Source organism: Erpetoichthys calabaricus, chromosome 2 (assembly GCF_900747795.2).
Source record: "Erpetoichthys calabaricus chromosome 2, fErpCal1.3, whole genome shotgun sequence".
In the NCBI taxonomy this organism is placed as follows: domain Eukaryota; kingdom Metazoa; phylum Chordata; class Cladistia; order Polypteriformes; family Polypteridae; genus Erpetoichthys; species Erpetoichthys calabaricus.
This window is the reverse complement of record NC_041395.2, coordinates 207605000-207871143: the sequence shown is the minus strand read 5'-3', so window position 1 is coordinate 207871143 and position 266144 is coordinate 207605000. Positions and strand designations below refer to the sequence as shown.

At 37.9% G+C, this 266144-nt stretch overlaps 6 protein-coding genes across 10 annotated transcripts; 4 read left to right on the top strand and 2 right to left on the bottom strand.

Moving 5' to 3' along the window:
- The first annotated feature begins 26014 nt into the window (after positions 1-26014).
- On the top strand, positions 26015-76750 carry si:ch73-109i22.2 (uncharacterized). Of its 3 annotated transcripts, none has more exons than XM_028795067.2 (9): positions 26015-26201; positions 47805-47992; positions 55552-55721; positions 63690-63779; positions 63926-64091; positions 69964-70257; positions 72433-72775; positions 73631-73848; positions 76400-76750. In XM_028795067.2, the coding sequence occupies exons 1-9, from the start codon at positions 26174-26176 to the stop codon at positions 76565-76567; spliced, it is 1665 nt and encodes a 554-aa protein (XP_028650900.1). In that variant the 5' UTR covers positions 26015-26173; the 3' UTR covers positions 76568-76750. The 3 variants fall into 3 exon arrangements, with proteins under 3 accessions (XP_028650900.1, XP_028650899.1, XP_028650901.1); XM_028795066.2 differs by having other exon boundaries at positions 69919-70257; XM_028795068.2 differs by lacking the exon at positions 47805-47992 and having other exon boundaries at positions 69919-70257.
- A 2755-nt stretch (positions 76751-79505) lies between these two features.
- ssr2 (signal sequence receptor, beta) lies at positions 79506-94163 on the bottom strand. The gene is made up of 6 exons (XM_028795065.2): positions 94095-94163; positions 93222-93379; positions 92856-92954; positions 89547-89655; positions 84249-84326; positions 79506-80353 (listed from the first exon to the last, which is right to left on the bottom strand). Exons 2-6 carry the CDS (start codon positions 93377-93379, stop codon positions 80243-80245), a joined length of 555 nt encoding a protein of 184 aa, XP_028650898.1. The 5' UTR covers positions 94095-94163; the 3' UTR covers positions 79506-80242.
- A 19723-nt stretch (positions 94164-113886) lies between these two features.
- On the top strand, positions 113887-180579 carry pdia7 (protein disulfide isomerase family A, member 7). Its single transcript, XM_028795064.2, has 13 exons — positions 113887-114187; positions 136567-136645; positions 139932-140049; positions 140255-140362; positions 144153-144282; positions 144789-144902; positions 147954-148079; positions 149452-149634; positions 164435-164543; positions 172895-173023; positions 174475-174554; positions 179717-179774; positions 180010-180579. Exons 1-13 carry the CDS (start codon positions 114045-114047, stop codon positions 180097-180099), a joined length of 1467 nt encoding a protein of 488 aa, XP_028650897.1. The 5' UTR covers positions 113887-114044; the 3' UTR covers positions 180100-180579.
- Positions 180580-188222: 7643 nt separating this feature from the next.
- Positions 188223-208751, top strand: cct3 (chaperonin containing TCP1, subunit 3 (gamma)). The gene is made up of 14 exons (XM_028795063.2): positions 188223-188326; positions 188795-188856; positions 188941-188991; positions 190767-190829; positions 191097-191193; positions 196405-196522; positions 196874-197060; positions 197251-197400; positions 198519-198651; positions 198756-198837; positions 199917-200097; positions 201479-201724; positions 205198-205329; positions 208458-208751. Exons 1-14 carry the CDS (start codon positions 188299-188301, stop codon positions 208548-208550), a joined length of 1623 nt encoding a protein of 540 aa, XP_028650896.1. The 5' UTR covers positions 188223-188298; the 3' UTR covers positions 208551-208751.
- An 828-nt stretch (positions 208752-209579) lies between these two features.
- On the top strand, positions 209580-233115 carry glmp (glycosylated lysosomal membrane protein). Of its 2 annotated transcripts, none has more exons than XM_028795062.2 (6): positions 209580-209762; positions 212748-213020; positions 215181-215378; positions 222484-222702; positions 226869-227146; positions 231833-233115. In XM_028795062.2, the coding sequence occupies exons 1-6, from the start codon at positions 209640-209642 to the stop codon at positions 232005-232007; spliced, it is 1266 nt and encodes a 421-aa protein (XP_028650895.2). In that variant the 5' UTR covers positions 209580-209639; the 3' UTR covers positions 232008-233115. The 2 variants fall into 2 exon arrangements, with proteins under 2 accessions (XP_028650895.2, XP_051778212.1); XM_051922252.1 differs by lacking the exon at positions 209580-209762 and adding an exon at positions 209912-210080.
- Positions 233116-233589: 474 nt separating this feature from the next.
- LOC114646739 (transmembrane protein 79-like) lies at positions 233590-258611 on the bottom strand. 2 transcript variants are annotated; one of them, XM_028795060.2, is made up of 5 exons: positions 258445-258611; positions 256949-257743; positions 256565-256778; positions 254131-256385; positions 239596-239697 (listed from the first exon to the last, which is right to left on the bottom strand). In XM_028795060.2, the coding sequence occupies exons 2-4, from the start codon at positions 257691-257693 to the stop codon at positions 256187-256189; spliced, it is 1158 nt and encodes a 385-aa protein (XP_028650893.1). In that variant the 5' UTR covers positions 257694-257743; positions 258445-258611; the 3' UTR covers positions 239596-239697; positions 254131-256186. The 2 variants fall into 2 exon arrangements, with proteins under 2 accessions (XP_051778214.1, XP_028650893.1); XM_051922254.1 differs by lacking the exons at positions 256565-256778; positions 256949-257743; positions 258445-258611 and adding exons at positions 233590-237387; positions 238710-238937 and having other exon boundaries at positions 239533-239697; positions 254131-254544.
- Between the last annotated feature and the right edge of the window lie 7533 nt (positions 258612-266144).

Genomic DNA, 266144 nt, shown 5'->3' with positions numbered 1-266144 from the left:
CAAAAATAATTTTCAGACTGACCTTCTGTGACGACATCAGACACAGCAGTTGAAATTTATGAGGCAATAACAAAAATAAACATTACACCGATAATAATTTCTAGGAAGATAAACAACTAATTTACAATTTTATAATTTCGTTTCATTATCAATCCGAATGCGTTCTTGCTCTGTGCAGAAAGCATCCCCACCTATCACTTGTACAGAACACTGGTTCTGGTTTTCGCAGCGTAATTATATTAAACTTATAATTAGAATACGGCTTTTCAGTGCGTCTATACTATATTCTTGTCTATCTGATGCTTATAAATAATTATATGTAAAAAATATTGCTGTCTGTCTATATATGAATAAATCTATGCAAAATGTATCTTAATTTTTTTCTATACGTCATTTTAATTTTCTATTTAAATAGGTTAACATATTCAGATATGTTGGATGGTGGCAAATTGAAGCACCTGAACGAGACGAACTCTATACGCCACTGCAAGGGGACGAGGTAAATGGGAGAGTGTAGCCCTGCAGAAGACCTAGACAGCGTGGTGGAGGCATCACTGAAGAAGTCAGTGGTCTGGCGTAAGGTGGCTGAATCCATTCCTCAGTCTCTCGGACTCCGTGCATATTATGTTCAAATTTGGAATAACTGCAGCCAGTCAAATTGCACACATTAAATCATGTTTAGTGGTTTTTGCATTACATGCCAGTCATGTTACGTGACACACCTTTGTGACACATCTTTTGTACCTTTCTTGACGCACCTATTTCAAAGTGTACTTTGAACTTTGTTTTCATAAAACATCCTTACACTGTGATTAAGATTAGGGTTGTGCTTGTGATTATCTTACTCAGGCATAATGATGACAATTGAGTAGGCATGTCTTGTACATAAGAACATTAGAAATTTTACAAACGAGAGGAGACCATTCAGTCCTTTGGGCTCATTTGTAATAAAGAAATTGGACTGATGAATTTTTTAAACTTCTACTGAATGTGAATGTTTGGAGCTGAGGAGATGAGTAGCATCTTTCTTTGAAGACAAAAACAAAGGAGTAGTCACGCACAAAGACAGGATCTGTTACAAATGTTTCTTCTGAGACCATGAGCAAATCAAAAAAAACGGCAATTGAATATTAAGTCAAAAACAAACAAGTTCTAGATCAATTTTTTTTGTATACAGTTCTTTATTATTTGCTCAAGTATTAGTCTTAGACAATGCCATGATTTTCAGTTTTGGCATCTTTTGGTTCAATTTGGAACATGTTTTTCCCTTTTAAATAATGAAATATGTCTTATGAGAAGTGAAGCAAAATGACACCTTTCATTGGCTAACTGAACAGGTTACAATATGAAAGCTTTCAAGGCAGCCTAGGCCTCTTCTTCGGGCAAGATGTAGTACAGAAACTGGAGTTCCCTATGTTTATATATACAACAAAAATGAAACAGCATTTGAAAACTTTTAAGTTGGTCTTCAGTGTCAAAAATTAACAGACCTCTCTAGTCTAAGATTTACTTAGCAGGAGAGGAGAACAATGTATAGTTAAGATCTTTTGATAAGAGAAACTGTCCAACAAAGTCTTTTGAAGTTTTTGATGAGTTTTCTTTACAATGTGGATTTGTAATCAAATTGTTTGGGTCAGTCAGAGAGATATAAACGGCCCTCATATCTGGTCATATACTATGGTCTCTATTTAAACCATGTTGTAATGTGTTAAATTTTAGCATCAGTTTAACTTCCCATTCCTTTCTCTCGTGCTACATTTATTACAAATTTGAGAATTAATTTATACCTGCTGTATGTGATTTAAACTTTGTTTTATTATTATAAAATTTATTTATTTATTTTCATTTTGTTTAGTATGTTTTGTGCCTCGATTTTGTGCTTTGTTTTGTGTGGGGTTATCACCATTTTGTGTTATTTTCTAGCAGTTGTGGCTGTTTCTTTTTGTGGCAACAATGCAGCATTGCCATCAAGATTTTACCTTACACAATGGCATGTGACATTATCTGCCAGCAGCTATTTTAGAGCGGTGCCAGACATTATTCTATGTCCAAGTTTCTGGATTTAACAACCAAAATATTCTGATGAGATAAGGAATAGGATTCTTAGGTAGTCTTGTTAAATGTTTTCTCTGTTTTTGTTTTGTGGCTGGATTTTGATGTGGTTCCAATTAGTCCTTCCTCTTCTGATCACTGTCTGTTTTTTGACAGCTCTTTAATGCCTCATTCTTGGGGTGCTTTCCTTTCCCAGTCCATGTGCTATTAATGTTCAGACGAGTCAACTCAAACTCCTAACAATAGCATATAAGTGATGTCACTCCGTCACATTTTTGTTGTTGAGTTTTAGCAACCAGTCATACAAAATAGCAGCATCCATAAAAACAAAATTGACACAATGGTGACCTTAAGAGATCATTGCAATAACAATAAACATATTAAAACAGATGGAGAATTTAGTAAAATTTAAATAATTAAGTAAAAGGAAACAAAAATAGTTGTAATGAATTCTTAAGAGAAGGCACACAATTTTATATCCATTAATAACAGTCCGAAAAAGTATACTGTAGAAATTTAAATGGTGACTTTTTTTTCCTCAATGCTTAGATTATTTTCAAGTATTTTGATGAACGATGAAGGAAGGGTCTTTTTTCTTTGAACAGGGAGTTTTGCCAGTAAGAGGCTGACTTGAAATCTGAAAGCACCATTTGACATAATGGGTTTATGATGTTGCATCAACTTCAACCGATCATCTTTATACGCAGCTTCTGAAATCATAAACTAGGATATGCATGAAAACGCATGTGAAATTCCAAATAAAGAAACCCTTAACTTCTCATTATCAAATTGCTAGCAAATTCTTGAAATTCTGTGAAAAACGTAAGTTTAAAGCTAATGGGTTGAAGCTGAATTAGTAACATCAAATGTCAAATTTTTTCAAAAAACTACAGAAACCTGATGATATCATATCTTCCAAATTTGATTGGTTAAAGGTAAAAAGCTGTGCTAGAATGATGACTTTGATGTCGTTCCAGGACCAGCAAAAACCAGACAATATTAGATCTGTCCAAATGACCACATGTGATCACACTGCATTTTTGGTCCAGTACATATCTGACTCTATACTGCATAAAACGGAACCAAGCTAAACATCTCAAACAACACATAGCTGCCATGACTACATGTGAAAAGCTCACACTTTTCTTTGAGAGCCTCTTGAACCCGCTACCATCAATAACATTGCTGAGATGAGCCAGGCAAATGAGGACACGCATAGCAAGAGTAGGTGTAAAATTGATACAGTGCTTTTATTAAAAACAAAAACAGTGTCCAAAAGCTCAGTGTTCAAAAAGTTCATAATAAATAAATAACACTAAAAAACAGTGATGATCTATCAGATAAAATCCAGAATTTAAAATGAGAATAAAACCAACACGGTCATTGAGTCAATGTTCAGTCTGACAAGCCCAGCACAACTTCGTCTCCCCTGCTCACCCATTACTCGCTCAGCTGGCAGAGTCCTCACCAACCGATCCCTGTCTTAGCTGCCTCGAGTGGCACCAGCCAGATCTCTCAGGGTCGGTTGTCCTCCTGTCATCCTTCTCACTCCCCTGGCATGCCTTGGATCCCTGGAGAGGACTCTGCATCAACAGATATTCGGTAGGGATGATCTGACCCTAGAGCGCCGTTCCTTTGCGGGGCCAATGACCATGCTGCCTCTTCTACACTGGCTGGCTGGCTGGCTGGCTCTTTCTGTTCTTTCTTCCGTGAGAACCCTAACTACAAAAAGGACTATTTCATTTATGTTAGGTAGAATGCCCAAAGGGGACTGGGTGGTCTCGTGGCCTGGAACCCCTACAGATTTTATTTTTTTCTCCAGCCTTCTGGAGTTTTTTTTTGTTTTTTCTGTCCACCCTGGCCATCGGACCTTACTCCTTTCTATGTTAACTAATGTTGTCTTATTTTAATTTCTTATTTGTCTTTTATTCTTCTTTTCTTCGTTATGTAAAGCACTTTGAGCTACTTTTTGTATGAAAATGTGCTATATAAATAAATGTTGTTGTTGTTGTTGTTTTCTTTTTCTGGTTCGCCTCCTCTCTGCCATGTGGGTTCGCTTCCCGGTTCCTCCCTGTGTCGTTAGCACTTTGAGTACTGAGAAAAGCACTATATAAATGTAATGAATTATTATTATTTATTATTATTCAGACTTCTCTTATACTGCCTCTCTAATTGAGCACAGGCGTGATGAGCTGCTTCATCCACGGCCTCATTGAAACACCTGACTGATCTGCCCACATCTGCACATGTATGCAGTGCAGTGAGTCAGCACTTCAATTAACCGCAGTGCGAAATGCACTCGCTTACACCTGCCCCCAATTGGAGCCTACACTTTTTGGGACGCAATTATTTATTTAAAATTCACACAGTACCACGGACCACTTATTACACTACATGGTTGGGGTACATAAAACATTTTTTACAGTTGTAATAATTGTTTTCTAAATTTCACAATCAATTTTCTGTAGGTTTGAACTTCAGATAACCAAATCTTATTATTTTCATTTAAATTACCTTTTAGTATTATTTTTTTGTAATTCCCAAATCACCATTTTGTTTTTCTTGGGCGCCACCACTTTGTGATTGTGTTGCCAATACGTGATGCTTGGTTTCTGGGGGCATGATTATTAGACGTCTGGCTTGGTGATGTCACAAATATGTTAGTTGGCGTCCAAGGTTGTGAATAATTTCTGTAATACTCTATGTGTTTATTAGTTAAGTAATCTCAGGTTATTGACTTTTGGTTACATTTTTCAACTCTGATTTTTTGAGTGGTATTGGTGAAGGTTTGATTGTCCTTCTGGATTTGACATTTGCTTGTTATTCTGCACAATATTATTCTCCTTGTAAGCTTAACTGCTCTAATGGTCTGCCATTCAACATCTTTTGCCAGAACAGACAGAATCCAGTTAATTACTGTAATATTACCATGGTAAACATATTGCTCCTCAAAAGTGATAATTATGATGTACAGTCTGTATTTTAGAAGGCCTGTTTTTTTAGTGTGCCAATGCTGCCAATTTGCTCTGAAAAATGTCTCTGGGTTTTTCGTTAGTTTATATTGGCTACCTTTTGTCACTTCTCTGGGAAATGCCCAATAGGTCAGTGTGCTAGAAGCTATTAACTGACTGAAGAGGTGCTACATTTAGTTTTCGTATGATGTGGGTGTACATACTGTATATAAAATATAACATGTTTTTGCCAACATAAAAAGGCAATTTGTAGCAGTGTCTGATTCTCCTAACACAGCTGGAGCAATTTATACTGCACTCATATTGCAATAAGGGTATCTAGTGAGAATGATACTGTTTTTGTAAACCATAAGCAGTGACATTCCATTAATGCTCAAGTCGTCTGTGATGCCAGGTTGAGACGCATCATGGTTCAGTTGTCTGGGTCAACCCATGATTCATTCATTTCAAGGCAAAGTAGCGCTGGAAGAATAATTGCTCATAATGCTGCTTTATGTATAGGCTGGCTTGTTGGTAGGGTAACTGGCTAAACTCGCAATTTATCATATACAAGGGGGCTCCGCCCACTGCTCGCTTCGCTCGCCTACCCCCGGCGTTGGGTATCCTGAAATACATTAGTCGAGCTCGTTCGTTTTGGAGCCATGCCCGCTTTGCCCGCGGCATTTCAGACGCACATTGTAGGCACCTGCGTTCATTGATCTTATCCAGGTGGGCTTGTGTTTGTATCGTTGAGCTGTATTGTGTTTGAATTTGGTGTAAAGCGTTCAGCGGTTTGTACAATCCCAAGCAGCACATTATTCCTAACTTCACTCCGCAGTAGTGCCACTCACAATATGGTGGTGACGCCTGCTCCTTCACTCCGCAGTAGTGCCACACACAATATGGCGGTGACGTCTGCGGCTTCCATACTATCTTTGTGGACCTGTGGGGCCTCCGTAGCCTCTTACGTGTGACTCATGCAGCGCAGAATCCTCTTTTTTGTGTGGTTGTGTCGTTAGTGGTAGCTATGGGCGCATTGTTGCTTCATTCGTTCTTTCGTTCTTGGTCCATGACTCCTTCGTTCGCGGTGGATACGACTTCGCTTGCGGGTCTATGAGACGCGCGCCTGCGCAGTACGTCTCATGGTCCCATCGCCGTGTCCCTGCGTCCATATCCGGTTTATTCTTGGTTAGTAATATGGATGGTCTATACAGTTTATTGTAACGGCAATCATGTCATTACATATGCCAGGTGATAGTGGCTACCTGCTCAGATGCTGGCGCCTTATGCTATTCCCCAACCACACGCTTCAGTGCTGTGCAGAGTGCACCATAGCACACCTCACACACAGGCAAGAATCAGGTGGTGGGGTCTCAATGCATCAGGCAGGAGGCTGTAATACCAGCCAATAAAGTTCTACAGCATCATGAATGCATAATAATGAGATTGATTAGCATAATCAGTATATGCCAGTTTCAGGCTGGCAAGGCTGGAGATGGGCTCATGTAAGCACATTTACAAGATGATTGTGATCTATGAAAGTAAATTGTTTAGAAATCAGGTTTTACAAATCTTTATTTCTTTTTGTGTACACATTTTTATATTTTTTGGTTCTTATTTAAGTGGTGATTATTTGGCCCCACATAGGCATGTGCAAGACTGGATCCTACTATGGAGTTGTGCAACATCTAGGGTTGATTCTTGCTTTCCACCTTATGTTGCAGTGGTGGGCTACTACCACCACTGAACCTAAGTAGTGTTAAACAGGTTTAAGAATGTAATGTACTGTATTTGTAATTGTTGATAGAATATTGGTCTTATAAGTAGAAGTGTACTGTACAAGAATAAACTGAATAATATGACACCGAGTGGCATAGTGTCCCTGCTGGCTCACAGCTCAAGGCCCCTAGTTTCTGTGTGAGGTGTCTGCTTGAATTTTATTTAGGTAACTGGTTTCCTTACAGATTATAAAGATATTTTTGTACGTTTGGTTGGTAATTTTAAATAAATCTAATATGAGGGAGTTGGTGCGCTGAGATCAACTGGCATCCTATCCAGGACTGGTACATGCTTTCATGATAGCGACAAGCTTCCCACAAGCCTGTAGTGAAGCAAGCATGGTTCACAAAATGAACAGAAGGATTATGTCATACAAAGAAATGTTCCAAGCCTAAAAAACATTTCAGCAGTTGAGTCAGTTTTATCTCTCTCTGTTCGTGCATTCTCTCATCTAACTTTGACTGTTAATGTACTATAAGACTCAAAATAGAACACATACACATTTTTCTGTTTTATACAGATGGAATGAGAACCATTTGGCCTCATTTATATTATAAATCAGGAGTGACAGCTCTTGGAGGGCCCATATGGATCTGAAGTTTTTCTCTATAGACAATCTCAGTCAAAGGTTGGCTCTTGTCTTTTATTAAATTCCTTGTTTTAGTAGATTCCAGAAGTGTAGACCATGCTTAGTGTCATGTTAAAAATGAATTTTGAGTTTCAGGGCTTTGAGATAAAAAAATCCCAGATATCATATAGTCAGGGCCTAATGTTTTTCTTTGCATTAAATGTATTACCTTCTGTGCATTCTTTTATAAATTATGTTTCTAAAAATGTTTTTGTCCTGTCTCTTTTTGTATTTTATTATTTGTTAATTAGTGTTTTGCAGTTTATTTTTATGTATTGATTATATATTTCAATGTATTGTGTTAATTATTGTACTTGTGATTGTCAATGTCCTTTGTGTGTTGAACCCAATGGTTTTGTGATTCCAAAATACCAAAATAGCTAAAAAAAGTGAGCAGACCTCAAAATAAACAAAAGCCAGATAACACCTCCACTAGGACTGGGCCTAAGGAGCAGACCTTACCTAAGGCAGCCTAGACCCAAAAATGGGGCTAAGGCTTTTAATGTTCAAAATATTCAAAATATTCTCCTTCTGGGAGAGAGAGAGTATATGTCATGTTGCAGCCAGGGTTATTTCCTTGGCTTCTGTATTTTCATTTGTATGGTGGTTTTTGATATTTTTTTAATTATTCTGTTGTGATTTGTAGCTCTAAACTGGCAAAAAAAGGTTAAGATCTTCAAAGCAGCCACAAAACAGAAGAGGTTCGCTTGAAGGCTTCAAGTCCCCAAACTGCTACCTGACAGTTTTGGTCTACAGCAGGTATGTAAATGGGGAGTTTGCTTCTAAAATTGAAATTTAAAAATTTAAAAATATCAAGAAAAGTTTCAAACATTTAAATGTCTCACAACTGCAAGGTCCAACAGACTCTGGCTTGTAGAGACCAGTCCCACAAAGAATCTTTAAAAATTGAAGATTTATTTAACTCAAATAGAAAAATACAGTGGTGTGAAAAACTATTTGCCCCCTTCCTGATTTCTTATTCTTTTGCATGTTTGTCACACAAAATGTTTCTGATCATCAAACACATTTAGCCATTAGTCAAATATAACACAAGTAAACACAAAATGCAGTTTGTAAATGATGGTGTTTATTATTTAGGGAGAAAAAAAATCCAAACCTACATGGCCCTGTGTGAAAAAGTAATTGCCCCCTTGTTAAAAAATAACCTAACTGTGGTGTATCACACCTGAGTTCAATTTCCGTAGCCACCCCCAGGCCTGATTACTGCCACACCTGTTTCAATCAAGAAATCACTTAAATAGGAGCTGCCTGACACAGAGAAGTAGACCAAAAGCACCTCAAAAGCTAGACATCATGCCAAGATCCAAAGAAATTCAGGAACAAATGAGAACAGAAGTAATTGAGATCTATCAGTCTGGTAAAGGTTATTAAGCCATTTCTAAAGCTTTGGGACTCCAGCGAACCACAGTGAGAGCCATTATCCACAAATGGCAAAAACATGGAACAGTGGTGAACCTTCCCAGGAGTGGTCGGCCGACCAAAATTACCCCAAGAGCGCAGAGACGACTCATCTGAGAGGTCACAAAAGACCCCAGGACAACGTCCAAAGAACTGCAGGCCTCACTTGCCTCAATTAAGGTCAGTGTTCACGACTCCACCATAAGAAACAGACTGGGCAAAAACGGCCTGCATGGCAGATTTTCAAGACGCAAACCACTGTTAAGCAAAAAGAACATTAGGGCTCGTCTCAATTTTGCTAAGAAACATCTCAATGATTGCCAAGACTTTTGGGAAAATACCTTGTAGACTGATGAGTCAAAAGTTGAACTTTTTGGAAGGCAAATGTCCCGTTACATCTGGCGTAAAAGGAACACAGCATTTCAGAAAAAGAACATCATACCAACAGTAAAATATGGTAGTGGTAGTGTGATGGTCTGGGGTTGTTTTGCTGCTTCAGGACCTGGAAGGCTTGCTGTGATAGATGGAACCATGAATTCTACTGTCTACCAAAAAATCCTGAAGGAGAATGTCCGGCCATCTGTTCGTCAACTCAAGCTGAAGCGATCTTGGGTGCTGCAACAGGACAATGACCCAAAACACACCAGCAAATCCACCTCTGAATGGCTGAAGAAAAACAAAATGAAGACTTTGGAGTGGCCTAGTCAAAGTCCTGACCTGAATCCAATTGAGATGCTATGGCATGACCTTAAAAAGGCGGTTCATGCTAGAAAACCCTCAAATAAAGCTGAATTACAACAATTTTGCAAAGATGAGTGGGCCAAAATTCCTCCAGAGCGCTGTAAAAGACTCATTGCAAGTTATTGCAAACGCTTGATTGCAGTTATTGCTGCTAAGGGTGGCCCAACCAGTTATTAGGTTCAGGGGGCAATTACTTTTTCACACAGGGCCATGTAGGTTTGGATTTTTTTTTCTCCCTAAATAATAAAAACCACCATTTACAAACTGCATTTTGTGTTTACTTGTGTTATATTTGACTAATGGTTAAATGTGTTTGATGATCAGAAACATTTTGTGTGACAAACATGCAAAAGAATAAGAAATCAGGAAGGGGGCAAATAGTTTTTCACACCACTGTATATGTAATAAAATATTCAAAAGAGCAACAAATGTTATGCCAAAAAAGGCAGTGCACCACAAACTAGTCATAATGCACAATTTGTTAGCAAAGAGGGAGTAAAAATGATCAGTAAACCAGTACAGTAATCCCTCGCTATATCGCGCTTCGACTTTCGCGGCTTCATTCTATCGCGGATTTTATATGTAAGCATATTTAAATATATATCGCGGATTTTTTGCTGGTTCACGGATTTCTGCGGACAATGGCTCTTTTAATTTCTGGTACATACTTCCTCAGTTGGTTTGCCCAGTTGATTTCATACAAGGGACGCTATTGGCAGATGGCTGAGAAGCTACCCAACCAAAGCGCATATTACGTATTAAATAAAACTCCTCAAATATATTGTGAGCACGGGGGCTGTTTGCACCCCTTGAGGGTACGGCCGCTCCTCAAAAAACACTGAAAGATTACCTTCACATTGCTGCCATCCTTGCTGGGCTTACATGTGGCTGCTTTGTCAAGCGATATGCTTCCCGCACGGTGCTTTGTATACTTGAAAGATCAAACAGCACGTATTGATTTTTGATTGTTTGCTTTTCTCTCTCTCTCTCTCTTGCTCTGACATTCTCTGCTCCTGACGGAGGGGGTGTGAGCAGGGGGGCTGTTCACACCCCTAGACGATATGGATGGTCGTCTAAAAATGCTGAAAGATTATTTTCACATTGCTCCCTTCTGTGTAGCTGCTTTGTCAGGCGACATGCTTCCCGCACGGTGCTTCGCATACTTAAAAGCTTGAACGGCACGTATTGATTTTTGATTATTTGTTTTTCTCTGTCTCTCTCACTCTCTCTGACATTCTCTGCTCCTGATGGAGGGGGTGTGAGCAGAGGGGCTGTTCGCATTATGGCCTAGAGGATACGGACGCTCCTCTAAAAAATGCTGAAAGACTACCTTCACATTGCTCCCTTCCTTGCAGCTGCTTTGTCCGGTGGTGCTTCACATACTTAAAAGCCAAACAGCCCTATTGATTTTTGATTGTTTGCTTTTTTCTCTCTCTCGCTCTCTGACATTCTCTGCTCCTGACACGCACTCCTTTGAAGAGGAAGATATGTTTGTATTCTTTTAATTGTGAGATGAAACTGTGATCTCTGTCTTGTCATGGAGCACAGTTTAAACTTTTGAAAAAGAGACAAATGTTTGTTTGCAGTGTTTGAATAAAGTTCCTGTCTCTCTACAACCTCCTGTGTTTCTGTGCAAATCTGTGACCCAAGCATGACAATATAAAAATAACCATATAAACATATGGTTTCTACTTTGCGGATTTTCACCTTTCACGGGGGTTTCAGAACGCAACCCCCGCGATCGAGGAAGGATTACTGTAAATCTGCACATAAAGCATACACTTACTATAAATTTCTTTTTATTTCAATAACTCGCTGCTGAGGTTCTTTCACTGGCTCGATGAATACCCAGAGGGAGATCCCAGCAGCAGTGACGTCAGGGTGGCCACAGCTCCTGGAGCACCACCTTCAAAATACATGGAATGGAGGCACATTTAAAGTTACAGTACACAAATACTAAATCATAGACAAGCATAACAGACATTACATGAAAAATAATAATTCAAAAATAACATAAAAACTGAACATAAATACATGCCAGGGAAAAAACTCTGGCTGTAACACAGTACATTATTTTTCATATTTTTATGTTCTTTCTATTAAATTTGCCTATTATTTCTTATTTGTGTTCTATGACTTTAAATATGCTGCCATTTTCTGTACTTTCTGTGTAAGTGGAGCCCAGGAGGGTGGGCCACTGTGACATCATAGTTGTTGAGACCTCTTTTTGCTTTATAGTCCTAGTCAGAAGTGAGGCTTATTATTTGAGCATTGCGTTGTATCAGAGTTTAAAGCAAGTATTGTTATTTCTTGTTTTGCTTGTTTCTGGATTTTCTCACTTGTTTATTTGATTTCAGTTTTGGACAGTGGTTTGATAGTTGCTCATCAGATTGCCTTTGAGGCAAATCTTTTTTTCTTTCTCTCTTTTGAGCATTTCTTACTTGTTTTTTCTCTTTTCTTAAATAATTTCTTCATTTATAAAGATACTTTGCTTGACTTGGCTCTATAAGCCAAAGTTTGATGGTGCTCTCTCTTGTAAGGCAATTTTGGGACTTTTTTTGTATTTTGAATGTTTAAAGTAAGCTCCCCAATGTTAAGCCTCTATATGCTGCAATCTGCATGTAGCAGGTTGGCGACTTGTAGCCTTGAGGTTAGCCTGTTTGGGACAGGTCAGTGAAGTTCCTGGTGTACTTCTGGACCTGTTGAGGATGACTCACACCATTTCTCCATGTTTTTGTCTCTGCATTGCAACACCATAAACCACTGATGTAGATGGCAAAAGTAAGCAAAGATCCTTTATAAATAAAGAATTCATTGAAATAATCTAAACAAAAATGTCAAGGCAAGGAAAAAAGAGCCAGAAAAGACAAAAAGGGTTTACCTAAAATTGTTTTTTTTTATTTGGGACCAGGGATTTTACATACTGTAGTTCCTCTCTCTCTTTTGAATTTGTACCCTTGGTTCATTATGGCATGTGCAGGCATTGATGAAGTTTGGAGTCAGGCTTATTTTGTTTCTAGGCCTCATTAAAGTCTTGGGGCAAAGGTTTTTGAGTTGAAGCTTTTTTGAGTTTTGAAAGTTGTGCAAGGAATAATAACACAAAAAGTGGCAGTTTTGGATTTTTTATTCAGTAGAATTAAAGAATTGGGCAAGTTTGTGAATGCTTTTGCAAGGCCATATTCAGGATATCCCAGTTTCTCAAATTTGAACTGTGATTATTTTAATCTGTAATTTAACCAAAATTGTAATGTATTCTAATATTAAACCTATATTCTTTAAACTGCTTTATTATATTGATGTTTTGTTAATGTTTTAGTAGTTTTGTTCTGCTCTGTTATTGATTAGCACTTGTGGAATAATTTGGACACAGAGCTTAAGATCAAGTGTTTCTGTCTGGTAGCAGTCTGCCAAACATCTTTTGATAATTTGGGGGTTCCATTAGTACTCTTTTCTTGGCTGAACACTGAAATCTTACTCTTGTACTATGGAATATGCAATAAATTACCTATGTGAAATGCTGTCAGCTGGGACATGCATACCTTAAGCGAGAAATTGCTTCATACACAGATACAAAACCTGCAAACCATAGCTCCTTGATCTTCTGAACTCCATCATGTTGGACAGCCGCATTGCATGAGACCTACACACCCAAAACATTATGAACTATACACAGCACTGAAATTGCTATTTTGTATTGAGGGATTTAGGCAGTTGCATGCCATGAACCAACTCACTTCCCTGCAACAAATCAGCACTGCAATTCTAGTTAGCTAAAAGACAGAAGGATGTCAATTCAGTAGTAGTGTAGTGATCTCCTGCAAAGTGAACACTGTCAATATCAGCAATTTTCTTTGTTTCTGCTATTCAGCATCACACTCTTCAGAATCATTGAGACTAAGCAAGCACAAGTCGCTCTTATAAATAATGTTTCCGTAATGGCATTTTACTGGGAAGTGTGGTTCTTTGTAGACCTATTGCTTCAGAAAGAATCATTTTAATCTGGGAAGAGTTCTTTGCATGTGAACTTCATTCTTTGTGCTTTAAAAAGGTTTCTAATATTTGGATAAAACAGAAATCTTTAATGTATAGCAAGCTACCTAGCAGGATATGATCAAAGAAAACCCGAACTTAGCTTGTATGATTACATGCAGTGAGAGTCCTTTTAAAATCATAAGCCCATTGGTATTTCCCAAATCTGTTATCATGTACTAATTATTTTACCTGTTATGCACCCAAATAAATAAAGCTTCTTTTTTAAACCTTCTAGTCGATTGTTCTTTTGGGAATTACAGATGGTTGTCCTATACAGTGTTGTACTGGTAAAGCTCATTCTTTGCCATTTGGCACCTGCTCATTTTAAATGTCTTGTTTTTTAAGAAAAAAATTTTTACTTAAAATAATCAAAATATTATAACATACATATTAGTGAAAAGCAATTCAGATGGCCATAATAAAACAAAACAAGAATTAATTTCCATGCAATGCATGGTGTACAATAGGTATAAAGCTAGAAATATTATCATACTAGACCTGTGTCTAATTCTCAGTAAGAAGTTAGTGCAGTGGATCCCAGCCTAAGCCCTTCAGCTTATGGTTATGTTTCCCTTTATTAGAAAACTTTACAACTGATCTCACCAACAAATATAACGCATCTACCAAATAAATAAATTTTTGGTAAATAATATGCAGTAGGCTCATTATTTTTAGGCAGGTATTTAGTCCCAATTATCATAGTTCCTGTGTGACACTTACATGTTTTTAAAATCAAAAACAAAATCTCATGAAGCATATCAATTTACATGCCAGTGCCCAAATGTTACCATTAGAATGACATTTTCAATTTGCAAAGAACTTTTTATGTTACAATGTAAAGTATACGTACATTGTAAAAATAAAATAAATTGTATTTTTAATTTTGAAGAAATTTTACATTTTATATATATATATATATATATATATATATATATATATATATATATATATATATATATATATATATATATATATATATATATATATATATATATATATAGGCGGCACGGTGGCGCAGTGGGTAGCGCTGCTGCCTCGCAGTTGGGAGATCTGGGGACCTGGGTTCACTTCCCGGGTCCTCCCTGCGTGGAGTTTGCATGTTCTCCCCGTGTCTGCGTGGGTTTCCTCCGGGCGCTCCGGTTTCCTCCCACAGTCCAAAGACATGCAGGTTAGGTGGATTGGCAATTCTAAATTGGCCCTAGTGTGTGCTTGGTGTGTGGGTGTGTTTGTGTGTGTCCTGCGGTGGGTTGGCACCCTGCCCGGGATTGGTTCCTGCCTTGTGCCCTGTGTTGGCTGGGATTGGCTCCAGCAGACCCCCGTGACCCTGTAGTTAGGAATATAGCAGGTTGGAAAATGGATGGCTGGATGGATATATATATATATATATATATATATATATATATATATATATATATATATATATATATATATATACATACAGTGCATCCGGAAAGTATTCACAGCGCATCATTTTTTCCACATTTTATGTTACAGCCTTATTCCAAAATGGATTAAATTCATTTTTTTCCTCAGAATTCTACACACAACACCCCATAATGACAACGTGAAAAAAGTTTACTTGAGATTTTTGCAAATTTATTAAAAATAAAAAAATTGAGAAAGCACATGTACATAAGTATTTACAGCCTTTTCCATGAAGCTCAAAATTGAGCTCAGGTGCATCCTGTTTCCCCTGATCATCCTTGAGATGTTTCTGCAGCTTAATTGGAGTCCACCTGTGGTAAATTCAGCTGATTGGACATGATTTGGAAAGGCACACACCTGTCTATATAAGGTCCCACAGTTGACAGTTCATGTCGGAGCACAAACCAAGCATGAAGTCAAAGGAATTGTCTGTAGACCTCCAAGACAGGATTGTCTCGAGGCACAAATCTGGGGAGGGTTACAGAAAAATTTCTGCTGCTCTGAAGGTCCCCATGAGCACAGTGGCCTCCATCATCCGTAAGTGGAAGAAGTTCAAAACCACTAGGACTCTTCCTAGAGCTGGCCGGCCATCTAAACTGAGCGATCGGGGGAGAAGGGCCTTAGTCAGGGAGGTGACCAAGAACCTGATGGTCACTCTTTCAGTGCTCCAGAGGTCCTCTGTGGAGAGAGGAGAACCTTCCAGAAGGACAACCATCTCTACAGCAATCCACCAATCAGGCCTGTATGGTAGAGTGGCCAGACGGAAGCCACTCCTTAGTAAAAGGCACATGGCAGCCTGCCTGGAGTTTGCCAAAAGGCACCTGAAGGACTCTCAGACCATGAGAAAGAAAATTCTCTGGTCTGATGAGACAAAGATTGAACTCTTTGGTGTGAATGCCAGGCATCACGTTTGGAGGAAACCAAGCACCGCTCATCACCAGGCCAATACCATCCCTACAGTGAAGCATGGTGGTGGCAGCATCATGCTGTGGGGATGTTTTTCAGCGGCAGGGACTGGGAGACTAGTCAGGATAAAGGGAAAGATGACTGCAGCAATGTACAGAGACATCTTGGATGAAAACCTGCTCCAGAGCGCTCTTGACCTCAGACTGGGGCGACGGTTCATCTTTCAGCAGGACAACGACCCTAAGCACACAGCCAAGATATCAAAGGAGTGGCTTCAGGACAACTCTGTGAATGTCCTTGAGTGGCCCAGCCAGAGCCCAGACTTGAATCCAATTTAACATCTCTGGAGAGATCTTAAAATGGCTGTGCACCGACACATCCCATCCAACCTGATGGAGCTTGAGAGGTGCTGCAAAGGGGAATGGGTGAAACTGGCCAAGGATAGGTGTGCCAAGCTTGTGGCATCATATTCAAAAAGACTTGAGGCTGTAATTGCTGCCAAAGGTGCATCACCAAAGTATTGAGCAAAGGCTGTGAATACTTATGTACATGTGATTTCTCAGTTTTTTTATTTTTAATAAATTTGCAAAAACCTCAAACTTTTTCCACGTTGTCATTATGGGGTGTTGTGTGTAGAATTCTGAGGAAAAAAATTAATTAAATCCATTTTGGAATAAGGCTGTAACATAACACAATGTGGAAAAAGTGATGCACTGTGAATACTTTCTGGATGCACTGTGTGTAATATATAAAATGTAAAATATTGCATTTCTTCAAAATTAAAACTACAATTTTTATATATACAGTATATATATATATAATAATCTTTATTCAATCAAGAAACATTGTAGCAACATCTTTTCTAGGTTCCCACAATTGAGCAGCTACTGAGATGGCACAGTAGGATCCAGCATGAGTCAAACATGTAACAAAATTAATTTCTCAGTTCAATAAAGTATGTTTTAAATAGGTTTAGTGGAAATTTAAAGAAAAATTTAAAAATCACAAAAATTCTGGAAAAATTTTTTATACACACAGAATAAATGCAAAAAGGGAAAAAAAGGTTTCTTCTGTTTCATTATAATCTTAGCTTTCTCCTGTTAAATTTCAGTTACTTTCTATACTTTAAAATTGTTACTTTTCTATGGCAAACTTACGTTGACTTCCCTTTAGTACATCAGTATGTTCAGTACGGTTTGAAACTGATTTCCCTCCATGCTTTACCAAGTGCAAGTCATAAACTGAACTAGTCTGTAATTCTGTTATGTTTCATACCCAAATAAAGGTTTCATTGAAAAGAGTAACACTCTCATTTTTTTCATAATTTATTAAGATAAAGAAACAAACTTTGCAATCTTGCACAAAAAACAAATACAGTAAATGAAATACAGTCTGTTTTTGCCCACAGAGAACACACGTATCACGAATATCACTCTGGACTTTATTTAAAAAGGAGTTTGTTGCTATGACCCCATGTTGGACGCTCCACTGTAGGTCACCGAATCTTTTGTTATTTTGGGGATTTGTAAAATTCCCTTCATGGTGGCTTAACCTCCCCTTCTTCCTGCAGTTTTCCCCCTCCAGGGCATTTCTAAAATGTTTTTTAGATTTGAACAATGAAGAACCTTGAAACAATACTTGTATAAATCTTTCTTTGATAATAAAACCAAAAGCTACACTTTCCTTTTTATCAAAATTGTATATGGAATTTTTTTCTATGCAATCACTATTAACATTTGGTTCCACTTCCATATCAGAAAAAAAATCATTATTTTTGTTTTATTTTTCAAGAGAGGTTATTGAATTCAGACTGGTCCCCGTTAATCTGATAAAAATTTTAGTCATGAAAGATAGAAAACAGTTTACACTTCTCAGTGGCCTTATTCCTAACACTGAGGCTAAAGCAGAAACGTCTTTAAATACCAGTTTTTTTTTCTTTCTAATAGCTGAGAAAACATTGAAATGCTATGTTTCGTTAAGAGTGTTACAAAACTAGTTTTACAAAGCAAAAGACATGTAAAAATTGAGATATAAATTATTGTCTCATTTATCAGCTATAAAGATTTGGACAGAACCCTTCAAAAAATAGAAACTCAGGTCAGTAAAAGTCCTTTATAAAATTTTGTAAGGGAGAAAGGTGTAATATTCTCACATTCGTAACTAATAATCTCATATTAAATGCAAAATTTCCAATCTGATGGAAAAACGAGCAAGTTATATTTTTCCAAATTAAAGGTGCTGTAAAGCGTGTAGTCTAAAACTGGTAGTCTTGCAGCAAACAGGAATAAGTCCCTGTCCTGCTTCTTCCACAAGCAAGTGGACAGCCCCTTCTTGAGCCAGCACAGGCCATCTCAGAAGGAACCAACTAGCACCTTATGTATCACATTTAGTAACCAAGGTCTGTGCGTGTTAACTTGTGCCACAACATGGAGCCGACAAAGTTATTAATACTAGAACCCTGCCCCTGAAAGAAAGCTTAGGTTTGATCCATTGCCATTTGCTAAGCCTTAACTTAATTTGACTTACCATGCCCTCTAAGTTGCCTTTCCTCAAGTTAACACCCCCCCAGAAACACTCTCAGGTAACAAAACACTTTCTATTTCCAAAACCAATTTAGGTGGTAAATTGGGTGGTGAACTATGTGTCCAATCTGCTAATTTCCCAGTTACTTTTAGCACAAGAGAATTTCTCAAATAATGCTAAACAGTCAGTCAGTCAGTCATTGTCCAACCCGCTATATCCTAACACAGGGTCACAGGGGTATGTAGAGCCAATCCCAGCCAGCACAGGACGCAAGGCAGGAACAAACCCCCGGGCAGGGCACCAGCCCACCACAGTAATGCTAAACATCTACACAAAATTGCAACATCTTCTGTGGATTTAACAAAAAAAAAATCACATTATCTTTATATGCCAAAAACCTAAAACTCTGACCTTCACATGAAGGAATCTCTAGTCCTAAATGTTTCCCAAGTTGTCGAAAAAAGGCTCAGTAGATATAGCAGATATCATTCCAGATAGAGGACATTCCTGTCTAATTCCCCTCTTAACAGCAAATGGTCTACTTAAAATACCATTGATTTTCAACACCCCAAAAACAGTAACCCCAAAAACCCCAAACAAAGTATCGCATTTTAAGGAATTTTATAAATGCAGAACCAAAGCCAAAATTTTATTTCATGATGGCTAAGAAATATTTTGTGGTCCACCCGATCAAATGCCTTCTCTTGGTCCAAGGACTGGTGACTTGCAGGTTTGAGGTTAGCCTGTTCTGGGCAGGTCCTGGTGTACTTTTTGGGCCTGCTTTGGAGGACTCACAGCACTTCTCCATGTTCATGTCGCTGTAATGCAATACCGTAAACCTGTGACTTAAACGGTAAAAGCAAACAAAGATCTTTATAAATAAATACTTTATTGAAATAATCCAAACAAAAAGTCAAGGCAAGGAAAGAGTGCAAAAAAAGACAAAAGGGTTTACCTAGCAACCAAAAGCAGACACAGTCAGTCCTCTATCCAAATACAAAATCCAGAAAACAGAAGCAAAATTAAATAGTACCTGCAATAACACTCTGTAGCACCCTACAATACTCAATGCCTTTCTGTCAGACCCGAACCCTCAGCCAGAATAAACAGGCTGAGATGTAGTCCTATAGTGATGGTGTCATGCTGGACCTGTTTTTGGAATTCTACTCACAAAACTAAAGGGACAACCATATAATAGTGTTTCATGAATCTCTGTGATCTCCTCCTCAAGTCTAATCACTTCATAAATACAGACCTTGGTGACATGTAGTGTGTATTGTTGGTAAAACTGTTGGATTTGAACTTTGGATACATGCCACTAACTGTCTCAGGGTCTCAAAAGTCATTTTGGTTATGATCTTTTGCTTCCAGAAAAATTGAAACACTTCTGTGAAGTGATTACCTAGAAGTAGAGACATATTAAAAAATTTACCAATAGATAGGTAGATATTTTAAATGTAAACAAAGGCAATACATTAATGTATACATACATAAATAAAATAGGAGCAACAAAGCCATGCAGTAGTGAATGCTTCAGATTCATGGATACTACGTCCACTGTCTGTATCTCTCACCCACTTGTTGTTTGTGCTAAGTTACAAACTTCTCCATGTCTCTGCATGGACACTCTGTGTTTCCCCCTACATCTCAGAATACTTTTTGTGGTTTCTTAAAAATAAACAAGTGGTAAGAAGTAAAAGAAAAAGCTATTAAAAAGTACATTTTGTGTTTTTTTTCCTTGTCGCCAATATTTCATTTACTTAAATAGGCAGATAATAAAAAATAGACATTTATGATGATTTCAAGCCCGGAAAGTTTGCCTTTGTCAGGTTCGTCATTTGTTGGCTGTAAAGTTGCAGATTAGACTGAAAATCAAGTTGTGCCCATATAAATTATTTGATAAAATATTCATAATCCTGTATCAATACATTTAATCTTTTATATTCACTACTAATTTAAGAGCAGCATATATTATCTCTGACATTATAATCTACACTCAATCTAGTGTAGTTTCCATTTTCAATGTATCTTTCAGATGAAGCACATTTTTAAAATCCTGTTTTCTTTAATCTTTTAAACAAAATACTCTTATCAATGTGATAAATTGCATGCAAGAAAATGTGTTCAGTGTTTTAAAAGTAATTACATTATGAAATGTACTGATGTAATTATATCTTTCTTTGACTGAAAAATGTGTTTCCATGGTTCTTTATTCTTGATGACAGGCCTTTTCCATCCTGCTTGTATCTGTTAATGATATGTTATTGTTTTTACATTATAGTAAAGATTTAATTAGTGTTGAATTATTAGACTATCATGTTCACTTGTCATAAGAAGGTTATGCCACCTAGCAGCTTTCTTTCACTGATCTTTTTATAACATGTTTCAGGCATCATTAAAGCTGTTTTGTGAAGCCTCTTAATATCTTACAGTCTCTTGGGCAATTTGTCCTTAGCAGAATTAAGCATTAGGTGATGAGTGGATGGGTTGACAGTTCATCACAGGGTACGCTCACACATACACCCACACTCTCTTGTATTGGACCAATTAAGAGTCATCATTTAGCCAGACATGCATGTCTTTGCACATAAACTACAGTACTCAGAGAAGAGAAAAAAAAAACAGAAGACTTCCCAGCAAATATACTGACTTTGGAGCAGTGTAGGTCCATTGTGGGTTAACAAATTGGCCCAATGTAGATAGATAGATAGATACTTTATTAATCCCAAGGGGAAATTTACAAAATGTAGGCAGCCAACAGTGGCCCTTTTGGGATTTGCAGAACGGGGCAACACTGGTTCAGTGTGTGCTAACAGACAGAGAGCCCAAATGTGGAATTAAAACTGAAAATAACTCCATATCTTACTGGGTTATCCATTCACTTTATATACCCACCTATCCAGGGTCTGGTTGCAGGGCAACTGGAGCCTATCCCAGTGAGCAACAGGCACAAGCAGGAACAACCACTAGACAGGGTTCCAGCCCATTATGGGGTCAACAAACTCACACTCCAGGGCAAATCAAACATCACCAGTCCACCTAACCTGCACGTCACTGGACTGTGAGAGAAAAATTATGTGGACCCGGAAAGGACATACAAGCTCTCTGCAGGGAGGACCCAGGATGTGAACTCCAGTCTCCTTGTTGCGATGTAGCAGTGCTACCACTGCACCACTGTGCCACCCCCTTACTGATTCTTCCATTGAAACTTTTTTAATGTTTAATTTTTTTATTAATTTAAATTACATGTAATTATAATGATTAACAAATTTATAATGTAATAAGAAAAGTAAATTAAAAAATCATATTGCCACTTTAAACTATTTATTCTTATAAAACACAAAATGTCTTTACATGTATTAGTACTCTGCGGTGGGTTGGCACCCTGCCCGGGATTGGTTCCTGCCTTGTGCCCTGTGTTGGCTGGGATTGGCTCCAGCAGACCCCCGTGACCCTGTGTTTGGATTCAGCGGGTTGGATAATGGATGGATGGATGGATGTATTAGTACTAGTCTGGCTTTTTTTCTGCAGTGTTACAGCCATAAACACAAAAACATTACCAATAATATGTAAAAAAATATGCAATTTTAGCCCCCAAAAAACTAAACTTTTTGAAGTCATTGAAATATTATTTACACTTCGACAATCAAAATCTAAAACCCTCCAATTTGCAACAACATTAAAAAGCAGAAAACTGTAGGGGTAGTCATTACATTGGTCCAGCATTACCAAACCACCACTGGACTAACGAGGAATTTACAGAAGTTGTACTTCCCAGAGGAGCCTTGTTAAGGTGTCCTTTGTAGCAGCCCCCCAACAATGGGCCACTGCAGAATTTTACTGGGTTTTTACAAACCCACACTGCCCATTGTCTGCCCACATGGGGCCACTGTATGCATGTTTGCTGAGATGCAAACTCCAAAAAGTCAGTAACTGGTGATGAGAATGTGCTTTTAAGAAACAAGCTAAGTTAGGTTCGGGGGGTGTATGAGGTGTATCAAAAGTAAACTGTCTATTCCCTCTTTATATAGAATAGAATAGAGCAGAATGACAGTGAACCAACTTGCCTATGCCCGCTAGCTCACTTACCTACATAAAGGACCTCAACAGCATCAGAGGGGCCATCACAAGATTAAGATGGCAACATCTGCCATTTACTAGAAGACCCCCACCTTAGATCCAGATATTCCTTACTTTTCTCATGTGATTTTTTTCACAGCAGTTAAACAATGGACCCTAGACCCCTGGAAATAAGAGGCAGCAGCTTGTGCGCCTTCCATTTTCTCACTTGAGATTACATGAGAAGGAAAGCAAGAATCATTCTGTGTATAAGTTTGTGTGCCATTTTATTGTAATTTTGTTTGATCTCTGTAGTGTATCAAGATGATGAAGTTGATTAATGGTATAAAAAGAGGTAAAGACTTATTGTAAATATCTTAGATGATTAGTATAGTATTTTAAGTTGTTTAAACATTTATTTAGGTCCTTTGTAATTATTCATTTTGGTGTTTCTCATAATTTTTTTACGAGAAATAACCATAACAGAACCATTTCAACCAATTCAGGATCACAGGGACATCAGGTGGAAGGCAAGAACTGACCTTGGACAGGGTGCCAGTTCATTGCAGGGCCCGTGCATGCATGCATTCTCACTGGACTAATTTTTAATTTCCAACCAGCATAACACACACACACACACATAGTTTTGGCACATGGGAGAAAAACCAGAGATCAAAGAGAATAAGCAAAGGTTTTGTGTTAGGAAAGACATATGGCAGTAAAAATTACACAAAAATCTATAAAACATCTGGAGTGCCCTGTGAGGGAGGAAAACACGTCATAGAATGTTTTCTTGATGCAGGCAAAAACTACTGAACTTTATTATTGAACATGCTTAACCTATATAAGGTAACTGTTGTCTCTCCACTCATCAACCCACCTCCTCCCACTCTGCAGTGCGTGTGAATTGTGTCTTTACAGTGGTGCAGCACCTCCAGCCGCTACACATCAACCCAACATACAAGTAGGAAAAGATGAAGAGAAAGAAGAAGACTAGTGGAGGACATTCATAGTACACTTCTAGATACCAGCACAAATCCTTATCTTCAGAGGTATATATATGTATAAAACTGGTTTTATATATATGGTATAAATAAAAATATATAGAAAGAATAAATAAAAATAAATAATTTCTTTCACACAGTCCAGGAGAACGTTTGCGAAACTGTCTCTACTGTACTGATTAATTGGTCAGTCTCATGACCACCTAACTACCAGGTGTTGAATGTGAATGCAGAGTGCTGGCTTGATAAGGCAGCAGTGATACCCATTATGCCACAAGACTCCCTGTAATGACAAAGGAAATACTTGGTGCAGTGTTTTCATATGAATCACTCCACAATAAAAATTGCCATATAAATAATAATGAAATAAATGAGCCCTGGTTTTGGATTTTGAAATTCTGAATTCTTCAACACACTCGCCACCAAAGCATTTCAGCATCACAATATCAAAAACATTTCTGAAGAAAACACAGCCAACAAATTCTGATTCTCATGTTAAGTGCCCATAATTACCTTTCTTACTCATACATTTTAACATCTTGCCATCTAAATCACACTTTACAAATTGTCAAAAGTTGCCCCCTTGTGGCAATGAAGCAGCACAATAATTCAGAGCCATTTTTCTTTTTTTGCTGTTTAAAGTTTGTAAATCCAACAAAGTCATAGAAGAAAACAAACACAGAACAAAATGTACAGTTGCTTGGTGACCGCTGCTAAAATGACAAAATATTCCTCTTTCTGTCATATATAATGATTTACTGCTTGTTCCATACTTATACCTCCAAAACACTCTGCTGTCTCTCTCTCTCTGTGTTTGTAGCCCACCTTCTGTTTATCTCTATATTTTTGATGTAACTGAGACTTTACTCCAATGTACCACTCATCTGCAGATTCAATCAGATACCATCAACCAAATAGTATGAATAGCCTTTCAAGTGAAAGGAGTCCCCTATTAGACCTCCAAACAGACTACAGTAGCACCTTACAAACACATTGACATAGATAGATTGATTGATAGATTGACAGGTAGACAGATTCCAGCTGGAAAATAAAACATAAACAATATAAAAACACAAATTTTTTAAGACCGTAAAAACAAAGTGCAAACAAATATACCCATTCAAGACCTAGAACTGTATCCACAATATACAGAGTGCACCCAGATTTACTAAAGAAATATTGTCCCCATGCCAGTTTGTCTATAATTAGTAGCTATGGTGAAGACAGGCACAATGGGAGGAAGCATTACACAGTCTAATCCAAGTAGTTCCTCTTTCCTCATTGTAACAAGTGACTAAAGGTTCTCCAGAGCAGTTCCCCAGATGAGCAAAGCACAGAACAGTTGATTAATAAGTATCCTCTGGAAGTGCATTCCACACATTAAAAGACCTGACCCTTTTTGGTCTGTATTGTCCACCCAATCCAGTCTAATGTTTAGATGGTCCCCCAGTTTAAGTCTGCACCACCCCATCTCCTTGAGTCAGGAGTTCTCTGGAATGCTGGAGGTTCATGATCATCTTGCTTGTATTTTTAATGATTGGCTGCAGTTGTTTGTTTATGTGAAGTAGTTATCACAAAGTGTCCTTTCCTTACACAAGAGTTCTCACTCCACTCCTGTTTTCACAGGTTTACATAATTTAGTGTCTACCATTGCTAACAGCTCTCTGCACCACAAGTTAGTCCTGAGGTGGGTTCTCCAATTTCTAGTGCACCTTTCCATTCACAAAACCAGTTCAGGTTTGTTGATCATTTGCAAAGGAGGAACTAGTCTTGGATGGGGCACCAATCCTTTGAATTATACATTGGTGGTCCACTGTCACACTGGGCCAATGAAAACTTTCCAATACACCTAAGACATGTCTCCTTTTTTTCTCAATTGCACTGTTTAGCTCTCCCCTCTGTGTTTTAAGATTATTCCTTTGCCCCTTTCAGAATAAATGCATTGTATTAATATTACTGCTCACTCAGCTTGTTAAGGTCATAAATAAGGTTGGAGGTAAAAGCAAAGATTTAATTAAGCAGGCTGTTTTGGTCCTCGGCATACTGTATATCATGTCTGAGGTAGAATCAGTCTACTAGTCAGTAGAAGTAGTAAACAAGTTTGTGGTAAACTTTGTTTAAAACGTTATTATTAAATCATCTAATGAAGAATGAATGCATTGAGTATTTGTTTAGTTAATCAGGTGAGTGATTAGTGAGGTAAATTGATTAATTGGTGATTTAGTTTATATGCAAATGATAAGCATTATCACTCCTGTGACTCTTCAGAGCATGTGACATAGGTCAGCTCCCCAAACCATTCCTGTCCCTTTAAGGGCTATCTAACACTAAGATTTGTGGTTGTTGTTCATATGATACTTCCTGTACACCTGTTACCATAATTTTATATGTGCTTGATTATCTGAACTTTCTCTGTGCAGTATTCTATCCACTTTTATTGCCTGGCTTCCGGTTTGTGCTCTTTCTGCACTTTCATTTTGTGCCTTCCCTTATCTACTTATCTATGCTTCCTGTGCATGGTGAAGGCACTAGAGCTGGTATGAGAGCGTCAGTACAGACGGTAACAGACTTGAACTACCTAACATTCACTTCTTGTGATATCGGACAATTAAATGCAGGTTTTATGAGTGCTGTGCCCATGTCTTCGTGCTGTAATGGATTTTGACTATGAAAAGATTAAAGGTAAGGTAAATTCATTTTTACTTCTTGGTGGAGGCACTGAAGATTTTATTAAGATATTGCAGTTAACCACAGAGTGCTATTTCATCACATTGGTGTACACAGATTTACGAAGCTGTAGCACTCTCTGCAGTCTCATTCTTCAACCATAGCACAACTAATTTCTGGTACTGAGTCTACATTTGTCAAAGTGCTGTATTTTCTCCTAAAAGTGAACTCAGTTTTGGTCAGCTCTCGATATCTAAGAGAAGTGCATTTTTTTGGCATTGTGGGCAATATTTAGTGTGTTTGCACAAACGTAGCTCTTTCTCATTTAAAAGGGATATTTTAGGGGTAAAAACTATTGAGTATTTCAGTTGATATGACTAGACTTTATCCCAAATGCCTGCTGATAAGCCAAAGAACACAACTTGGGTTCTCACTCAACACAAGCTCTTGTTTATCCTCATGTTCAAAGATTTTTGATATTGCCTTTGAGTTTTCCCTTAAATGTCCTCTATTTTTTCTTCCATTTGCTGTATAATAAAGTTTGCACCATATGTGTTTCAGTCTATTGTTGAGAGTGAAATTTAGAGGTCTCAAAAACAAAAGAGCAAGAACAATGAAGAATGAGATAAGTACAATATTATAGAAGAAACCACATCAATATGACCATAAAACTCTTACTAAAGACAGAATGGGTCAAACATGTGGACAGTAAATGCAGGAAGGTTCTTTCTGTGGAGCTTTGACTGGACAAACAGAAATATCATAGAAAACCATGATATTGGGTCGTATCTTATTCACGTTCAGAAACAACATTTACACCCAGCTGAATAGGCACCATGCTTCTGTTATAGTTTCCAAGCTCTTTAAATCTGGGTCAAGGATTAAGAATATAATATATCTGGGCTGTCGAAAGGCAATGTGTGATGGCCACAGGTCCTTTCGGGGTTTTTCAGCCTAGTGATGGACATGTCTAGTAATGGCCACCATGGTCAGATAAACAGTGAATTCAGAGACTAAGACAATGCATGAAGTACTCAAATGTGGCACTTGGTGCCACGGCCAACCTGCCAAGTTGTTTTGTCTGCCTAAGGTAAAGTCATCCCTGATGGAGGATCGCAGGAATCATGAGAAAGAGGGGTCCTTTCATCGGATTGGCTGGCCCAACACTGTTTCAGCCATGGAATGGCCAAATGGGGGAGGCAGCTTGATGGATGAGGTCTCCAGGAGTCTAAAATGATCTAAATCTTATTATGTGATATCATCTACTGTTAAATTCTGCTCTGTACTTCTAAAGATTTTGTAATTTTTTTATTGAGGATTTGTTCTGTTCTGTGTATTGTATTGTATTGACCCCCTTCTTTTGACACCCACTGCATGCCCAACCTACCTGGAAAGGGGTCTCTCTCTGAACTGCCTTTCCCAAGGTTTCTTCCATTTTTTCCCTACTAGGTTTTTTTTGGGAGTTTTTCCTTGTCTTCTTAGAGAGTCAATGCTGGGGGGTTGTCAAGAGGCAGGGCCTGTTAAAGCCCATTGCGGCACTTCCTGTGTGATTTTGGGCTATACAAAAATAAACTGTATTGTATTGTATTGTATGAAGTAAGGCAGACAGTTTTGACTGGATGGGAAGTTTAAATGCAGCACCTTTATGTGGAGATCTGAAAAGCTGCCCGCAAAGTCAGGTAAGTATAGGCCTATGGTTGTCAGTGGTTTATTGTACTTATACAGACAGCTGATAAGTTGTAAATCATCCTTTGGACTGTGGAACGTTACTAGGGAAGTTAGAAATGTAAAATAAACAACTTATAATAAACCCCAAATCTATGCCATCTTTTAGGTGAAGCTGAAAGAAATCCTGTGTTCTATAATATATATAAAATATATATAGTGAAGCCCGGGGCACATACAGCCGCCCCAGCCCGGCACAGACCGGCAGGACACAGGTTCACGTACAACACAGTCATTTATTCTTCCTTTCCAATTCATAGTCAAGTCATGCTTGCACAGTCCTTCTGCCTCCAGTCCTCCACATAGGCTTTGTCCTTCTTCCTCCCGACTCTGGCCTTTGAACACTGGCAGCTGATCCCCTTCTATAGGACTCCCAGCAGGACGCCAGGTGTCCAATGACCTTCTTCTGGCAGCATTTCATGGTGTGGTGGAAATGCTGCCAAACCGGGCCCAGCAAACATCTACGTGCCCCCTGGTGGTGGCCCCAAGCCCCAGCAGGGTTGAGCTGCCATTCTCCAAGCCTGTAGCCTGCTGTAAGCCAAGGGGGCTGCCTTCTATTGGTCCAGGAAAGAGAGTGTCCTAGAAAACCCCTCTCCTTCGGTCATTCCATTGTCAGGGTGTACTGGCTGGGAAGGACCCTATATATATAAAATCCTAAGCCTAAAATTGCAACGATTTTATGTCACTTTTTTGTCACGCTTTAAATTGGGCTTATTTTAAAACCTACCTGTTTGGTATCATTCTTTTCAGGATTTATCAAACTTTAATGTGATGTTGTTAGATATTCAGATTCTTATTCAGTTTTTAAATTAAAAAGTAAAAAAGTTCAAGAACTCACGTTCTGCGAGACGAGACTTTGTGCCAAGAGATTTAACTATGCCCAGGGCCAGAAATAAAAGATAAAGAGTAGGACAGCTGCTGAACAGGCTTTTAAATGTTCGAAACGCCATGAGAGATGCAGATCACATGGCACGGCATCAGCAGCAGCAGCAGCAAGCCAGCAGCTGATCGAGCAAAGAGGAGGTAAAAAAAACTGCATCTCCTTGGGGTGCGTTCAGCCCCACTCTTCACAAGAGATGCAAAGTGGTTGGCGCATAGTGCTGGTCGGGTGGTTGGCAAGTGAAGCGAGCAGGTGGCAAAACCTCTAGTGTATATGTACTGATTAATTGGTCACTTCCACTTGGGCTTGCTGCTTTGCTCATACCTGCAGAGAAGAAGACACTGCATTTTCTATAATAATAATGAACAGGACAAGAGATTAATCACATTCTAAACTTTCCTAGGGAGTTAGAAGAGTGTAATGAAATTTTCAAGAACTGAAACACATTTTCTTGTTCTCACCCACCGAGTCTGTCAGCCTAAGGCATTGTTCCTTGTCTCTGGACTTTCAGAAGAGTCAAATTAGGGAAGACATCCCAGTAATATCCAGTGTTTTCAGCATTTGTGGTCTGGACTTACCCAAACCTTCAGCCTTTATACTGCAACACAGAAACAATAATGGACCCAAAATCACCTAATGCTTCTAGTACTGCCTCCTCTGAGAAGATTGCATAAGCTTGGCTTCTGCAAAATGATTTCTCAAAATGATGCTAACACCTGTAAACAATATCCCAAGTTGAAGTCAACTTTTTTTCCACACTTGCTGAGAACAATCTGGGCAATATCCCAGCTCCCTTTTCTGTGTTGTACAATGGTTTCCAGAGCCTCTTTGAGGCTGTCTGAAATATATTCTCCATGACCTCTCACTGCTTCACCGGTTGCACTTTTCACCTGCTAGTACATCATTCTCCAATCTGGAGACCCTCCTGGTAACATTAACATTGATGGTCTCTTTTTCTTCTTGACAGTTTACCTTACCACTTGTGTCTACTATCAGGTAATGACAGACATTAGCTACTTGGACTACAGCTCCTGCAACTATCTCTAGTAGTGAGATCTTTAACACAGTACATTTAGGCCCCATATCCATGAGCGCCCCTGAGATTAGTAGAAGCTCTTTGAAAGATGAGATTCCAGCAGTCACCCCCAGCATACCCACATGAATTACATAAAATAGTTTTAAGATATATAATCCCCCCTTCCCCTTGATGCTTCTGTTTAATTTAGTAAGATAGTAATTTTAGATGCTTAATTTTATTTAATTTTCTCAGTTAATGCATTGATTGATTGTCCGTGATTGTATATCATGTATCATTTTCATTAGATGCTGGCTCAAAGAAAGAAATGAGATTATTGCAAGATTTGGAGGAAAGTTTTTGATTTAAATCTTTTTGGAAACATTCAGTGCTGCTGGTTAACATCCAGATAATTTATATTCTTTGGCATACAGAATCTTAGTGACCAGACATTTTGTCTTAACAATGTGCATATATCTGGAATGGACTGGAGCCATGTTCAGGGTGGGTTATTGCCTTGCACCCAGAGCTTCTTGGATAGTGTTAGGGTTAGATAGGCAGTGGCCCCCTGTGATCTGTACTAAGCATATTCAAAACAATAAATGAATGTGTGCCTGTTGATAAGCTGCTTGTGCACATGCTTTACAATTAGCATAACGCAACACCCTTAAATGTCATACTGTATAAAAGTGCATATTTGCACGCCTCCACTGCAGGAATGCTAATGTTATATTGGCAGATGTTGGCGAGCAAAGCTGAAGGAACTGATGCTTAAAAAATGCACAGGAAAAAATGAAAGGTCAGAATTGAAGCACTTGACTCCACTGTAGGACATGAAAGTTTAGATATATCTGTATTTTGGACCCACACACATTTGAAATGTTATTCAATTAAAACTATTGAGGTTATTTTTTATTATGTTGACTTTTAACATGTTTAACATACCCATTTCCAGTACATTGTTCAGTACATTGAAACAGCCATAATTGAAGCATCAGTCCACCACACATAACAAATGTCTTTAGGATTTGGAAATAAAATCACAGCACCCACAGAAAAAACCTGCAGACATGGGAAGAAAATGATAATCATTTACAGTAGACATAAACCAAGAGCAGGATATGAGTGAAGGAGTTATAAGTCAACAGTAATTGCTACACCACTGTCTGTCCCTAATTTAATTATTAGGCATAAATTATGACATTTAAATGTGTACTAAACAAGGTGCACATTAAAGTGTCATTTAGAGACAATGGTTAACCTAGCTGCGGTGGGCTGACGCCCTGCCCGGGGTTTGTTTCCTGCCTTGCGCCCTGTGTTGGCTGGGATTGGCTCCAGCAGACCCCCATGACCCTGTACTTAGGATATAGCAGGTTGGATAATGGATGGATGAATGGTTAACCTAGCAACATGTCTCTGGACTTTAAACCCAGGATGAACCCTCTTGGACAACAGATACAGACAGAGGTTCAGCTAGTAAAGCTATAGAATGTGACCTTGAGCCATTCTGAAAAAGGCTTTGTTTAAAACTGGATATGAAACAGATTTATGATATATTATTGTGGAATACCACACCCTTGATTCACTTTTACATTAAATTAGAGTGGTTTTCACTTCTCTAAACTGTTTTTTCATACCATTTTAGTTCAGTGACAGAGGTTTACTTCAATTACTTTCGGAGAGGAGGTTACTTTTACCTTCTCCTTGTGTTTTTTCTTTAATGTATCTGTTTATTGAAGCAACCTAAACAGGCTTCAAGGTTGTAGGGAGCTGAATTCTATCCTGGTTGCATTGTTCATTTGGTAGTCTCCTTTACATCTGCCAACCCAGCAAGAATAGGGTGCAAAGATGGAAAAACCCCAGGGCAACAAACCAGCCCATCGCAGTGTTTATGAAACGTCTTACCAAAAGACTCTGTCTCAAGAAGTGTAGAGAACTTAACCTCTTACTGATGTTTTGTGCTGTGCTTCTAAAAGTTTATTCAACAAAGGACAAACCTAAATTTCATTGGTAACGCTTTAGTTTAAGTACTGCAAATATACATTTATTGCTCATTTACTATTATGTAACAAGACCTGAACAAAGGCTACTTTGGTGTTAATGACAATTACAAAACATCATTAGAGTGGCTTTTCATCTGTACATTGTGGCATTTGATATGCTAGTAAAATGATATATAGGAATATGAAGGATTCACAGGTCTTATAATGAAGTATACAATATCAAGATAAGAGTATTAAGACACTTCAGACCATTGCAAAGTGAAGTTATTTTAGTAGGCCACATTGCGCATATGAATAACCATTTTACTGATGCTTTGAAGTGTCATTTAGACCAGAAGAAGCCTTTAAGGTCTTTTTACATAAAAGTGAGTAATAGATGCATTTTTGCAGTACCTAAACTAAAGTGTTACCATTTAATAAAATATTGTTTATTTTTTCACCATCTTTCCAATCGCCTTAGACATCATTCATTCATCTACTCCCTTTATGCTAAATATAATAATGCTAAGAAGCCATCTTATTCCTCTTCTTTCTCATCATCTTTTCCCAGTTCTGTGTGGGATCAATTTAAATTTTATCACTATTTACAAGTTCTCATGGTTCCTGTTTTCATCCACCCTATACTGAATTCCTTGGGTATACTATTTTTTTGTAAAATTTAAAAAAAAATTGTGGACTTTTGTTCTGAAGGTTTTAATCATGGAGATTCTACTTTCACTTTATTCTACTTTCATTTTATTTTAACATTTGTTAGTTTTATTTATTGCTTGCTTTGAATTTTTTGACAGCATCTTGATTTTAGTAGTTGCTGTCATTCTGTGGTGCCATTGCTATGACAGGATGGCCTGTTGTTAGAGGGTGTGGCCATATTTCACACTGGTTGCTTGCTGTTTAAATTTGTGGATACTCTCATGACAGTCTTTGTAAGTGCTACTGTTTACATTATTTTTGGCTTAAGACTTTCGACATTCAGTTTTGTCTCTCAAATTGGCTTCATCACAAGATAATAAGCCCTTTTGGTTATGAAGTCTTCCTAAGTGTTTTGGTTTCCGATTCGAAATTGAGTGCCATTATGAACAAAGCTGCACATCATCCCTCTGACACACTAACACTTGAGACTTACAGCCAACGAATTATTCAGCAGAAGTGTGTCAAGAAACTCTACTGGAACTCCTTTATACCAACAACTATGAGTCTGCATAATGCCTCACTGTGACCGTGACATTTCTTTCTCTTTCTGTTTAATTTTCTTGCTTTTTAGTCATTGCGGTGTGTGTTGAGACCAAAGTGTGCGTGTGTGTGTGTGTGTGTGTGTATATATAATATATATATATACTAGACAAAGAGCCCGTTTCGACAACGTAAGATGAAACGGGCATGAGTTTATGTCAGCAGTGTATGAAGAACAAATGATAAATAATGAAAAAGTTGTTTTGTAATGATTTTAGTCTGCTTTACTCATTACTGTACAGGCGTGTACTGTTAGTTGATGAATTTTCCAGGCCTATAGTATAATATTGAATGATGAATGTTCCAGTACAATATGGAACAGTAATAAGTATAAGCACCACAAACCTGATATAGGTGTATTGAATGAATGCGTAATTGAATCAGAATGCGTAATTAGGCCTCGAGCTGTAGTCGAAATCGCTTTTTAGGCCTCTAGAGCTTTAATCGAAGTCGCCTTTCTCTTTGAATTTTTGCAGCCGTAAATCCGCCGCTTGCTGCAATGTTGGGGTTGGATGTCGGTCTCGTAAGGTTTTTCAGGCAGCTGCGCAGAAGGCGACTGTGCATTCGGCTTTGGATGGACATGAGTGAGTGAGTGAGTGAGTGAGTGAGTGAGTGAGTGAGTGAGTGAGTGAGTGAGTGAGTGAGTGAGTGAGTGAGTGAGTGAGTGAGTGAGTGAGTGAGTGAGTGAGTGAGTGAGGAGGCAGGCGAATTATGTATTAAGATATGTATGTATATATAAATGTGTATATATATATATTATATATATATATATATATATATATATATATATATATATATATATATATATATATATATATTAAATAGCTTCTGTAAAAAGCCAAATTTATTTTCCTATCTCTTGGTCCGCCTAGCTCTGCTTCAGTCTGCCAATTTTCCATATTGTGACAGAATACATTCATAAAGTGTGTGTAGAAAATGAAATTCGATTACTACAAAGGCTCAGATTCTGTCCCAAATTCTTTTGGTGCATGGGGAGAATCTGAAGTTTCAGACAGAAAAGTCCATTGGAACTGTGGGACAGCAGTATTAACCATTTCACAAGCCTGTGCTGAATGAATCTAAATAGAATATGAACTGATACCTTTTTTTTTCTTCTGAATTGGAAAGACATCTATCCATGTGGCAATTCTAAATTGACCAGAGTGTAAATGAGTGTGGATGAATCCTACAATGGACTGGCACCCCACCTAGGGTTGTTTCCTAACTTGCACACGTTACTGCCAGAAAGTGCACTGACCTCAGTAACCCTAAACTGGATTCAGTGTTCTCATTAATTAATAAACTGAGAATTGTGTCCTAAAAAATATATATTTCATATAGGTGATAATTAATTTTTTATTTGTACTTGAATTGGTGCAGTTAACTCCCACCTAAAAATTATAAATTCAAATCTCAGATTAGTCTCTGTCTGTGTGTTCACCCTGCATTCTTGTAGATTTTTTTAAGATATTTGTGTATTTTTTCCCAATTCCAAACAATGTGTTTTAGGTTAAATGGTTTTAAATTTGGCAATACAAATATGTGCTTTCTTTGTGGCATCCAGTCGAGGATTAGTTCCTGCCTGGCACACCCAGTGCTGCACAAATATACTTCAGCTCTCATCTACTGTATGTTAGAATATGTAGGTGGTAAAAAAATAGACGGATGGATATGTTTAACAAAGTCTTAAATGATTTTGTAACAATACAGTTTAGCAGAGTAAGTGTACCCCCACCTACTGCATATACTTTTTCTTAAATATAGGATACACGTGATCTGGAACAATTTTAATATCTTGTGTAGTTCACAAGAAATTCTTATAATAAGGTGAATCGTGTTGTTATTAGTCATAGTTTACACCTAAATGCTAAATGATAAATTTGGTGTAAAAACTGAACTATAATGCTTTATGATTGTACAGTCATTAGATATGCCACTTCACATCCCTATTGTTCTGGATTCAGTTTCTAGCCCAGACATTCCCCACATGAAATGTGCAGGTTTTCCTCACGTTCATAAAAAATGTGCATGCTGGATTAATTAGTGACATTAAATTGTTTGAGTCTGTCCTGCTGTTGCTGTGAACATGGAATCCTGTAATAGAGAAAAGAGGAAGAATATTAAGGTAATAAATGAATAGATGGGTGTGGGCTATAGGCAACATTTTGGTCTACACATACTTCAGTGTTTTTCTCATGTTATGCTAGTATCAGCACAAAATCTGAACCGTGACACCTGTAAACTGTGATTTTTATATTTTTGTGTTTTCAGTTGTATTTAGACTTGTTGGCCTGTGTTGGCTGGTTGAGTTAGGATATTAAACAAAGACAATGTAGATGAATACATGCATAATTTTCAATCAGTCAGTCAGGTACCCTCATTGATGTCTGTAGCGCTGTCTGTGAGCATTGGCAGTTGAATATGGAGAGTAAAGTCTGGGTTAGGAAGACAGCCAAACGATGATCACATTATTTGTATTGTTGAGGAGTGTTTTTCAAGGGGTTTTACTGTATTTTGTTATGGAATGCAAAGTGTGTATAACTTGTTGTGTGTTCCTCAGCTCTTTATGTGAAGCACACTAATCGCAATGCAAAAGTTTGTGTATATTTTGTAATGTCAAGTGTTCTAAAGGAAGAAACATTAACACCAAAAAGGGTTGGGGTTCCAGATGGAGCACCCCATTTAATGCTTTCAAAAAGGGTTAAAAAAATAGGACATGAAGGCGCAAAACAAATTAAAGTGGCCCTCAGGTTGCCAAGAACCTTCAAGGCTGGCCATGCTGAGTGCTGAATTCCGGCTGATATGGAGCTGGCCTGGAAGAAGTGGAGTTACTAGATCACTGGTTTGCTCGGGAATGAGCCTTCAAACTGTGGGTAAGGAGGAACAGATAGTAAGCAACAGCGCTGACTCTCCGTTTGGGTGGTAATCTCAGAACTTGAGGGTTCCTGAAGATGGCCCCTATAAACACATGTGTGACAGTAGTGTAGTGTAGTGTACACATTAGTGTAATGAAGTTATTAGATTATGTCTATATTTATCTATACTCTGTAATATTTAAATTTTTTATGTTATTACTTATGGTTTGCATTTTGTTTTGTTTATTCTTTGTAATTGTTCTTTTTTGTAACTACTTGTAAAACGCTTTGAGCTATATATCTTATATGAAAACGTGCTATAGAAATAAATGTTATGATTTTTATTGTATTTTAAATACAAATAAATATCTGTGCTAGGCTGCACAACATACTTGTATTCAAGGTCTCTGTTGGTTGGTTTTGACTGACAGCAGGGGTCGGAGGCTGGTGTCTTATCAGACCCAGAGGCTGATGGATTTGGAATCCATCCTTGCTAATAGCTGAGAAATTAGGACATCCCACAATAACATTACATTTGGTTAGTTAGATCAACATAGTCCTTCAAGTGCATAAGTGGGATTATGTGGTTTCAAATGTCAAAATCAGCAATGCAATGGAAGAAAGACAGTAGTCCACTGAGCAAGAACCCTGTTAGTGTAGTAATGAGATAATGAAGAGCAGTTATCAAGCCCTGCTGCCAAATTGTAATTTGGGGTGTGAGAGTGAGTTTTAGGTCTTCCATCCCACTGATCTGTATAGTATAGTTTACATTGATAGAAGGTAATTTAAAAATGGTGGCAGTTTTGTGTTGCAATTATGATGATTTATGTCAAAATATTTTTGTTCCACTTGTTTCAAAATGGTGCAATCAAGGAAAGAATACAATCAAGAAAAAAACTGCAGGGAGGTGAAAGGTCAACCTTTTTAGTAGCCTGACGGGTGGGGCTGTTCAATTGACTAGGACATGAAATCCTTCAGTAAAGTAGACGTCACATTATAAGACTTTGAGTTGTATGTTATGTCTGGTTTGCTGACTGTTGTCACTGATCTCGTCACCAGACCTTGTCAGTTTACACATTTGAAAATCACTGCCCATTTAGCAACTGAGTGTCACCCATCCGGCACTGTCAACCCTTTTTGTGACTGCTAATAGTTTACTGACTGACCAATCTGACACTGTATGCATTATTAATAAGTATGGAGATTTCAGCCACAATCTCCACAAAATCAGACCTATTTGATTTTATGAAAGTGAGTCACAAACTACTTGGAGTGAGTTGCTGGGTATGTTACATTACGCTTCATGGAAGTCCACTGCCGACTGCTTCCAACTCACTAAGATTGTGTAAATGAAGGGTATAACTGAAAATTACTGGAGAAGTTGTGTAATATGACATGAGCTTAAGGTTTCATTTAGGCAAGTAAAATCTACAACAAAAATTAAACAAAGTTAACAGAATTGCCTTCTTTTTTATCAAAAGTTCTAATTACTGTCCTGTTTAATAAGAGCTGGGATCCCACCTGTCTTTTAAATAAATAATGTAACAGCTTTACTCCTAGATTCTAAGGTAGAACTCTTTAGAGGTGTAATGCCATTTTGTAGGTGAATGGAAGTGAACAGACCTTCTCAGGTTTCACCCCTCTTTTATAATATACTGTAGACATGAGTCCAGAAGTGCTGTCACTCCAGTCTTGGAACTTCAGGGGTGTGTCAGACCCTCTTGTACATCCAGTGACCTTCTCTATCAAACCCTTCTTTTGAGACCTCCAGTCATCTGCTGCATAAAGAACAAAACATGTTTTGACACATCTGCAATTTGTTGTTCTTCCCCTCATGGGTTTTCCCTGTGGTCCTGACTCCAAATGGAAAACTGGACCAAAACTATGTAAAGAACATTCTTGAAAGCTTACAGTGTTCAGCTAAAGATACTGGAAAGACTGTGTGTAGTAAAGTCCATTCAGAGAATATTAACTTTAGGTTTTTCAGTCCTGCCAAAACTCTACTGCCCCCAATTGCCATGGACAGCACATGTGGGCTGGCATCCCTGCCATGATGGGTCCAAGTTTATTACCTGGCTGGAAAGCCAGGCGAAAAGAATGGCAGGACACTTCCTGTGTTTGCTATGAGTCTGGAATGAAAAGCCAACAATTTGAGGAGTGTGTCAGCATCCCAGCAGGGGTGGCTAGGTGGCAGCATCCCTGTGCCTTGGTACCCAAATGGACCACAACAGGGCATGCCAGGAACTGTAGTGCCATGGAGCAACCCTGTTGGGTTCCACGGGTGCTGCAGGAATTTATGATCACTGCTTTCAGGGAGTTCTTTTTGACCTGGAAGTGCATCCAGTAGTATATATCCTAGCATCGGAAGTACACCTTTCTTCTTCTTCATCTTCTTCTTCTTTCAGCTGCTCCCGTTAGGTGTTGCCACAGCGGATTATCTTCTTCCATATCTTTCTGTCCTCTGTCTACATCTTGTTCTGCTACACCCATCACCTGTATGTCCTCTCTCACCACATCCATAAACCTCCTCTTAGGCCTTCCTCTGTTTCTCTTCCCTGGCAGCTCTATCCTTAGCATCCTTCTCCCAATTTACTTAGCATCTCTCCTCTGCACATGACCAAACCAATCATAAGTACACCCTGATCTTGGATAAAAGGAGTCAGGTAGAAGAAAAACAAAGCTCGCCTGCAAGAAGTGGAGGAGGAAGGAAGAAGAGAAAGAGAAAAACAATAGTGGTTTTGTTTGTTTTGGGATAGTACGTCAAAAAAAGCCTTTTAATTATAATAAACCTTGAACTTGAACCGAGGACTTCTGTTTATGCTGTTGCGTCTGGGTTTGGGGTGCTGCAGCGCTCCCCTAGTGGTCACAACTGTAAAGCTGACCTTTGTGTACCATATGTCTGATTACTTTATTTTCTTCCTTTGTTTCATCCTTCTGTAACATTCAATGCATTATTCATTTTTTCTGTTATTAGTTCCCTGTAAAGCCCTATGTGATATTGTGTTACAAACAGTATTAACTAAAACAGGCATTGACTGATTTTGCAGGGTAAATGGGGAAAGATCTTTCAGTTAATGGTGTATTCACATGCAGGAAATATGACTTCCTAGTTGGTCATTTCACATGAACACCCTTCAATGTGAAGAATGCGTTGCTACAAGAATTCTGCAAGTTGCGACATAATAAAGTCAGTTGGACTGGAAGTCACTATGCTTCTAAGATTTATGTCAGTCACTGGCTTATGAGGTAGCGTTGAATGTTAGTTATTCAGGTGGAACAATGCAAATTATTGCAAAACAGATTTGCCACAGTCAATAATGCAAAATAAAAAATAACAACATCAACTAGAAAAGATATTTTTGTGGTCAAACCACATTTAGGGTGACACAGTACACAGTTAATGTGTTTAGTTTGCTCTTCATTTTCATGAAAAAATTACAATTTATCATTAAATGCCTTTTGCATAGACCTAGTACTAAATCAACAGTGACCTCTCCAAAACAAAGCCAAACAGAAATTTGCGTTAAAGCAAGGAAATGGAAAGGCAAAATGTCATAAGTGGGATGTCCAAAAACTCCAATACAATATGATAGTCTGACTGAAATACATTGAAAGTTAGCTTTGTTCATTTGCTTGCTATAATAGATGCTATATTGAATCTCCCTGCTGGTTTAATGGCCATTTTCTGGGTTCAGCCAGGTTTCCCATTTTCCCCGCAAGGTTAGGGGATATTGGCGCAAATGGTTGGACACCAGCCTCCATTTGTCACCTTTTAAAATACACAAGAGGGACGGTGTCCTTATTCTAACCCCAGGACACAGAGGTAGATGCAATATTTAATATACATTCTTTAATGTTTGCAGTATAAAATCGAGCCGGCTCTTTTCAAATAAGCCAAGGAAAAATGGACTGGTTAATCAGACTGTATACCAGAAGATATTCTATCTCTTTTGGACAACAAAGTTGTGGTTTAATGCAGTGAATAGCAACAGTTTATTCTTAGCTTATTGGTACCATTTCCGTGTATATATGGTTTCCTGTATAAACAGATACTTGCAGATACATGAAAAGAAAAAAGTAAGAAACCCCCTATTCACTGAATTAACAGCTAAAATGCATTTTGATTAAAGTGAACTGTATTAGTAACTTCTGTTTGTATCAGGACTATGAAATTTATCTGTTTATGGCTGAAACTCACTCACCCATACTTTAAGCTATTACCCTTTTTCTTTATTGGATATCCAGGTACATTTTTCAAGTACTTGAAATATGCAACATACTATCTGTTCTTGTGCAATAAATTGTCTGCTCTTCACATGAGAATAACCTTATTTGTTCTCAAAATGTGCAATATTAACTTAAGGTGCAACACTCTGCACTCTAGTTTGATACTTACATTTATTATACTCTATTTATATTTACATGATTACTTTATACTTGGTCTTAGTGTAACATGTCCCTTGTCTGTTGTTAAGCTGTAACATAAGTAATTTCCTTCGGGATTAATAAAGTTTTCTGATTCTGATTCTGAGAATACCTAAAACTCCACTATCATTGAATAAAAGAAATGCAGCAATGCAATCTGACAGCTTGTTCTGCTCAGTTTGTGTTGCTCTTGTAAAACCTTTTGTTAGGATAAGTGGGCACAGTAGTTAATATTGGGGCCATCCAGGAGCAATACCCAGAGAGCGTATTAAATGATATTTCTATTTATTATGCATTCGTTTTCTAGCTGACATTTTGCTCCAAAACATTTTACATGTCAAAAATGTAAGTTTCCCAACTGAATAACTAACATTCAAGAATGCACCATAAGTGGGTGGCTGACATAAAACCAGAAGCACGGTGATATAGTCCAATAGACTACCGTCAAAGAGGGCCAATGAGCAAATGGAATCTAACCAAATTGCACACCTTTGTGAGTTAAGCCGAAGTTGTGCATAATGAAACGGAAGGCATTTTTTCTTCCATTTTAGTCAATTCCCCTTTGGCAGCCATGACAACTCAAACATCAAATACCAAAGGATTTATTTTTAGCTTGACGGTTGATGTACGCACATGTGTACACATGCAAGCTAAACAATCATCCTAACTACCTGCTGACGTACAGAGCATGTGCTGCATGCTGAGAAAAACAAAGTGTATATGCCTGCTTGATTTCATCCATGTGCAAGATTCAATTTGTTTGCAGCATTCGTTCCTAAAACTTACTTTTTGTTTACGCTAAGTGGCTGTGCAGTACTTTTAACAGCTTTTTCTTCCCCAATAGAAGATTTTTTTTCTGTGCTGCTTCTTCTTCTGTACATGAGTAGCATTCAGAGTCTGGAGGGGAGGGATGCAGCTGAAGGGGCTTAATGTTAAGTTTAAAGAGTGTGCAGGAGGCAACAGGGCTGGCAATGACAGAGGCACCTGGCAGAACAAAACGTTAAGCATTTATGGACACCCTTACCATGTAGAATAAAAAAATACAAAGAATAAAAAAAAATAGTAATAGAAGGATCAGTTGCATCATGCTAAAGCCAGCGAACAAAGGCAGTAAAGACATTTAATCAAGTACTGTGTAGCTGGTGGTGTTTGTGAAAGAATGTAAAGAAAGAGAACAAAGTTTTATTAGGTTTCAGATTGTCGGCTCGGTGTTAAAAAATGTTATCAAAGCAGCTGAGAGCCCAGAAGCATCTGAAAATGATTGCACGGTAGTAAAAGTCACACAGCAAACCGTAAAAATACATAAGAATCACTGCGGTAAAGGCCAAAGTAGGTGATAGCATTATTAACAGTTAATACAGGTGCTTAGAAGAGGTCAGCTGGGGTAATTCTTTAAATGTATGTGGGATTCTTCATTTTAAAAGGGTTAAACAGTTTCACCTAAAAAATGTCATAATAAGTTCAATACAATGCTAGCGCTTCAAGTACAGGGTTAATGAATTTGGTAATAAGTCCTGATAAAATCTCTCATAGGGCCGCACAGTGGCACAGTAATAGCGCTGCTGTTTCACAGTATGGAGTCCAGGGTTCATGTCCCATGCCCTCCCTGAGTGGAGTTTGCATGTTCTCCCCATGTCTGCATGAGTTTTTTTTCTGGATGCTCTAGTTTCCTCCCACAGTCCAAAGACATGCAGGTTAGGTGGACTGGCGATACTGAATCGGCCATAGTGTGTGTGTGTGTGTGTGTGTGTGTGTGTGTGTGTGCATTCACCCTGTCCAGGGCTTGTTCCTGCTTTGTGCCCTGTGTTGGCTGAGATAGGCCCCAGCACCCCTCACGACCTTGTTCAGGACTAAGTAGGTTAGAAAATGACATGACATGACAAAATCTCTAATGTGTTAAAACTGCTTGCCTTAATGCTACAAGTGTTAAAAATAAAACAAATGTATTGGTAGGCAACATGGTGGCACAGTGGTAGTGCTGCTGCCTCACAGTAAGGAGATCAGGGTTCACAATTTATGTCCTCTGTGCGTGGAGTTTGCATGTTCTCTCCGTATCTGTGTGAGTTTCCTCTGGGTGCCCCGGTTTCCTCCCACCATCCAAAGATATGCAGAAATTGACCACATAGTGTGTGTTTGCCCAACGATGGACTGGCGCCCTGTCCAGGGTTTGCTCCTGCCTTGCACCCTATGCTAGCTCCAGCACCTCCCATGACCCTGGTCTGGATTAAGTGGGTTAGACAATGACATGACATGACAAATGCACTGGAGATACATAACGCTGCACATAAATATAATCACTATGAGTTAGTGATCAAAAGAAAAGAAGTTGCAGTTCAAGGCACAGGCTCAAATATGGAAAGCAACAGCTTATGGTGAGAGAAATTTTAGGTGATGATAAAAGTAGGGTCCCTCAGGGATAAACGCTGTGGCCACTGCTCTTTCTTAACGTAGGTGCCAAGATGCATGGACAGGCATACCAGTCAGGTTGATTGATGGTGCCTTTATTGGCAGGGAGGCCATAGTGGATGGAAAGGGGGAAATTGTCTGTCCAGAACAATTCCTCCAACAGTACAATTGATGGCAGTCCTACTCTGGCATAGATTCAGTATGGACACCTGTAGGGATCCATGGAGTTTGTAGTTCTGGGGGACAACCCTGTTGGGGTCCTTGGGTGCCACCAGGGGGCGCTATAGGGAGGAGAACTCTGCATAAACCAGAATTGCTTCTGTCATTCAGTGTTATGGTGCTGGAAGTACTCCCGGGTCCAACTTAAAAGAACCTGCTTGACTTCATTCAGTTAAGTCACAGTCGGTGAGCAGAAGGCTATACTGTACTCATCTGGAGGAATGGAGGGGGGATAAGACCAGTAGATTATCTGTAGTTGTAAAAGGTGGATTTTGTCCATATGTCAAGATACTGTACTTAATAAACAAAAACCTTTATTTGAGCCAGGGACTGTGTTGAGTGTGTTGGTATCTGAAGTTTGGGGCTGAGTGGCGCCCCCTACTGGTTACACTAGTATATTGTTTTAAATGATCTAAAAAAGAATATAAATAGCATGCAGTTTAATTAGATAGATATACCAAACTAGATGGATTGCCAAATAATCTAGAATCAGTCAGATTATTATGACAGGGTGGAACAGAATTCTTGAGCAGATTTTTGGCAGAAATATAATGTAAGTAAATGAGAAGTATTACACATAAGAAGTAGGAATGTTAGAATCCAATATACAATTCAAGGTTTGAAATTTGAAAATATCCCTGATGAGAGAGAGTTGGGAGTCTTAGTTGACTCGTGATCATTAATGTCGAGTGAGGAACAACAAGTCCAAGCAGTATATTTTGGGGTTCCAACCCGATTGTCCCTGTTTAATCAAAAACAAACTGAATGAAAAAAAGGTGCTGTGTGATGCAAAATATAAATCAAAAGAATCAGAAATAGAGAGCTGTTTAGGGCTTGGTGAAGTGTTCCTTAAGAAAGTCATAAACCAGGAGCTCTATCCTATGGTGTGCTCTGCTCACAGAGTGACTCCTCCTTCCATCAATCCCATGATTTATAGATGGGAGATGGGAAGGGGAAAAGTCATTTGCCCTCACTGGGCATCTTATTGGCACCCAGGATGGAAAGGAAGAGGACTTGATTAGTACCAGTGCCCCCTCACCTCCTGGAGTGGAATTATGTACCCAGATGAGCCCAGATGGTGATCAACTGACACCCATGCGTGACACCATCTACATCCAAACAATTAAGCCTGAATAACTTAGTTCAGGGACACAGAAAATATTGATCACTTGATAATTATTTCTGTATTCTGTGGTTGATTGTCCATGGGTGTTCTTAGTTGGTGGAGCAATTCTGATAACACAGAAGACTTTGGCCTGATAACTAGCAGTGGGCATTCAGCTTTTTAGAATAAGTAGCCATGTGAGATTGAAGAGTAACAGATCTGTGATGGGTTTAGATGTCCACTGTTCTGAAGTGAGTAATGCGTGTCTACTACATTACTACTACAATTGGCAAATTGAGTAAGGTCCTCAGATTGCCCCTGCTGCAGTATTTCATGGTCTCCGACTGATTGCCAAAAAGATAAGCTCTAGGTATCTGTAGTGAGAGCTGGTTTCTCTCCTATCTCTCTGATTCCTGAGTCCTGAGTCACCTCCCAATATAAGATGTATGGTGAACTTTTAATGCAGCCCCACTCCTGAAGGGGTGATGTTTGATCAAGCTACGATTAGACTTTTTCTTTGTTAGGCCAGAATTGCTCACTTTCCCAGTTAGTAGTCCTGAATAACACAAAATTATCATTTTGATAAAGATTAAAACACTCAGATAAGGTTAAATTTCAGTGTGGTAAGTGGATTGGAATTTCCTTTGTAAGATGGGTTTGTCATTAAAATCTTGTTTTTGAAATAACAGCATGATAACAACCAAGTGTTCCATCTTTTATGCATACGTAACATGTTCCATGTTTCAGATAAACTCAAAGGGTGGCTTTACCGACATAATCAAAGCAATGATCAAAAATTGGAGAAGTTCAAATTTTCCATTTTTTGTATCCTGTGTCATGTGACATCTACTTAATACATAGCATCTTGAAAATTTGTAAGAAAATGTATGAATATTCTGCTCCACAATTGAATACACTGCTCCAGCGGTGGCATAAGTAAAAGCCTGCAGTGACAAATGGATGTAGGAAATATGCACACAGTGATAAATACGCACAGCTCTTGAGTTTTTCTTTGCTTCTTACATGGTCACTGTGTACAAAATTGAAAAATGTAATTTTTTCTGCATATTAAAAGTTATTAGCTTTATGTTTTGTGCCCTGTGATGGCATGGGCCCTGCTTTTGAAGACCGTGATCACTACCCACATCAGATAATACTGACATGCAGATGAGTGTTGCATTTGGTTTTTTGCAAGGTGTTATACATAATGTGGTTCTATAAAACTGCCCAGTAGGGTAACTCTTTAATTTACATGGTTATATGTTTTGTCTCCATTTGTGTATAGTGATTCTCCTCACATTATATGTTTTGTTTTGTAAGTTTTTTTAATGGCACTATAAATTGTACCGTAAGGTAATCCTTTTTTTTACATGTTTTTTCTCCTCTTTATGTGTTGTGTTTTTCACATTTTCTTTATTTTGTTTCAATTTTCTTTCCAGTAACTCTTTTAGTGGTAAAATCACAATTTAGTAGACACTTTCATATCATAATTAAAACTATATTTAAATGTGTACTGCATATGTAATTAAAAAATTATTACCATGCGGACTTCACTAGCTACATGCATTTGTCGCTGCCTGCATTTATCCTCCACTCATTTATTTATCACCAGTCACTTCTGTTGACACTCTTTTAACCTGGGAACTTTCATCTGTGTGCCATTCCAATGAATACATTGTGTCTTCTCTCCACCACACACACACAGATAAGATAACTAACAAAATGATATAAAATGTGGAACAGGAACGTCCCACTAGCTTTACCTGATTATGTTTGCGTCTGCTAAAACCAGGATGGTTCTCCTCACTATGTGCTGGGTTTTCTAGAACTGGTAGGCGTTAGTGTTAACTACTATAAGTCCAAGAAAGCTATGATGAACATCTGGTGAACTTAAAAATACTCTTTTGTTTGTTATGAAGTCATTATCTATGAAATTCACAAAATGGAAGGCCCTGGTAAAGTTATCATGGGAAGACTCTCAAACTTTTATTAGCTTCCACTCACTTGTACAGTGCTGTACTACTTTGATGTTATAAATTAAATCTGTTATTTTTCATATCTGACCTAATCCAATGTCATATTTATAGAGTGACAAATGGTTCCCATTCTATCATATGGTTATATGACAATGCTGTATTGATTTGTTAAAAATTAACAGAAACAATCTGAATTCATTGATAATAACAGCTAAAAACATTCAGATACCACGAAACAGGCTCAATTTTAGACCTAAAACAGTGTGGTGCAATCCAGGATTATGTTTATTTATTTACGGATGGGCAATTCCCTTCCATATTTGTTTGAATTTCTTGTAACCCTTGCTCCTGCCCTTTGACCCTCTGCCTTTAAGCAGATGGTTTATTCACAGCCAGTAATAACGGGAAGCACACCACTTATCTTCAAAAAATACTGCACCCATCATTCACAGGCCCCCATGATTTCAGTGTCTAACCCAGAAATGGCCTGACATTCCAGAGCTTAGCAGTTGGCTTCACGATGGCCTTACTGTATTTAGCTCAGGCTCCCCAAGACCACATTATACTTCACACAAAATATATAAAGAGATAGCAAAGAATTGGATTATCAGTTCTGTAGTGCAATTTGAGTGTGCAGTCTTGCAAGAAAACCCCTGGCAAATTCAGGGCCGGATTAAGAGCTTTGGGGGCCCGTAGCACATTTCAAATTTGGGGGCCCTTTTGGTCTGCATCATCTGAAGTTTAGATTCTGAACAGTTCAAACCGGACTAAATAATAATTTTACTCTCGATTATAATAAGAATCTTATAATATTTATGTGAATTTTATGTGTTGGGCCCCTAAAGTTTTGTTGTGTAAGAAATTTACAGTTTAAAAACGTAAAGATAATATTTTTAAAGACCAGTTTTTCAATGCTACACTTTTTCATTAAATATTGGGTCCACCATTTGGGGGCCCCCGAAATTGTGGGGCCCGTAGCATATGCTACATGTGCCTATTGGTTAATCCGGCACTGGGCAAATTCTAATATTTATAAAATGGTATTATGAAGTTGTCTATTTCCTGAATTAGTGTCATTTATGATGAACATTGTTCCAAGCTTTTAATATTGCCAAACAAATCCCAGTTTCATTATAATATATAAGTAAAGGAGAGTTAAGTGGGGGTGGCACGGTGGCGCAGTTGGTAGCGCTGCTGCCTCGCAGTTGGGAGACCTGAGGACCTGGGTTCGCTTCCTGGGTCCTCCCTGCGTGGAGTTTGCATGTTCTCCCCGTGTCTGCGTGGGTTTCCTACGGGTGCTCCGGTTTCCTCCCACAGTCCAAAGACATGCAGGTTAGGTGGATTGGCGATTCTAAATTGGCCCTAGTGTGTGGGTGTGTTTGTGTGTGTCCTGCGGTGGGTTGGCACCCTGCCCGGAATTGGTTCCTGCCTTGTGCCCTGTGTTGGCTGGGATTGGCTCCAGCAGACCCCCGTGACCCTGTGTTTGGATTCAGCGGGTTGGAAAATGGATGGATGGAGTTAAGTGGTTTGTGAGGTAAAAGGAGAAACATTTGAGTCTACAGCCTTGCAAGTCTTTTCCTGCACTTCCCATCAAAACAAATTTGAAATATTCATATTTACCCTGACTTCCAAAATATTTATATACATAATTCTATCTTAAATGCAATAATCTGCTTAACAGAATGAACAATTTTATAATTGCTTTAGACAGATTTTATCCCAATTCTACATTGCATTTTCTTATTTTTGTATAATTATTTTTATTTTCCATCTTTCCAGATAATGAAGGCAAGAAGTACAATATGCAATTCCTTCCAGTACCCAGGGAAAGACGGAATCCAAACTTACTATGCACGTCATCTCCGCCTCCTATAAGGGCTCCACCTGTAAGGCCCAGGACCGAACTTTCCCAGCACCAGTTGCCAGGCTCAGGCCTTGAGCTGCAGTCTTCCAACAGGAAGGATGTGGTGAGAGAGACAGTTTTTTTTACTTTTGTCTTGAATTATTGCTATTGTGTGCTAACACGACAGTATCATCGCCTCTTCCAAACTGTTACAATGAACAAATCCAATGAGCAGTGCTTATGCATGGGTTTGTTGAACACATTGTATGTAGTGGGAGCTACATACCTAAAGCCATTTTTTTGAAACTGTGTACAAGAAACTTTGTTTTAAACTTATATTGTATAGGATTGTGCATTTTAAATTCTTAAGGGGTGTATTTACTGTGCTTTGCATCAGGCTAGAACTGCCCCAATGATAGAAAAATCAGGTTAATAAAATGGAGGGATGTAATTCAGAATAGTGCTGCTGTACTGAGTTACTATCCAGTAATATTCATGACTGTTTAAGAGACCACTCACTAAATACAGAACTATCACATATAAGGATACAGATTTGTTCAAAAACAAAGTAGAAACTAGTTAACAAAACTAATAAACAACAGTATTTGTCCATCAGCTAATTGCAGAAACAGATTGTTGAAAAGAGTCAGACAAGCCAGACATAGTCAGAGTCTTGGTGACCTCGTCCAACAAGCCGTCTTCTCTCTATTGGCCATTCTACAGCTAAATCAGTGCTGGGCCAAACAATCTGATGAAAGGACCCTTCTACCCAATTATTCCAGTGCTCTTTTATCAGAGATGTCATTTTAGAGATTTTAGAGTTGGCTTTTAAGATAACCAGATTATACAAACCTGGAGAACCCAGAGAAAATCCCAAACAGCAACGAGGAGAACACAGGTACACTAGGGTGGTCCACAGACCAAAGCAAAGAGTTGATGCTTGTAGAATCTTTTCTCCACAAGGGTTATTTTTATTCATTAGGTATAGTTTGCTTACCTGTGAAAGTTCGGCTTGATTGTGAAGCCTTCAGAGGCCACTCCATTCCTTGTTTTTTGTATTATTATGACATACATACTCTTGCATGAGGTTCTTAAGTGGCTAAGTGATTAATAAGTAATAAAAAAATTAAATAGAGAATATCTGGTACTAAGGTGGAATTTCTGGAACATTCTAGTAGTTAGCTAAAGTTTCCAGAGCATTACAGTGCCAACTAGGAGTTTCAAGTACAGTCTAGTGGTAAGTAACCCTTTGTGATGATAGAGCCTCGGCAGAAACAAAGTCAGCAGTGGCCACTGTTACTAGATATTTGTGGACATCTTAAGCTGACAAATGATGTTCTGAACAGCTGAAGTTGGAGGATCTAGTAACAGAAAGAATGACATCCTTCTTAGATGTCCTTATTGAAAAAGGCAAAAAAAATCTCAGTCATTTCCCAAGAAACCACCAGAACAGTGGACAGATGATTCAATCTTCAATGAATTCTGTGAAATGTTGTAACACATGATGGTATTGAGTAATGCAGCTGAAAGAGGAATAAGTCCCATAGGACAGTACAATGACATGCTGACAAAGGATGAGGAACAGAAACAGCTTATTCTTTGCCCAGTTGCAAACCATTGCAAGAATTTTCCAGCTTTATCAAAGACAGTGATAATTAATATTGTAGTTTTACAATTGTAGAACTGTTATCTGCTATTCAGCTCAGGTGACACAAACACTCGGAAAAGGATGGGCCTCTAAATGTTGTTTATTTTCCTTAAAATTGTGTGTATTAGTTATAAAGAATAAAGCTAGCCTTGTGGAGAACTGGAATCTGCTAGTTTTTGTTTTTGGACCACTCTAATCTACACATTCTGTTTATGTATCTGTGATGCACAGTGTATTTATCTGATTAATCATTTATGTGTATGTTTGTTACTTTGCATGATTTCTTATTTGTTTCCTTCATTCATTACATGTATGATAAAGCTACATTTCTGGAGCTGCACATTCTTACAATGAGAGTATAGAGAGGTTGAGAGACTTGAACAGTATCACAAAGTGAGCTAAAATCAAATAGATGAAGAGGCTCCCTTACAGTAAGACGACTGATTAGTCACACACTATGCCAACAGCCTTCCGCTTTCTAAACAGGGTGCAGATTCGATTTTATGTCCCAATAGCTCAGTGGGGGGTAACCTGTGTGGGAAGTACTGTCTGACCAACCGCAGCCTGGTTACACTACTTCCCAAATATTTATGCCTCAAATCAGCATCAGCACCCGAGGTCAGTCCAATCTGGAGAGCTATGTGACATCCCTGTAGAGAAAACAGTTGGTTATAGCTCCTGTCAGCTTCAGAGAATCCGCTGGAGCTCATGTATTTGAGTTATCCAGAACTGCAAACTGATAGCCGCAGCTGTGTGAATTCAGCAGGGCTTTGAGTTCTGTCACCGGGCAAAATGCCACAAAGCTAAAAGAGCATACAAAATTAATGGGTTTTTTTTCAAAATTTGTAAGTCTGGCTGCACTGTGTGCTCAGTCTTCTCACGTCCACTGTTAAAGACTAATCACAACCAGTAGAACCTTACAGAACCTGGAAAAGGGTGGGCAAGCAATAATTGACTGAATGGACTTCTCTGACTTTTCACATTTCTACAATATGTTCTGTTTTCACCAAATAACTTTACAAAAGGACATCATTATTGTTGTATATTTGGCTAATGCTTACAAGGTTGTGATGTATTGCAGCTTCTTACTGAAGGAGCCAGGCTGGTTAGATGAAATGCTCAGGATCCTTCACTGAGGTATTTGGGGGACACTAAACTAGCAGCCATAGAGTTTACAGTCTCCGGCCTTAGCCTTGGATGTTTTTCATTTATCAACCTTTGAGTTATACACTCTTCACTTTGCAGGTCTGATCAACCCCATACATGGAGGGAAACATTTGCATGGCTTCGGTCTTTCAGTCAAACTTTATGCTTTGTAACATAAGCAATGAAAGATCCCTTTACTAAGATTATACTGTTGCACAGCTCCAAATTTATCATACCACTATGCCAGATGATTTATAATATTCATGACTAATTAGTTAAATACTTCATCCATTCATTTTCCAAGACCATTTAGTCCAGTGCATAGTCACAAGGTGCCAGGCTCAATCATAAGGCAGTAACCAGCCCCTTATAGGAAACTAGTCCATTACAGGACATAGTCACAGATACATCAAACTCCATCACACATGACAGTGTAGAGTTAGTAACATTTATGGGCGATAACATTTCTACAATGGCAAAGCTGTAAAAATGTAACATATGTATTCCCTAAAATAAATAGAGTGAAATCACATTCTGTACTACCCATGCCAGATGACTGTGCACCTAATGTATGTCACCCTTTACTTGTAATACCACTTTCTGAAGGATGCTGACTTTGTTGTGTGAAGTCTATGCACAATTGAACCCAAGTACACATTAGGAGGCATGTCTGAAAGGCTTAGCGACCATAAAGTGGTTTATATATGACGGAACATTGTTTAGTCCAATTAGCTTGTTTGGATTGTCTCAAATGAACTGCATCTACCGTAGGTATATATAACACAACTGAACAATATGCTCTATTTTTCATTCTTTTTTGTGTAGAGAACTGCATCCTGTGCTTCTTAGTAGGCTGCACTTGTGTCTTCCAGGGTAAGACTGAATGAGACATATTCTTTTTACATTTACAAGCATGTCCATACAGGGGAGTGAATCTAGTAAATGAATGTTAATAATGTGGAAATTCATGTCAAGACAGTTCATACACAAGGAGAATTTCACTGGACTTTTCAAGGAGAGCATAAATAATAAAAAAAAAAGTCAAATCATGATGGTTCATGACACACAAAGAATACCTGTGACTACCATAAGAAAATCAAAACACATTAAATAGTATTGTAGTGCTGTGTTCTCCGTGCTGACCCAATGGACTTTCACATTTTAGGTAGAAGGAACGCTTGCTTTAGCCACATTAGAATGGCAATTGTGTAACAGTGGCCAGTTTGCTTTTTTAATACAGTGAATTCGAAAAGTATTCAGACCCCTTCACTTCCTGCACACTTTATTGTTGTTGTAGATTTAATTTTAAATGGATAAATGTGTCATTTTTGTCTTTCAGTCTACTCTCAATAACCCTTAATGACAAAGTGAAAAAAACGTTTTCAGAAAGGTTTGAGAATTTATTAAAAATCAAATGTCTCTTTTCTATAAGTATTCAGACCCTTTGCTGTGGCACTCCAAATTGTGGTCCGGTGCATTCCGTCTGCTTTAATTACCCTTAAGATGTGTCTAGAACTTTTATTGAGTCCACGGTTGGCTAATTGAATTGATTGGACATCGTTTAGAAAGACACACACCTGTGTATATAAGGTGCCACAATTCACACTGCATGTCAGTGCCAAAAACAAGCCATGAAGTTCAAGGAACTCTCTGTAGACCTCTGTGGTTCAAATTGATGGTGAGGCATAGATCAGAGCAAAGTTATAAAACCATTTCTAAAGCTTTCAGTTTTTTCAAGAGCACAATGGCTTCAGTAATTGTGAAATGGAAGACATTTGGAGTCACCAGGACTTCTCCTAGAGTTGGCCATCTGGCCAAACTGAGTAACTGAGTAAAAAGGGCCTTTGGTCAGGCAGGTGACCAAGAAGCCAGTGGTTGTTGTAAACGAGCTTCAGAAGTCCTCTGCTGAAGTGAGAGAACCTATTGGAACCTATTGGAAAAACAATTTCAGCAGCATTCCATCAATCAGACATTTATGGTAGAGCGACTAGTTGGAAGCCACTCTTAAGCAAAAGGCATATGCCAAATTAAAGGTATCAGGGAGAATGAAGAAAAAGATTCTCTGATCTTATGAAGCAAAAACCAAACTGAGAAGACTTCCAAGCACTATGTCTAGCGAGGACCAGGCACTGCTCAACACCTGCCTGATAACATCCCTATTGTGAAGTACTGTATGTTGGGGACAGCACTATATTGTGGAGGAGCTTCTCAGCAATAGGACATGGAGACTGGTCAGAATTGAGGGAAGGGTGAATGCAGCAATACAAAGAGGTCCTTGCAGAAAACCTGCTCCAGAGAGAATGTGTACTGGGCAAGACTGAGGGCAATGGTTTGCCTTTTAGCATGACAATGACCCAAAACGCATAGAAAAGGCAATGTCAGAATGGCTTTGGGACACGTCTCTGACTGTCCTTGAGTAGCCCAGCCAAAGGCTATAAAACATCTTAGAGAGACTTGAAGATGGTAGTTTACAGATGCTTCCCATTCAATATACCAGAGCCTGAGAGGATCTGCTAAGAAGAATAGGATAAATTGCCCAAATACAGATGTGCAAAATTTGTAGAAACGTACCCAAGAAGACTTAAAGCTGTAATTACTGAGACTTCTACAAAATACTGCATTAAGGATCTGAATAGTTTACAAGAATGAAAATTTGCAAACCTTTCTGAAAACATGTTTTCATTTTGTCATTAGGGAACATTGAGGGTGGTGAATGCTTTTGGAATCCAAGGCTAATAGGATCATAAAAGCAGGAGGATCTACCCAAACTAGTCAGCCTCAGAATTGCTAACTGCATATAGATAGATAGTAAGACACAAATGGAAAACAGCACATAAAATTACTTTGTCAAATTTGAAACGTAAAATATAGACTAACTTAAAATAACTTACAGAAATAAAAAGTAGTATATAAAGTACCTTATGTAGATAGAAATGAAAAGCACAATAAAAATATCTATCTATCTATCTATCTATCTATCTATCTATCTATCTATCTATCTATCTATCTATCTATCTATCTATCTATCTATCTATCTATCTATCTATACTAGCCATTCCCTGCAGCTCCGCCCATGTAATATTGAAACAGAGAGAGGTTAGGAGCACACACTGATACAGTGCATTGCCGCACCACCACATGACAGACCAACTCGGGATCCCAGATTAGGACCCGAGTGCAGCCATGCAATGGGTGACACCACAGCACCACCCTAGTTCAGAAGGAGTGGATCAGGGTGAGGTTTTTTATGGTGGCTGGAGTGCCAATTCTGCCACCAATAGTAAAACAGGATAAACTTTAAAAATCAATAAACAAAAAGGTATCACTAGCTTGTGGTATGGTATGATATTTTAACACATATAATAAAGAGGAGAGATACAGAATAACTTTTTTTTAACTCAGAATTTTTGTGCCCTAAATTAAATACCCAAACATAAACTTTTATTATTTTGTCTAATGTAATAAAGGAACTTCAAATGACTGAAGAGTAATGAGCATAACACTTCAAATTTTTAAAAGCAAGTCTTTATTTAAATAAACACCTTTGTTTCACACCAGTATAAACTAAATCAGACACAAAAAAATAGTAATTGTAAGCATTTTTTCTCCAAAAAATGGAATTTTCAGTACATAACTAAGATATTTTGCTTGTGTATCCACTCCCCAGTGGAATTGTAAGTTCAAGGGCCCCCCAGATGAATGGGGATGAACACTAAAGAAAAGACCCTCACATGCTGCTTGTTTTATTTGTTTGTTTTTCTCCAGTAGGAAATACACTCAGATTTCATATGAATCGTCTTAGCGTTGACTCAGATAGTAGTAGACACGCCACCCCATTTCCCCCCACCAACACCCCACCCCCTGCCAAAGACCTGGTCACACTAAAGACTAGGCACTTAAGTTCTTTTAAGGAAAACAATGGCTTTGTGAGTTTTTACTTCCTCTGCATTTTCATAGGTCAAGCCATGACTGTCAAAGTGGCCGAGGCCGTCTAGACATTTTGGATGTGATAAGACAACCAATTCTTCCTGTTTGCTTTTGGCTGCTGTAAAACACACACTGTTCAATGGTTTATTTGATTTATTTAATTGTGCAGTGGCAGGTTCAATAAAAGTTTACTTTCCTGTTGTTTGCCTGGCTGAAGTATGAATTATTTCTCAGTACCACAGAGCTCCCATTTTGCTATTTCTTTATATTAATTACATTGAACCAGGATAAAACTCCGGCCCAGATATGAACAGATATAAAATATACAATTTAATGTGTAAATGTATTGTTTTCTGTTTCTCCTGGTACGTTTTCCGTATCCAGACACCTGCAGAACTGGCAGCATCTGTCTAACCCAAAGCCTCGCTAAAAACCCACATGAAGACAACTGACGATTTCTGCACTTTTGCCTTGCACTGTTTTATAAACTAATGTTTGTAAGGTTAGCTGAGCAGCAACAGGAAGTTGTAGAACGTGAACTAACCGATATTACTGTCAAATCAGTAGCAGAGCACATTTCTATTAATTTCAACACACGTCTGGCTTTTGTGATGGCAGCTTCACAGTATCCGTTCTTAGGCCGTACCTAAGGCGTCAGAAATGTGAGAAACTGCCATAACACAATAGACCTTAACCAGAGATCAGATCAACTCTAATTGGATGAAGTGTGGGTAAGTTATCATGTGAGAAGCTGGTTCATTGCTTATTTATTTAAAATTAAAATAAAACTCTTTAGTGCGCTGAAAAATTCCAAAACAATTTGTAAATTAGAGTTTGGATTCTTTTGGGGGGTCCAGCTCATTGCTTCTGCACAAGCTGACGTATGGGAAAGGCTAAATTGATTGTCTAATAACAAAAGGAGTGCAACACTTTCCTCCAAGCAGTTTTTCTTGTTATTTCAGGACAAGCAGACTTCAACGTCTGTACCCCCGAACTGTTTTCGGAACCTGAAGCCCCAACCTCCTTCAATGCATCACCTCACTCTTCAGTGGTTTCAGTTGACTCAAGCTCCGCTGATCCGTGAAAGGGATGGGAAACTGCCAGTCTGGTTCTATGGCTTCACCACACGCAGGTAATAAAAGTATGGGGCTGAACAGAATAACAAAAGGGTCCATAGTTACAAAGGAAGGAAGATTACAAAGTCTCAGTGAGTATTGTGTTCAGCAGGACAGTAAGATTTGAATGTTATGAGGAAAACAATGAATCTAATGACTGGACCGCGTGTCTGCCTGAAGGGCTGCAAACCAGGATCCCAAGTTGTTTCGTTGTGTAGTGGGTGCGGCAACGCACTGTACCAGTACATGCTCCCCAACTTGACTTGACTTGAATGCTAATCACTTTATACTTAGTAAATATGTACAGTGTGTTATACTGCTTACAGGTAACTCTTGTTATATGGGTATTTGTACCTTGTTAGTATACAATACATATGACTATTACAATTCTTGTATATATGAGCCTTTATGTCTGGTGATGTAAACCTGCAATTTCCTCTGGGATTTCTATCTATCTATCTATCTATCTATCTATCTATCTATCTATCTATCTATCTATCTATCTATCTATCTATCTATCTATCTATCTATCTATCTATCTATCTATTTAAAAATCATGCAGACAGAGAAAACATAGATAGTGTCTGAGATCAGATATGAACCCCAAGCTTAGATATGGTGAGTCACCACCATGTCACCCTGTCACTATCATGTGCATGTGTTGGTCCTCAATAAAGAAATGCATTTCATTGATTGGCAGTTCAGCAAACCTACTGAGAAGGGAGAGAAAGTTTGGTAATGTGTTTTAGTTGTGACCAAGTTCTGGAGTGCCCTTTCATTAAATTATTCATTTAGGTTTTACTATATTATTGTAACTGAATTAAAACTGGAATTAAGATGAATTTAGATGTACAGCAACTGGAATCTAAATTTAATTTGTGTGGTAAATTACAATAAAATGTGATACATTTTTATGTCTTAGATCAGAGTGAGGATTATATGATATATCTTAAGCCCTCTGACAGCATCACCTGCCTGGGCAGAGTTCTTCCTCAATAGCCACTCCAATTTATAAGCATAGAAAAGTAGAGACAAACTCAGGCTTTCATGCATGTGTCTGCTGCCATACACACCACAGGCAACTGCATATCCTCACTGCTTAAGCTTCTGAACAACTTACAGGGCCCTCAGAAAGTATCTAGACTCCTTCTCCATATCTTCTCACATTTTGTTATATTGTATACTTATGCTGAAATCACGCAAATTAATTTTCCCTTCATCAAACAACGCTCAATATGACAAAACAAAAACAGGATTTTAGGAATTAATGCAAATTTACTAAAGATAAAAAACTGAAATACACATTGACACAAGTATTCAGACAGTTTGTCTATGACACTTAAAATATGGCCCATTCTATCGATCATCACTGAGATGTTTCTACGTCTTGTTTGGAGTCCACGTGTGGTCAATTCAATTGGTTGAATGTGATCATGACAGGCACACACCTGCCTGAAGAAGGCCCACAGCTGACAATGTGTGTCTGAGCAAAAACCAAGCTATGAGGTCAAAGGAATTCCGTGCAGGGCTTTGAGACAAGGACTGTGTCAAGGCACAGCTCTGGGGAAGGATACAATACATCCCTGCAGCACTGAAGGTTCTTAAAAGCACAGGGGCAACCATAATTCTTAAGTGGACGATGTTTGGAACAACCAGGACTCTTCCTAGAGCTGGCTACCCGGCCAAACTGATCGACCAAGGAGAAGGGCCTTAGTAAGAAAGTTGACAATGGTCCCTTGTCTGAACTACAGAAAACCTGTGTGGAGATGGGAGAAGGCTCTGGAAGAACAACCACTACTGCTACATTCTACTAATGCTTTATGGTAAAGTGGCATGGCAACACATTAAAGTCCACTTGGAGTTTGTAGAAAGGCACCTAAAGGATTTTGAGATTATAAGAAAAAAGATTCTCTAGACTGATTAAACTAAGATTTTACTGTTTGGCCTCAATTCTAAGCATCACAAGTTGAAGAAACCATGCAACGCTCATCACCTGTGCTACACCTTTCCAACAGTGAAGCAAGATAGTGGTAGAATCACGCTGTAGAGTTGTTTTCCAGGGATAGGGATTTGATGAATAATCGGGTTTGAGGAAAAGCTGAATGGATCAACGTACAGAAATATCCTTAATGAAAACCTACTCCAGAGGCCACTGAACCTTAGACTACTTCCAACAGGACAATGAAACTAAGCACAAAGCAAAGACAACACAGGAGTGGCTTAGGGACAACTCTGAAAATTTCCTTGAGTGTCGCAGCCAAAGACCAGACTTGAACCCCATCAAACATCTCTGAATAGTCATGAAAATAGCTTCTCACCAGCATTCTCCATACAATCGGATGGAGCCCGAGAGGATCTAAAAAGAAAAATAACATAAAATCCCCAAATCCAGTTATTCAAAGCTTGTCGTGTCATACCCAAGAAGTCTACAAGCTGTAATTGTTGCCAATGGGTCTTCTGGAAGTGCTGAGTAAAGAATACTTGTGTCAATGTGATTTCCATTTTTTACTTTAAGAAATTTTTTTAATATTCTAAATTCCTGTTTTCGCTTTGTTATTTTTGGGTTTTGACTGTTGTTTGATGTGGGGGAAAATGCATTTAAATGATTTTAGCATGAGACTACAACACAAAAAATGTGAAAAAAGTGAATGGGTCTGAATATTTTCTGAAGGCACTCTAAATAAACAACATAAACATAACACAGCATTATCAAACCTGGTTATTCCAATTAAGGGTTGTGAGGGGCCAGAGCATATTCCTGTAGCACCAGGTGCAAGACTAAACCAACTCTCCATGGTATGCCAGTCCAGTCTATTGCAGTGTCTACACCCTTAGACACCCAAGCAGTGCTAATTTCAAGACACCAGTTAGCTTAACCTACACATCTTTGAAGATGGTGGAGGAAACCAAAGTACCTGGGAAAAACCCATGCAAACTCCACCTAAAAAGTAAATGGAGTAGGATTTGAACCCATATCTTAGGGAATGTGAGGCACTAGTATTAACCACTATGCTACCATATGCCTGTGTTAGTCATAAATATAGAAATATATTCCATTCATTTGTACAAGAATGAGAAAGCATTTAGGTTATACATTGTAGTTTCTAATATTCTCCTTCCCACACTCAAAATATCTTTCATGCGTATGATACATTAGCATTTACCAAGAAAGATCTGCCATAAAAAGTGCTATGTGAACACAAATAGAAGCCTTCATTTGGGCAGCATGCCACAGCACTTAACACAATAAAACATGTGCATCATCAGTCTGAATGCAAAACGGAGGCCAAAGATGTTTTCTTAAGTAGAATTGTTCTCTCTCCAGCATGAACCTGTAGGTCTGTGGGGCTCCTCATGACACTTATGACTCCCTCCCAGTTGGCATTGTGGGGCCATCATTCCTTAATGTCCTACCCGCATTATCTCACGATGTTCTTTGGGTCTCCTCTTACCAGTTTTTTTGCTTTGTTACTGTTACAAACACAGAAAGTGATGTTGTAAGATTTTATAAAGATGCTGTAAAGAAGGATGTGGACTAACTGGCATCCCAGCCTGAAGGAGTCATATCTCTGCCAGAGGGTTCAAATGCTTGATTTGTGTCTTTGTTGTACATTGTTGTACATTTTTGTTTTACTTTTATATGTGTTAGTCTTTCTTTTGTTTATGATTTGCAGTATTCTTTATGGTTTATGTATCTTTATCTGAGTCTGTGTTATGTTCCATGTCTTTTGTGGGTGACCACTTGCCATTCACCACAGGAACTGCCTTCCGCCCTGTAAATCTGGAGGGTCTTTCATGGTTCCTGGTGGTTCATTTTGAACGTGCTGAGGAGTAGTGAGTTATTGTGCTTTTTGTAAATTCAATGTGCCTTCTCTATTTTTTGACCCTGCTAAAGGAATATGTATTGGACTTGTTTAATATGGATTGTCTTCTTGTTATAGACAATTCCATTTTGCCTTTGTGCTCCGTGGAGCTTCATTGTTATTTGAGAAAATGTTTGGGAAGAATAAATGTTTTATCACATAAAGGTTCCATGAGGCCCTTTTTGTATCTAGTTGGGGTTTTTGATGGGATTTCCCCCTCTAATGGGTATTTTTAGAACTATGTACTTTGGAACTCCTTGTTCATTATTGAAGGATGAAGCCTTTCTGGAGCCACGTGTTTCCCAAACCACTGGGTTGCAGCATCCCTCAAGTATGGCACCCACAGGGCTACATGGGAATAGTTGTTCTGGTGGAAAGCTCTCTTGGGTCCTTGGGTGCTGCTAGAAGAAGGTGCTGAGGTACATTTCCCCAGTTAGGAGGAAGTTCCACCTGTCCTGAAAGTTGTTCCTGGTTACAGTGCGGATGTGCCCAAAGTATTTCCAGGTCTGGGTTAAAAAGGAGCACTTCACCTACCCCAGGTGAGTCAGAGTCGGAAGTGGAGTCAGGCAAACCTCTCCTGGGAGGAGTGGAATAAGATGAGGAATTAATTAAGGAGAATTGTTAAAGGAAAAAAAAAACTGTAAGATGGTATTTTGATTAATAAAAAATAGTTTATTTGACCCCAGGACTGTGTTGGTGAGGTTGTGTCTCGGGTTTGGGGCTCACTGATGCCCCCTATAGGTCACAACGTAATGTAAAACTTTACAGAATAGGACATCGTAGTATGGGCCACTTTGAAAGTAAAGAAATGTATGTGTTGTTGTTGTTCTGACAACAAACACACAATTGTGACCTTTTTTGTGTTCATTTTTGTATTTTACTCACCATTCATTATAAATGGCTGTTTTAAAGGCAGACAGCTTGGAAAACAGTTGTATAAATGTAACTGACAAAGTGTTCATCCATTGCACCCATGTTGTTTTGCTTCAGCAGCTTTTTAGACAGAATTAGACATACAGAATGAAGTTCTGTGAAGTGAAACTAATGTACAAAATTTAATTTTAGTGTATTTCTTAGAAGAGCAACAGCCACACACTTCAGGGCTAAGTATATAAACGGGAAATACGAAGTAATCGAGATTTCAGCTAAATGAAGACTAATGGCATGAATATAGATTTAAAGTCAATAACCTCACAGAGAGTCAGTCTGTGCTTTTTTTTGAAGATGCTGGAAGTTGAGCCTGTAGCCCATAAATCCACCCTGTAAGAAATGGCAGGTGATCATTAGACACATACAATCACTTCACCACACTCTTTTATTGCACCATTTTACAGCTACCATTTAATATAACATGCACGTTAGGTGAATCTGCATCTCCAAATTGTTTTCATGAGTGTTTGTGTTGTGCATAAGCAGGTCTTATCATGGATGGTCCCCCTGTCCAATGCTGTTTCCTACCTTGTGTCAAATGAGCCAGGAAAGGTTCAGTCTCTAACCCCCATTCACACTCCCAGGCCCCTGAATTGTATCTGAAAATGTATTTATCTCACTGGATCAAGCCAGAGGGGAAACAAAACATACAAAGCAATCCTTATGTGGATTAAGAACGTTTGAGAATGTTACAGGATTATAGGCTTATGGAGTCATTATTGTTGAAATTGTCTAACAAATCTTTGGGGTGTAGCCAGAAACTGACACACCTGGACAAAACTTACATAGAAGGGATGTGTAAAACCTATATACTTTGCCTATAAAATGTATCCCTTAGACGTCTTCATGTATTATTGTTCTTCAACACTGAATCACAATGGATTTAATTTGGCTTTTTTGACACTGATCAACAGAACAAGACTATTTAATGTCAAAATGACAACATATCTCTACAATGCGATTTAAATGAACCACAAATATAAAACACATAATAATTTATCACATAAGTATTGAACCCCTTTAATATGACCACTTAAATTATCGCTGGTACAGCCAACTGGTTGAGGACGTGACATCATAGGACAATGAAGATCACCCTTCTGGGGTGTCAATTCATTGTAGTATAAATGCACTTATCTGGAAGGTCCAACTAGTGGTGGGTCTGTAACTAGGCCTAAAGTACATAATGAAGTCAAAAGAACACTTCTTCTGTTGTTAAGTATAAAAAAACCAAATGAAATCCACTGTACTTAAATGTTTTATTTTAATAAAATTTGAACACTTTCAAGGTGTAAAGGCTTTATATAGACACTGTAGTTGGTGATGGAGTTGCAAGGCAGCACAACCTCACTCTCCACTGTCACTGTCTCTTAATAAATTACCAGACTTCTGTCACATATGCATGTTTACCACCAGATATCTTGCACGCACACACACACACACACACACACACACACATATATATACTGTATAGAGGCAGTGTGGTGTAGTGTTTAAGGCTTTGGCTCAAACCCTGCTGCTGACACTGTGTAACTCTGAGCAAGTCAGTTGAGCTGCCTGTGTTCCAAATGAAAAAAACAAAACAAAAGAAAAGGAACCAATTGTATCATAAATGTTGTAAGTTGCCTTGGATAAAGGTGTCAACTAAATAAGTACATGTGAATATATTATTTTAATAACATATCTGACTTGTAGACTGGTTCTGATATTATAGATGAAGTAAAGCACAGAAGACTTACTTCATGTAAGGAAATATTCAGTACTCAATGGGATGGAAGAACAAATCTATTTTCTTATCAAATCAAGCTGCCATATGGGATTTTGATATTTATTAAAAAGAATATTGGAAATAAAAGGCATGAGCAGAAAGAACACAGCAGCTCTTAAAATAGAAACAGTGACATCTTCTTCCTAAGCTGTTTCTAGCAGCCTAGGTCTGCATCTGCTAAACTGTCATCTTCTTATTCTTACTGAAAATATGTTTGGTGTCAAGTTGTCACAGTGTTAATGGCACTGACTAATAATTTAAGGATATCAGGTTTCGAACCACAGACCTTTTATAAGTTGTCAGATTTTCTCCCATATCCAAAAGGCTGGCATGTTAGGTAAGTTGATGAAACTAAATTAGTCAAGTATGTGGCTATGTGCATGAATGTGCCCAAAGATGGACTAGCGCCTCAACTCATCCAAGGTTAGTTGCTGCCTTCCAGCCAATCATTTCCTAAGACCACTATCTTTGAATGTGTATACATTTACTTTGCTGCTTACTTATGTATTTGCATTGCACCATATTGGGTGCCTTTGCTGTCAACGATTTCATCCATAGGAAAAATCGTGTGATTCATATTCTGACATATTTTGAAGAAGATATACTGTATGAATATCACTCAATATGATGGAAACTTAGCACTGTTATTTGCACTGTAAAATGGCAGAAGCCTACTAATTTTAACCACAATCATTCCAGTAGATTTAGGCCTATCAGGGTAAAAATATAAAATGTCAATATATTTATATAGGGTACTATGAGGTTTTGAACTGAAGACAAGACTTTTGACCAATGAAAGAGGTGAAGAGGTGAATCTTCAAGTCAAAAGCTTGTACCATTTGACAAGCTTCAAATTTTTTCATTATTTGTATTTTCCAGCAGTATTTATTTACTGCTGAATGTAGTGGATAATTGAAATGCAGATTACATAGCACGAATGCCTGAGATTTTTTTATGAATGTTTTAATGTTGTTTGTTGTTGTTCAGTTTTGGCTCCCTGCCGGCCCCCACTGCAGTCCACTCATTGTATCCCTGAGCCAAGAACACATTAGATTAATCATATTTGTTGGCCATCACTAAAAAAACATGGGTTAAGTAACAGATAAAAAAATATTTTTAGGTGGAATATTCCTTTAAAACAATAATTCAAAGCGTTCTCCTAATGAAGTTCTTTGTCTTGTCTTCATTGTCTTGGCTTTCCATAGGGATTAATATTTTTAGAAACTGTGCAGACATACATTGTCTAAACTTGCTTTTTTCTGCTACACATTTAGGAGAAACTGGAGGATTTCCCAATCACATCTTCTGGTGGTTTTATGTGGGCTTTTCAAGCATGTTTAATGTTAGGATTTGCTGCCCTTCGTTACACACAGTTCTGGCTGTATTCCTAAAGCTTCTGCTTTTAATTTTTCTTTTTTTTTCAGAGAAGCTGAAGATCTACTGCAAGACCAGCCTATAGGATGCTTCTTGCTTCGTTTCAGTGAATCGAAAATTGGTTTTGTCCTGTCTTACAAGTGAGTAAAGAATCTTTAGCCCCACAGACACTCTATTATTATCATTCAATTAGTATGCTTTTATCAGTTTTTTAAGTTCTTCTTGTGAATAAAATCAGAACACTGAAACAAAAATGGAGTCTAATTTTATGTTGCCAAATAACCAGGGGAAACGATCGATGTCGACACTTCATCATTGACCATTTGAAAGAAGGCGGGTATTTGATCATCGGAGAGCAGAGTACTCACCCAAGCCTCGAGTCTCTCATACGGCACTACCAAAACAACCCCGTTGGCCCTTTCAGCGAGTACCTCACCACTGCTTTTACAAAGGTTTGGAAACTAGATCTTTCTGAAACACTTTACACACCGGTACACCAAAATGCTAAATAATACAGTCATATGAAAAAGTTTGGGAACCCCTCTCAGCCTGCATAATAATTTACTTTCAACAAAAAAGATAACAATGGTATGTCTTTCATTTCCTAGGAACATCTGAGTACTGGGGTGTTTTCCGGGGGTGTTTTCGGTACAAAGATTTTTAGTGAAGCAGTATCTAGTTGTATGAAATTAAATCAAATGTGAAAAACTGGCTGTGCAAAAATTTGGGTCCGCTTGTAATTTTGTTGATTTGAATGCATGTAACTGCTCAATACTGATTACTTGCAACACCAAGTTGGTTGGATTAGCTCGTTAAGCCTTCAACTTCATAGACAGGTGTGTCCAATCATGAGAAAAGGTATTTAAGGTGGTCAGTTGCAAGTTGTGCTTCCCTTTGACTCTCCTCTGAAGAGTGACAGCATGGGATCCTCAAATCAACTCTCAAAAGATCAGAAAACAAAGATTGTTCAGTATCATGGTTTAGGGGAAGGCTACAAAAAGCTATCTCAGAGGTTTAAACTGTCAGTTTCAACTGTAAGGAATGTAATCAGGAAATGGAAGGCCACAGGCATAGTTGCTGTTAAACTCAGGTCTGGCAGGCCAAGAAAAATACAGGAGCGGCATATGCGCAGGATTGTGAGAATGGTTACAGACAACCCACAGATCACCTCCAAAGACCTGCAAGAACATCTTACTGCAGATGGTGTATCACAAAGAACATCTGTATGGCAGGGTGATGAGAAAGAAGCCCTTTCTGCACTCACGCCACAAACGGATTTGCTTGTTGTATGCAAATGCTCATTTAGACAAGCCAGATTCATTTTGGAACAAATTGTTTTGTACTGATGAGACAAAATTGAGTTATTTGGTCATAACAAAAAGTGCTTTGCATGGCAGAAGAAGAACACCGCATTCCAAGAAAAAAACCTGCTACCTGCTGTCAAATTTGGTGCAGGTTCCATCATGCTGTGGGGCTGTGTGGCTGGTTCAGGAACTGGGGCCCTTGTTAAAGTCGAGGGTTGGATGAATTCAACCCAATATCCACAAATTCTGCAGGATAATGTTCAAGCATCAGTCACAAAGTTGAAGTTACACAGGGGTTGGATATTCCAACAAGACAATGACCCAAAACACAGTTCGAAATCTACAAAGGCATTCATGCAGAGGGAGAAGTACAGTGTTCTGGAATGGCTGTCACAGTCTCCTGACTTGAATATCATCGAAAATCTATGGGATGACTTGAAGCAGACTGTCCATGCTCGGCAGCCATCAAATTTAACTGAACTGGAGAGATTTTGTATGGAAGAATGGTCAAAAATATCTCCATCCAGAATCCAACACTCATCAAAGGCTATAGGAGGCGTCTAGAGGAAGGTTATATTTGCAAAAGGAGGCTAAGTATTGATGTAATATCTCTGCTGTCTAATTTTGTTATGATGCATATTGCATATTTTCTGTTAATCCAACTGCTGAAATACTACTATTTCCATAAGGCATGTCATATATTAAAAGGAAGTTGCTACTTTGAAAGCTCAGCCAGTGATAAACAAAAATCCAAAGAATTAAGAGGGGTTCCCAAACTATCATATGACACTGTATGATGATATGATTTCAAATAATACTAACTTTATAATCAAATCTGAAGCTATTGCAGTGTTGACCACACCAACCTACCTGTTGTTAATATGCTTTCATTCCAGCTGATTTAATCATTGTATACTTGAATTCAATGTAACTCATATATTATTAATAGCACAGTGGTCGGCACTGCCTCACGGCTCCTAAGGCCCTGGTACAAAAGCTTTGGTCTCTGTTAGTTTGGCTTTTCTTTGGATACTCCATTTTTCCTCCCTTAATCCAAAGTGACCCTGAAATCATCTGCTGTGTGAATGAATGTACACAGGATTGGGGTGCTACACCTTTTATGGCTGATGGGTACTTTGCTGAGTGGATACAGGCCAGCTCTCTGTAACCTTAAAACTAGATTAGGTATGTTCAGTAAAGAGATGAATGGGTGCTTTTTTGATAGGACCCAGGATTATACATAAAGTGGCCAACATTGCTACCTCTTTGCTCCAAAGTTCTGTGTTAATCTCACAACCTGAAAACTGTGTTTGCGGAGTTTGTATGCTCTACATTAGTCTGCTTGACATTTCTTTGTGCAGCACTGTGACTCTCAGTTGGACAAGCATTGTAACCCTTTACTGAAATAACAGGTTTGGAAAACGTATGCATTCTAAAGTTACTGACTGAACCTACAACTTAGTAAGTAGGTCAAATACAGTGGGGCAAAAAAGTATTTAGTCAGCCACCAATTGTGCAAGTCCTCCCACTTAAAAAGATGAGAGAGGCCTGTCATTTTCATCATAGGTATACCTCAACTATGAGAGACAAAATGAGAAAAAAAATCCAGAAAATCACATTGTCTGATTTTTAAAGAATTTATTTGCAAATTATGGTGGAAAAAAAGTATTTGGTCACCTACAAACAAGCAAGATTTCTGGCTCTCACAGACCTGTAACTTCTTCTGTAAGAGGCTCCTCTGTCCTCCACTTGTTACCTGTATTAATGGCACCTGTTTGAACTCGTTATCAATATAAAAGACACCTGTCCACAACCTCAAACAGTCACACTCCAAACTCCAGTATGGCCAAGACCAAAGAGCTGTCAAAGGACACCAGAAACAAAATTGTAGACCTGCACCAGGCTGGGAAGACTGAATCTGCAATAGGTAAGCAGCTTGGTGTGAAGAAATCAACTGTGGGAGCAATTATTAGAAAATGGAAGACATACAAGACCACTGATAATCTCCCTCGATCTGGGGCTCCACGCAAGATCTCACCCCGTGGGGTCAAAATGATCACAAGAACGGTGAGCAAAAATCCCAGAACCACACGGGGGGACCTAGTGAATGACCTGCAGAGAGCTGGGACCAAAGTAACAAAGGCTACCATCAGTAACACACTACGCCGCCAGGCACTCAAATCCTGCAGTGCCAGACGTGTCCCCCTGCTTAAGCCAGTACATGTTCAGGCCCGTCTGAAATTTGCTAGAGAGCATTTGGATGATCCAGAAGAGGACTGGGAGAATATCATATGGTCAGATGAAACCAAAATAGAACTTCGTGTTTGGAGGAGAAAGAATGCTGAGTTGCATCCAAAGAACACCATACCTACTGTAAAGCATGGGGGTGGAAACATCATGCTTTGGGGCTGTTTTTCTGCAAAGGGTCCAGGACGACTGATCTGTGTAAAGGAAAGAATGAATGGGGCCATGTATCGTCAGATTTTGAGTGAAAACCTCCTTCCATCAGCAAGGGCATTGAAGATGACACGTGGCTGGGTCTTTCAGCATGACAATGATCCCAAACACACCGCCCGGGTAATGAAGGAGTGGCTTCGTAAGAAGCATTTCAAGGTCCTGGAGTGGCCTAGCCAGTCTCCAGATCTCAACCCTATAAAAAATCTTTGGAGGGAGTTGAAAGTCCGTGTTGCACAGCGACAGCCCCAAAACATCACTGCTCTAGAGGAGATCTGCATGGAGGAATGGGCCAAAATACCAGCAACAGTGTGTGAAAACCTTGTGAAGACTTACAGAAAACATTTGATCTCTGTCATTGCCAACAAAGGGTATATAACAAAGTATTGAGATGAACTTTTGTTATTGACCAAATACTTTTTTCCACCATAATTTGCAAATAAATTCTTTAAAAATCAGACAATGTGATTTTCTGGATTTTTTTTCTCATTTTGTCTCTCATAGTTGAGGTATACCTATGATGAAAATTACAGGCCTCTCTCATCTTTTTAAGTGGGAGAACTTGTACAATTGGTAGCTGACTAAATACTTTTTTGCCCCACTGTATAAACTGTGTATGTTCTGATTTCCTTTGTTTAAATCTACACATTAGAATATTATTAATACAGTACTGTAGTGTCAAAAGACCACTTACTGTATTAGTAATCATGCCACCAAGGGAACAAATATTTAGCGGAATCAAAAATGAACAAAAAAAGTATGGGGGGTACAGTGAAGTCCTACGGTGGGTTGGCACCCTGCCCGGGATTGGTTCCTGCCTTGTGCCCTGTGTTGGCTGGGATTGGCTCCAGCAGACCCTCATGACCCTGTGTTCGGATTCAGTGGGTTGGAAAATGGATGGATGGATGGGTACAGTGAATCGGTCATTAATTGACCAGATTGAATGGCCTTCCCATTAGTTCATTTCCTAGAAATTATCCCTCTCTTAAAGTATGTGGCTTCTCTACCTCAATTTCATCAAGCCTTTGACAGAAATTCAACAGCTGTCTGTGGTACTAGGAAATATAACCCTTTTTTGCCATAGCTCAGGGCACTTTCTACACCATGTTCAGAACTGCTCTTCAGAACTGCTACCTTCCTTCAGTAGCAGCAGTTTCACTATATGGAGATCAGTCTGCCAAGGTACTTGCTTTCCTGGTGAGGTTACTTGGTCAAATCCAGGTCTGAGGTCATAGTTCTTGGCCGGAAAAGGGTGGAGTGCCCTCTCTGGATTTGGGATGAGGTGCTGCAGAGGAATTTAAGTATCTCAGGGTCTTGTTCACAAGCGTGGGAAGCAGGAATTGGGAGATCAAACAGAGGTTTGGGGAAGTGTGTTCTATCATATAGATGTTGCACTGGTCAGTCATGGTGAGGACAGAGCTGAGCCAAAATGCAAAGCTCTCAACTTACTGGATGATCTACATCTCTGTCCTCACCTAAATGTCACAAATTGTGGGTAGTGACCAAAAGAAGTAGATTGCAGATACAAACATCAGAAATGAGCTTCCTTTATAGGTTTTTCTTGGCTCAGCTTTAGAAAGAGGATGAGGAACACAGACATTCAGGAGTGGAGCAGCTCAAAGAGCTGCTACTCCTCTGCATCGAAAGGAGCAACTTGAGGTGGTTTGGGATTCTGATTAGGGTACCTCCTGGAAACCTCACTCTGGAGGAATCTCGGACATGTTCAACCAAGAAGAGGCTTCGAAGCAGACCCGGACATGCTGGAGAGATTATATCTCCCAGCTTGCCTGGGACCATCTTGGTATCTTCCTGGAGGAGTTGGAGGAGGTGGGTTGAAAAGGGACATCTGGGCATCTTTGCTCAGACTGCTGCTCCTGCAAACAAAACCCGATTAAGCAGCAGAGAATGGATGGATGGATGGATAGATGAATGAATGGATGACCTTGTAAGTCCTCACTTAAAGAAGCAGGTGTCCATAAAATACTTGAATGTTTTTGTTGTTATCAGGAAATTAATAGTCCTCTGCAATGTATGACTGCTATCCTCTAGGGTTCTAAAGGGAAAACTGGTGACTTCCTCTCTGTTTTCTGTGACATGTTCTATGCTTTGACGTTTATGAAGAATGCAATTCAACGACACCCATTTACAATGGTGGCCCTTGTTTACTTTCACTGGCTAGTGGAGAAATTCTCCAAATTAGAAGGTAGGTCTCTCTGTCTCTCCTTTCTTAAAGGCTCTTATTGATCCCTTCTCCTATCCTTATTGTTCCGGGTAGCCTCTTCTGAGCCACATAAATCCTGGCTTAGCATGAAAAGACAGTTGGAGAAAGTTTCTGGTGTTGATATGCCTACAATTTCAATAAATAACTATACTTTTTCAATTATACAAATTGCAATAATTCTATTTCTGTGTGGCTGATTTAGTCCAAATGTGTCACTGTGTCATTTGAATATGTCTAAAATGCTAAATGGCCGTTACTCATTTTTAAACATTTCCATGTTTTTCATCCTTTGTTATCCAGAGTCTAGAGTCACAAAACAAATCCTGTACTTTGCGAACAACACAGGTAAGGCGACTCAGTGAAGGAGACTGCAGGACACAAAATGGGACACAACAAGCAGAAAGCGGTGACATGCTTCTGACTGAGTCACAGGAGAGCACTTCAGAGTCATCCTCTTTCTCCTCAACACCAACTGCTGCTGGCAACCAAAAGCAAGGTGACCCTGAGTATGCAGTGGTAAAGAAGGTATTAAGAAAAACCAAATCTCTCAACCTGCCAGATATTAGAATCCAGGCACCAGCTGTGGACATGGATAGTTTCATCAACAGTCATGAAGACAGCCAGAGCAGGGAGGTGGAGGTAACAGAAAAAATGTTTAATTCATTATATGCCAACCATTATATGCTAACATTCTGTGAACAAAAGGATGGCTTTTTCCTCATTATAGACCATCTATTCTTGAGGAATTCACTCAGGGAGTCACTCTCAAACACAGCCATTCATCCTCCCTGTGACAGCAGTACTGGGATACAAACTCAGGTCACTGGAATCTGCTTTATCACAACAGCAGAATTCACTGCTTGTAATTTCAGTGACCTGTGTTCTTTCCCCACTGCCACCATCTCAGGGAGGACATATGGCTGAGAAAGAGGGACAAATCACTCAGTGATTTTCTTACCAGAGACATTAGGTAATCCCACATACATTAAATTAGGCAATATACTGTAAGTAAACAATTCAGATGCTGGCTTCCATTCATAGATTATAAGCATTTAGAGCTGTAGTTACCTTAACCACAGCCTCAGGATATGAAAGAGATCACTAATATGGCAAATATGAAAAAACTGGAGGGATGTTCCTCTTCCACTTTTCACTCATAGGAGGTGGCTGCCAGTTGTTATGATGACTTCTGTCAGCTGAAGGTTCAACCTGCCTCTTGTGACTCAGAAAAGGTTTCTCATTGTTCATCGTTTAGCTGTAGGCCCTCATACAGTTGCCACTAAGTAGTGTTCATTTCAGCACTTTTCATACAGCAGCACAAATGAAATCAAGTTGGCCAAAACAAATAATCACTCACAGTGCATTCAAGAGACAGTGTGGTCAATAGATTTCAGTTGCTCTTTCAGGTTCATCCTTGAACTCCCGGCTCTGATTGTGCACTACAATGTGATACCCTTCGGCTGTTCAAAACACATAAAAAGCGTGTGCCACCTTCTAATAAATAATCTCATTTAGTGACTTACACTCCTGCTTGATTCTGTTTACATACAGTAATTATGTAATGAGACATACCATTTTTGAAAAAGACAATCCTCTTTCCTCTTTATTATTGATGCTCTATCACTCGTCACCAGTGGCTTTGCTGTCCTACTCTCCACATACCCTATTAATGTATATCCATATCTATCTATCTATCTACAAAGCATTTCCAAGAATTACACTGCTTTTATTTCCAATCTGATCTGTTTTAGAGTTAGTTTGTCTAATTGCAAAACACAACCACAGATCATTCTAGAATTGTAAGTCAAAAAGTTTTCTTAATGCTTTAACACAATGGACACATGAACAAGTCCATCATATCTTCTCTCACATTACTTTTCAACACACTTGCATTACATCTACAGTATTTTTCAATAACTTTTCAAAAAATGCTTGCAGAGTAAAGTAAACATCACCTCTATTGTTCAAAAATATTTCAGGAAGAGAAGAGAGAACATAAAGAATACAAAATAATAATAATGCAGTCACCCCAGGACCTACATACATGAGCTGTTGACCCCAGTCTATTGGGTGGTTGGCTTGCTCACTTACCCACTGTAGTAGCACCTAAAACATCTTGTATTGACCTGTGAATTTTTCTCCTTAAAATAAAATAAATCATCTGGGAGTCTTAGCAGTCTGTCACTTCTCACTTGAATCTGTTGTTTTGTCTGGCACTGGGCACTGGATTTAAAAAAAGAAAAGTTTGTGTCTTCTGTAAGAAAATTGATGCTAGGTGGCACTATTGCCCACTGAGAAGTATTTTTAATTTTCTTCTTTAAAGTGCCCCAAAGCACCTCCACCACCATAAACAATAACTATAATAATTTCACAATACTAAATACAATAAATTTCCTCCCAATAATTTTAAGCCCTTTGATTTTCAATTTCCAGTTATTTCTAACAATAATTTATTGAGCTTATTGTTGTGCTCTTAACACCTCCAAAGAACATTTACTTTGGTTGCATATTATTTACTCAATACAGAGGTTTGCTGACATAAACAAATGAGTGATGAAACAGGAGATGCAGTGTATGCAGGGCGGTCCAGATCTAACTATGCAACTTTTAATGTAATGCAATGCAATAATTGCATAGTTAGATCTGGACCACCCTATAGAGGCTTTACATACGATTAGAAGAGATAACTAAGGCTACCAAAATGGCTATCAGAAAACAGCATTCACTCTAAGGTTGATTTCCTCAGCTAAAGTGGTTCATCAGGCTTTCTTAAAATGAATTAAAATCTGATTGGGTCATTTTTTCTGATTTTAGTTACCTGGCTTTATACCTCTACCTCCCAATCAACCACTTCTCAGCAATGGCCTTGCTGATTCAGCTTTAACTCCCGCTACTCTTAATCCACCATCAGCAACCACAAATGCAAGTGATGTATCCAGTGGTTACGCTCGTGTCAACAAGAAGAGGCCTGCAGCTGCACAAGCCGAACCCAGTAGCTCAGTGGAAGAGAAATACTCTGAACTGATGGCCCTCCACACATATGAGGACCCCTTTCTTCTCACAGGACGCCATGACATCCCACGACAGATTTACTCAGAGCCAGATGACCCCATAGAGTTTTATGCTGTAGGAAGAAATTTGAGACCAGACACATCAGGTATTTAATTTTTTTCTGTGTCCAGTCTTGACTACAAAAGTGTGGATTCTTCCAAATACTTTATCAACCCTGACAAGCATCATCAAAGTTATGCATGTTCATGATTCCCAGAGGGTGACAATGGTGAATGTTGCCTCCTCCCTCTACTAATGAACTCAATTCAGTTTCTAGTCCTTTGAGCACTTCGGCTTAATCCTGCTTCACTAATCCCCATTGTTCCATCAATCATCTAATCCATTTTACTCTAATATTAGCTACTGTCACCTACCATGGACTGGTGCCCCTTCACAGCTGATTCCAGTACTGCTAGGACTGGAGCCAGGTCATTTAGACACTGTAATGAAAAAGTGGCTTCAGAAGTTGATGGCTAACCTTGGGAGCTCTTCTTTAGCGCATCACTTCTACTGCATGTCTTTCTAGCTATTCAAAGCCTGCTTTTAACTTTAACGTGTTTTTCAAGTAACCGACAGTTTTGCCTTATTGAGGAATTTATTAGTTAATATACTCCTTTCATAAGATTTTTTTCCAAACCTGTCTTGCTAAGTGCTGTCTGAGGTTAGCCAGACCTTGCAGTGACAAGATAAGAAATTTAAAGAAATGAAGCGGGCTATTTTAAGTTAATGGGTACAATAAATTACCTCAGCATCACAGTCAATCATTTTCATAAGCTATTGGGGGTCTTGATGTCAATAAAATAATGTGTTAGCTTATTCAGATTTCAGGGAGAACATGCAGATTTTCCACAGGCAGTCACTGGGGCCTCTGCAGCTGTGAGCAGCTCCATGCCACCCACCTACAAATAATAAGCAATCAGAAAAAAAAATTAACTTTTTTTTCAATTCTTTTGTACTTCAGTTGCCTTGCAGAATCATAACATTTATTCTGAAGTACACAGGATGCAGATTGGAAATCCACCTGTAGACCCCTTACAGAATGATATCATTGGAGATGTACAACATACTAGTAGAGTGGAGAATCTGTCTTCATCATCTTCATCATCAACTTTACTGTCAGCTCCTAATCCGTCAGTGCGACCCCAAGAGAGCTCATCAGCTCATGGACTAATGCCACAGGTAAAAATGACTACACATCTATACACTGATAAAAAGTCCTAAATAAGGAACAGGCAAAATGCTTAAGCCACCCAAGAAAGTTAGTTTTAAAGCCAGTTATCAGTAAAGTAAGTGCTTGTTTGCATATTAGAATAAACTCAAATAAACATTGACACAATAAAAAGTAACAAGTAGTGATGTTACGTAAGACGTCAAAGCTTCGAAAAGTGCTTCGAGTAGTGAAACATTCAATGAAGACTGTTTCTGCGTGTGTGCGGTTTTGGATGTTGGACGTAATCACGTGTGACGACCGTCGTTGCGTCACATGACTGGTTGGAGGCGAGGCCTGCTATTGGACACGGGGAGGGGGAGGCAGAGCTCAGGTGGGCTCGAGAACGGAGCTAAGAGGAGCCTGATTCTTATTTCATGGTTAGTTGTGGGCGAGTCGGACTTAGCTGCCTGGCCTACTTGCCGATGTGGGTACTTTATTTGATCTGAGAAAAGCATTTCTTCATTTTCGTCTCAAAAAAATCGGTTCAGAAAATGTTGCATAAGGTCCAGAATCTGCACATGAAACAGCCTTTGCTCCTGCGTCAATTGGGTTATTAAATATTTTTTTCGAGGCACGTTTATGAACTAGTTTCTTTCAGCTGTCTTCTACTGAAATGTACATGTACTGTTAACTTGTCACTGAGGTTCATGGGCTTTGAACCAAGATAACTTATAACTAATGTTAGGTTATGGTGCGTTGATGCACAGTTTTCTGTATGTGAAGGTTTGGACTGTAATGCATGAACTTTTTAAAGATGCATTTCCACAGTATTTCCTTATTAATGTGGCAGTGGCCATGGTTAAGAAACCATACACTTTCTTCCGACTAACGTAAAGGCATTGGGCTGATTGTATTTCATCCGCGGATTGTATTTCATCCGCGCCCCCTGTGCCCCGTCCGTCCCCGCCGCATCTCGCGACACGCTGCAAACAAATGAATGATGAGTGTACCCCGCCCAGGCTCAAGTCCGGGCAAAACTCATTTTGAGCCCAAAACGGGGTGGACGGACTTCGGCTCTCGCTGTCTATAGCGAGTAGTCAGTATTATTAGACTGCGATGGCCTTCTCACATGCATTTGATAATTTATCAGTAAAGTGAGTGTGTTTACATTCATATTGTTATTATAAATACATGCTGCTAATTATAGGCCGGACCTACAAGGATTTTCATTTATTTATAATTTGGACAATGTTCAATTTCAAGGTCTGGTGAGAGGTGACAAATCAGTGCGTTTACATGCACACACATAATTGGGTGAAAGAGAAAACAATTCGATTGAAACAGAAACTTGGTTTCTTAAAAATCTTTACACGCACGAGTAACCTTCCCCTGTTCTCCTTTGTTAAAGCAAAAAAAAAAAAATGAGTTAAACAACATCACGTCTGCCGTGAATCAGAAAACACTTATGAAGAGCCTGTGATGATTTTGTTCAGTTTTACAAATATGTTTAGTCAAACGGACGCTTTATTTATAAGGCTGTTACCTGATTGGCCCACAACACACTCTTCCGCATAGCTGTGCGTTTGAGACCCTGCAAAGAACACAATAAGCGAACTTCTTGCCTTATTTCCAGTGCTGCTGTGATAATAATTACTTCGATAAGATATGCGTTAGGCTACTTATTACTCTCAACTCGAGTTTGTGTTGCGGAGTTTAGCAATGTACAGTGCGTTCAGCTCATCAGTATAATTTTAGCATTGAGGCAAATTATTTTAGTCAGGAGAAGGGATAATGCGAACATTTGCCTAGTAAAATGTAGTATGTTGTGCATGTTTCTATACCTGGCAGCTGAAATAGTATTTTAAGAAATTACACGCGCAGACTACAAAATCCTTAACTGTAACCCGCTTTTGGTTTACATGGCCACATAATCGGGTTACTCGAGAAGAAATCTACCTCTGTTAACCCGGTTTCTCAATTTACAGTGCAATTTAGAAGCCAGGTTTCTATGAATAATCGGTATAGTTATGACCTCATAGGAACTGCGGACAGCAATTACACTCTTGCGGATTAATCGGGTTATTGCGGCGCATGTAAACGCGCCATTTGAGTGAGCTTATAGTATTTTTGTCCGTTCTACATGCTGCCAAGAGATGGCGGAGTGCTTATATGAAACATCAAGAAATAAGCACTTTCTCGAACCATGTCACCAGGTTTGCTGTTTCATGAAGTTTAAACGTCACTAGTAAGAAGAATTTCTTGAATTTTGCAAAAACTTATTGAGCTCTAGTGAGGTGCCTAAAACATCACAGCTTTGGTTCCCAAACCACTCCATAAGGCCCCCCTACCATTTTATGTATTTGTTAAAGTCTGCCAAAAGCACACCTCAGTCAAATAAATAAGGTAGCAAGTTGTGAAACAAAGCATATTATTTATGTAGTTTTAATAACATACAGGCGTATCGGACGGTAACCATAAATACTGTGTTGGTTTTTGGAGAGATTTGGAAATGGCCAGGGGCCAGCAGGTGGGGCTATGCTCATTGGTCATTAAATAATGTGTACCCCTTGTCTATTTCAGCTTCCACCACGGGGTATTCAGACAGAGATGAATCTTCATTTTCGACCGCTACTCCCTCATCCTTGGCGTACTGAAGCAAGGCCTCAGCAGACAGAAGATTCTATATATGAACAAATCAGAGACAGACCGCCCAGACCTCCGCTACCACCTCTTAATAAGAGGCCTTGACCAGTCTCGGCCCTGCTGGACAACATCACATCCACTGGAAATCAATGACTTTGTGTGCATCACTTTCATAGATGGCAGTTTAAAAAGGAAGAAGCACTTTTAATTCATCAGAATCTGTTATGCATTGCTAAGTGTGAGAAATGATTATTAAGTGTTGTTGATAACTGCAAACTGCTGTGTGTGTGCCAAAATCTGAAGTCAGCCTATCAAACAGAGATGGAGGTCAGGACTGAACCACTGTATGCTGCTGGTAACGTGAAAGGACTTAAAAGACACAAGCCAGTCCGGCAGAGTAACAGCAAATAGGCAGTTCTCAGTGTTTGGGTTTGACTTATATTAATTGCCTATGCTGTATGTAGATGCAAAATCGTATTAATAGATATGTTCATATTAATCTCATATCAATATTGACATCTTAATTGAGGTTTGCACTAATATTATTTTAAAAGTGCTATAAGAGGTATCACAATACTTTACTTTTCAACTCTGTGAACATTAAACTATGAATTAAGTGTGTATTACTAACTAGCTTCAGTGGCCTCTTTATCATTAACACAAATAGCCTTCTTATCCAACAGCGAATCATGTGGCCATATGGTCAAAACGTTTAGTTGTCGCTGGACTAAACTTTAAAATAGACAAGACGTGAGACTGTTGGTGTCAGAATTGGTGGTCACAGAATCTCAAAAAGAGCTTCCCTCCTAGTAAACACCAAATTATGTGTGAAAGAAAGAAAAAGAAAAAAAACTGGTGGTGGGCAGTTCAATGGGCAAAAACACAGGTCAAAAGAGAATAACCTGACTCATTGGAAGCTAAAGTAAAGGCCACAAATGCTCATATAACAGCTCTTTACGGTGGTGGTGTGCAGAAGGCCATAATCCTCGGTGCTCTTGACATAACACGCTGTATCAGCTTCTGTGCAGCTATGATACCAGACACACAAAGAATGGATTAAAATACTCTGAGTAGTGCACTGAGACTAACAATGCTAAAGCAGCTATGGCATTTGGAATAGTTTGGTCAATCCGTGCACCATTATATGGTTACAGAATGATTACAATCAAATGAATTAATTTTGTAAATGATATGTAATTAATTTTGGTGTATTTGATAAAACCCTTGTCACACATGCAATTTTGAAAAAAAAAAAAAGGGAGACTACACAAACAGTAGCACTGCTCTGACCCTAGGTGCCACCAGTTTGCAAAACTGAGCAGAAAAGCACATACACAATGGGGAAGGCTGCCAGGAGAATGTGCATGGCTTTACGGGAAGTTTATTTTTTATACATCGCAATTGAGCTTGGGAACAGGCATACACAACATTTTTGTGCGTACGCACTGTTTATATATGAGGCCCCAGGTGTTGAACTTTCAAACTGATGGGCTAGAGTAGCACAAAATCATTATGAGCTCAAACCGTTTTGGGTAAAAACATTAAAATGAGCACATACTGGGCAAATTGCCAAACCAAAACTAGAAATATGTCACATAGTCTGAAAAAGAGTCAGAATTTGGTGTAAACAGCATGAATCCACAGATTCACCCTGCTTTGCATTAACAGTCCACACACTTGATTGCAGTATAAAGAAATGTGGAGAATAATTCAAACATCTCAAACCGAACAGGACTATGGCTCCAGTTTACTCCTGTAGTATGCACAGCTGCCAGATCCTAATTAAAAACACCACCTTTATGAGGAGGTGGAACAGGAAGTTTGTAGCATGAATGGTCAAAAAAAAAAAATTCACGCTATCAAGCATGAAGCAAAACTCAAGAACCACTTCCAGGTCCTTGTTGAATCCGTAACCCATGGACTTCAGGCTATTCTCAAAGTTAAAAGGGATCCTACTCAATACTAAACAGGTATGCGTAATAACCTGTCAGAAAGGTGTAATCTAAACTACAACACAGTTGTAGCCCTTTCACTTGTTCCTTTTGACTTTCTTCAGCAAACTCACTGGCAGCACTGAGCAAACCCAACATACTGCAGCAGTGGCAGATTTGCAGTTCGGCATCACTCTCACTGTATTTTTACTCCACCCGAATATTTTTAGAGGAATTTTTATAAAAAGTACCAACGGTTTGACATTTTGTTGACTACTTCATATAAATTACTTCATACCAGACTACTTCCAAAGTGAACGATAAAGTTATCGGTGCCTGTTATACACCACAGTGTTCATTCATTCATTATTCAGAGGCTCACTTTTTAGATAAATAACCTGACCAAGAATGATGTCAAAAAGCTTACAGATCTGAGCCAGTACTCCAAAAAGCCCCAATTTACTCCAGCCTCCTCCTCACCCAGTTCTACGTTACTGCTATTGTCTGCATTTGATTGTGGTCATTGATTATACTATATAAACATATGCAGCACTTGAGACTACATGAGAAGCATATTCTATAAAAAGCTGTTTACAGTATCCTACAGCCCTCCACTTTGAGTTCTACAGTGTACTCCTTCACCAAGTCTCAGTGTTCCTCATATAAACACTGCAATTCCTACACTACAAATGACCTTCAATGCATCTCATTTTGTTCCAATGATTCAAGCATGTTAAAGATGGAATTTGAATTACAGCAGACATTCTCATTTAATAGCTATGACACTTGATTTTTGTCCTCCTAACATTTTATACTTGCCTTTTTAACATTCAGGACAGATTATTACTCAAACTATGGGCTTGTTACACTTTACAAACCAAAACAACACGACCTATCAAAATCAGGACTGATTGTGAGCAACTTTTACACCAGGCAACAAATTTAAAAACACCACCACAACACCAAGGTCAAATGTACCAAATCTTTTTGCCAAATCTGCAGAAAAGAAATGTTGGCCAAACTACCAACAAAAGCTTACCAATATATAAAGAACATGTTTCAGATGACAGAACAGACCAACATTAGGCTCATTGAAGAAATACCATTGAGAGTTTTGGAGACATTGTTTTTATTAGAAAAACCTCTTAACATGTACAACAAGTACAGTTCAATACTTTGAAATTCACTGTAAAGTAAATGACCTGCACAGCACAATCTCACGCCCTCTCCCTTCATACAAAGTGATTATTACTCCAGTGTCCCGTGTACAATTTTTTGGGAAAACCTGAGTGTTCTGTAGCGATTAAAACTGAAGAACAAGCTTTTCAAACTCATTAAAAACTTGAAAATTTTAATTGTTTCTACAATTATTTTTTATGATTGATGTGCACTCATCACTGTACCAAGAAGTACTCTGGTAATGACAACCTAAATAAACATTTATAACATCTTCAAGGAAAATTATCAATTTAGAATTTTTGCCTCTTAATGAAAGTAAACATGAAAACACAGAAATCAATGTGGAGATTTATGGATTTTAAGTTCTTTTTCCCTGGAATGACAGATGTGGTGTTGTGATGTTTCCTAATGCAAACAGCAGCAGATTTGTTGTGGTAGCAACACTTATGCAGGTGTTCTAGAGTTTAAGCTGCTGCTTCAGTGCTTAGGTGACACTTAATGCGGCATGAATTTAAATTACAAAATGCAATGCTTTGTATTTTCTCATCTTCAATTTTTTAGTTTCAATTTAAACAAACCTGTATCAGAAACCTCCTGAAGCATTACACTTTCAGACAGACACTGAGTGGGCCGAGTGCTGGATCATTTGCAAGAGTCTCTAAAAATTCTTTTAGTTTTTCTTGGTTTTACGAGTGTCATATTTTCTTTTGCTGGAGTACCAGAGAAGGAGTGGAATCCCAATTGAAGGCAGAGTCATGACTCCAAAAGCAGTCCAATCAAGCTGAAGGAAAAAAAAAAAAAGACATAATTAAGACAGAAAGTCAATGACTACACTGTAAACGAAGTTGTATCTGTCAAATTCTGCATTGCAAAGCATAACTTGACAGTTCATCAGTACTTTTTTCAGAGAAGTTGAAATACTTGTACTGAATTTTTTTTATTATTAATATATATATATATATATATATATATATATATATATATATATATATATATATATATATATATATTACACACACACACACACACACACACACACACACACACACACAGTGCATCCAGAAAGTATTCACAGTGCATCACTTTTTCCACCTTGTTATGTTACAGCCTTATTCCAAAATGGATTAAATTCATTTTTTTCCTCAGAATTCTACACACAACACCCCATAATGACGTGAAAAAAGTTTACTTGGTTTTTGCAAATTTATTAAAAATAAAAAAAACTGAGAAATCACATGTACATAAGTATTCACAGCCTTTGCTCAATACTTTGTCGATGTACCTCTGGCAGCAATTACAGCTTCAAGTCTCGTTGAATATGATGCCACAAGCTTGGCACACCTATCCTTGGCCAGTTTTGCCCATTCCTCTTTGCAGCACCTCTCAAGCTCCATCAGGTTGGATGGGAAGCGTCAGTGCACAGCCATTTTAAGATCTCTCCAGAGATGTTCAATCGGATTCAAGTCTGGGCTCTGGCTGGGCCACTCAAGGACATTCACAGAGTTTTCCCTAAAGCCACTCCTTTGATATCTTGGCTGTGTGCTTAGGGTCCTTGTCCTGCTGAAAGATGAACCGTCGCCCCAGTCTGTGGTCAAGAGCGCTCTGGAGCAGGTTTTCATCCAGAATGTGTCTGTACATTGCTGCAGTCATCTTTCCCTTTATCCCGACTAGTCTCCAGGTTCCTGCCGCTGAAAAACATCCCCACAGCATGATGCTGCCACCACCATGCTTCACTGCAGGGATGGTGCCAGGTTTCCTCCAAACGTGACGCCTGGCATTCACACCAAAGAGTTCAATCTTTGTCTCATCAGACCAGAGAATTTTCTTTCTCATGGTCTGAGAGTCCTTTAGGTGCCTTTTGGCAAACTCTAGGCAGGCTGCCATGTGCCTTTTACTAAGGAGTGGCTTTCGTCTGGCCACTTGACCATACAGGCCTGATTGGTGGATTGCTGCAGAGATGGTTGTCCTTCTGGAAGGTTCTCCTCTCTCCACAGAGGACCTCTGGAGCTCTGACAGAGTGACCATCGGGTTCTTGGTCACCTCCCTGACTAAGGCCCTTCTCCCCCGATCGCTCAGTTTAGATGGCCGGCCAGCTCTAGGAAGAGTCCTGGTGGTTTCGAACTTCTTCCACTTACAGATGATGGAGGCCACTGTGCTCATTGGGACCTTCAAAGCAGTAGAAATTTTTCTGTAACCTTCCCCAGATTTGTACCTCAAGACAATCCTGTCTCGGAGGTCTACAGACAATTCCTTTGACTTCATGCTTGGTTTGTGCTCTGACATGAACTGTCAACTGTGGGATCTTATATAGACAGATGTGTGCCTTTCCAAATCATGTCCAGTCAACTGAATTTACCACAGGTGGACTCCAATTAAGCTGCAGAAACATTTCAAGGATGAGCAGGGGAAACAGGATGCACCTGAGCTCAATTTCGAGCTTCACGGCAAAGGCTGTGAATACTTATGTACATGTGCTTTCTCAATTTTTTTATTTTTAATAAATTTGCAAAAACCTCAAGTAAGCTTTTTTCATGTTGTCATTATGGGGTGTTGTGTGTAGAATTCTTAGGGAAAAAAATGAATTTAATCCATTTTGGAACAAGGCTATAACATAAAATGTGGAAAAAGTGATGCGCTGTGAATACTTTCCGGATGCACTGTATATGTATGTATGTAAGTATAATTATATTATATATATATATATATATATATATATATATATATATATATATATATATATATATATATATATATATATATATATATATACACACATACACACACACATACATACACAGTATATACATACACGAACGAAATGTTTTAGTATAAACTAAAATTTGACTAAAGCACATAAGACATATCTGAATAGAACTGGAGTGAGGGGGATGCCTTCTCTAAATACAACTAAATAACTTCTAGTCAGTCCAGTTCCATCATCAATTTTGCATTAATACACCGGTATAAGCAACAGCAAAGTCTGATTACTAATGTGAGGAAGCTTGAAAACACAACAAAGGCTGTTTTATAGGAATGTTGAAATAAACTTGTCAGCTTAAAAGCATTAATATCACAAAGTTAGACTCAAACTAGTGATAAGTGTTTGGTGAATTGGAAAAATTAAAGCATCAGGAGTTTGAGACATTTGAAATTTGAATTAATTTGACTTGACATTAAATATTACTCTCCAATAATAATTACTAACCAGCTAACCTCCAAATATTGGCACAATCTTACAACAGCAAATATCACAAACCTGACAAAGTGTACTTGCAGATTAAAATATTCTGAATTATTTTGATATTAACTAATTCCCAAGGTATAATGTCTCAATGTTTTTATTGGTTTTAAAGAATACTGATTTCTCAGGTAATGGATTCAAGCTGTAAGTGAATGCATTTTGTTTGTGCATATAGTAAGATAATCTGGGTAGACTATAATGATCATATAATTCTTTATAAACCAACTTTAAAATCCTCCAAAGCAAATAAAATGCACCAACTTGTTGCTACATTGGGGGAACTGTATTCATCCATTTTCCAAACCTGCTAAAGTTGATGTCATATTACGTGACTGTATTGCCAACCTTCCAGCACAGTCATGCTTGCGACTTTTGTTTTGACAGTCAATAACATGCTGCCCAATTGAAGTTGGTGCTTTGTACACAATTTAACAGGTAAGGCAAGTTCAGTCACAGTCTTGGCCCAGTTTTTCATTTTTCCCCAATCTGTTTTAATACTAAAACACAAGACACCACAAAGAAAAGACTTTCTTCTGTTGGAAAGGTTCAAAAAAACGCATGCACCTCATTACTCATTGCTACATTCTATGCACTGTACTTCCAGATGAGCATTCACTGTGTGTCAGCTCTCATACACAAAGAACCTGCACCATGGTTGAGAGCATGTGCCGATTACAGCATGTTGCCACACCCTCCACACAATGACTAAAGACAAAATCAAATCTGTTTCTCTCACACCTTTAGACACATACTAGAGCCAATTTAGCACCACCAGTTCAAATAAAATGCATGTCTTTGAGTTGTGGGAAGAAATTAGAATGCCCAAAGGAAACCCATATGGACATGGTGAGAACTCCTCAGCGTAAGGAACAAGTGCAACACTGCACATATCCAAGAACATGCTAAATATATAAATTACAAGGGACTTTGTATAAGATTGTTTTCTGCTCCATCCAGTGACATACAACAAAAGTCAAATGGGTCTGGAACAGTCTAGTCAACTCAAACAATTTAGACATTTTTCACAATGTCATTGTATAAAAACCGGAAAGTCTTCTTTCATTTAGCAGTCATACAAAGAACTTTGTGGTATATATTTGTGAAAAAATAAAATTGAGTTTGAAAAAAAAAGATAACAACTACATTTTTGATAAGCTCTTTCTATTAACACAATCCCTAAACAATTTCAATCTGAATTTCCCATTGGGATTAATAAAGTATCTATCTATCTATCTATCTATCTATCTCTACTGGCATCAGTGCTGTATTTTTAAATTTACTGTGCTTTTAGAACTGTCCAGTTGGTTCCTCTGTACTTGAATAACTGGCTCACAATCTGGCAGAACTGCAGAATACAGATATATATTTACGTTACGGTGCCAAAGACATTTATTTTTTATAACACTAATGTAAAAAGATATATTTGTATACTTACATAGTGAGGGGAGAAACGTCTGTCAAACTCTCTCTGGGCAAGGATTCCACCCTGGCCAGGGGCACTGGTATATCCCACCTACGATGGCAGAGGGGGAAAAAAAACCATAAAAATTAATAAAAGATGTTCAAGAAATGTACAGATTCAAACATGAGAATTCAAGGAAAAAGGCTTGATAAATAATTTTGAATATAATCTTAAATATAAATTGATAACAGGCAGAAATCAAGTATATCTGAAGCTTGTAACTTTAGAATCACAGCTCTTATTTCTTTACAAATTAAAAAAAGACTAAATTAGTGGAATATGTTCTACTGTTTCTCTGTAAAAATTGTGACTAAACAGTGTACAGAATGGTGTACACATTTCACTAAAATGAAGAAAATTCTAATTAAGCTTTTATTGCTTTTGGGTAATCTGAATTATTATTATTGATTAGATTAATGGCAACCATTACATACACACACACACACACACATAGTTGCCACTGCCAGTTTATCAGGTACACTGATTTGATAGTATGTTTCACCTTAAGAAAATTAATTGGTTTGGGTATTAATTCAACAAGTTGCTGCATGCACCATTCATCATTCTGGAATACTGTACCAATCAGATTACTGCATTGCATAGTTGTTGCAGGTTACACGGCTACACTGGTCTTGCTACAAACATCCCTTTTTGTCTCAAGCCAAAGATGATTGATTGGAGATCAGATGAGCATACTGGCTCCCAAAGCAATGAAAACTCACTATCAAGTTACCAGAATCATTTAATAATGAAAATGCAACATGATACGATGCAATATCATACTGGAAGTATCTGAATGTGGATAAACCAAAGCCTTGAAGGAACATTCAGACATTCTTCAGGGGATATCAGGGGCCTTATGTGTGACAGTAAAACATTCCTCACACTATCAGGCTACCACCATCCTGTACTGTTGACACCAAACAAGATGGCACTATGAACTCAGGTTGCTTGAGCCAAATTGTGACCATTCTGTCAGCAAAAGTAACTTGGATCTGTCAGATCAAGCAAACTTAGAAGCCAAAAATTGGCCTGTTAAGGAATTTTGTGGCCACTGTAGATGCGATTCCTTTTTCTGGTCTTCGGCGGTTGCAGTTAATTTGAGACAAACCCCAATAATGAGTGTAGTCTGAGAACAGAAATTTGACTCATTGTGGTCTGTTTGCTACCCTCACAAATCTCCATTGACCTCTGGGATTCATAAGCTGTTTTAGTCCAGAGGACTGCCTATAACTAGACATTTTTTATACCATTCTCAGTAGAGACTTGGTTATGCATTAAGCCAGGACAACAGCTGTTCAAGATATGTTAAAAACTAACAAACTTACCATTATGTGATAGTTATGCTATAAGTTACTTAATACACCAGTTTCCCCATTCCAAAAAAAAAAAATCAATTGAACACTAACGGATCCTTAAATGTTGGTCTGCCTGAATTATACCCCAAAACGTTATCACGTGACATATGACTGTGGAATGTAGATTTTTACTTACACTATGTGAAAGTGGACGAAAGTTCCTAAAATAACTGGCAACTACATATGTTGTAAAATATTGATTTTGGTCTTATTTTCAATTTTGTTTGTTCAAATTAACTTTTGCGAGTGATCTGAATCAACATGGGTGTATATAAGTATCTATTCTGATTCACGCCACATACACAAAATGAATAAAAAATAAATTGTCAGACAGATGCAACCAAATAGATGGATGCTGGTTTCTGTGCCACTTCATATTGCTTCAGCACACAATATTCGCAAATTTGCCAGCTCATGATGGTAAGAAAGAGTAATAGAACGTCAAATGTTATAACTGTTGCTATAAGCAGTTATTGCATCTGTACATAGAAATCTATTGACACAAGAGAAACAAGATCTGTTAGGAGCAAGATAAAGAGAATTTCAATGCAGAACAAGGATTGCAAAAGTACTGTAAATCCTTTCTAAAAGTTGTGCTGCCACACTTCTCTAAAAACAGATCTAGGAAAAAAAATAATGTATATATATTATCCTCTTTAATAAAATCCCTGTGTGCGTCCAGGTGTCCGTGTGTGTGTCATCTGGTGAAGTGCGCATGCGTAGGGCACGGTGCGATGCGCAATATTACTGTCAGAGAAAGTCAGAGGCGTTTTACGGAAATGCAAACCAGTATTACTGCGAGAGGAAATTAAAGGTACACAATACAGTGACTCATATTACAGCCACATACAAGCCAGTATTACTGTCAGAGGAGATTAAAGGCATATTACCGACGCGCATACCTGTACTACCACCAGAGAAAATTAAAGGTATATTATGGACGTTCAAGCCAGCGGACGTACAAGACAGTATTACTGTCACAGAAAATTAAAGACACACAATACACGGCGGCAGCCCACAAAGAACAGTCAGCTCAGCAATTAAACATCAACAAAAGAAAGGCTGAAATAAAGAAAAATACAACCAACAAAAAGAATGAGGTCAAAGTCCCTTGCCATTTAATATACAGTGATCCCTCGCTATATCACGCTTCGACTTTCACGGCTTCACTATCGCGATTTTTTTCTCATACACGCTTACATCACTACGCATGCGCTTTCTGAGAACTTTTATCTAAGCCCCACGATGAATCCTAAACGTGCTGCTTTTTCTAAGCCTTCTGACAATGAAACTAAGCGCCAGAGGAAGATGCTTACCATCCAGGAGAAGGTGAAATTCTTGGATATAATCAAAGATAGCAATACCCTACAAAAGCCTCCTCACGCATATGAAAAGACAGCGCCAGCAACTGCCTATCAAGATGTTCTTCAGCCGCGCACCCAGACACCCACTGCCTACTCCTAGTACTCCTTCAGCGGAAGAAGACAACTACACACCTGCTGAAGATACTGCACCACCTGAAGACTCTCCTACTGAGCTCGTGCCTTCATAGGTTAGTGGTTGTGTGTAAGAACAGTGTGTGTGTGTGTAATTAAATGTACAGTACAATAATAATATTTGTAACGTCTAATATGTCTTATTTTCTCTTATTTTGTCTAACATATTGGGTAATACGAGTGTAATGGTGACGAAAGGGTGTTATTTCATGTCTAGAGGGCTCTAATAATGTTAAAAAAACGTATTTAGAAGGTCGTAAACAGGTTTTCTATACTCTAACTGCAAAAATATTCGATTTATAAATAAAGAATCCTACTTCATGCATGGGAGTTTGCCCAACCAGTCTACATGTGTTTTGTGGACTTAGAAAAGGCATTCGACCGTGTCCCTCGGGGAATCCTGTGGGGGGTACTCCGAGAGTATGGGGTACCGGCCCCACTGATAAGGGCTGTTCAGTCCCTGTACGATCAGTGCCAGAGTTTGGTCCGCATTGCCGGCAGTAAGTCGAACCCGTTTCCAGTGAGAGTTGGACTCCGCCAGGGCTGCCCTTTGTCACCGATTCTGTTCATAACTTTTATGGACAGAATTTCTAGGCGCAGCCAGGGTGTTGAGGGGGTCCGGTTTGGTGGGCTCAGGATTGGGTCACTGCTTTTTGCAGATGATGTTGTCCTGTTTGCTTCATCAGGCCGTGATCTTCAGCTCTCTCTGGATCGGTTCGCAGCCGAGTGTGAAGCGGCTGGGATGAGAATCAGCACCTCCAAATCCGAGACCATGGTCCTCAACCGGAAAAGGGTGGAGTGCCCTCTCAGGGTTGGTAGCGAGATCCTGCCCCAAGTGGAGGAGTTTAAGTATCTCGGGGTCTTGTTCACGAGTGAGGGAAGAATGGAGCGTGAGATCGACAGGCGGATCGGTGCGGCATCCGCAGTAATGCGGGGCGTTGCATCGGTCTGTCGTGGTGAAAAAGGAGCTGAGCCGCAAGGTGAAGCTCTCAATTTACCAGTCGATCTATGTTCCTACCCTCACCTATGGTCATGAGCTATGGGTAGTGACCGAAAGAACGAGATCGCGAATACAAGCGGCTGAAATGAGTTTCCTCCGCAGGGTGTCTGGGCTTTCCCTTAAAGATAGGGTGAGAAGCTCAGTCATCCGGGAGGGGCTCAGAGTAGAGCCGCTGCTCCTCCGCATCGAGAGGAGTCAGATGAGGTGGCTCGGGCATCTGATCAGGATGCCTCCTGGACGCCTCCCTGGTGAGGTGTTCCAGGCACGTCCAACCGGGAGGAGGCCCTGGGGAAGACCCAGGACACGCTGGAGGGACTATGTCTCTCGACTGGCCTGGGAACGCCTTGGGATTCTCCCGGAAGAGCTAGAAGTGGCCGGGGAGAGGGAAGTCTGGGCATCTCTGCTCAAGCTGCTGCCCCCGCGACCCGACCTCGGATAAGCGGGAGACAATGGATGGATGGATGGATGGATACTTCATGAAAATTCATTTATCGCGGTAGAATCTGGAACGGATTAACCATGATAAACGAGGGTTCACTGTAGACTGTTCCTACTAATGTTTATGCACTACTGTTCCAGCGCCCATTATTGTAACGGGCTAAATGACTAGTATATATATCTCACAGCCACCATCTCATTTAAACTGGGTTAGTTACTAAAGTATCCAAGATTAGAATGTTAATTTCATGTCTCTACAACACATTTTCTAGCATGAAAAAAGGTTATACATTGTATTTTTTTTTTAATAATTGTATTGAAATCACACAACATTCCATAAAAATTGATCAATTTTACAAAAATAGGATTGAAAACAAATCAACCACCACCCCTGATACATTGTAAATTAATGGTATCTGTACTTTTGCATATTAACTGACAGGTTTAAATTATGGGTTTATTATAAACACTATAAACATAGGAAAAGGTTTCATTGATCAAGTTTTTACACCAACAAGACAGACATGTTTGGAACAACTTTCATATTTATTCAAGGGAAATAAACTTTTAAACTGTCAGCATAGAGCACCCACATACATCAAGAGCTTGAAAAACTTTAAAGTTAAATCTATTATTAACTTAAAATTTCAATGCTATTTCACATTTTTGAGTGAAAATAAGCAATGACTTATTGCAAATTGTATGCAAGGTTCAATGTTTTTAGCAGTGAAATACTAAAACTATTTTTAATATTAAGCTTTATCCTTTACATTTTTAAGTGCACTTTTAGAATGATTGTGCATCAAGATTTTTTTGCACTCCTTACACTAGTTTACACCTCAAAGAAAACTGAGCAAGGGTCATCTATTGAAATCACTGTCAAAATATCAACTAAGCATTTTTGAGATCTGCATTTTTTAATCTGTAAAATTCCTACATTAAAAAAACCACATATAAAGATAAAAACAGATTTTCTTACCACGACTTGACCACCCTCTTGTGCCAAGTAAGTGATAGTTGCAGAAGTAAAATTAAAATAGCCAGCTTTAAGGGGTCTCAATACCACAGTATGTGAAACGTTGCTAGCTCTGTCAGAAAATGTTAAGGAACATATGCCTTAAACTACAAGGAGAGAGAGAGAGAGAGGGGGGGGGGGGGGGGAAGTTGAACCTCTCATTTATGGGGGAAATAAATTTTTGCCAAATAACATTATTCAATGTTTTACATCTTGTGGTAGCAACATTAGTGAGTGTTTTTCCAGTCAAACTACTCATTACTACCTTTACCTAATTATTCAACAAATGTTTCTGCAGTCATTGTCATATACAAAGTGGAAAAGTTATTTAAAGTTCAAGGAATTAAAGGACATCATCATATTCACAACAAAAACACAATTAACAAAATTGTTATATTGGATATCAAACAACATAGACCTGCTATAAGTCAGTGTAATTCTTGTGCAAATTAAGCAGTTAACAGTCCAAAATAACCAAGCCTGCATAAAACTACTCTGTGCATGAAGATAATTATACATAATAAATTATACAAGACAACTTGACTAGAATAGATTGAGAAACTCTGGTTTGCAATATTTGTAGTACAAAATGCAAGAAGCGACAGGTAAAGAACTTTAATTCAACATGACTACAAAATTCAGTCTGAGCAGTTATTCAAAAATAAGCAAACAAGGATAAAATATAGACCAATACACCTAGGCATAAATTACTAATTATAGGTTGATTTTATTTTAGGTTAATAAACTACTCAAGCATCAGCAATACCTTTCAAGCATCAGCAATAGTTTTCATATTACAGACATGACCACTGTTACATCACATAGGCCCATAACACTCCAAGGTTTTTGGCGATACCCAAGCATTTTATTTGTTCCTTGGATATTTAATAATTTTTGTTTTCTTCCAAATTAATCTAAAACTCACTACCAAAAATATATACAATGTCAATGGATTTTTATTTTATGCCAATTAAAGTGTGTAATTTTCATGCAAGATAAAAAAAAAAAAAGGTTTGGGGTTACAACACGTACCACGTTGTTGTTGAATGTTAAGAAAATCTTTTATAAGCATTCAGGGCTATTGTTTTTAAGGAGTTGGGAACAGTTGTCAACGGTTGTTATTAATTTTAAACTACTTCAATCTTATAAAATGTTGCCAATATAAGACATTTTTTTTTGTTCTTTATTTCGCCTTATACAATTTCTTGTATTAGGAATTTGTTAGGTTTTCACATACCTGAATATGCATAAGGAACACAGTTTACTAATGCAATTACAGTACAACAACATTGTAAAACATCTTTATAATATGCAATCAATATTTGCCAAACACGTGCCATGTTGCTAAACATGCAGCAGTGTGGAAGGAGCAAGTCTCTGGAAAAAAAGGATTGAGGAAAGACCATGTCTAAAGTCTTGAGAAATATAATAGGGTAGGTACCTATCTACTAAAACTAGAAAAGCTGTCATGCAGACTCGTTATACTTAACACTGCAAGGTTACAAAACTTTTTTCCTTGGCTTGACAGTTATCCCACATCATTTAGTCAATGTAAAATCCTCCTAGACTTGAAATTTATTGAAATATGCTGGCCCCTAATTCGAATATAAAAAAAACACATCAGAACCAAAAACAGAAACAGAAGTGTTAAATGTACTGGATAGTGCCCAATATTTTGGAAACCTTGACCAGGAAAGAGGCAACAGAAGATTGAACAAAACATCTTGGGGCTGAATAATTGTCAGAGCCGATTACAATAGCCTTTTTATGATTGTTTGTTATATGCAGTCTGTTGCCTGAATAGTTACAAATTTTTGACAACACAAGAATGAGGAGAACTTACAGTATCTTTAATGTAAACAATATTTAGGATTACATATTCAAAGGTCATATTGTTGATATTATATTTTTCCTGACAATGGACCTGCAGTGGACTACACAGCAGCACATAAAATTATAATATTTTTAAATCATCCCTTCACCATGTACTTCGACAAACAGATCAGTGCACATGTCATATGTTCTATGATTAGCCTATAAGGATGAGTGTTTGGCTTCAAAGGGGATGAGATTCTTGTAGCTCTGCAATGATATAGAGTTACATTTTTCTAGTAAGGCTCGAGTTTATTCATGGTCTTAAAAAGCAAGGTCATTGTTTCTATGTTGTAATTCTTTTAAAAGGAAAACTACCTCAAATTAACATTTTTTTAGTGCATGTTATTTTCCCAAAGTAGTTAGCAGTGGTTATTTAGAAAAAAATGTAATCTTTTGGTTTCATGGAGAATTTGAATAGCAAAGACTATAATTGAATAGGATCCAATGGTGATCAACACCGGATGATGGCAAACAATGTGGATAATGTCAAACTATATATATATATATATATATATATATATATATATATATATAAAATTCTCATGGAACTTGTGTCACATAATCGACATGTCTATTATCCATTCATGTGCATTTTTTGCTAAAATAAAAATACAAAACAACTCAGCATATAATACAAACAGGAAAGGCACATTCCCATAATACTTTGCTTTTGTGCTAGAGACTGGATTGTTGATCAATGAATGAGAGAGAGAAGCAGATCTTCACATTCCAATAATACTGTACTTTTGAATTGCTTGTCCCATTTATATTGTATCCTGAGTTGTCTCAGAAGTAGGTAGCAATAATATTTTATCCAAAAATGCATGTATTTTGCATGTTCTGAGCATATGAATGGATAACGGAAATGTGGATTATGCGACACAAGTTATGCAAGAAACCTTTTATTATCTCCATGGACATTTTAAACATTGTTTGCTTTTGTCCAGCACTGGTGTCTTTATTAACAATTTTTTTAACAAAAACATTAAATGAAAAAATAAACCTTGGAGGTAAGTAACATAATAGATGGAATAATCCTTTAATCATATGTAGGAGGAGATCTGCTCTTTAATTGAGATCATATCCAAACAGAGCATATGAGGTTACCTCAGTTGTTTAATAAGCCAATCTCAGATCACAAACGAAATAGTTCAAAAGCTGGCATACACCAAACATTTTGTGGGCATGAACCCAAAAAAAAAAATACATAAATCCAACAAGCGCTTCCCTAGCCCTTCGCTATCAAATAACTGTTCCACTTGTATGGCTTCACCATTCACTGTTTCCCAATTCAACACTGTGAACATGGTTTAAAATTAAACGATATATTGTTAAAAGCAAAAAAATACTAAATATTTGTGAAACCCTATATGTTTAATAACCATTGGGAAAGGATACGGTGCTATTCTGTCCCATTTTACATTGAGCATTCCAGAGACAATGCCAAAGTCCTCTGGTGGAAAAGAATCATCAGACAGCTCCACATCAAGAGCAGCACTGGTTGGAGACAAAGAAAAAGTGTGAGCTGTTAGTGAGACAACTGCAAAACAAAGTACAGAAAATCTTTCCCAACAATCATTTTCAGCTATTGTATGTCAGAAAAATGCGTTTCATTATTGTCTATACCAGATCTCGCATATTTTTCACAAATGATATTAAATAGAACCCAATCAAGATCACCCAACTCCACGCCACCCAATCTATTGTAGTGTTCTACCAATAAATGCCAAGGGACAAAAACTTTGAAAAACAAAATGTACATACCTGGAGCCGACATTATAAATATTGTATTGCAGAGTAAGATCTCGTCCCTCTACTGCATATCGATTTAGTAGAGACTTGGACGCCAACAAACGAGCACCCTCCTCGCTCTGGGCAACAGCCAGCAGAGACAACGCAGCAATCACGAACACAACCCTCATCTGAAAGAAAAGCGTTAAGGGATAATGAACACATCACACATTTAGGGCACTGCGATTTCTTTGAATTAGCAAATAAAACGTTTTAAGAACTGCTTAAAAATCCAGACTGCACGCAAGCGTCGAAATACTGACGTGCCCCCATCAATCCAATGAATCCATCACTTGTTAAAATATTTTTTTCTATGAGTCGACAGGTCAAAATCATTTTTAAAGATTTAAAACCATTAATGCCATCAGTAACATACATAAACAAAACAAGGTTCCAGCGACGACAATAAATTATTAAGATTCCGGAAAAACGGTGTAATGTCTGCTATTAGTACAGTAGTAGTAAAAGTGCAAGTCAGTAAGCTGACTAGTCGTCGCATTTTTACACGCGTAAACAAAGGTATTTGATCGCAAAAAACAGCATAACGCTAAGAATCACTATTCGGCGGCCTTTTATGAGTTTTGGGTGGTTTTGAAGATGTTCCACAATGAACGAACAGCCAACTGAAGAATCTTGAAGATCCACTCAGCCGACAAGCTACTTAGCACAATGCTTACGTGTACTTGCTTCATTCTATCAAAAGGTCACGTAAAGCAACACAGCATCCCCTTTTGCACAAAAGGTCACATATTTATTTCTCACAATCATATATAATCGAAAATATCGTTTCAGAAATGAAACTAAAGAGTACTGTTTCTTTCCTGTAACATTTCTTTTCACACTTACCTTAAACCCGTCCCGGCGACACACGGTACTGAAAAGACTGCGCAAGAGCAAAAGTATAGGACACGACGACACTCGAGAAAACCAATCACCGTGCACATCTGAAGTAGCGCACAGAATCTTGGGAATTGGAGTTTTTCAAATTCAAAATCAGCTTTATTAACTTTTTCAGTAAAGTTCTTCTAGTCACAATTTACTCATCCATTCTTACATCACATAAAACGGTGGGAGACTGTGATCTTTAAGCAATATAGGACATATTTGTAGGACTTCCCAGCTATGAACATAGGTCAATACATACAGGTGTATTTTATTGAGTGATGAAGAAATACAAATTTTTAGCATGCACATGGTGTGCTTGGTTCTGCTGACATTAATGGGTGAGATTGTTGTCCTGGTACCACTGACTAAGCAGGAAAATCTTACCTCTGTAGATTTAATGATGGATTTGGAGCTGTGTTAGGCCACACAGTCACAGGTGAACAATGAGTTGTCAAAAGGACTTTGCAAATCACCCTGTGGAGTGCCCATGTTAAGGATCAATGTGAAGGATGGAATAAGCCAATCTGCACATGCTGAGGTCTGTTGGTTACTTACTTACTTACTTATTGTCCTTTCACCCTCTTGCATATAGGGCAAATACAAAAGTTCATCCACAGCTGTCTGTCTTTGCCAATTGTTTCCAGTGTGCCCCAAGTATAGTTCATAGCTTTCATCTCGTTCTCAGACCTTCATCGCCAGGTTGTTCTTGGTCTCCCACATTTCCCATGTCCTTCTAGTGTCCAGTGGAGTGCTGTTTTAGTGATGGTATCGGCATTTCTTTTCATCACATGGCCCAACCACTTCCAGCACTTCTTCGTTATAACAGTACTCATGTCCTCTTATGGCATTGGAGGAGGAGATCACGGAGATCTTTCTGGACCAGAAAAAGCCCCAAATCTTCCTCAGGCTTACAGTGTGGAATGTTGACAGCTTGGTTAGGTCATTTGTTGTCATGCACCAGCATTCTGACCTATACAGCAGTGTAGACAGGACACAGCTCTTATACAGTTTAAATTTGGTGTGGATACCATACTTGGAAGACTTCCACACAATTTCCATGGTCCTGAAGGCATTCCTTGCTTTTCCCAGTCTGCTCTTTATGTCCTCACCCCTCTCACCCTCCTGGTGAATGACACTGCCTAGGCAGTTGAACTTCTCTATCCTGGGTAGATCAGCGCCATATACTTTGATTGGTGCAGGGAATTCCATGTTCAGTGTCATGATCTCTGTTTTCTTTTGGCTCACTCTCATTACCACCTGACCTCCAAAGAGGCATAAACGTTCGTTTTTTTTTCCTACATGTGCTGGTGTGTATGGGACAGCAAGGTGAGATCATCTGCAAAGTCAACATCTTCTAAGGTGGTGAAGAGAGCCCATCTGATACCCCTCTGTGTATCTTATGTTGTCTTTCTCATCAACCAGGTTGAAAAGCATGGCAGACACCACCCAGCCCTGTCTTACTCCTGTCTTGACTTCAAATGATAGGCTGCTGCTGCCTACTGTACAGGTAAAGTCTGCATAAAAACTCCAGATGATATGCACAATCTTGATGGGAATTCCACAATATCTCAAAATCTGCCATAGGCTTTCTCTGTTGATGCTCTCAGACTTTTTTAAAGTCCACAACGTTTATGTACAACTGTCTTTGCCACTCTGTACATTGCTCTATGATGTTGTGCAACATAAAAATCTGGTCACTACAGCCTCTGTTCTTTCTGAAGTCAGCTTATTCTTTGCTTAGGCAGTTGTCAACAGCATCTCTGATATGCTGGATGATGATCGTGGTAAGAATCTTACTAGGTAATGGCAAGAGTGTGATTCCTTGCCAAGAGTTCCAATCAGTCAGTGCACCTTTCTTGATAATCTTAACAATTATTCCTTTTGTCCATTCTTTTGGTATCTGCTCCTTCTCTCAAATTTCAGTGAACAGTGATTGCAGGGTTTTGGCTGCCATGCCTGTTTTGCCTTTGAATAATTCAGCATTCAAGTTGTTATTTCCTGGAAATTTGCAATTCTTGAGTAGTTTAATGGTGTCTACAATTTCGTCTCTCTCTGGTGGATCTTTGTTAATGTTGAGGTTTTATTCTGCCTCTCTAATATCTGCCACTTCACTTGGTAGTGGTCTATTCAGAATTTCTTTAAAATGTTCAGTCCATCTTGCCTCTTGTTCCTTCTCTGTTGTTAACTGCTTCTTGTTCTTGTCTTTCACAGGTCCTCTAGCCCTTGTTCAAGACTTTCCACTTATCAGTTTGTAGATCTTGTAAACCATTCCCTGAATTCCCTGTCAACTGCTTCTTCAGCCTCTTTTGCAAGTCTGTCTACTGTATGTATGATCTCTTGTCGCTTCTTGTGAGTTTCTTAACTTTTTTGTTGGTCTCAGAGTAGTTTGCTTGGAGTTTATCCTTCAATCGTACTGATTTTTCATCCAACATCCTCTTCTTGATTTTACGCCTTTCCTCTATGGCTGACCATGTCTCTTGGTATATCCATTCTTTAGTCTTTTTTCCCATTCTGTACCCTAGGCTTGCTTCACTACTCTGTTCATACTGTTGTGATATTCTTCCATATAATGTCATTTCTTTTTGTTCCTGACACTTGATTCTCATCAAGGTCCTGTAAAGCCTGGAATATATTCTTCAGCTGTGTGGTAAAGGCGGATCTTATATCAATGTTTCTCAGCTTCTCTATGTCAAAGCGTTTGTGTAGATATATTGTAATTCCTGCACTTCTCAGCTCAGAGTTTCGCCACTGTTACCACCAGATGGTGGTCACTTCCTACATCTGCTCCTCTCCTAACTTTCACATCTTGTAGAGATCTTCTCCATGTGCTGTTAATCAACAGATGATCAATCTGATTATCTCGTTCATTGGGGGAGAGTGTCATCTTATAGACCTTGCAGTGTTGAAAGAGAGTCCCTTCAATAAGAATACTGCTCATGGCACATTATTCTACAAGTCTTTCACCATTTTAATGTATTATATTGCATCCATGCATGCCTGTAACTCTGGTGTTATGTTTATTGATGTTTCCCACCTTGGTGTTCAAGTTGCCCATTACAATTGTCAGATTATGACATAGAATTTTCTCAACTTCTGCTTGTAGTTGTTCATAAAACTGGTCTTTCTCTTTAGTGTCATTATCATTTGTTGGTGCTTAACACTGAATTATACTCACATTCACTTGTTTTCCTTTCAGTCTAATTCTTATCAATTCAAGCTTCACTGACTTCCATTCCTTCATACATTTCTCTAAGCCTTTCTTCAAAATTATCACTACTATTTCATGATGTTGATTATCTTCTCTGCCTGAGTATAAGACTTTTCTCCAGTGACCATTTTCTGCTTTTGCTGACACCAAGTATGTGTAAGATGTACCTCTGACTTTGTGCCCAGATACTGCTCCATGTCCATCATTAAATTTGCCGATGAAACCACCATCATGAGCTTAATCACCAACAATGACGAAAGAAGTTTACAAATTAGAGGTTTACTTTTTGACAAAGTGACACCAAGATAACAATCTCACTCTTAATATCAAGAAAACAAAGGAGATGGTGACAAACTTCAGGAAGTAGAAGACAGACCACAGTGTAATCTAAGTCAGAGTGGATGCTGTGGGAAGGATAAACAGTTTTAAATAACTTGGAGTTTCCATTACTGATTAACTGAATTAGGCACAAAACACATAAGGTATTGTCAGAAATGCTCACCAGCGCTTCTGCTTTCTCTGATGTCTGAGAAAAGTGTGAAATTCTAAATCTATTGTCACTTACGATTTGTGCACAGTGGAATCCATCCTTTTTGGCTATATCACATCTTGGCACCGCACTTGCTTAACAGGAGATCATAAAGCCCTTCAGAAGGTGGTGAAAGTGACATCGAATATTACTGGTACCCAGCTGGCCACTGTTCAGGAAATATGTAACACAGTCTGTTTTAGAAAGGAAATCTATATAATTTAACACCTCAGCCATTGTCCACTGTCACGTTTACCACAACTTCCTTCTAGCAAATAGTACAGGACCACTGGCACTTACCAGTAGATCAAGAGATACTTTCTGTCCACAGGCTGTAAGGTTACTCAACAGCTTATTATAATGCAACAAAGGTACTGTAACATAAAAAAACTATACACACACACATACATACACACACAGCTCAATCAGCCACAATCTTAAAACCACCTGCCTCCAAAACAAGTCAGACCTGTCGAGACATAAGACTCCACAAAACCTCTGGAGGTTTCCTATGATATCTGGCACCATGACGTTAGCAGCAGATGCTTTAAGTCCTATAAGGAGTGTGGTAGCGCCTCCATGAATCAGACTTGTTTGTTTAGAAAATCCCACAGATGCTTGATTGGATTGAGATCCGGGGAATTTGGATGCCAAGTCAACAGCTTGAACTCATTGTCATGTTCCTCATGTCATTCTTGGGGAGTACTTGCAGTGTGGCTGGGTGCATTATCCTGCTGAAAGAGGACACTGCCAGCAGGGAATAGTGATGCCATTAAAGGCTGTATGTGGTCTGCAACAATCTTCAAGTAGATTTTATGTATCAAAGTAACATCCATATGAATGGTTTCCCAGTAAAACATTGCCATGAGCATCATACTACCAACACCAACTTGCCATCATCCCATTATCCTAGTGCATCCTGCTTCCATCTCTTCCCAAGTAAACACCACACACACACCCAGCCATCCACATGATCTAAAAGAAAACTTGATTCATTAGACCAGGCCACCTTTTTCTATTACTCCATGGTTCAGTTCTGATACTCATATGCCCATTGTAGGTGCTTTAGGCATTGGACAGTAACTGCAATGCACTGTGTGTTCTTAGATGTTTCTCCTATGGCCAGCATTAAGTTATTATGCAATTTGTAATGTTATGCAATTTGTGCTGTGAATTCGGACGAGACAGGCTAGCTTTCAATCCCTATATGCGCCAATTAGCACTGAGTGCCCAAGACCCTGTTGCTGGTTCACTAATTGCCCTTCCTTGGGCAATGTTTTGTAGGTACTAACCATTGAAAACCAGGAACAACCCACAAAACCTGCTGTTTTGGAGCTGCTTTGACCCAACTGTCTAGCTATCACAATTTGGCCCTTGTCAAAGTTGCTCAGATCCTTACACTTGCATATTTTTCCTTTTTCCAAAACATCACCATCAAGAACTGATGGTTCACTTGCTGCCTAAAATATCCCACCTCTTAAATGTGCAAATATAATAATATAATCAATGTTATTCACTTCACATGTCAGTGATTTTAATGTTGTGACTGACCGGTGTATATGCACCTACATATATACTCTACATACAGTACACCCGCACTCATATATACAGTCATGGCACCCCTGGAATTTTCCTTGAAAATGCACCATTTCTCCCAGAAAATTGTTGCAATTACAAATGTTTTGGTATACACATGTTTAGATAGATAGATAGATAGATAGATAGATAGATAGATAGATAGATAGATAGATAGATAGATAGATAGATAGATAGATAGATAGATAGATAGATAGATAGATAGATAGATAGATAGATACTTTATTAATCCCAAGGAGAAATTCACATACTCCAGCAGCAGCATACTGATACAAAAACAATATTAAATTAAAGAGTAATAAAAATGCAGGTATAACAGACAATAACTTTGAATAATGTTAACGTTTACCCCGCCAAGTGGAATTGAAGAGTCGCATAGTTTGGGGGAGGAACGATCTCCTCAGTCTGTCAGTGGAGCAGGACAGTGACATCAGTCTGTCGCTGAAGCTGCTCTTCTGTCTGGAGATGACACTGTTTAGTGGATGCATTGGATTCTCCATAATTGATAGGAGCCTTTTGAGCGCCCGTCGCTCTGCCACGGATGTCAAACTGTCCAGCTCCGTGCCTACAATAGAGCCTGCTTTCCTCACCAGTTTGTCCAGGCGTGAGGCGTCCTTCTTCTTAATGCTGCCTCCCCAGCACACCACGGCATAGAAGAGGGCACTCGCCACAACCGTCTGATAGAACATCTGCAGCATCTTATTGCAGATGTTGAAGGACGCCAGTCTTCTAAGGAAGTATAGCCGGCTCTGTCCTCTCTTGCACAGAAAATCAGTATTGGCAGTCCAGTCCAATTTATTATCCAGCTGCACTCCCAGGTATTTATAGGTCTGTACCCTCTGCACACTGTCACCTCTGATGATCATGGGGTCTAGGAGTTGTCTAGGCCTCCTAAAATCCACCACCAGCTCCTTGGTTTTGCTGGTGTTCAAGTGTAGGTGGTTTGAGTCACACCATTTAACAAAGTCCTTGATGAAGTTCCTATACTCCTCCTCCTGCCCACTCCTGATGCAGCCCACAATAGCAGTGTCGTCAGTGAACTTTTGCACATGGCAGGACTCCGAGTTGTATTGGAAGTCAGATGTATATAGGCTGAACAGGACCAGAGAAAGTACAGTCCCCTGCGGCGCTCCTGTGTTGCTGTCCACAATGTCAGACCTGCAGTTCCCGAGACGCACATACTGAGGTCTGTTTGTAAGATAGTCCACGATCCATGCCACCAGGTATGAATCTACTCCCATCTCTGTCAGCTTGTCCCTAAGGAGCAGAGGTTGGATGGTGTTGAAGGTGCTAGAGAAGTCCAGAAACATAATTCTTACAGCACCACTGCCTCTGTCCAAGTGGGAGAGGTATCGGTGTAGCATATAGATGATGGCATCCTTCGCTCCCACCTTCTTCTGGTATGCGAACTGCAGAGGGTTGAGGGCGTGGCGTACCTGTGGCCTCAGGTGGTGAAGCAGCAGCCGCTCCATGGTCTTCATCACATGTAACGTCAGAGCGACAGGCCGAAAGTCGTTCAGCTCACTAGGACGTGATACCTTTGGGACTGGGGTGATACAAGATGTTTTCCAAAGCCTTGGGACTCTCCCCTGTTCCAGGCTCAGGTTGAAGATGCGCTGTAGAGGACTCCCGAGCTCCAGCGCACAGGCCTTCAGTAGTTGTGGCGATACTCCATCTGGACCCGCTGCTTTGCTGGCATGAAGTTTCCTCAGCTGTCTGCTTATTTCCTTTATGTGCATTGGAACAACACAAAAAAAACAGAGAAAAAAAGCCAAATCTGACATCATTTCACACAAAACTCAAAAACCGGGCTGGACAAAATTATTGGCACCCTCTACTTAATATTTGGTTGCACGCCCTTTGGAAAAAATAACTGAAATCAAGCGCTTCCTATAACCATCAACAAGCTTGTTACACCTCTCAACTGGAATTTCCGACCACTCTTATTTTGCAAACTGCTCAAGGTTTCTCCGATTTGAAGGGCGCCTTCTCCCAACAGCAATTTTGAGATCTCTCCATAAGTGTTCAATCTGATTTAGATCCGGACTCATTGCTGGCCACTTCAGAACTCTCCAGCGCTTTGTCTTCAACCATTTCTGAGTGCTTTTAGAGGAATGTTTGGGGTCATTATCCTGCTGGAACACCCATGACCTCTGACGCAGACCCAGCTTTCTGACACTGGGCCCTACATTGCGCCCCAATATCTTTTGGTAGTCTTCAGATTTCATGATGCCTTGCACACAGTCAAGGCACCAGTGCCAGAGGCAGCAAAACATCCCCAAAACATCTTCGAACCTCCACCACGTTTGACTGTAGGTACTGTGTTCTTTTCTTCGTAGGCCTCATTCCATTTTCTGTAAACAGTAGAATGATGAGCTTTACCAAAAAGCTCTACCTTGGTCTCATCTGTCCACAAGATGTTCGCCCAGAAGGATTTTGGCTTCCTCAAGTACATTTTGGCAAACTCCAGTCTGGCTTTTTTATGTTTCTGTGTCAGCAGTGGGGTCCTCCTGGCTCTCCTGCCATAGCGTTTCATTTCGTTCAGATGTTGACGGATAGTTCGAGCTGACACTGTTGCACCCTGAGTCTGCAGAACAGCTTGAATATGTTTTGAAGTTGATTGGGGTTGTTTATCTACCATTCGGACTATCCTTCGTTGCAGTCTTTTATCAATTTTTGTCTCCCGTCCACGTCCAGGGAGATTAGCTACAGTGCCATGTGTTGTGAACTTCTTGATTATGTTGCGCACAGTGGACAAACGAACATGAAGATCTCTGGAGATGGATTTGTAGCCTTGAGATTGTTGATATTTTTCCACAATTTTTGTTCTCAAGTCCTCAGACAATTCTCTGCTCTTCTTTCTGTTCTCCATGCTTAGTGAGGCACACTCAGACACACAACAGAAAGGTTGAGTCAACTTTTCTCCATTTTAACTGACTTCAGGTGTGATTGCTATACTGCCAGCACCTGTTTCTTGCCACAGGTGAGTTCAAACGAGCATCATATGCTTGAAATAAAACAATTTACCAACAATTTTGAAAGGGTGCCAATAATTTTGTCCGGCCCATTTTTGGAGTTCTGTGTGACATGATGTCAGATTTGGCTTTTTTTCTCTGTTTTTTTTGTGTTGTTCCAATGCACATAAAGGAAAGAAACATGTGTATACCAAAACATTTGTAATTGCAATAATTTTCTGGGAGAAATGGTGCATTTTCTGGGAAAATTCCAGGGGTGCCGATAATTTCGGCCATGACTTTATATATAAAATATATGCATTTTGCATTCTGTTTAAACTTATTTGGAATACTACCGGGGATTGTGTTACTGCCACTGTTTTGATGAAACATGCAAGTAAGAATTTAATTTTACTATGTGCACATCATAATACTAAAACTTGAACTTTTTGTTACAAAACACTTAACTGCCCCATATGTTAGATGTGACCAGTTTCTCAATAATATAAATTATGCAGACAGTGCAGACTGTGTGGGGTTTTACAGGGCGCATACCTTATAGGCACATTGGTGTACCATGTTTAATAAAAAATCAAATCCTAATACAGCATCAGCTTTTTCAGATCCACTTAATCCAATTCAGGAACACAGTGGATGGGAGCTGGTAGAATAAGGCAAAAGTGTTGTGATGTGAAATTTTGCATACAAGTTGATAAATGTTTTGTATGTCTTTATTTGTAACTTAGACAAAGCAATGTAACATTAGTGTTACATTATTGATAATAACAGCAATGGTTTAAGAACCCCTCCCCCCCCCTTTTAGGAATGAGTCTCTTTGTAATTTTACGACAGGGTTGGGGGAAGTGCCTCAAACAAGTTTGGCTAATATTTCTCTGCTAAAGTCTCTCTCTCAGCCCCCACAGGAAAGCTTGGCTGCCTTACTGCCAAGCTTTATCTTAACACACTTTGGAGGGCAGGTGTGAAGGTGTTCTATCCCCCCATTGGTCTGAAGTATGGCTGTTTGGAAGTGGCTTGTATCAGAAGCCTTTAAGTACCATGACGTCCTATTGGCTCTAGGGGTTGGACAGAAAACCTATAAATTTGCTTGCTTTACCTCACTCTCTCTCTCTCTCTTACCAAACTGATGAAAGACCATCTCACATCATGAACTGAAAAGGACAACACAATGAAAAGCACAGCTCGTCAGCCATATTGAGACAGGCATGTGGCCTGTTCTGAAGAAAGCTGACCACAAAATGATGCCTTAACTAGAGACATTTTAAGTAACTAACAAGTCTGTGTGCCCCCTGAAATTGCACATCACCGTTTATCAGGTTGTATGGTTGCCAATATTCAAATGTACTTTGCATATGAATATTATCAATAATACATTGTTTAAATTGTAACTTAACTTCTGCTTGTCTTTTACTACACCTAATTGCCTGAGGTTATACATGTGGAAGGGAAGGTGGGGAGAAAGTTATATGGTACAGTACCTTATAAACAGTGGTAAGTCTGGGAGATTTGAGGAATTCTGATAAATGCTACATATTAATAATACAAAAGGGGAAAGTAGAGTAAAATATTACTCTACCAAGACAAAACAACAAGGTAATAGCCAACCCAGGGCAAGTCACCAGTCCATCACAGTACCCACTTAGGCACAAACCCATATGGGACCAATTTAGAGCCACCAATTAACCTAATCTGCAATCTAACCACCAATGGGGCAAACCAGATCATTGATTAAGAAGAAAGTAAATCAGCTTTTCACTTACAGTAGTGGAGGAAGAGAAATCCAGATAGACTTTCTAAAGTGTAGAAGATTTCATGTTAAAGAAATTAAGGATAGCAAGGTCATAAATGGTGACAGCACAGCATGAAGTGATAGTGATGGACTGGTATATCAGAGTCAGCATGAGAATAAAACCAGAACAAGCAGTGAGGATAAAACAGTGGTAATATAAAGAGAAAGGTCTTATGAAAAAAATTAGGGAGAAAGTTGTGAATAAAGAGCAGTCATTTGACAGTTTGGAGGAATGGCAGTAGGAGAATAGCAAAGTTGTATTAAGAGTAGGTGAAATTATTGGGTAAAATGATAGGAGGAAGACCACCTGGGGACAAAGAGATATGGTAGTGGAACAGTGAGGTCCAGGATGTAGTAAAGGCTAAGGAAAAGGCAAAGACGACATGGTACAAATCAGAGAGAGAGGAAGATAAAGAAATGTACAGACAAACAAGGAGGCAAAGAGGGCAGAAAGCACAGGCCTTTGAGGAAGTATATGAAAACCTAGATGCACAAAAGGGAGAGAGAATGATTTCTAGAATAGTGAAGGCTAGGAACAAGGCTTGGAAGGATTTTAGTCATATAAAGCAGATAAAAGAGGAGTAAGTTGTGGTCTTGTGTTAGCATGACAGGATCAAGAATAGATGGAAAGAGTACTATGAAAAGCTTCTGAATGAAGAAAATCTAAGGGAAGTAATTGGAGATGCAATCCCAAGCAATAAAAAGAATGAACATTAGAAAGACAACAGGACTAGATGAAATACCAGTAGAAGTGTGGATATGTATGGGGGAAAGGGAAGTAGGTATGTTGTGGGATCTAATGCAGATTATCCATGAACAGAAGAAAAAACCAGAGGAGTGGAGGAATATTGTGATTGTACCCATTTATATAGAGAAGTGAGATATTCAGGATTGTGGAAACTTTGGAGGGTTAAAGCTGAAATAAATGATAAGTGATAAAATCTGAAAAAGAGTCATAGATGGAAGGCTTATAGAGGAAAGGCTTAGGGAAGAGATCAATTTGGTTTTATGCCAGGCAGAAGAACAACTGATACATTTTTTGCATTGAGACAGTTCATGGGGAAGCATCAAGAAAAACAGGAAGGCTGGCATACTGTACAGTGTTTAATGATTGGGAGAAGGCTTATGATATGGCACCACATCGAGAGGTCTAGAGGTGCAAAAGGGAAAAAGGAGTACCAGAGAAATATGTAAGGATTTAAGGATATAAGACCCAGGTTAGATGCAGTATTGGGAGACAGTGAAGATTCCAGTAGAGTAGGTCTGCACCAGGGATCTTCTTTAAGCTATTACCTCCTTGATCTGGATATGGATATGTCGAGTCATGGGACAAAAGACCAATCCCCCTAGTGCAAGCCTTTTTGCTAATCACATTGTTCATAGCTCAGTATTATGAGTTTTGAACATTTATTCTTTCTATGGTATACTTCTATGCTAATACAATCAGGATTCAGCAGTTAGCTTTCAGGAAGAGATAGTGGAAAGAGTGGATAAGTTTAAATAAATGCTGAAGAAGTAGAACTGGATGCAGAGATAACCCTCAGAGTGCAGTGCGGATGGAACAATAGGAAGAAGGTATCAGGAGTATTGTGCAATCAAAGAATCAAATGAGGGTTAAAGGTATGTTTTTTAGGATAGTGGTAAGACCTGCAATTAGAACATTAGGACTTTCTGGACATTAAGTCAATTCAGCCCAACAAAGCTCACAAGTCCTATGCACTTAATTCTTCTAAAATAACATCAAGTCTAGTTTTGAAAGTCCCTCAAGTCCTACTATCACACTAATTGGTATCTTATACTATGTGTCTATGGTCCTCTGTGTCCCCATGTTCTTGATGAACTAATTTTAAACTCACAGTCCCAATCCACCATACTAATTCCCTTCATAATTTTAAACACTTCAATCATGTCTCCTCTTAATATTCTTTTGTTTAAAGTGGAAAGGCTCAGATTATTTAATCTTTCCTTGTAATTCATCCCCTATAGCCCTGGAATCAGCCTAGTTGCTCTTTTCTGGACTTTTTCTATCCCAGTTAATATTTGGGTAGTTAAAGTCCCCCATAACTCATCGTCCAATTGAAGAGGATGTTCTGTTTGACATATACAGCAACACCACCTCTTTTTCTGTTATGACTATCCTTCCTGAAAAAATGTCTATCCCTCTATGTTTACTATGTTTTACAGATTACTAGGACAGCATTTTTTCTCTTAAGAAATATAGCAAAAGTTAGACCTCTTATAACATTGCAAGATGTTGAGAAATTAGTTCACGCTTTTGTTTTCAGTCGGCTAGATTACTGTAATGCACTCCTCTCAGGACTACCCAAAAAATAACTCAATTGATTGCAACTAGTGCAGAATGCAGCTGCTAGAATCTTAAGTAGGAAAAGAAAATCCGAGCACACCTCTCTCCAGTTTTGATATAACTACATTGGTTACCTGTGTCATTTAGAATTGACTTTAAAATACTGCTTATGGTTTACAAAGTCTGAAATAATCTTGCTCCATCCTATATTTCAGAATGTCTTTCACCTTACACTCCAAATCGTGACCTTAGATGTTCAAATGAGTGTCTGCTTCTTATTAAAAGAGCTAAACTTAAAAGAAGTGGTGAGGTAGCCTTCTGCTGTTATGCACCTAAAATCTGGAATAGCTTTCCATTAGGAATTGCCAGGCTAATACAGTGGAGCACTGTAAAAAACTACTAAAAACACATTACTTTAACATGGCTTTCTCATAGCTTCATTTTAGTTTGATGCTCTGTATGTTCAACTAATTATCATTATCATTCATGGTGACTCCGAAATCCGTACTAACCCCTACTTTCCCTTTTGTTCTTTTACAGTTTTTTTTGTGTTGGCGATCTGTGCCACCACCACTTGATCAAAGCACCATGATGTCCCAACATTGATGGATTAAAGGCCAGAAGTCCACATGACCGTCATCATCAAGTTCTTTCATGTGAACCCTGATTACAATGAGAACTGATTGAAGTTATTTATGTTAGGTAGAATGCCTAGAGGGAGCTGGGTGGTCTCGTGGCCTTGGAACCCCTGCAGATTTTTTTTTCTCCAGACATCAGGAGTTTTTCTTGTTTTTTTCTGTCCTCCCAAGCCATCGGACCTTACTTTTATTTTATGTTAATTAGTCTTCCCTAATTCTATTTTCTTATTTATTTTGTCTTTTTTCTCTTTCTTCATCACTTTGAGCTACATCATTTGTATGAAAATGTGCTATATAAATAAATGTTGTTGTTGTTATGTTATATTCATCCCCATCTTTGTTATTTACCCAGATTTACATTACTGCTATAATATCACAATTATGTTCCACTACATACAACTCTAATTCACTTGTTCTATTTTTGATACTTCTAGCATTAAGGCATGCTATTTTTAAGGTATTCATTTTACTCTTGTATTTAAACATTGGGTTAGAATTTATATTATTATGTATTTTTATTTTTACACTATTTTTGTTCCTTCATGTAAAGTTGTAAACCTGGCCTGTTCTAAACTCCCTGACCTGCATACCCTAGTTTAAACAATCCTTGACTAACCTACTCATATGCCTCCCCAACATATTGGTGTCCCTCCTGTTTAGATGTAACACATCGAGGCACAACAGTCTCAGTACTTCATAAACCCTTCTACCCTACACCAAGATTTGAGCCACATGTTAAGCCTTCTAATTTCCTCAGTCTTACCTGGACTGGTGATTGGCACAAGCGGAACTTCAGAGAGGACTACCTTGTCAGTTCTGCTCCTCATCCTGGCACCTACATAACTCCAACATGGACAATGAGCACTGGATTCACCCCTGCTCTGGCCGAGAGCCTAACAACCTTCTGGGGAGGTCTCCCACCTGTGCATCCAAAAGGCAACACACCGTGTGAGACTTTGTCTCTGGAGCAAACCTGCTCTTCAATCCCCCTAATGATTGAGTCCCCAACTATCACTACTTCCCTCATTCTGGAAACTGGTTTTGAGGTGGCCCGTTGAGGTTCCTCATGCCTTCCTACCACCTCAGAATCTTCAGAGACTCTGTCCAGCTCCACAAGGACCTGAAAAATGGTTTGACACTTCCAGTTATGGGGTTGATGTCCCCAGACAGTGTGCACTCTTCACCTTGCATCTTGTGACTGTGACCCAACTATCTCTACTTGTCAATGATTAATGAAGCAGGGGGGAAGGGCAGAAAAGGGTCCACAGGAAAAGAAGCTGGATGTGGCACAAATTAAACTTTTGAGATGGATTTGTGAAGTTACAAAAAAGGGCAGAATAAGAAATGGGACAATCAGAGGTACAACAAAAGTAGCAGAGATAACTAAAAAAGTACAAGAAAGTAGGATGAAATAGTATGAATATACAGTACCTCATAAAAGTGAATACACCCTTCACATTTTTGTAAATATTTTATTATATCTTTTCATGGGACAACACTAAAGATCTCTTTGATACAATGTAAAGTAGTCAGTATACAGCTTGTATAATATTGTAAATTTGCTGTCCCTTCAAAATAACTCAACACACAGCCATTAATGTCTAAACCGCTGGCAACAAAAGTGAGTACACCCCAAACACACCTCCAAGACGACCACTGCCTTGCTAAAGAAACTGAGGGCAAAGGTGCTGGACTGGCCAAGCATGTCTCCAGACCTAAACCCTAATGAGCATCTGTGGGGCATCCTCAAACGGAACGTGGAGGAGCGCAAGGTCTCTAACATCCACCAGCTCCGTGATGTCATCATGGAGGAGTGGAAGAGGATTCCAGTGGCAACATGTGAAGCTCTAGTGAACTCCATGCCCAAGAGAGTTAAGGTAGTGCTGGAAAATAATGGTGACCACACAAAATATTGACACTTTGGGCACAATTTGGACATTTTTCACTTAGGGGTGTACTCACTTTTGTTGCCAGCGGTTTAGACATTAATAGCTGTGTGTTGAGTTATTTTGAGGGGACAGCAAATTTACACTGTTATACAAGCTGTACACTGACTACTTCACATTGTATCAAAATGTCATATCTGCAGTGTTGTCCCATGCAAAGATATAATAAAATATTTACAAAAATGTCAGGGGTGTACTCACTTTTGTGAGATACTGTATGATAAAGAGAGGCAATGAATATTTGGGTAAAAGTGTGATGGGAATGCAAGTACAGAGGGAAGAGAAAGCAGGGGAAGCTGAAGCAGAGGTGGATAGATAACGCAAAGGAAAACTTGAAGAAAAAGGGTCTGACTGGGAGGGAGGTGTAGGACCTAGCTGCATGGAGAAGGTTAGTCAGACACAAGGACCGCAAAAAAATATAAAAAGACAAAGATAAAGAAAGAAAGGCTGAACCTAACCTGCATGTCTGTAGAGATGCTGTAGAAAATCCCAAATACACATGGAGAGAACATGCAAACTCCACATCAGCAAGAGAATCTAAGCCATGATGATACAGCCATGAAACTGCAGCACCAATCACTAGCCAGCTGGGTGAGACCAGTGGATGTAAGACAACAGTAACATCTTAGGGACTACTACAGATTCCGTTTTTACCTTGTGGAGTACAGATAGGTCTGTTCCACTTCCAGGAATGATGACACAGTTAAACTGATCTCAGGTCATACAAGAAATATTTTTTAAAGAAAATGAGTTACTCTCATCTGAAGTATTAAATCAACTGATTTCAAAGCTTCTGTTACTCTGAATTGGTATAACTGAGTTTGAAAATGTTATGTTAATTTAGTTTCCATGGTAAGAAAAAACAAATCCCCAGAAATTAAAGGAAGGAAAAAAAAACACCAAGTGTAGAGAGCAGTGTTCATGCAGGTGGAAGATTCAGCTAACAGTGTCGTTATTATGAACTCATCCTGGATTGAGCATTTGGATATGTATGAAGGTCTGCTAAATTCCAAAATTAAGCTAACACTTAATTTTTTACAGATTTTTTTCACTTGGTGCACAAATTACCTCTTCTGGTTCGCACTGTCCAAAATCATGCCCGTCTTCTAACATTAATAACATGACAATTGTAGTCGAGAAATATAAAGAATGAAAATAAAATCTAATCCTTATTTGCTTCCAGGAGAATCAAGTCATCCTACCCATATAAACTGACAATACATTATTTTCTTTGTAAACATAAAATTGTTGTATGCTACTAGGTGCTGTCCTTTTTCACAAAGGACATCCATGTGCGCAAAGCAGACAGTTATACTCTCCTTTGATAGGTGTTGCGACATGGTCACCTGACCGTCCTGGCACTCAAAATTGTTATTTGCTCTAGCTATCGACCAGCCAGTGTGCTTGGATCTCCTAGTCTTCTGAAAGGCTTTAGAGAAGCACTCAATGATAATGGATTTCTAGTACTCTGAACTGGATACATGGGCTATGATAGAGGATGGAGTTTTACTGAAAGGTCCACAGAGTGGTTTCAGCCTCTGAACAATATGTCCTTTGTAATGGTATGTGTCCACCATAATAATTGGATGTAAGTCACGATATATGTCGGGAATGGGTTGTTCAACCACTAGTCAGATCAGCCTTGATTAAACACTGCATTGAAGGTTGCCATCATTTAGATATTTTGGTTATGTAATTACACAAGTGGAAATTACACTGAGGCAGCACATTCTCTTTAGTAATTTGACATTTAAATGTTTGTCCCCTCTTTGCTTGCCTAAACTTTATTTTATTGACATAATTGAATTGCATTTTTAGTTAGAAGTTATTTTTCTGTTCTTACTATTTACAATGAAAGATACTTCATTCTGTAAATTGTACCTTTTGTCTCATCTTCTCACTGCATTTTCAAACCCATTAAATCTAATTCAATGTAGCATCTGTATTTTTTGTCATAGATTTAGCTTTTTTCTGTAGATTTTTTTTTTTTTTATTTTGATTTTAATCGATTAACAAAGTTCAGACAGAAGACTTTAAATTGGAACTGTATGATGTGTGAAACGTGTGCATGCGTGAATGTTCTATGCAGTGAAAAGAGAGTTAGGTGAATAGAACAGAATCATACAGATATGTGAGAAATTATCTCACACAAATTATAGATGGAAGAAAATTACAAGATACTTTCATATACACAAGATAATTTTCAGATATGTGAGAAAAATATAATTATTTGCCCAGCTAATAACAACTTACGAGAGGCAGAGAGGCTTTGTGAGGCATAAGATGAAATAAGAAATGAAACAAGAGAAATTCACATTTTGAAGAATAATCTTCTAATCCCTGGAATCACATTTGGAAACAGTGTAACCTACAAAACATAGCCACTTGGAAAGAGTGCTGTGAATTTACCACTTGAGTACCTACACCATTGACCCCTTTTAAATTATTTAATGTCATAAATAACTTGTTTCATCAAGGATTCACTTAACTCCCTTGTTTGGACTGCCTGATTCCAGGTATGGTAGTTTCTTGGGAGAATAATGGTGACTTCTTTGAAGTCCCCAATGACTTTATTCTAGCTTTACTACACCCAGAGACTTCTCTTCCGAGTTATTCTTTACACCTTCCGAACTTATTGCCCCCTAGTGGCCGCAGCACACAATCTCCAACATCTCTTCGACTTCAAGTGTACAGGTGCTGGTCATAAAATTAGAATATCATGACAAAGTTGATTTATTTCAGTAATTCCATTCAAAAAGTGAAACTTGTATATTAGATTTATTCATTACACACAGACTGGTGTATTTCAAATGTTTATTTCTTTTAATTTTGATGATTATAACTGACAACTAATGAAAGTCCCAAATTCAGTATCTCGGAAAATTAGAATATCAATTAAGACCAATGCAAAAAAAGGATTTTTAGAAATGTTGAGCATGTACAGCACTTAATATTTAGTTGGGGCTCCTTTGGCCTGGATTACTGCAGCAATGCGGCGTGGCATGGAGTCGATCAGTCTGTGGCACTGCTCAGGTGTTATGAGAGCCCACGTTGCTCTGATAGTGGCCTTCAGCTCTTCTGAATTGTTGGGTCTGGCGTATTGCATCTTCCTCTTCACAATACCCCATAGATTTTGTATGGGGTTAAGGTCAGGCGAGTTTGCTGACCAATCAAGAACAGGTATACCATGGTCCTTAAACCAGGTACTGGTAGCTTTGGCACTGTGTGCAGGTCCCAGGTCCTGTTGGAAAATGAAATGTGCATCTCCATAAAGTTCGTCAGCTGCAGGAAGCATGAACTGCTCTAAAACTTCCTGGTAGACGGCTGCGTCGACCTTGGACCTCAGAAAACACAATGGACCAACACCAGCAGATGACATGGCACCCCAAACCATCACTGACTGTGGAAACTTTACACTGGATCTCACGCAATGTGGATTTTGTGCCTCTCCTCTCTTCCTCCAGACTCTGGGAATTTGATTTCCAAAGGAAATGCAAAATTTACTTTCATCAGAGAACATAACTTTGGACCACTCAGCAGCAGTCCAAAGGTGAGATGCTTCTGACGCTGTCTCTTGTTCAAGAGTGGCTTGACACAAGGAATACGACAGCTGAAACCCATGTCTTGCATATGTCTGTGCGTGGTGGTTCTTGAAGCACTGACTCCAGCTGCAGTCCACTCTTTGTGAATCTCACCCACATTTTTGAATGGGTTTTGTTTTACAATCCTCTCCAGGGTGCGGTTATCCCTATTGCTTGTACACTTTTTTCTACCACATCTTGTCCTTCCCTTCGCCTCTCTATTAATGTGCTTGGACACAGAGCTCTGTGAACAGCCAGCCTCTTTAGCAATGACCTTTTGTGTCTTGCCCTCCTTGTGCAAGGTGTCAATGGTCGTCTTTTGGACAACTGTCAAGTCAGCAGTCTTCCCCATGATTGTGTAGCCTACAGAACTAGACTGAGAGACCATTTAAAGGCTTTTGCAGGTGTTTTGAGTTAAATAGCTGATTAGAGTGTGGCACCAGGTGTCTTCAATATTGAACCTTTTCACAATATTCTAATTTTCCGAGATACTGAATTTGGGACTTTCATTAGTTATCAGTTATAATCATCAACATTAAAAGAAATAAACATTTGAATACATCAGTCTGTGTGTAATGAATGAATCTAATATACAAGTTTCACATTTTGAATGGAATTACTGAAATAAATCAACTTTGTCATGATATTCTAATTTTATGACCAGCACCTGTATATGGGCCCCGTCAGGTCTTTATGTAAGCATACCTCAGTGACCTGAGGCAACTGGACCTCTTGTGTGCCAAATGTCACACGTGTGCTATCTTTTCCATCTCAGTATTTTTTCTGCGATTAGTTACCCTTACCCAATAAAGCAAACTACTATCTACAAAATTTCACCTCGGGTCACGGGTTTCCTTTAACCGTTTCCTTTAGCATTATCAGAACCTGAGTTTTAATTTTTATATTGGTAAATGCGCTCGTTTTCTTTGCGAATGGTGTGGACATCTCTGAGTGTGCACAGATGAAAATAAACAAACGTTTCTCTCCTTTCTGTTTTGGGAATCAGCTATTAAAAACAAAATAATAAAAAAAACTTTAAATGCAAATACATAATCTTAAATTTTCGTTGGTATTTAGCGTTTCCTTCTCCAACACGTGTAGCCTCACTTTCCCAGAGAGCAATTCTTCCTCCGCCCTGCCCCTTAAGCTGTAGCATTCTAACCAATCACAGCCCTGCACGTGAAGGTCTGTGTTATTGGGCAGGTTCCTTAGTGTGTGTTGGTTTCCCGTTAGTTAGGACTTGGCTGCATCTTATTTGCAGTTCTGCTGATACGCATCAATAGAAAGACCAGAAGTGCCTTTTTGCAGAATTTGGTCGTCGAGTTGCTTTCCTCGGTTGTCACCGTTATGGCTGTCGTTGTTTTGATGGTGTCGGTTCTGGTGCTGAGCGGTCTTGCATTCGGCAGTGACGTGCTGGAGCTCGGAGACAGCGACTTCGACTTTTCGGTGCGGCAGCATGAGACCATGCTTGTGGAATTCTTCGCTCCCTGGTGAGGAATAGCGGCATGCAATGGACGGGTAAAAGCAGGGAAATGTGATGCTAGTGGGCCATAAAAATTAGACAGCGTCCCCGCGAGAAGGTGCGCTGGAGAAAACAGTCGACGAAGCCCGTGCAGCCGCCACGTTTAAGTAGACATGCACGCCAGGTGTGGATGCTGCAAAGTCTTGTTTCTGTGTTAGTGCTCAATGAAGGACTTGGTGACAGCGTTCATTCTCTTATGATAATTTCACATTTTTTGTGTATCTAGATAAAACATTATAAACAAACATTTGCTGTTGCTAAATGAGGTGATACGACAGAAATAGTTACAAGCATATTAATGAAATATTGCGATCAGATTTACTCCACTCCGCAAAAACATGTTAGTGTTCCAATTTCACGACACAACTTTATTTTGCAAGCTTAAGGGTTTGGACAAGACCTCCTTCGTGATGCATAGCTGTGTCTTAGTTTACTTTGGAACTGTACTAAGAATTGACGCACATCATAGCGCCAATTTGGTTGTTGCTAGCGCAGGTTTCCATAACAGTGAATTAATTGGTATCTTATAGCTGAAAATAGAATTATTTGAGTAACACAACTGCCTCACACATATGGACCTCGTTCAGTTAATTTCTGAGATACTACTTACAGTATTTGAATACTTAATACGTGTAACGGTAGGTTGATCCGGAGTGTGCAGATGTCGTCTTAAGTAGGTAGGGTTCCTACTTTGTGGCGTCTCCATCTCTTAGGGAGCCTGCTGTTACAATGAGGGTATAAAAATGAGTCGTATTTTATTGGTCGAGTGTTGCGTAGATTTACTTGGTTGTTTGTAGTTTACAGTGATCATCATTCCAAAGTACATTATGCATGTGGAATAATAGCCAAAGGTAACTCTTGTATGTAAAGGCTTGTGCTGCAGTCATTTCCTTGGTCGTGTGTAGTGGTGTGGTCGGTTGGTGCTGCTGTAGTTCCTGGTGGAATGGCAGAGAATGTGGGATGTGAAGAAAGGGGTTGGTAGAGGCAAGATTAATACTTATTTTGCATATTGTTAGCTCATCATTTTGACATATTCATTTCTTTCTAACTTTGTTACATAAAAAAATGGTATGGAATTGTCCATACAGTACTTCCATGTAAATTTCACTTTAGTGATATCACAGGAAATCACTCAATAGATTTTACAATATAATAATAAAACAATTGATTGTACTGTAAAATATTATAGAATCAAGTACAATAACATTTATTTACACAAATGGAGTACAATGAACAGGAAATTAAATATTACTTTGTTGTTAATGTCATTCAATTTGAAAGTAAACACATTGGATAAAATAAAGTAAAGAAGCTACATTGCCTGATAGATTGATACAGGGATAGCTGTATGTGATGACTTTTACAGATCTAGGTATGTGTGTGTGTGTGTTTTCTGTGTGCTTCATTATCCATCATGTGCTCAGGTATGGCAAACTTGCTACCAGCTAGCTATCTTTACTTATAAATTTCTTACATGTATATTTAAATAAATGGTGAATGTGAAAAATTACTCGTAAAATTTTTCCAAATGAATAGGCCTGGTCCTATGACTAAATGAAGCAGATGGAAAAATCCCTGTTAAATTAAACAATTTCTATGGTAGTTATCACTGGACATGGGTCAGACCATTTTGGAAGAATATTGTTTGAAAAAGATAGGTCAGTTTTTTTCATGTTATCATTGTACAGAAGTTTCCACACATACACAAAAAGACACCATGCTATTATAAATCCTCGCAGTTAGGAGACCTGGGGACCCGGGTTCTCCCTGCGTGGAGTTTGCATGTTCTCCCCGTGTCTGCGTGGGTTTCCTCCGGGCGCTCCGGTTTCCTCCCACTGTCCAAAGACATGCTGGTTAGGTGGATTGGCGATTCTAAATTGGCCCTAGTGTATGCATGGTGTGTGGGTGTGTTTGTGTGTGTCCTGCGGTGGGTTGGCACCCTGCCCGGGATTGGTTCCTGCCTTGTGCCCTGTGTTGGCTGGGATTGGCTCCAGCAGACCCCCGTGACCCTGTGTTCGGATTCAGCAGGTTGGAAAATGGATGGATGGGTGGGCTATTATAAACTTTTCTTGACGTTTCGAACGTCTTAAAATCAGAGTCTGAATATTACTCGATAGCGAATTTTTGATCCTAGCACCAGACCTCCATTTACATGGAAAGAAACACTGATCACAGTGTAAGTACAGTAATCCCTCCTCCATCACGGGGGTTGCGTTCCAGAGCCACCCGCGAAATAAGAAAATCCGCGAAGTAGAAACCATATGTTTATATGGTTATTTTTATATTGTCATGCTTGGGTCACAGATTTGCGCAGAAACACAGGAGGTTGTAGAAAGACAGGAACGTTATTCAAACACTGCAAACAAACCTTTGTCTCTTTTTCAAAAGTTTAAACTGTGCTCCATGACAAGACAGAGATGACAGTTCTGTCTCACAATTAAAAGAATGCAAACATATCTTCCTCTTCAAAGGAGTGTGCGTCGGGGGCAGAGACTGTCAGAAAGACAGAGGAAAGCAAACAAATCAATAGGGCTGTTTGGCTTTTAAGTATGCGAAGCACCACGGCACAAAGCTGTTGAAGGCGGCAGCTCACACCCCCTCCGTCAGGAGCAGACAAAGAGAGAGAGAGACAGAGACAGAGAAAAACAAACAAGCAAAAATCAATACGTGCCCTTCGAGCTTTTAAGTATGCGAAGCACCGTGCAGCATGTCGCTTCAGGAAGCAGCTGCACAGAAGGTAGCAACGTGAAGATAATCTTTCAGCATTTTTAGACGAGCGTCCGTATCATCTAGGTGTGCGGACAGCCCCCGTGCTCAATCCCCCTACGTCAGGATCAGAGAAAGTCAGCGCAAGAGAGAGAGAGAAAAGTAAGTTGGGTAGCTTCTCAGCCATCTGCCAATAGCATCCCTTGTATGAAATCAACTGGGCAAACCAACTGAGGAAGCATGTACCAGAAATTAAAAGACCCATTGTCCGCAGAAATCCGCGAACCAGCAAAAAATCCGCGCTATATATTTAAATATGCTTGCATATAAAATCCGCGATAGAGTGAAGCCACGAAAGGCGAAGCGCGATATAGCGAGGGATTACTGTAGTGTAATAGCCCATGTTCTAAGTTGTGTATTTGTAACAGGTACTTTGGAATTATTGTTTGAGCTTGCTTTCTATCTATCCATATACTGTGTGTGTGTTTTTGTGTATATAGTATTAAATGGTTAGAAGTCGCACCATTAGTACCAAGAAAAGATATAAATAGATAAATAAAATATTTTGATCCACATGATGATGCATAAGTAAGATTAAAACCTTCAAGTTTTGTTATTTATAGTTTAATGTGTGTCTCAATGTATACACATTTATGCCATAGAGGGCAAATGTTTCAAAATATCACTGTGCCAGAACTTCAAAAAATCTAAAAATATAATGAATAAGAACTATCCCCAAACACAAGAATTACAAAAAGAAGAAAGAAGTCTGACTTGGCTAATGCCAAGAGAGCACACAGTGAGGCATCATAAAGGCATATTGTCTTCGGTATGAAGGATCCACAGGTGTGTTTCTCTCCCACCTCTGCTGAACAATTAGTTGGCTAAAAGTATTTAGTGATAGTGTTTCATAGAGGGGATGTGCAATATTGTGTACAGTGTCCATTGTCTTTATTATCTCTTTTGCTACTACCTCTGGTGAATGAAGAATGCATCCCATCAATGAGCCAGCCTTCCTAATCAGCTTCTTGATTTGGTGGGTCTTTCTAAGACTGGTTACTGCTACTAGAGAAGTCTAGCCTGTCATTGATCTGGAGCCCCAAGAACTTGTAGCAGTGCATCATCTATAACTCCTCTCCTTAAATAGTGACCAAGCAGAGAGGCTGATTGGTGCTGCGAAAGTCAATAACCATTTCCCTGGTTTTGCTGATGCTTACACTTTTGTCCCATTTCCTCTGTCAATAACGTGCCTTTTATACATTATCATTGGTGAATTTATTTAAATTATATGATCTGCTGTTATGTATAGTATATGGGGTATAGTACAGGGTGAACAGAAAAGATAACTGGACTGTTCCTTGTGTTGTGACACAATCCTTGAGTCTCACAAACTGCATTCTGCCACACAATTGGCCTATTATTCTGGACACCGTTAGCTCATTGACCTGTGCACCCCTAATGTAACTCCTAATAGTAATGGCTAGATGGTACTGAAGACATTGGAGAGATCAAAAACCATAATCCTCCCAGTGCTGTCAGCTTTGTCCAGGTGAGAATAAGCACTTTGGTAGAGTGGAGGCAGATAATTGTATCTTCTGCTGCAGTCTTTGTTCGATAGGCAGATTGCAGTGGGTGCAAATGGTCTGACAAAAAGACTCATATAGTTCAGCCTCTCATAGTCTACATGGTGTGGGATGTAAGGGCCACTGGTGTAGTCATTTGGTGAAGAGGTGCCTGCCTTCTTTGGAACTAGAACAATACAGTTCTGCTGTTAGTGAGTTGTGGTAGTGTATTAGTCCTCTCAGACTTGTGTGTTTTTTTTTTTGCTCATATTGTATGTTGGTGTTGTTACTACTGTTAATAGAGAATATATTACCATTGCTATACTCTAGGAGATAATGCAAGTAAATATTTCAGTGTACTATGAACATAATACACTAATAAATGTTAAATTGAACATGAAGCTGTTCATTTTTATTACTAGGGGGCCCTGCTCGCTTCGCTCGCTAACCCCCATGTTTGGTTTTCCAGATACACACTTTTAAGATTTTTTTTTTCTTTGAATTGTTGCTATTTCATTAGTTTCACTTTTATTTCAGAACTTCTTTAAAAACAATATTTGGAATCTTTAGAGTCCCAACATGCTGAATCTTTTAAATGAGGTCCATGAGACATGTGTTTAATGACTTTGTACCGTAATTCAGGATAGGTTTCTCTGTTTGGAATTTCAGCACAGACAAACCGATCCACATCATCAGGAGTTAATAATTTTTTTTGCAAAGTAACCAATAAATGCATTGAGGTAAACCCCGTTTTTGAAATTCTCTGACTTAAACTTCAAAGCCTTACAATATTTACATACCTCAGACATATTACCTATGTCCATATATTCAATCTCTATTTGCCTTTTCGTTATTTCTCTTGAGTAATAATTTCTCTTTGTTTGCGCTAATGTGATGTTTACTTTCTTTGTTTTGACAATTTCGTTTTTTTCTGCTTTCATATTCTGTATCTTGCTCTGTATGTCTTTTGAATTCTACTGTTTTCATTATCTCTAACCTGCTCTGCATGTGTTTGGCCCCCTTGTTTTTTAACCTCATTATGACGTTTTATTTTGTTTTATACTTTGTCTTTTATTTCTGACCTCGCTTTGTCCTGCTATTTTTTCAATTACACCTGGTCCATGATGATTATTTTCCCTTTTTTCGAGTAACAATTTCTTTTTGTTTGAGCTAATGTGGTCTTTGCTATCTTTTTTTGATACTGTAGCGACCTCTGTGTCCGGCTCGAAAAGAGAAGCAAAAAAAAACAAAAAAAAACAGACAGACGTAGTAAAGTGAACAATCAAGAAAAAGAACACCGACTTCGTAACCCCAAACCAACTTTCTAGCACCCTCTCCAACCCCTCCTCCTGTCCCGGGACCCCCCCTTACCGCATCAATCAATATCCTGCTGTCAGTCATCCGTGCTGTACTCCACCCTCCCTCAATTGAACCTAACAGTCACTCAATAAAAAAAAAAAGGCTTCAACCTGCCGGGGACGCTACAATACTTTTGAATTTTGCTGCTTTCATATTCTTTACCTTTTTCTGCATGTGTATCACGCCGGTTTTTTTTTTTTTTACCCTTTCGAATTTTTCATTTGCACCTTTAAGAAAACTATGCTTTTTCAGTTTAAGTATTAGGGGTTTAAATTTCTAGAGACCTCATGATACAATATTGACTCAATACTTGGGTTATAGTATTATGATACTGCAGTTTTCTTTGTTTTTTTAAGTGTTGTGAATCCTGTAATAGATATAATATTACTCTTTATTTGACTAAATCTAAAATTGAAATCATGTCCTTGCAGGCAAAAATGTCAGTCTGTTACACCTATTAAGAAAACAACCTCGGCTTAATTCATACCACTTGCATATTTTATTTGTAGATTCATATTTCAAGCATTTCAGCAGTCTCTTCAGTAACATGTAACAGCTGCACAGTTATGGCACATAACACACACATTACTGTATTTAGATTAAGCTCTTTACGAGTCCTTGTTATATACAGTATTTGTTTTAGGACTGCCAAACAGTGATAGGGGTTTCAGTGTTTAATAATTAATGTGTTGTTTGGATTCATACAAATATATATTTAAAATTGTTAGTGCTATACACCTGTATATTGCATTTATATGAAGTAGGTATAGACTATTACCATGCTATCTTTGAAGTATTATTAAACTTTAATACATAGATTTTACATATTGGATACACAATTGTGTTCTCAAATATTGATAAAATTTCAATGTTGATTTATTAACCATGGTGGGGCCTAATGCTTATAATCTCCTTACATTTTTTACTTTCTTATATACGAAGTATAGGGAAAATACTGAAATTCTCCAAAAATTCCATTTCGAGAATTTGATGAATCTTGACATTTTAAACCTCCTGAGTCCGAAAATACAATTTTTTGGAATTATGCCTGTGTGTGTGTATGTAAACACAATAACTTGAGTATGCTTTCATTTAGGTCAACCAAATTTTGCATACAAGTATTAGGTACAAAACATAGATTTGTATCAACTTTTGTGCTATTTCCATTAACCAGAAGTGGTACTTTACCTTTTGTTCATGCAGCTGCAGAGTCCGATTTATTCAACTTTACTTTTATAATAATTGTTCAATATATTATTGATTTGATGTTGATTGCTCTTTAATGAAACTAATATAAAAATATAATCATTGTCTTGCTGTTGACTCCTCAAATATCCATCCCTATATCTGACTATACGAGAAAGGCTAGGGAAGACCACTCCCAATTGTTGTTTTTTAATTTTTGAAGAAGATTAACCACCTCTTCTCTTGTATATCTTCATTGTGGCTCAGGCCAGATTTATATTTAATGCAGAGAGGAACTTGGGCCAGTTTGATATGGGTGCAAGCAAAGCACCTGCTGGAGGTTTCACTGCCTTCTCTTCTAATTGCAGTATAAATCCATATTCAAGCGAAAGCTGTAGTTGGAGAGCCCTACTTCTTAGTTTTCTGGGGGTAATTGATTTTAATTTTCATGTTTCATTTGAATCTTTTCACTACAACCCTGTAAAATCCAAAATTAACCCAAGCCCTTAAACAAGAACAGATCATCTGATATATAGTTAGGTCCATAAATATTTGGACAGAGAACTTTTTTCTAATTTTGGTTCTGTACATTACCACAATAAATTTTAAATGAAACAACTCAAATGCAGTTGAAGTGCAGACTTTCAGCTTTAATTCAGTGGGGTGAACAAAACAATTGCATAAAAATGTAAGGCAACTAAAGCATTTTTTTAACACAATCCCTTCATTTCAGGGGCTCAAAAGTAATTGGACAAATTAAATAACTGGAAATAAAATGTTCATTTCTAATACTTGGTTGAAAACCTTTTGCTGGCAATGGCAGCCTGAAGTCTTGAACTCATGGACATCACCAGATGCTGGGTTTCCTCCTTTTTAATGCTCTGCCAGGCTTTTACTGCAGCAGCTTTCAGTTGCTGTTTGTTTGTGGGCCTTTCTGTCTGAAGTTTAGTCTTCAACAAGTGAAATGCATGCTCAATTGGGTTAAGATCAGGTGACTGACTTGGCCGTTCAAGAATTTTCCACTTCTTTGCTTTAATAAACTCCTGGGTTGCTTTGGCTATATGTTTTGGGTCATTGTCCATCTGTATCATGAAACACCGCCCAATCAATTTGACTGCATTTAGCTGGATTTGAGCAGACAGTATGTCTCTGAACACCTCAGAATTCATTCGGCTGACTCTGTCCTGTGTCACATCATCAAAAAACACTAATGTCCCAGTGCCACTGGCAGCCATGCACGCCCAAGCCATCACTCTGCCTCCACCGTGTTTTACAGATGATGTGGTATGCTTTGGATAATGAGCTGTTCCATGCCTTCTCCATACTTTTTTCTTGCCATCATTCTGGTAGAGGTTGATCTTGGTTTCATCTGTCCAAAGAATGTTTTTCCAGAACTGTGCTGGCTTTTTTAGATGTTCTTTAGCAAAGTCCAATCTAGCCTTTCTATTCTTGAGGCTTATGAGTGGCTTGCACCTTGCAGTGCACCCTCTGTATTTACTTTCATGCAGTCTTCTCTTTATGGTAGACTTGGATATCGATATGCCTACCCCATGGAGAGTGTTGTTCACATGGTTGGCTGTTGTGAAGGGGTTTCTCTTCACCATGGAAATGATTCTGCAATCATCCACCACTGTTGTCTTCCGTGGATGTCCAGGTCTTTTTGCGTTGCTGAGTTCACCAGTGCTTGCTTTCTTTCTCAGGATGTACTAAACTGTAGATTTTGCCACTCGTAATATTGTAGCAATTTCTCGGATGGGTTTTTTCTGTTTTCGCAGCTTAAGGATGGCTTCTTTCACCTGCATGGAGAGCTCCTTTGACCGCATGTTGTCTGTTCACAGCAAAATCTTCCACATGCAAGCACCACACCTCAAATCAACTCCAAGCCTTTTATTTGCTTAATTGATAACGACATAACGCCGGACTTGCCCACACCTGCCCATGAACTAGCCTTTGAGTCAATTGTCCAATTACTTTTGAGCCCCTGAAATGAAGGGATTATGTTAAAAAATGCTTTAGTTGCCTCACATTTTTATGCAATCGTTTTGTTCACCCCACTGAATTAAAGCTGAAAGTCTACACTTCAACCGCATCTGAGTTGTTTCATTTAAAATTCATTGTGGTAATGTACAGAACCAAAATTAGAAAAAAGTTGTCTCTGTCCAAATATTTATGGACCTAACTGTATAAACCTCTGCAATCGTTATAATGCTTTTTGTTATGCTGGAACTATTAAAATGCCCGGTTTATGTAATACCACAGAAATATAAAAAGTCATGGAAAAGTAATTCAGTTACCATCTTGAACTAAGGCCTGCTTCATTCTTATAGCATACCAAAGTATTCCAGAGGAGAAGGCTGCACTGGACTTTTTTTTTTTTTTTTTGTTAAAAACCCATTCTTACCCTTTGTTTTAAAAAAAAAAAAAAAAAAAAAAAAAATTCATCCCTCTTCCACACAGAACTAACTTCAGAAGTTCAGTCTTGCCTCCTTCTGTTGGCAGCACTAAAATTGTCTTGAGCCACAAAATATGAAGTCAGATCATCCATCCCTCAATCAAAAGACACTTTACTAGAATGCATGCCTCTAAGTATCAATCAAAAGCTGCAGAAATTCGTAAAAGCTTTACTAGAAATTTATATCATGCTTAAATATCCTGGAAAAATAAAATATATATTTAGTTGCATGTTATGTTTGTGTTTTTATAGTAAATGTCAGCTTAATTTCTCTTTTAATATACAGTATATATGAGACATTTCTAACGTGATGTGCCTGACATACATATTTTGTACGCTAAAACATTCAAACACCTGGGACAGCAAGCAAACAGCAGATTTCCTTTCTCATCATGAAAAAATAATTGCCATATGTCTAACTTTTCATTTTTCATTCCAATATTTTTAAAATCATCTTTTGTTTATAAGCTACAGATTTCAACACTGGCACTACTTTTTATAGCTGCCTATGCCATCTTGCAGTCGCACACTAACTTAACCAATGATGCTTTCCTTCAAAACAAGAGCTGGTCTTGCTATATGTACTTTGATTAGCAGCTGAGCTGATACACAATAGAATAAAAAAAAAAAAGCCATGCGTATCTACATCCTATTTCAATACAGGCTCCTGCATGTCATGAATTTACTAGCCATGTTACATGTTGCCACTGTATGTTTTGTATATTGCATGATTAATTGGTCTTTGATTTTTATCTTTTTTTAATTTAAGCTTTTTATGTCTTATTGTTTATGTATACATTCTGCTGCACACCTAAGAACAGTTTTCTAATAAGAGATAACTTGTATATAAACATAATTTATAAATATCTTCTCTTTTTTGTGGAACGAGAGAAAAAGTTGTGCAAAAAGAATGTGTTCTTGATTTCAGAAAGCTATGGAAAAGTTGCTGTCCAGTTACCAATTTAAAATGCTAAAGCTTTTTATATTTGATAGAAATTGCATATCAAACAGAATCTGCAGTGGAATTCTTTTAGATCATAAAAACTCAAATAATGTTTTGGCAGACAGATAAACTGCAATTGACAGTGTCTGCAATTGAAAGTACAGATGAAAGTAAACAATATTCTTGCTCTACATGTTTCACAGGTGTCCTACTGTATCTATAAGAATGTCAGGATAGCAAGTTGAGGAGCATCTTCAGATGTGGCAAATGTTATATCGTTGGAGCACTAATGATGTTGATCAAATTCATATTGCATGTTCAAATGGTCAAAATTGACTGTTTGAATGAACACTTTTTATTTCTGAATATTTTCTGTCCAAGTGCTGAAATGGTGGAAATTTTGTAAAGCCAACATTGATACCGATGTTATATAGATAGATTACACTGTAATAAACATTTAGTGGACATTGTATATGCTGTAGCCCATAGACACAACATATGGTCCCAACAGTGAGCATATCGTTTATAATACTGTGTGCTAAAAGCTAAAGATAATACATATATTTCTAACATTATAGAAACATTCATTTTGAAGCACAGCTACAGTGGTGTGAAAAACTATTTGCCCCCTTCCTGATTTCTTATTCTTTTGCATGTTTGTCACACAAAATGTTTCTGATCATCAAACACATTTAACCATTAGTCAAATATAACACAAGTAAACACAAAATGCAGTTTGTAAATGGTGGTTTTTATTATTTAGGAAGAAAAAAAAATCCAAACCTACATGGCCCTGTGTGAAAAAGTAATTGCCCCCTGAACCTAATAACTGGTTGGGCCACCCTTAGCAGCAATAACTGCAGTCAAGCGTTTGCAATAACTTGCAATGAGTCTTTTACAGCGCTCTGGAGGAATTTTGGCACACTCATCTTTGCAAAATTGTTGTAATTCAGCTTTATTTGAGGGTTTTCTAGCATGAACCGCCTTTTTAAGGTCATGCCATAGCATCTCAATTGGATTCAGGTCAGGACTTTGACTAGGCCACTCCAAAGTCTTCATTTTGTTTTTCTTCAGCCATTCAGAGGTGGATTTGCTGGTGTGTTTTGGGTCATTGTCCTGTTGCAGCACCCAAGATCGCTTCAACTTGAGTTGACGAACAGATGGCCGGACATTCTCCTTCAGGATTTTTTGGTAGACAGTAGAATTCATGGTTCCATCTATCACAGCAAGCCTTCCAGGTCCTGAAGCAGCAAAACAACCCCAGACCATCACACTACCACCACCATATTTTACTGTTGGTATGATGTTCTTTTTCTGAAATGCTGTGACCAGATGTAACGGGACATTTGCCTTCCAAAAAGTTCAACTTTTGACTCATCAGTCCACAAGGTATTTTCCCAAAAGTCTTGGCAATCATTGAGATGTTTCTTAGCAAAATTGAGACGAGCCCTAATGTTCTTTTTGCTTAACAGTGGTTTGTGTCTTGGAAATCTGCCATGCAGGCCGTTTTTGCCCAGTCTCTTTCTTATGGTGGAGTCGTGAACACTGACCTTAATTGAGGCAAGTGAGGCCTGCAGTTCTTTAGACGTTGTCCTGGGGTCTTTTGTGACCTCTCGGATGAGTCGTCTCTGCGCTCTTGGGGTAATTTTGGTCGGCCGGCCACTCCTGGGAAGGTTCACCACTGTTCCATGTTTTTGCCATTTGTGGATAATGGCTCTCACTGTGGTTCGCTGGAGTCCCAAAGCTTTAGAAATGGCTTTATAACCTTTACCAGACTGATAGATCTCAATTACTTCTGTTCTCATTTGTTCCTGAATTTCTTTGGATCTTGGCATGATGTCTAGCTTTTGAGGTGCTTTTGGTCTACTTCTCTGTGTCAGGCAGCTCCTATTTAAGTGATTTCTTAATTGAAACAGGTGTGGCAGTAATCAGGCCTGGGGGTGGCTACGGAAATTGAACTCAGGTGTGATACACCACAGTTAGGTTATTTTTTAACAAGGGGGCAATTACTTTTTCACACAGGGCCATGTAGGTTTGGATTTTTTTTCTCCCTAAATAATAAACACCATCATTTAAAAACTGCATTTTGTGTTTACTTGTGTTATATTTGACTAATGGTTAAATGTGTTTGATGATCAGAAACATTTTGTGTGACAAACATGCAAAAGAATAAGAAATCAGGAAGGGGGCAAATAGTTTTTCACACCACTGTAATATAGTTAAGAGTTATGGAGAGAAAGTCAGAAATGAAGGAACTCATAAAAAAAAAAAAAATAGCCCCTTGCAAACATCCAGGCAATTATAGGCATCCATCTTTCACACCTGCTTTATCCTGAACAGGGTCACAGCGCCTGACTGGGGCAACCCTTGAAAACTGACCTGGTAATTTCGGTAGTCATGCCGTAGTATGATTAATTTTGTGAATTTCCCATTTGGATTAATAAAGTGTCTATCTGTCTATTCCCAAGAAGTTACAGAATCTGCTAATATGTGTACAAAGCCATAAAATACTTGGCTAAAACATGTAAAACATCACAGCGTACATGTGTAAGATGTGCTTAAATTGATTTGATGTGCGTCAATCATAACAGGTTTGTGCTCCGTCTTTTGGAAGTGGGGGGAAAAAGTAGATGTGTGTTTTGTAAAGCTTGTCATTCAAAAAGTCTGAGATTGGCTCTGAAACTAGGGACTCTTCATACAAACCAGGGAAGCTAACTGTGAAGCTGATTTCCACCGGAAGTGGCGTTGTAGTTTTTCACAGGCAGAGAAAGCATTAAAATTGAGACTTTGTGGTGCTTCTCCTTGGAGAGAAGCTTTATACATCTTTCAGGAGCTTCCAAAATATAGTAGTAGACTATTTCCTATTTAATTTTGAGCTCCTCTGTTGTTCAGTTTCTCATTCATTGTATTATGTCCCAAATGTATTTTTTGTGATTTGAGTACATTATGAAAACAAATGAAGTTCCTCCACAATGACTATCCAAATACTAGCACATTTCTGCCATAATTTACCTGGAAATGTCATGTTATTGTCTGTCAAAGAAGTTAAAATTAGTAATTAAACTACTTATAATGGCACAAATCATGTCCTTATCTTGAATGAAGACATGTTGTTGCAGGGTATTATGAGAACCAGATTTACTAATGGAGTACCAGATCATGTACACTCATGTTTATTAGAACCTGTTACAGCTAATGGACACAGAGTAGACTTTGTATTGGAAAAATAACCAGTATGAAAAGGTTAAGAGAAAACTGTCTGTTTCCTTACCTAGTAATGACGGTGGTATCATTCTTCATGTATGACTGTTTATTTTGTAGGGTTGCATATACATGTGTAGTCCCTAGAGTGTGACTGATGTAATAAGCAGATTATATCTGTAACCAACAAGTATCCCTTGTGTATATCTGAATTTTGAGCACAGTGTTCTCATCTGTTAACTAATTAAGGTTTAAGAAATATAGTACTGTACATGTATTTCTTAAGTATGTGATATGACTTTACATACTGTATTTCTTACCAGAATGTCACAAACAAAGCATACACCATTCTTGTTCTTGCTTTCAATTTAGGATTCTTGGTCCTTGCTTAATTTAATCTGTTTGCCACAGTTTGATGCTTGGCAAATTGTTATAGGGTCTTTATGGCAAAGTAGTGTACTTTACTAATTAACTACTAAAGAGGAATTCTAAATCAGTCTCTATTTCTTACCATCATTCTTGGGTTATTCCATCATAAGACAAATACATAGATAAATAATATGGTTTATTTAGTGAACATTGAGACATTTTAGAAAAAGCAGTAATTGTTAGTCTGATAATGGATGGATCTTCAAACACTATCATATTTTTTTTGTCATACTAATATTTCTGTTTTGAATCTGTGCTTTTGGAAAAGGAGTAAGAGACTTTGAGAGTGTGGTGGAATTATTACAGAATATTAAAATGATGTTGTGAGCTTAATAAAGGTACATAGAAATAAATTGGTAATCCCAAATGTAAGAACTGGTGGACAGCATCTTTTTCAAAATAATTGCATATAATAACTTGTACTGTATTTGATATGTGATCCTGTAAGAAGTAATTTGAATACATGGACAATTGTAGGCTCAAGGATAGATTCTGACACAGTACCACAATGTAAAAGCCAAAAATGTGAATAGTCATTTACAGAGATATTGGGCAGGGGTGTAAGATGAGTGGAATTCTGGTGGTTTTGATCAGTTTCACGGGTTTAAATATGGTAAACTGTGGCAGTGGTTTTGTAATATTTTGAAATTTTCTTGAGTAAGTAGCATAGTACTTTTCAAAGTAATTATACAGTATATAGTCAAGGAGCCTGACCAGTGTAAATGAGCCAAATAAAGTATGAGGTTTTTTTGCATTAGGTCCATGGACTCCATGCCAGGTACTATTGACTACATCTTGATTCTTTTGATATTTTATGTTAGAAGATGTCAAAAGAGAAACTTCAGTAATGGTGAGGATTATAATGAAGTTTTTAGAGTGTCAACAGACCGCTGGCAGTAGTCTGAATTTAATCTGTGCTTTGCCTGGGTCAGGCAATTTCTTGAGCTCCGATTACAATCGGGTGTAACTCAAAACAGTAGTGATTTAAGCACAAACAAGCGGATAATGTGGCCAGACCAAAATCTTTTCTGTTTTAGTATTTATTTAATCTTTTAAAAAAAAAAAAAAAAATGCATTCAAATCTTTTGAAGGTAGGGTCATCTGTTAAAGAACAAAGTTCAACTTTCTCAGCTTGATGTCAAATTGTGCTAGAAGTGCACATTTACAGCTTGTGTTTAAAAAAACAAAAAAAAAAACAAGCACTACTACCCAGTCTCTGCAGCCTGCACATTTCTTAAATAAATCAAAGCATCTGTTGTCAAGCCCAGGCATATATTAAATAAGTGTTGTAACTATCCGTGTTATTTTTTTTTTCTTTTTCACCAAGAAATATAACCAATTTTGAGAGACTAATAATATTGAGTTTTTCTCCTTACCTTATCTTTATTTGCATGCTTCTCTTCAATCCTCAGCAAAGTGGGCTTCCTGAAAGCCCAAAATTACAGATTTCCATTGATAGTTTGTTCCTGAGCTTTGACTATTCTTTAAAACATGTGTTTTCAATTTTTTGTCATCATTTAGACAAACAAGCTATCACTTATACTGCAACAATATATCCAACTACTGTTTAAATCTTACTGTAAGTGTTCAGGCTTGTTCTGCAGGGAATTGGAAGTGGCTTTGTTGGAAAACTAAAGGGTGTCCAGGAAGACATTGGTTTGACCCTAAAGACCACAAATTGTGTTAACTGATGGGGAAAAAGTTTCTAGCCATCTTCAAGTATGCATATTATGAGACCTTTCAGCTTTCCAAAAGTAAATTGAAAGAGACATTCAAGTCTGAAAGGAGCAAATAAACTACTTTATTCAAATTACCTTGTTTAACTGAAGTGTGATTACCTGCCTAGCTACAGTCTGGCCTGATGAACAACATCACACTATTTTCCAAATGCATGTTCTCATGTACAGATGTGGTTATGTACAAAAACAAGGTATAAGAATGACATATAGTTAAAGGAAACCTCCGCATTCAGCTACACACCATTGGGGTGGATTACATTTTTCCAACATTTTTTCCATACTCACTAGGTTTAGTTATTGTGGAGAATTGGTATACATTTTGTTTTTACACATGTATTCTTTAGAGCTCACATTTCAGTCATTGCACCCATTTTTAACAAAGACCCATAAAATACCAATCTCTCCCATGCAATATGCATGACAGGAATTCAGAAGACGCAACAACTTGTTGATGCTGTTTAGTGATGTGTCAGAACAAATGTACAGAAAATACAAATTTGTTTTTTTTTTAAATAATGTGTATGTTACTGTCAATGTGTGAAGTTAGGTATTGTGTAGAATGCCTAGGAAATCTACTGTATATAATGATGAAAATGGGATGTCAAAGTGTGAAACGATTAAAATTTTAAACATTTCTTAGGTATTTTATGCCATGCCAAAAGGCAAAGTGGTAAGTCATTCTGTAAAATGCCTAGGTATTATTTATTTATTTTTTTGTTCTTTATTTCGCCTTATACAATTTCTTGTATTAGGAATTTGTTAGTTTTCGCATACCCCTTGGGGTCAGAGTGCAGGGTCAGCCATTGTACAGCTCCCCTGGAGCAATTACAGGTTAAGGGTCTTGCTCAAGGGCCCAGCAGAGTAGGATCTCCTTTGGCACTGACAGGGATTCGAACCGGCAACCTTCTGGACACCAGCACAGATCCTTAGCCTCAGAGCCACCTCTCCGCCCCATATGCAATGCCTGGGGAAAGTATGTAGCATATTAAAGTAACACAGACATTTAATGTTTTGCCTAAAAACATCACACTTTCTGTAGAATGCCTAGGCATTCTATACAATACCTGGTTTTCACACATTGTCGGTAACATATACTGTACATAAATATTAGAGGAAAAACAACTGACCATCGAAAAGCTTTCTTTTATTCTGTTTATTTAGCAAGAAAACCCAACAACATGATTAAATTAAGATAACGAACACCATACGTTATTACAGGAATGTTAGCCTGACTTTCTGTTTTTATTTAATAAAAAAAAAAAAAAAAAAAAGATTTTGTTTTTTCACATTCGACTGTCCTTTTATTTGTCGGATGCCTGCAAATGTCTTTCCATAACAGTCATGGAGTGCTGGAGCTAACCCCAGTAACATCTTAAAGCAAGGCTCTCTTATAGCAAATTATAGGACTTAAGAAGCAACTAATGATAATGCATCTTACTGACTTCAAATATATATGTATGCAAGAGTGATAGAAAACTATTGTCAAAAATGAGAATACAAAATAGTATTAGTGGCATTGTGTCAAGATGAAATTTTATACTTGGGGATTTGCAAAAGTGTTAATATCCTATTTGAAAAATATATGGAATTTCACATTTCTAAATTTATATGTAACATCTCAATCAAATAATTTGGTGATAATTGATAGCCAAATTGATATTTGCAGATTGATCATGCAGTTTAATCATTTATTGTCTTACAGCACTAATCAAAACACCATTTAAAGTTAGATGTATTAAACAAACCAAACCAAATGATCAGAAATCAACAGGTAGTAGCACTTTTGGTACATGGCCCCCACAAGATTTTCATTCTGACTACACTTTAGATAGTTCAATTCATATGATCGACTCTCTTATATGACATTATGGTAATTGTGCCTTCTAAATGTGTTTGTTTAGCATACCTTACTGGGATTCATGCTGTTTTTTATGAAAGTACATTGCATTTACTTTGCAAAGTAAATGCATTTCAGCAGGCCAGTTGTATATGGCAATACGTAGTACTCCATAAAGATTTTTAAAAAACCACATCCTCTTCATCATGCTACAGTGTAATTGCAGTTTAAAAACAAATGGAAGGAATTTAGGGTTTTTAGTGGTGGCATATAATTAATTAAAATATTTTGCATATGTACAGTAAATAAATGTTAATTGTGAATTTATAGTTCACTGGCAATATTTTACTCTGAACAGCTGCTTTTTCAGACTGATGTCTAGTGTCTTTTTTTCCTCTTGATTATTTCATGTTACAGGTAGAGAGAAGCTTATAGAAACATCACAATTTAATCTTACTGTAATAACTGGTTAACACTATGATAATATTGCTATTGTATATGTTTTGTATTGGAGTATCTTCAGCCATGCTAAAATTAGTAGTCCTCGTTGCTTCTTTCACACTTGGGCCGAGTTTATACTTCACGCGACGCATGCTGCAGCGGATGCTCCTGCTACGCAAGCGTTTTACTGTTTATACTTGCGCACGTACTTTACGTAAATCAGGAAGAATCCACCAGGTGGCAGTGCGAGATATTATCACGGTGAGAACAGGTTCGGCTTCGCTGTGTTGTGAATTGCCTGGAACACCCATTAAATTCCGATGACACCTTGCCGCAATATCTTTGAAAAGGATGTTTAATGATTAAATCCATCAATCCAGGAATGTGCCCATTCCAGCTAGCATTGGGCACGAGGCAGAAACAATCCCTAGACAGGGCATCATCTCCTCGCAAGGTGAATACAAGCACTCACATACACTAGCGTTATTTTAGTGTCCCCAAATTTGCATATCTTTGGAAGGAAACTGGAGCATACTGTAGAAACCAGCAGGAAAACTCCAAGCAGGGAATACCAGCGACATGACTCCCTGTGAGACAGCAGTGCTACCGCTCCGCCTCCGTGTCACCCCCATGTGTGTAATTATTAACAGTATTCATTATTTAAATGAAATGAATGATTTATCTGTAAAATGTAACATACATACATTAATGCATTTCATCATGAAAGTGATATCAAGTATAAATCTATGGATTCTAAATGTGCAGAGAGTTACGCATTTAATGTGTTCTGTGTGGTGATCTATTTCTGCTTGCCTCTGCTGTCAGGTCACGAGGAAGTCCTAGAAGATCGTAGCAATTAAAAACTGGGATGATGTTTACGACGGTCTACTTTAATGATAAAGTAAACTACAAGGTTAAAGTGAATATTTCGAGATTAAAGCCGAAATTTCCAATTTAATCACAAACTACACCTTTTCACCATGTCCTTAATTTTTTTCTCTGTGGCTGTACATTATGTTTCTGTTGTGAAGTTGCAAAAAAAAAAAAAAGACGGAACAAAGTATGGTATGTGAGACTTTTAAAATGTATCGTGTCATTACGATGGGGAATATGCAACGCTTAAATATAAAAGTACCACGAATGCATCTGTATGTCGGCATTTTGCTTCACCACATCGAACCATTCCTAAGCACGCACATCGATCCTGTAAAATCTGCATAGAGGCTTTCTGTCACATGTAGATCATAAACACAGACTCTGACGTCACATTTCAACTTTTATCATATTGCGCCCCCGACATTTTGCTGGTACTGCAACTCGCGCATGCGTTGCGTTAATTTCTGAGGACCTGCTCAAAGGACACGTCAAATGAAAGCTGGGAAAGCGTGGCAGCCATGAAGCGTGCACGTACGCGTTCTGAGCATGAAGTATAAACGAGCCCTAATAAGAAACAGTATTCACATTAAAGGCATATTAGAGTAGTGAATTTTGTTACACAAGCTCCAAAACAGACAGATAAGTTTTATAGGCTGATGCAACAAAATGCCTCATGTAATTTTCTGTATGTGTACTCTGTGTGGATGTGTGTATACTTATTCATACAGTTTGTGAGACTTTAAATAAACATAACTCCTGCATATATTGGTGAATCCAAATGAAACACTTATTAATGCTGCAAATTGGCAGAATAATTTGAGCAACACCAGATTTTTGTTCTACAGAGATGAGGCTTTTGCATTTCTTTTGCAGTCATTATTGCTCCTAACTGCATCATAACTGCACAGGTCCTCTCTCTCTCCAGATAATAAGAGTCATTTGCGATGTGGCCTTGTCTGAATGCAAAATCCAAGTTTTTATTGGCTTGTTGCAGGCGAGCAAACTGTGTCTGGATGGCAGTCTCTGCTTCCTCCATGTTTGATGCAGAATCGCACTCCCCTCAATCCGCTACCGTGTCCGATGCAGCATCGCACTCGCCTCCCACTGCTATTCTGTGTTCATCCAGGTCTGTATTGAGTCTCCAGTCTGGGGAGGCTGTTAGTACATATGACAGCGTGGAAAAGTTTGCCAACTGTCCCAGGTCTTCACTTGAGGATTCATCCCCCACCTTGCCGGACAACTCTGGTTCAATTTCAAACCCGGTTCCTTGATTGACATTGTTTGTGGCGAGCCCCCTCTATCCCCTATGTGGGAAGGCGCTCTGCAGGTGGCCAAGACTCATGGGAAGAGGGCATTCCTTTTTCCTATTAGGAGTGGTCAGGGTGAGGTGTCTGATATGGCAGTCCAAACCTTAAAGTTCTTCCCTTTAAATTAAATATGAATAATATATTGTTGTATGTCCCTCTGAACGCAGCAGATGTTCACTTTGTCTGTGGTCTTATAACGGGTCTGCCAATGTAATAGAGACCTTAAAATTGTCCTCCTTTAACATCTTGGGGGAAACTTGCGAGCTGTATACCTGGGCTAGACTGATACCTATTGTTTGCGCAGGTGGGAGGTGGCATTCCTGAGTTAGATGTCCCAGTTGATCACAGCGAAAGCAGTTGCTATCAGTTCCGCAGTATGGTGTTTACACTATGGCGTATTCCACCCATGGCACTTGTGACCCTGAAGGTCTGTGCTGGCTGGATTGAAATTGGGGTCAAGCCTGGGTAGCCCCTTCGTTTCCAGGTGGCTAGTGCACCCTGTAGTCTGTGGGTCAGATTCAGCAGCGAGTGGACGTCATTCTGTAGCATTTCATCACAAAGGCTCTCGTCTATCACTGACAGGAGTGCATCTGTAGTGACCTTCTCCACAATGCACTTGAAAGGGTCTCCGTGGATCCAGCTTTGAATCGAGTCCACTAAGCCCTGGATCTGTCCTTGTACAGGGTGATCTGGATCAATATACCACAGTCGAAACTGGCACCCCTTGGCCATCAGGCTCACAGCCAAGCAGAGGAGGATCTGTTGCTTCAGGAAGTTATAATCATGAAGCCTTTTGGGAGGGATATGACTTGGAGGGCTTCTCCGATTAAACACTGGGCCAAAATAGCTGCCCAGGCTCCCCTGTCCCAGCGCAATAATGTTGCCGTGCATGCAAAGCAGAATAGGAAATACTCAGGGTCATCTGAGGGAGCCATTTTCGGCAGCACATGTCATGGCTGCGCCAGGGCGGGGAGGCCGCCAGATGCTCATTTTGAAGCGGGAGTTGCTGTTCTTCTTGGGGATCCATTGGTGCAAGGACCCCACTCTAGGTATCATGTGACATGTGAGTCACTGTCTTGCACCCCTAAACACAAGGCTGGGTCTCGGTACTTTAGCAAAACCAGCTTTATTCAGCTTGAAACAGGAACAGCCCAGTTATTTATTGTAGCGGGACCTACCACTCTTCTATACACAGACACAGTAGTCAGGCAGGGTCGGGGCCAGGTTAGTGGCCAAGTAAGACTGTTCCCTGCATTTATAATGTTCCTTGCATCACCCATCGATGACAGGTGCTTATAGCATGACTGCGATTGTCTCAGATTTGGTTCCGCAGTGCTCCACTGTGGTGCTGTGAGCCTGCTGTTGCCCTGGCAACAGATAAGCAAGTGGTAATCGCGCTTTGGGTCACACTTCAGCATGTCGTCCTGTTGGGGGGTCCCAAAAGAGTTCAGAAACCTCACAATACAAAAAGCCCATAAGGGTACATTGTGTTGTATCATTTTCTACAATGTATTTAATAGTGGAATAAACATTTTAGTGTTAATAAAAAAAAAATAATAATTTGGAGTGGTCTCCCTTAGACTTTCTCGTATACTCTGATATGGGGATGGATATTTGAGGAGTAAACCTTAAGACAATGATTATATTTTTAGATTATGTACATTAAAGAACCATCATCAACAACAAATCAAATCAAATTAATAATATATTGAACAATTATTATAAAAGTAAAGTTGAATAAATTGGACTCGGCTGCATGAATTTAAAAAAAAAAAAAAAAAAATCTTGTATGTGTTCACGTAAAGTAGCACTTCCGGTTAGCGGAAATAGCCCAAAGGTTGATAGAGATCAATGTTTTGTACCTAAAAAATTTGGTTGACCTAAGTGAAAGTGTACTCAATTTATTGTGTTTACATAGACATAAGTCAGAATGGTATTTTCGGACTTGGGAAGGTCTAAAACATCGAGATTCATCAAATTGCTAAATGGAATTTTTGGAGGATTTCGGTACTTTCCCCTATACATTGTTTAAGAGAAAGTCAGGGATGTCTAAAATGTCGAGATTCATCAAAATCTTGACATTGAATTTTGGACAATTACAATATTTTCCCTATACGAGAAAGTAAAAAAGGAAGAGGAAGGTAACCTGTATTTATGACTGTAATCACATTATAGTGGCTTAAGTTGCTTGTTTAAAAGTAATATCCATGGTTTTTATAATATGGGTAATGACAATAGGGAGAGAGATTAAGAAGGGGAATCAATGCAACATCAGTAAAGTATTGTTACTTGGTCTTTTTGCTCCTTTAGGTGTGGTCACTGTAAGAAGCTGGCACCAGAATACGAAGAGGCAGCCACTAGGCTTAAAGATATTGTGCCCTTAGCCAAGGTGAGAATTCAGCTAATGTTTCAGATAGTTTTTCACACTCAATGGAAACTCAAAGTGGAAAATGTTCAAATTACGCTAAATGGTTTTTAGAAGATGTGCTCAGTCAAGTCAAGAGTAAATTAACTAAGCTTAGTTAGTATTTTATAAAATGTATTTATTTGAAATAAACATAAAGCTGATTACTACTGATCAAAATAAAATCTACGTAGCAGTAGGCATCACAGTAGAATAAATATATATTAAAGTTTATTCAGTTTAACTGCAATTTATTTTAATTGTTTTTCATTTTCCACCAAAGTGCAAAAATATTCATTATCCAAAACTGGCAGTTTTTAATAAAAATTCTCCACAAATATTTTTTTTTATTCTTGTCAATTGATTTTAGTCCACAAACGAAGTTCACCTGGTAGTATTTACAAATTTACCTTTTCACTCACTTCACCAGTCTGATATATTTTTTTTCCGTACAGCAGATCTATGATCTGTGTGTCTGGTGAATTTGTGACTTGATATGGACTATGACACCTAACAGAGAAAGTCTGTGATACGGTTTGCATATTTGCAGCTGGTGATCCACAAAGGGAGAAAATGAATCGCGTATCGTAAAGTAGTTTTTATTCCTGAGCTTTCAGCCCCTGCCAGGGGACTTCATCAGAGGATAATGCTTAGACTTACAAGAATCAAAGGAAATATATAGCAAAAATTAGGTGGGGGAGGAGCTAAGTCAGTGTTTTCAGGAGGGAGGGAGGTATTGGTTGTAAAGTTTTATTTATTATGAACATGTTCTTCTTAAGTTTGCATATGCTGGGTTTATGTCCAAATGTCTGTTAATGGCGTTCTCATTTGATAGCCAAGATTCAGCCAGCACTCTGGCACTTTTAGTACTAGCCTTAAATCTTACTTGTACATTGTCCCAGTTAAATGTATGTTCTGTTGATTTTGTATGCGTATAGATCAGTGAACGTGAGTCCTTCCTTCTGACGGCATTGCGATGTTCCTCTATACATGTTGCGACTCTTTTTGATGTTTGTCCTATGTATACCGCTGGGCAAGAACTGCATGGAATGCTATACAGTAATCCTTCCTCGATCGCGGGGGTTGCGTTCCAGAACCCCTCGCGAAAGGTGAAAATCCGCGAAGTAAAAACCATATGTTCATATGGTTTTTATATATTTTAAGCCCATATAAACTCTCCCACACTCTTCTAAACATTTCCCGCACAATTATACAGCATAAACCCATTGTATTCTCTTAGATATTAGGTAAGATTCATTGAAATTATGTATGTAAACACACTGTTTATATACAGTAAAACCTAAATATTATTTTAAAGATATCGAGCATCTCTGATATCACATATGTTACAGCCATTACGACAGACAGGCCACCAGCAATAAATACGTACAATGCAAGAAAAATTGTATACAGTAAAATGTGTGTACAGTGATACTAAACTATGTACATGTAATAAGTACTGTACGTAGAAAATTAATTTTGTTACTCACCAACAGTGACACTACGACTTGTCCGATAACGATGAGTTTAATTTTACTGCACAACAAAGGAGAGCGTTACAGCTCTTCTAAAGGATCCTCTTCAGGTGACTGTGTAGCACCGTCATTGTTCTTCTTCCAGCAGTCTTCAATCCAAATCCCTAAAGCAGATTCCATCCAGACTACTGCCTTATTACATCCACTTACAACTCGTTTTGCGCCCTGCTTAAAGGACACTGGCGCCATAGATCTTATATTCTTTTCCTCCTTTTTAAATAAAGAATCAGAGACTCATTGATGCCGTAATGGCATCCTGCAGCGGTGTAGCTGTTCCCTTCCTTCAACATATCCAAAACTTTTACCTTTTCGGAAATTGTTAGTATCTTCCATTGGCGCTTGGGCACAGCCCCTGAAGCAGTAGCAGGAGCACATTGATGCTGAATGAGCGAGACGAGACTTCCTGGTTAACGCAGTGGAATCGAATTCTGTGCTCCGTCACTGAGCCAATCAGAACACAGGAACTTAACTGCGTGCTCTGATTGGGTAGCTTCTCAGCCATCCGCCAATAGCGTCCCTTGTATGAAATCAACTGGGCAAACCAACTGAGGAACCATGTACCAGAAGTAAAAAGACCCATTGTCCGCAGAATCCCGTGAAGCAACGAAAAATACGCGTTATATATTTAGATATGCTTACATAAAAAACCCGTGATAGAGTGAAGCCGCGAAAGTCGAAGCGCGATATAGCGAGGGATTACTGTAAACTGTGTTTCGTGTTTCTGTTGTTGATTTCTTGTTTTTAGCATTAAAGAGGACCATGCGCAGATTGTTCGCAGGTTTGTGTGTTATTCTGATGCCTGACTTGGCCAGGATGCATGCTGCACCTTCAGACACCCTGTGATGATAAGGAAGTGAGTACCAGGTGGGATGGGGGTTCTGGTTCAAGTCAGGTTTTTTGGCATCTTCTGTGTAGGCATTGTTTAATGAATGTTTTTGAGTATCTGTTTGAAGTGAAAAGACGGAAGATATAGCGTACGCACTTCCTTATCATCACAGGGTGTCTGAAGGTGCAGCATGCATCCTGGCCAAGTCAGGCATCAGAATAGCACACAAACCCGTGAACAATCTGTGCACGGTCCTCTTTAATGCTAAAAACAAGAAATCGACAGCAGAAATACGAAACGCAGTTTATAGCATTCCATGCAGTTCTTGCCCAGCGGTATACATAGGACAAACATTAAAAAGAATTGCAACACGTATACAGGAACATTGCAACACTGTCAGAAGGAAGGACTCGCGATCACTGATTTATACGCATACAAAATCAACAGGACATACATTTAACTGGAACAATGTACAAGTAAGGCCCGTACTAAAAGTGCCAGAGAGCTGGCTGAATCTTGGCTATCAAATGAGAATGCCATTAACAGACACTTAAGAAGAACATGTTCATAATAAATAAAAATTTACAACCAATACCCCCCCCCTCCTGAACACACTGACGTAGCCCCCCCAACACCTAATTTTTGCTATATATTGCCTTTGATTCTTGTAAGTCTAAGCATTATCCTGAAAGCTCAGGAATAAAAACTACTTTATGATAAGAGAGATACATACATACAGTACCATTCTTATACATACTGTACATGCAGTACCTGTGGAACTTTAGGGAAAATAAAACATTGGGCAGATAAAGCAAATTTGAAGCCTTTTGTTAATTTCTAATATTATTTTGATTGCAATGAAGACATAGTAGTGTATTTTAAATAATTGTTGAATTTTCTGAACATTCAGGTGGACTGCACTGCAAACTCTGAGACCTGTACCAGGTTTGGTGTGAATGGATACCCAACCCTAAAGATCTTTAGAAATGGAGAGGAGTCTTTAGCGTATGATGGTCCTCGATCAGCAGGTATGTGCCTTACACAGCTGCTGTCCTACACAAGGTAGCAAATTATTCTATTGCACTATATTACCCTAATATATACATTTGTAATGTAAATCGGGGGAAAAAATGTTAAAATTTAATACAATGTTACCAAACAGTTTTACTTGTAATTGCTTAGTATTTAGTAGCAAAGTTTATTTAAATATCTTGCTAAAAAATTGTTTTACAGATGGGATTGTTAGTCACATGAAGAAACAGGCTGGCCCCAGCTCTGTAGAACTGAAGACTGCAGAGGATCTAGAAAAATTTATTAGCCATTACGATGCTAGTATAGTTGGTAAGTAACCCTGTTCTATGGTGATTGGCAATGAAAGCAATATCACAATTCAGTAGTTATCTCTGGATTATAATTTAATATTGCTGCTTGACTTATACAATATTTTTGTCTACCGTGAGGGAATATAGTTTTGCTTGAATTAAAAAATGGATAAGATGTAACAGATTTTGGCACGCATTCTTTCTAGTGTATTACAAAAACTCTGATTAAGGTAGCTATAGCATCAAGGTCAATTTTAGTATCAAGCAATTTAAGCAGGTACTTGCTTTCTCTTTTTCTCAAATGTGACAAAACACCTGATCTAACTCAACTGTGCTAAAGCAGAACAACCAAAGGCAGTTTAGCAATTACTTTAGTTACTACATCACTTGTGTATTTATATATAATCACACAAAAACAGGTTTCACTCCTTCTGCCCAAAGAAATCTCAGTACGGCACATTGTTCAGCAAAGTTGCAATCCCACAGCACAGCCTTCATGTCCATTAGAACTACCCATAAGCCACTATTTCTTCCTGCTTTAAAATTTAATACCCATTCATAAACATTTTGCTGAGTCATGCTGTTTTCACTTCTGTACGGAGTCAATATACTTCAATGAATTTCAGCAGGTTAGCTCCTTTTGCCCAAATAAATCTCACTATGGTGTGTTTTTATATAATCTATATTTCTGTTCTATCGCTGGGGGCAAATTCAAACCAACATTTATCAGAAAGGTTGTGCTTTTAAGGCAAGCATTGGTCTTAGATATAACATTACAACTTTCTCTAAAACTTTAGAAAATAATAGTAAACTAATGTAGGTCCTAACAGTAGTCAGTTTGTAGCTGTAGCAACTACTGATGGGCTTTTCTAACTTATGATTGTGTGAGGAACAGATGTTAGGTTTCATTCATAGTTTGGTTATATTTTACTTTTTTTTTCTTTGTCATTAAATTTTACTAATGTGATATAGTTGTTCTATATATGTGTGTTGTCATCTAGTGCATTGTATTACTTATGTGTTTTCATATAGTATTATGAGACCTAAAACTCAGTGCTTAGACTTGTGCTGTCTAGTTTATTGTCAAATTAATTCTTAAAGTTGTTGCTATGAATACTAAACTTGCTCCACAGGGAGAGAGTTTATGAATTTTCGGCTTTGGTATTGCTGTAAATAATATTGAAGGAATAATGTGTATAGGTTTTGTACAGAGCTTTGTTATACTTAATACAATATGCAGCAAAGTAATTTTTCCATCTGACAATTTCTGAAACATTTTTCTCATATTTGCAAAAACAGAAACCTGACTGGAATATAAGTTTTTTTTCTCCGTTACAATCCATTAACCAAAACTTATTTTTGGTAGGTTGGTAATCTCTATTGCTGCTTGAATTTAGTCTGCCACTGAGTGGCCCTTACCTGAAAAAAAGAAGATTTAAGATATGAACTAAATGTGTTTTTTGAAGAAAAAGTGATAACTGGCCTTTTCATTATATAATGTTCACGTATAATATTGAGTCACAAACAGTGCTCTTTGTAAGTGTTAGGGCAGTGTAGTAAAGTGCCAGGGAGTCATTAACTTAAAGTAGTATTAGGTTTACATTGAGAGATTGACATAGTCAGTCTAGGTGATTCCACATTTGGTTCATCTGATAAACCCCAATGACTGCATTCTCTGGGTTATGGAATTGCTGGAAAATTTAGTTTAGAGGCATTTTGCTGATTTTATTTACTGCTGCTGAAATTAACGCGCAAGGCAGGAACAATCCCTGGACGGGGTGCTAGCTCCTCGCAAGGTAAGTACGAACACACACATACACTATAGTCAATTTAGCATCACCAAATACCCCATCCTTCATGCCTTTGGAAGAAAACCAAAGTACACCGAGTAAACCCACCAAGAAAACTTACAAACTCCAGGCAGGGAACACACAGGATGTGACCCCCTGACAGCACTGCCATGCCCCCATATATTTAATAAGTGCTTTAATGCTTTTCATCATTAAAATGATATTAAGTATTTATCTTTGTATTCTAAATGTTCAGAGAGCTGTAATATGAAGTTAATGAATTCTGTATGGTAATTGCTCCCTGTGGCTCCTCTCGGTGCAAGAGGAAGTCCATTTAAAAAGCACATGGCGATTAACAACTGGGTCGAGGAACTTTTAATATAAAGCATTTAATGTGCTACATTAGTTACAATGGGGTTTGAGAAACTCTAGTAAATTGAACATTGATTTTAACAAAGTTTACAACATTCTACTTTAATGACCAAATAAATGATGAGATTAAAGTGGAAATTTCAAGATTTAAGTTAACATTTTGACTTTAATCACAACATAGATTTTTTTATTCTTCACTGTGTCCCTAATATTTTTTTTTCCTTCTCTGTGGCTTCTGTACAACTTCAAGTCAAAACTCTCCACCAAAATATAATTGAGTCTACAGTTTTAATGAAATCAGGGAAAGTAGAATCTATTCCATGAATTATTGTAATACCTTATTCAAACCCCACCAGTCCTTTTTTGCCATGACTATAAATACTGTATGATAAGGTGAAGAGCTAGGCAACATCTTGTTTCAACATCCTTGCCACCTCTTTTGTCATGTCATCATTTATTCTCGCGTGTCCATAATGCTTTGTTCCAGCACACAACTGTCGTTTAAGAAATTATAATTTATCCCTTCTATTTTTGCTGCTGCTGATGAGAGATATTTGTATTTAGTGGAATGACCTAAATAATTATGGTGTCTGTCCTATGCAAACAGAAGATTGTGATATATTGTGGTACACTTGCCCCTGCCCTGATAATGAACTCTTTTCTTTTCATTAGCTGACTAAGTACAAGTTCTTGCTAATTGCATAGTATGCCAACTTTTTTTTTTTTTTTTTTTTTAAATTGACTTTTTTATATAGGTTCACTGTTCCTTTTATGTTTGCAGTTGGTGCATTGGCAATGTTAGTCAGCTAGCTGTCTGAGTACTTAGCATTTTAAAATTTAGTCTAATTGTTGTCTTTGTGTCTCCAAACCAAATTGTCTATGTATACAGAAAATATTGCATTTTTGACTTCACTGATCCAGCCCCGAGAGGAATGGTGCTGCAGTGGCCTACCTCACAGATCCAGCTTGTTGGGTCTGAATTTAGTGCCCATTCGCTGCTAGTGTTGGGTTTGCTCACTCTCTCTATGTTTGCATGGGTTTCCCTTTGGATACTCTGATTTTCCTCTCATATCTCAAAGATATCTATGTTGCGTTAACCAGTTTGTCTAAATTAGTAATGTTCTTAAATTAATTATGTTTATGAATAGGCATTGTAAGGTGTATTGTCCTGGTTTGGCTATTACTGTCTGTTCTGAACTGAAGTCAGTTTGAGAATGACATGTTATGTCCCAACATGCATGTAAAGATGCAGTTAACCTTCATGATACTCATTTGAATGATCCATTCCATATTCTTTTTTTGTTCATTTTTAAAATCTTAATTAACCTGGATTGATAGATCATTTAGCCAAAGTAGGTACATTTATTTATATGTAACACCAACTGATCTAGTAAAGTTATTTTTGAGAATTAAATAAATATCTTCTTTTGATATTTTGTGTTCAAAATAAATGTATAGATTAACCACAACAATTTATGCCAAATGGCAAGGGCTCATTTAAACAAAAAGTATCATTAGACTTAAAACCAATGTTGAATGCTTAGGTGATTTTTTTTATTACGTGGTTTAGCACTTAAGTTTTTTCTTTATATTTTAAGATTGTATTCATTTCTATCATTACACCTATTAAACTTCTTTTATTTATAGGATTCTTCTCTAGCAGTGATAGTGCACAGCTTGCTGAGTACGTGAAGGCTGCTAGTGTACTCAGAGACCACTACAGACTAGCTCACACTAGCACCCCAGAGCTACTTGAAGCACATAATATCCAGGGCGAGTAAGTGCTCCTATATAAAAAGCAGTGGTATTTTGCAGTATTTTTTGTACGTTCCGTATAGACATGGATATACCTATTTGAATGCAATGAATAAATACAAAAATATTCATTCAAGTTAAAATAAATTCAGATAGATTCAAGTTTGTTCAGCTCTTTATCTAGTCAAAAAATCATTTTATATGATTTGTACTGTATTTTACCATCTTTGGTATGTATTTAATTAATTTCAGATTGTTTCCCATAAAGAAAGACTATAGTGTTTTTTATTCATTTGACACTGAATAAATCATGAATTAATATTTTAGATCATAATTTAGAACAGACCTTTTAGATATCTTACAATAAGAAGATTATTTTTGTCAAACGTTCCATGTGTCACATCTTTCTTATAACATTACCATTTGGAATGTTAAGTTTTTCTTGATCTCCTCTATGAGAGAATAAAGTAAAAATATTTTAATATTGTTACTTGATGATGTTTATTTTAATGCTGTATTTTTTTCCAGAGGTGTTATTCTGTTTAGGCCACCACGACTCAGTAATAAATTTGAGGAAAGCACTTCACAGTACTCGGACTCCATCAGCACCAGCAGTATTAGAAGTTTCATAAATGAAAATATGTAAGGATCTTAGTATGTTTTCCTCTTGTATTTTTTTCAAAAACAGCATATAACTGAGAAAAGGGAGAGTTTTTTTTACATATTCATTATTTTTGTAATTTCTGTTTTCTAATGAATATTTGCATATTGCTAATCTTTAAATATTCTTAATTTAACAAAAAATGTTTTGTGAAATAATCATATTTATTGTATTTATTAATCTGTTTTTTGGTGATTTATAAATGTTTCATGAACCAGCATAATACTTTAATGATTATTTATTGTAGCCCATAGTAGTAGGCAGATTCAAAGCAATACATTTCTCTGTGCTTCTTTCAATCTTTGTATTATGGGAGCCTACAGATTCCAGTGGTAGAGGTATACTGTACTTTTGTAAAACTGAGTGATAATTTCACTCTATGAGGAAGTACTGAATTTTTTGCCTCTTGAGATAGCACAGTGGCAAAACTCACCCTTGCTTGTTTTACTCATGTAGTATATAAAAAGGAAATGCATCACAGCACAACAAGGTACATTAGTTGTTACCAATATTTGCTTTCTGTTTCTTTAAGTGACAGTACCAGTAAACTGTTAAAAAAAAAAAGGCATGTGGCTGTCGCCATTTTTTAACATTGACAAGCAGTGAATTATATTTATGATTGTTGTTTACTGGTAGATTTAAAGCCAAATTAAGATTTTATTAGGCATTGGCAATGTATGGATATGCACTTCAGATAGCAATAATCCTCAGTGAATATCATCAGCATTCTGTACTTGCTGTATGCCTACTCTTTATGTACATGGAAGGTAATATTAGTTTCTGTGCAAATTGGAGTGGTGGTTCTGGAGGTTAAGCAAGAGAAGATGTGTTCTAGTTGATGAAGGGTAGACTACATTTGATAGTTGAAACTCCGATGCAAGAAAAACAATACAGATTCCATCTTGACTGCAGAACAATGGACTTACTCTTTACCTCTGCTAAGATATTTAAGGTGTTGAGGAATTTTCCAGTCCTTAAAAGGACTGCTTGCCTTTTGCCACACTACTTGGAAAAAGCACTTGCGATTGTGTGGAGCTGTCATTTTTATAGGCTGTCCTGCTATACATGATATAATGCTAGCTCATTCTTTTGGTGATTCATCCCTGGCTGATATAAGTTGTCTAGCGCCGTTGCAATAGCAATGTGTGTGCAGTTGACCCCTCTGATTATATTTGGAAACCCAGGCATTGCTTCGAATTGCGCTTTAATGTTTACCAATTCAACCACAGTGTAAGGAAATCTTATATATCTGGATGACAAGCAGATAATACCATCCTATACAGCTGGCATGGTGCGACTCAGTTATGTTTGTGTAATACCCGATCAGTCATCAAGTTTATGTTGAAAAGGTCCTATGGCTAAAAACCTGAGAGTGGACAGAACTTGCAGAGGAGCAGGTAGAGCACAATTTCTCAAAGTCGGTCTTTGTAAAGCCAGTGCCAGTTCAGCACACAGCAGCTCCAAGAGGATAGCTGTTGGAAATTGAAAATTACTTGATGCCAGTCATCATAATCCATAAATGTGCTAATTCTTCCATTTGCGATGTCTTTTAAGCTAAAGCAGCTATGGTAGTTGGAATAGTTTGGCCATTCTGTGGACCATTATATTGTTACATAATTATTACAATCAGGTGAATTAAATTTGTAAATGATATACAATTAATTTCAGTGTATTTGATAGATTTGCATCAATGATGCAGGATTTAAAAAAGAAAGGGAAACTACACAGATACAGTAGTACTGCTTTGATGTTGGGTGCCGCCCGTTTGCAAAATTTGCACACGCATTGTCTGAGACTGTTGTGAAAATGTGCATAGTTTTATGCCAAGTTTAGTTTTTATACATCTCAAAATGAGTGTGGAAACAGGCATTCGTTACATTTTTGTGTCTAGCACACCAGTTATACACTAGGCCAATGATCCTTCCCTGAAAAGCAAAGACTTATTCTCAGGTGAGAGTTGAACATATGGTAAAGGAATTTAATTACCTTGGTTTGGTGTCTTATGCGTGAGTGTGTGAAGAGGTGACAGTAAGATTGCCAAACAAATAGGTGCACCTGGAGCAGTTTTATGGATGATGTGTGTGGTGGTGAAGTAGGAGAATAGGACTAGACTGGTCTCTGAGTAGTGACCAAAAGAATGAGATTGTGAGTAAAAGCAGTTGGAATGATGTTCCTGCATAGTATAGTGGAACTCACTGTGCTTGAAGAGTGAGAAGTTCAGCAATACAGAGGAACTGAAAGAAAAATTACTGTTTCTCCTGATCAAGATGAGCTAGTTTGAGGTCTGCAATTTAAATACCTCCTTGGCATCTCCCATGGATAGTGTACAACATATCAGCCACTGGGAGAGAATCTAGAGCCTGGCCCAGGACACACTGATTAGATTTTAAGTTTGCCTTGGAGCATCTGGTAATTCAAAAAGAGGTGTTAAAACAGATTGCTGAGGACAAGGTGGCCTGTTCTATTAAGTATAAGTGGAGTGAAAATAAGGATGTTTATGGCCAGCACGTCTGATCACACAGGAATGAATCCTAGCTAAAATAAAAGGAAGGCTGTAATGGAAAAAATGTCACAAATGTAGTTGTGAATCAATAAGAGCAATTTTACTGTAATGGTGACACATAAATCTTTTTATGATTATATGTGTCTCAAATACACTATTGGAGCATTACTACTTTATCCTTGCCATTACCACATAACTTGGCAGCAATGGGAGAATGAATTTGCTTAATACACCTGTTCTAAAATGTACAAGTTATATTGAAAGTGTGAAAATACTTTACAGTCTCCACATCCAAGCCCCAGACCCCAAATTGGATTTAGCAAGTTTGGGAATCTCATTTTACAGCTTTGTCAGGGCCTTCATTTTGTCACACAGTTGAGGCATAATTTTTTTTCTTTGTTTCAAAGGGTTTTTTTAACAACTGGATATGTGATGGGGAGAAGATTATTGTTATTATTATTTAAAGTCCTATTACCAGCTAAAACTAGACTAATTTAACTTGGATACCTATTACTTTATTGATTTTTAGATTTGGTATGTGTCCACACATGACCAGTGACAACAAAGAACAACTGATGAGGAGAGACATATTATTGGTTTTCTATAATATAGATTATGTACGCAACCCCAAGGGCTCCAACTATTGGAGAAACAGGTATGGTAAATTTCACAATATAAGCTATAAATTACAACTTTCATTTTAATTATTGTGACTATTGTTTTAAGGTAAAGTATTTAATACTTGGAAGGTTACATGGAATAATGGTACTTTTTTTTTTTTTTTTTTCGTACATGCTTTTGATAAAGTGTTTGCATGTGAATGATGATATTTGTTGTGCTCTGTGTACAAATTATTTATATCCGGACAATATTTTCAAATGATTAAATTATATATATACTGTATATGTGTGTGTGTGTGTGTGTGTGTATAATATATACACACACTATATTTATATATATATATATATATATATATAATATATATATATATATATATATAATATGCATACATTCTGACACCTGCTTAATCCAGTTCAAGGTCATGTTATATCCGCAACAACACTGAGCAGGATTCTAGTCCATCACAGGACAAACATGCACAAACTCACACCTATTCATACTGGGGCCAATTAAAAGTTGCCCATTGACAAAATCTGAACTGCGTATCTTTGAGATAGTGGAATTAAAATTTGTGCAGACATAGGAAGAACATACAGGCACAGGATTTGATCCAGGGATGCTGCAGGAATGGGCACTGAAGCATTAGAGTTGCCCCAGTAAATGCAGGAATAAACAATGGACAGAGTGACAGTCCGTTTTGTTGCCAATACATCATACACTAAGCCAGTTTAGAGCTAAAAGTTACCAGTCATTGTAACTTTTGAAGGAAGGAAAAATTTAAGTAAAATTTAACAAGAGATACAAGGTAAATCTGTGAACTCTACATAGAAGGTGGCCAAGTTGGAACCTTAATTCCTAACGTTGTGAGGCAGTGGGCTAATTACTGTGCCTCTGTACTACCATTAATGTAAATTTAAATAATTAGAATTTTCTATTTTTTATAACTGCCAAACTTTACAGTAAACCCACTGCCTTTACACTGCCCCTCTGTTCTATACCCAGTCTGACATAAAGAAAATGGTCAGAAAGTACCATCCTCCTTTAACGCAAGAAATCAATATAGATGCCTTGCTAGGCATAGTCAAGAGTAACCCTGGATCATTTTCTGAAAGCCGCACATAAAGTGTCTAACATAATAAAAGATATTCATAAAGACAAAACAGTTACAAAAGAAAAAAAAAAACATATATAGATGCATACATTGAAGTCCTCAAATCCATTTCGGTCTCCTTATAACCATGCCTTTTGAAAACTACTGTTTTGTGTGCGTGGCTTTTGTGTTAGTTCTTTTGGTAACTTTCCTCCCTAGACGTTGATACTGCAAACACATCAAGTAAATATACTGGTTGATAAATGAATTGATTGATTTTTTTATTTACTTGTTTGTTTTCTTGTTTCTATTTAAGGGTAATGAAAGTAGCCTCTAAGTTTGTTTCTGAAGGCAGGACCCTAAGCTTTGCTGTTGCAGATCGTCAGGAATTTGCTGAGGAGGTATCAGAATTTGGGGTGGAGGACACTACTGGTGAGTTACCAGTGGTTGTAATAAAGACCCTCACTGGTGAAAAATACATCATGCAAGAAGAATTCACGTGAGTTTAACATTCATTTATTGGTAAAATATGTATAATTTATTTGTAGATACAGTAATCCCTCCTCGATCGTGCGGGATGCGTTCCAGAACCCCCCGCGAAAGGTGAAAATCTGCAAAGTAGAAACCATATGTTTGTATGGTTATTTTTATATTGTCATGCTTGGGTCACAGATTTGCACAGAAACACAGGAGGTTGTAGAGAGACAGGAACTTTATTCAAACACTGCAAACAAACATTTGCCTCTTTTTCAAAAGTTTAAACGTGCTCCATGACAAGACAGAGATGACAATTCCGTCTCACAATTAAAAGAATGCAAACATATCTTCCTCTTCAAAGGAGTGCGCGTCAGGAGCAGAGAATGTCAGAGAGAGAGAAAAAAGCAAACGATCAAAAATCAATAGGGCTGTTTGGGCTTTTAAGTATGCGAAGCACTGCCGGACAAAGCAGCTGCAAGAAAGAGAGCAATGTGAAGGTAGTCTTTCAGCATGTTTTAGAGGAGCGTCGGTATCCTCTATGCCAGTGTGCAAACAGCCCCTCTGCTCACACCCCCTCCGTCAGGAGCAGAGAATGTCAGAGAGAGTGAGAGAGACAGAGAGAAGTAAACAATCAAAAATCCGTTTGAGCTTTTAAGTATGCGAAGCACCATGCGGGAAGCATGTCGCTTGACAAAGCAGCTGCAAGTAAGCCCAGCAAGGAAGGGAGTAATGTGAAAGATAGTCTTTCAGCGTTTTTTGAGGAGTGGGCGTATCCTCTAGGGGTGCGAACAGCCCCTGTGCTCACAATATATTTGAGGAGTTTTATTTAATACGTAATACGCGCTGTGGTTGGGTAGCTTCTCGGCCATCTGCCAATAGCGTCCCTTGTATGAAATCAACTGGGCAAACCAACAGAGGAAGCATGTACCAGAAATTAAAAGACCCATTGTCCACTGAAACCCACGAACCAGCAAAAAATCTGCGATATATATTTAAATATGCTTACATATAAAATCCGCGATAGAGTGAAGCCAGGAAAGTCGAAGCATAATATAGCGAGGGATTACTGTATGCAATTAAGAGAAGTAGAGTTCTTAAATATAGATTATTATATAAAATATTTTTTAAGTTTTCAAGTGTGATTCCAGTGGTAAGGTTAGATGGCCTAGGTAGACAGAAAAAAAAACAAAAGCTGCAGGGGTTTCAGGCCAAAACACTGACCAGCACACAGTGGGCATTCTTCCTAACATATATAAGTTCTTAAGTAGTTCTTTATTGGTTTACAGACCATTATAAACCTATAAAAGTATAGGCCTACTCTTCTGAGAAATTGCAAAGAAAGTCAATATGTTAGTGAGTGAAGTTTCTTGTACTATGAAAAGAAACTTTGAATCTCTGACAGAAACGGGTCTGGCAGACCCGAAGCCACAATAGAATCAAAAGACAAGTTTGTGACAGTCATCAGCTTGTGTGATAGATGCCTCACAGGACAGTGGTTCAAGTAAGCAAGTGTCATATTCAACTGTAAAGAAAAGACTTCTGGAAAGGTAGCCTTTTTATAGAAGTTCTGTGTTCTCTCTGTTTTTGTTTCTGAACTTGTTTTATTATTTACTATTCTTGATTAAGATTAGATTTGATCTGGCTTCTGGTATGTCACTGATAGTAGCCATTAGACAACTTATTCTAAATGGATTTAAAATTTATGCATCCATTCAACGCAAATCCAGGCACAAGCTCATCTAGACTGCTCTTCAAGACCTCTCCCTAGTTAGCAGCCTGTTCGAAGAGGACCAGGAGTCAACCTTATGTCTGCAACACCTGAAAGCATAGACACTGAGAAAATATAAGCACAGTAAATTAAATACTTCCCTAATTGATTGGTTGTGCTGCATGTATGAGCACCAAGCCATCTCAGTTTCATTCTACCACAAGAATTTTTAGTGCGAACACAGAGAGGGCAGCATGGTGCCACGAGAATCGGGGTGAAAAGGATTTAGAACTGGTTTGCCATGCTCTGTGTAGCATCAGATTGGCATTCGACAACGTCAGTGGACGAATGTTAAAGGTGTACGATATGTTGTCATTGGTGCTGGGTGTGCGGTCTGTTGTTCAGCTTTACAACGTTGAAAGAATGAGTAGCTATATTCATGAAAATATGAACTACAAAATATGCATAAACTTTTGTGACACAATCCATCAAAAGAACTGCCATTAAGAGAGCTGATAACAAAGAGGCACAGGAGATGCAGATTTCAGTACTCAAAACACCCAAATCAACAAATCTGTCTGACTAAACCAGTAGATGCACAGATGAGGCTGCACGACATCCACCTTCTGACTGCATGTCTAAACAAATAACTAAAGAAATTGAAAAGTAGTGTCTAATTAGAAATTTAAGCATGCCATGTCAAAATACCAACAGCGTTTTAACATGTCATATATCTGTAGACCATAATGCTTACGTACACTTTATTTGCTGTTGTTACAGTATGTCATATAGTGGTATAATAGTTAAGATGACAAAAAGATGCTGTAGCAGACAGGGGCACTTCTCAAACATGTGGAGCCCAGTAGCTGTTGTGGTCTCTGTGTGTGTGTGTGTGTCTCCTTTCAAAACACTCATTACAACATGCAAATTAATTATTAAGCTTCATTTACCTTGTGGTACCGAGTTCCTAAATGGGTAAGAGCAATTTTAGCTTTTTTTTTCTTTCAGCATCAAATCTTTTGTTCATGATCTTTTGCTCTCTCCCTGAAACCCTGTTGGCAGTTTAAAATACACAGTTTATATAGCCTGTTCAGAGCATTTTACCACTGTTCACAACACATTTGAGAATTACATCTAATAATCTCTTTTATACAGTGCATCCGGAAAGTATTCACAGCGCATCACTTTTTCCACATTTTGTTATGTTACGGCCTTATTCCAAAATGGATTAAATTCATTTTATTCCTCAGAATTGTAAAACACAACGCCCCATAATGACAACGTGAAAAAAGTTTACTTGAGATTTTTGCAAATTTATTAAAAATAAAAAAAATTGAGAAAGCAAATGTACATAAGTATTCACAGCCTTTGCCATGAAGCTCAAAATTGAGCTCAGGTGCATCCTGTTTCCCCTGATCATCCTTGAGATGTTTCTGTAGCTTAATTGGAGTCCACCTGTGGTAAATTCACTTGATTGGACATGATTTGGAAAGGCACACACCTGTCTATATAAGGTCCCACAGCTGACAGTTCATGTCAGAGCACAAACCACACATGAAGTCAAAGGAATTGTCTGTAGACCTCCGAGACAGGATTGTCTCGAGGCACAAATCTGGGGAAGGTTACAGAAAAATTTCTGCTGCTTTTGAAGGTCCCAATGAGCACAGTGGCCTCCATCATCCGTAATGTGGAAGAAGTTCGAAACCACCAGGACTCTTCCTAGAGCTGGCCGGCCATCTAAACTGAGCGATCGGGGGAGAATGGCCTTTGTCAGGGAGGTGACCAAGAACCGAATGGTCACTCTGTCAGAGCTCCAGAGGTCCTCTGTGGAGAGAGGAGAACCTTCCAGAAGGACAACCATCTCTGCAGCAATCCACCAATCAGGCCTGTATGGTAGAGTGGCCAGATGGAAGCCACTCCTTAGTAAAAGGGACATGGCAGCCCGCCTGGAGTTTGCCAAAAGGCACCTGAAGGACTCTCAGACCATGAGAAAGAAAATTCTCTGGTCTGATGAGACAAAGATTGAACTCTTTGGTGTGAATGCCAGGCGTCACGTTTGGAGGAAACCAGGCACTGCTCATCACCAGGCCAATACCATCCCTACAGTGAAGCATGGTGGTGGCAGCATCATGCTGTGGGGATGTTTTTCAGTGGCAGGGACTGGGAGACTAGTCAGGATAAAGGGAAAGATGACTGCGGCAATGCACAGAGACATCCTGGATGAAAAACTGCTCCAGAGCACTCTTGACCTCAGACTGGGGCGACTGTTCATCTTTCAGCAGGACAACGATATCAAAGGAGTGGCTTCAGGACAACTCTGTGAATGTCCTTGAGTGGCCCAGCCAGAGCCCTGACTTGAATCCAATTGAACATCTCTGGAAAGATCTTAAAATGGCTGTGCACCGACGCTTCCCATCCAACCTGATGGAGCTTGAGAGGTGCTGCAAAGAGGAATGGGCGAAACTGGCTAAGGATAGGTGTGCCAAGCTTGTGGCATCATATTCAAAAAGACTTGAGGCTGTAATTGCTGCCAAAGGTGCATCGACAAAGTATTGAGCAAAGGCTGTGAATACTTATGTACATGTGATTTCTCAGTTTTTTTATTTTTAATAAATTTGCAAAAACCTCAAGTAAACTTTTTTCACGTTGTCATTATGGGGTGTTGTGTGTAGAATTCTGAGGGAAAAAAATGAATTTAATCCATTTTGGAATAAGACTGTAACATAACAAAATGTGGAAAAAGTGATGCGCTGTGAATACTTTCCGGATGCACTGTATATATTTCTCTTCTGGTTCGTCCTGCTTCCACTTCAAAACCAGTCCCGCCCACACGCAGTCGATACAACATTTCTCGATTCCTATTCGTCCTCTTCCACGTCATGCACTATACTGGCCTGCTGAGCGTAATACATCCAACAAGTACTCAAGGTGCTGCCACAACGGTAAAGTAGCTTTACCAACTTTGCGGGAGCCACCTGTGTCTTTACAACAGCTTCTTACACAGCAAACATCATAAGCTAAAAATTATCTTGAACACATTCGAGAATACAATTCTTCTCTAGCGTTTGCTTCCATGGGTGCACAGATAACTCAACCTCCTGGCCACAGACCATACTGTTTTAAAATACACGGGCAAATTTATCACTAAATCTCTGCACTATACGCTAACACTTCTACATCTCCAGGATATGGACAGTTGTATGTTTTTGACACAGCGCAAGCTACTGAAGTACGCTTACAAAATAAAGCAAACTCTGCATGCAGCGAAAATTTACTTCTCCAGCTAGATTCCATGCTCAGAACCATCAACTCCTTCGCTAAATCATACAAACACATGCATGAAATCGCTCAGTCCAATCCAACAGCATCTGTACGAAGGGTTTTCAAGGAAAACCCTAGGCAGGATTTACGACGATACAATGCCCTGACATGTCACACAGATGTTGCAGTGATTTTTGTCGGAGAAGATGGCGAAACGCCTGCCGAAAGGGGCATTTGCATCTGTCCCATAGGTAACTCCTGTAAACAGATTTCCACGCTCAATATGATTTGCGATCCCATGGTTTACCCACTTTTATTCCCTTACGGAGACATTGGCTGGCACAAAGATTTACAACATGTTCCCGATAAAAGAACCACCAAGCGAATAAGGCTTACTTAATGCCAGTTTTACGAGTACAGATTAGCAATGAGGAATATTTAGTATTTTGCACTCGAGCGGCAAACTATTCCAACAGTACGTCGTAGATGCGTATGTTAAAACAGAGGGCGCGTGTCTCAACTATCTCAGATTACATCAACAAGATCTGCGCGTGGAACTATCAGACGCACTGCAAGCAAACGCTGAAATTAACAACATATGTGTAGGCAAAATGATCATATTACCGTCCACATTTCCAGGAAGTCCAAGATACATGCAACAAAACTATCAGGATGCCATGGCCATAGTACGTAAATTCGGAAAGCCTGATTTATTTATCACTTTCACATGTAATCCTACTTGTCCGGAAGTTCTACATGCACACTGCGTCTCTCAAGAAGTATTTATTTCTTCTTGATTTCTGAATTCCTTTCTCACCGTTTTCCGTTCCTATTCTTACACCGCCGTATGCTACGGCGGGCGTCGGCTAGTAGTAATAATAATAATACATTTTATTTGTATAGCACCTTTCCCATGTTCAAGGCGCTTCACAGAGTCTCAGAAAGAACAACAGGGTATATGTAATATTGGATGCAAATATTTTCTGCATAGAACACTGAAACAGATAAATACAGGATATACAAAGCATAAATAGAATAAAATAATAAACTAGAGTAAAGTACTAAGTTCAAAACTAAAAAAAGAAAAAGCCTGATCAAATAACATAATTTGTGATATAATACAAACACAAATTCTCCTGAGCATCTGGACAGGGAAGTACATTGAAAGAAGGGCAGAATGTTAAGGTTAAGTTAAAAGCCTTCCTGGAAACAGAACAGAATGAATTGAGTCGGCTGATCTAATTAAATTCAGGTGGTCATTCCAAAGTCTAGGTACTATGGAGCTGAACACCAATAGAGAGTGCAGGTTAGTGTGGGGCACAACAAGATTTCCAGAATCGGAGGACCTTTGTGAACAGACAAGAACATAGTGGTGGAGAAGGTCACTGATGTACTCCGGTGCTGGACCATTTAAAGCTTTGTAGGTTATTAATACAATTTTACATTTAATCCTGTAAGACACTGGGAGCAAGTGAAGGTGAAGCAGGATGGGTATGATGTGCTTGCTGTTGCTGGCTCATGTAAGGTCTCATGCAGAAGAGTTTTGAATCATCTGGAGCTGGGATATAAGATTAGAAAAGGCATCTACCAGTTACAATAATCGATGCAGGATGTGATAAAAGCATGGACATGTTTTTCAGTATTAGAAAAGTAGAGGAATGAGCAAACATGGGATATGTTATGGAGGTGGAAGTAAGAAAGTTTTTTTTTTTTTTTAATGCTGTTTATGTGGTCAGAATAAGAAAGGGAGGAATTAGAAATGATACCAAGATTACTTGCATTAGAAGAAGGTCTGATGAGGTAATTGAAAAGGAGCTTATTTTCTTTTTTTGTATTGATTTTAATTTTAATTAGAAGCAGATAACATTCCATACAATTAAGTCAGACTTAACAAAGCAAACAAACAAAGCAAAATTCAACCCACACCCAAGATAAAGAGATGGAGAGCCAGCATCCAGAGTTACTCAATGAAAGGAAACAAGAAAGGAAGAGTACCCTTTTTCCCGAAATAGAAGTTTATTCTAAAATGTTATTGATTAAGCCCTGCCATGTTTTAAGAAAAGTTTTGAACAGAACCTTTAAGTGAGAATTTGATTTTTTTTCCAGTTTCAAGTAATATAGAACAGTTACCCACTGACTTAAAAGTGGTGGGGTGGGATTCTTCCAGTTGAGAAAGATAAGTCTACATGCTAGTAGTGTGGTATAAGCAATTACAATCAATTTGTCCTTATCCACTTTAAGCCCGTCTGGGAGTGCACCAAACACAGCTGTTAATGTGTTCGCAATGATTGTGTCACCACCAAGCCTGTCTGATAGGTATGCAAAGATTTTTGTCCAAAATGCTGTTAATTTGGTGCACACTCAGAATGTGTGGCCCAGTGAGGCTGCAGGTGGATTGCAATGTTCACAGGTTGAATTTTGTCCTGGAAACATTTTGAACAAATTTAAACAAGATATATGCGCTCGATAAAAGATTTTAAGTTGAGTGATTGAGTGCTTTGCACATATGGAGCTAGAGTGTATTGTGTGCATGGCTGCCTTCTAATAAATTAGATTGTGTCTTACCTTCTTTAAACTGAGTAGAATATTAGGACTTATAGTACTGTCTGAATGTGTAGGTCATATTTTTATGGTCAATAATTTTTTTTCTCCGTCTGTGTTATGAATTGCTGTTATTGCATGGACTTCGTGCTTGTGGATTTGTTAAGCTAACATCTTATTGGCCTTCTCTCTGTGTTCATAGTAATGTCCTGATTTAATGATAAGGATCTCTCACTCAACATCTCAGAAAAGGAATGGATGGTAGCAATGCACAAAATTCACTTGAGCTCAATATGCGTGAAGCATACAATGATTCAACATAAAATTATATATCGAGGTCATCTCCAAAATGTTTCCCAGGCAAGATGCAACCTGCAAATGTTGCAATCAAGTTCCAGCCTCACTGGGCCATATGTTTTGGGCATGCACCAAATTAACATCATTTTGGACAAAAATTTTTAAATGTCTCTCAGACAGCCTTGGCGCCACAGTCCCTCCTAATCCACTAACAGCTGTGTTTGGTGTACTTCCAGATGGGCTTAAAGTGGAGAAGGACAAACAAATTGTAATTGCCTTTACTACACTATTGGCACATAGGATTCTTCCAGTTGAGCAAGATAAGTCTAACTCACCTCTTTTAAGTCATTGGATAACTGGTGTTATATATTATCTAAAATTGGGAAAAATGAAATTCTCACTCGAGGATCTGTACAAAATTTTTTCAAAACCTGGCAGGATCTGATAAATAACATTTTAGAATAAGCATTTAAATTGTGGAAGTGGATTTTCTCCCCTCTTTTTTTTTTTTTTTTTTTTTTTTTTTTTCTATTCTATCTAGTTTTATTTATTTATTTACATATTTTTATTATTATTAAAGTGCTACTCTGCTGACCTAGCTCTCTTTTTCATGGGTGGGGGTCGATTTGTTTCAAACCAGTTTTGTTAAGCTTGACTTGCATGTATGGAATGTTTTTTTGATTTTTAATACAATAAAATATAAAAAGATAAATAAATAAAGCTAAGATGTTCCATTTCTTTAGTAGTCTATGAGAAAATAATGAATTCTTGAGTAGCCGTGATTTACAGGTGGGGAAAAAGGAATATGCTCTTAGTTTTGGATTTAAAAACCATCAAGGGACTGAAAACTTGTGATCTGTTACAAACTGCAATTATTTTTGCAGTATCAGATGATATCGCCATTGTAGTTGAGGATCTGTCCAGATCTGGATTTAAAATACAAGGTCTCTGTCCATTATGATTTTATGAGTGTTCTCGTTAGGGATAGATGCAAATAGATTTTGGAAGAAAGCTCTGTCACCCACATTAGGTACATAGATGTTAATCAAAATCATTTTAGTATTGGATAGATTACCTGTTATCATGACATATTGGCCTTCAGTGTCTGATATTGCATCTGACGCTACAAATGGAATAGTTCTGTGTATTAAGATTCCCACACCCCTGGTTGTCTTTGTATAGCTGAAGTGAAAAATTTGGCCAGACTTCTTTGCAAGTGAAACTGGTTCTTACTTACTAAATGGGTCTCATTTAAAAATACTATCTTGGCATTTAGACTTAAGTGCAAAAGTACTTTCTTTCTTTTTAATTCACAATTGAGATCCTTGACATTCCAGCTAACAAAGTTCACTATTTGGTCATAGAAATTTTGCTTCTGAACTTTTGTTGACATTTTGTAGTGTTAGGTTAAGGTAGTGCTAACCTAGTACATTGTTACATATGATAGTTTTGACACAGATTTCATATTCTTGTCAAGTGAAACAGCGGTTTTTGGAGTAAATTTATAAAAAAAAAAAAAAAACACACACAGAGAGAGAGATGGCATTGCTCTCTTTCTCTCCTCCCCCGAGAAAACATCACCATGCCCTGCCCCCCATTTTGCCTCAGCGGGTGAGGCAAACCACACTTCCTGAAGTTCCAGTCCTCTGACATGCTAAGAGACAGAACACGTCTAGATCAAATCGAAGCCCCCAGCAGCAGTGTAGAAAAGATTAAAAATGGAGATATCTTGTGAAGATACAATACAAATACAATAAACCTAAGGATTATGATTTTAAACAGTTCAAATATAATAAATGAAGAAAATATAATTAAAACATAAACAAAAAGTGGCCAAGAAGAAAAAAGGATGTATAATTATGGTGCCCGTATCCGTGCAAGCAGATCAGACAGCAGGTAATATCTTCTTGCCATACCATGACAGGATGCGACTCACTTTCGTATTTCAAAAAAGTGTCAGGATCAGCTTTCTTAACTCCTTTTCTGCTTCCTCCTTGGAGAAGTAGATGTAATATTTGTCTTGAATATCCACTTTCAGTTTGGCAGGATACATGAGGCTGTATCTGATATCGGCTTTCCGTAACCGCTGTTTAATGTTGTAAAAAGCTGCACGTTTAGCAGCGGTTGAGGGTGAGAAATCAGGGAAAATAAGAGTGGTTCTTTTCAAATATAATCTCTTGTTTGTGTCTGAGAAGTGCCATTACATTAAGCTTAAACTGTAATCTCTCGAAGCGGACAATTAAAGTTCTAAGCTTAGAGGTATTTGATCCACGTATGTGATAAGCTGCCGCTATCTCTGTATCTGATTTTAAAGTCCTCTCCAATTATTTTTGAGAATAGTTCAGCTACGAGTTTCACTGGGTTTGGACATTCACGATTCTCAGGTAGACCTTCGAGTCTAATATTATTCCTTCTACATCCATCTTCTAGAGCCACAAGTCTGTCTCCCAAGTTCTTTGCATTCAGAATTTGCAGCTGTAGCTTTTCCATCGGCGTTAGATGCCAATTGTTCTACTGTTTTAATTCGAGCCGTGAATGTCTGCTTAACGTCTTCCAGCTGATCGGCAAGTTCTCTCAGTTTAGACACATTTTCCTGAATGTGTTCGATTTTTCTCAGCATGTTTTTAAAGACTGCATCAAAACTATTATATATATGTTTTTCCAAGTCTTTATATTCCTGCCGCATCTCTTGCTGCTCCAGCCGCAGCTTCTCGTTTGTCTTCTCGATCGTCTTGAGCAAGCCATTTCTTTCTTTCTTCATATTTTTTTGAATGTCTTTCTTGAGCTCACTTATGGCCGTGACCAATGTTGCGATCATTTCCTTCAGTTTGGACAAATCATTTTGGCTTTCGTGCTCTGCGGGTGAAGTGGCAACCCCCGTTACAGCCGATGCTTCCGGCTCATGAGGAGTAGATGAATGCGTGGACTGCAAGGCCATCTCTAGTTTCAAGTGATCTTCTGGAATCGGCGAGCTATCGTGACCTGCATCACTTGCACCTTTGCTCCCATTTTTGCTCTCAACTGGAGACGATGCAGTGGAACGGGGTCCTGGGAAGTGTGTGCTTTCGTCTGCCTGTTCCAGGTCAGTCTCTGAAAGGCCGTACCTTGCACTTGCAGTTGGGCCTGATGTCTGTCTAGGCTTGGGTGTAGTTTTAGGTTTCTTTTCCATTGCTTTCTGACCCCCTTTCTTGTTACTCATGTTTATATACTGTAGTAGAAACTTCTTTGGTTAGGTAAATACAGGATACCACGGGATAATAAGAAATAAGAGAAAAAATAAAGCCGCTGCAACGGAGTTCTGCTTCAGACGTCCATCTCCCGTAACGGATGAGACCAGCTCCTGAAGTTCCAGTCCTCTGACATGCTAAGAGACAGAAAACGTCTAGATCAAATTGAAGCCCCCAGCAGCGGTGTAGAAAAGGGTTAAAAACTGAGATATCTTATGAAGATACAGTCCAAATACAATAAACTAAGGATTATGATTTTAAACAGTTCAAATATAATAATTCATGGGTATGTTGTTAAAAAAAAGAAATAAACTGTAAATACACTAAAAAAAAAAGCTACGTAATTAAACTTTAACAAAAAGTCAATAGCTGGTTACATTTTGGAAGCTAAATTGTGCATATAATGGAAGTAATTTCAATATAATAACTAAAGCTTAAACTTACTGTCAATAGCTGTTTCCTTATTGGTAACCAATTAGCCAAGATGTAGCCATAAGTAGCCAAAATGTACGTATAATTAATGAAAGAAATATCAATATCATAATGGCAGCTTAAAAAAAAAAAAAAAAGGATAGGGATGGCCGAAAGGAAATAAAGTAAAATTAATAAAATATAACACGTAGTTATGGCAAACAATGTCACATTACAAATAGTCCAGAATGAAGCTTCAAGTAGAATCTTTTTTGCCTTGCTGGAATATGGTTTGATCTTGTATTTCAAAAGAGTGTCAGGATCAGTATTTGTAAGTCTTTATCTGCTTTGTCTGGAGAACTAAAAATGTAAACTGGTATTCAATAACCAGTTTCAGTTTAGCAGGATACAAGAGGCTGCATCTGAATTTAGCTCTACGTAGGCACTGTTTAATGGTGTAGAAAGAGGTGTGTTTAGAAGCTGTTGCAGGGGAGAAATCTGGGAAAATACAAATACGATCGTTTTCAAATATAATCTTGTCTTTCTGTCTTAGAAGGGTCATGAAGTTTTGTTTGGCCTATTGTTTGTTAAAACGGACAATTAGGCTTTTTGGTTTGGAGACATTCAATCCATGTATATAGTAGGCTGCTGAGATCTTGAGGTCCTATTTAAAGTCCTCTCCAGTTATTTTAGAGAATAATTCAGCTATGAATGTCACTGGGTTTGGAATTTTCAAGTATATATCATACTGTAGTTCGCTTCTGGTACCAATTTATTGCACGAATCTGAGACACATGCAGCGGGCCGAAGGGAGGTACCTTCTTCACTCACTCGCCAGCTTCAGGGCGTGTTCCTTAACTCCGCTTAGCTAGCAAATGAAAGAACATTTGAATTCAACTTTGTTTGATATTTAAAATAAAGTGTTACTTAAGTCTTGATGAGTTTGAGTCCAGATATTCTTTTAAGTGTATGCCACATTGAAAAGATAGATTGCAATTCAGATTGTGGATAGTGATTTTGTGTTAAAAGGATCGTGATATGATTTTTTGGAAAGAACGCCCACCCCTAATTTGACTAATCAAGTTTTCAAATTTATGTAGGATTCATTAACCATTTGGCGAGCTACTTGGAAAAGGGTAGCTCGCGAGCGATGTGTTAGTGACCCCTGCTTTATACCAACAGTTTATTCATTCTGGTTTGTGTGCGCATCTATCTGTTGAGCTTCTGTAAAAAGCCAGATTTACCTCTGTGACAAAATTTTCTCATTCTATTAAAGACTTTTAGCTTCAGGTTTGAAGGGTTGAGCGTCAGCAAAAAAGCCATTACTAAAATTGCAAAATAAGAAAAAGAGGCTTGCTTAGGGCAGAAATTCCTGGAAAATTCAATCTACTATGAAATTATAGCACAGAACAAATAAACAATTCGACATACAGATACTGCACAGCTGTTATATATCTAATAGTCTTAGTCTATAACGTTTATTAAAATCAACATCTATCTTAATGACTTAGATTCTCTTTGGGGTCCAATACCTGGGTTTCTATATGTTTGTTATTACAAAAGGAAAACGTAATTTATCCTTATCAAGTTTATTGCTTCATGTTGAAGGTAAACAACTGATGAAATTCAAACAATGATTGAATATTTTTACATTAGGACAATAGAAAATGGTAGTTTGTACTCTTTAATTACTCCATATTTTTTGAACCCATGTATCTACACTAAACCAGTTTTTCAATATATACTACTTTTCCCCAGAGACTGAGGCATTGTCAAGCATAGTTTTCTTGTTTGCCAGTATAGGTAGTGAGCAAAGTACTAGCTTTATCATTAATGTATCCTCTAAGTAAACACTACATTTTGAGTTCTGAAGTAAAACATTAATGGGGAAAATCAAAAAACCTTTGCATATTCTCTAGGGGGTTCTGAGTAACAGAAAACACTAACCTAGAATAAGTAACAGGTAGGGCTAGGCATTTAAATAGAGAGGAACTTTAACAAATATAACCTCCATATGTCAGGGTGGGTAGAAAAGAGTTGCAGGAAGCCTAACTCTTAGAAATGTACAATATCCTGTAGAACATCAGTGAGGGATGTTATACAAAACTGCAGTTATATTTCCTGCAGTTTACTTGGTGGCAAGCTACTTGATCATATCTGTTACCCCATTGGCTGTTTTGATTTTGTATCTATTTGATTTGTTACATTTTTGACACTAAAATGTCCCCGAACAAGCAAGTGTTCCCTGTAATTAACTGATATTTTACTTCATAAAGGATTACTTCCTACTTTTCACCTTTTTTGTTGGTGTAGTCTTATACTTTATAGATGGATGGGTTTATGGTTTTGCATGTGTTGGGGCTTGTGTATAGAAGTGTGTATAAATGTATCAATTTCGTATAAATAAATAAAAGTACTTCATGGTTCAGGTTGATTACACTAACATGGAATCCAACCATTTTCAAGCCAATTCTATCCCATTCAGGGTAGGAAAAGTTCAACTCAAGAGCATTAGGCACAAAGCAGGACCCAACTCAAGATAGGGTGCCAATCTATTCCAGTGCACAGTCGTGCAGATGTACATGCACACTCTATTTAAGCAATAACCAGGCCTGAGACTCATATCCAGTTTCTTGGAATTGTATGGTAGCAGTGTTTTGTAATACACCATCATATCATTCCTATCCTGGAAATAAGTGAATGAAACAAGTTTGGGTATTCCAACCAAATTATATATACAATTTCTCATAAATTGTAATATAAAATATAAATGTAATTGTTTAATTTAAAATAAACTCCTGTGTCTGACTTCTATAAAATACCAATCCCAGACCACCTTGCATATATTGCCATAGTCCTTTTTCCAAAAAGTCAGACTGCATTACCACCCTGCTTTTGAAACTTTAGTCTAAAGATGTTCTCTGCTTTTATTGGTGCTTTTTACACCCTCACAGGAGTTGATATCTTAGAACTTACATTTAGACTATATTTGTTTCCATGCTGTATCAGCATGAGTTCTTGCTGGTTATTTTCAGAGTTGGGCACTTTCTATGCCCATTTTCATGGTGGTGTGCTTTCTCTGTCAAAGTCTCCAACATGTTTGCCATTCTGAGAATCTGTTGCTAGGAATAAAAAATATGTACAGTACCAAGCACTGTTTTTCACCCAAGTGTTGCAGTTGATAACCTGGTAACCTTTCAACTATTAATTTTTTTTCCTTTTATGATGGTGTAATTGAAAAAAATAACATAGCACCTATTGACCTCTGTCACTTCTCACCCAAAAATAAAAACTGGTCTAGCCCAAAAGTTATCAAACAATTTATACACAGAGACTAAGCACAAAAAGAAATATTGTGTTCATTTAATCTCTTGCAGGCGTGATGGGCTCGCTCTAGAGCGTTTTCTGGAGGATTACTTTGCCAAAAATTTAAAGAGATACATGAAATCTGAACCAATACCAGAGAAAAATGATGGACCTGTCAAGGTACAGCTTAATATTATAAAATTTACAGTGTTTTGAAGTATTTCTTAGTTGAATGATTCTTATTGTTATGGATATCGACTTCTCATAAACAGGGGTTGGCAAAAAATTAATCTAAATAATAATTTGAGTCCATTCAACAGCCTACCATTGGCCACCCCTCCTGCTAGAGTTTAGAGATTTGCCATTGATATTAAAAATATTTCAGTAGAAGAGGACTATAGAAATTTTTGTATTTAAACATAGCATTATAAATTGATGGTTTTAAAGGAGCCTGGTCTTTGATATGACAAAGCTGAGCAAAGATTTTGAATACTTGTTGAAAGACATTAGAGATTACTTTGAGTTGCTTTGCATTTTCAATTTATTGGAAATATACATGCTGTTTGGAATAACAAGATTGATTTTAAATTCTTTGTATGAATTTGTATTTCTACTGCTTCATTTTCATAAAACAAAAACAACAACCACAATAACAATAGTAATAATCCTGTAACTAGAGTAGCATAGGAGAGACAGACATAAATAGTAAAACTAAACTCTCAACACGACAGTATCCCTGTAACTTTGTATACATTCCAAAAGACTGCTTTAATTCAAAGTCAAAATGTAAAAGCCTCCCAAATGGTCTTAAAGCTTTTATTAAAACTTGGCAAATACAGTACCTGCTAATGTATTTTATTACCATCACTGAACCGACTTCCTAACTTTTGTTGCTAGCTTGCCAAAAAGTTCTGTATATTTAGCATTTTAGTTGATAGACTCTGACATTGTGCATTGAGCTTGTTGCATTCACTGCATAAGTTGGTGTGGACTGGGGCTGTCAGATTGAGTGTCACTATTCGAATACATTTCAGATTTATTTGAAAAGTTCTTACACAAAGGCAAAAGCTGACCTTCAGTTGTAATGGAACGCTTATTTGTTTTACCTTGCACAAATGTTGGCATTGTGTTATACCAGATAATGCTATGCAGTCCTATGCTATTTTACAGAACTGTTTTGAACATGAAGTCCATGATCAAACTTTTCTGAATTTTGAATGGTTAGCTTGTTATTTTAATTAGTAAAACTTAAATGCCACCCCCTTTTTGTATTTTGGGATTTTTTTTTTGTACCCCAACATTTTTTATTTTTACTTTTTTTTTTTTTTTTTTTTTACATGAGGACTCTCAGCAAATTTTTAAACACTTCCCTGTACCCTAAATGGATTAGATGCAGAACGATACTGAGATCCCTGGCTGTTTTATTCTAGATGTTCTTATTAAAACAAATGGCAAATAACTCCTGATTCTGATTTTCCCTTTATTAATAAAATACTTTAAAATCTACAATTTACAGAACATTTTCAGAGTCCTAAATACATATTTACGTATATCAGCACACATGAGGAGTCACAGAATTAGTCTTGGAGTTGCATGGCTGCTACCTTGATCCATAATACCTAAAACATTGAGATATAATTAAAATATTGTGGCCACCTTGATTGCATTTTTGCTGCATCTCTAAAGGAGAAAAAATATCCTAATTTAGTTTAACCCCATGTATTATTTCTTGGTGGCCACAGTGCTTCAGTGTTTCAGTTTGGAGCACTTAGCTAGAGCCCTGTGCTACAAACTTAACAATGCAATGTTTTTTTTTTCCCCAGACTAACTACACCCTACACTCCTTGCCAATTTCTTTAAAGTTTTGATATTTATTTTTTACTTAATAGTTTTCTGATTAAAAACTCAGGTTCATTTTACAGAATCTTTAATTTACTGTATTTTAAAACTGCAAAGTAAAAATTATAGTGAACTATATATTTAGAAATCATGAAAAAGCAAAATTTAGTATATTCAGTTATTCCATTTGTGAGACAGGAATGAAGTCATAGTCTCAAAGTTTATATATAAAAAGAGAGAGATACTGACCTAACATCTTCTGACCTCAAAGAACAAAAAAGCAACTAGCTATTTAAAATGAAATAGAGACTAAACATGCGCTTATAAACACTCAAAGGTGATTTTTTGTCTGGGCTTTAAGTGTTCATTTCAGGCAGTGCTAAAGGTCTCCAGTTCTGCTTTACTTTTGATCACATCACTTTGTACATATAGAGAAACGTTTTTGTGAAAGACTGGATTTTTAAGCATCACTTTGTTTGAAAGCTGCAATATTGATTCACTTGGGAACAAATCATGCTATCCTGACTCGCCACAAGTAAAATATTGATAGCAATGTACTGAAGTGTGGTGCCAGCTTACGGGGCTCATAAGTATTTAAGACTAGCAAAATACCCGCGCTTCGCAGCGGAGAAGTAGTGTGTTAAAGAGGTTATGAAAAAGTAAAGGAAACATTTTAAAAATAACGTAACATGATTGTCAATGTAATTGTGTTGTCATTGTTATGAGTGTTGCTGTCATATATATATATATACATATATACATGTCATTTTTAAAATTTTCCTTTACTTTTTCATAACCTCTTTAACACAGTACTTCTCCGCTGCGAAGCGCGGGTATTTTGCTATATATATATATATATGACAGCAACACTCATAACAATGACAACACAATTACATATATATATATGTAGATATGTATATATATATATGTGTCAATCTATCTATTTATGTATGTCTAGATATATATATATATATATATATATATATATATATATATATAGATATGTATATATATATGTGTATATATAGATATGTATATATATATGTGTATATATAGATATGTATATATATGTAGATATGTAAATATTTATGTGTATATATATATATATATATATATATATATATATATATATATATATATATATATCTATATATATATATATATATATATATCCGAAGCCGTGCAAGCACACTCTTTTGAGAATGCAACGTATAGTTGTACAGAAGAAAAGCAATCTTGCCTCAAATGAATGGCAACCTTTTGTAGGTCTATGAAGTTAATTTAAACTTTAGGTTTACACGGTGCTTTCTTTCCGAAGTACCTGCACTCATGAATATGTCTGTATGTGTCAGTCGGTGAAATCCACGCGCTTCGCACCGGCGAAGTACCGCTTTTAAATTTTTATTAAGAAGAAAATAAAACGTTTTTAAATTGAGGGAAAATATACTAATAACAGTTTGTTAAGGATCAGTTTTTTTGTGAAGCTGCCTTTACTCGAGTGATCACTTCGACCTGACTTGGTGGCCAAGTGTAAACGTTACCTGGAAGTAACCACCCATACAATCAGATTGTGAATCTGACTACGAATGCCGTGAATGTAATTACACACTCACTGCACTTGCTTACGGTAATCGAACCTCGGACGTCAGCGCTAGAGGGGCTTAGCAGCGGTGAAGTATTGCTTTTAAATTTTAATTAAGAACAAAAGAAAACCTCAGAGGTTCGATTCCCAAAAGGGAGTGAAGTGAGTGTCCGGTTACCTAGCAGGTAACGCTTATGGTCGGACAGCAAGTGACGTAACATCAGCCACGGTGCCTTCAGTTGTGAGAATCAACTCCTATCTGCGCACAGCAGGGCAGCCGTGGGCGGATGCGTATGGTGTATTCACTCCATGTTATCGTGCATTGCGCTGTCAGTGGTATTTTGATAAAAGAATTTGAACAACATATAAGAAGCGTATAAATTATTAAACAGTAAAACATTAACATTTAAGAAGTAAAGTTACATTAAGTACTACTGCAGTGCCTTCGGGTATACCTCATTTTTTGTTTGCCCATTACATGCTTAAATGTATAAATTTTTTGGTGCACCTACCCGAGAACACGCGACATATAACCGAGCGTGGGAGAAGCATGGATTTTAAACACGCGTTGAGTTCATCTGCTGGTCTCCCTCGTGGAATAACTGGTAATGTTTGACTAAAATCTACAGCGAGTAAAACGACATTACCTCCTATTTTTTTTTTTTTACGATCTCTGAGATCTTGCTTTTTTCGGTTCAAGGCTTCATAAGCTCTTTTATGTTGTATGGTGTACTTATCCCAAACCATCATGTTTGAATGTTGCAAGACTTTCGCCTTGTATGTAGATCGGGGTAATTACATTCATTGCATTCCTAGTCTGAATCACAATCTGATTGTATGGGTGGTTACCTGGCACTGTAGGGTTGCCACCCGTCCTTTAAAATACGGAATCGTGCCGCGTTTGACAATGAAATTGCGCGTCCCGTTTTGAATCAATACTGGACGGGATTTATCCCGTCTTTTTTTAATCATTTTTTTTTTAAAGCAGCGTCTCATGCAAATCATCCCACACGCATTTTATGAAGATGCCTCCTTTCCTACTTTTGATTGGGTAATACTTGATGTCATCGTTAGTTTGATTGGTGTTTTTAACTGTCCAGTGAGGAGGGCGTGTCTTTTAAGTACAGTCTGCAAAGTGTTGACACTGAGATGTGGCGTCAGCGCCATACTTGAAGCCCCTAACGTTGCGGTCAGCAAGTCGGCTAACATCCGCCATGTGCCGTCTTTCAGTTGCGAGAAGCAGATCATAGAATGTTTGAAACTGTTGCCCCTAACGTTGCGCCACGGCGTGTGCTTCGTTTATACCTCGTGTCTTCTCATTAAACTTTTATCTCGCGAATATGTTATTGCAATCCGCAGCGGGAGCGTTTCTATAAACTTTATTTAAACTTACGTTTTACACCGTGCTTTGTTTCCCTTATGAACATGCTTGTATGCTTAACTCGCTCCGTTCTCAATTGTTTAATTAATTTTTTGCTCTTCGCTGTTTGCGGCTGTTCCTCCATTTCCCCCTACTTCGTTCTTTTATCTCGCGAATATGTTATTGCAATCCTTAACGGGAGCGTTCAATAAACTGATTGAAAATAGTTTTGCATTTACCTTTTTAGTAAAAGGCGAGCTTTTAAGCCTGAGAAATCACCCCGTAAATGCACACGTTTAATTGGACATGTGTTAATATGTATGGTTACACAGTATTAAAAGACAGTGAACAACGTCAGTTACCTTTGTTCCCGCGTTTGATAAAAGGTGAGCTTTTAAGCCTGAGAAATCACCCCGTAAATGCACACGTTTAATTGCACATGTGTTAATATGTATGCTTACACAGTATTAAAAGACAGTCAAAAATTAACGTCATTTACCTTCGTTCCCGCGTGCGACTCGTGCTGTAAATCTCTTCCTTGTTTTTAGTTCACGTGATTACGTAGGAGGCGTGATGACGCGATACGTGACTCCGCCTCCTCCATTACAGTGTATGGACAAAAAATATGTTCCGATTATGACCATTACGCTTTGAATTTCGAAATGAAACCTGCCTAACTTTTGTAAGTAAGCTGTAAGGAATGAGCCTGCCAAATTTCAGCCTTCTACCTAAACGGGAAGTTGGAGAATTAGTGATGAGTGAGTCAGTGAGTGAGTGAGTCAGTCAGTGAGGGCTTTGCCTTTTATTAGTATAGATTCTTTTCATGGCTGATTGTATGGCTCACTGTTCTAAAAGATTAAGTCAAGTAGTTGTCAGTTGTAGACTGTAGTCAAGAGAGCAATGCAGGTATATCTGCATGGGATATTTACATATCAGTTGCCCGAGTACTGCTATGATTTGTTTTCTTGCTTAGAGGGTTGGCTTTTGTTTTTGCTTTTGCTGCTATTACCATAATTGTTAAGTATACAAAACACACACAGATGTACATGTAACATCTAGAATTGTTAACTTCAGTTCAAATATATTTGAAGCTTATTTTTTGGTTAAATTGACATGCCTGGCATTAACACAGTAAACTCCAATCATGGCTAATATTTAATTATGATCGGTATATATCCATTGCATCAGATTTTGTGATTATAATGACCTAGCCAGTTTATTTAAGGGACCTAAATTAAATATAAATGTTTATGAATTATGGGACTGATTTTCCTGTCACCATCACTATCGATTAGGCTGGCAGGCCAAGAGATGATCTGTCTTTCTGAATTGCATTTAGCAATGTACAGACTCAAACACATCTGGTGTGGACTTTTCAACTCGGTTTTAATAGCACAGCTTTTCTCTGGCATCACTATGGGATTGGTGAGGCAGTTGACCCATTGTCCCAATACCCATCTAATAGCACATACGTTTGTTTTCATCTACTGTGCTTTTTATGCGATTTCTCATATTTTATGCCAATATTTTTTGGATCTTCCTGTTTGATTTACACTTGTGTCTCTTTTTTTCTTTCTTGCTCATATACCAGTTTTAACATATCTTTGCTTTTCTACAGGCTGCCTGTCTGCCGCTTATAAACCTTCAAAAATGACAACATACATGCCTCTAATTGTCCATATGTCCAGAAATGAAATTTTACATCTATGTAATTACATGGGTCAAACATTTATACTTTTCATCATAACTTAAAAGTATGAAACTGCTCACCATGTATGATGTATTAAATTACGTGTTTCACTATGAACTGTAGCATAGCTGTAAAGCCTTTAATTGACATAATTCAAAATTACTGTTGTTTACATAAATGTCAAATATTTAGAAAAACTACATTAATGAAAATTGAAAAATGAAAGCAATTTAGAAGCTGTGTACTGATACAGGGATCTAATGCAAGTGATAAAATAATAATGGAAAACACTACATTTAATTGAATGAATACACAAATAGAGCTGCACTATTAATAAACATAAACAAGGTATTTATATGGTTTATACATACAGTGCAAATGATTTCAGCCACCCATGGAAGTAGATATCTAGACAGTAAGTGCTTATTTACTCATGAAAACGCTATATAACATTAGAGTAAATACAAATAAACAGTGATATCAGAAATAACACAGTAAGCCTTGTATTTCCAAAAAATATATTGAAAAGTCAGGTTTTGTTCCCAGATCTTTCCTTGAGGCAGCCCAGCCATTCCAAGTTTATTTTTTTATTTATTTTTAATTTCATGAACCGCACATCTGAGTCAAATTAAGTGATGTTGTAATTAGCTGAGGCAGGTGTGCTAGTGGTGCAATTTTAATTTATAAATGGACATACTGGATCGTGCCTACAGTTACTCTAGTGTCTCAGGGAAAGGTCTGGAAATAGCTAAATAACATGCTTTGACAGACTGAAATCATAGTTTTATATCAACAAAGCTACAGTCAGTAAGCTGCAGTATACCAAACCAGATTTTCAACTTGTGCTGTTCAAGCTGTCATAAGTAAATTTGAAAAGATTTGGCAAGTTAAAGATAGAAAATAATGGAAGACTGAAAAAGCTGTCTGAGTGTGATGAACAGTACTTAAGCATCACTTCTTAAAGGGATGGAAGATCATCCAGTTAATAATAAGTACTTGATTAGCATCTGACAGAGCCATCTGTGAAAAAGTACACTCTGCTTAAAAGAAATGATCGTGTAGGATGTTTTGCACCTGAGAAGTCATCCTTGCAGAAACACAATAAGCAAAAAAAAAAATTAATTATGCAAAAGACCATAAACCATGGAGCAACAACCAGCAGCAGAAAATCTCTTGGAGCAATGAGTCGACATTAAAAAATTTTGGTTTATAAAGCCACCAGTATATCAGAGTAAGACTTGGGAAGAAAAATATTGTTGCCCATCTGCAGCCTTCAGAGAAGCATGGTGGTGGCACTGTTATGGTCTTGGCATGTGCTTCATCCAGCAGTATAGGGGATCTGATCAAAATTGATGGAGTGATGACTGCTGTGAAATTATGCTGTGCTTTTGGGAAAACAAATTATTCTGTCAGCACAATAATAACCCCAAAAACATTGTACACACAAATAAATCCTGCTCGGGGCCAAGGTCTGCAGATGGATACTAATATACAGGTAGGTTTAGGCTGCCCCTCTCCGAATCCTGCCCTCATCCTAACTTAAGCGAAAACCACAAAAAAGTAACCAAACCTAAGAAGTGTTATTTCCAGTCCTGCAAAACACGTAGAAGAATTTACTCAGGACTACTTGAAAATTTGTACAGCAGTGTACCAAAGTAAATTACTTCAGTTTGCATTCTATGGGAGGCCACACACTTGTGTCAGTGTTAATTTGTGTGTGTTCTAGTAGTATATAGTGTTTTCACAAGCAAATGAAAGACATACTGGTTGATAAATAGCTGTAAAAATAAGCATCTTTGGTGGGCTAAGGCTTTGGCACTGTACTCTGCGAGTGCATTGTGTATAATATAGTATATTATATAATAGAGTATAATATAGTGTATATGCTATGGCTATGTATGTATGGTTTAAATATATACAGTACTAGAAATTGTTGCTTATTGTTATTATATTTTTTGAAAAATTCAATTAGAACTGTGGTATTATTTAGTAGTAATCGTTATGTTGTATTGTGCTAATACATATATGGCTCATCAATGTTCTTATTGCATTTTTTTCAGGTGGTAGTTGCAGAGACCTTTGATAAAATAGTTAATGATCAATCCAAAGATGTTCTAATTGAGTTTTATGCCCCATGGTGTGGACACTGCAAAAATCTGGAGCCAAAGTATACTGAGTTAGGTCAGCAGGTAATGGCATTTAGAGTCACAGCCTATCATGTGCTGGGTTCTAGGCACATCTATACTTGTTGCACTGACGCCACTGACTGAATCAATGTCCTCTCCAAACCAAGAATGGTGTACTTTACCTAAATTTACCAGTGATATTATTGATGGAATTTTTAACATGTTGACTTTTTCAATTGAGAGGCAACTGCCCAAATGCACACGTGCCTATTTGCAGAAAATGTATTATCTTGTTTCAGCATATTCATTATGTACCTTTTTAGTCTCCATCCTATTTGCTTTATGTAAAGGGCATCTGTTTGTCTTTCTTTGACTCAAAATGAAATTGTGCTAGACCATGTAAGTATATATCAAAGGGTTTCATTAACACAATATGAAGAAAGGTATTTCAAATGGAGAAACAAATAGAACACAAACCATTGAACACATTTTATGCCCTCATGGATCTACCAATATAGAGGCTAGGATCCCTCTTGTTCCTAGTGGAGAGGTATCCATTTGCCCAGTTCCGTACGTCCTTCTCTGATCTTTCCTTCATCCCACACTTTTTAACTTACTCCAGGCCAAGAAATTCTTGTTTCTGTCTGTTGCCCCCAGTCTAACACCCCCCTCCCCCTTTAAGGCTGCTGGCTGCAAACTCCAATGAAGTGTTTTGGATGGACCTTTTTTTTTTTTTTTTCTTTTCCTGGAAGTGCTTTATATGCCTGTAGTCCTGGAACTTCAATACTCCCTAAATAGCCAGTTATCTCAGGAACCCTCTAATTTGTTTGTGCTCAGGGTCACACCAGAGAAGTGACTGCACATGACTGCAGAAAGCAGTTATTCTTTACAGGGCAAAACTATGCCTTTCTTAGAATATTTCATTTTGCATATAAATATGATTATCACATAGCTAGGCTTGTGGTGTAATGGGTAGGATTTTGGACTTTAAACCACAAGTTTAGTCAGACCCTGCCCTTGACTAAACAAGCAACCCTGTGCAACTCACTGAATCTGTCTATTTACAAATTAAAAAATACATGTAGTTTATTCTGATGATGATGAAAGTCACCTTTTAATAAGGGTGACTGTTGATTATATGTTTAGTTAATTAATTAGACCTTGTTTAGGAAGTTCTTCAAGCTTTGTAATCCAGCAAACAGAAGCATTTTTCCCAAATCGTACTTCCTGCAAAATTAGAAAAGTTGTTAATAAAAAGAGAATAGCAGATGTATTTAATAAAGACTATTAAAATGAAATAGTTCAAGCTACATGTAATAGAAAATTAATTGCCTTGTAATTATTTGCTCTGTGAAAGATGCTATATACAGAAAAGTGAGAGACAAGTGAGGATGTCCTTTCTCATGGAAGATTTTTAGCTACAGACTGCTAGTTCATGTCTTAACTCCATCTACAACTTGTAGAACCGTTCATTTTATGCAACTTAATGTGGCAATATTTTTGTTTTCTTTTAGTTGGCAAATGATCCAAATATTATAATTGCAAAGATGGATGCCACAGCAAATGATATCCCTTCTAACTATGATGTTCAAGGGTAAGTCGTTTGCTTTGTCGCATTTCAGTCCAATATCCCTAACCTCTTTTTGATGATTAAACTCTTTTCTGTGATATTTATAGTACCTTTCAACACATTGTGTTTTATTGTCTTATTTTTATATATAAGCTGCTCAAAGTACAAGGCAAAATGGTTATGCCATGACTACTGCGCATGCTCCACAGTTCCATAATTCTGAAACAAGTATTTAGCCCAGTCCCTGTACAGTTTTTGCATTTGCCATTTCCATGTGGATTTTCCCTTGCACTCCCATTGTTTTCCACATCCCAAATATATGCATGTTAGGTTATTTGCTGACTCAAGATTTAGTGCTCATGAATCTCTGCATCTGATCTAGGGCTGGTTTCTGTCTTGCATGTGTCACTGCCAACAGCAGGCACTGGCTTCATGTGGCTCAGTATTGGAAAAAGTAAACCTACAAAATTAATGAATGCTTAGTATACAAATGGAGACAACATATGAAATCTGGCCTTACTGTTAAAACCGCTTATCTTGCTGTCACCAAGGTGTCCTTTGTAGAAAATATTTATTAGGTGTGCATGGTCTTTGGATCAATGTTTTATTTTGTAGATCGATTTTTAATGTTTCAAGACTCCGACTTAGAAGCGAGTATATACAGTAATGGTTTTACTTTGTAATTTTATTGATTGTTTACACTGTTTTCCTTTGCAAATTAGTACTTTTTGCATTACTCTAAATTGTTTGTTTTTTTTTACTTTTTTATTCCTGAGGTGCAGCAAAATATACTTTCTTGCATATTTAATTGATCATTACTGTTAAAATGTCTTAAGTGTTTATTATACTAAGGAGTTAATTTTAGTAACATTTTCTGTTTCAAATACAATCCACAGCATATAAATATTTGTTTTAGAAACTGCCCCATTTATAGTAAAGTCTTACATTAAAGCAACCCATTTTATTATTTTACAATATATCAAACAGACATAGGCATAACCGTGACTGTCAATTCTTCTTGACCAAATGTAGCAGTCAGTAGGCATGCAACACTTATAAATCTTTTTTATGCCTTTTTGTAATAAATTATATCTGTGTTTCTGTTACAGTTCAAAACTTATATATAATATGACTTTAACTTCAGATAAGGACACTCACAAATTGGCTAAGAGTGTAGAAGGCTTGTTTTTGTTACAATAGAATATTGGCCTCCAGATTATTTGATGTTTTAATTGAGTAGCTTGCTTCTTGTGGACTTGTACAATGATAACATCCACCAATTTGTCTGGTGTAGTATATAGTATGTGAAAGTAGAGAGGTTTTATGGTTAAAGTTGATGTATTATTAATCACAATGTTATTACTGTTTTGTCTCGACTCTCTACAGATTATGAAGTGTTTGATTTTAATAAACTGAAATTTGGTTTAACATTTTCCAATCTGTTTTTAAACCTGCTAACTCCAAAACAGTGTCATGTGATGGCCAGAGCCTAACTCAGCAACATTTGGTTGCAGAAACCAACTCTGGGCATGATGCCAGTCCATCACTAGCACATGTTTCCATTCTAAAATCATATTGAGTATTTTTAAATAATTGTGAAGGGGATCTACAGGTAAAAGCTGTGCCTCATGATAAAAAAAATGGGGAATCTAAGTCGAATTCAGAAAAACATACTTTCTGGAGAAGCAGTGCATCATAAACACCAGGAGCCTCATGCATAACACCGTGTGTAGAATTCACACTGTGGGAAACAGGCTGGACCCAGACAGGCAGACATTGTTTTGTCACCCAACACCCATTTATTTACATTATATACAATTGTTAACACACACAAACCCAGTGCTGCAGCACCAATCACCCCAAAGTCCAGGACCTTTCACAATGCCTTTCTCTTCTTCTGACTGCCTCCACTCCTCTCCTCTGAGCTCCGTCCTCTTCCACCCGACTCCAGCCATCGAATGGAGGGAGGCGGCCCCTTTTATACACGCCCAGATGTGCTCCAGGTGTCTTCCGATGAGCTTCCGCCGGCACTCCCCAGTGTGGCGGAAGTACCGGCTCCGCACCCGGAAGCACTCCGGGTGTCCCTGATCCTCCCCCCACACTCGGAAGTGCTGCGGTCCAGGGCTCTGTAGGAATTGGGGAGCCCCCTGGCGGTGACCACGGGCCCCTACAGGGTTGACCTTCAAAGCTCTGTACCCGTGGTCCCCATAGCCACCAGGGTGGTCGCCCCCACGTGGTCTGGGGGAGGCATAAGCCCTCCTCCAGTCCTCCGGGGTGTCCCGGCCAGGTCGCCCCCCCAAGCCACCTGTGACAACACTAAAACATGGCGTACAGACAAAAACGGAAATTTGCGTACACACAAAAAAATCCAGATGCATAAATCTGTGCATACGGCAACTTTCACGTTCTTCCGCTCCATAAATCCCGGTCAGCATAAAAAAAGTAACGCATGTGACACGCCTACCGTCTCCTCCCAGAATTACACCTCTTTGAATATGCAAATCAATATAAATAGCCCTTAAGTTCAGCGTTCTTTGAAAAGACAATGACAAAAGCATGGGGGAAAATAGAAGAATTTCAGTGAATACCAAGTGGAGGCAAGGAAAAACATACATACTATTTGTTGGTTTAAACCATGTTATAAACAACAAAAGGAAGTTGATGGAGTGACAAAGTGTCAGAGAAACTCGAAAGCTCAAGTTCACAGTCGCACAGTGCCTGAAATAAAAAAAGAAGTTGTCAGATATCAAAGTCGCTGTGAAAAGGCGAGTTGTGGCCCACCGTCTGACTGTCATATGGAAGTTTATTAGGGTACAGAGAAAAGAAAAAAAATAGGGACACTGTGGGGGGGGGGGGGGGGGAGCTTGAAATGTCGACTTTAATCTCAAAATTTCCACTTTAGTCACAGTTTATTTTGTTATTAATGTAGAATGTCATAAACTTAAACTTAAAATCGTTTAATTTACTAGTTTCTCAAATCCCTTCGTAACTAAAGTAGCACATTAAATGCTTTGTTTTGTATGTGTTCTTCTGTGTGCTCTGTGAATCACTATGTGCTTCTTAAACAGGCTTTCTCTTCCTCCGACAGGACACAGAATACATTGCATTCATGATTTCACGGCTTGCTGAAAAATTTAGATACTAAGATGTATACTTGATATCATTTTCATGGTGATAGGCAGGAAAAACTCCCTGAACGGGGCGCCAGCTCGTCGCTAGCACTGCAACACTGTGTCCTCACATGTTTAATTATTTACAGTATAGATTATTTAAATGATGTTAAAATTTTACCAGTGTAATGTAATAAACATACTTTGCTGCATTTCATCTTAAAAATGATATAGTCATCATATATAAATACGTGCCTTATAAAATGGCTCTGTATCACAGGTTTACAGTGAGGTAATTGTACTTAAGTACAAACAATTCTACCAGGAACACTTGATGGACTGATTGAGTGCATTTATAATTCTTGGGATGAAACTGTTTCTGAACTGCGAGGTCCCTACAGGAAAGGCTCTGAAACATTTGCTGTTTGGGAGCTGTTCAAATAGACTGTGTGAATGGCTGAGGCAGTGTGTGCTAGATGCTGTATACCAATAATTCTCTTTCCGATCAGTTGCTGTAGAGCTGTGATTCCACACTCCGATACAGTGGGATAAATACTCCGAGTGGTGCAGTGAGAGTAACAAGTGAGAGTAACAACGCTAAAGCAGCTGTGGTATTTAGAATAGTTTGGCCATTCCGTGGACTATTATATTGTTACAGGTTTTAAGAAATATTCCTTCACACAGAACACTTTATATGTACAGTAAGTCACCATAGAGTGTAATTGATAGATGGAAGAAGTTCAGGTAATATTTTGGAGGACTGAGCAAATAGGAGATTTTGAAATAAAGTACAGTGGAACCTGGGTTTGTGAGTAACTTGGTTTACGAGTGTTTTGCAAGACGAGCAAAAATTTTTAATAAATTTTGACTTGATAAACGAGAGGTCTTGCAGTACGAGTAGTATGTATACTGTTTGTCTGCTGAGCGTCATGTGATCACAACTGAACTGATGATGGTTCTCTCTCTCGCTGCGGGATTGTGGGCAATCGTCTCCTATTCTCCATCTGAGTCGGCATGCCTCACTCATAGTAAACATCCGTACGAGCGTATACTGTTTACTACAGCATTAGCATTGTGCGTGTGTGTGTGTGCGTGCGCACGCTTGCGTGTGTGCTGTGACGTGCGAGTCCCCGTCTTGCACACTAAAACACAAAGCTGAGTCTCAGTACTTTAGCAACACCAGCTTTATTCAGCTTGAAACAGACACAGCAGTCAAGCAGGGCCCTGCGCATTTATAATGTTCCTTGTATCACCCATCGACGGCAGGCGCTTATAGCATGTCCGCGATCTTTTCGGATTCGCTTTTACAGCGAACTGCTACAGCGCTGGGAGACAGCGATTGCTTTGGGACGCTCTTGTCGTAACGTTGGGTGGAATTCCTCAAGAGTTTAGAAACTCACTCACATCAGCCATGATTCTTTTCAAAGGTAAAGTGCAGGTTAATTTGTTTTATGTATTTTTCATCCATCCATCCATTATCCAACCCGCTGAATCCAAACACAGGGTCACGGGGGTCTGCTGGAGCCAATCCCAGCCAATATGTATTTTTACATTAAGTTTTTTTACATAAAACTTTTTGTTTTATGTATTTTTACTAATTTCGTATTAATCATTTTTATGTGAATAGTTTTGGGTTGTGGAACAAATCATCTGAGTTTCCATTATTTCTTATGGGGAAATTCACTTTGATATATGAGTGCTTTGGACTACGAGCATGTTTCCGGAACGAATTATGCTCGCAAACCGAGGTTCCACTGTATATAGTTCTTGTCAAAGCTAGTCTTATATTCAAAACATAATTTTAATATCACATCTTTACTAATACAAAATTTTAAAAGACAGAATTTCTAAAATATGTTTACAACTTACTGATCAAATACAGGAGAATTTCCAGAAAATTCAGAAAATGAATTCTGTGAAACATAGATTTCTCCAAATTAAATGTTAAATTAATTTTTGACAAAGTGATAGTTTGAAGTATGATTTAGTAAAGAACTTGGGAAGAACATACTAAGACAATGGTATTACTGCAGAATGCAGTCTGATATCTGACTACTCTTTATATTTCAATTCCAGATTTCCAACCATCTATTTTGCTACAAAAGGCAACAAAGAGTCCCCAAAAAGATATGAGGTGAATATTTTTATATATTTGTGTTAAATTACAATTACTCTTTTTTTTAATACCCACTTTTATGTTGCCTCTCTATTCATGTGTGCTTTTAGGGATATATTAAGTATATGTTTTTATTTCTTTATGGAGTCTTATAAAAAGTTTTGATTTCAAAGAATCTTTGTAGTAACCTTTTTTTTTTTTTTACTTTTAAACTTATTTTGCTAAATGTAATTTATTCCTGTTTTACTTACAGGGTGGACGGGAAGTCAGTGACTTTATTAATTTCTTGAAAAATGAAGCATCCACCAGTCCAGTGATTTCTCCAATGAAGGAAGACCTTTAAAAGCCTGAAAAATGACTTTAATGTGTCATCTGTCAATTTTTAGGCTCTGGTGGGGAACTTCATCTGACTGGATTATGGACATTATGCATTTCTCAAGATTCTCTTGCCTAAGGAAAACAAAAACTTTGATTTACAAAAATATATATATATGTATAATTTAAAGAAGGGCCTAATGGTTTCTTAGTTGCTATATTTGACTGTGTGGTCCAGAAACAATAACATGAATTGCATTGAGCCTTAACAAGATCTTGGCTCAGATGTCTTTGTAGGATCGAGTGGTTTTTTTTGTATTTTAATTTAATTCAGTGTGAAATCTGCGAGAGCTGCATGACAAGGTAAACATAAGTTGTGGGGCTACTGGCCGTGTGTTGGGGGGCATTTATCAGCAAGGTACTGATGGAGATAAGCATGTTTGGGTGACATTAGCAATAGGACTTGATGTTTGTGTGTTGACAATGAATAAAACACCACTCTAAAGAATCTTTTTATTTTTCTCTATTTTCCTTCAGCTTTCAACAAGTAAAAAGGAAAATGCCCTACAGCAATGATATTCCCTATAATGCACATCCTGTCAATGTATGGTCCATTAATGACTGGCCAGCTTTGGCTCCTAGTAAACCCTGTGTAGAAAGACCGCAGGATTGTTTTTTACTTAAGATTTTTTCACTGTTGAAAATAATATCCATGCGTAACAAATGCATTATGCAAATACATGGTGGAATCTTTTTATCTAAATGACTAAAAAACAGAATACATTAGTGGAGATTTTTGCCTACTTTTTTAAGATTGTTTCTTGGGAAAGAATGGCTGTTTACAGATACTGTATAGGATTGCACTGAAATATCTAATTCTGTAGTAGTAGTTTGATTTAAATTGCTCTTTCATAGACACTTTTTTGTTAGAAATTATCAGGATTACTTTATGGCTGCTGTTTTATTCAATGTATGGCATGGGCTTGCTTATATACAGTATGCAATTAGTATTGGTGAGGGAGTAATATGATCACTTGTGTATGGTTCTCAGAAAAGTAGGGTCATCAGTTCCTTTCTTATTGCTCAGCATATTTCTTATCTGCTATTTTCTTTTGCCAGAATAAGGTTGCGCAAGAATTCTAAAAACGTGGCCTGGTTGCTGTTAAGCAAAATTTATATAGTCTATTGAAAAAGCCTAAATTAAGGACTGTAGTTTTATACTTGTTTTGTACTCCAAAGCATAAAGGAACAATATAAATCAAATAGACTTGCTGTGCATTTCATTGGTAACTTGCACTGCAAGTAAAATGAAATGCCACTCTCTAATTCTCAATAGTTTGGAGGTGAATGATTGTTGCGCCACCTCCAAGTAACAGTCCTGAAGCTCTATACATAAACAGTTGGACTCATGCATATTTATTTTTAACTCTGGTTTCACTTGTTCTTGACTTCTTCGTATTTAGTTATTAATTTCATGTTTGGTTGTAAAAATGTCTTTCTGTTGAAAATAAAAAGAAATGCAAAATGTCCATTTAAAACAAATCTAAAAATATGTACTAAAAGTGATTGTGTGTGTGTGTGTGTGTGTGTGTGTTTTAAATCTGATATACAGAAAACTGTGTATGAGTTGTATCAATGGCATCAAATCATTGTAGTTACATATCATCTGCCACTGGTTACCCACTATCTACCTCTTTCTGTGTCTAACAGTGACAAACACAAAGTTTAGGTTTTACTGTTACACTTAAGCCCTTTAGTTTCCAACATCTCGTAATCAATCTGTAATTTTTGTCTTCCATAACTGAAGAGTCCTGCTATCTATACTTTTTTTTTTTTCTTTGAGATCAAATTTCTATTGGAGATCTATAATATGAGGAAGAATTCTAAACAGATGTCGTCATTAAAAATAATCGACAAAGAGCAATATTAACAGAGAGAATACGGGACAGGCAGCAATGAATTGAGGACAGTTCCAAGCATACAGTATGAAGAACAGTACCAGGGACATTTTGAGGAATCCAAGTTACAAGATAGGATCTGCTGCCAAATATATAACAAAGTTTAGAGGTGATGAGGTAAAGGTGATGTACAAATTAAACATTGAAAATTTCGGTTTTAGAATCAACAGAAATGTTGCGTGTAGCTTTCCATGAGATTCATAATTGCCATTCTAGAATCAAATGACAATGGAAGAAAGAACCTTCATGTAAGGGAATGCCTTGACTCTCCCAGCAATGTGACAGTAACTAGATGAAACAGTGCCCTGCAGAAAAAGAGATGTTAAATGCCCAAATATTTAATTAGTTAATCAAGGGAACATACAGCAGAAAAAAAACAACTGATAGTATAGGAAATTTAACGGAAGGAAAGCAAATTTTGACCAATTAATTTTATAGCAAAATGATGTCTCAAATAGGCTAAGCATATTAAGGATGTGAGGGATATCAGAAATAAATATTACCAAGAAAAAGAATATAAATAAATTCTATGATAAGAGCCTTGAGATGTAATAGGGGTTATCAAATGAAGACTTCAAAGCGATAGGAAGGGGTGAAAAAGAAAGGAAGGGAGTTGGTGCACAGCCCTGTTTGGCACCTCCTTTTTTGAATTTGAAAGAGCTGAGAAATAGTTAAGTTGGTTAAGAGATGGATCCTTAATTAATTAGACAAATTAATATAGCTCTCTCCAAAACCCATTTGGTGTACAACTTTATAGAGAAAAGAGGGGGCTACATCTGTATCATTTAGATGGTGACAAATGTTACCTGCTGCTTTGTGACAGTGGATAAAACCAGTCTAATCCTTGTGAATTAATTTGTGATTATCCCTTTGTGTCAGAATTCATCAGGAAGATCACATAATACTTACAACAGTCAGGCGACTTCTTGGCTTGTTTTAAAGATGAGGGTGATCAACGGAAAATTAGCACACACCCCCATACTCCAAGAACACACCAGGACCAATTTAGCATTGTCAGTTCAGCTCACCTGGATGTATTTTGATATGCCATCTGCATGCTAAATAATCATGAAAACAAAAGAATCAAGACTGTATAATAAAAAGGGAAAAGAAGCAATGTAGCAGAGTAATAAAATACATAGGATACGTAAATGAACATTTCATAAGTAGCCTAGATTATATTAGAGCAAAGCTCACTAAACACACAGACCACAGTTATGCACTGAATATCACTGATATTCATGGCTACTTAAAACTACATTTTACTGCATGGTCCCTTATTTTTTAATCCTACCACATTTCAGTAAGTTCACCAATACAATAGAACCTTGACCAGTGTGAAGTGGTCTATAGTTGTCTCATTTGGAACTACAAAAGTACATCACATACGTCATGCATAATCACCAGTTAAATGGTACATTTTCCAAGTTAGCCAGTTGTCTCCACATATTTTTCCTTCACTCAGCATGGTCCTTGGCATCCTATTTTCATATATTTTGACATCACCTCAACCATGTCTTCTTTAGCCTCCCTCTCAGTGCACCTCATCACTCATTATCCGCCCTTTGCTAAACATGGCCAAACAACTTTAGTCTGTTTCTCCTCAACACTATATTTCCTGGCATTCTTTTTTTCCCCCTCTGATCACCTCCATTCGTTTTTTGCTTTGCTTCATGCTCTGCTTTCATCAGTCAAGTCAGAGCATACAGCTCCTCACATAGCTTTCATAAAATTCATCCTTCAGTGTTAAGAGACTCTGGCTCATTTAGAAATCAGAATAGAAGACAGATCCCAGAATTTCTTTCATGCACCTCTCATTCTGGTTATCACTGCTGCGCCCACACCTCAGTCTGCACTCAACATCACTAACTAGCAGAATCCCCACCCTTTTTAAAACAACACTTTTGCTGATATCTACTACATCAGTGAACAAATACATTTGTGACAATATAAAGGAAAGTCTTTGAAATAACTTTGTTTAATTTGACAATCTCTTGTCAAAATGTACTTTGACTTTGGCTATACAGTCATATGAAAAAGTTTAGGAACCCCTCTCAGCCTGCATAATAATTTACTTTCAACAAAAAAGATAGCACTGGTATGCCTTTCATTGCCTAGGAACATCTGAGTACTGGGGTGTTTTCCGAACAAAGATTTTTAGTGAAGCAGTATTGAGTTGTATGAAATTAAATCAAATGTGAAAAACTGGCTGTGCAAAAATTTGCGTCCCCTTGTAATTTTACTGATTTGAATGCATGTAACTGCTCAATACTGATTACTTGCAACACCAAATTGGTTGGATTAGCTCGTTAAACCTTGAACTTCATAGATAGATGTATCCAATCATGAGAAAAGGTATTTAAGGTGGTCAATTACAAGTTGTGCTTCCCTTTGACTCTCCTCTGAAGAGTGACAGCATGGGATCCTCAAAGCAACTCTCAAAAGATCTGAAAACAAAGATTGTTCAGTATCATGGTTTAGGGGAAGGCTACAAAAAGCTCTCTCAGAGGTTTAAACTGTCAGTTTCAACTGTAAGGAATGTAATCAATAAATGGAAGGCACAGCTGCTGTTAAACCCAGGTCTGGCAGGCCAAGAAAAATACAGGAGCGGCATATGCACAGGATTGTTGGAATGGTTACAGACAACTCACAGATCACCTCCAAAGACCTGCAAGAACATCTTGCTGCAGATGGTGTATCTGTACATCATCCTACAATTCAGCGCAATTTGCACAAAGAACATCTGTATGGCAGGGTGATGAGAAAGAAGCCCTTCCTGCACTCACGCTACAAACAGAGTCACTTGTTGTATGCAAATGCTCATTTAGACAAGCCAGATTCATTTTGGAACAAAGTGCTTTGGACTGATGAGACAAAAATTGAGTTATTTGGTCATAACAAAAAGCTCTTTGCATGGCGGAAGAAGAACACCTGCTACCTACTGTCAAATTTGGTGTAGGTTCCATCATGCTGTGGGGCTATGTGGTTAGTCCAGGGACTGGGGCCCTTGTTAAAGTCGAGGGTCGGATGAATTCAACCCAATATTAACAAATTTTTCAGGATAATGTTCAAGCATCAGTCACAAAGTTGAAGTTATGCAGGGGTTGGATATTCCAACACGACAATGACCCAAAACACAGTTCAAAATCTACAAAGGCATTCATGCAGAGGGAGAAATACAATGTTCTGGAATGGCCATCACAGTCCCCTGACTTGAATATCATCGAAAATCTATGGGATGATTTGAAGCAGGCTGTCCATGTTCGGCAGCCATCAAATTCAACTGAGCTGGAGAGATTTTGTATGGAAGAATAGTCAAAAATATCTCCATCCAGACACTTATCAAAGGCTATAGAAGGCGTCTAGAGGCTGCTATATTTGCAAAAGGAGGCTCAACTAAGTATTGATGTAATATCTCTGTTGGGGTGCCCATATTTATGCACCTGTCTAATTTTGTTATGATGCATATTGCATATATTCTGTTAATCCAATAAACTAAATGTCACTGCTGAAATACTACTGTTTCCATAAGGCATGTCATATATTAAAAGGAAGTTGCTACTTTGAAAGCTCAGCCAATGATAAACAAAAATCCAAAGAATTAAGAGGGGTTCCCAAACTTTTTCATATGACTGTATTTGACTACCCTTTAGTAGTGTCACTTAAAATTTCTTTTAGTTGGTTTAATTAAAGTCAGGACTTAAAATAGAGATGGTCATGACAATGATTTAATTACTTTGCTTGTAAACTAATAATATCAATTTCCTCAAAAAGTACATTGCATATGTGTAAAAGCCTTTACATAAATCTACCCAAAATGTAGGTAATTAAATTGAAAAGATTCTGCCTAATGGTGTAATGATAATCTTCATTGTCATTAACTGTTCTTTCGTTAATTAATTTTGCTCAATTAATTCCTTAACTACAAACTACCAGAAGATACTACACTTTTTGAAGTGACTGAAGCAAACGAGCCTCCTGTCTCTCATTCTCATCACATTTTGGAGAACAACCATTGAGATTGTTCTGACCAGCTGCATTATAGTCAGGTATGGAAACTGTAGCATGTCCAGCCACAGAAGACTGTAGAGAATAGTGAGGTCAGCAGAAAATATTATTGGGGTGCCACTCCCTTCTCTGGAGGACACATTCTCCAAACACTGTGTATGTAAGGCCTGCCATATTGTGCAAGACCCTTCTCACCCCACTCACGGATTCTTCATTCTTTTGCCATCTGGAAAAACATACTACAGCATCAGAGTCATATCTCTCAGGTTATACGACAGCTTCTTCTCCCAGGCTGCCAGACTACTTAACACAATGCAGCCCCCATGATCTTTAACCCAACCCTAACATCTTAGGTCACTATCTCACCCTCCAGTTTATGCACAAGTCAATTTATAATGTCAAAACATAATTCACTGCACTCATCTATGGAATATACATTTAAATGGGTTCCTGTGTAATTCTGGCTGTTGATTGTATTGGCAAATAGCCTATTTAAATAATATGTTGTATTCCCCTATTTGTACTATGTGTACACTGTGAACCTCAGCTTCGTCATTTTGTCCCTCTGTATACTTGTATATGGTTGAAATGAGAATCAAGCTGACTTTGATTAGAATGCTGGAAATTAGAGTGTAAATGGAGATCAATTAAACTGTATTTTATTAGTCTACATGGACTGAAAGTATCAAAATTTACAAGAAAGATCTTTTCAAGGCACACACTGATTAATTAAATTGGATTCTTTTTAAATGATTTCTGCATATCACTTTTCACAAAGCACAAGGTAAGAATTTGATTCCTACTCCAGATTAACAGACAAAAATATAACAGTTACTGGGTCTCATTTGGAACAATAGCTGACCTGACAAGAACTCTCATACAGGTCCACTTAATATTAGTTTCATTAAATTACACAAGATTGCATAGAAGTCAGCTGGGCAGAATTTAAACAACATAGTAATACATCATCCCTCTCCACATCAGTAAATTTAAATGAATGACAAATTAGGAAAATTTACTTAGATGTCTAGTGTGAAAACTATTATTTATTCATTGGACCAAATTTCTGTTAGGAAAAACTCCCTTGTAGCAGTTGTATGGCCAGTAATGTTCATCAAATATACTGTATATATTTTTTTTTAAAGCATTGCTTTTTCAAAACAGTAATTTTTACAATTTTATCAAAAGACATTATCATTAGTTTTTCCTTTTAGGGTTTTACAAAAAAAAGCTGTAAACTTGCAACTGAAATTTTATTTTTGAAAACAGTCTTTGGTCTGGCTTTCACTTCAGAAACAGCCTTACCTTATGTTGTAAATTTAAAAAATTCCTTTGATATGGGTAATATCATCATCATGCTTTTAGACGTGAATGTAGATATTAATAATATTGACTTTAATATTTTACTACAAACCCTTGAAAGTTTAGTTGGTTTACTTAATGCTTATCAAATTGTTTTCGATAAACATGAAAATCTAAATACTGTACTCTCCAATTTCTGTCTCCAGTTATACATGGTGCCCCTCAAAGTGCAGAGACTAATTGATTTTTCCTAATATAGTCTGTGACGCCCGGTTTGATATTGCATATGTGTGGAAGGTTACTAGTAAAGTCAATTTTAAAGTATTTTACGAAATTACACAATTCATATCGGAGATGTCGTGAATAAAAAGCCTACAACTCCCAAAGGCTTTGGGATCGCCACGTGAAAAAACGTTCGCTTTATTCAACAAGGCGTTTCCCTCAATAGCGTCTCATAAAGAACAGTTTTATTTGCCGAGTTATTTAAATTCATGTATAGTTTTCTGATCAAATAATTTTACATCTAATACTAAAAACATCACTAAAACTGTTAAAACTTTATAGAGCCACGAGGAATACCGGCAAGCACACTCATGATGGAGACAACGCCTTCTTGCTAACTAACATTCTGTTTACTGAATGGCTAAAGTAAAAATCTATCTGACTTGTATAAAATATAATTGGATTAAATGAGTGTCTGTCAATCTTCTATAATTATCATTGGTTAAGCTAATTTCCGTACCCACCTTAAATTTTGTTTCCGCCTCTTTATGAAAGACACTCATATGTCGTCGCGTCGTTGTTATGTCATTAGAATTCTTAAATGTAATTGGTCAATTTTATTCTTAGTTACCATTTTCTCGATAGTAATTGGAAAGGCTGATATTTAGTCCCGCCCCCTCCTGACAGACTTCCTTTTTCAGAACGTTCTAGTGAGTTCGGTTGGAGACAACGGCAAGATGATGGGCCGGCCAGTCCTCGTGTTGAGTGAGTATGGCCAGTTAAACATCATTTTTATAAACTGTAGTTTCTACGTTAGTGTTTAATGAGCTCCGACTATGCGGAGCTCATTATTCGTGTTCTTTTAGTGCAAAATTATGTCCTTTCATTTGAAAAGTTGAAGCAGATCGTAGTGGCCTAAGGAGGCTTCAATTAAATCTATTGAAATTGAATTTTGCGATTTTTTTTTAAATAAACGAGTAAGTTCCGACTTTGCATTGTTTTAGTGTACACTTATCAATGGACTGTTGTCGTGCCTTTGGCGTAAAGCATCAGTTTAGCAAACTTGTTTTTTGATGTTTTGCGGATCGCATCACATTAAAGTAAAATTAAAAGGTTTCTTGTAATCGGATTCGATTCAGTTTTGTTCATTTATAGCAAATTTTTTTATTGCTCTATATTTATGCCTTCCTGCCTTCATTTGCTAAAGGTAGACTAAATTTCATGTTTGTTTAGGCCAGAATACCAAACGGGAGTCTGGGAGAAAAGTTCAAATTGGTAACATTAATGCAGCTAAGGTTAGTATCAGAGTTTCACCTTAAACTCTTAACAGAGTTCAGTTATCTAGGTCTCTTTTTATAATTGTGTCTTCAATTTTTCAGACAATAGCGGATGTCATCAGAACATGCCTTGGACCCAGGGCTATGATGAAGGTATAGCTGAATTCTTCCTCCTTTCTTTACGTTTCTGGTGTCTTCTGTAAGCACCCTTCCAAGATTTGTTGAAAATAAAAAGGTTCTGAATATACCTTTAGTTAAATTTTAGATCCCAATGGAAAATTCGCTTGCTCCTACACACATACAGCACATAATGCAAAATGAACACCAAAAATATTAAATGATTAGAAGACCGTGAACATCAATGTACATTTAATGTCTAGTATCATTAACGAGATTTTTTCTCTCTCTCTGTGTGTCAGCTATAAATAGCAAGTATGGAAATAGCCAAATTATATGTTATTTTCTCCATTCTAGCCTATGAGGCAAAAAGACGTCATGGATAGGGTGGTCACTATTGTATCAATGCCAGTGTTATGTTCACACTGTCCATTTTTGTTCTTCTGTTCCCAGTGTGTCTTGGGTCAGTCTTGTAACACAACTCATCATCCTGATCATATTTCCTGCAGGCATCATGGTGTTCCATGGTTTTGTAGTATATTGACAACTGTAGACTGATAAAACGTCTTCAACATTTTGTTGCAAACATTAAAGAGTTCACTGTCCTCAGAAAGAGGAAGCTACTCAGTCCTTTTTTGTGCAATATGTTTGTATTGTCCAGGCTGTTAATTGCACTGAGCCCCAGGATATTTCTGTTTGTAAAACCTTCACCTCACCCCTCTATTATGATGACTGTTTTCGGGGTTCCATAGTCTTGTTCAGGCAATCTCTTTTGAGTTGGTAATGTTCAGTTGAAAGTGGTTGGCTGTGCATCCTTCTCCATTCCTCGCCTCCTTTTTTTGAGGAAGCTTTCATTGAGTGATTCTTCTGAGGACATACAGTATTTAGATGGCATACATTGTGAATATAAAATCAGTTATGTTAGAAGGTGAAAAGAGACATAGTTATTTTGGTTACCCATTTGTTGCTGACCACACTCTTGAATGCAGATAGTCCAGGAGCCTCACAAATGCTCATCTGTATTTTAGTGCCCAATGCAGGGAACTATAGGGTATTTATCTTTTAATCCCTAACAAGAAACAGTTTAAAGTGTTTACGGCATTGGAGAAATCAACAAACATGAACACAGCCATAGGGCCAGTTTTATCCAGGTGTGTGCTCTGTGGAGGATGATCAAAGTGTACTTTACTCCTGTTATGTCCCTGTTAGGGAAGGTCTCAGACTGGAGGTGGTCTGTAAGCAAGGTTTGCAGTGTTTTAATGACAACCCTTTCAAAGGTCTTCATGAAGTGTGATGTGAGAACTAATGGTCTGTAAGCCATAACGAGAGCAGTGCATTTGTTTTTAAGTACAGAAGGTATGCAGGATGTCATCCATTGTTATAGTACCACCTACAAGCTCGGAGATATAATCCGTGAATAATCCCCTTGAAGTCCCCACAGAACTCTCTTCCTCAAACCTTTGGTTTGATATAATCGGGCTCATCTCCCTTGCTACACAACTCTTCCATTTTTGTGATGCAGTTTAAAAGGAAACAAAAACTACTTCAATTTGCTTACAGTAAATAACTAAACTGCAAAGATAAAAATTTCATATTCAGTTGTGTAATGACTTATTAAAGAAGAGCTTATTCAATGGCCACAATATTTTGTACTTTTTAATAAAATCATCAAATTTTTTCAATACATATAAGCTTCATATAAATAGTTGTGTTTGTATAACTGAATATTTTGCATTGACCCTGCCTTGGACGTTTTGAGGGTCTTGGTTTTTCCTTTCTTTGATAATTTTGTTTTTTTAACTTTTAATTAGATGCTGCTAGACCCCATGGGTGGTGTTGTTATGACCAACGATGGGAATGCTATCCTTCGAGAGGTAAAAAACCAATAGCATTCCTTTTGTTTCTGTAAAAATAATAATAAAAAGCTATACATGTTTAAGGTCTTGCTAAATTGATATTTTAGAGGTAAATATTGGGGTTATTATTGGGAATTATTGCTCTTGCTCTGATGAAGAAGACTTTAGTGTTGTTAACAGTTGACATATTTGTTAATATTGTTAGATCTTTAGTTACAAAGTAGTTAATATTTACTGCTGTGTGTCCAAATCTGATAGATTTAATTTTTTTTGTAATATCTGCAGATTCAGGTACAACACCCAGCCGCTAAATCAATGATTGAGATCAGCCGTACTCAAGATGAGGAAGTTGGTGATGGGACCACGTCAGTCATCATTCTTGGTACAGTACCAAGATCCTTTGATTTGTATTTTGATGTTCGTTGTGATTTTTGGGAATTTTGCTTGCTTGGCTTTTTGCATTGATTGTTCAGACATTTGCAGTGAATTGGATCATGTGGGCACCAATGAACATTCTGCTTCTCACTACATGACAGTTTTGTTCTTTTAGTTTTTAGTAGTGTACTCAATTTTGTTTAAACTCCGAGATTATAAGAACAGGTCATAGACATAATGCAGTTGTGTGAACTCGGATTTTTAAACACTAATTAGGTGTGCTTAAATATCTCTAAAACTAAACATATTGGCCTTCCTTAAAGTAATTATTGATGCAATTACAAGTTTGTGACAATGCATGTTTAACATTTATTAGATTTACGAAAGCACATATATCATTGAATTTGATAATTGATCAAAATTATTTATGAAAAGATTTGTTCTACTGTCTTTTTGTATAAATCATTTACTTATGAATTATTATTGAGGTATCTCCCAAAATCTTAGAGAGGTTTGTGATTTTTACTTATCATAGCACTTACTAGGGCTTCTGGCAATACCCCAGACATTGTTATATTTTTTTTGCTTAGATTTTTATTAATTTGTATTTTTTTTCCTTCAGAAGGCTACCATCCTAAAATACTGTAATTCCTCTCATGATCAGCATTATGCAGAGTGCTATATATTGAATTAACAATTTTTTATGTGCAATAAAGGCAAGAAATTCATCCTCATAATAGAACTGTTCACATTATTACTTAGCTTAGAGTACTGAACAGTTTTCCAAATGCAAATGTTTTTAGCCTACAGCAATGCAAGCACACACATTTGGTGCAAATGCAGAAATCTTACTAGAAACAGAAAACAGGAATATGTAGCGTATACAGAGTAGCGCACTGTAAATAATGGCAAAAATCAACCCATGTGTAATGGTCCGGGTTGGCTGCACACTCCCTGGTGCATCCGGGACCCTGTTGAATCTGCAACAGTCAATAACTGAGATGAGTCGGGCAAATGAGGACAGACATGGTCAGCAAAGGGTATGTGGAAAGGTGCCAAGTGCCCTCTCTGCCTTGCAGGTTTCATTATATACTGCCCATTTGGGTGCAGGTGTTGACTTTCAGGGTGGCGCAGTGGTGCAGTTGGGGGACCTGGGTTCACTTCCTGGGTCCTCCCTGCGTGGAGTTTGCATGTTCTCCCCGTGTCTGTGTGGGTTTCCTCCGGGTGCTCCGGTTTCCTCCCACAGTCCAAAGACATGCAGGTTAGGTGCATTGGCGATTCTAAATTGGCCCTAGTGTGTGCTTGGTGTGTGGGTGTGTTTGTATGTGTCCTGCGGTGGGTTGGCACCCTGCCCAGGATTGGTTCCTGCCTTGTGCCCTGTGTTGGCTGGGATTGGCTCCAGCAGACCCCCGTGACCCTGTGTTCGGATTCAGCGGGTTAGAAAATGGATGGATGGATGTTGTCTTTCACCTACTCTGAAGTGTGAATGAGACACCTTACTGACTTGCTCACGTTTGCACGTAAATGCCTGATCAACTAATTGCCTCATTAACCCCGGAGCAGTGCCAGCATGTGCACACCCACACCCGTTTGAAGCTTGCATGCTCCAGGACTCAATGATTTATTTAAAAATTGTGCTTTGCCAAGGACATTTTAGCACTACACGTGGGACTACAACTTTGTAAATAATTATGGGGTATGATGGATTAGCTATTTAAATTCCCTTCTCAACTTAGTCACCTTAACACTGCATAACAGAGACTGTTGTGGTGACTAAGCCAGCAGATCCAGCCATAGGATCAGACTACAAAGTGTCTTTCCTTTTATTGTACATACAGTGGTGTTAGAAGGGAATCACCCACTGTGAAAATTTTCACATTTTTGTTATACAGCCAAAAATGAAAATAATAAATAAAAAAAGAAAAAAAATTATTTCAGCTTTATTTGCTCACTGCAGCCTGTTATATCCAAGTCAAATATATATAAGCAACAGTTTGGAAAAATTATGAGTTTTTTATTTATTTGAATTGATAAAGGATCACCCCCGAATGTCAGCATTTTCTGAACCACCTTTTTTTTTATTACAGCTTTAAGCCTGTTGGGATACTTCTGTACCAACTTTTGTACATTTAGACTGAGCAGTCCCGCACTCGTTTTTACAGAACTGTTCAAGCACTGTCAAATTGGATGAGGACTGTAGTTGGACTGCAAACTTCAAATCATTCCCCAGATTTTTAATAGGGTTTAAGTCTGGGCTCTGACTAGGCCACATAAGGAAATTCACTGTTTTTTTTCTCCTTCTGCCACTGTATGGTCAATTTTGCTGTGTACTTAAGGTCATTGTCATGTTGAGAGGTCAACCTCAACATGGTTTTCCTCAAGTATTTGATTGTATTTTGCTTGATTCATTTTTTCATCTACCCTGACAAGTGCCCCAGTCCCTGCTGCAGAGAAACACCCCCACAACAAAATACTACCACCTCCATGCTTTACTGTAGGTATGGTGTGTTTTGTGTGGTGAGCTGTATTGGCTTTTCACCAAGTGTATCTTTTGGCATTGAGGCGATTATAGTTTGGTCTCATGCGACTATAACATCTTTTTCCACTTGGCCTCAGAATCTTCAAGATGCATTTTGGCAAAGCTCAAATGAGTATTAATGTGGCCTTTCTTGAGGAGTGGCATTTTTCGTGAATCCTTCCCGTAAAAGACACATTTGTAACTTGCTTATGATATTGTTGCATGCACTGTGGTATAGTGGGTCCACAGCTCCTAAATAACTGGCCGTTTTAATAAATAAATAATGAACGTGCTCATGCCAGTGTCAATCAGGCAATCACACCTGCAACGGCTCCCCAGCCTAGGAAAGAAAAGAGTCCAGGAAAGAGAATGGAGGTTGAAAGATGAGAGAAGAAGCAGGCGGGAGAAAGAGAGAGGAAACAAGCAGGGGGACAGGAATAGAGCCTTAAGGAGGAGTAGGGGGCTGTTGGTCACTCTTGTTGAGCGTCTTTGAAAGCAGGAAGTGACCATTATGCTCTGGAGGTGCTGTTGCCGGGAGTAGCCTTTGAGACGGCAGAGGTGGGAGTACAGATCGCCCGCTCCAGGTTGAGCCTGGATTGGCAGCAGTTTGGGTGGAGCAGGGCTTTGTGGCTGCCTGTGGACGCCATGGGATTGGCAGCAGGGGTACAGGGGCCAGATGTGATGCGAGTCTGCACCTGCTGGTCAATGTCTCTCCGGGCTTCAAGGTCCGAATAGGATAAGCCGGAGAGGTGTCAGTTTTAAGGGAAAACGCCAGCACTTATGGATTTTTAAAATGAGTTTCCTCAACTGCGTTGTTTAAACCTCTTTTTTAACTGATTTTTCTATTTACTGGTTTTAACCTCCACTTTCATTTCATTGACAGTTTAGAGCATTGCACTTTTTTTGGAACACTTGGATTTTGATTTATGTTAATAAAAGCACTTGCACTTTTCACCATCCCCTTGCATGGTGTGTTTTGTCCTCCTCTGCCAAGCTCATCTCAGTTACAGTACTGATGGTGTTGGGTTTAAGATGCTCCCAAATACTAAGAGGGAGCAAGGGTGCTGACCTGTACTGTCACATGCACACAATGATCACTCTTTGCCATAAAGTCCTGTAACTCCTTCAAATTTGCCATTGGCCTCTTGGTAACCTCTGACCAGTTTCCTTATTGGTCTTCTTTCTAGTTTGGAGGGATAGCCTGATGCAGGAATGGTCCTTGTAGTACCAAACCCTTTCCACTTCCTAATTATGGACTCTACTGTGCAACTAGAGATTGATAAAGCTTTTGAAATCTTTTTGTATCCGTCTCCTGACTTTTGCCTGTCTACAGCTTTATGTCTGAGATCTTTTAAAAATGCCTTGCCACCCATAGTCGATTGTTTGCTTTCAGTTGTACCACTGAGCATTGAAATGCTCCAGGAATAGCTAAACTAATTGCAATAGTTACAGATGATCATAGGTGGAAGCAAATTACCTTGGTGTGCAATGGAGAAGATGATTACTTTCACCTGCTTGAGTTTACAAGTATTGTTTTCGGGGGTGATCCTTTATCATTCCCGGTGATTTCTTATTTATTTTTCTGAACTGTTGCTGTTATGTATTTGACTTGAATGTTATATAGGTTGCATTAAGTAAATAAGGCCGAAAAAATATTTTTGTTTATTTTAATTTTAGGCTGTAAAACAAAAAAAAATTAATATCAATTTCAAAGGGGGCGATTCTTTTCTGTACCCACTATATTTGTCATATGCACTTAAAATTAGCATATTCTCCAAAACCTTGTAATAAAAAAAATCAGAATGTTGATGCATACATTTAGCAGGTTTATAAACCATATAAGGAATAATTTCACTATGTTCGGTGTGACTGATACAACTTGCTGCTGATATTGGAGTGAGTAAAATCCCTTTGACAGTAAAATTGTTTGCTCCTTCTTACAGAAGATGATCTAAGAAATTCAGATTCCTCAGTGACAAACTTTATACAGTCACAGTAAAAACACATTGGCACTCTGTACTCCTTTTATAAAATTGCAGCAGTTACGAGTGCTTTGGTATTAATTTATTTTTGTTTGGTTTTCCTTGGACAACACAAAAAGGCAGATATCAGGTTTGACTTTTTTTTCTGCATTTTTGTGGTGTTCTAGTGCAAACAAAAGAAATAACTATGAATAATGAAGCGTTTCCAGTTACCACAATTTTTCTAGGAGACGTGATGCATTTTCTGAAAGAAGTGCAGGGGTGCCAATATTTTTGACTTTGACTGTACTAATAAATTGTAAGGTTGGGTATGACGTAATATGAGCAACTGACACAATTTTGCAAAGTAGTAAGGAGCCAGTTTACAACGCTTGGTGTCATGATAAAGAGGTTTACATGATGATTATTTTTCTTTAAGTTCTACTATGGATGTATTTGGGTTTTGGAAGAAAATGAAAGTAACCAGAGAGAGACCTCACACATACTCCTTGTAGGCAGTGATTATTAAGTTTTTTTTGAAGGAACTGTTTAACCTCATTCAATTTTCACCTTAATTTATAGTAATTTTTGGCTGTTTGAATTTTAATGTATGGAGGTGGTGTTGGTTGTAGAAAAAAGGAATACTGGGAATATCCTGATGATATACTTCTCCGATGAGAGATTCTCAGTATTTACTCCTTGTCTAGAATTTACTCCTTCATTTATTCATTCTTTGTAGCTGGAGAGATGCTAGCTGTGGCAGAGCAATTCTTGGAACAGCAGATGCACCCAACTGTTATCATCGCTGCTTACCGTCAGGCTCTAGAGGATATGGTCACTTTCCTTAAAGATATCAGGTATGCAATAACTTCCCACATGAATATTTTAGTGTGTTTTTAATAGGCCACATTACAATGTTGTTGATGTATGCAACTTTATAATTGGTACATTGCTATTGTGATGACTTATAAATCTGTGCTTTCAAGGTGAAAACTGTACATCTATCCAATTTCAAATAAACAACCCTATTGTTGTGTTGCGGGTCCCCATAGTCTTAACAGCATGGGAAACTGGGCAGGAACTAAGTAGGGATAAGGGTGCCAAACTGTTTTTAAACAGTTTTTAGATGTTTTTGTTAATAAACTCTGACTCTGTCTTGATTTTAATTCCACTAATATGTTGAATCTCTTTTGTTTTACCACTAACAGCACTCCAGTAGATGCAAACAGCAGAGATCTGATGCTCAAGATTATTAACTCGGCCATCAACACAAAAGTTATTAACCGCTGGGCTGACTTGGCATGCAATATGGCACTTGATGCTGTCAAGACTGTAGAGCTGGAGGAGAATGGTCGTAAAGAGATTGATATTAAACAGTATGCCAAAGTAGAAAAGGTGCAAATGTAACTTTACATTCGTGTTTGGTTGTTTTGTTTTTATATACAGTGTGTATTTTTATATATATATATATATATATATATATATATAATATTAAACATCTGTAGTGAGCTTTTATGAGTTTAAACTGTAGATGAAGCCACATTTTCAGTCTAAATAACTATTTTTTTTTTTTTTACTTTTAAAGATCCCAGGGGGATTTATTGAGGATTCGTGTGTTTTGCGTGGTGTAATGGTGAACAAGGATGTGACTCATCCACGTATGCGAAGAATGATCAAGAATCCACGTATTGTTCTTCTTGACTGTTCCCTAGAATACAAAAAAGGAGAAAGTCAGGTATAGATTCTTACTACACTTTGATTTGTATAAGTAAGTTACTGAAATGTGTGTAATTTTATTTTTAGAGTTTTCTTACATCAATCTTCCTGGTTTTTATGAAAAGTGATTGGAAAAGTCTGGGCTATTAATCTAATGAGTGAGTGTGATGTTTCATATGAACAGTGAAATAATGCAGTCTTGCTTATAATGGTTTTCTGAATATGTGAATTTGCAGTAATATTTTATTTAAGGTTCAAACATTGCCATTTATTTTGAATATGTTTAGATAAAGAGCAAGTGTTTTCATTTCATTGAGTATTTATATGTTTGTTGGTAAAATTAGGTGTATGTAAATATACATGGTTTATATTACCAAACAAAGAACTGCATTGGAGACTATGGCATGCTTTTTTTAGTTGTAACTGCATGAATGATGTACAGTCTACATGTATTATTTATAGAGTAAATTTGACATAAAAATAGCTAGATTTAAGTGAACAAATTTTAAATTTAGCTTTTTCGTCCAACTTGCATTTCACAACTGGGAGAGCATTTACATGGAATTTCCCAACTCGGACTTGCTGTCTGAGAGCAAATGAATGCAGCATATGAAAATCTGCTGTGTCTTTTCTAAAGCCTTTGGGAAAGAATGTGTTAGGAAAAACTGGACATTTTACACAACACACTAATACATTTGTTCTCATAGCATCATTCTGTACCTCATGGTGCCTGTTGCTCCAATTGTTTTGAGATCAGAAAGTCATACACTCAATGTCATAAACTGGCAACACTTTATCTTTTTTTTTAAAAAAAAAAAACATTGCTTTTGTTGAAGTTTCTCTGTATTCTGGATGTCTTTCTTTCAAGTAAAGGTATTGCTGTGAACACTGCTGTTGTCTCATGAGGAGCATATTCAGAATTGTTCGGTTCTTCTCTACTTTCAACTTAAGCATACCAAGGAACCTATGGGACAAGTGTTCAGTATTTTTTTAAGGAATTGTGCCAGGATTTAAGGGTATTGGTTGGTGCATTGTTGTAGGCCTGTGCCTGTTTTGTTCTGCTAATGGGTGGAAGACAATAACAGTGATACAAATGCAGAAAATTAATTTGGAGTAATTATATTCTTTTGTCTAAAGACTGACATTGAGATTACAAGGGAAGAGGACTTTGCTCGTATCTTGCAAATGGAAGAAGAATATATTCAGCAGATCTGTGAGGATATCATACGTTTGAAACCAGACCTTATTTTTACAGAAAAGGGAATTTCTGGTGAGAAATTTCACCTTTAATATTTGCATTGTAAATGAAATATTTAAAAATGATCTATTTTGAATGTTGTCTTTTACGTAATTTATATATCTCTTGTCTTTCAGATTTGGCTCAACATTACCTCATGAAAGCAAATATCACAGCAATTCGTCGTGTTAGAAAAACAGACAACAATAGAATTGCCAGGTAAGTAGCATACATTTGTACTTGGTTCTTTAATTTTTTTTTAAATTGTTTATGAAGCTTCTTTGTTGACCTGTTTCTCACCTACCTGTAGTGGTGTTCTTAAGTTTTGATGTAATATCAACATGATTAGAAAATATTTTGAAGAGAACAGGCCAGTACTATTTTTGTGTGTGAGAGTATATGCTATTATGCTGTTCTTATGAGTAAGGTGGAAATAAGTTTTGCAAAAAGTGCTGATCCTAATGAGAGGTGTATAGCACCAAAGAGACCTTACTTTTAATCACAGACTAAATATGAATGGAAGGTCATTGAATATCCATCTGTGCTATTGGTTTAAAAAGTCTTGTCTATTTATTGTTTATGATTTCAAAGAAACCTATAGAATGGCGACAGTGCTGTCTCTCCTCACCATAACTTTTTTGTTTGTAACTAACCATATTTTATTTTGTCATTATGTATCAAATAGTGTGTGTGTGTGTGTGTGTGTGTGCGTGTGTGTGTGATTGTGCCTGCATATATGAGTATACACACATACATACATATTCCTCATTTGTACAGGGCTGTGTTTCATCACAAAATATTCCATGGGGAATTTTATCTGCTTCTGTATTTTATTACAAGAAGTGCTCCCAAGGTGATTTTCCTGGAACTTGGTATAAAGAGTTGTTCCCCATGGTGGGTTTAGTAAGTGAAATTTTGGTTTGGGGCCAAAATTATTCCTCTGAGATTATTTAGTAACTGCACCTAAACTTTTTTTCTACCTCAGGTAGTGCCAGGGTACCTTGATACTTGCTTTATACTTGTTGTCTTGCTCACTAAGGCTATTTGCTTCATTTTGAAAAGGTTCAGCTTCCTGTTATGAATTAAATAACCAAAAGGGAAGGAAAAAAAACATTCCTAGCAATATTCTTTTCTTAATAAACTTTTGTCATTTTTTATTTTTTTTTAATGGTGATCTTATCCATTTATTGGTATTTGTGTCTCTTCTTTTCTTATGTTTTACCAGGCCATAATTATTTATGTTTCAATATTGTTAAATTTGTGTAAGACTTTTTTTTTTTTTTCCTCCTCCTCCTTAGGGCATGTGGTGCTCGCATTGCAAGTAGAACAGATGAGCTTCGTGAGGAAGATGTTGGTACAGGTGCTGGCCAATTTGAGATCAAGAAGATTGGAGATGAATACTTCACTTTTATTACAGAGTGCAAAGACCCTAAAGCATGTACCATCATTCTTCGAGGAGCCAGTAAAGAGATACTTGCTGTAAGTGTGAATTCAGTCATTTATGCAACTCTCACACACCAGGATTATATGTATATAAAGTACCCCAAAATCTGTTTTGGTTTGTAGCATAAAATTACCAAATATTACATTTTTTGTTGGGTTTCAGTATTTATATATTTGGAAATGGAAATAATAGCTAGATATTTGTGGCTAATGGAAAAAATCATACATAGCCCTTATAAGCGAAGCAAGTTTTTTTATTACTACTGCTTCTGATTGTAAAGGACTTGGCTATAGTTGTCAGTTTATTTTTTTTAACTGTGGTAATGACATTAGCTACATAGTGGTGCAATTAGCGAAGCTGCTAAAGCAACATATAATTGCTCTAAAAAATTTCACAGACACGGAGTTTGTCGTTTGAGTTTCTGTAGATAAGAGTGTGGTGAATGTAGTAAAAGGAAATATAACATTCTTAATTTGCACAGGAGTAACTTGCATAAGAATATTAAAGTTAAACTTCACAAATGAAAGGAGACCATTCAGTCCATCAAGCCTGTTTGTTTAGCTAATAGCTAAGCTGTTCCAAGTTAGTAGCTAAATAGCTAATAACTAAACTGGCATACATAGTTTTACTATATTTAAGGCCAATCAGTTAGAAGACTGATTCTGGTTGAATTCTCAGAGATCAGCAGTAACATTTTATCCCTTATGTATGTGCCCATAAAATAGCACAACAGGAATTCAGAAATAATAGGTGAATAACTTGGTTGCGCAGTTTAAGGCAGCATTTGTGAAATCAAGTGGTTACAAATAATAAAAATTGAGAATGATTTGGAAAATGTAAACAATATTTTGTGACATTTGGAACTTTAAGTTGCTGTGCCCATTATATATTACTTTTCAGTAAACAATTTTAACAAGCTCATGTTTCTTTCATATAAAGGTGAAAACAGATTTTACAATAACATGTCATAAACCGGACAAAATAATTTGTTGACCAACCAAATTTGATTTCAAAAGTGTGGTGTTACAAAAGCAGTGTTAGTTTTTGTAAATCAGATGTTGTGAATGAAAGTACTGTATTTTAAATAATTGTGGTAATTAAAGCCAAATTTCCCTTGGGGACACATACAGTTCTGTGTCTAATATGATTTTGATTTTTGTTAGTATTTAAGCAGTATTTATGTGAAATAAATCAAGTAGTCTGTGATGATCACAAATCCCATGCTGAATGTCTATAAGTACCATCCAATTTGTAGTTAAGTTGGGGGGGGTATAATTTAAGCCCTATTCATTTGTCATGTCTGTTTGTCACAGAAAAATTGATTTATACACTTCAAAAAAAAAAAAACCTTTTTGTCTGTACATTTTCCCTGAAGATTTAGTACTTATTTTTGTTTTTCATGTGTCCTGTATTCAGGAGGTAGAGCGTAATCTGCAGGATGCCATGCAGGTTTGTCGTAATGTTCTCCTAGATCCATATTTGGTACCTGGTGGAGGTGCTGCAGAGATGGCTGTATCTCACTTACTGACAGAGCGATCAAAGTCTATGACAGGTGTGGAGCAGTGGCCCTATCGAGCAGTGGCACAAGCACTGGAGGTCATTCCAAGAACACTTATCCAGAACTGTGGTGCAAGTACTATCCGAGTTCTGACCTCGCTGCGGGTAAGAGTGGTTAAACAACTTGGTTGTAGTGCTGGGCGGTATACCGGTTCATACCGAAAACCGTTTATTTTTTTTATGATATGGATTTTTCTTATACCGCAACACCGGTTTAAATTGCCTAAACGGCGATTGGAACGTGGCGCAGCGGGAAACTGTTCAAGTGGGGACCTTTTTCACTGCTACACCACTAAACACAGATTTGTTGCACTAGGGCTCTTTTTGACTGCTACACCACCAAATAGTGGGCGGTAGCATAGGTATGCCGCGCGGTGAAAATGGACAGAGAGCCGAAAAAAAGGAGTCACGTCTGTCGCCTGGAGATGCTTTAGTTTTAAAAGGTCAGATGTGTAAATACTGTTTCTATACTACTGGATAATACTGCAAGCCAAGTTGTACTTGTTTTATTTGTTTTCAATACAGTGTAATTTACCTGGGTACTGTATAATAGTGCGATGACATGTTGACTTTAATCTTGACATAAACGGCAAGAATAAAATAGAAATGTCGAGAATAAAGTCGACATGTTGACTTTATTCTCGTACTTTGTCATTAAAGTAGAACATCGTAAACTAAACTTCATCGTAAAACGAATATTTAATTTACTAGATTTGCTCAAACCCCGTCATAAGTTATATAGCACATTAAATGCTTTGTGTTGTGTTCCCCGACCCAGTTGTTAATCACTACGCTTCTTAAACGGACTTCCTCTGCACTAAGAGGAGACAGCGATCACCATACAGAATCCGTTCACTGTATGATATTCCTGCTCTCTGAAAATTTAGAATGCTAAGATAAATACTTGATATCATTTTCATGATGAAATGCATTAAAGCTGGTATTAAACATGCACGGTAGTGTGCCGGTAGTGCTGCTCCCTCGCAGTAAGGGGTCCCCAGGTGTATGTTCAGTGTAGAGAACTTTATGGCAGGTGTGACGAGGCTCTGAAAAACTGGATGTATGAATAGCTATCGCACAGGTTTAACTTAAATATTGTTTAAATGTTGGGTTTGTGATCTGGTGGTCAGAGAGACGAACACAGCATTCAATTTGGTGAATACTGTGTAATGCACCTGGGCTTTTGAAGCCTTGAAGTAATAGTGCAACTATCAGTAATAATACAATTATTTATTTTATTGTTATTATTTATTAGTTTAAATATTATGCAGTTTAATGATGGTAAAGTTGTTTGAAAAGTCACTATAACGTGTCAGTGGAAAGAGATTGTTAACATTAACAGAAAGTGTAGTTGTTTTACAAAAAAATATTTATTTATTCCTTTTCTAAGACATGTTCAGTGCAATACAACTTTTGACAAGCACTTCTGGATATTTTCCTAAGTCTAAATACCTCTTTGGATGGTTGAAAATATGTTGTCAAAATTATAATTTTAAATTTTTGCAAAATTTGTTAAATAAAAAGGTTCTATATTTTGACTGCATCTGTCATGCAATGTGATTTCCTTCTCTTCATTAGTGCCACCCCCTTGAAAAGTATCACTTTATGGGGCAATGCAAACCTGTATTAATACTTGTGTGCACATTAAAATGTTTTTTTTGTACAATGCTCTTGATAGTGGAATAGGTTATTCTTAGCCAGTAATTGCAGTGGAAAATGTGTTTAACATCCACTCATGCATGGGGAAAAAAATACCGTGAAACCGGGATAATTTAGAAAAATACTGTGATATAGAATTTTGGTCATACCGCCCACCCCTACTTGGTTGTGATATCAATAGGATGTAAACTGGCAAGTGTTATAAACGGCAGTTCTCCATATAAGTGAAGTTGTAACCGCAGCAGCTCTTTTTAAATTTGGGCTACAAAATAAAAAAAAATCAATGGCTATCCTTCACATTAAATGTTATGCGTACACTTAAAACAAAACGTACATGTATACTTGATAATGACATCAATATTTGTGCAATCCATTTTTTAAGATCAAATCTTTTTATTTAAAATTAAAAACACCAATAAACCTTTTTGTTTACTTATTTTTTAAAAATTTATTTAAACATCTGTCTGAATCCGAATTTTGACTTTTTATAAATAAATGCTTATATTAGCAAGTCTTCTGATGTTGTCTAGGGGAGATTATTTCTACATAGTTTGAAGTAGGGATGTTACAGTAGCAGAATTTTTTTTGTTTTAGTACCGATTAAATTTTGATACTCAATACCATTCGATAGCACAGTAAAAACAAAAATCCTACTTAATGGCTCTTTATTAAAGTACCTCTGTTATGGGACGGCATAATATATGATGTTTGCTTTCATTTATGGGTTATACTAATGAACATTAGTTTGTCTTGCGAAAACCAAATGAATTGCATAAATACAATGCTTGCAGATCCTATTTAGCAGTGAAATATGCAGTCTTGTTTGTCCTGCTAACTGCTTGTTTCAGCAATTATGTGTTTCTGTTAACGCAGTACATGTCATTAATAGGGAGTTGTGCCTTGACCTTTGAAGCACTACATAAATTTTATTTTGGTATTAACAAAGCAGCTCGTCATCATTGTTGCAGAAAAACCACATAGCCACTTTATTCAAACTTGTCTCAGTGTTTTCTTGCTACAGATGCTGTTAGCTCTGCCAGTCCACCCATAGTCCTATATGTGGATGCATGTGAGGTCCTCCCCTTGCGACCCTGAACTGTATACACTGGTTAGAAAATGGATGGATGTGGTCATTTATAATCAGAGAATGAATATGAAGGCTATATTTATTAGGACTGTGTAGGGACACCATTAAAAGTGATTAATCTTAATCTTCATCTCTTCTTACAATTATTTGACAATACAAGTTAAACAATTGCATCTTATCTGATGTGTTATTTTGCTCTTGAGACATTCACAAATTTTTTTTTTTTTTTTAATACCAAGTATGATTCCTGCAATTGTCCAGATGTACCTGAAAGCACAACACAATTCAGCACATTACAGACAAAGTGCACTCTCATAACAAGGGTTGTTTGTAGCAGTGTCAGCAAGTACAAGGAGTGCCGGCAAACTGAATTGTGGTGTTCGTGCTGCAGAAACTTATATTTTGCACACGGCTCGCTTCATCTTTTAATTTTCTGACCCCCTCAGAAGATTGCAGTCACCCATGCTTTCTTGTAGGCATCACCTGCAAATTGCCTTTGGTTTGCAACTCCTGGTTCATGATGGTCAAGAGAACACAAAATTAGAAACACTTGTGCGCCATTCTAACATGTTACAATAAATTGATTTAACAGGCACACAGATTACAGTTGTATTTAAGCCTTTATATATAAGACAATGTTAAACATTTGTTAAACATAAAAGTGCAGAGTAATGACCAGTGCAAATGATTAGTGATAGTGTTTCAGTATTGTTTGTTTGGGAGCTTGTCCAGGCCACATGCAATCCTTTTGCTACAGGTTGAGAACCGCTTGTGTAGGATATTCTTTGTTTTGAAAACTATTGATTTCATAAAGATAATTACGTCTCTACAGGCAAAGCACACTCAAGAAGGCAGCATTTCCTGGGGTGTGAATGGTGAGACTGGAGCCTTAGTTGACATGAAGGATCTGGGCATTTGGGAGCCTTTAGTTGTAAAGGCACAAACCTACAAAACGGCAATGGAGGTAAGAAAAGGCGTAATGCAGCATAATGTTGATGTATGTATGTGTTTTAATATTTTGTTCTATGATTTTAATGCAGTCCATTTTTCTTGTAATAACTATAGCATGAGAATAATATTTGGGTTTTTTTTCTTATTCTATCTGAATTGCAGCATTGAAACTAAATGTCTGAATTATTGCTGTAGGTACATTTTAAAATGTAAACTGTAAAATGTAAAAGAAAGGGAAGATAAAATGACAGTACAAATACATTGTTGCATTTATTTTGCTACACGTGAGCACATGGAGAAGATTCACTGTGAGCCAACATGATTGGTGATCAATAACAAGTGAAAACTTTAATGAACAAAAGTAAGAGAATGCATTCCTTCACCATGTTTATGCATAGGTGCCTGTGCTAACTCCAACATGCACGTGGCGCAGTGATAGCACTGCTGTCTCGCAGGAAGGAGATCATGGGTTCATGTCCTGGGTCCTCCCAGTGTGGGTAGCACTTTGAGTATTGAGTGACGCTCTATATAAATGTAAAGAATTATTAACACCATTCTACCTTACTGGAATAAATGAGCTGTACTAGTGTTGGTATTGAGCATACAACACCACTATTGCAGCAGGGTTCCTCGGGAACTGTTGTGGATTGCAAGTTTTTTAAAGCAAATTGTTATTTTTTTTATTGCTTCTTTTCTTAACTAGCCAGGTAACATTGACATACTAATGACAAAGGAACCATGAGTTCATCATTAACTCGATGGCTGTCAGGTTCAGTCTTAGGTGAGCACTGTGGCGGCAGGTTCTCACCCAAACTACCTACTTCTTTTAATTGGACTCCTGTTTTTTTTTTTTTTTTAACTAAGCAAGCTGTTCTTTCCCAGTTTTTTATGTTTTGGTGTCAATTCATAAATTGCAAAACCCTGACTTTTTAATTTTTCATTGGAATGCAGCAAGAATTTATGTATTTTCAGGATAATATATTTTATGTGGTTTTATTTTTTTTTTATTTTTAATTTAGGCTGTTAAGATTTAATCATCATCATGATTTTTATTCCACTTTTCCTGGTGTTACGGTTGTGTAGCCTGTTATTTATTAAAGGGGCATGCTAGGTAATGGTAGTTGCAGCTTTTTAATGTCTTCAGCCCTAGTGTCTCCTTTATTCATCTCCAATTATTGTTGTTGGATTACAACAGAAGGAGTGAACTCCACAGAAAAAATGGGAATTAATAGAAAAATGTTAAAACGAGAGTTAAGCACTTAAAACCATAACAAAAATCTAACTAATTTTTTATAGTACTGTGCTTTTCTCTGTGCAGAATAAGAGCATACCAGTTAATTAAATGTGAGATCAGTTATAAGTAAAACGAGCTGCTGATTGTGAAGCTGGTTGGAACAGAAACCAGAAGCCACAGTGGGAGCCCGAGGACTAAACTACAGAAAAACTAATTTATGGCTGTATGTGCTCAATATGAAGTAACCGGTTTAATAAAATACTTCCAAAGAAATAAAAGAAATTGCTAAGGACTAACAATTAATAATCAGCTCCAATTCACAAATCATTGGTATTCTCTAAGAATGATATAGTGTGGCAGAATGAAAGCACTAACACGCAAAATTAAATTCTGTTATCAGCAAGGATTGGCTACAGCAGCTGTTCCTTCCTGCTATTAATCATATACAATACCCCCCTTCATCAAACTCTGTCCCTCTTCAGTTCTGCCTTTACAGCGCAAAAGTATTCAATCCCCTTGAAAATCGTCCTAGTTTTCTGCATGATAAATGATTTGTACATATTTATTCAGTGTTGTTAATGTGAACTCTTCTACTGTAAGGATACATTTTCAAAATCAAAATAAACCATTTTCTGTACATATGTAACAGAAAAAAATTGATTCACTACACAGGTCATTCTGTCTTTTAAATTTACTCTGATGCAGCCATCACAGTCCTTTAATTTCACAGTCAAGTGATATGTGCTGCTGTTGCAGCATCACTGCTGAAATCAGGAGCAAATCAAGCAGCAATGGATTAGAATTTTAGTATTTCACACAGAATTACTATTAGTAAAGTAAATGTGGTAATTGAATTACACTACCATATGACTGTTGGCTATAGGTAGTGTGCTATATTTTGACTTGAGCTGTTTCAGACCAAGGACGAATTTGCTAAAGCTGAACAGTCTTATGTGAAACAGGTTTTGTCTATATTAATATTTTGTTAGTGTTCTGATACTTTTTAATATAGTTTAATCTATACACTGCATGTTTGGTATATTCTTGTTGTTGATGAGACTAAATATTCACTTGGACTATTCTTATAAGGTAAAAACATTATTTTATATTTTATAAAATGATCCTATTGAATTATTTTGTGTCTCTGGGTTCAGCCAGCGGAAGCAAAAATTCCACTTAATGGGAGAGTTGTGGTGTGTTCTGGGATTTTAACGTGTTTTTTGAACCAGGAGTGTAATTTGATTCATACAAAAAGCTTCTACTTTATACCATGTGTGTGTGTGTGTATATATATATATATATATATATATATATATATATATATATATATATATATATATATATATATATATATAAAATATAATTTTTTTTTATAAATCTCAACAAGCATCCAAGTTGCATTTTATAAGGCATTCTGTAATTATTCAGATCATTTTAAAAATTTGAAAAACCTTTTTTAAATGGATACCTGCTAAAAATCCAGATACGTCCACATATTCTTGAAGGCTATCTAGCTGAGTGCAACATGGAAGAGGCTTATAGTTTGTCACCTTTGCAGGCCAAGCAGTCCCAACACTTAACATTTGTACATGTGAATGTGCATGTTAATTGCATACATGAAGAAAAAGTGTTTCAGTTTAACTTTATCTGGGTTCAAAATTGATCCAGGTTACAATTAACATAGTGGGAATTTTTTCCAGATAAAATGCATATTTTACACACAGGGTTGGTATCCTTTTATGCACATTTACTTTTTGCATTTAAATCTTTATTTTTTTAGGAGTAAGACTCTTCATCATGATGCAGACATTTCTGAGCAAGGAATGTTTTGTTTAGTGATGATTGCTGAGGTGAAAGGTATTAAAAGATTAAGTAACCTAACTTTCCTTTCTCTTTGTCACTTCCAGACTGCCATATTGCTTCTGCGAATTGATGATATTGTTTCTGGACACAAAAAGAAGGGGGATGAGTCAAACAAGGCACCAGGAGCTGACAATTAATATGTTTGTACCATTGGAATTGGTTGGCTGTCGGGCTTGCAAGGCACTGTATTTATTTGTGATATCAAAAGGGGCCACTGGTCTGGGTCAGCAGCCTTTTTGTTTGAATGGAATGCTGTTCAGCCAAATGCACTGACATAATCTTTTACATCAATTGTTACAACTATGTGTTGCAAACAGTAATAAAATAAACTTGGAAAACTTTGGCTTCTTGTATTTTGTGTTTTAAGCTGTTAAGTGCTTTTTGTTTTACCTTGCATACCAAGCATATTACTTCTCAAGGATTATTTTTATATGGTTGCAAGGAACGTCACTTGTATGTTGAAAACGTCGAACTTACATGAAAGTATATTAAACGTTTTCTTGATATGAAACGTGTTCTGAAAGATATCAAATTTTGCATAAAAATAACAAGGGGGTATGCCAAGTCTGCAGTTTCTTCAGCTTGTCTTGTTTGTTTATCCCATTGATAATCATGGGTTATACACGGATAGCATGTGTTAACTCGCTTTTACTATCCTCTAAATATACTGGGCAATTGTCTGCCTTTACAAACGGCACACAATGAGTAAGAGTGTTTTAAATAGTAATTACGTCACAACCTCCTTCATGGAGTCGGTAAACATACATCGCGACAATTACCTTTCATACCCCCGAGTTGTTAGTAGAAAACTTTGCTGTTACACTGACACTGTCATAAAACCCATAAGACACTGTAGCTTAACTGGTCTAAGTATCTCTTTTAAAATGGGCATATTCTACAAATGTTTTACAAGTAGTTACACGTAACGCTGTACGTTAAAGTACGATAACTGGACGTGGCTGCTTTCAAATAAAAGGAGAATGCTTATTTTTATTTTTCAAGAAGAGGCATCTGTGTTACATACGCACATCAGCCGAACCCTGGAAGTTTATTGGCGAGGTTCATTGTCCTCGAGCTCACTAGCCTAAATGCTACCACGCCTTACGTAGTATCAGTTCAAGTGTATTCATTTACCTATAATCTCACAAAAAAGGTGAGCCCGTTGGTTGGACTTGCGGCTCGGTCAGCTGACCTGCCCACGTGACTCAACGGGAAGTGTTGCCTGCATGCAGTTGGACATGGATCTGCAGAGAGGCGACAAGCACTTCGTGCTCCTTCTTCATATTTTCATCAATATACATGTCGTATGGGGTTTGTTTCTTGGCGGTGCGGATCAATACCAAAGAAAGGTAAGAGTAAATATAAGGATTGTGTAATTACTCGGGTATTTTTGTTAATATAATGTCGGTTGCTGAAATATTCTCGCGGTAAAAGCCTAACCTGTTTGAGCGTAGTTCGAGCAGGGCGGCGTTTAATGTAAATAATAAAGACTAAAAAATCGTATGGCGTTGAGTTTGGCGCAGCCAGTAGTTTTGTGCCTGCTTTGGGCTGAACCACTGTTCTCTTGTGCTGAGGTGCTTTCTGTGTTTTGGCTCGTAAGTTCACTTGGGTCTCGTAATGTTGACGGTACGATTGAAACGACTGCGAGTACTCCTGTGAACTCGGAGGTGAGTTTACCTTCCGCCCGGAGTGGTTCACCTTCTTGTTTTCATCGGTGATGCCGTATTTTTTAATCCTCTTAATATTTTTTCCCCCATAAAATGGATGGATCCACACAGCTAATAGTGGGACCGAATTCTTTATAGGGCTAAAATAAAATAATTATAAAGTTGCCGTGGAGTGCTCACTTTATCATGAGTCTTATTAAAAGCTATGGTTTAGTAAACTTTCGTTTGCCTGCGACACTGTTTCAATGTTAAAACCCTGGTCCCACTAATTATTATCAAGTACTGCATATATGTAGGGCTTTAAAAGCCGTAGTGTGGTACTAAGTAAAGGGACCACCGTTATTACTTTAGAGATATAGAATACCTTTATTATTATCATAAGTACCATAAGAGATGTATCTTCTTTGTACCAAACGACTTTCTCCGTGGCCGTGCCTGAAAATCAATATATTGTATCAATATATATTATTATTATATAGTATATAGCTGGGAATGGCTCTAGCAGACCCCCGTGACCCTGTAGTTAGGATATAGTGGGTTGGATAATGGATGGATGGATATATATATTATACAGTATACAGGGTAAGCCAAAATGAAGTACCACATTTATCAAGGTCATTGCGTGAGGTAGAGGCAGCCGAGTGGGATGGGGTAGGGTCCTTTGATAGGCGATCCCTTGTAGTTTTCTATCGGCATCATGCCTTGGCCCGGTGCGCACCGTACTTGTGCTGTAGAAGCGTTCTTCAAAAACAACGAAACAAACATCACTACGCAATTTCCAAACGCAGTTCATCATTCATCCTAACGGTGTCGTCCCAAATCGGTAAACAATTCTTAAGTGAGTGGCTAAATTTAGACAGAAGGGTACATCATCGAACAGAAAATGTCCAAGCCGTCCTCGGACTGTACGAACGCCTGAAAACATACACGATGCAAGGGCATCAGTTTTGCAGTTTCCTAGACGTTCAGTGCGCAAACATGCGTCAGCTTTGGGCATTTCCAGAACGTATTTGAAGAGGATTTTGCATGAGAACCTTTGGAAAATTACTGACTTACCTTATTTTCCATCCGTACAAAATGGTGGTAGTGCAGGATCTCGCTGAGAGAGCAATAGAGAGTTGTGCGCGAACATTCTGCATACCGTTCATAGAGATGTCATCTTTATGTGCAGAACATTTCCATTTGAATGGTTGTGTAAATAAACAAAACTTTCGCTATTGGGATGAAACCAATCCTCGTGAACTTCATCAGAGACCCAGCACAGTGAGTGTGTTACAGTTTGGTGTGCCATTACAGAATTTGGCATTGTAGGCCCTTACTTTTTGAGGAGGGGGAGCAATGGTCACTGAAACTTCAGAACGTTACATTGAAATGCTAGAGAAATTTTTGCGGCCCCATCTGGAAAAAAATGGATGTAGTGGATGTCTGGTTTTAACAGGATGGAGCAGCAGCTTATACAGCGCAAAGATGCATGCAAATTTTGCGGGAGATGTTTCCGGGGAAACTGATCTCCCTGCGCGGCAATGTCAGGTGGCCTTCATGTTCTCCTGATCTCACTCCGTGCGATTTCTTCTTGTGGGGGTGTACACACACCGACCTGAAAACCTTGAAGGCCTCAAGGATGCTATTCACCATGAAATCGCAGAAGGAGTCATGTGAGCGTTCAGAAATCGTCGCGAAGAGTGTATCGCTAATGATGGCCATCACCTTGAACACATATTTAAAACACTGTAAAAAAAAAAATAAAAATCTATTTTGTATACCCTTCCTTGTGTTGTAATGAAATGCAATGCTGTAGTGTCCACAAGATACAATACATTAGGTTTCCATTCTGTCGGGTTTGAAAGGAGATTTTTGTGGTGTATGCATAATAATATTATACTGTAATACAATATAATATAATATATTATTATGCATACAGAGAGCAGTGAAATTCTTACTTGTAATGTTGTGCCCTGTTTAGCAAACATAACCTTAATTCGAAATCTGTCTTCCATAGCCTTAAACTCTCCCAAAATATTTTCCTTAAAAGAGAAACAGAATAAGGTAATGTATTGTATAAGTATTGGGGTGTACTTGGTTGGTTGAGAAAGCCAAAAACATCTCAATCAAAAGTCCAAGGCATTGCAGTGATTCAGCATTCATTAATCTTGGAATACTTGAAGAGGTTATTTAGTGTGTGTGAAAAAATGCATTTTGATGGACTAGCATTCCATCCAGGACCAGTTCCTGCCTTGTGCTCAGGTTGGCTTCTGCTCTACAGAATCCTTCAGTGGATACATTGGTTCAGAAATGGGGGGAAATGGATAAGTATAATTGCACATATTACTTTACAGTCTTTGGCACATATAAAATGGGACAGAAATCTGTAAGAAGTTTGTTCAGAGAGATAGTTGAGTACTAAGGACTGCATGCTGATGAATTGTCTAGTGTAGCCTGGACACTGCCTGCCTATAGTCTGCACATTCCTGTCTTTGGATACTCTGAGTTTCCTCCTTGTAACTGTTCATCCGGGTCAGGATTGTCTGGATCCTGTGGTTATCACTTTGGTTGGAAGGTCGAAAACCCAAAGTTACCATGTGTGCAGTGCCCACCAATTGCAAAGCACAGTCAAAACAAACTGGGCCAGTTGAGAATGATTCATAATTGTTTTGGTTATCATTATAGGTTTCTTTGGAGTTGAACCCTGGCCTTAACAGCACTTCCTCAGCTCCTTTTAATGTGAGCATCCTCCATGTGAAGGCAGTTGGAAATAATGATACACTACACTTCATCTTGGCCAGCCTTGGACCTCCATCTCTACTGCTGGTTCACACAGGTAGTTCAGACACACAACTCAAGATAGACTGGAACCGCCTGATGACAGAAAACTCGTCTCACAGTGTTTGGGTCGAACCAGTGAGCTCAGTGTTGTACTCCCGGGCACTGCTGTTTACTAAGGTAAGTCGTACTTTTTAAGAAAGATTGTATTAAAACAACATGGATGTGAGTGTAAAATGAAGCAATGCATAAGGCAGTCAGCAACTTAGCATTGAGTCACATTTCGTAATTTTATAGTACAAGTATATACTGTAATTCACTATCCATCCATTATCCAACCTGTTATATCCTAACTACAGGGTCACGGGGGGTCTGCTGGAGCCAAACCCAGCCAAAACAGGGCGCAAGGCAGGAAACAAACCCCGGGCAGGGCTCACACACCAAGCACACACTAGGGACAATTTAGAATTGGCAATGCACCTAACCAGTGGGAGGAAACTGGGAGAACATGCAAACTCCACACAGGGAGGACCCGGGAAGCGAACCTCCGCCCTGTAATTCACCATTTATCTTAAATCAAGATTTTATTATTGACATGTCTATCTATCTAATGTAAAGAAAACCAGCAATATGGAAAAAATGAGTTTTTAGTAGGGTAGAAGTTAGTAGTCTCCTTTGTTGCTCCAGCTACACACCACATGACAGTCTCTGTTGAGTTTAAATGTTCTCAATGGATATGTGTGGAATTTCCTCCAGGAGCATAACCATGCCCTTTGAACGGGCTGGTGCCACTTCTGAGACTTGTTCCTATTTTTATCTAACACTGCCAGGATGAGCTCTGACCCCCAGAGTGATGTATGGGTATGTCCTTAGTCCATTCCTCATGTGTAATATATTTTGACTCTTTACATCACACTCCAAGCTTTGTAAGGTATAATCCATAACTTTTTAGTCAACTGTTTATTGGATATTGTACATACCTTTATTCAATATGAAGCAGAATAGAATTCATTATCAAGCAATACAGTTATTGTTTTTACTTTAGTTTTTCAGCTAGCACAGAAACTGTATATTGCTGCACACTTTACACTTAAGATTGATTGTTTGTAAGATTGATTTTAATTAAGATTGTAAGTTTTTTTTTGTTTGTTTACTTTATTGACACTTAAATTGTATGGATTATGATTTGCTTTTCTAAGTTTGCTTTAGATGAAAGGGTCTGCTAAATAAACAATAACAATTTAATCTGATAATCTGCTGACCTTTTTTTGTCTAACTAAATGTTCAGTTTTATTGTTGTTGTTTTTCTGATTTATTTATTTAAGCTTTATGCAGTACTGCTGTCCATTAGCAATTCATACTAATTCATTACATATTCCAAATAAGAGCACTTGGCACATTTGAAACACAAGCAAATGTCAAAATTGACACACAGCATAGCAATGAATAAGATTAATGATGAGAACCAGGACACTTGATTATTTACTTGCTAAATAATCGTGTGGAAGACTCCAGTTTATTATGTAAAATTTATACACATTTATCTTTATTTATTCTGAGCCTCATTCTTGGTTGTTTTAACAGAGAGAAAGTAAATTGATTTTGTAGCTGTTGCATAGTGTTTTAAGCATATTTTAAATCTATTGATTTATTTTTAAAAGCAAAAATTTTGATTGATATAACACAGCGCTTGCCATCTTATGCAGCTGATTGCTATAGAACCTGTACTGTGTGATTATGGGTTCACGTGTTTTTGCTCTGTTTTTGCTCTGTGAATTCTAGTTTCCTGTCAGAAAAAATGTTTTGATTGTTAACTTCAAGTTCTAAATTGTTTCTGTGTTTCTTTGCCTCTGTGGGCTTAACAAAGGAATGGTATTGTTTTCAGGGCTAGTACATTGCTGCTGAGTAAAGCAGATGTCAGCAAAATGTGTGAATTGCACCATAAGCATTTTTGACTTAATCTGTGTGGTTTGTTTTATTGTAAATCTACAGCAGTATCCATATTATAAAAGTACATTGCTACTACATCTAATTAATTCAAATCTGAGTAATCCTTAAGATCATTTTTAGTGTTACGATAAACAGCACAACGTTTATTCATATATCTTACATTAATTCAAGTTCAGGGACAGTTCTTACCTTCTGGTTGTAAGGCTATTCAAATGAGCCCCACATGCTGACATCAGCATGAACCTAATTTACTGTGTTTCTCAAATATATTGTGGTGTTCAATATCTGTTGTCACTACTGTCACCAGTCTGTGGGAGACGTGTAATTGTAGATCTCGTTGTAGTTTGTGCACACGAGAATAAATTTGAAAAAATTGCCTTGTTTTGCTAGGTTTGGGAATACAATGATGTGAATGACACTGCAGACTTTCCTAGTGCTCCATCAAAGTACATGTTTCCCCCATACAACCTTGAGGACTTTGTTTGGGATGACTTGAATAAAAGTGTGGACAAGACTGCGCATACTGCCAAGCTGTGTGGCAAGAATGTTACAGATCAGGACTTTGTTAATGGCTCCATCTGTTTCAAGGTAATGTAAAATCTGTTTTAATCTATTTCATTATTTTATTAATGATCAATAAATGAATGAATCTGAGAGTTTATTACCACAGCTGTGCTTTTTGATTATTTAAAAAGCCATTGGTAAACTAGGGATTGTGAATATCCCTTGTGTGTATGTATGTATATGCGTGTGAGTGTGTGTGTGTGTGTATATATATTATATAAAATACAATGCATTTGTGTAGGTTTTCCATATTTTTAGTTTATTTTAACAATCATAGAGGGACTATGGATGGCACTAATGACAGGTATGTTTATATACAAGAAAGTAACTATATACAATTTAAGATTCCATAGACATTGTTTCTTTCAAAAGAGTATGGATGTACAACTTACAGCTTACCTTAATTGGTAAAACAGAATAGAACTACATATGCCCTGAACTATTTTGAAAATATAATCAAATAGTTCTAGTTATCTTAATATAATTTGAATACTCAAAATGAAATACATGTTTTAAAATTCTGTTCTTTTTGTTTTAAAGGAAAAACACATGCTGGTGTTGTAAGATATTATTTTCAAAGTGTTTCTTGGTGAATAGATGGCTTTACACCCCAAGGATAGTCACCAGCCTCTAGCGATCCTAAAATAGAAATAGCAAGTTTTACTGATGGATTCCATTTATCGTGTAAGGTTAGATTTCTCAGGTCAGTCAATCTCCCCCTTAAAAATCCTCTATTTATGGTGTTTTCATGGGGATGGCACATTTTCATTGAACAATTTTTAATCGGAGGCCATGTCAAACTTGCCAACTGCCGTTGCTAATCTTGTCATCTGAGGATGTCAGATGTTCATAATTAGGAATCACAGGAGATGGCAAATTAGACACGTATTTAAAGACTTTCCAGCTCAGTTTCACATTTCTAAAATATTGTGAGCTCGTCCCTTTTTCTGACACCCAGTAATGTGTTGCCTGACTATGTCAGTGCTATAGGAATACCGTTCAGGTACAGTGAGCTCAGCTGCTTTTTTCCATTCTGTTGTGGCTTGTGAAGCATGGGGCATCAGACAGATGAGCTGTTCCATGTAGCTGCTTTATATGGACGGCTCTTCACAGTGAACACTAATTGGTTCTCAACTCTCTCACATAAAGAGTCTCCAGCATGTTTATATAAATATATACATTTGAATAGTCATCTCCCTTTGTGACTTGACCTAGCTGTAAATTGTCGAGATAATGAACAGCTTAGCATGAGGAGCTTGATAACTACCATTTACTTCCAGTACCAAAGTTAACGAAATATTGTGCTGTACCATAATGATTAGAATACGCCAAAAAATTCCAGATTGAAACGGGATGGAAATTTGGTTAAGGAACTAAAACTTGTCTAACTTGCTGAAATTGACCAAGATTAAGGGAAAATAGACCTTTAAACACTTTTTAGGCAATAAATAATCCGTGCATTTGACATGGAAATGAAAATAGAGAAATGTGGAATACAACAAAACAATTTCACAACTAAAATCCACGTACGTTATTTTTGCTGTGTAAACTGCTGGTTGGATAAAGTGTATAGAGTATATGTGAAAGGGGAAGTGTATTGGGCCCTGGGTTGCGGCTTCCTGTTTTGAGCTGTATTTTGGTCAGTGGTAGAGATGTACTGCACTTTCAGTTACACATAAAGTATACAGTAGAAACATAACGCATTTTCTTATAGGTCTTTCAAGTAGCAAAGTATACACACAAATAAGTATAATGCAAAAATACTAGTTCCATGCCTGTATGGCATCTGACATACAGTACAAAAGAGAGAACTTTGACATTGCAGAAATAATGAACATAATGCAACATAATTGCATATATACAGTAAACATTAGACATTGATGTCTAAAAATTAAATGCTTAGTATAAATAGAAAATGTATGTATTGAAGTGTTTTGGTACAGAGATTGTATGACTCCATTTGGCAGAATGGGAGATGGGAAGGGGCAGTGAGGTCCCTGTAATTCTTAGTATCACAGTATTTCCATACAAGATAGAGATGCGACCTTTTTTGGACATTGCCTATTGTGCACATATAGAAAGAGCTAATAGTCTTGACATCTTGAATTTCCTCAGTCTCCTTAGGAAACGTGAGGCGCCACTGTGCCTCATTCACTAAGGATGTGTTACAGAAAATCCATGAAGGGAAGTTCCATTTAAACAGATAAAGAACCTAAGTGTTTATGAATGTGGACCTCAATGGATTTGGAACAAATTTAGCTTGCAAATAATGTGACAGTTTATTTTAGCTAGGGCAAATGGTGATATGAGTAAGGTAGAACATTTCAAAGCAAACATGTTCAGTGTTAGACAAGTATTTAGGTACACCTTTGACCAGTAAGTCAATAAGGAGCCTGGCAGTTAAACTTTGTCACGTGTTAGTGGTTACTGTGGTTCAGCCCATATTGCCTGTCTGCAGTATCTGTTCTTGAATTAACAAGTAGCAATATTTCTGAGGATATGTGGGCTTTATTTAGTTGCCGGTCATCATTCAGAAAAAGTTGAAAAAAATTCTGCATTGGTAATTTTGTTAACTCTGAAGCATTCTCATATTGTGACCACTTAATTGAAAGACATACATCACTTTTCTGTTTCACTTCAAGATACTTACGAAGCAAAATCTCAGTCTTTGCATGTTGTTTCAGATCTATTTAAAATGAAATCCAAATGACTGTGCTTTGACGCGGTACATCTTTCTCATTGTGTATTGGCGGTCCTTTTGAAATTTCTTTAGATTAACTGGCAATTTAGGAAAAAAAAACCCAGTAAATTTTTGCATTTTTCCCTCCAACAGACAGCACAGTTCCAGAGTGTTCTTCGGATGAAACTTCTGTTCATATATAAACATAATTCTGTTTTAGAATGAAAAACCTTTTTTGTTTTTTTGTTTTTTTTGTAATTGCCATTCTTGTTGTCCTAAGATATGAAACATGGTCTAAGTAATGCCAATATTTTATTGACAGTAGAGGTGGGCGGTATGACCAAAATTCTATATCACGGTATTTTTCTAAATTCTGCCGGTTTCACGGTATTAGACGGTATTTTTTTCCCCATGCATGAGTGGATGTTAACCACATTTTCCACTGCAATTACTGCAGTAGACTGGCTAAGAATAACCTATTCCACTGTCAAGAGTATTGTACATTGTACAAAAAAAAAACATTTTAATGTGCACACAAGTATTAATACAGTTTTGCATTGCCCCATAAAGTGATAGTTTTCAAGAGGGTGGCACTAATGAAGAGAAGGAATCACATTGCATGACAGATGCAGTCAAAATATAGAACCTTTAATTGAACAAATTTTGCAAAAGCTTAAACTATGATTTTGACAACATATTTTCAACCATCCAAAGAGGCATTTAGACTTAGTAAAATATCCAGAGGTGTTTGTCAAAAGTTGGATTGCACTGAACACGTCTTAGAAAAGGAATAAATAGTAAATATTTTTTGTAAACCAACTACACTTTCTGTTAATGTTAACAATCTGTGTCCACTGACACGTTAAAGTGACTTTTTAAACAATTTTACCATCATTAAACTGCATAATATTTAAACTAATAAATAACAATAATAAAATACATAATAGTATTACTGATGGTTGCACCATTACTTCAAGGCTTCAAGCCCAGGTGCATTACACAGTATTCACCAAATTAAAATAAAATAAAACAAGTGCAATCTTGGTGATGACATCTTACCAACTGTACCATCATTTAGGCAAACTGCATTAATATGGACCTTGCTACAAGCTAAGATATATACATAAATAATAAAAACTGCAACTTGCATTTATAATGCTGTTTGTGGTATAGTCCTATGGAAGCGCATTAGGGCCACTGTGAAGAAAAAAAAATATGGACACAGAAGAAAAAAACAAACTATATGTCGAGAATAAATTCGACATGTTGACTGTGTCAAGATTAAAGTCGACATTTCCACTTTATTGTCAGTTTATTTTATAATTAAAGTAGAATGTTGTAAACTAAACTTCATCCTAAAATCAATGTTTAATTTACTAGATTTTCTCAAAACCTGTCACAAGTTAATGCAGCATATCAAATACTTTGTGTTAAGTGCTCCCCGACCCAGTCGTTAATCACTACGCTTCTTAAACTGACTTCCTCCGCACTAAGAGCAGGCGCCTGCAGCAATCACCGCACAGAATCCATTCACTTCATGATATTCCTGCTCTGTACCAAAACCACACGATAATTACCAATCACCACACGATAAACGTCTTTGTGAAATTAAAACTAGTTATTAACTTAGCCGACGGAGTGTTCAGAACTTTAAAAATATCTTCGTTATACATGTTTAATTATGCCATCCATTCAGAGTTGCTCCCATCTCTGAACGAGTCGATAGCACATCGCAGAATGAATACAAGCAAAACATACACTAGCAAGTACAAAAACAAGTACAACTTGGCTTGCAGTATTATCCAGTAGTATAGAAACAGTATTTACACATCTGACCTTTTAAAACTAAAGTATCTCCAGGTGACGGATGTGACTCCTTTTTTTCGGCAAAAGTTCTTCTGTTCTGTAGGTATGCCGCGCGGTGAAAATGGACAGAGAGCTGAAAAAAAGCAGTAACGTCTGTCACCTGGAGATGCTTTAGTTTTAAAAGGTCAGATTGTAAATACTGTTTCTATACTACTGGATAATACTGCAAGCCAAATTGTACTTGTTTTATTTGTTTTCAATACAGTGTAATGTACCTGGGTACTGTGTAATACTTTAATCTTGACGCTTATGACGAGAATAAAGTCGACATGTTGACTTTCGTAATTTGTCATTAAAGTAGAACATCGTAAACTAAACTTCATCATAAAGTGAATATTTAATTTACTAGATTTTCTCAAACCCTGTCATAAGTTATATAGCACATTAAATGCTTTGTGTTAAGTGATTTGTTCAGAGATGGGCGCAACTCTGAATGGATGGCATAATTAAACATGTATAACGAAGATATTTTTAAAGTTCTGAACACTCCGTGGGCTAAGTTTATAACTAGTTTTAATTTCACAAAGACGTTTATCGTGTGGTGATTGGTTATGTGGTGAAAGAAAAAGGAAGGATAGGAACTGAGGTTTTGGTAGCCTACGTCAGATAGAGACAGCATGCATGCAATAAAGATAGCCCGCTCAGAAGAACATGCATTGAATTCTGTGTTCGTGTCTCCGACCAGCAGATCACAAACCCAACATTTACACCATATTTAAGTTAAACCTGTGCGATAGCTATTTTGGAGCCTCGTCACACCTGCCATAAAGTTCTCTACACTGAACATACACCTGGGGACCCCTTACTGCGAGGGAGCAGCACTACCGCCTCACTACCGTGCATGTGTAATACCTGCTTTAATGCATTTCATCATGAAAATGATATCAAGTATTTATCTTAGCATTCTAAATTTTCAGAAAGCAGGAATATCATGAAGTGAATGGATTCTGTATGGTGATCGCTGTCTTCTCTTAGTGCGGAGGAAGTCAGTTTAAGAAGCGTAGTGATTAACCCCACTGGGTCGGGGAACGTAACACAAAGCATTTAATGTGCTGCATTAATTTATGACGGGGTAAATTAAGTAATTGATTAAACATTGATTTTAGGAAGAAGTTTAGTTTATGACATTCTACTTTAATTATGAAGTAAACTATGAGAATAAAGTGGAAATGTCAACTTTAATCTCAACATAAACGGCGAGAATAAAGTGGAAATGTTGACTTTGTTCTCGACATATAGTTTGTTTTTTTCTTCCCAGTATAGCTTAGCTTGAAGCAAGGTCCATATTAATGCAGTTTGCCTAAATGATGGTTCAGTTGGTAAAGATGTCATCACCAAGTTGCACTTGTTGTATTTTATTTTAATTTGGTGAATTCTGTGTAATGCACCTGGGCTTGAAGTCTTGAAGTAATAGTGCAACTATTAGTAATAATACTATTATTTATTTTATTGTTATTATTTATTAGTTTAAATATTATGCAGTTTAATGATGATAAAGTTGTTTAAAAAGTCACTTTAACGTGTCAGTGGACAGAGATTGTTAACATTAACAGAAAGTGTAGTTGGTTTACAAAAAATATTTACTATTTATTCCTTTTCTAAGACGTGTTCAGTGCAATCCAACTTTTGACAAGCACCTCTGGATATTTTACTAAGTCTAAATGCCTCTTTGTATGGTTGAAAATATGTTGTCAAAATTATAGTTTAAGTTTTTACAAAATTTGTTCAATAAAAAGGTTCTATATTTTGACTGCATCTGTCATGCAATGTGATACCTTCTCCATTAGTGCCACCCCCTTGAAAACTATCACTTTATGGGGCAATGCAAAACTGTATTAATACTTGTGTGCACATTAAAATGTTTTTTTTTTTGTACAATGTACAATACTCTTGACAGTGGAATAGGTTATTCTTAGCCAGTAATTGCAGTGGAAAATGTGGTTAACATCCACTCATGCATGGGGAAAAAAATACCGTTAAATACCGTGAAACTGGGATAATTTAGAAAAATACCGTGATATAGAATTTTGGTCATACCGCCCACCCCTACCATCAGTACAAACAGGCAAAAGTAGCGAATGAGGAAGAAAAATTGGAATGGATTATTCTTTTAATACCAACACAATTTAATTGAAAAACAAATAGATTTTTATGAAAAAGAAAAAAAATAGTCTGGTAAGTTCACTCTTTAGTAATGCAGGGAAGCTCCTTTGCTTGTTATCGCAGAATGATGGACTTCAGATTTAAACCACACGATTACAAGGCATGCGCTGTCCATGTTTTGTTGGATCTGCAGTCAAAGTAGCCCACTGTAATTCCTAGTGTTTTTTTTTCTCAATGTAAAAAAAGTACCCATTGAAAGAAATACTGAAATTTATTCTATGGATATTGTGTACCTAAACAAGCATCTCTACATGTCTTTATTGTTATAAAATATGCTTAAAGACAGTGGGGAAACTACACTGAAAAACTGGAAAGAAAGCAATACAAGCCTAATTCAAGAATGTACCTATCTTTTGTAATAAATGATATTTAACCTGTAACAACAGTAATGGATTGTCTTTCTGCTTCTTCCTTATTTAGATTTCAGCCTTTGATGCGCTAGGTAGGGATGAAGAGTGGCCCTGTTTCCTGCACGATGCAAACTCCTCCCAGATACAGTTTGAAATTGACAGTGTGTTACCACGGTCTAACAAATCAAGATTTGGGCTGGAGCTGGTCTCGATAGAAGAGAATGGTGTCAGAAGCTGGATAGACACAAAACATTCAATTGATGATGAGTACACTCCTTCAATCTTTCAGGTGAGCCTTAGATTTATAAGTTATCAACTAAAATTTAAGTCTGTAAATAATGTTGTGTAATAAAGCTCTGTTCACCCAGGCAGAGTGCATGTTGTAGTAATTTACCCTGAAACTTCTTTTGGCCACTGGAAGAATATTTCAAAGTCAACGGTGATTGACTGTTCTAGGCAGGTTACAAATGCTAGCCTGTTCAATAAAATATTTACATGTATGTTTGTTTGTGTATATGAGGGGTGTAAAGTGTGAGCGTGACACATTGAGAAAAAATGAGTTTCTTGCTTTTTTCCCAATAATTTTTATGAACGCTAATGCACTTGTTATAACTTTTACAAAGTGTGTCTCTGCCACTCAAATGTTTTGTCTTCTTAGTGCTACCACCCTTTTGTAGCTGACTTGACGTCTTCATCATTGGCATAGTGCATATCATGGAGGTAGCCCAGCAGATTGGGGAAGCAGGTGATAGTCACACAGGGCCAGATCTAGAGACTGGGTGGGTTTGGCATCTCTTTGAATTGATAGTTCAACAGTGTAGCTTTTGCAGTCCCCTGCTGTGTGAGTGGGTCATTGTCATGAAGCTGAAGATAGGCGTGTCCAATAGCTTTTGTCACCGCTTTTCCATCATTGACTGTTACAATGCCAAAGCAAATCAGCTTAATATTGACCAGTTATCTGGTCCTTTCGGGGCATGTAATCAATATGGAATACAGTCTTGGAATTATAAAATCTTATTAGCACTTGCTTGGACAGTGTTGAAAGAATCACCATCCTTCTTTATTCCCCACTGTTGCTTAGACTTTGTGTCAAACTGATGCGTCCAAATTTTATCCATAATTGTGATAAGCTTCTTAAATTTGTTTCAGTCTGAACTTGTTAGCTTGATATTCTCCTTGAGACATTCAACGCAGTGATGCTGCACTACCCAACATAACAAAACTTTACTCATGTAACTTTTCATGAAGAATGGATTCAACTGATTTATAACTAATTCCTATAGTGTCTGCTTTGATCTCTCAGTGTCCCTCCTCGACTCTCCATTACAATTCTCTCCACTTTCACAGCCTTTTTCTCTGTTGTTGATGTTCCAGTTTCTGGCTAGTCTTTGACATCTTTGAGAGACGTTGTCCCACACAGGATTTCTGCAACTGTCTCTTGACTATGGCACATGAAGGGATATGAATCTCTAGCATTCAAACAAAAGTTGATTTTTCTGATTTTTAGTATTTAATTTGTCTTGATTCTGAATTAGGAAATGCACTATAAATCAAAAATGCTAGAAACGTGTCATTCACATATTTTAGCACAGCGGAGATGATTGCTAAAAAGGTCTCTATAGAACACCCTTTTCAGGCTAAGACGCAGAACATTTTGGTCACCTGTCACATTTTTTAATTATCGTGTATATACTCACATATAAAATCAGACCCGACTTATACGCCCGTTCAAAAATGCAACACTTACATTTTTTATTTCCCATCTTCTTGCCTTCTTCAAACTTGCATCAGTTTCTCAGATGCATCAAATTTTGTTGCAGCAGCACAATTACCAATTTCTTTCGCTACTTCAACAACGGTTAATTTAAAACCAGCTTCATATTTTCATCTGATCGAATGGTCCATCGTAGATAAGGGTTACGATAAAGAGGTATGAGGATGTGAGATACAAAAAACAGAAATCGCTGCAACCGTTGCTTCGGAATAGTTTGGGTATTAGTGTGTGGTCATGTAGGCACAATACATAGAGAAAAAAAAAAAAGGCAGTGTGCTCCGTGGTGTTACTCTCAGGTAGGCGTTAGCATATCCTCATCTCTTGGACCAATAGCGTGAGCTTTCCACTTTCGACTTCTACGACCGACATTATAAAATACCAGAAATTATACGGTAAAAACAAGTCCCGACTTATCCGCGAGTATATACGGTATATTGAAGTTAAAATAATAAACCCTTGCCAGATATTTAAAATGTACATTATATATTGAATCTCTTCCTAAATCAGTGTATTGATGAAACTGTTAACAAATATCAGTTAGACACATTATTTCCTAATCATTACTTGCCTTTGAGTAATTTATTGATATGTTTTAAATTTGAAGTATGGCAATGAATACAGTGGGGCAAAAAAGTATTTAGTCAGCCACCAATTGTGCAAGTTCTCCCACTTAAAAAGATGAGAGAGGCCTGTAATTTTCATCATAGGTATACCTCAAGTATGAGAGACAAAATGAGAAAAAAAAAATCCAGAAAATCACATTGTCTGATTTTTGAAGAATTTATTTGCAAATTATGGTGGAAAAAAAGTATTTGGTCAATAACAAAAGTTCATCTCAATACTTCGTTATATACCCTTTGTTGGCAATGACAGAGGTCAAACGTTTTCTGTAAGTCTTCACAAGGTTTTCACACACTGTTGCTGGTATTTTGGCCCATTCCTCCATGCAGATCTCCTCTAGAGCAGTGATGTTTTGGGGCTGTCGCTGGGCAACACGGACTTTCAACTCCGTCCAAAGATTTTTTATGGGGTTGAGATCTGGAGACTGGCTAGGCCACTCCAGGACCTTGAAATGCTTCTTACGAAGCCACTCCTTCGTTACCCGGGCGGTGTGTTTGGGATCATTGTCATGCTGAAAGACCCAGCCACGTTTCATCTTCAATGCCCTTGCTGATGGAAGGAGGTTTTCACTCAAAATCTGACTATACATGGCCCCATTCATTCTTTCCTTTACATGGATCAGTCGTCCTGGTCCCTTTGCAGAAAAACAGCCCCAAAGCATGATGTTTCCACCCCCATGCTTTACAGTAGGTATGGTGTTCTTTGGATGCAACTCCGCATTCTTTCTCCTCCAAACATGACCGAGTAGAGTTTTTTTCATCTGACCATATGACATTCTCCCAGTCCTCTTCTGGATCATCCAAATGCTCTCTAGCAAACTTCAGACGGGCCTGCACATGTACTGGCTTAAGAAGGGGGACACGTCTGGCACTGCAGGATTTGAGTCCCTGGGGGCGTAGTGTGTTACTGATGGTAGCCTTTGTTACTTTGGTCCCAGCTCTCTGCAGGTCATTCACTAGGTCCCCCCGTGTGGTTCTGGGATTTTTGCTCACTGTTCTTGTGATCATTTTGACCCCACGGGGTGAGATCTTGTGTGGAGCCCCAGATCGAGGGAGATTATCAGTGGTCTTGTATGTCTTCCATTTTCTAATAATTGCTCCCACAGTTGATTTCTTCACACCAAGCTGCTTACCTATTGCAGATTCAGTCTTCCCAGCCTGGTGCAGGTCTACAATTTTGTTTCTGGTGTCCTTTGACAGCTCTTTGGTCTTGGCCATACTGGAGTTTGGAGTGTGACTGTTTGAGGTTGTGGACAGGTGCCTTTTATATTGATAACGAGTTCAAACAGGTGCCATTAATACAGGTAACGAGTGGAGGACAGAGGAGCCTCTTACAGAAGAAGTTACAGGTCTGTGAGAGCCAGAAATCTTGCTTGTTTGTAGGTGACCAAATACATTTTTTCCACCATAATTTGCAAATAAATTCTTTAAAAATCAGACAATGTGATTTTCTGGATTTTTTTTCTCATTTTGTCTCTCATAGTTGAGGTATACCTATGATGAAAATTACAGGCCTCTCTCATCTTTTTAAGTGGGAGAACTTGCACAATTGGTGGCTGACTAAATACTTTTTTGCCCCACTGTATCTTGCAGTAAAAAACGTTTTAGCTAACATGACTGTGTTCTGCACTCATCCTCCACTAAACTGTTTTTAACCAGTGTGCGTTCTAGTAGTTAACTTTTATTATTCTAATTTAAAACTTTGAGAACTACTGTTTCAGTTTATAATATTCATGATTATGTTTATTAAAAGGAAACTTTCTTTAAAAAGAAAACAAACTTCTGATATTTGCAACATCATGTTTTTAGAACTGCAATTTTAACACTTCAGAATGATGACAATAAAAAGCTATATGTTATGAAACTGTTGGCATTCTTAAAGCATACAAATGATTAGACTCATTATTTGATTTAAAATTCTTGAAAATAAGTTTTATCATTTAAAAATTTGCTAGAATAATGCATTTTCTCAGTTTCCTGCAGAAGAATCAATTTGTTAGGTGAAAATCATGAAGAATGTCAAATAAGCTAATTTCAGAATTTTTATTTCTGTTATTCAAGGTTTATAGCTTGTTATCAGTAAAAGGAAATGGCAGTGGCCCAGTCCTTGGATACACGCATTGGAAACCAGTGGCTTATCGCAACAGAACTCCTGTTTTTGAGCAGGCCACCCCAAGTCGTCATACTGGACCACAGTCTAAGTTGTTCTCCAACCACTGGGGACTCCCAATAGCTTTCTATGGGAAAGACATTGAGCCCAAGTACACCATCATGTCTGTCAACATCACCTTTGGAATAGCAGGAGAACCCTACTACAATGAAACCTACTACCTCAGCTGGTAAGTGTTTTGGAACCATTTCACATTTTCAATCAGAATTTAATATTAATCACTCGCTAATCACAACTGCATCCTGTATCTTTTGCTTCATCGTGTCATTGGCTCAAAATTCAAGAAATTATAATCAGTTGACAGGAATGTCATAATTTTCTTTATCTTCTTACATAATATGATACCGTGGCTGTTCGTTTGTCTGTCTAGGATTTTAAATCACCTGTAGTTCGCAAACCGTTTGACCTATTGACCTGAAATTTGGTACATGTATACTACATGACGTCTACTCTCCACTTTCGGGGTGATTTTTATTTTATTGTAGAATCAACTCTCAGCAGCAGCCAGCAGGGCGGCTGTGCAGTGCGTGCATGCAGGCTCCGTTTTCATTCCCTACCACCTTCGCCGTCACTTCCCCTACCTCTTCATATCTTAAATCATTCTTGAGGCAGATTGAAGACTTAAGTGCCAGGTTAAGTGAAAAATTAAGGGAAACGTACCAATTAATTGCAACACAAACACTGACTTAATCAGTTTTAACACAAAAAGATGCCGACGAAAGAAGAGAAGAAGCGGGCCGCTGGGGTGGAGAAAAGAAGAGCTGCTCAGGAAGCACATCAACCTCTGAGCAAACGAAAGCTAAACGTACAGAGAAAGAGGATGAGAACTATGAAAGCTCAAGTCAAGTGTATTCGTGCAGTGCGCCGTTACTGGTTAAAAATAATTTCAAATTGCAGTTAGCTAAGTAATCAATTATAAATTTTACCGCAGCAGAGCATCTGCGCTGTGTTTATATAACTGAACACTCTTTTTACCACTTCTACGTGGTTCCTGAGAGCCCAGGAATGTAAGAATACAAGCAGAATGCTCTCTGTGGCCTGGGGGGTGTGAGTGATAACAGGAGCTGGAAAGCTCGTCACGCTGATGGTAAGGCACAGTATTTATGTCCGTGAATGTCCTACACATTGTTATTAAAGTGTAGAGTAGTTTTAGCTTGCAGATCCATACATATCTAGTTACAAACATGAGCGTGTGTTCAGACGCACCCAAACACGCACTCTTGGTGAATTCAATTGGTATATTCATATTTTATGTGAATTTCCCCATGGGATTAATAAAGTATCCTATCTGTTCGGGTGACATTTAATGCCTTAATACGCTTAGTGTTTTGTTTTCTGTTTTTTATGGTCAATGTGGTAACTGTCCTATTCATCTTTATACAGTTAAACTGTAAGAAACAAAAGATCTGAAGAGGCGGATTTCAAGTTCAGTTCCGGGGAACCCCTGTGGCTGCAGGTTTTTGTTCCAGACCGTTTCACCTCTAATGGATCTTATTGTTTTAATTTGCTGGTCTTTTTTCTTCCGATATTCTACATTTGCAAAAATGAAGTGGTTACAGATTTACAATAACAAGAAATTTTGAAATACAGTAATCCCTCCTCCATCGCGGGGGTTGCGTTCCAGAGCCATCCGCGAAGTAGAAACCATATGTTTATATGGTTATTTTTATATTGTCATGCTTGGGTCACAGATTTGCACAGAAACACAGGAGGTTGTAGAGAGACAGGAACGTTATTCAAACACTGCAAACAAACATTTGTCTCTTTTTCAAAAGTTTAAACTGTGCTCCATGACAAGACAGAGATGACAGTTCTGTCTCACAATTAAAAGAATGCAAACATATCTTCCTTTTCAAAGGAGTGCAAAGCAAGCAGTCAAAAAAAAAATCAATAGGGCTTTTTGGCTTTTAAGTATGCGAAGCACCGCCGGTACAAAGCTGTTGAAGGCGGCAGCTCACACCCCCTCTTGTCAGGAGCAGGGAGAGAGAGAGAGAGAGCCAGAGAAAAACAAAGTCAAAAATCAATACGTGCCCTTTGAGCTTATAAGTATGCAAAGCTCCGTGCAGCATGTCCTTCAGGAAGCAGCTGCACACAGCCCCCCTGCTCACACCCCCCTACGTCAGCGCAAGAGAGAGAGAGAGGGAGAGAGAAAGTAAGCTGGGTAGCTTCTCAGTCATCTGCCAATAGCGTCCCTTGTATGAAATCAACTGGGCAAACCAACTGAGGAAGCATGTACCCGAAATTAAAAGACCCATTGTCTGCAGAAACCCGCGAAGCAGCGAAAAATCCGCGATATATATTTAAATATGCTTACATATAAAATCCGCGATGGAGTGAAGCCGCGAAAGGCGAAGCGCGATATAGCGAGGGATCACTGTATTTGTATTCTTGTAATAGCTTTAAATGGTTAGCTCTCTTTTGCCATTTTCATGTGAATTATCCTTTTTCAGTGGAGTTTGCTTTGTTTTGTTTTCAAATAATGTCAGTGGATGATGAACGGCGTAGTCCGGGCCAAATGACACTCAATAGTGAGAGGCTGTAACTATTTCAGTGTCAGACCTGTTAATGTGCTTTGTAGTAAATAATGGCTGAAATTACTGTAGTAAATGGGGGAAAAGTAAAGCAAATGCCATAATGATGATAACCACTGTAAAAAGCAAGATTAGAAAAACACACTAAATTATCCATCCATCCATTTTCCAACCCGCTGAATCCGAACACAGGGTCACGGGGGGGTCTGCTGGAGCCAATCCCAGCCAACACAGAGCACAAGGCAGGAACTAATCCCGGGCAGGGTGCCAACCCACCGCAGGACACACACAAACACACCCACACACCAAGCACACACTAGGGCCAATTTAGAATCGCCAATCCACCTAACCTGCATGTCTTTGGACTGTGGGAGGAAACCCACGCAGACACGGGGAGAACATGCAAACTACACTAAATTATCATCAATCTTTTATTTAGCAGAAGTCTTTATCCAAGGTGACTTACAGAGGAAGTTCTAATACATACAAGAATGATTAGAAGGTGCAAGCATCAAAAGCAGCGGAGAACAAAGATAAAGCCAACCAAGATGGAGTAGTAGTACTATTTATAATGTACGGTAACTACCTGCAGCTAGAGAGAGCTAGGCTAAGATGAATATCCATATCCCAAACTTTGTCAGTACAAGAGGAGCTATCTTGTAGAAGAGAAACTAAGCAGTTCCAAAATATTTAATAAAGGCATTTTTAAAAGACGTGTCTATACCTGAGTAAGTTGGGTGCAGTTTGAATAGCCACATTGAGATCATTCCACAGCTTTGAAGCAAAAATGGAGAAGAATTGTCCAGTCCAGGCAATCTGTGGAAGAGGAGGGATAGTCAGTTTGTCCACTAAAATCCGGTGGCCATATCAAGTTTACATTTGGAGAAGCAGTTCCAAAACTGGAACTCTTAAATATGAGTGGTTGGAAAAGGCTTTTGATGTTCTCTTTTAGTCACCTAGATCAGAGTGAGTCTCAAAATTGCAGTCTGTTTTTATAATTGGTAAACTGCTTTCCATTGTATTAAGTTGTGTTTGAGATTTTATAGCATTGTATCACAGATTGCCTTCTAGTATGGCGCCATACTGGGTGTGTGATCGATTGTGTATGTGATCACTTTATATTTCATACCAGATTTTATCCTGTTGTAAAATGATAATTAAATTGTAGACCACTTTGTTGTGTTTTTGCATGGGCTGAAGGCCATATCTCCAGATTTTCTGTTGTAGCCTTCATTTATATAATCATAACAGTGTGGTTATGGCCAGTTGCATAATGTGACATGCCCAGCAACTCACTCCAGTAAACGGGTTTGATGTTAGGTGTGGGCCGTGTGTGCACGAGAGCTGACAACCAATAAGTGGTCATCCAGAAGTACAATGCATAGAATACAGAAATGAGGAATAAAAGAACATGGGTGTTTTGGACCTTTGGACCTTGCAAACATACAAGAAGCTTGTCTGTGTGGTGTATTGTGTTTTAGGTACCATGACAGAATGGTAAAAAGAAAAACCAAGTGCAGAGATTGTGGCTGTACTTGCTGTAGTTGTTAACCCTTCGTACAGCAGTGGCTCTGTCCGGCAACACGTTACTGGCTGCCACAAAAAGCGCCAAGCACGACTACGCTGGAAGGTCAGCTTTCAGTTGATACATTAGATGTGCCCAGTCATTTTTAGTCATTTAAACTGACATGATCAGCGACTGCAGTCAGCAAGTCTGACATAGCGCACGACTAGAAGTCATGTAATACGACATCGGCTTATGGCCAGCTCATGTGTCTGTCCACTCTTGAGACACGCTCTGCACTGCTTGTTGCCTTTGCTGCCCACTATGTTAAATCTAAGTAGGCCTGTCGGGCTTGTACTTGTTTAAAGTGAAGACTGAACTGATTCCCGTTTGCTGCTGCTGCTCCTCCCTGCTGTGCTGTGAAGTCCTATTCCTCATTGGTTCCTTGCATCAGTGCACTCAAAGAACTGGCATGGAAGCGTTAATTACGTCATCCCCATTTATCATTCTAAAAGTTTACCAAAATTCACTTTCGTAATTTGTGCATTAACTCCGAACCATAGAAAATGGCAAATAACATCTTGCTTAAATAAGGTAGAATTCCAGATAAAACAGATGCTGGATGGGATGAAATCCTACAGCCACAATGGACCACTTGAACTGAACTTCAGAGTCATTGCTGATTTAGGTGGTCCTTTACTAATGTAAAGCTACTGGATATTTAAAATAGTTGCACTCTCCTAGAGAGTTATTTTGGATTATCTTCATCATATTGCGTTTCAAAACCGTGCCAATATCTTTTGCCTTTCTGTTTTCACAGGACATCTCTGGTAGGCATTGGCTCTCCCCCTGAAGACTCCTTTTCAACTCTTGTGATCTGTATTATAGCTGTAGGACTGGGAGCACCAATGGCGATTCTGCTGATGGGCTGCATTATAGTGCAACTGAAGCGTCGGAAACCAATGACGCCACCAGGTTACCAGCCTATAAACTGACATTGTTCTTTATTGAGCCCAGTCTCTTTGGCGTCTGTCCATGAATTGTACAACTTCCAGTGTTATGGACAATCCTGTAAAAGCACATGTCCACAGTGTTGTTTACCTCAGGCCCAGCAAATCTGCAGTTAATACAAGAAAGCATCGGACATTTCAGGAAATTGTGAGCATTCAGCCGATACGCATGTGCTGCAGTGGGAACAATGGTAAAAAAAAAAAAAAAGACAAAACAGTTGCACTAGTTAATGGCTACAAACTTGCTAATATTGTATTGCTTAATGTAAATGTTAGTGGAGACTACGGTGCTGAAGGGCATTTCTGTTAAACTGTACCTTAAGTTGTAATCTTTTCTTTAAGGGGAAGTTGAGCGTAGTATAAATTTTAAGACTTTGTTTTTTGCTCTTCATCTAAGCTCCCGAGACGCTGCTCTCCGTTCAGATACTTGCATTTTGTTGTGTACATCGTTCTCAGGTGGATCCCTTACATTAAACTTCATTGATTACCATTTTTTTTCTGTCTGCGCATGCAAGCTAATGTTCTTATAATGGAGATACCTGTTGTTTCAAAGGTTTAACATAAATGATGTGCAGTGTCGGCATATCTGTAAGTAGGTTTCTTTCCCATAAGTTAAAATACTGACGTGAATAGAATTATACATCTTTACTATGTTTTTGTAAAAAGGAACAGTTATTCTCAAATCCAACGTTTTTTTTTTTTTGTTTTTTTAAATCCTATTTGAATAAGGAGCTTAAATGCAGCACAATATGTAGATCTGTAAACTAATTTTTCTTCTTCTGCCCCCGGTGGCATTAATGCATAAGGTTTACGGCTATTCTTGTAGCCTGAAAAAAAAAAAATGGCTGTTCATTTGTGATGTCAAGTAGATGAGGTATTGGGTATGGGGGGTGTAGGGTGTGTCGATCTACCCAACTTATTTCTTCTACATTTAGCTTTCTGGCTTCTAAACAAAGCACATAAAACACATTTCATTTTAGTGCCTTGCACAGTTTCTGGAGCACTTTACTTTGTTTTATCCATTTTGCAAGCTTGAGTTGTAAATGTCTAAATGTTTTTATCAAGTGCAATAAAACATTTGTATACAACTGTATATTTTTGTGTGTTAAGAAAATAATTTAGCAAGAACAATGGTAGAACTTTGGGTGAATTAAATAGCTCACTGGATTAAAGCCCAGAAAATAAATGTTAATGGTTCTCTAAAAGGTTAGGTATGCTGCACAAACATTGGACAACTGTATTAGGCTGCACTCTTTGACCAGAAGCTGCTTGCTGTAAATGCGTCAATCCTCAGGTATGAAATTCTTAGTCTTTCTCAAATCCTAAACTGCAGAACAGCAGGAAGCAACCAACCCAAAGTGTAGTCTTTCTACCTTCAAGAGTTTTATTTTTAGGAATTTGAACTGATTTTGTGTCATTCTGGGAGTTCATTAGTGTCAGATTTGATGCAACACCGAGATATGTAGACAATCACTAATTTATTTGATTTGTTTATATTAGAAAATAAAATTGTATGAAAGAAAAATGCATTTACATATGCTCAGTATCCCTGCACATCATCCCCTCCCCCATTTCTAAGACACATTCAGATGACTTTATTTTCACACAGTATATACAAAGAGTCACATTTTCAGTATTTTGAGTTTTTCACATCATAGCGATTTAATCAGAATATATACAATCATTTGTTTTGAGTAAACAGTATGGAAAAGTGGGTGTTAGGATTACCGGACAGAAAGACATCTGTAATAAATCTGATTAGTGGGGGGGATCCTGTCCGATACCGATTGTTTGGTGGCTCTGTTGATAATTGATAAGTATATTGGTGAAAGTAATAAATGATATTTGTAAAATATGAAAAGGTGCATTTATTTTCTGATATCAACCCTTAGCATACAAATAAACAAAAACAGTCTATGAATTGTACCACCACTTTATAACATCACTGCTCTCATTTTAAGTCACTGGACAGTCTCTTAAATTTAGTGTAGGCAACATTAATATTGGCTTAATAAACAAAATATTCAGTCTCGGAGTTATATATTTGATTACTTAACTGCTCTGTTACTTGTAAGAAAAAAATGCTATAACCATTAAAATTAACATACTTCCATTTAGACAGTAACTGCTTTGGACACAGTGCCTAATTAATGCATTGGGTAGGATTCATTTTGTGGTCTTCACTCCGTTGTCATCATCAGCCCCTTTGCCCCAAAACTCTTTCAGTGATTCCAAAAGGGGATCACGTCAGCTGATAAATCTGCTGCACCCGTTTCTCTTGTAATTTGTTCAAACGGAGAGAGATGTACACTTGATGAGTGGACAGTAATGGAACATTTTTAAGTGTCACAGGCACCTCATAATCTGCGGCGTAAGCAGCAAGTGCTCAGTTTCTCCAGTAGACTTTGCGTCATGTAAAATGTGCTACTCCATTACATAATAACATCTTGTTTGAGTCGCTTATGAGGCACTCCGAACTGCGTTTGTAAAGACTGCAGTCACGAGTAAATGAGAGGAGTACTGGAAATGACCTAGTGTCTGTCTGCATATACTAACCAAGTCCGTGACACTGATGAAGCGAATGTACCATGCAAGTTTACTTCCCGAGTGCCACTATCCTCCATGGCTCTAATAATATTTCTAGCATTGTCACGCAACACAGCTTGCAATCTTGATTTATCGATTTTCCATCTGTCCAGCTCATCTATATACATATAAAAGGCAAAGCCCTCACTGCCTCATCACCAATTCTCCCATTTTCCATATAGGTAGGAGGCTGAAATTTTGCATGCTCATTTCTTGCAGTGTACTTACAAAAGTTAGGTATGTTTCATTTCGTATTGCAACACCTAAGGGGGGGGAGACAGGTGTACCCCTAAACTGTATATATAGGGGAAACCCCTCCTATTTCTGCGACTTCCAATATACATAGGAAGCCCAAATTTCCCACGCTCATCCTTTACACAGTACAGTTAAACGTTAAGTATGTTTCATTTCGCACCATGCCCCGTAACGAACTTTCAAAAATAACCATCTTTTTGGCAGTTCTCACCATTATGCCGTAAGGAACATTCGGAACTGACCTCTCCTTTTGGCGGTTTCATTCCTTATTCCCGTTAACAGAGTATTTATTTCACGGCAGAGACACACAAGGGCCGCCCCCGGTCCCCCTTCCTTTTTCCGCACGGCTGCTGTCCGGGCTCCCTGCCTATATACATTAACGACATCCAGTATTCATGTGCCTCCTCACTCACTTCCTTACTTTTCTCAGCTGTTTGTCATGCTCACTGCTTCCTTCTTCTCTATTCCACCGCTTCAAGCCCGTTATTGATGGCCTTGCTTCACATCTTCTTGCTGGAGACTCCTGCCTTTTTGTTTACTCCACCGCTTCAAGGATGTCATTGTTGGGCTTCCTTACTTGCTCACGTACATCTTCCTGGTGCTGACTTCTGCTTTTCATTCCCTGCTCCACCACTTCTCGCATTCCTTCGTACTTTCTTTCTCAACGGGTGCAAGCTTACCCCGAATAACATGACTATTCAGGTGATCACCATTGATCACAATTTCACTGACCCCTACCCAGTGGTTTCCATGCCCCGAGATTGCAGCTGCCTCTTCCATGCTCTCTCTTACTGATTGTATGGCCATATCAGTCTCAGCCTTGATATCCGCAGAGCCATCGTGTCTTATGTACTGAATGACTGGGACAGGTTCAAGAGAACTGCTGGCTCCTTTGTCATTTGCATCTTACTGCTAATAAGGAGCCTCTAAAAACAGTGAATGCAGCTTTTAAAGAGTGAAATATGCAATTAAGGGTGGAGAATCTTAACAAGCGAGACCAATAAAACGAAGTAGCAAAGCGTTACTTGAGCAACAAGTGATTTATCAGCAATAATTGACTTCTCATTAAGAAACTGGGTTGAAACAAAAATCTGCAGGCACTGCGGCTCTTCAAGACCACCACTGCCCACCCCTGGGCTATACTTTGTACATTTCCAGTAGTTGGACGTCAGAGAAATAACACTGACTTTGAATTGCGTAATGAGGCTGGAGATATGCTATCAATCACTGAAACACAGCATCCTCGACTGTAGACAAAGGCTCATCAATTGTGATAAGTTCCATTACTTTTCAAGTAATACTTTGAGCTTTTGTACTGCCTGAATTGAATTTTCCTCAACTATGAAATGCTTGTGCTACTGATGGAGTTCCACTATCCTTGGCCAAAGCAGATTTGTGTTTCGGAAACCTGTCATGTTCCTTAGTATGCCTGGCCTTGAGGCGAGCAATCAGATTTGCGCTTTTTACTAATATTCCCTCCTTGTGAAATTTTCACTGTGTGCGCAAACAGCATTTCAGGTGTCGTCTGCCCAAACACTAAAGAGAGCCCACGTCTCTACCCACTAACTTTTGTTGCTAAAGCATCACGGGAAGCGTTTTTGCAACAAAAATAATCAACAATAAAAATCTTATTTCTAACAATTGGCCAATAGTTGATTGTACATTTTGTTGCTCTCTCAGCTGATTGGTGCATCTTTAATTTGAATTTCAGTTTGCACCCTCCTAGGGCTATCTTTCCTGTTTGGCAATCCAGAAGCACTGCTGCGTTGCAGTATGGTAATTAAAGGCACTTACATCAATTTTAAAATTAACCAAGCCAGATAGAAAAGGAAAACATTTACAAAGTGAAAAATAAAACTAAAGATGGATGCACAGGTCACCTTTAAGTACAGACAACCTCAGTAAACCCTCTCAATTTATAACCAATATTATTACTGATGTAAAGAAATTAGCACTGTTATTCATGGGGCATCTCTAAGGTGTCAGGAATCACACATGATAAAGAAAAGGAAAATCCACGGATCTGGGTAATAAAATCACCTGTGTGGCCCAGAACTTACCCAAAATATCTTCAGATTGTAGCTGCTACTGTTGTGCGCAGAGCATTTACAACCATTATGTTTTCAGCTGCACAGTTTCACAAAAAAAAACAGCTTAAAAATAAATAATTAAAAAACTTTGAAAACAGTTTCAGACTGGACTGTGTGTTCTTGTCTTCAGCAGAGCAGAATACATAAAGGTCACACGACGCTCTTTGATAGCATGCCCGCTTTACTCTGGTTGCACATGTGCACAGGCCACCCTGCTGCTTTAGTGGTTTCTTTGACCTTTTCTGTTTATTGTACTGCATCTCATCTCAAAGTGGAGAAGCTGCCAAACTGTAAACAAAACTGCATTAGATCCTGGTTATACCACCAGGATGAACACCACAGCAAAAGCAGCAAGCCCCAGTAAAGAAACCGATCTTCTTATGAGCGTCCCAGTGCTCTTTCCCCAGTCTCTGGATCAATGTCAATATCCATTTCTGAAACACAAAAATACATATTGGAATTACATTCTGAATTACAGCAGAGTGGCAGACTGGATCCATCATCAGGAAGTGGAAGGTGTATCACACCACCCTGGCACTGTGTAAAACATCCAAGCAAGATGCATACTGGCGAGGGACGCAACAAAGAAGCCAGTCATAACTTTGAAGTAACTACAAAAGTCAGTTGCTGAAATTGCTTAAGACCACAATATCAAGAGCTCACCATAACAATGACTTCTTTGGGAGGGGGGATTGGGGCAAGAAAGAAGCTATTAATGAGAACAATGCTACAGTCAACGATAGCTAGATGTGGGAAAAGGTTTTGTGGTCTGATTAATCCAAGACAGAGCTGGGAATCTTGTTACAACTGATGGATGAATGGAGAGAAGTAAATACAGGAAGACACTAGAAGAGAATCTGTTCCAGTTGGCTGAGAAACCAAGGCATCCATCCATCCATCCATCCATTTTCCAACCCGCTGAATCCGAACACAGGGTCACGGGGGTCTGCTGGAGCCAATCCCAGCCAACACAGGGCACAAGGCAGGGAACCAATCCTGGGCAGGGTGCCAACCCACTGCAGGACACACACAAACACACCCACACACCAAGCACACACTAGGGCCAATTTAGAATCGCCAATCCACCTAACCTGCATGTCTTTGGACTGTGGGAGGAAACCGGAGCGCCCGGAGGAAACCCACGCAGACACGGGGAGAACATGCAAACTCCACGCAGGGAGGACCCGGGAAGCGAACCCGGGTCCCCAGGTCTCCCAACTGCGAGGCAGCAGCGCTACCCACTGCGCCACCGTGCCGCCCAACCAAGGCATAGGAGAAGGTTAATCTTCCAACAAAATAATAAAACCAAGGCAACACTGGAGTGGCTCAAAAACAAATGAATGTCCTCAACCTCATTAAGGGTCTGTGGCACTCTGAACAACCTAACCTGTATGATATGTGTATGTATCTTTTGAAATGCAGAGAAACGTAATGACTTTAAAGGGGACTGAACACTTCTGAAAAGCACTGTATATAAAGTGGCTAGCCAAGTTCCACAAAAGAAACCACTAAGAGGCCATCCTCTGCCACCTTAGTTTGTAGCACCACTGAAAAACAAGATGCCACGTTTCAATTATTTGGTGAGGAGCATTTCAACACATCTCTCAGATTTCCCATGGAATTCAATTGTGCACAGCATTGTATTCAAAGAAAACAAATGATTTGAGTTTGCACAGAATAATAAGAAATGTCAAGATAAAATGATATGTATTTATGAAATAGTATTGACCATTACAGCAGTTCTAAGTAAGCTCACCTATGCCATTGTGCATTTGTCCTTGAAACAGTAGTGCTTCAGGGACTGAAGGAGTGCTGCTTTGCTGTTTCCAGTTGTTCTTCAATTGATCATCTACAATCCTATCATGAAATTCCACTTGTTCATTAAAATTACTGTCAGAGCCTTCTTGTACATCTTTGCTCTTTCCACTACATATTGATGACAACGGCCCATCAGTGTCCATTGCTGTTCCCTCGTGTTCCGAGTCTTCAAAAAAAAAAAAAAGAAGAAAACTCACTGACTGAAATGATCCTTAGTTTGTTAACAGGTTTCTGTTGAAACTGAATGTCACTTCACTCAAAATTCATTATTGAAACTCACTTTTTACATCATATCAGTGCAAAGTGTTTGATCTTAAACTGTTAAAATTCTTCACATGGAGCCAATCCAGGAAAGGACACCAGTCTATTACAGGACACAATCACGCGTATACCCACATTCACTCATATTAGACCAGTTTATGAGACACAGACATTTGTATTAATTTCAAAACATAACAAAATACATATTCATCTTCTAAAACTACATTAAAGAGTCACAGAACACCATCACAGGCCAGATTCACACCCGGCCTCTTTAGAGCCTCTAAGCATTTTACACCTTTGTGATGTGGTAGGTAGGTAGGTGAAAACTGACTCACGTATGTGAAGAGTGTACAAACCCCTCAAACAGACTGGAAACTGATACCAACTCGAGTCTCTGAAGCCCAGAGTACAACTGTGCCATACTACTCTTCAACTGGGAGATCTAATTTTTTTAAAAATACATATTTACAGTACATTACACATTATTTCCCATTTACCTGCTTGCAATACAGACAGAGTTGACTGCTCAAAGGACACTGCAGAGATGCCCTCCAAACATATTGAACTACTTTTGTTGTTGGTGTCAGGCAGGTACATGCTTGGTGCAGAGTCAAGAGCAGACCACCGACTACCTGAAGTAGCTGATGAATCAATCCAAATATCTGTTATAAAAAAAAAAAAAAAAATCTATAGTTTTTTTTCTTTCATATAACACAACACTGCAATAAATAATTTGTCATGACACTTAGATAGGGAAAAGTCATCAGTCCATTTTCAATATCTCCTTTAGTAATTCGGGATCAGGTAATTATTGCAATATTACAAGAAACAAATGTGTATAGTGGAACCTTGGTTTGCGAGCATAATTCGTTCCGGAAACGTGCTCGCAGTCCAAAGCACTCGTATATCAAAGTGAATTTCCCCATAAGAAATAATGGAAACTCAGATGATTCATTCCACAACCCAAAACTATTCATATAAAAATGATTAATACAAAATATAAAGTAAAAATACATAAAACAAATTAACCTGCACTTTACCTTTGAAAAGAGTCATGGCTGGTGTGAGTGAGTTTCTAAACTCTTTTGGGATTCCACCCAACAGGACGACACGCAGAACAGCATCCCAAAGCAATCACAGTCTCCCAGCGCTGTAGCAGTTCACCGTAAAAGCAAATCCAAAAAGATTGCGGACATGCTATAAGTGCCTGCCGTCGATGGGTGATACAAGGAACAAGGAACATTACAAATGCACAGGGCACAGTACTACTTGGCCATGACCCTGCCTGACTGCTGTGTCTGTGTATAGGAGAGTGGCAGATCCCGCTACAATAAATAACCGTGCTGTTGCTGTTTCAAGCTGAATAAAGCTGGTGTTGCTAAAGTACTGAGGCTCAGCTTCATGTTTTGGGGTGCAAGACGGGGACTCGTACGTCACAGCACACATGCACACACACACACACACACACACACACAGAGTCACAATACTGTAATAAACAGTATACGCTTGTACGGATGTTGACTATATGAGTGAGGCACGCCGACTCAGATGGAGAATAGGAGATGATTGTCCACAATCCCGCAGTGAGAGTGAGTGAAGAACCATCAGCTCAGTTGTGATCACATGATGCTCAGCAGACAAAGCGTATACATACTACTCGTATTGCAAGACCTTGCTTGTTTATCAAGTCAAAATTTATTAAAAATTTTAGCTCGTCTTGCAAAACACTCGTAAACAAAGTTACTTGCAAACTGAGGTTCCACTGTATTTGCAAAAGATAGTGCCTTTTGTTCTCCAGTGTACTTTGCTACAACAAATCTTGAGAAATGTGCAACACACCTATTACTGTTTTCATATTAACTAGCTTTGGCCAACCACAATCCTGAACTGGAGCAAGTGGGTTGGATAATCTCCGTTATATTCATATTAACCTGGAGTCAATCCTCCTAGTTTGCAGCACTGGAAGAATTTACAAAAGTAGCCTGGACATTGAGTTTCATGTTATCTACACTTTAAACTTTATTATCTGTGTAGCATTTTCACAGATTGACCCTTCCAGTGGAACCTCAGTTCATGAACGTCTCTGAACATATACAAATCGGGTTACGACCAAAAAGTTTGCCAAACTTTTGCATCTGTTCACAACCACACACTCGGTATACAAACAAGCCAGTTTCCCTTTCGGTTTGTGCACGCCAATGATTTCCGTACGTGTTCAGTCTCTCCCTGTGCATTCCCTGTGCAGCGAGCGAGAGAGACGCGCAAGAGAGACACATGCACGTGAGAGTGAGAGAGACACACACACACACACACACGCGCACGAGAGAGAGAGAGAGAGGGCTGGCCACATAAGGCCGAGAAGGCAGTTAAAGAATGCACCGGGCTGGTTTTTAAAGAGACTGATTCGAGCATTGTTTTAACCTCTTTGTATTTAATGAAGACTTTTTTCTATTGGATTTTAACCTTCAATTCACTTCTGTTCACAGCGATCGGTTCATAGGGTGCATTGTTGCAATGTTAGTTTTCTTGGTTGTTTATTAAATTACGGATTTTTCAAATGTTCATTTTTTTCCCTGTGCTTAAAACTCATTAAAAAAGTGTTTTTAGCGAGCGGTTCGTTGTGCTATAGCGCAAACTCTTGCAATGTTAGTTTTCTCTGTTGTTCAAGGTTTTCTCAGTGTTATTCAATGTTTTTACATTTAGTTTACTATTACGCTGTGCATTCTATGGTGTAATTAACTATATTTGTACTTAAAAATCTTTAAAAAAAATATATTTACATACAGTTCGTACGGTCTAGAATGGATTAATTGTATTTACATACAGTTCTATGGGGGAAATTACTTCTGTTCACAACCAAATCGGGTTACGACCAGAGTTTTGGAACGAATTATGGTCGTGACCCGAGGTTCCACTGTATCCCAGAAAATGTCCATTATATATTACTCATTACTGCATGTTTTGACTGTTGATGTTCTCTGGTTAATGTGCCTTCTGCAACAAGCGCACACACATGCACAAGTATTGACATAAATTAGTAGAATTATGTAATTGACCCCACCTCCACCTGTTCAGAATGCTTCTGTTTGAATCATAATGCAAAATATCAGGTCAGGTCATGTTGGGGAGCATGCACTAGTACAGCATACTCATTTAATGCCAAGTCCATCTGATTACACTGGTTTTCTGAAATCACGATGAACTCCCCTAAAACTCTCATTCTCAACTCCAGAACAACTGTCTACGCTGCTCTTCTGCATCTCTCTTACAAGAGTTCATTCAGATTTGTGGTTCTTCAATTTTTAGAATTCTCTAGCTCTTTAGTCTTCTTCAGTTCCAGGATTCACATCCTGGAAACTGAATTGACTTACCTATGCCGCATAAGATACCCGGCTTTCACTGACATACAAGACAAGTATCCCTTCTTTGCTCCTCCATTTTTGGTGGAAGTTACTGCTGTGAAAGGTTCAACTTTATTTGAAACCTAACTACATCTGACTATGGAGGAAATGGAACGTTTTGCCAAACTAGTTCTCATGCACCTGCAAGTGCTGCTTTTGTCCTCCTTCCTTGCATATGATGAATTTTATACAGCCAAAATGCACATCTTTCTTTACTAATTACTTATACACTGAAATCCTATTCAAAGGTGAAAACTAAGTCTAAAGATGATCTCTTGAACTGTGGATCTACAAGTTATTCAAATCCTGTAGCCTTATTTTAAGTTAGGCTTCAAACCTTTACTGTTGTAAGGCTTTTGAGCAGGGGTCCTCAATCACAGTCCTGGAGGGCCGCCATTGCTGCAGGTTTTTGTTCTAACCCGGTTGCCTAACTAGAAAGCAATTCTTGCCAATAATTTAATTTCATGGCTTGTTAGTGCTTTAAACTCTGCTATGTCAGGTAATTCTCATATCCTAGATTTTCTTCCCCTTTTTAAGGATATCATCCAAATGATTTTAAGGCTAAAATGTATGAGTAATTCTCAATCCTTCACTTTTTTCTCTTCACTTTCCTTCCAAGTATTTAATTAAACCCAAAAGTGCATGATAAATACACACAGGTGTAAATGGTAACAGGCTAAATGGTGAAATGCTGGTCTCTTTTGTTATTTGCATGTTATTGCTAATTAGGAGCAATTAAAATCCAAGGATACAGCTGTTTATGACTAAAATAAGCAATAAGGGTTCAAAATCTTAATGAGCAAGATTGTTACTTCAGCAATAAATGCTTCTTATTAAGCAACTGGGTTGGAGCAAAAACCTGCAGCCACTGAGGCCCTCCAGGACCGTGATTGAGAACTCCTGCTTTAGAGGTCTACAGCAGTGGTTCCCAAAGTAGGGGTCGTGAGACATTGGGGGGGGGGGGGGGTGGGGTTGGGTTGCGAGATGATTTCCAAGAAATCAAATACTTTTTTAAAACTTTTTAGAAATTAATTAATTAAATTTTTTAGAAATAACATTTTATCCATAACTAACAAAAGATAAAAACTAGTAGTTAATAGTTACATTTAAAAAAAACATGCAAATTAAAAAGCCATCAGCCTTTCAAATTTCTTTCCGTTCGATCGCGACCCCTGAGGTGATTACGACAGTTTAACGACACATCAATGGCATCAGTTGCAGCAGATTATACACATAGAGAAGCTCTTGCGAGCAAAACATTTGACCCAGAACTTAAACATGTTCTTGAGACTTCGATAAAAATGGTCAACAATATAAAAGCGCATCCACTCAATATCAGACTGTTTGCCACTCTCTGTAACGAACTGGGATCGGAGCATGAGTGCTTGCTTTTCCATAAAGAAGTCAGGTGGCTTTCGTGAGGGAATGTGCTCTGCCGCCTGTTTGAGCTGCGGGACGAAGTGCGCTTATTTCTGATGGAGCATGGGTCCCAGCTCGCTGATCACCTCACTGATCCTGACTGGTTAACAAGGCTAGCGTATTTGGCTTGCATATTTGAAAAACCGAATGGACTTAATATGTCATTTCAAGGTGAGAACACACACATAATTTCGCTAAATGATAAAATCCACGCATTCAAGAGAAAACTTGAGCGCTGGACTGAGCGAGTTGAAATAGGAAGGATTGATATGTTTTCTGAGCTGGATGAATTCATGGAGGAAAACGAACTGAGTGTTAACATAGTGAAGAAGTCTATCACACCCCACCTTCAAGCCCTCCTGTAACACTTTAACAGGTATTTCCCAGAGGAAACAGCTCCAGAACAATATGACTGGATAAGGTCACCATTCACTGTAACGAGGGCAAATCATCTGACATCGGACATGGAGGACGCATTGGTTGAACTGTCATGCGACCGAACCTTGAAGACAATGTTTAATTCCAAGACTCTGGATGAGTTTTGGATTTCAGTCGAGAGGGAATACCCACAACTATCCAAGGCCGCTATGGATGTACTGATGCCGTTTTGCACTACCTACTTGTGCGAAAAGACTTTTTCGGCACTCACGTACATTAAAAATAAATACAGGTCACGACTGAACTTGGAGGATGATCTCCGAGTCGCGGTCTCCAAAATTAACCCAAGAATGGACTTGCTGTGCTCCAAGCATTGTGCCCACCCATCTCATTAGGTGAGGTGTTTTGTTGAAATTAAACGAATAAGTAAATAACAATTTTTTAAAAAGTTATATGGTTGTTAGAGCGTTATGTTCTTTTTTGTTGTCATGCTCTTGTTTGGATAGGATATTTTGTTGAAATTAAACAAATGAGTAAATTACTATTAAAAAAAATAAAATGGTTGTTAGACCATTGTGTTCTTTCGTGTTGTCATGCTCATGTTTGGATAGGCCTATTGGCGAATGTGCACCGTTGCACACAACATTTGTATATTTTAACCACTTCCGAGGATAGTGGGGGTCACGAGTCACTGGCACGGTTATTTTGGGGGTCGTGAGCTGAAAAGTTTGGGAACCCCTGGTCTACAGAAAGGTAGACTATTGTCATTCTTACAAAAACTGTTAAGTCCAATTTTGTTAGGTTTTGAAAGTTTGAAGCCACATAGCTATTGTTTCACAGTCACCCAGATCTTTTCTAGAATTTACAACATACAGGAAAGCCAAACCAAAATCTTAATGCAATATCCTTATAATCAAATGTCTAATCCATAAGGCATTCAAGTTTTTTATTCATAACTGGAGGTCAACCTGACACTCAGTACTGACGTTTCTTAAGCAGCTCGAGACCACCAAAGACAACTGTGCCCATTTTGTTATTGCCTGAGGCAAGTGCTTGGTACTGATGCTTCCTATTTATGAGACCATGTGCTGCACAGAGTCCTTTTGGTTTTCTACATATTTTATTACTCTGACGTTCATTAATTTCATTACATCCATCCACACTCCTTGAGCTAAGGTGTTGTAAACAGACTAAAAGAATCCCTGGGAGGATATAAAATAGATAAGTGAACAAATATGCTCAGAACTTTTGTTTGTGTGCATAATTTGCATGCTGCCTTTGTTAAACAAAAAGGAACAGTATGCTGCTGCTGCAGTATCACCAAAGACATGAGAGATGGGCTACTGAAAATGTGTTTCTAATTCTCATGGACTATATGAGACTTATAACACACTATAACAACACACAGTGAATAACTCTTCGCAACTTTCTAGTGAAAACTGTGAAGACAAACCAATAGTAACATGAGCGGTACTTTAACTGAAATAAAACAATATGCCCACTTTTGGACAAATATAATTACAAGTACTCTTAAAGTGACAGGAAATAAATGCATGCCCTATCCTCATTCTAAATTATCTTCCCATGGCACTACACCACTTGAACATTAATTTCCAAATTATGCTGATTAAAAATTTGAAAAATGTAGCCAATATTACACATTAAGTACTTGTTATGGTAAAATAATATCAGGTTTGCCTTAATATATTTAAAGTGTTCTCCACATATATAACAATTATATATATTGTCAGACATAAAGGAAAGGTTTGTTCCTTATGGAAAACAATTTCAGAGGTACATTATGGGAAGGGTTTTGAGGTAACGCACCACCCTACTCCTCTTGCTTTTGCACAGCCCTGGATCCTGTTATTATTAAAACACTTCAGAGAACAGGAAATAGTAATCATTTAATGGAGACCTGAGTAAACGACCGGCACGTCCGCCTTCATCCAGATCACACAATTGTTATCTTTCAGCCCTCCATGGCGAATAAAGGGGGTGCTCCTGCTGCTCCTGCCCTTTATAGATACATGCTTTGTTTATTTAGTGTTTGTATAATATACAGAATATATTAGAGGGCAACACACAGGCACCATGATTAATATTTAATATATATTTTTTTTCTATATAGCACCTTTCCCAGTTTGAATATGCTTCACAAATGTTCAAAAGAGCACATAAAGAATAGTAACTTATAATACCACTGGATGGAAACCAGTATCAAAGCATTAAACATCAAATAAAAGACAAACATATGAAACTCAAACTTCTGAATTAGAACAAAAAAACAATAAACAGGAAAGGATTCAAAATATGAGAGGGCAAATAAGTAAATATTAATTTGTTAAAATGTGTAACATCAAGACCACTTCGATAAAGAGAGAAACTGAGAGAAAAGTTCAGAAAGCCAGTGTAAGTTAAATACCTTCCTAAATAGACGTTTTAAGTTACTAAGTAGGCAGAGTTGAAGGCTCTCACCCATGGAGCACAGAATCACGGTCAACTTCAATGGACCAGAATGGGGAAACTTTACTAGTGCTGCAGTAAATTATTGTTGTGGTCCGGTGCAAGACAATTTAAACATTTATAGGTTAGCAGAAGGACTATGTATTCAATCTTATAGCACTGCTACCTCAAAGAACTAGGGTCCTGGTTTAGAATCCCACACCTGGGTATTGTCTTTATTGAGTCTGCACATTCTCCCTGTGTCTGAGTGTGCTTCCCCTCTCAGCTTTTTAAGTTTACTAGTGAGCTTTAATGGACCCTGCTATAGATTGGTGGCCCAACCCAAGTTGGGTCCTGCTTTTTGCCCATTGTTGCTGGGATAGGATCCAGCTTCCTCCACCCCTGAATTGGAGCAACTTTAAGAATGTTATGTTATCAAATATCAGATTTAATGTTATATGTTGATAAACAGAATCCTTAAATAAAAAATATGTTGTATTTGCTTGTTTGGCAACCCATGATAAGCTCCAACAATTTTTAGCAATGGTTTAACAATTCTTTCTCAGATTGCACATATATCAGTGCTGCCTCTCATGTGATTAATGGAAAGAGGAACAGAAACGCCTTTGACAAAGCAAAAATTATTCTTTTTGTTAAAAATGCTGCTCCATGATAAAGTAGTAGCTAATTTACCAAAACTCTAATTCTTCTACTGTCACTCTTATATACTATATGGATTATTCATAACAGTAGAATTGTTGAGTGCTCTAAACATTTTCATTCATTCCAATATTTGCTTTTTTGACCTGGGTCCAATAATTTCCGACTGTGCACAGTTCTGAAATGAAAGAAGCAAAATAAATAAAATGGATAGATTAAAATATACTAAGCTATTGAAATTATATTATTTATTACCTTAAAATTTAAAACACATTTTAATTAATCATGTTGCTCCATGATTAAATTAAATTAGAGGCTTACTAGAGTTCTATTTTCACTCTTCTCTCCTCTTGTTTTGACGAGCAGAGCTGCACAAGCCATCCAATCTATCCTAAGCACCTTAATAACATTATCTATGAAAATAACAAAAACAAAGTAGACAAGGCACACCCTTTGGCAAAGTCCTATGCCCATGTAAACAGAGATAACCTAATGGCAAGTATACAGTATGAATACACTTAGTTAAAACAGGCTCTAAATTGCACTCAGCAGCAGTGAATAATTCCAAGTTAAGACAAGTGACATTAAGTCATAAGCTTTCATAAGTCTACAAAGTGGAAGTAGGCAGTATAGGAAAACCCCCATGACTTTTAAAATATGTAAGCAACATCAAAGATTTTCTCTTCATGAAACTGAGCTTATTCTATTGGTTGGATTCACCATACTAGCACCATGACATGGTCTTTCTCAAGAAGGTTCAAAAGTGTGACCCCTCAGTAACTGCCACACATTCTCTTCCTTAATGGGAACTGCCATCACTTCAGTATACTAATCAAAAGTTGCAGTATCCAGTATTGAAATGCTCCCTTAACCTAAACATACCCATACAGTATGCAGTGCTTATTAGTATTTCTATAATAAAAGCATTAGCCGGTGTAGACTTGGAAAAGCAAAGCTTTTTGGCCATCAATGTGACAGAACAGAAATGGACCAAACCCTACACAGACACTATGTTCAAGATCGGTGTATCAACCATATTTAACAGTCCCAAAGTGAACCCTGTGTATTTCAATATCTGCTGTTTCAGTCAGTACGTACCCACCCATGCTGAGAACATTCTACTCTTCCCAAGTTGCTGAACAGTTTGCAAGAACTTCTTTGAAGCTAATTAAAAACCAATCATTCTCCATGGCCTCTTTTAACTCCTCCCACAGAAATGCCTTCAGCTGATCAACAGATCAGAGAGGAGAGTTGGCTCAGGCTTTTGTAGCATGTCATGGGCTGACCTAAGAATCCCCAAATGGTTGTAAGGGAATCATGGGAGCACTTGATAAGCATGAGTTTAACTCCAACCTCTTGAAGAACTTCTTCTAAAATTCACAGAACATTAGGGATATGAAGACAGAACAAGCCTGTTCAACATCTTAGCAGTGTGGGCTGCTACAAAAAGGTATGGCTGAAAGGTAGTAGCTTCTTATTCTTGCAGTAGCCCTTAAGTAGACACTAAACGTTAACAAAGCCATCAAGATAAAGACTCAGAATCCTTTAGTGCAATGGTACTGGGAAAGGTCTCCAAACTTGAAGGGAATGAATGTACCAGAGGGTCGAGAAGATGGCCGATGTGGCCCTGGCTGAAGCAAAAACCCAGGTTCAAGCAAGGTTAGGACTCCTCTGAAAATACGTGTATGATTGTATATTGACAACTATTTTAAAAAATAGGTAATATTTTTAGGTATTAAGCAATTTTGCACTTTTGCCCAACTATTTATTTTTCTTGATTGGGGATCTTATAGTCTTAACAGCTGAAAAACGGGTATAAATGCACTTTTTCCAAGATATTGGTATATTCTATGTATTTTTTTCCTCTTTCACTTGCTACAAGTATTGGGAATATTTAATGTCAGCATGGTTCTTCTCATAATTTATCGGACTAGCCATTGGTATCTGCCGATTACCTTTTCAAATGTTGGACGTAGAGGGCGGCACGGTGGCGCAGTGGGTAGCGCTGCTGCCTCGCAGTTGGGAGATCTGGGGACCTGGGTTCGATTCCCGGTTCCTCCCTGCGTGGTTTGCATGTTCTCCCCGTGTCTGCGTGGGTTTCCTCCGGGCGCTCCGGTTTCCTCCCACATTCCGAAGACATGCAGGTTAGGTGGATTGGTGATTCTAAATTGGCCCTAGTGTGTGCTTGGTGTGTGGGTGTGTTTGTGTGTGTCCTGCGGTGGGTTGGCACCCTGCCCGGGATTGGTCCCTGCCTTGTGCCCTGTGTTGGCTGGGATTGGCTCCAGCAGACCCCCGTGACCCTGTGTTCGGATTCAGCGGGTTGGAAAATGGATGGATGGATGTTGGACGTAATGATGTCTTAATATGCAACTGAATGTAAAAGAAAAACTACAAGGCATATGATTTCTACGGCCTTGATCAAGATGCATGATGTACTAATGAGCAGCACTGTGTTGTTTACATGCAATTTTGAGTTTCCAATTATAATATTCTCAGATCCACCTTATTCTGATTCATTATCTTAGTGGCCTGGAACATATCCTGGTAGCACATCAGAACCATCCATACATCTTTGGAGATACTGGAGAAAAATGGGAGTGTCTGGGCAAAAATACTAACAAATACTGGGAGAACGTGTAAACTCCACATGGATAATGATAAGAGGCAGGATTCAAACCCAGAACACCTAATCTGCAAGGCACTAGCTTTAACCACTGCACCATAATGACATCTCGCTTTATGTTTTATCTCAATTTGTAATATGGGTGGGACAGTGTGAGGCATTGACACTTCACTGGTCTAAAAGAGTGAGCACATTTTTGTGTTGTCTGGGTACTTTCTCCTCAAAACCCCTCAAAGAGTTTTCTTTCAAGTTCTCCATTTTTCTTCAGACAAAGCCTTACTCATCAGGTTAACTGGCAACTCTGAATTTGCCCAGTATTAGCATGGCTGTACATTTCTGGAAGTCTGTCCTGTGGTTGATTAGAGGTATACTCTGTCTCATGCTTAATCCTGCTAGCATAAATTCTGTCTTCCTGCAACCCTAAATTGGTTTAAATTGTTTTCAGCAAATGGATGGTAGAATGAATACACTACACTACACAAATGTAGTGTGGGGATTGCATGTGGTAACGCACTTTTTAAAAGGTAAACTAAATTGAAGACCTCCTGAAATTATAAAAGAAAGCTAAATACGTTAAGGACAGCTTCTTCAGACATGAAGCTATTATTAATTATTATTATTATTATTACATGAAGCTGTTCCCATGACAGTCTTAAACTATCATTATGTAGCATTTACTAGTTAAAACATTTGATTAATGTACATAGCTCTCACTGTAAAGAACTCTATCATCAATTTATCAGGACATGAATATATCTACTACAGCATTTTGTTCTCAACATTTTTTACCATACTCTTTAAGTTCACATTCAAGTGGCTTGTTATGTGTGCATAGTGTATATAGTACAACTAAATTCTTATTTCCATTCAGTTCTCTTTTTTTCAACCCCAAAGAAGGTTGGTTGCCTTTCTCCTTTCTAAATTATTCAAGAATGGCTGTGATCATCTGGCTCTTCCAACCAAATTAAAGGGAAAAGTGACCAAGAACGTCATACTTTTATGTGCATTTTCAAAGCAGCCAAAACAAACATGCATTTCCTTTTATCTTAAGTTGATGGGAATCTCATCAAAGACTTTTATTCTAGCAAGTGTGGCCTCACCTGCTCTCTCTTTGTTTTGTATGGAGCATATCTTTTGGCATTCTACAGGAAAAATTGAAAAGGTAAAGTTCACAAAGTGGGTTGATGTTTATTCTTCTACAGAGAAAAACAATTACTTCAACTTCCATCCATCCATCCATTTTCCAACCCGCTGAATCCGAACACAGGGTCACGGGGGTCCGCTGGAGCCAATCCCAGCCAACACAGGGCACAAGGCAGGGAACCAATCCCGGGCAGGGTGCCAACCCACCGCAGGACAAACACACCCACACACCAAGCACACACTAGGGCCAATTTAGAATCGCCAATCCACCTAACCTGCATGTCTTTGGACTGTGGGAGGAAACTGGAGCGCCCGGAGGAAACCCACGCAGACACGGGGAGAACATGCAAACTCCACGCAGGGTGGACCCGGGAAGCGAACCCAGGTCTCCTAACTGCGAGGCAGCAGCGCTACCACTGCGCCACCGTGCCGCCCTACTTCAACTTGCTACAATAAAAGTTACGATAAGAAGTTTATTTTTTTCTATTTTATTACTACCATATTATAATGATGCAAAATCTGTTTGGTGACAATGGCAACCAGATATCCAAGGAAATGATTGTCCCTACCAAATAGAAGAACCTTACTGATGTGGTCTACTATGATTTAAAAAAAAGCTCCTCATAACAGTTCCAGAATATCAGTTTAAATATCCATTACTTTACCATTATAGAAGTTAACAGAAAATGAAAGAGTAATCTCTGAGGAAACTCAGTAAGCAAATGCGGGTTTGTCATCTGTATGCACTTTAAAATGTTCACTCTCCTGAAGGGATAAAAAAAAAAAAAAAAGAGTGGTATCTGTAAGCACGAAAACTGAAATTAGTTTTATTTTTGCTTAGATGTCTTCAAACCATAAGATATGGTTTTAGTGGGAATAGCCAAGCTATTGTTTTGATGATGAGAAGAAAGAAAAATCTTCCATGAGAATCAGCTGATTGAAAACTGACAGTTGTAAAAGTGCCTGATAATAAACTTCAAGGCTTCCTATTTTAATATGAATGTAAATCAACCTATTTTATACTATGAATAAACATATAATAATGTTTTCTCTGGTGAAAACTTCTGGTGTTCCATGTGCAAAGCTGACAAGTCTTTTCGGATGAGGGTATTCACCACAGTAAGAGCTAAGAACTATTGATTGAAAGTTCAATGACATTCTTCTAGTACTGAACTGTGAATTATATTTGTTCTCATTTTCCAACACTTACTTTGACTTTACGTTTTCTATTTTTCTTGAAATCATATTCGTGATTGCAATGACAGTTTTTTTTGTAACATTTCAATTGTGAATCTCTCTTGTTACTGATAGTCACCATTTAAAGGACACAGAGATGACTCTAGCACATGAGGTGATCCACTGTTTTTACAAATGCTTGTTGGAAGATTTCAGGATTTAAAAACTAAATATAATTGTAATTTCAACACTTGCTTAGTTTTTTTTAACTTGACATTTTTGTTAAACTGTTAACATTATCATGAATTGAACTCATTTTAACCTAATTTAGGTAATGACAAGTTTTTTTTAAAGAATTCATATATAATAGGGTGTGCCCTTTGGATTTGAATAGCTCTTCTCATCACGCAGACACTTTAAACAAAGTCATTTACAAAAACGATACATATACATTTATATAAAGAAAAATGTGGATCATGAATATTAGACTTATAAAATGGTAACAATGTTTTTTATATTAAAAAGGTATAACACAATATAAACACAAGAACTTATAGCAGTACATTGCATGTGGGTATTTACAGACCTGTGTGTGTTTGAATATAATCTTGTTGGTTTCAATGTTTGTGGTCTCCATGGCTTTTATTCACTGTATATTCAGTGTACAGTATTCACTAGTTTAAGGCAAATCTGGATATAAAACTGCAGAAGGCAACTCCCTCAGTCACTGAGATTTTAAACATTTTATTTATAAAACTCATGCTAAAGTTAGCATATTATGCACAAACTCTGACATACGATCATTACAGATTATGACAATAACAATATGAATGCTTTGCAATACATTCCAAATTTTTATTATTTACTTAATTGGCTGATGCTTAGGAGACTTAACAATTGTGATACATTTCATACAACATTCATAATGCCAAATGTAAATTTGAAAACCAACAGTACCCACAGGAACATCACATCAAAAAACGTCTCTTGCTAGAGTGCCATTACTGGCAAGAAACCTTAAGTCTGGCCTCAGTCTAGTTTCAGTGCTTGCAGCATGGGAAAGGCGCTATGTAAATAAAATGTATTATTATTAGTTACCAGCTAGATATGGATAGTTTTTGTATATATGAACTTGAAGCACTGCACACACAAACTAGGCTATTCCTGAAACATGACAACAATTTCCTCAACTTACATGTCCAACATTATACACAACTGGAAGATGAAAGCCCAATACCTTTAAATAGTAATCATTAAAAACTGTCACAGGCCCTTATCAGTACTTGAGCGCTTGAAATTGATCACGTGATTGCTTTCACACCTACAAGCTTAACACAAAACAATGGAACCTGTTCCTGCAAGGTTGAAGGGTTGATGGGTAGCAGCTACGTTTCCATAGAGACAGTGCCCTTTCGCGAAGGGGCAAGTGCTGTTATGTACCTCTGAGAAACTTAAGGAACTGCTGAATAGCTGCCATTACAGGAGGAAAAAAATGAAAAATGGTGGTGATGGTGTCGGGAACGTGGTATTTGGAGCCGATGAACCAAGCACTCTAAGTGATTTTATATATATATATATATATATTATTTTATTAAATTTAATCATATTTCGAGTCAATGAATAAATTAGTTCTTCGGATTCACGACTTGTTTTGAAAGCCTGAAGGCGCAGATGCACACCGAACACTCCCAAAGGCCACTGACTTTGACTTTAGCAACTTCACGCGCACATTATAAGTTTCAAAATCATTTATAAAAAGTTGGGTGTTGTTATTTTTTAAGGCACAATGACCTTACGACTATGCGCGTTCTAATTCCGCCACGCCACTTTTCCGCTCTGAGTGTTCTTACCATAACTCTTCTTTTTTCTGGCTTTCCTGAATGGGCAGTAGTGGCAAGCTAGCCGAAATACGCACGGCTTTCTCCTGCTCTGTAACGCAGCCATTCCCGCACACCCTCCGTCTTCACTTCCCGGTTCTTTTCTCTCACTTGACAAGGCAGGGTGGGCGGGACTGACAAGAGGCGCCCCGCCCTCTGGGCTAAAACAGGTAGTGATTCGGCGGAGACTGGAGCAAGGCAACAGAATGAAGCTGCTAGACCCTTCTCGAGCGAGGAGCCTGTGGATATTATTGGGGGCGATCGCTTAATTTAAAAAAATATGTTTAGAAGTTACAATTTCTTTCTTTTTCTTTCTTTTTTTTTTTTTAAACAGTCGTATCGTTTGACATTTTTAACTCAATCTTCTTGGCCTTCGCTTTTACTTAACATAGAATTTGCTATAAAAAAGTTTTATGAAAAGCACGAGTTAGAATTTGTTTTACACTTTAAAGATAATAGCCTGCCGATTATGCTGCCCACCAATACATCAGACCAAATAAAACAGTGTGATTTTTCTTTTTATGCATGTTCAATGTTTATTTATAAAAGAATCTGTTTGAAGACGGTCGCCGTAACATGTTGCTTATCACAAATTAAATGTGGCATCTGATACTGTCAGATCTTCTGTAAGTTTTTTCGTAGGTCTAAACAAATAATAGATTACACAGTTCTGGTTACATTGCAAAAAGGGTTAACTGTCAAGGCCAAAAATTATGAGTTATTTCAGACCAGCTAACAAAAGAACCAAAAAAAAAAACTAATATGCACACAACACTAGACTTTACTTTTGTTTTCAAAAAATATTCTAGAATTTCACTTTATTGTACACATATATTTCCTTGCTTGTACCAATGAGGAACTCTATATGCATGGCAATATTTGAACTCCAGTGAAATAACAATTGAATGTTTTGAAAAGAGTCAACCCATGCAATTCCTTTTGTTTACAGTATTAAAGGATACCTACAGTAGTACTATGGAGTTGTATCACATATACAAGTCTGTTGTGCTAATACAGCAAGAGTATTACATTTTTATTTTCTTATTTGTTAACACTTATTTATCAGTTAATCTCAACCCACTTTATCCCATACAGTGTTGAAGGATGCTGAAATCTAGTGTCCTAGCAGCTGGAGGTGCAAACCCCATGTGCACACATTAATAAACAAATCACCTTTAAAATGTGTTTAATAAGCAAGACATTCACTTTTTCATACTCACACAGTTCAATACTTCTGCCTGTTATGTTCCCAAGAACTTCTCTGTTGTTCTAGCTACAGTTCACTAAGGTATGTGACTCATTTCCTGGCTAAACCATGTTTAAGAAAATTGCAAAGTATGTATAGATGTACATGTATAATAAGCTCAATTTTCAATTACTCAAAGCTAAAATGACACAACAGCACGTATTGTTCAGCACTCAGTACACAGTGAACGTATACTGGAAAAACAAAAAAACTGACCATACAGCATTAGAAAATAATTACAAACTATATCTCCAATTACAAACAAACTGTTTATTATATTATTTATCAAAAATATTACATGAAATTACTATTCAGAATCCATAAATACTTGGTACAAAACTACTAAAAAGGATTTATACTTGAATAAACTATTTTCTCTTAGAATTAAATTTTGTTAGAAAAATTGTACCAATAATGATAGAAAATAAAAGATTTTCACAGTAAAAATGTTTTTCAAATATAATTCACTGACTTTCTAAAAAGAGCACATTCATTTACATATAAAACAATATTTTCAAAGCACTGCATACGGTGTAACTGGGCATTAAGGAATTTGGTATTGTACTCTACATTCAGTTCTAGTGCATGACTTCTCCATTTTAGTACAAGAAATTATGTTTTTTGTCCATGATTAAACACATTTTATGTCCTCAAGAAAGCTTCAGATCTGCTGAAAAGCTTGACAAGGCAAACACAAGTTAAGATTTTGCAGAAACAGGTTTTCTGGGATAGAATTACATAGTCTATAACTCCTGGAAGTCACATAATAAAATGTAACAACAATCAACCCCAGAATCTTTGTTTGGGTCCTGGAGCTGGTGTTTGAGCTTCATAGTCTTTTGTTGCAAACAAGCCATCCAGTTCAAGGGCACACATGAAGTAAAGGTTTGCTACCAGCATGGTCACTATTGGAAAAAATGTGAGACCAAATCCAAAGCTACGGAAATTACTTCCAATGGCAAATGCCACCCAGTAGATCAACCTGCAAAACACATCACACTTTTAATTTATTCATTTTCACTGTAATATGCTGTCCAACTAAAACTTCTGATATGTTCGATTATAATTACCCAATAAAAACTATTTCTATCTACAACTTGACTTAAAAGCTGAAAGAATGCAGTTAGCCACTCTTACTTATATAAAATTTTCCCCACTTACCTGGCAAGAGCAAATAGGGCAGTAAGTAATGGAACTAGCTTCAGGATCTCCTGGTGAAGGTAAGTTGACAGGACCCCCAGATTAAAGAAGAACAGAACAAAGAGGTATACTGACTCATTAACAAAACGCCTATGAACTTCCACTGCTTGCTTCCTATCTCCAAATGGGTCAAGGGATCCAGAACAAAGTCGAGAAATGCCATGGACAGCAATACCTGCAGGGAAAAGAAGAATAAAAAAGTGAGATCAAAACAAATAAGCATGTTTACTCAAGACAAACGTGAAAACAACACAGACTAAATAATGTAGAACTTATGAGCAATTAACCAGGAAAGAAAACTCCAAACATTTTGCAGAACAAAAAATATTATCCTATAGGACATACCCAAGACAATGGGCACAGTTGCAAAAGCAGCACAGCGGAAAGCATAAACCATCCTCATGGGAACCTCTGGAAGAATAGGTGCATCAAATGGCAAGAATGCATAACCTCCCCAGAGGAAACAGGGGAAGAACAACATCGCTCCAAACAGTGAGGCTAAAGCTTTCAGGCTAGTATAAGTACAGCAATCACATTGCCTGCCACAACATGCATCACTCTTCCTCTGGGGCATCTCTTCAGGCCATTCCTGCATGCACACTTGCCGGGGTGGATTATGGATATCCAGGAAGGGTTGTTTCTCAGAGTCTTCGAAATCATATGCCTCTGACTCTTTCCTTTTTCTTAGACTCGAATCTGTGGACAGCACATGCACGCTTGGGTGGAAAACTTGGGCTGCTAATTCTGGCATAATGTTGTGTCCTTCTTGATCACATTCTTCGTCTTCTTCTGCAGGCTCCTCCTCTGCTGGTGATGATGGAGAAAGTTCCATAAAGTCGTTATGATGATGGTCGAACGTTTCCAGTTTGATGTTGTTGCACTTTAATTTGGCATCATCACTTAGTGCAGCGTCATATTCCGTGTCCTTATCAACGGGCCACTGCAGCGTTGGAGTATGATGAAGAGGTGAACGGTCACTTTCATCCTCAGCTTCACAAGGTAGCATCCCATCGTTTAAACTGTGCATTTCAGTAGAATTTAACACAGCATGTACCGCACCGTCAGTCTGTTGAACTGGCAGCATTTCCATTTTTTCAGCAGAAGTCTTCAACAAATTGCGTTACTCTCTCCCGTGTTTATCTGACAGAGAAATAAAGATAAATTACACTAGATTCCACACTACTAAATTTCATCGATCAAACAACTTGCCATGAAAATATTCCTTTAACGTTTATTTTAGTAAAGCTGCCTTTTGATCAGAAAAGACAAGGTTCTCCTGTTCAGCTGTTACATTTCCAAAACTCGGTTACAGAATACGAATATACGGATAAACTGCGCCAACATCAGTAACGCTTTCTACATAAATCACGGCGCATTGCCATCAAAGTTAGAACTGTGCGTTATTAACAAAGCACTCCTTTACATTACATTCCTAAACTTATAAAGAAAACATTCCACCCTTTCCTGGTGAGCTACTTTCTAATTGGCTGAAAGGTAACAATTCCTTTCCCTGATTGTCGTGATATGCCGTCAATCAGAAATGGGCGAGGCCGATTGGGAAACAGGTGTAGTGCCTTTCCGGCCATGGACACCTGGCTGAGTCTGTGTATAAAATGGCCGAGGAAGCATACTTTAACACGTTGTCGCAACCTATACAACTGTCAGTTTTTTTTCAGTGGCGGTACTTTTGCAGTGTAAATTAATAAAAAAAAACCTGCAAATAAAATAACAGAAACGCATACGAATCGATTGCTACTCGTAAACGAGACAACCGAAATCTTACTAACACTGTATGCAAAGTTCTTTTTTTTTTGCTAAATGATAAACTGGTTGGTACTCACCTTCCAGGAAATAGTGTAAGGTTACTTAAAATGAAGACGCAAACTTTAAAATTTTCAATTCGAACTTTTTCCACACTTTTCCGTCTCGTTGGGCTAAGCGGAGAGGTGGCGTTTCAAGTTTCTGTTTGTGGTGCTGCGCCGAGGTGGGGCCAGGTGGCTTAAAGGGGAAGACGCGAATTAAAGCGACCCTCGAGTATACCACGGAAGGAGGTGACTGTCAGAACACGCGCATTTTACGTATCAAACCAAATAACATAACCACTTGTTTCACTACATTTCATAATGCATTTTCAAAGGCCAGGTTATAACATTCCAACTCCAACCAGAACAAGTTATTGAAAATTTAGATGTGGTCAAATATTTTGGAAGGACATATTAACCAAAAATTTTAGAAGTCGCAGTTTACAGTAGCCAAGAAAGTTAACCAAGAGACCACCAAGAAACTGTAAAACTTACTTCAGTCTTTGTCAACAACCTAGCAGCTGATATTTGGTCTATTCATTATGAAAATCCCTTTATTAATCCACCTGAACTTGTTTTTTCAGTTCCAGATTTGTGCAAGTTGTATGCCTCCACCATTGCACAAAAGACACCAGCCTACTCCATGGCACATATGTGCTTTGGTAGACTTTATTAACCCAGTGGGACATTTCCTTTAAGCAAGAAATTACAAAGCATCAGGCATTACACAGATAAGATAAGCAAAAAAACAAGTGAGGTCAGGTGAGTCAGAAGGCTCTGGACAAAAAAAGCTGAAGTGATTTAAAAGTATTTATGAGCACAAAAAAGGAACTATCACACTATTGAACAATCTCATCAAAAACAGGTCCATGGCTGCCCTTATCTTGTAGAAGACTCATAATGTCAGGGTCATCTTTAAATTTCAAGAAATGTTTGTTCATGAGTGAATGCCTGCAGTCATTTGAGTACAAGATTAACAGAATAGGAGATAGGCAGTGAATGAGTTAAAACTATCAGGAAAAACAGTCATTAACACTCTTTGTGTTCTGTTAGTTAAAATGTATAGAATCCACCCACCAAGATAGGATCTAAACAAGTTTGTAAATCGGTTTGTCAACTGAAATGTGAGCCTGGATTGTATTAAAATCTGACAAGAAATCAATAAAAGCAATCTTGCATGGTTTTTTGATCTTTAAACAAGCTTAGTTTAGAATTACCAGCAAACTTTGTGTTTTTGCAATTTTGAAGCAAAACAGTAATGTTATATGGAGAACTTCAAGCTCCATAAAGAATTCAACCCAGTTCTTTGGAGATGTGCTAACTATTGTGTCAACCTACTACCCTAACATAATTACCAGTCTTTCACAAATTAAAATGCGATTTTTAATACCTCCTCCACATTTCAGTTATCTTACATTAACTAAAAGTCATAATTTTAAATGTATACTAGCTACAATACTGATTAGTTCAGAATTTAGGAAAAGGCAGTGGTATTAGACATCATCTGAATTAAAGTACAGCATGCATACTGTTTCACATTGTTATACAACAACAACATTTATTTCTTTTGCACATTTTCATACAAATGATGTAGTTCAAAGTGCTGTAAAAGATATCAAAGATGTAATTGCATGCAAAGAAAAACAAACTAAAATGAAATAACAGTTATAATGCTTAAATAGTATACAAAATGCACTCTTACATAAGATAGATATATAATTAAGAGAAATAAAATCTATAAATATAGAATTGTTTTTTAAGTCTCTAAATAACAGCCAGATGATAAGGTTAGTTAGCCTGGGTTGACAGAAAATATTTTTTAAAAAAAACAGTTTAGCCAGAAAAAAAACAAAATATGTAGGGGTTCCAAGCCACTAGGTATTCTGTGGACATAAATGTTTTTAAGTAGCTCTGTGTTGTTTTTTGTTGTATCCATTTTCATTCAAACACCACAGGCAATTGCACATGACTTTGATCACCACCACAGAAGAATCAGAAAAGAATGCAGAGAAAAGTAAAGGTTAATAAGGATTGCAGGTTGATTGAAGAGTATGATCATTCTGTGTCTAATTCTGTGGTTTATTAAGGTTTGAACTAAAATCTATCCACAAAAAAGCCAAATTAAAAAGGTTAGTTTTTTGGAGTTTTTCTTAAGTTATCGTTATCATCAGTGTTAGCTTGGTGCATCTCTATTAGTAAAGTATTGCAGAGTTTTGGTGCATAACAGGAAAAGGTCCCTTTACCACTTATTTTATGTTGGCTCTTGGAATAATAAGCAGACTGCTATTAGAAGATCTAAGGTTATGACTTGGAATTTAGGGGGATAGGCATTCCAAAATAAAGGAAGGAGCAAGTCAGTTCTAAAAATATATTTAACTAATGTAACATTGCTAAAATTGGTGAGATATGCTCAGATTTTCTTTTTCTGGCTAAGATTTTGGCTGCTACATTCTGGAGTAACTTAAACTGATTGATATCTTTCTTAGTTAGGAGTGTGTTACAGTAATTTAGCCAACTAAAAACAAAAGTGTTAGTTAACACTAGAATCCCTGAAGCCTACAAAAAAAGTCGTAATGCTGGGCCACCTTAAATTCCTTCTCACTTCTTCATCAGCGTCTTTGTTTTGCAAATGTGTCAATCAGCTCAAGCAGTAAGCAGCCTGATATCCCATCCCCCACCGAGGCAGCTGAAGTGAAGTCAGACGCAAAATTCTCAGAGCTCAACTCTGTTTACCTGGGTGTGGGGTGTCTGGAATTGTATTATGTAAATAATATATTGTTACTTGTAATACATACATTTCATGTGTGTTCCGTGCCTGCAACGATCTGGGTAAATGTAAGATGACATAAATACAAGGGAAGAAATGTCGAACTCATAGCTAAAACAGAAACGTTTCTCATGTTATAGTAATAATGACAAAATGCAACGTTATAAGAGGTCTAACTTTTCCAATGTTTCTTAAATGGAAAAATGAAGTCTTAGTAATACAGTTAATATGTGATTTAAAGTTTAGATTTGCTTCCATGATTAGACCTAAATTCTTGCATTTCACCTTGACTTTTAATGTTAATTTTATTTATAATACCCTCATGTTTCCATTTCTACTAATGAATGAGATTTTAGTTTTTACCTTGTTTAGGCTGAGGAATTCAATACTGATTCATGTAGAAATACAAGACATACATTGGATTAGAGTGCCCAGAGCGTCAGAGCCATTGTTATAGATAAGTAAAGATGTGTGTCAGCTGCAAAGCTGTGGTAGTTCACCTTGTGTTTTGGGATATTATTATTATTATTATTATTATTATTATAAGTAAAGATGTGTGTCAGCTGCAAAGCTGTGGTAGTTCACCTTGTGTTTTGGGATACTCTGACCTAATGAAAGCATACAGATTGAAAATAACTTCAGACCCTGAATAGATAATTGTGGTACACTATATACAAAATCATGGATCCCTGAAAAATAATCATCACAACTAATACAATATTTTCCACCTGTTAAATAAGACTGAATCCAATTGAAGATACTGTCCAAGTGGCCCACACATTGACTAAGGCAATTTTTTAGAACAATGTGGACTACTGCAGTTATACTACTATCCAATTAAATAACAAATTTAGATTTAACTATGAGAAACACTTTTGCATGCACTCTATGGTCACATCGAGTCAAAAAAAGAAAGTTTGTTTTAAATACATTTTAAAAAAAATCTGATCACATTGTTAGAATTATAAATTCTGCCGAAATTGTGCTTTGCCAATTATAATGGAATGCTGTAATTATTATAGACTTATATAAAGTTACACTTTTAAAAGGGCATGCACATATAATCACAATGTAAACCTTGGATTTAGATAGAGGGTGTTACGTGAAGCAACAAATGACAGTAAACATCCAATTTTGAAAAATAAAACTGAAAAAAACCCAACGTGTCGACTTCTGAGTGGTCTACCCAAAATGCTGTGTTTCTGAATTTCTTCTTATTTCTATGGTGAATCTATTGTAACTTTCACCTTTTTTGCAATCATGCTTTTTCCAGAAAGTATACCATGTAACTGATTTGTTCCTTATTAGAACCCAAATAATGACATTTATAGTAGTGAAAAACCCTGTGAATCCAAACTTAATACATACCATCTTTTAACAATCATAAAAACTATTCCTTCTTCAAATCTATCCTCTTAACAAGACTGCTGTGAACTCATTTAAAATACCACATGTCCACAGCAAACAATCTGTTTATCCTGCCTCATAGCTTTTTAAAAGTTCAGCGTAACATATGTAGGATGCATTTTTTGTAAATGAAGCACAAGTCAGGAAGAGTGGCTTACTCAGGATCACACAGACTGCAAAATGTGAAGAGAGAACAAGCAAGCATAATTTTTGCAAAAAGACTTAATTTGTCTAATTTTTCATAAACATCCATTGGTCTGCAAGTCTGACAGTGAGAAGATGTTTTTAAAGGCAGTGTAATAAAGTTTAAGGAAACATTCAGTAGGGTATTACTTTCTTGTTAAAAACTTTAATTTCTCATATTGCATTTATCATCTAACAGTAATTTGGCACTTCCATTTTATATGTCAGTCCTTTTGTTCATACCTGTCCTGGGTATGACGTTAAACTGCATCCGGCCCTGCAAGCAGTCCTCCAACAGGGAAACCATGGGGGTTGGTGGCAGGATTGGCACTCCAGCCACCGTAAAAAAACTTCACACAGCTGTAAGGTGAAAGAAAGGACTCCTTTTTGCTCTCTGTGGGAGTAGCTCTGCTGTGCTGCTTGCATCATGAAGGAGATGGGGGAAAGCCCTCGGGAGCCCTATCCCCGGAAGAGTCGAAACTGTCGGAGAGTCAATGGGGTCAGACCTGTTGATCAGAACTGTGAGTGATGTCTCAGTGAGGGAGACATTTAATTTGTAACTTCACTCGGTGGTTGATGGGTGCCCACGAGGTGACACTCCTCTGGCATGGGTGACTTCAGTGCAAGCACTGGCACTGACAGGGCTGGCTATGAAAATTGTCTCGGTCTCCATAGGTCTGGTGACTGTGGTGAAAATGGCTCCATGTTCCTTAACTTTGCAAAAGGTCAGGGGCTGCAAATCGCTGGATCCTGGTTCCAGCACCCTGAGCCGCATCGTTCTACTTGGTACTCCAGTACTGGTGGTGCAGTGAAGGAGATCGATCACATCCTCGTGGGCATACACTGGAGGCTGTTGCAAAACTGCAGGGTCTACAAAAGTGCCCAGTTTGTGAATTCTGGCCACAGACTTCTTGTTGCTACTCTTTTTTTTTTTTTTAATTTTATTTATTAATTTTATTGTAATCATTCCATACAAATAGATCAATTTATAACAAAAAAAAAAATTGAAGACAAATCAAACCCCACCCCTGAAAAGGAGAGCTTAGCCAAAGGAGAAATGCTTAGGGCTTTTTAATAAGGCGACAATAAACAAAATAAAGGAAGAAATATATATAGGTAAATAAAAAATGGAGAAGGAAAATAAATGCGGTAATAGTTATTTCTCTTATTCTAAAATAATATTGATTAGATCCTGCCAGGTTTTAAAAAAATTCTGTACAGATCCTCTAATTGAGAATTTGATTTTTTCCAATTTCAAATATACATAACTTTTAGTTGAATAATTCTATGCCTTGCGCATATGGAGCTCGAGTGAATTCTCTGCTTTGCTACCTTCCACTCCTTTTCTGATATATTGATTAAGAGATCTTCTTCCCAATGTCCTCTTGGGTCTTTGAAAGGTAGGGACTCTAATAAGATTTTATATAATGCGGAAATGGTGTTTAATTCCTCGAAATTGAGCAGTATTTTTTCCAGCATGGAGGGTACGAGGTGAGGAAAATCGGGCAGTTTCTGTTTAACAAAATTTCTAATTTGAAGATAGTGAAAGAAATGTGTAGCTGGGAGGTTGAATTTGGAACGTAATTGTTCAAAAGATGCAAATATGTTGTCTATATATAGATCTCTGAGCATTTTAATCCCAAAACTTTTCCAGGTATTAAAAACTGGATATGTTTGCGAGGGTTGAAAGAGGTGGTTCTCTTGCAGAGGTGCCGCGGATAAAAGATTTTCCATCTTAAAATGCTTTCTAAGTTGGTTCCATATTCTGAGTGAGTAAAGCACAATTGGGTTATTAGTATATTTGTGATAACTTGCATTTATTGGAGCGCAGAGCAGGGAGTATAAAGAAGTACTACAGGATTTTACTTCTATTGCGAGCCAAGCCTGTGTATGTTCATTTTTTTGTGTCCAGGTTTTTATGGCTTGTATGTTTGCTGCCCAGTAATAAAACTGAAAATTAGGTAAAGCCATGCCACCTTCTGCCTGAGGTCTTTGTAGGGTCGCTCTTCGGATACGTGGGTGTTTTGAGTTCCAAATGAATAAGGTTATTGTTGAATCTAATTGCTTAAAAAATGATTTATTGATATACTATATTGGAATGTTTTGAAATAAAAAAAGAAGTTTAGGAAGGCTATTCATCTTAACAACGTTAATTCTTCCGGCTAGAGTGAGATGAAGGGTTGACCATCTATGCAAGTGCTTAATTTTTTCCACACAGATGGCAAAATTTTGTTGATAAAGAGCTTTATGTTTACTTGTGATATTTACCCCTAGGTATTTAAACTGATCTGCTATGGTAAAAGGTAGGGTGTCTAATCTAATATTATATGCTTGTGAATTCACTGGAAAGAGTATACTTTTATTCAGATTAATTCTGAGACCGGATATCTTTTGAAATTCTGTTAGTGCTGTTAAAACTGCAGGCACAGTGTTTTCTGGCTCTGATATATATAAAACCATATCATCTGTATATAGAGAAATTTTCTGTTCCAGTCCTTCTCTGATAATCCCCTTTATCTGATAAGAATTTCGACAGTGAATCACCAGTGGTTCAATGGCGATTGCAAACAGCAGTGGTGACAAGGGACATCCTTGTCTGGTACCACGTTCTAGCTTAAAGTAGTCTGAGCAAATGTTGTTAATACAAACTGAAACTTCTGGATTGGTATACAGTAGTTTGATCCATGCACAAATATTCGGGCCAAACCCAAATTTCTCCAATGCAGTGAAAAGGTAGTTCCATTCAATCATATCAAATGCTTTTTCTGCGTCTAATGATAGTAATATCTCTGGGGTTTTTGATTTTGCTGGTGAATATATAACATTAAACAAGCGTCGGAGATTGGAAGATAGGTGTCGGCCTTTAATAAATCCAGTTTGATCCTGTGATATTACCAAGGGCAGCACTTTCTCCATCCTTCTAGCTAGAATTTTTGAGAGTATCTTAACATCATTATTCAGGAGTGAAATGGTCTGTATGATGCACATTGTAACAAGTCCTTATTTTGTTTAGGAAAGACAGTGATTAATGCTTGACGAAATGTTTGCGGTAGTATTTGGTTGTCTCTAGCTTCTGTAAATGTTGCCAATAAGAGGGGAGCTAGCTGAGTGGAGAATTTCTTATAAAATTCTACGGGGTAACCATCAGGGCCTGCGGATTTCCCGCTTTGAAGTGACTTTATAGCATCTAATAATTCTGTTAGTGTCAGAGGTTTATCCAGTTCCTCAGCACTTAAAGCATCTATTTGTGGTGTCTGTAATGTATCCAGAAATGCATTAGATTGTGTGTTGTCTTCTTTGAACTCAGTAGAATATAAGGATTTATAATAATCTCTAAATGCGTGCATTATATTTTTATGGTCAATGATTTCTTCTCCATTCG

Bases quoted from the DNA above. Each gene is read 5' to 3' on its own strand.
- si:ch73-109i22.2 (XM_028795066.2), top strand. From the start codon at position 26,174: ATGGATTTTGACTATGAAAAGATTAAAG. The intron at 70,258-72,432 runs GTAACAGAAAAA...TTCTGATTTTAG, and splicing joins GCCAGAGCAGGGAGGTGGAG to TTACCTGGCTTTATACCTCT. The intron at 73,849-76,399 runs GTAAAAATGACT...TGTCTATTTCAG, and splicing joins CTCATGGACTAATGCCACAG to CTTCCACCACGGGGTATTCA.
- ssr2 (XM_028795065.2), bottom strand. From the start codon at position 93,379: ATGAGGGTTGTGTTCGTGATTGCTGCGTTGTCTCTGCTGGCTGTTGCC. The intron at 84,327-89,546 runs GTAAGAAAATCT...CTGCCATCGTAG, and splicing joins AAGAGGGTGGTCAAGTCGTG to GTGGGATATACCAGTGCCCC. The intron at 80,354-84,248 runs GTAAGTATACAA...TTTTTCCTTCAG, and splicing joins GACGTTTCTCCCCTCACTAT to CTTGATTGGACTGCTTTTGG.
- pdia7 (XM_028795064.2), top strand. From the start codon at position 114,045: ATGGCTGTCGTTGTTTTGATGGTGTCGGTTCTGGTGCTGAGCGGTCTT. The intron at 140,363-144,152 runs GTAAGTAACCCT...TTTTATTTATAG, and splicing joins TTACGATGCTAGTATAGTTG to GATTCTTCTCTAGCAGTGAT. The intron at 144,283-144,788 runs GTAAGTGCTCCT...ATTTTTTTCCAG, and splicing joins GCACATAATATCCAGGGCGA to AGGTGTTATTCTGTTTAGGC.
- cct3 (XM_028795063.2), top strand. From the start codon at position 188,299: ATGATGGGCCGGCCAGTCCTCGTGTTGA. The intron at 188,992-190,766 runs GTATAGCTGAAT...ACTTTTAATTAG, and splicing joins GACCCAGGGCTATGATGAAG to ATGCTGCTAGACCCCATGGG. The intron at 200,098-201,478 runs GTAAGTGTGAAT...TCCTGTATTCAG, and splicing joins CCAGTAAAGAGATACTTGCT to GAGGTAGAGCGTAATCTGCA.
- glmp (XM_051922252.1), top strand. From the start codon at position 209,916: ATGGCGTTGAGTTTGGCGCAGCCAGTAGTTTTGTGCCTGCTTTGGGCT. The intron at 213,021-215,180 runs GTAAGTCGTACT...TTGTTTTGCTAG, and splicing joins GGGCACTGCTGTTTACTAAG to GTTTGGGAATACAATGATGT. The intron at 215,379-222,483 runs GTAATGTAAAAT...TTCCTTATTTAG, and splicing joins ATGGCTCCATCTGTTTCAAG to ATTTCAGCCTTTGATGCGCT.
- LOC114646739 (XM_028795060.2), bottom strand. From the start codon at position 257,693: ATGGAAATGCTGCCAGTTCAACAGACTGACGGTGCGGTACATGCTGTG. The intron at 256,779-256,948 runs GTATGTCCTATA...TTTTCCCTGCAG, and splicing joins AACTGTGCCCATTGTCTTGG to GTATTGCTGTCCATGGCATT. The intron at 256,386-256,564 runs GTAAGTGGGGAA...TGTGTTTTGCAG, and splicing joins GCCCTATTTGCTCTTGCCAG to GTTGATCTACTGGGTGGCAT.